We start from the raw sequence: 279,433 nt of genomic DNA, 5'->3' as shown, positions 1-279,433 counted from the left end.
TATATATATATATTTAAAAGAAAAATGAATTAAAAAAAAGTTTTTTTTTTTTTTTTTTTTTGATGATTAGAAAACAGAAAGCCAAAGCTAGCTTACAGGAGCAGATACATTCTGTAAACAACTGTTTCTTAGCCAAGTTCCTAGCTATCATGAGACAAAATTTATCACCCAACCTGGTATATTTTACATTTTGAGTGATATTAGATATGTATAGAAAGTCTTTAAAAAGAAAACCACAGCCATAAGCATTTGGTTGGAGATGGAAGAGTCTTGGTAATTAAGTCATTCTCAACCCAAATCTCTTTAATCTGCGACCCAATGCCGGTTGCATGGTGACACCCCTTCCTAATAGCAAAAAGAATTGTTGCTAACTCATCCGTAACCGGAAGAGTTCCTATATCAAAAAACTTTAACTTGCCATCTATCAAAAAGAAATATGACCACCCAGCTGTAGTTAGTCCAGTACTAGAGAATCCTGCACAGATTAAAATAGGGAAGGTAAGCAAAGGTAATTTAAAGGAACAATAAGAAGGAGAAACAGTAGTAGAGTCATCCATTACAACTGGGGATGAAAAAGTGGGGGGGGGGGGGTATAAGTTTAAATCCGAAATCCAAATTTGGACATTGTTTATAACCCATATAGGATCAGGTAGCTGTTGACCCACCACAGCCTTATTTCTAACAGCCCAGACAAAATAGCAAGTGATAAAAAACACATTGAAAAACCAACAGAGAAGGTGCTTGTTTGACTTGAACTGGAGGAAAATGAACAGATAAGTGGATTTAAAATCATTCAAGGCCAGTGAATCGATTCATAACCCCAAAGGACCTCCCACCCAAATGTGTTTGACCCAATTACAAGAAAGGAAGAGGTGCCATGATGATTCAACACCAGATCCACAAAGAGAGCATATGGAGTCAATCTGGATCCACTTCGAGAGAGTATCCTTTGTGGGAATTCCTGCATTTAGCACACGCCAGACGAAGAATTTAAATTTAGGGTGAATAGGAATTTAGCAACAACACAATCACTAGTACAACAAGGAACAAATTCAAGAACAGCCACCTTGGTAGTAAGAATACCATTTTTAGTCTTAATACACCACCATCTATCGTCAGAATCAGTAATACCAAGTGATTGTATAAGAGAAGATATAGAAGATGGGACCATAGTATCAAGCAAGTCAGAGTTCCAACTATTATCATGTAAACAAGAGTTAACCAACATTGATTTGTCAACAATGGTTGTAGGAGACGGGAGGGTAGCAGCAAGATTACCTGGCATATTAGGAACCCAATTGTCATACCAAAAGAAAGCAGAGGAACCATTACCAATTTTCTTGATTACCAAGTTTTGCAGGTGGGGTATAATATGTGAAATACTATTCCATACCAAAGAACCTTTTTTATGTCTCACTGTGGGGTCGAACAGCGAGTGCTTATGGAAATATTTGGCCTTAAGCACCCTAGCCCACAGCGAATGAGGTTCAGTGAGTAGTCACCAACCCAATTAAATCAAGAGGGCAGTGTTGTGGTGTTCAACTTTGCGAAATCCAAGACCACCAAGCCGTTTCGTTCTGCACATTCTATCCCAAGAGATTAAAGAGGCCTTCCTTTTAGTGCTATTACAATTTCCTAACCAAAAGTTAAGACATAAAGAATCAATTTTACGGCAAAAGGTCAGGGGAAATCTGAAGCAGTTCATCAAAAAAGCGGGGGTTGAGGCAAGCACAGATTGAATCAGAACACTCCGGCCTGCATAGGTAAGGAGATTAGATTTCCAAGCCGCAAGCTTTCTTTGCATTCTAGCTAGCACCCCCTCCAGCTCTCTATTTTTAGATCTGCCATGAAATAAGTTAGTACCCAAATATATAGCGTCAGACGACATCTCTTTAATCCCTACAAGAGAGCACAGTGATTGTTGGAGATTCAGAGGGACATTCCTGCTAAAGTGAAGGCTACTTTTGGACAAATTGATCTCTTGTCCAGAGAGGTCAGAAAAAAGGTCCAAAGTTGCCTTACTAGTTAAAATGTCATCAGGGGTGGCCTGACAAAAAATGAAAATATCATCAACAAAAACCAAATGCGTAACTTCCGGAGCATATCTAAAAATTTTCACACCTCGAAACATATTTAAATCACGGTAAGCAGAGAGAAGCCGGGAAAGGACTTCCATGGCTACAAGAAAGAGATATGGGCTAAGGGGACACCCTTGTCGCAAACCACAAGAGGCCTGGAAATAACCAAAGGGACTACCATCAAGTTTAATAGAGAAAGAGGTAGTAGAGATGAGGGTTCGAACAAGAAGTTCCCATTTTTCACTAAGCCCAAGGAATTTGAAAATAGAAAGAATAAGGCCCCACTCTATCCTATCATAAGCCTTCGACATATCAATCTTGATAGCCACATAACCAGCTTTGCCACGAGTATGGTTAAGAAAGTGAAAATTTTCCTCGACAATGACAATATTATCATTAATCTGCCTACCCGGAATAAAGGCAGCCTGGAATGGAGAAATGAATGAGCCAAGCAAAGTCTTAAGTCTTTGGGCAATAATTTTAGATAAAATTTTGTAAGTCACATTGCATAGACTAATAGGGCGAAAGTCCCCAACCTGAGAAGCATTCTCAGTTTTAAGAACCAAAGCAATCAAGGTATGATTAAGTCCAGGCGGAAGGTGCGCCGAACAAAAGAAACCAGTGACAAGATTGAAAATATCTAAATTAACGAGATCCCAAAACTTTTGAAAGAAACCAGCATTGAACCCATCCATAGCAGGCGCTTTGAGAGGGCCAAAAGAGAAGACAACTTGTCGTATCTCCTCGAGAGAAGGACACAAGCACAAGGAATCCAACTCACCAAGAGAAAAGATTGGATTGAATAAGCATTCAACGAAACTAGCATCCAGAGGATTAGAAGTGGTGAACAATTGTTGAAGGGACCCTGCAAAAATGCTTGCCATAGCTTTCGGATCATCCACCTTGTGCCCATTCTCGTCCCAAATAAAATTAATTCTTCAACTGCGAAGGTTGGATCTAGTGAGGGAATGGTAATATCTCGTGTTCCGATCCCCATCTTTAATATAAAAATGCCTTGCTTTCTGCAACCAGAATACTTCCTCAGCTTCAAAAATCCACTTCACTCTTTTGGTGATCTCTTCATTGCTTGAGGATCACAGTCCGATTGTGCCGCCGGAGGATCTTGCTTTGATGCCACCTGTTATTGGGGTTGCTGGTTTGTCAGCGGTGCACCATGCACCTTTTATTCTGGACTTTGATCCCTCTTTTGGGGTCCAGTCCAATCCTGTGGCTGCGGCAGTGGGTGTCAACCAGTCTGCGATCTTTACTGAGCATCCTGTAGATGGCCCCGTCTTCCAAGAAACGCAAGTTTGCTCCGCTCCTGTCAACCCTTCCTTGGCCAGTGAATTCACCGCTTTCCGACAAAGTTTTGAGGCTGCTCTCTCTTCTTCCAGTGATCCTTCGGCGCTGTTCTCTATGATTACTAATTGGCTCGGGGAGGGACGTTGTCGCATTCCCAGAGGTCCCTCTAATCTAATCTCTGTCACTACCATTGTGTCTCAGCCTGCTCAAGGTCCGGCAGCTTCGCAAGCCTCGATGAATCCGGTCAGCTTTCCACTGCTTACTCTTTATCTCTTTAATTTATATTGTGTGTTTTTCTTTGTTTTGCTCTCCACTGCTTTTACCATCTAGGACTTGAATCGCCGTGCTTCAAGCCGTGCTTATATTCCTGTTCGACTGTTTAGATTTTGTATGTTTCTCTGATATCCCTTATTCATCTCTTTATCATGTTGATTTTTGCTTGAAACACACGTGGTTTGAATAATAAGTTTACTACTAAATGTCTTGATGCTCATTTACTTAAACATAAACCTGATATTGTGTTCCTCTGCGAATCTAAGTGTTTGGATCATGATAGCCTGCATCATAAGCGACCTTTTAACAATTACGAGTCAATTTGCTTTTTGAACAGTTTAGGATTGCATGGTAAGAAAGGTGGTTTATGGGCCATGGCTTTGCCTCATGTGCAGATTGTGTCTTCCTTTACTATGGATAATATCCTTACACTATTGATTTCTAACTCTCCTTCAACCTTATTCTGGTTACTTTGTGTTTATGCACCTCCCCTTGCTTCGGCTCGTGTATCCTTCTGGACTACGCTGGGCACTTTGCTTGGTTCCCTTGACCTTCCTTTGACCTTCCCTTCTGCCTGGTTGGTGACTTTAACGAAGTCCTTCATCATTCCGAAAAACTGGGGGGGGGTTCTCCCTTCCATTTGTCCCACTCGGCTTCGGCCCTCCGTAATGTTACTACCTCCTTTAATATTGAGGAAATCACTCTGACTGGTTCTAAATTCACCTGGTCTAATCCCCAGAAGCCACCTAAGCTTATCAAGGAATGCCTGGATTTTGCTAATATTGACTGGCTTACCTGTTTTCCCTTGGCTACTCTTTCTAAACTATCCCCCATCGGTTCTGATCACAATTATATTCTCCTCTCCTACTGTGGGAACCCATCCATCTTATAAAAAGCTTTTTCATTTTCAACAGGCCTGGTTTCATCACCCTGAATTTTCTGCTTTCTGCCGTTCTAATTGGAATTCCTTCCCTGCTGATCAGTTATGCAGTAAACTTTCTACCCTCTCTAACTCTTTGCACAAATCGAATAGGGATGTGTTTGGTCATATCAATAATCTCAAAAGTCATCTCTTCTCCTCCTATCTAATGAATTAAAATTTTGGAAAAGAGACCTATACGTTAATCTAAAATATTGGCAAATCAAAACAGAGGAAAATATCACTTGCCAATTGCGATTGATGTCGGAGTGTACAACAGCAGATGTCGGTAGGGGTGCAAGTTTGGCCCTGTCGGCCCGAACCTGCCCTGGCCCGCCCTGAGCCCGAACAGGGTCTGGGCTGAGATATTTGGCCCTGAGGGTGGGTCAGGGCTAGAAACTTCTAACCCTGAGTTAGGGTCGGGTTGGGTTAGGGTTGAGGCCTCGAGCTAAGCTTGGCTTGGCCCGGCCCGACCCTGATTTATGTTGTACTATAAAATATATATTGATATAATTTATACATTATGAACTTTAAATTTCACCCACAGTTTTTTATATAATATACTATACATGAAGACAACAAGTATTATAATATAATTTATTATATTGTTATTTTATGTAAAATTAATAAGTTATTCCCAGCCCATTCCAACCCATGCATTTCTTTCTCCTTCCCCATGATCAGGGCCAATTAGGGTCGGTCCGGCCCCACCTTGAGGGCGGGTCAAGGTTGAATTTTTCTGGCCCTGAGTCAGGGTCTGGTCGGACTTGGGCCCAGCTAAGGGGACTTAGGGTTGGGCTAGGGTTCTATAAAGCCCAGCCCAACCCGACCTGTTGCAGCCCTAGATGTCGGAGTGTACAACAGCAGGGCTCACGAGAGAAAAAGTCATAGAATAACAAAAAGACGCACTGCTGTAAAGATTCTATCAATTGGAACTCCAACTTGGCTCACGAGTGTTTCCCACATTCTTATTAAATAAAAGTTTGAGGGATCGCTGCATTATTGCTGTGGCCCATTAATGCTCTGCTGCAATTCTCATATGTCAACCGTTTGTTGGGCTTTCTCTCCACATGCTTGGGTAGAAGCCTTTCTTATTCTTTGATATTTTTCTTGTTTTCTTGTCTATCATCTTCTTCTTCTTCTGATTTATGGAGAACCAGGAAGCTCAAGAATTACTCCTCCATGACATGGGTAAGTTTATGTTTATGGCTTTCCTCCTTGTCTTGAATCAATTTTTGTTATACTGTCATTGGATCTGCAATAATCTTGAAAATCCATTATTTTCATGTTTTACTAGTTTTTGCAAGAATCTGAAAATTCAACCTTGCTTTTTGGTGCAACACCAATAGATCCATCTCTTCAGAATTACAAGATACTAGTTCCAGTTTACTGCATAAAACAATGAAATTAGTTTCTTTTCCTAACTTTTTACAGAAGCTACTGCAGAATAAAACTCATAATTAGGGTTCCATGTGATTTTACTTCTTATGATCAAACTTACATTCATAGATGTGGCCTTTCTCCATTTTCCTTTTTCTTTTAATGCCTCTTATGGAATTCCTGCAAAATCAAATGAACTGCAGTGAACTTTCAAGAGGATGGTTTTCTATCCAGGAGTGAAACACCCACATCTATAATATTTGCACAGGTGAACATAACAATATTAGAAATTAAGATTAAGTGTTTGAAGAAATGAACTTTAGGAAAGAAAAACTATATTAAAACATGCCTCAAGATGCATCTGAAACACAAATGTGAGCTCTATATACTCAAATTCAAATACTTATATGCTGAGTTTTACTTTTTTATGGTATGCTAATCCTTCCTTAGTTTCTCTGTTTTCTGATTGATCCAGAGGACTTGGCCAAAGATGAAATGCCACCACTCCCTACACAAAAAAGAGGCTTTAAATGGTGGCTCTTAGTGTCACTTTACATATTCTTTGTTCTATCTGGCCAAGCCATTGGAAGTCTTCTAGGAAGGCTCTACTATGACAAAGGTGGAAATAGCAAATGGATGCAAACAATAGTTGTAACTGCAGGCTTTCCATTTTTAATCCCTATCTTAGTCTACTTCTCCTGTAACCCTTCTATCCCAAACCATCATAAAGCCAATACTATCAACAACACTTCACCCTCTATCATCACCCTTACACTCCTCTATACCTCTTTTGGTATATTCTTTACGGGCGATAACTTGATGTATTCATATGGACTGTCATATCTCCCTGTTTCTACATTTTCCCTTGTCTGTGCAACCCAATTGGCTTTTAATGCAATATTCTCCTACTTCCTTAACTCCCTTAAGTTCAATCCTTTTATTCTTAATTCGGTAGTCCTCCTTACTATCTCTGCCTCACTCCTTGCTCTCGATTCCGATTCCAATATTCCCAAAGGAATTACACGAGCACAATACGTACTCGGATTATTAATCACCATATGTGCATCTGCCTTGTTCTCCTTACTACTTTCACTTACCCAACTTTCATTTGAGAAAGTTCTGAACAAGGAAACATTTTCTGTGAAATTGGAGATGCAAATATATCCAGCAATAGTGGGGACTTGTGTTTGCGTGGTGGGTTTTTTCGTTAGTGGGGAATGGAGGAGTCTAAAGGGAGAGATGGAGCACTTTGGAGGGGTTTCTTATGTGATGATCTTAGTTTCTTCTGCTATGGCATGGACAGCTTTTTATGTTGGTACTATGGGTTTGATTTATGAAGTGTCTTCACTCTTTATGAATGTCATTAATACAGTGTCCTTGCCTATTGTTCCAATCTTTGGTGTGATATTTTTTCATGACAAAATGGATGGAGTAAAAGTTATAGCTTTGCTTTTGGCCATTTGGGGGTTTGTTTCTTACATGTATCAAAACTATCTCGATGATTTAAAGTCGAAGACGGTTACAAGAACAGAATAAGCAAATGAAAGTTCTAATACTTTAGCTGCTTTACAAAGAAGAATTTGTGTCTATATTGAAGATAACTCATTCTTTTTTTTTTCATCTTTTGTTTTTTGATAAATGAAGATATCTCATTCTAGTATAGTTCTGTTATATACAAAAATTTTCTCTGCAGAGAATGACATATTACAACTTCAGTATTGAGAAGGTGATTAAGTTCTATTTGCAGGGGCTTAGGGGAAAAAGGAAAAGAAGCAGAAGAAAACAAAACAAGACTTTGTGAATGTTCTCTCCTCCTCTGCAAGAAGAAATATAAACTGAAAATTCATCTCAAATGGATGACATCAACAATATAAAGTCCTATTTGGCAATGTATACTTGATAAGCAATTGTCACTAAGCGACTTTGTTCTTTACTTATTGAATGTTTTGACTGATTTAAGCTCCTTATGAGATGAGCACTTGGTAGAACATAGTTTGGGAATAAAACTTAACTTTCAGGACAGGCTAACTCAGCAAAACCATCAACTAAAGCATGAAGAAAGCAGTTTATCTTTCAAACAGGTTCATTGGAAGGAAATTTGTGGGAGTCCTCAACAGGTTTTGCTTAGCACAAGGCACTGGTTTGAATGCTCAGTTAAATTGAATTTCTGAGAAAGATCCCTTCACTTGATCTTCCCCTTCTCAACTTATTCTTAAACCTCTATTTGCAATGTGGTGAGGTCTGACTTGACATATGATGACTAGTGGATGACAATGACAAAGCCTCACTAATTCAACCACCAACCTTTTTACTGAGGAGACACATGAAGCTGAGAAGTGGGACCAAGATGCCAACTCTTTTATGTCCCAGAGCTCCATGGGGTCATGAGATTAAACCTTTTTAATTTTTTTTTGAGTTTTTGTTTTCATTGGCCCCAAAGCCAAACTCACCTAAAATGCAACATTGCAAAAGGCAAGAAGATGGAAGTGTTTTTCAACACATGATTGTTCCAAAGAAAGATGTCTATAATAATAAGAAAAAAGAATGTTGCTTGGTCGTGTGGCCCCTATTCTCAGACACATGAGTATACAAAATTACCACTTCACCCCTCATGAAATAAAAGATCTCATCCATATTGATGTCCCTAAACACACTCTCATTGGTCCTCGTGCTAGTGCAGGTGCTGGTGCAGTACTAGACAAATTGAAAATTTTGGATTGCCTTGTAGAGAATTTTTTTTAGGTATTATTGTGAAGCGTGGATAAACATTAGATAACATAATTCATCCGAAAACTATAGATTCCATCCAAGGCTGTGGCTCTACAACATAGTGATTGCCAAAAAGTAGGTAGATAGATTATTAATGAAGAAACAATTAGGAAATCAATCCCATCAGTTTGTCTTTCAAAGTCACCACACTATATGTGGTCCAAAACAAAAATCCATTCTTTACTACAAAAGTATGATGAGCTTAAGCTCCACAAAACTTTGTACGCAAAAATCATTAGTTTTGCAACTCAAACTGCTTCCAAAAGACATGAATTATTGCAGCGTCACTTCGATGCACATCTGAAGCACTGATATTCTGGTCATGACCATGTATTGCAATTTCCAGTATGTCAACTCACCTACAAAGAGAGAGATACACTTAAGTCTTATACAAAAGAAGTCAATTCGGAGAAGTAAAGTTGATTGAATTTTAGAAGAGGTAGAAGAGAGACAAACACCACTAGCAACAGCATAATTGAATTAATTACATGAGATGGCCAACATATTGTGCTCGCAGGTAAAGTTGATTGAATTTTAGAAGAGGTAGAAGAGAGACAAACACCACTAGCAACAGCATAATTGAATTAATTACATGAGATGGCCAACATATTGTGCTCGCAGGTATTTCCTTTGTAATTGTGACCATTGCACAAATAACTGATCAGCCATGCGTAATTTATAGAGAAGCAAGCCACTCAATGAGAGCTTCCTAACTCGTGCTATACTCTCAACATAGAAAATGGATGACCATCTAATCCCAACAACCTGCCAATTAAGCCAAAGTGTCACACAAATATATTGGTGAGTTAAAATCTCATGTTCAACATTCAGAAATTATAAAAAATTTAGGCAAACCACAACCATTCTGATGCAAGTCATTACATATTTGCAAGTATTACACTTACAACTTTGGACTAGGCAAAGTACAGATCTCTAACCTTAAAAATGAAAGCAACTACACAGAGAGGGATACAAGTCCCAGGGCCATTGCATAGTATCTGAAAAAATGACAAAAAGCTCACTAAATTTACAATCAGAAAATGCTAACTAAATTCTAGTTATTTATGCCAATAATTTGAATAGACAGACTTCTTCAAAGAGACAAGAATTAAAATAAATAGAAATACCATTTGGGGCCTGATTTTAGTCATTAGCCAGAAGGCATGAGCTGTAGCTATTAGGGTTGTCCCAACAGAAGTTAAATATGATTGACCAACTTCCCGGCTTCGATATATCTGCATGAACTGGGAAGCCTCTAGAACTTTCTTATCACCAGTCTGCATCGCCAACCAATTCAAGAAAAATATATTTTAGATAAACAAGACGATGATATCATGATAATCAAAAGAAGAAACAAGTTGGATCTGTATACAAACAAAATATATGCAACACAGAACGCAAAGCTCAGGGAGTAGAGCACCATAATGTTCTTTCTTTGGGACTATGAGACCTTCTCTTCCAGCTGCAAAGGAAATCTTGGACTGTAATAATGAAGGAACAGCTGATTGTAAACAAAACCCAGAGGATGCCAAAAACAGATTTCAATAAGAGGCGGTGGGTAAGGAGATGACATATACACATTTCAACTCAAATGTACAAAGGAAACATCTGAAGGCATGAAGACTCCTCTATTTATCAGGTTATCGACTGTAAGGATGTCAATTTTTGTCAAAGAGAAGAATGCAAACTAACTAGGAATATTACAGATCTAGACCACCTTCACAGGATAAGACATGAAATAAAACCAAACACAACCATGAGGACAATGATGATGCTGATGCAGTATCAAGCCTGAAGAAGATCCCCCATGCTATTTTGGTCCACATCAGAACTAGACCCAAACTGCAGGGCCAAGAACCAGCCTTGGGTTAAGCTGGCCAGGGTTAGTCCCTGTGATATCATTGTTGGTGGGACCCATTAAGTCGACTCCAAAGAGCCACCAGACCTGAGTTTAATTTTCTTAAAGTGTTTTTCCATATTCTAATAAGTCTTTTCATTTTCCTAGGCTTAGTTAATGAGTTGATTTTTTTTCTAGGTGCTTTAATTAAACTTTTCAGTTTTCAAGTTGGGTCTTTTAAGTTTTCTATGTAGGAGTCCAAAAGTTTGTGTAAGTAATTAATTTTACTTGGTATTAATTTCTAGGTAATTTAATGCTTTATTAGAGTTAGCTTCTAGGTGATTAATGCTTGAGTCCAAGAGTCATTTTTATTTTTCTTTATATACTCATGTAATCCAACAATGAAAGAAAGATTTGAAAAATGAATTGAAAATTGGATTTCATTGGAAATCAGCAGGTGTGTTTGATCACCTTCTATCCCTTCCCCTCTCCTCAACATCTTCTCTTTTTTCTCTCCCCCTCTCAATCTCATCTCTTCTCCTCTCTCTCACGATACTCCCTCTCATCCCCCCCGTCTCTTCTTCTTTCTTCATCAAGACCAGAATCTGATCTTGAAACCTCGTCTTCTCCCTTTATCCTATCCCTAATCTCCCTATAAATTAGATCTGATCTCTCTATTACAGGTCTGAACCTTCCGCCTGTGTCAGATGCTCTACCATCTCCTATTACTGTTAAGTAACCCTCTTCTATCCCTTACCCTTTCTTTTTCTTCTGGTTGATAGATGACACAGAGGATATTCTTTTTGTTTCCCTTAAATGGGCAGCATTTCTCCCTTCAATAAACTTGATTGCTTCTTTTTACAGACAACTGAATACAGACCCAGCTAGATACGTTGAGTTTCTAATAAGACTACAATGAGTTATGAGCAAACACGCACCCTACCATTGGTTAAAATTTCCTACACGACAGATCGAATTATTCAAATCGGGAATATTTCAGCATATTAAGCAACTTATGCAAAGATGAAAGCGTTACATAAAAAGACTATTTCACAATAAGAGTGATGTAATCATAAAACAATAAGGTTTCAAATAAGGTTTGAGAACACTCACAAGGGCCAAAAAATTCTCGAGTCATAAGCAAGGTACCTGATTAATCAAGGAGTCTTCCAATACATGAGCTTTTGAAGACTCATGTTATCAGTCCAAGCTGCAATATAGAACCTTGGTGTAAACCTGTCCTTCTGAAGCACAGAGACGAGATTAAGCATCTCAGCAGTATGACCCCCTACATATTCATCATAGCCCTTAATGACGACAATGATGATGATGAAGATCTGGAGGTTGATGTAGACAGTATGAAGACCATGAGCTCACCTGAACCCAGGATAATCAGGGTGCTCTTAGGCTTAGGAGATGAGGTGTTAAGGGGTTTGCCGCTCTGGAACATGACATACTTAATACGCATTGCAATGCTGGTAAGGATGATGATTATAAGAGAAATTATGTACTTTGGGCACATTGTTGGGAAGAACCATCCACTACCCTTATCCATGGAGACAAGCCAGAGGTTCTTGATCCAAACTAAGGATCCTTTTATCCTCCAAAGAAAAAAAATTGCAAATAAAAATCAGTTAGCTGGTAAAAGGAGACTTTAAGTAAATTCAGACTAGATGCATTCAACTTCAAAGACAAATGTTTAATAAGAAGAATTTCAAGGCTTTCTAAATCTGGTGGGGGGAGAGAGAGAGAGAGGGGAAAGGGAAACAACCCCCCCCCCCCTCTCCCCCTTAAAAAAACAATTTTTTTTTTCTCTTTTCATACTTGTGTCTGACATGCAGGAATATTCATCTCCCAGTCCCTATGTTCTTTCATCCTCTTCTCTTCTTGCTCTGTCACTGTATCATAGTTTGTAAGTTCTGGGATGAAAATAATATTGGATGGGATATGTTCAGCTATAGTGCAATTTGGGTATTGGACAAGAAAGAGTCAAAATTTAGTTAGACATACCCAAAACATAAATATCAGAAACGCATACAAATACATTTGGATATTATCATGTACAAAAATTTCAAAAATTTAGAGCAAAAACAAAAAACAGATATATGTATACATGTATAAATATTTGGAGATTTAAGTAATCCATAATGCGGAAACTTTTGTATCTATGAATGAATGTAGTAGATCATTTATTTCCTGCCCAAGCATGATTCTTAACCATTTAATTTGTGGGGTCATTGTAAAATGAACTGTAACTTCAATATAATGGTTCTTTCAAGAGAGAAATACTGAATCATAAGGGCAGCAACTCAAGGAATTAAAATTTGGAGTATGTTAATATTGCCGAAAATTAGAAAAATCCATACATTAAATTGAACAAATTTACAATAGAGATTCAAGTAAGTGATTGTTCTGCGGTACTGATGCTTCACATGAGGCAAAATCCAAGGGGTTCAGAGAGAGAGAGAGAGAGAGAGAGAGAGAGAGCTTACCAACTGGAGGGTAGCGCCGTTTGCCGGAGAGGTTAGAGATGGTTAGGTGCAGGTGTTTCTATTGGAGTAAAATCTCTCTGACGGGTTGTCCGAAACAGAACCTCTCTCCCTGCCGGTGTCGCTTCCTTAATGACCTCAAGCAATGATTTTGGATGCAAAGTGGGCTTTTCCTGGTTTGCCACTTTTCTGGAATTCTCTTGTTTGTAACTTTAATCCGAGAATTTGGTTCTTCCTTTTCCTCTTTTTTCTTTCGGGTCAATTTCAGCGTTTTTGGTTGTAATCGGTCGGGTAGAAGAATCCTAGTTCAAAATTTTAAAATATATCTAGGCTCTCTAGTCTCTTTGGCATAGTTTATATTTATATTTATAACAATAATCAATTATGTTAAAAAGTTATAGATTACAAATAATAATCGTTTGATTACCACTAAATGTAATAGTAATTAAAAAAAAGTTTGGCATGCCTATGCCCTAAGTGAATAATACGTTATTATATTATTCATAATATAATATATTGTATAATGTATATAACAAAAGCCTTTCTTTTATATTATACGTTACATTATATAATATATGGGCAAGAGATTGTTGTTTGGTCGTGTATTCCCTGCTCCAACACGGGAGAGCCAATGAGAGCACATGTAGGGGCATCGACATGGTTAGGTTTTTGATTTCATAGTGGGTAGAGCAGTAAATTTGTGTCCTTCAATATCGAGGTGTAGGAACCATACGACCACGTAGTGTTCTTTTGCCCATAACATATATGTGCATATATGGGTCCTTCTAGGTGTCACTATGCCCAGTGAAGTATAATGCTTCAATATTTGCCACTTGACAATACATGGGTTAGTCCATGTGACAAAAACCCCACATACATCTCAATGGCAATTTTAGTCCAAAATAAGCAAGGAAAGTTGCTCAAATGGAAATGAAGCGTCTGCACCAACGTAGATAGGGGCCAATAAGACGACATGCGGGGGGATCCACCTGAGTGGGATTTTTTTGTTTTACTATGGGTTGAACGGTAAATTCATGCAATATTGTGTCTGGGCACAATAACCATGTGACTAGTTCGTGTTCTTTTTCCTAAATATAAACTACAAGGAAAAGGAACGCTAACCGATGTTGTGTGTTGGCGTGTACCTATGCCCAACAGACACAATCTGGTGCAAAAAGACCACTGTACCCTTGAACCTATCCACGTCTCCAGGGAGTGCGGTGATCTTTTAGCGCCGGGCTGTCTGGGTGCAAGTACATGCCCAGTCGCCCACACACTACACCTGTTAGCATTCTTTCTCTCAAAACACAAAATGACATTTGTTTGTAATTTTAACTACTTCCCCTATATATTTTAAGTTGAAATTTGTGCCAATGAGATGTTTATCTAGTTTTCTATCACACGAACTAACTTGTGTTGTCATATGGCAAATAGTGAAGCGTTATACTTCACTAGGCATAGTTCTCTTCCATATAGAGTGTAGACACATAATTGAAGAGATCTGTTTTTTTTTTTTTTTTTTTTTTTAAATTTAATTTTGCATTTTTGTAAGTCCGATATCCTTTTCAATCTCTGACCCTGTTGGGAAAAGTTTATTGTTTTGCTTCACAAAACTCAATATTGTTTGAGGCTTCGAGCTGCAAGCTTACTAGATAGTTGTTAGGCTATTGCATCATTGAAGCATCTTTACGGTGAAGCATTTTGCACCCATGAGGGGCAAAGCAAAGCTTTAAGAAGAGCACTTGTTAATTGTTATATGCCTAACTCTTCAAGTCTTTCGCTGAATTTTGCCATGATTTAATCAAATAAGTTTACCCTTTTCCCTTATTTATTTACTTTCCTACCCACCACTCGTATTATATATTTGAATCTCCCATACCAAGTCAATGGGGGCAAGAAAAGAAGTGTCTCATAGCTCATATATTATCATTTATTTGTTTTTCAAAATATAATGAATTTTATTAAGCTTTATATCGACATAAGGTTAAATTCAAAATTGATAGGTAATCAGGGTGTCATGGGGCATATACTTGTACACAAAAATTAAGCCATAACTAATCTGCCACGTGGTAGATATAGAAATCGACCACCTAACATCCTATGTCGGGACCTAATTACTACCTATTCATGGTGTATTATACTTTGAAATAAAAGTTTTGCATGTATTCGAAGATTATCCACGTGTATCTTTAAACATATACATGCCTATCTTTACCATATCTTGCGTCTCTTAACACTCTCAATACATCTTCGAGACATTTGGTAAAACCATAATTCTAATACATTGATTGATCAAGACATACCACTCCATAGTCTCCCCACCCAGAGGGCAGTGCCACCTGATCCTTGGAATACATGATGCAGCTTTCACAGAATATAACAAACTTGACACAGAAATTTAGAACATATGATTTTAACTCACCAATCTGTTCACAGTTCGCACCAGGGTTTTAAAAATCAAAATCAAATCATTCGATCTTTCTATTGCCAATTCAGCTTACTTGAACCATGTAGTGACAACATAGCCATTGCACTTACGAATATAGAAGATCCTTCTTTTCATAAAGGGTATAGATGCTAAGTTTAGATGGAGTTCAGTACTATGATGCATGCATTGTTGTGCATACTCAAAAGATGGAACAAAAAATGTAGAGCGACTCACCAAGGAGTAGCTATTACGTGATCAAAATCAAGTTTACCTTTCAGAACCTTTTTCTTTATCAGATCCACCTCCCTTTCCATTGCATCAATATTGGAACATTTGATCTTCTTCTGTGCCATCACAGATGCCCTTTTCTTGTTCAGCACGGTTAGAGATTGCTGTTGCTCGTTCAACTTCCTATCTATCTCATCAATTTCGGCATCAATTGTACTGCTCACATGCCTCTTCTCAACTATCTGATCTTCAACTGCCCTTGAATGTTCCTTGAGCTTCACTTGCCTATCTTTAATGTCTAGCAACTCCTGCAGTCGAGACTTCATTGGATTAGCTTGAAATCCAAGAGTTTCCAGTTCTACAAGAGCCTTCAGTTTGTTTTCAAGCATGCTCCTTGGATCATCAAGTTGTGACTTGCACGTCTTCTCCACCAAGTTTGCAAAGGCCACCATGTATCCTATAGCCAGTCCTTCACGCAACTCTTCATTATACTGATCTAGGGTACTAAAATGTGGTCTTTGTGGGAGTAGTTGAAAAGCTTCCATGGATTCAACTTTCTCCCGGACTCGCGAACTCTCGAAGAAAAGCAGACCTTGATTCTCTACCGGCACCATATACGTCTGAGCATCTACAACAGAAGATAGAAAATGAAAAGTGAGAAGAAAAAAAAGACTCTGAGTTTATGTGGTTCGGCTAAGTGGCTAAATCTAAGGTGAGAATGGCTCACCAAAAATGGGGTCCCAGCCAGCTATTTATAATCACCAATAAGCATATGTTACAATAAACATGTCCCATGAAGAAAGTATATACAAGGTAAGCCCAAATCAAGACTTAATTGACAGTTGGTAAAGCCCAAATCAGGGCATAATCGCCAGTCAAGGATACCCTCTCTCGATTTTTTCCAACTCACATTTTCCTTCTACTTCCTTGTCACACTGATCATCAGTCCAAGTAATTGCCAAGTTGGGCTGTGAGATCGGTTGTATATTTGGCAATTCCTATAAACAAATTGGTCAAACAAGCTACATGAGATAACCAATGATATTTCAAAGCCAGCCTTACTTACCAAGGGTTTCCAGGATAGGTGGCATTGCCCGGTTGGGTAGGGATATGAGCTGGCTATCAATCGAAACTCCTACACAATGCCAAAACATTCAAGAAAGTTAAAATGTGATAATTGATTGGTGTTGCTGCCGTGTGGGATATGGGTTTGCTATCGAACAAAATTTCTACAGAGAGCCAACATGATCCAACAAATTCTTGAGTGCTGTAAGAAAGCCTTTAAAATGAAAACTAACAGTAAATAGCAGCTTCTTTACGAGGATAAGAACAATGCACACCCCATAATATCTAGCTTGAATCAGTTATAGCTAGCAAGCTGACAAATTCTTTCCTTTTCCTTTGGTAGGCAGGCATCACATACCTTGAGTAGGAACTTTGACATCTGAAGCTATTTTTTTTGGTCTTCCTCTCTTTTTTTTTCCCTTTTCAATACTTTGTGCAGCAGCCTCTGTTGACAGTCTCCCTTTCTCTGACACTGGCACTTCAAGTGCTCTTTGAACAACTTCATTAACCGCTCCTAATAAATCAGGTTCTTTACCTGAAAATCAATGTATAAGTTTCAGTCACCAACAAACAAATTATTACTGATCATAGTTATCAAGGCAGGAAGGCGACCATGGCATTTCAGAGGGAAAAAAAAGCAAGGTGACACCACCATGGCGCCCAAGGCGTCCAAGGCGACCAAGGAGTCTGGACGCCATGGCGACGCCTTGATAACTATGTAACTGATGGACTGGGAATTGGAACTTCTTTCGATGTAAGTTCTGTTTCAGAAACTTCACCACCAGATGTTTCATGCTGAGGATCTACAGAGATGTCAATTATAGAGAACATATAGGGTTATGGAGTGCAAGATTAAAAAGAAGCCTCTACTTAAGGATAAGAGCAATGCATACCCATAATTTCTAGCCTCTATTTCGGCAGTTTCCGTGGTGTTAGGGGGGTACGGTTTAAGGAAATAAAGTTGCGCCTTAACTAACAGCTATAGCTTTTGGTGCAACGGTAAGCGCTTGACCCTGACAGGCACTACATACCTTGAGTAGACAGTCTCTGATCTGCCACTGGGACTTCTGTTGCCCTTTGAAAAGCTTCATCAGCCATTTCTCCCGATGCATCAAGTTCTTTTCCTAAAAGTCAGTACAAAAGTTTTGGTTATATACAGAACAAATCACAATTGATGGACTGGAAATTGAGCTATTGCATACGTTGTATTGCTGCTTTTATTCCTCCAACTTGTGTTTCTGATGTATTTCTGATATTAGTAGGATCTTTGGTGTATGCAGCTGTTCCCTCTAGTCTTCCTCTCTCAGTTGGAAGATTTTTTAACCACCTCTTTTTCAAATTTAGTGCAGCAGCTTCTATTGACAGTCTCTCTTCTGCCACTGACACTTCCGTTGCCCTTTGAAAAGCTTCATCAGCCATTTCTCCCGATGCATCAAGTTCTTTTCCTAAAAGTCAGTACAAAAGTTTTGGTTATATGCAGAACAAATCACAATTGATGGACTGGAAATTGAGCTACTACATACGTTGTATTGTTGCTTTTATTCCTCCAACTTGTGTTTCTGATGTATTTCTGATATTAGTAGGATCTTTGGTGTATGCAGCTGTTCCCTCTAGTCTTCCTCTCTCTGTTAGAAGATTTTTTAACCATCTCTTTTTCAAATTTAGTGCAGCAGCTTCTATTGGTAGTCTCTCTTCTGCCACTGACACTTCCGTTGCCCTTTGAAAAGCTTCATCAGCTATTTCTCCCGATGCATCAAGTTCTTTTCCTAAAAGTCAGTATAAAAGTTTTGGTTAAATGCAGAAAAAGTCACAATTGATGGACTGGAAATTGAGCTACTGCATACTTTGTATTGATGCTTTTATTCCTCCAACTTGTGTTTCTGATGTATTTCTGATGTTAGTAGGATCTTTGGTGTATGCAGCTGCTCCCTCTAGTCTTCCTCTCTCTGTTGGAAGATTTTTTAACCACCTCTTTTTCAAATTTAGTGCAGCAGCTTCTATTGACAGTCTCTCTTCTGCCACCAACACTTCCATTGCCCTTGGAGCAGCATCATCGACTTTTCCTCCCAATGTGTTAGGTTCTTTACCTTAAAATATAAAGTTTCTGTTAAATGCAGAAAAAGTTATAATTGACAGACCAGGAATTGGCTACTACATACTTTGCATCGGTGCTTCTGTTCTTGTAAATTGTGCTCCTGATGTGCTTTTCCTCCTCTTTACACTGACAACTGTTTTTTTACTTATCCTTTCTACTTTCTGTTGTTCAAACTTCTGCAACAATAAAGAACAACCATCATGGATGATAATATTAGGTCAATTGTTGGAAATAATGCCACATTGAAAAACTCTGGGACCCTGGATGCCTTCATAGCTTAAGCTTATAGAAACAACAGTGACTTAGAGGGAGAGAGAGATGACTTACCGTTGCACAAGGAAGATATTTCTCTTGTTTCGATCGTTGAGGGGAAACCCTGGCACACTTCTCCGGACACCAATGCTTTTGGGTGTTACCTGGTTCAATAGCTTCAAGTTTGGCCTCTTCTCTGATATCAGTAAGATTGATTCTACAGCTATCTAGTGAAGGAAAAGACCTAGAACCTTTAATCGACAGGTTAGTCAAAGGACCTGTAACACTCTAAATTATGTATTGGTACCACTTTTGTCAATGGATCTGTTATTTCAATCTTGAATTGTTTCTTTTAACCAAAATTTAAAGCCACACCATTTGTCATCCCTTTACACTTCGAGTGAGAAGTCCAAAAGGAATTTACCCAATGTCATACTGGCTATCCTTATCTCTTGATGAGGGCTCCCATTCCTAAGTTTAGCAGAACCTTCAAAGACTATAATTGGGTTGTATTGGGTCCCGGGATGGATGACCATGGTTAGATTGATGATCCTTTTCCCATCAAGTTCCCTATCTACTGTGACTCTTTATTCTCTATCAACGAACTAAAAAGCCACAATACACACACACACACACACACTAACAACATCAGTCACTGGGGTTCAAAATGATTACTTCTCTTACCTCCTGTGATTGGGATAGCAGCAGCAGACATCTCTGTGTCATCCGATGTTCTAGTAGATACATGTATGATGCTTTTGTTCAGAGAAAATCGAGAGTCCATCATTTCTCCTCCTTTTAACTTCTTGCAAGGCTTTAATAATTCAGCATTTGTTTCAGGTGTGGAACGCCTTGCCACCACCTCGCTTGAATGCTGGGTATCGTAGGTGGATTTCTCTTTGTTAGGTGTTGAATGGGCTGCATTCTTGCTAGAACTAGCAGTATGCAAAGGTGGTGTCCCCTTAGTATCATCCTTTACAGTGCTAGGAGTGTTTCGATCAGACATCACCATGCCTTGCACAGAGTGCACCGCCCCAGCTTCCCTGAATTGTTCTCAGCCAACAGTATCAATCTTACCTGGATTATTTGATTTGACTGAGATGTCCTGAAATAAATGCCCATGATTTAATCATTCATCAAACATATGTTAATTTCTTCAAGCTTTTATGGTTCTACATCTTCAATGCAAGGATGCTTCTAAGATTCTTGACTAACAGATTTCAAAACCTGTGTGCCAAATCAAGGGGGGGGGGGGGGTGGGTGGAGGGAATAAAAAGCTTAGATCCCATGATTTCTCTATTTTCGGAAACTAATCTGCTTCATTTATAGATAAACGTAGATTTTTTCCTATGTTAATCCAATCTAATCATTGGAAATTTGAGATTATTTTGTAAACCTATCAATCAACTACATCCAAAACCCTTGTACTCCAACTCAATCAAAAGTCTGATGAACCATATTGTTAACAACCGAAAAAGAAAACTCAGGGAAAGGAAACTACACAAGTTGGAAGGGTGCCAAAATCCAAATGGAGTAGGAAAAAAGGAAAAAAATTAAAAAAAGTACTCTCTCTCTCTCTCTCTCTTACACACACACACACATAGGTTACAAAGATATGCAATAAACACAAAATTTTAGAGGAATTTTACTATTAAGTGATAGACAATACACATAGATTACAAAGATATGCAATAAACACAAAATTTTATGCTATTGGTATCTTCTTCTTCTTCTTCATGATGCATCAAGGCCAAGTTCTTCATCTTGACTTGAAGACTCCAATTCTTGTATGAGAACAATTCTTCTTTTGCCCCCACAATGTTTTTATGCTTTTCAACATGTACTTTTCTTTGATGACTTTCTAATATGGGATTGATTAGACCTTTGACATTCAATACAGATGTTAGCAATCCCAATATCATAAATCCAAGTTGTTTCATCACAAAAACCGAGAAGCATGGATCCTATAATTAACATCCTCCCAATTTTGGTGATGACAACATCATGATGATCATGGAAGCTTTACAAGAAGCTCCCTCTCAATAGGTGCATCATCAAAGATAAGGTTTCTCTTAAATTTATCATGATACAAGCATTAATGAGCAAAAGGTAGAGCAGATTCATCCCACATAACATTATATACTATCATCATCCATAAAGAAATAAAATCATCATACTTGTAATGAAATTAATGGACAGCAAGGTATGCATGGATCTCATGATCAACATGCTTTACCTATTTGTCATCCATCAACACATTTAAGCCCAGCCACATGTATTCAATATAAGCATTTTATCATCATGCCTAAACTTCTCCCCCTTTTCATCGAAGGAAGAGGAGGGGCGAATAAAAATAATGATACCAGTTGAAAAGTATAGATCCACACCCATTCTAACACATGTTAAAAAATAATTGTATGATGCCAAATAAGTACTATGGAAGATGAAAACCTATATGAATGAATTTCCTACTGGTGGTCTTACATAGCATTCACATATTACCCATAAAAGACTAATGATAGAAACCATCAGTACACCAATTAATTAACCTCTTGATACCAATCTTTGTTGGCTATCACTGTTAGAAGATAGTGTGGATCATCCACTTTGCTAAAACACGGTAAGATAAGAACACAAAGGCCAAAATAATGCAGGCTCAGAAACGTGGATACCAACTATCATCGCTTCTACAAACGATCTAGGGCAGGGTGTGCTCAGCCGGCGCGATACACGGTCTTCTAGGCTCGTCTTCAAGCAAGGTCTTCTAGGCCTGAAAGGGGTGAAGTTCTTCAAGACTTCGAAAACGGAGAAACTCCAAAATTCAATTCAATATTCAACCAACTAAAATGAACATAGCCCTTACATATTTAAAGGAAAATAAACACTAATGAAACCCTAGTCTATCTCAACCACCCATCTAATTAAATTCCTACGGTTGAGATTAAAAGCGACAATAAATATCCTAAACCTACTATATTATAAGTCTATATTAATTAAATAAATTACTCATGGGCTTGGGCTGACCCATCAACCAAATAAAAATCTGAAATAATTAAGAATCCTAAAACTATAATTAATAATCAATCAAATCTAATAATAAGACGCAATTATGGGCCTGCATCATACTCCCCAAGTGAAAGAAAACTTGTCTTCGAGTTTTAAGAATAGTTTTGGCACCTTTCCCAATCAAATTGGTCATTAAATGAAGAAGATTAGTTCCTCACTTCTGATTCGTGGATGGATGGTAACATTGTTGCAAAATGTGATCAAATCTAATCTGTTAATGATATTCTGGCTCGAAGAAGTTGGATTTGAGTTGGTAAGACACACTTTTCCAAAAATGAAATGGGTCACTAAACGTAATAAAGGGGCCAATGATGTATGTACAACACGCACCATACACTGTCATGCACCATAATAAACCTTATATAAGAGCACTAATCCTTATCTTCAAGCTCCCACGAACTGCAAAAACGGAAACTAACTACAAAGTTTCCTTCTCCCATGCGAGCTTTTCCACCATGAAACCTTTAGTTACGGAAACCACATTTGGTTGTGGGCTTGAGATTGTGTTTTCATGTCTGAACGAATTGCTACAAGCCTTATTCATGGAAACAACTCTCGACAAGAAGGAAAAATCCAATTTCTCTCGATCCTCCTTTTTCTCATGACCAGCAATCACGGTAACTAAAACCAAACTTGGAAACTGAGATTTCAAGAATCCTTGTAAGGAAAGGACCCAACTTGGAAAAACGGAAAGTGGACCAAAGATCCTTGAGATCTTTGACCTTTTCTTCTTCAAGCTTTCATTGTTAATGCAAATTGCACAATTGAGCATCTTTGGGTACTCCTTCTCTAGTTGGAAACCTACAAACATGGAGACTTAACCTGCCATTATGGAAAACGGATGTAAGAAGATGGTATGGTAGGATGCAATCACCCTGCTGTTGAAGATGATGATCATGATACGAGCTTGGGAGAACTCAACCCCATAAACCGGCTTACAAGGTGAGGGAACCCAAGAACTTATCAACCCACATTAAGTTTCTCATACAACCGATGTGGGATAAATGTGATCGTAACATTCCACCACGCTCCGCAGGCCCGGTGCCCACGCAGGCTGGCTTTGCACTAGCTACTAGTCCCAACCGAACACTGCAATATCAACGTCACCATCCGCGCCGCACGATTGCACCTGAGAGACGTGGTGCTAGCTCTGATACCACTGATACGAGCTTGGGAGAACTCAACCCCATAAACCGGCTTACAAGGTGAGGGAACCCAATAACTTATCAACCCACATTAAGTTTCCCATACAACCGATGTGGGATAAATGTGATCGTAACAGATCATATGGGTCGTGATTGAATCTCGTCTAATGAACCAGACATACTGAACATGATGGAGACCATGGCCATGGTAGCCTCCTTCTCTCAAAGGAATGTTCTTGACACTAACATCAACACAAACACTAGGGATTAGGGAAGTCCTCCAAAAAGCCTCTTGGTACTACCCAACGGATATAGCTCTCCTAGTCAGTCCACCTGACCATACTAAGTTTCAGAATACCAATCTTCACACTGAACGGGGTGAAGTTCTTCAAGACTCTGAAAAGGGAGAAACTCCAAAATTCAATTCAATATTCAACCAACTACAATGAGCATAGCCCTTACATATTTATAGGAAAATAAACACTAATGAAATCTTAATCAATCTCAACCACCCATCTAATTAAATTTCTACGGTTGAGATTAAAAGCAACAATAAAAGTCCTAAACTTACTTTACTATGGGTCTATATTAATTAAATAAATTACTCATGGGCTTGGGCTGACCCATCAACCAAATAAAAATCTGAAATAATTAAAAATCCTAAAACCATACTTAATTACAATAAATAATTAATTATAAATCAAAATAAATAATAAGATGCAATTCTGACCTTCTGGGCGTGCATCACCAAACCAATGGACTTACATAGATTCTAGAAAAATAGACCATTTAAGTGCATAAAACTAAGGCCACAAATGAACTTACATAGATTCCCAAAAATATAACATTTAGCACAGAATATATTGCCTCAAAAGGTCTTACATAAAACCAAAAAGATATTCTATTTAAGGTTCAGAGGGAACTAATGCCTCAACTGGACTTATATAGAGCTCAAAAGATATGTCATTTTAAGCAAATGGAACTTTAAGGCCACAGATGGACTTACATAAACTCTCAAAGAGAGATCTAATGCCCCCCCCCCCCCACCCCCACCCCCACCCCCCCCACCCCTATAAAAAGAAAAGAAAAGACAAAAGAGGACGAAGAGAAAAAGAAGACAGCAAGACGGAGAACTGTAAGAAAAAGACACATCAAAAGAGGTACACAAAAACTAACTAAAAGGACAACGAGAAAATAGGGCAACAACAGGACAGAGAAACAAAGAGACATGAGATACAAAAGTCAACCAGACAGAGAAGGGTTGTTGGGAGACACATGAAGAAGGCATACATAAAACTAAGACACATACTAGAGAGACAAAGAAAAAATAACTAAAGAAACAAAAATACGGAGACACAGAAGGAAGGGCACAAAGGCAAGAGACCTAAAGTCCAAACAAACTAATACTTCTAGAAATTGCTAAACAACACACAGGACTACAAAACCTAAACACATAATCCTAAAAAGCTAAATTAACTAAGGTTATTAGAGAGAACAGAGGCAGAGGAAGAAATAGAAATAGGAAGGGCAAAGGGATAAAAGAACAGAGGGAAGAGAGCAGAACACAGGAAAAAACAGTACAGGACACATGACAGACATAGAAAGACATGGGAGAACAAGTGCTAAGGGCACAGAAGACACACAAAACACAATACAAAAAAAAAACACACACACACAATGAGCTTTCACGCTGTCTCTCTCTCTCTCTCTCTCTCTCATATATACAAAGGTCGTCCATATTAAAACGCAAGACTGAACCTAGACATTTCTGAAAGAGGTTCTCTCTCTCTCTCTGGGAAATGGTCCCTCCCAAGTCCCAACTTGGATCAGTTTTGATTAATATTTTTTCCCCTTCACCTATGATTAAAAAAATAGAATCTCTTGATCCAGAATTTAAATAACAGAGGAGAATCTTTTTTAATATTTTTCCCCTTCACCTATGGTTAAAGATAGAGTCTCTTAATCCACACTTTAAAGAACAGCAGAGCATCTTTTTTATGTAATATATATAAAAATAAAAAAAAGGGGAAAGAGAACGCTACCTGGCTTGTGCGATACACAGGGGTGGGCAAAATGACTGCCACACCCCCGAGAAATTCCGCCTTTCCATGAGGACATGACGGTCATGTTGCCCACCTCTGTGTCTGGGCGCAGGGGCAGTGTGTGCGGTACACAAGGGCCGGCAAAATGACTGCCACACCCACAGTAACACTGCATCATCCTACCCATCTGCCTCTACCATATCTGACAAAACAAATTCCCATCTCCCACAGTGCCAGCCATCGGAAACAGATAAACATCAAAAAGTTAGACTTTGATTTTGGTACAAGGAGTATGGAAACCCATCAAATCTTCATACTGCCTATATACTGACAGTGAAAAAATATAGATGCCTGATTATAATCAGAAAACAACATTCAACCAAGTTGCACAGGAATTTGTGAATTAAATCATTTACTGTTTGACTGTTCAATAAGATACATTGACTCCCTATGAAAGAAGAGGACACAATACATGGTTGTGAAGTGTAGATAAACATTAGATAAATATAATTCATCCGAAAACTACAGACTCAGTCCAAGGCTGTGACGCTACAACTCAGAGATTGCCAAAAAGAAGGCAAGTGGATTATGAATGGAGAGACATTTAGGAGATCAACCTCATTGGTTTATTTTTCAAAGTCAACGCACTTCATGTAGTCCAAAACAAAAATCCATTCTTTACTACAAAAGTATGATGAGCTTAAGCTCCACAAAACAATGTATGCAAAAATCATTAGTTTTGCAACTCAACTGCTTCCAATTGACGTGAATTATTGCTGCTTCACCTCGATGCGCATGTGAAGCACTAATACTCTGGTCATGACCATGTACTGCAATTTTCATTTTGTCAGCTCACCTACAAAGAGAGAGATACACTATGTCTTATACAAAGAAGTCAAAGTATAGTCCGCCTGACTGTAATTGGAGAAGTACAGTTGATTGAATTTTAGATGATTCAGAAAACATTGAAGCAGAAGAAAGAAAAGCACCACTAGCAGCAGCAGAATTGAATTAATTACATGAGATGGCCAACATATTATGCTCGGGAGTATTTCCTTTGTAGTTGTGACCATTGCACAAATAACTGATCAGCCATGCATAATTTATAGAGAAGCAAGCCACTCAACGAGAGCTTCCTAACTCTTGCTATATTCTCAACATAGAAAATGGATGACCATCTAATCCCAACTACCTGCCAATTAAGTCAAAGTGTCACACAAATATATTGGTGAGTTCCAATCTCATGTTCAATTGAGTTCAACATTCAGATATTATCAAAAATTAAGACAAACCACTAACATTCTGATGCGAGTCATTACATATTTGCAAGTATTACACTTACAACTTTGAACTAGGCAAAGTACAGATCTCTACCCTCAAAATTGAAAGCAACTACAGAGAGGGGGATACAAGTCCCAGGGCCATTGCATAGTAACTGAAAAAATGACAAAAAACTCATTAAATTTCACAATCAGAAAATGCTAACTCAATTCTAGTTATTGCAACAATAATTTGAATAGACAGACTTCTTCGAAGAGACAAGAATTAAATGAATAGAAATACCACTTGGGGCATGATTTTAGTCATTAGCCAGAAGGCATGAGACATAGTAAATAGGATTGTCCCAACAGAAGTTAAATATGATTGACCTACTTCCCGGCTTCGATAAATTTGCATGAACAGAGAAGCCTCTAGAACTTTCCCATCACCAGTCTACATCGCCAACCAATTCAAGAAAAATATAATTTAGATAAACAAGACCATAATATCTTGATAATAAAAAGAAGAAATAAGTTGTATCTGTATACAAGCAAAATATATGCAACACAAGGAATTTAAATCCCAGGGAGTAGTACCCCATAATTTCTTTGGGACTAAGAGACCTTCTCTTCCAGCAGCAAAGGAAATCTTAGAATGTAAAAGGGAAGGAACAGCTGATTGAAAACAAAACCCTGAGAGTGTCAAAAACAGATTTCAATAAGAGGCAGTGGATAAGGAGATGACATATACACATTAGGCATGAAGACTCCTCAATTTATCAGGTTATTGACAGTAAGTATGTCAATTGTTGTCAAAGAGAACCATGCAAACTAACTAGGAATGTTACAGATCTAGACCATCTTCACAGGATGAGACATGAAATAAAACCAAATACAACCACAAGGATAATGAACATGCTCTACCATCTCCTATAACTTTTATGTAACCTTCTTCTATCCCTTACCCTTTCTTTTACTTCTCTGGTTGAGAGATAACACAGAGGATATTCCTCTTGTTTCCCCTTAAATGGGCAGCATTTCTCCCTTCAATAAACTTGATTGCTTCTTTGTACAGACAACTAAATGCAGACCCAGATAGAAACATTGAGTTTCTAAATAAGACTACAAAAAAGTTATGAGCAAACATGTGCCCACCATTGGTTAGAATTGCCTACATTACAGCTCGTATTATTCAAATCGGTAATTTTACAGCATATTAAGAAACTTACACAAAGATGAAAGCTTTACATAAAAAGACTATGGCATAACAAGAGTGATGTAATCATAAAACAATAAGGTTTCAAATAAGGTTTGAGAAACACTAATCAGGAGTTCAGGACCAAAATATTCTCAAGTCATAAACAAGGCACCTGATTAACCAGGGAGTCTTCCAATACACAAGCTTTTTGAAGACCCATGTCATCAGTTCAAGCTGCAATAGAGAACCTTGGTGTAAACCTGTCCTTCTGAAGCACAGAGACGAGATTAAGCATTTCAGCAGTGAGACCCCCTACATATTCATCATAACCCTTAATGAAGACGATGATGATGATTGATATACCAAGAATAATTCACCCACATCAATGATGAAGAAGATAGTACAAAGACCATGAGCTCACCTGAACCCAGGATAATCAGGGTGATCTTAGGCTTAGGAGATGACGTGTGAAGGGATTTGCCGCTCCGGTATATTACATAGATTATACGCATTGCAATGATGGTAAAGGTGATGATTATAAGAGCAATTATGTACTTTGGGCACATTATGGGGAAGCACCATCCACTGCCCTTATCCATGGAGACCAGAGGTTATTGATCAAAACTAAGATTCCTTTTATCCTCCATAGAAAAAAGAAATTCAAATAAAAATAAGTTAGCTGGTAAAGGAAACTTTTAGTAAATTCAGACTACATGCATTCAACTTCAAAGAGAAATGTTCAAGTAAGTGATTGTTCTGCGTTACTGACGTTTCACATGAAGCAAAACCCAACGGGTTTAGAGAGAGAGAGAGCGCTAACCAACTGGAGGGCAGCACCGTTCGCCGGAGAGGTTAGAGATAATTAAGTGCGAGTGTTTCAATGGGAGTAGAATCTCTGATTTGTCGTTTCCCGATTCGGAATCGAAACGGACCAGATGGACCCAATAAATGGACAGACTCAAACCGGAAGCCGAACCAAAATCTGAAAATCCCAATAAAATATCGATACAAACCGATAAGAACCAAAAACGTTATAAAAAAAAACCAAGTTTTCCCATTATTTTTAATATATATAATTATATGTATGAAAATTTAAATCAAACGGTTCTGATAGCTGATATCGGGACCGATTATTAAATGAGATGGAATGATTCCGGATAAGTTTCACAAGGGTTCTAGAACTGAAAGACTAAGAAGCACCAACTAGAACCGGAACCGTCAAGACCCATTTAAGATTTATATTTAATCATAATTAATACTTAATTGTTATAACTTATAAGGGTATATCATAATTATCAAGAAAAAGAAAAATAAGGGTTGATGTTTAATTATTTGTATGCTTTGGACGTTATTTGCATATTAATGAATTATAGACTTGTTTGAATATTTGAGTGCCTAAACTCGTTAACGAACTCATCTGGAACTAGATCATCCAATTATTAAATAGGATCGGAATATATATTCAATTATTTGTATGTTTTGAGGTGAACTAGGCTCAGATGTGAGGTGTGTGAGTATTTGAAATATCTATTACTGAAAACTTTTCCAGTCTCTTTTTCTCTCTTAATGGTTGTCCCTCAATGTCTGGGTTAGGCCTGATTTGGTCTGGGTCTCAATCCAAGTCTAGATCAGAACCAGCCATAAATTTTCTTGAAATGCACATAACTTTTACATTTTGAAAAAAAAAAAAAGTTGGATAAATGACATCCAAGGTATCTAAAAGTTTTGATAAATTGTAGCTTATGTATCTAACATTTCACATATTACGTTTGGGATACTTAAACCAGATTATAATTAACCAATTACCTAATTTTTTTTTCTATTTCCAATTTTAACCTTATGAATTCTTTTTTATTTTTTTTTCTCTAACGGACCCACATACCGTTGATCAAGAAATAAATCTTTGTTCCACTCCATAGTCTCTAACCCAGAGGACAGTGCCACCTGATCCTTGGAATACATGAGAAGCAGGAATACCTCTGATGCAGCCTTCACACAATACAACAAACATGACCCAGAAACTTAGAACACATGATTTTAACTCGTCAAACTGGATTGGGGAACTGGAGGGGATAAAGATCCTGACCAAATCAGCCAATCCATATTGGAGTTCGAGGATTCAAGTCGATTCCCGAACAATTTGGAATCAGAATCGGCTGAGGCATGCCGATTCTGCTTTACTTGAACCTTGGTTCATACCATCAGACAATCAGACGCCAAGCCCAAAATGGTCTGATATCTATATGCCATGGATTTTTTTTTTCCCATATGAAAGATTAATGCCATGGAAGTTGAGCAAGAGGCAGCTCAGTGTCATGCTTGTAAATACAGTAGGATTCAAATTCAATTAATATCCCCCGTAGATGCTGTGTCCACCCACCCACTACAGAAAACCAGAAAAAAAAAAAAAAAAAACATGTAGTGATAACATAGCCATTGAAATTAAGAGTATAGAAGATCCTTCTTTTCATAAAGTTTAGATGGAGATCAATACTATGATGCATGCATGCAATATTGTTGTGCATACACAAAAGATGGAACAAAAAAATGTAGAGCTACTCACCAAGAAGTAGCTATTGCGTGATCAAATTCAAGTTTACCTTTCAGAACCTTTTTCTTTATCAGATCCACCTCCCTTTCCATTGCATCAATATTGGAACATTTGATCTCCTTCTGTGCCATCACAGATGCCCTTTTCTTGTTCAGCATGGTTAGAGATTGTTGTAGCTCCTTCATCTTTTTATCTATCTCATCAGTTTCAGCATCAATTGTACTGCTCACATGCTTCTTCTCACCTATCTGACATTCAACTGCCCTTGAATGTTCCTTGAGCTTCACTTGCCTATCTTTAATGTCTAGCAACTCCTGCAGTCGAGCCTTCACTGGATTAGCTTGAAATCCAAGAGTTTCCAGTTCTACAAGAGCCTTCAGTTTGTTTTCTAGCCTGCTCCTTGGGTCATCAAGTTGTGATTTGCACGTCTTCTCCACCAAGTTTGCAAAGGCCACCATGTACCCTATAGCCAGTCCTTCACGCAACTCTTCATTATACTGATCTAGGGTACTAAAATGTGGTCTTTGTGGCAGTAGTTGAAAAGCTTCCATGGACTCAACTTTCTCCCAGACTCGCGAACTCTGGAAGAAAAGCAGACCTTGATTCTCGACTGGCACCATAGACATCTGAGCATCTACAGCAGAATATAGAAAATGAAAAGTGAAGGAAGAGGCAAAAAATGAAAACTGGGTAAATGTGGTTTGGCTAAGTGCCTACATCCATAGTTACAATAAGCATATGTTACGTCAGGGTTTAATCAACAATCAAGGATACCCTCTCTCGATTTTCTCTGTCACTTTTTCCTTCTCCTTCCTTGTCACATTGATCATCAGTCCAAGTAATAGCCAAGTTGGGATGTGATATGGGTTGTATACTTGGCAATACTCCTATAAGCAAATTGGTCAAACAAGCTACATAATATAACCAACGGCATTTCAAAGCTAGTCTTACTTGCCAAGGAGTTCCAGGATAGGTGGCATTGCCCCGGTTGGGTAGGGATATGAGCTGGCTATCAATCGAAACTCCTATGCAATGCCAAAACGTTCAAGAAAGCCAAATGTGATAACCGATTGGTGCTGCTGCTGCTGAGTGGGATATGGGTTTGCTATCTAACAAAATTCTACAGAGTCAACATGATCCAACAAATTCTTAAAAAGTGCTGTAAGAAGGCCTTTAAAATGAAAACTAGCAGTAAGAAGCAACTTCTTTAAGAGGATAAGAACAATGCACACCCCATAATACCTAGCTTGAATCAGTTATAGCTAGCAACAAATTCTTTCCTTTTCCTTTGGTAGGTAGGCATCGCATACCTTGAGGAGGAACTTCGATATCTGAAGTTGTTTTTTCTTGTCTTCCTCTCTTTTCTTTTCCCTTCTCAATACTTTGTGCAGCAGCCTCTGTTGACAGTCTCCCTTTCTCTTCCACTGGCACTTCAAGTGCTCTTTGAACAGCTTCATCAACCACTCCTAATAAATCAGGTTCTTTACCTGAAAATCAATATATAAGTTTCAGTCACCAGCAAACAAATTATTACTGATGGACTGGGAATTAGAACTTTTTCAATGTAAGTTCTGTTTCAGAAACTTCACCACCAGATGTTTCATGCTGATGATCTACAGTTCCAGCACAAGGTACTCCAAGAGGTACCACCTCAGGCCCAGGCCCAGGCCCAAGCCCTACCAGCCCCCTGGCTGACTTTGCGGTTCAGCCCCAGCCAAGCCCAGACCTTGCAGATGGTCTGGCCAAGCTTCCCTAAGCCTGCGGTCAAGTGGTTCTTTTTTTGGTTAACTATTAGCCATGCTTGTAAGGCACTAGAATAGTATTAATTGATTTCAGTTTTTAGCATTAGGTCTTTTTGTGTTCCAAGGCATATTCATAAGCCTTTTCCTATTCCTAGGCTGTTAGTCAAGTCTTTTAATTTTCCTAAATATAAGTCTAGAGTCTAGTGTTAGTCTTTTCATATTCCTAGATTCATGTATTATGTCTTTAATGTTTCATTGGTTTTAGTTTCTAGGTGTTGGGAGTCCAAAAGTCAATTAAATGTAATTGTATGTAACCAAGAGGCATTCAGCCTCCATCTTATGGCTATATAATACCATGGGCTCTCTAGAGCACACACCAGAATTTTAACCAAAAAAAAAAGAGAAGAAATCTTTCTTTGAAAGACTATATCCTGTGGATCTCAGGTGGGCTGTGGACTCAGCAAATTACATCCAAGATGGATCTCCTTGGTGGTGGCCTTGGTGGATCTCCAAGAGCTGGGCACTAGTGGATCTCTAGTTGCCAAATATCTATCTTCATTTACCTTCATCAAGTTCATCACATCAACCACTTCATCCTCAACCTCCAACATCAACAAAGGTACTTCAAATCTGAATCTGAACTTCAACCAACGATCAACCCTACTCAACCTATCTTTATACCATCTAAACCAGTCTATACCAGATCTACACTACCAGTTTATACTAGTTCTATACTTCATAATCAGCCTGTCCTATACACCTTAACAGAACCAGATCTAGGTGTGTGTTTCCTTCACCAGTGGGATCCTGGTTGCTTGACTACTAGTCTTGCATCAATTGATTGATGCAGATAAGTCACATAATGGGCTTACTTTATTGGAAATAAGCCTTGGGTGGAGTTATGTATACATTGGGCCTTTGATTCCATGTGTTTTCTTTGTAATGGGCCTAAAATGTGGGTACAAGGAAGGCATACGGGATTAATGTAGTGGGTTTTACTTTCCTAGGTAGGTAGTATTAATTAGTATTTTAGTTTTCCTAGCTTAGTAGTTATTATATCTTGATTGTAGTTTCAATGTCTTGGGAACAGTTTTCAATGTCTTGGGGATAGTTTTCCATGTCTAGGAATTATTATCTATGTATGGGGAATTCCAAAGGGGTTTTGGAATTCTAAGAGTCGCTTATTGCTATTATGTTGTACTCAAGATTTTCATCTCTATATAATGCAAGTCCTGGCTGCTCTCAAAAGCAACCATGAATTGAAAACAAATTGCTCTCTTTGAGAATTTTTGCTAGTGTGACTCAAGTGGGATCAAGGTGAGACTCCCTCAATCGTGACCTCGGTAAGACTCCAACGGTTGGGCAACTAGTGGGACTCTAGGCTGCCACCTATATATCTTCATCTTCAACTATCATCATTTCCAGATTCAATCTTGGCTTGCTTACCCATTCAGGTTTGCATCAGGAGCCCAAAAGGAATTTATCCAATGTCATACTGGCTAACCTTACCTCTTGATGAGGGCTCCCATTCCTAATTTAGCAGGACCTTCAAAGACTGTAATGGGGTTGTATTGGGTCCCGGGATGGATGACCATGGTTAAATTGATGATCCTTTTCCCTTCAAGTTCCCTATCTTCTGTAACTCTTTATTTGCTATCAATGAACTATCAATTTTCACAACAAAAAAAAAAGACACAATACACACACACACACACTTTAACAACATCAGTCACTGGGGTTCAAAACGATTACTTCTCTTACCTCCTGTGGTTGGGATAGCAGCAGCAGACATCTCTGTGTCATCCGATGATCTAGTAGATACATGTATGATGCATTTGTTCACAGAAAATCGAGAGTCCATCATTTCTCCTTTTTTTAACTTATTGCAAGGGTGTGATAATTCAGCATTTCTTTCAGGTGTGGACCACCTTGCCACCACCTTGCTTGAGTGCTGGGTATCATAGGTGGATTTCTCATTGTTAGGTGTTGAATGGGCTGCATTCTTGCTAGAACTAGAGGTATGCAAAGGTGGTGTCCCCTTGGTATCATCCTTTACAGTGCTAGGAGTGTTTCGATCAGACATCACCAAGTTTTGGACAGAGTGCACCGCCCCAGCTTCCCTGAATTGTTCTCAGCCAACAGTATCAATATCACCTGGATTATGTTTGACTGAGATGTCCTGAAATAAATGCCCATGATTCAATCATCCATCAAACATATGTTAATTTCATGGTTCTACATCTTCAATGCAAGGATGTTTCAAAGATTCTTGCCTTACAGATTTGAAAACCTGTGTGCCAAACCAAGTGTGGTGGAGAGAATAAAAAGCTTAGACCCCATGATTTTTCTATTTTTCGTAAACTTGTCTGTGCTTTATTTATAGATAAATGGAGATTTTTTCCTATGTTAATCCAATCTAATCATTGAAAATTTGAGTTTATTTTGTAAAGTTATCAATCAACTACATCCAAAACCCTTGTACGCAAACTCAATCAACCAGATTTCAAGTGCTTTTGTACCATTCTTCAGCCCGATTATATTAAATTTCCTTTATCAGACAAAAGATACTGTGTACACCCCCCCCCCCTACTTGATAACTGATGAACCATATTGGAAACAACTAAAAAAGAAAAATCAGGTAAGGAAACTGTACTCAATTCAATCAACCAGATTTCAAGTGCTTTTGTACCATTCTTCAGCCCGATTATATTAAATGTCCTTTATCAGACAAAAGACACTGTGTACCCCACTATTGGAAACAACTAAAAAAGAAAAATCAGGGAAAGGAAACTGTACTCAAACTCAATCAACCAGATTTCAAGTGCTTTTGTACCATTCTTCAGCCCGATTATATTAAATGTCCTTTACCAAACAAAAGATACACCCACACACACAAAATCGGAAGGTCCCTTTTTTCCCTATTGCTTTGAATTATTTTTTCCTCTTCCTGTGAATTTAAACAATGATTGTGTTACGTGCCTAGATTGCATGTATGGGTTATGCATTGTTTGTGAATATATGAGTTATCTTGCAGAGCATGGCATGAGTAGGTGTTGTGTGTCTTGCATGGTTTCTCATCAGCTTAGTGCATAGTGGTTTAGAGGTGGTTACGTAAGTGTAAGTGGATGGGAAGTAGGGGTATGTGCAGTGGGTGGTTAGGTAGTGTAAGTGGTTAAGGAACTTCCTTGATAGTTTAGTGGATGTATGTGGAAGTATATCATGGAGTGTTAGTTGCATGAGTTGTATTATTTATTGAAAGTAATAGAGTGGAAACGAGCTTTTGGATTTCCTACATTCTCATGCGAGAAAGGAGGACGGCGACCTCTTAATTACGCCAAGTATTTCCTATTTTGTCTCTATTGTTCATCAATCTTATCTCCTTCACCATAGGTAAACCAGCCAAGACTCTGCACGTACCAGCTTGGTACTAAGATATTTGATGGGTTGTACAATCAATTTAGAAAACCAGTATGCTTCTGACACTCCAAACTGTGCAATCAGTGTGGGTATTTCCTATGTCCTTGTAAGATCTTAATGTCTTTCTAAGGGTGATCGGAACAGATATGATGATCAGACTCCAAGACACAAGGTAATCTCTCTTGTTCTGAAATAGTTCTAATAGTAAGCTGCTATACTTTTCCATGCTTTAGATTTAGATACTCTGCTTTTCAGGCCCATTTTTGTGAGTAATTGGCCATTTCTTTTTAGCTTTTCACAATTAAAGGAATTTGCAGATTATGACTTACAAATACATCTGTTCAGATGCTATAGAAATGTAAGGCTTTATCATCATCAAATCATATATTTCCACTTCAGAAGTTTTGATTTTTGTCCAGCAATCCTAGCATGGGATAGAATGATAACAACGAACCTGAGGTCCATTATACACCTAGAGTCTTCTGCAAGTGCAAACAAATGAAAGAACTAAATTTTCCCATGTCAAACATACATTTTACAAATACTATTAGTGATAAGAATCTGCCAGCAGTGCGTCAACCAAAATTGCAGCCAGCAGTGAATCAATTGAGATTGCAGCTAGCAGAGCATCCTCCTTGATTCTTATCCTGTTTTCCATTATTGTTCAGCCATATAAAGCATCTGTACAAACTGTGATTATAGTTTCCTTTCTCCATCCGTGCGGTTCAGGTTTTCTGATTTTCATCATAGGTATATGTATGTCTTCCGTTTACTTGGATTCTTAATTTCCATTCTGTCTTTCTTTCTGACTTGTAAAAGCACTCATGTTCTGGTTTTCCTTTGTTCGTTCTGATTTGGGGAACAACTCATATTTGTTTTATCTATTCTATAAATCCAGCCTCCACTAGCTCTCTGTTTGTCCTAGTCTGTTTGTTTTTTTCTCTTAATCATTAAGAGCTTTACACTTCTCTTTTGGACGTCTGGTTGTTCTCATGGCCACCTCATCTACGAAAGTCAAACTACAGCAATCTTGTTAGTCTTGTCTCTGTTCGTTTAAACAAGAACAGCTACATGTTTTGGAAAACTCAAACCGTTCCGGCTATGCATAGCCAAGATTTATATAAGTTTGTTGATGGCAATCCTCCTGCAACTTCTCCTTGTCCTAATCCAGAATTTGATATATGGTCATGTGCTGGCTGATATACATAAAAATGATCACCATCGGATGACAGCCATGTAATAGCTACGGATGATTGACACATGGCCACGAACTTGACAAAGATCTGACAAACACAGGATTCAATTATAACAACCGTAATATCTCGAGATTAGAATCCCAAGCTCACGAGGAATATGCCTGGGACTCTCCAGAAAAGCACTTTATCCACAGGGGTAGAGACAACTTTTCCTCTATTCCTCAAAATTAGGGTTACATCACCCTTTGTCCCATAGTTGTCAAGGTGTCACCTAGGCGCTGCTTAGGCGTCCAGGCAGATTTCTAGGTGCCTAGGAGGCTGCCGCCTTATTGTAGGGCGCCTTGCACTGATTTAATTGGTATCGAACCAGATTCTGGCACTTATTAATAATATCATTTAACTAAATGTTTTCATATTTGGTATTTCATTTTTTTATAGTTGGTATTTCATTTACATAAGATATTATTCATAAATAAGCAAATACCCCACTATTTGAATCCAATAAAAATAGTTAAAAAATAAAATTCCAAAAGGATAAAAAGTCAACCCCCCAGTGTAAGAACAAAAAACTGGATTTTTGGCGGTAGGTGAAATTTTCAACTTTCTAATGTTGGGGTTTTTCTCAAATCTAAAAATTCCATAAATCTTAATATGGTAAAACATTGCTAAAAACCAAAAATGCGGTAAAATATTCATTTGTTTTGATATCTAAACAAATATTTTCATTTAGAGGGATTTGGACAGCATTCGCGCACACCAAATAAGGTTTGACCAGAACATAACTCCTTCTATACAAATCAGATTTAAGCAATCTTGGATTTGTTGGAAAGCTGGTTTTGTGCTCTACCTAATACAAAAAATCCCATGTAAAAATAAAATCATTTGATCAATCAAATTTCTTAAAGAACAAGAACATTTCTCTAAATCAAGAGTAGATTAATTACTTATTGATAACATCATATTTTCTAAGAACAGTATAAACCAAATGTGAGACTAGGTATACTTGAACTGATATATTAAAAAAATAATATTAGAACGCAATTTAGGCCACCTAGGCACCGCTTAGGTGCCGTGCCGCCTAAGCGCTTAGGGAGGACCTCAAATGCCTTGGATCGCCTAGCGCCTTGACAACTATGCTTTGTCCTATAAATAGTATGAGAAGAACATAAGGTAGACATTCGGAATACTTTATTACATTCTCCATCTTCTTTACTCTTTCCGTTCCCAGCATAATTAACTGCAGTTCTATGGAATACTGACTTAAGCATCGGAGAGTCTCCCACCGGGCCCAGCTTCGGTTCTCTCTGATTGCTCTTTCGTCATCTCTTTGTGTGCAGGTGATCTCATCCAGTAATGGCACAGTTTTTCCCCGCAACACATACCAACTTGTTTTGAGTTGGATCACTGCTACTGTTGCAGAACCTTTACTAGCTCAATTGATTGGTGTCTCATCTGCTCGCGATGCTTGGCTGGCTCTTGAGCGAATATTTCAATTGCACACCAAATCAAGAATTTTGCAACTCAAGAAACAACTAGTCGAGATCTCGAAAGAAGGGCTTCTATTGCAGATTCTCTTGCTACTATCAATAAGGTCCAGTGAAGATCTTGTTCTCGGCACCTTATCCGGTCTCACTCCTAATTACGAGAGTTTTGTGACTTTTCTCACCACTCGTTCAAAGGACCTGCCAACTTCCAATCAACTGTATCATATGCTTATTACTCAAGAAGTTTCTTGATGCCACGAATCGAAAGACCACCGAACCTACCACCTTCACAGCATCTCGTGGTCGTGGACAAGGAGGTATAGTGCTCGTATTTCTTTCAATCACCTTGAATCGAAAGGTGATGACTCTACACTCTTTGTCAGCTCATGCTATGGACATCGACCACATCAAGGGTGAATACACAATAGATAAAGATTTCTCTTCCATCTACCAAATGTTGCAGCAAGGTCAAAGAGATTTTAAGTTTTCAATTCATGATGGGTTTCTATTCTATAGCACTCGTCTCTGCATCCTGGATGCATCCCTCCAACATCATCTTATACGGGAGCTACATGGTGGAGGATTCAGAGAACAATTCGGGAAAGATAAAACCCTCCTACAGGTTGTTGATAAATACTATTGGCCACGATTACAGAAGTATGTCGATCATGTTTTTCAAAGATGCCAAGTTTTCTTGTTAGTAAAGGGGACTAAATAGAATACAGTTTGTACTCTCCACTACCCATTCCACATATACCTTGGCAAGATAGTAGTATGGACTTCGTGCTTAGGTTGCCGACTACTTGAGAAAGGCACAATACAATACTAGTGGTGATGGACAGTTTATCAAAGATGTCACACTTCATCTCCTATTCAAAGACCATTGATGTGAGTGAGTGAGTCACGTAGCCTCTATCTTCTTTAAATCAGTTGTACGTTTACTTGGACTTCCCTACTCGATTGTGTCAGACAAAGATGTCAAATTCATGAGTTACTTTTGGAAGACACTATGGATGGAAACAAATACTAAGCTCCAGTTTTATACAGCCCACCTTCCGCAGGCTGAGGTAGTCAACCGAAGTTTGGAAATTTTCTACTATGTCTTGTTTGGGATTATGAAAAGAATTGGCCTTCTATTTTGGACACAATAAAATTTGCTTACAATAATTCAGTGAACTGGATGATTGGCCACACATTGTTTGAGATTGTTCATGAGATTCAGCCCAAGTGACCTATTGATCTAGTATCACTTCAAGCACATGCATGCATCAACGTTGACGCAGATGAGTTCCTTCGTCATATCATGGAGATACATGCAGATGTAGGTAGACGGATGGCCCTCACACAATGATGCCTACAAGGCTGCAGCTTACAGTCATCGACAGTATGTGGAGTTCAAAGTTCAAACCGAGTGATATGGTGATGGTGTGTATTGCTCCGGAGAGGTTTCCCCAGGGTACAAACACAAAACTTTACCCGTGGTGTATGAGTCCCTTTAAGGTCTTTAATCGAGTAGGACCCAATGGTTATGTGCTAGAGCAACTTGACGACATAGCCATAAGTATTAAGTAAGGTGTTGAATATGGCTGACTTAACTATCTATTTGGGACATCACTCTAATGAAGGATATTCTGAGCTCATGTTGCAATTGCCCCAAATGACACCACCAGTTAAGGACCAGATTGAGGAAATGTTGGACCATAACTACACTATGACGAGACATGGCGGAGGCTACCACTCATTCTTGATCAAGTGGAAAGGATGTCCACAGACTAATGCTACCTGGATTCGCTTCTAGAAGTAATATGTGGGCCCTGTAATTTTGATGTTACTTGGAATTCAAGTACTCTCCCATGCATGGAGCATTATTAAATTTTGTAGCAAGCTTATGGGCGTACCCAGTGCATGAGGCTCCCGCAATTGTGGGGTCTGGGGAGGGTCATAATATATGCATCCTTACCCCCTGTTTTCGCAGAGAGGCTGTTTCCAGACTCGAACCCGCGACTACTTGGTCACAATGGAGCAACCTTACCGTTGTGCCAAGGCCTGCCCTCTTTTGTAGCAAGCTTACATATTTTATAAATACAAGGTAGGTACAGTCCCTTGGTGGTGAATCCAATCACAGGCCAGTGGTGGTGATACCCTGGTTATATCCCCTATTACTTTCTTCTTCCTCCTTTTCCATTTTTCCTTCTATTATCCTACATAACTATAGCTTGCGTGGGAAGTTTCTAACGCACTTGGACTGTGTTTGAAGATAGGAAGTGGCCTTGAATCCATCCAACACTACTGCTAAAGGCCTTCTCAATAGCTGAGCAACTACTGCTGTTGCATTTAACCAGGTACAGCAACCTGTGGTTTTGTTTTCCTTTCAGTTCTAACCTCAAGTTATGGCTGTTGTAACAGCAGATTCAGCCCTCTGATTGTGCCTAAATTTTGTGAGTTTATTCCCTACTCCCTATCTTCCACCAACCTGATTTGAAGCCCATCAGTGTTGCTGATCTGAAGATATTTAAGTTTCTCTTACATACTGCTTTGTTGTTTAACTAACTTTCTATTATCTGTCCATTCCTATTGCTTATCCAACCGCTGGAATTGCTTGGGATTTTGCGAATACCTTGGCCAGATATCTAGCTACCTTCGACCAGTTTTTGGGTCTCATCAGAATCCCTGATCTTTGTTGGTTTAAGCCTCTTAATTTCTGGTCTCCTATTACACTGTTATTCTGTTCTGTGGGTTAGTTCCCTTAAATCTGATCTTCAGGTTAGAGAAACTCATATCTGGTGAGAAAGATAAGGAAGAAGGGTTGTTGGGAGAGCTAGCAGACGTTGAATTAGAAGAAGATGTAGATGACGATAAGGGAGCTGAGTTGGAGGAGAATTATATGAATGTCTTCGCAATAGTCAAATATATGGGATTGGGGAACATTGATGAGGCGGAGTTTGAGGAGGACAGAATTACCACAAAAGATAGTGGTCATATTGAAGATCTGGAGGACAAGGCTGAAGAGTAGATCGAAGATTTGTTGTTTTCTCATGATGAGAAGCTCAAGAAGAAGTAGACGAACAAGAAGAAGACAAAGAAGTCTTCTCCCTCTCACCAGCCCCCTCTTCATGGCAGGATGAATCTCTGGAGTATTGTGATCCCAACAATGAGACCTCGGTAATTGATATCTTAGATCAACTAGTTGATGATGTGTATCAGGTTACAAATGAGGATGAAAACCCCATTCCATGTGGAGCTAGTTTGGAGTCTACAACAACAACAACTCAGCCTTATCCGGGTTATCCCAACTTAATGGGGTCAACTACATGGATCCAAAACAAAACAAAATAGAGAAACCATAGTTAAACTCAAAATAAAGGTGAAGAAAAGATTGGAAAAGAGGGATGGGGAAAGATGGAAGGTAGTTTGGAGTCTGATGAGGGAAAATCATTCCTCCATATTTCAGACTGGCACGCTGCCTCCTTAGTTTGTCTCTCTCAAGAGGAAGATCTAGAGTTGAAGCGTACTGAGGAGGTGATCCAACATGTTGACAATCTAGAGGAAGCGCCAGAGTTGAAGCAAAAAGAGGAGGAGCTTCATTGGGAAGACACTCAAGTCTCTGTTTGACGTAGGAAAAAGAGTCACTGTATTAGATATATCCCTTATTTTCTAAGCTCAGCTTTTGGGACGATCCAATTTTCATTCTCCAGCAGTTTTAGGGTTGATGTTTTTTCTCTTTGTTTGTCCGGACCCTAGTGCCTCTTGGTGGCATCTTTACCGGACATTTATCTATCAAGTAGGACCATACTTGAGCACTCCAAATAAGATCTATAACCATTTTTCTATATTTTTTTAAAAGAAATATCCTAATAAAATTAGGAAGCATACAAGACTATTCAAATATGTTTATAGAAAGTATATAACGAACAAGAAGAACAGCATAAGCAACCTTAACTCTATTAGGAAGAGATAGAAACAGAGCATCCCCAAGGTTTCCAACAACTTCATGCAATGGCTGTCAATATTATCTTCTAGGCAAGCGGCATGGTTAGGTAAGTATCAACATGGATGTACAGACAATTCTTCCAATATAGAATGTAAAACATGGCTAACAAAAAAACCCATCAGGATGAAGTACCGTACCTTCTTTACAGGCTCGACCGAAGTTCCACCACTCCAATCCCCATAAATCCTTACTTCCGATTGTCCAAACTCCATCTGCTCCTAAAAGTGCCGGAAAAAAACACAACATCTCTTGAAATATTGGGGTCACCACACGTTCTCATAATAGGTGGCTTGGGTTTCAATTGGGACACTTCGCTATATTCTCCCAGCGGCCTTAAACCTCCTTTCTCCACTAAGGATTGGTACTCGATTACGAACACGTTCTTCTTCGTCGGTGTTCGGACGCGACGCTGGCGGAAAACCAAGCACGTTTAAGACCCTCGTCGTCGTTGCAAACCTCAACCTCTGATCCCTTGAGGAAATGTCGTCTTTTCCATTACAAACAAGCTCTGTTCCACCAAGAACTCTGCAAATCTCTCTCTCTCTCTCTCTCAAATGGTACCTCTGTTTCCAGGCTCTCTCTCTCTCTCACCACTTTGCATGTCCCTCTTGACCTTTTTCTGAGAGAGATTATTCGTTCCATAAAAAGAAATCGGAGAATCAGCCTTTTTGAGATCGGATCAGACGATTTTGAGGATGTGTGCAGTGTGCAAGCTGTTTTTTGGGCGGGAAGCCATGGGAGTGTCCGTACTGCGGGACTGAGAGTGAGAGGCCTTTAATTTTTTATTATTATTATTATTTTTTATTTTTGGGTGATAAAAAAGAAGGGTTATTTCCAAATGCCCCCTGAATTGGCCAAACTTACTGTTACCCCTGAACTTTCACTAATTTCACATGCACCCCTACTTTCCAAACTAAGTACTAATGTAGTCCCTCCAATTAGTCAGAGACATTATGTTATAAAGGATCCTAGTTTTTGAAAATTTATGGACCATTCTACCCCTTGATAGGGTAGAATGACAAAAATACCCTAATTTGAAAAAATAAAAATAAAAAAAAAAACTCTGCAACTTATCTTCCCCAATTCGTTTAGGGTTTGGGGAAGATGAGTTTTTGAATCTAATCCATCACGAAAAGAATGGCCATAGCAGACATCTCGGCAAACCACTACCAATATCTACACAATAAACTACACAACGGTGAATGATAATGCCCTTTACCTTGGGGCCCATGGTTACTCTAACAGCATCAGCAAGTTCTTCAACACCTTTAAGCATCATTGCACGAGTTTCAAATCCAAATTTAATATCCTTAGCCGCATAGTTTCTGTTATAATTCAACCTGTTACCAATCTGACAAGCGACAATCCGAAACCAATTTAAGAAACGAAGATAAAATATCCCAACAATTCCAATAAATTACCATCGATACGAATAAAAATTCAATCAGAAAAAATCAATCCACTAAACACTAAAACGAATAAGAGATACACAAATTCTCACCTGTTGGCTACTGTTCCTAGCGATCTTGTAGACCCAAAAAGCAGAAATGGGATAAGCTTAATGACGGGTGAACAAATGAACAAAACCCATAAACAAGAATGATAGGAAACGAACACTGACCTGGCTTCTAAAAATCTTCCCAACCTGCAACCCATCTGAGAGCACAGGGAAGAAGAAGAAAAGGAAGATTGGAAGAAATCGAAGAAGGAAGGAAAAAGGGGGTTGAAGGATATCTGATTATCTACAACTCATCTTCCCTAATCAATTTGGGGAAGATGGGTTGCAGGTTTTTTTTTTTTTTTTCTTTAATTTTTTAAAGTAAGGGCATTTTTGTCATTCCACTCTATCAAGGGCAGAATGGTCAAACCATGTACAAAAAATGTCAAACGTTAGAACATAACGTCTCTATCTAACAGGAGGGACTATAGTGGTACTTAGTTTGGAAAATAAGACTGCACATAAAATTAATGAAAATTCAAGGGGGCAACTATAAGTTTGGCCATTTTTAAGGGGACATTTGAAAATAACCCAAAAAAGAAAGTATTTTATCAAGGATAACGTGAGAGCTCATGGCCCAAGTTTACAAAGATCACAGAGCCATGGATTGGAATTATGCCAAATCATTGTACATGTCACCGATAGAATCCCCCTTGCCTGGGAATTAGTCATGCGGTTAATCTCCCTTTGAACAAAATTAAAAGAGGAAAAAATAAAATAATGTGAGAGGTGTCTAATGTCCTCCAAGACAGCTTTCAAACGGAGGGTTGAAAAAGTAATCCCTTTCTATAATTATAAGATAACTTTGTTATTATCAGGAATCAACAACCACCTTCTCAAAACCTTCCAATATAGCATCCAGCAGAGATGAGCCAATGGCAAAGGCCTCCCCAGTTGTGATCTTAATAAAAGAAGTTGGAATTGAGCTAGACAGCATGTAGGGGACAAACATTAGAGTCACGATAGATAATACCCAAACCATCGTTCGATGAGTTGAGAATCAAATTTGCATCGCAATTAATCTTGATAAGACCCAATAATGGAGCAAACCACCTCGAAACAATAGGCGATTCCATGGAAATGGGTTGGTGCTGTGAAACTGCAGCAGATATTTTTTTTGTTGATAAAACGAAAATATAGTCACGGCAAACTTAGATTACACTATCTACATCATAGCCTAAACAGGCGTTACGAGCCAGATTCTTAGTTAGGACCCTACACATGTCATCATCTATCCTTCTAAACTTTACACCTTGAGTACGATTTGATAAGTACATAAAATGTTTAAACCAAACTAACGGCCAAGCACCCCGGATTGGAACAGGGAGAGTATCTGGAATCAGGTCATTATCCACCCAGATCTCCTTGATTTGCAACCCCAAGTCCACCGCTTGATCACAGTCTTTGCGGATCGCAAAAAGAACAGCTCCTAAGTCTGCAGAATTAGCAATAGTTCCTGTACCAAAAAACTTTAGTCTACCATGAAGCAAAAAGATATATGACCATCCTGCGGTAGTTAGGCCTGATTTTGAGAATCCTGCACAGATCAATATAGGAAAGTCGATCAATTGTAGGTAAGGGTTGAGGTACTCCCAGTAGAGAAATATAAGCATCAGTATCATTTACATCCAGGGATGAAATTGTGGGAGGGGAAATATTAAGTTCAGATAACCATTTAGAAATCAGATCCACCACTCTACTAGGTTCAGATCTAAACACTGTCCTAACAACCTTATTTCTAGCCATCCAAATAAAATACCAAGTAATGAAGAAGACACTAAACAACCACCGTAGCATATTTTTGTCCGATTTAAATAACAGGAAGAAAAAATGGCACACTGACAGAGGCTTATCCAATTCCAAACGCTCAGTTCTTAACCCCGATGGGCCTTCTGCCCATACATGTTTGGTCCAATCACAAGAAAAAAACAGGTGTTGTAGGGATTCAACACCATTTCCACAAAAAGCACACGTTGTGTCAGTCGGGATCCTTTTCGAAAGAGTATCCTTGGTGGGTAATCCTGCATTTAATTAGTAACCGCCAAGTGAAAATCTTGAATTTGAGATGAATAGGTATTTTCCAAAAGAATTTCCGCCAAGCGAAATCAGAAGCAGAAACGTTAGCAATACTACAACAGATTTAGTACCTTGGAATTCTAGGTAAGCCGAGTTAGACAACCATATTACCTCCTCTGGTGACTGGTCGCAGCCTCCAAATACCTTACCATTTCGTGCTTTCCATAGTGACTTGAAAATGAAAGATGCCTCCATAGCCATAGCCCGACGAGCTTTTTTATCTTTTGATGATGCGGAGTAATTTCCACACCTAACGAACATTTTTTTTTTTTTTTTGGGGTGACAACTTAACGAACAATTCAATTACCATAATTTTATTAATAACACCATAAGAAGAAAAGATATTTGAGCACCCAAAAAAACCAGAACTGAAACTTCACTTCCTTCGCCTAAATCTGTTTTGATCCATGATTTGAACAGTGGAAGTCCCCAAAACTTATATATTATATATACCTCTTACAATACCTTTGGATATGGTGATCTAACGACACGACAATTCATCATTTTGTTGGGATATTGTGTTTGTCTATGTGTTTGGCAATTACTAACTTGTATTTGTTGATGAAAAAACCTAAAGTCTAAAAGGTTAACTGGTATCCTCTCAAGCAATAAGAATTGCATGGGAGATAAAGAAACTCAAGCAAGTGGATGTTGTCGGCAAGCAAGTTTTGTTAGATTAATTTGATCCAAATAGGGATAAATCCCAAAAGTCAGGATCTCCATAGAGCGTTCAAGAACACAATCAAATGAATAATAGAGAACAGGAATAGAACCACCAACCTTGTTTCGCATCTATAGTGACGATGATCGTAGCGGAAAATAAAGACCAAAGATCTAGGTGCTTCCCCTCTATTCTCAAAGTAATTGGCTTAATGAGAATACCGTATGCACAGGGATGATGAACACTGAATATCTTCCTCTCTGTCCAGAATGCATTCTTCAATAGAGATTGAGAATAATTAGTTGTGATGGGTAGAGGGGGGGACATCTACAAGTGTTCATCTTCGGTGTTCTCAAGACTTAGGAAATAGCTTAAATTTGTATTGCTTTTTATATTCCTAAGTTGTGTGTGATTCTCATAACTCTTGATCCGTAGGATATAGTCTCTTTTGTACCCAAACATGACTTAATGGTTTAAACTTGTTGAGTGACATTGCCTACGACCGTAGATGGAGCATAGTAACACCCATGGCAGGTCATATACCAAATTTGCAGGCCATTACAGGCCTAAAAAGTCCAATCATTAGATGCTACCCGAGGACAGTGTTGTCATGTAATCTGGTTCTACACATACCATGACTTCAAGGGAATTTTATATGGCCATTCATAGCTCAAAACACGAAAGTTGTATCTCTCTGAGTCTAGTTTCATATGAAAATTAAATCAAATCAATCCAAGCTCTAGAGAGTAGTATATATTCATTTTAAGGAGCATAGGTTGGATTTAACTGTCTCACGATCAATCTGTATAGGGACCAGGCTATCTGCGGTTGATGTATTGGTTGACTGGTGATCAACCGGTACCTCTGACTAACCTTATAATGGTCCAAAAATTGCAAAATCTAACAGCTATTTCCATGCAGTCAATCGATTCATGAAGCGATGGATCGATTCTCCCCCCCCCCACCCAAAATATATATATATATATATATATATATATATATATAGATGGGCAAGAGCACTCTATTTGATCGCATGATCTCTACACAAGCGTCTGTGTCAATGGGTGAGCACGCCTGCGTATCTACCCAGGGGGCAGAAGCATCATCTTGCCCTGTGAGAGTGAGAGGGCGTAGGAAACACCACCAAGTAGAGAAAATTTTCTCATATAATGATATATACAAGGCAGGGTAGGGCTTAGCCTGAGGTCTCAACTCAGGCCCGGCCTGGCCCTACTAGGGCCAGGAAAAGCCTCAACCCAGCCTAACCCTGTGTTGATCCCAGGCCCGGCCCAGCCCTGTCCGGGCTCAAGAAGGTTAGGGCGGAGTAAGAGCCTTGTGATTTAGGCTCACCAGCAATTGATGAATGTTGTGAATCCTTCCTCTCCCACCATTTGTGAACCAGTCGTCTTTGATCCCTTCCAATACTGAACAAAACTTCTATTTGCTCTGTACTGTACAATCCCCCAAGAGAAAAGAAGAGAAAACAAAAAATTGAAAAACAGAAAAAGAAATGAAAACTTGTCATGCCTGGGCACCATTCAAGGACTTTGAGAAGCAGAGAAAGTGGATAAGATTGGTAGCTCTACACAAACAATCTATCGCTTCCTTCAGTACCCATTAACTAAAAAAATAAGAGTACCAAGGTCCTTATCATCTTTATAGATTCACATCTCCACTCCAACATAATAATCACAATCACAAAAAACCCATCTTTACTTTATGACTTCGCAAAACAATCAGCGATGAAGAGAATCCCCAAATTGATTCATTCAGTGATCAGAATTCAGAACAGAAACCTTCTTCAATATCTACTCTCAACTAAATCCAGAGGCCTCCGCATTGTTCTTCCGGTCTTTTAAACTAATAACCACCATGGGGTAAAGGCAAAAGAAGCTACTAAGAAGCTCAAAATGGTCAATTGAGAGATCATGAAGACAAGAATCATGGATCTGAATAACCGTCAGAAGCATAGGCACTTGCAGGTGAGGTTGCGGAAGTGGAGCTTGCACCGCAGCCATACCCATCTTCTCTCTTCCCTTGTTCCTCTCCTTTAGAAGCTACTGTCACAACCGAATTGACCAAATCACCAAATATCTTCTTTTTGATCTGCCCTCTCTTTGGGGAAGGGGCACTTCTTTCTTCTTGGATTTGGTAGCTTCTTTCTTCATTACTTTGAATTGGGTTGGAACTGCAAAATCTCTCTGAATGAGAAGGGAAGAAGGAAAATGAAATAGTCTGTTTAATAGAAAGAAGGAGAAAGAAAAATTCAAAGTGGAAGAAGAAGAAAAAAATCCAGTCCAAGACCAGAAATTGAAAATGTTTTCTCCAGTGAAAGCTTTGAACAGAGCAGGTGAGAACAGAGGAAATATTAAACAGAGAGAGGCTCTACAGTTTTTTAATTAAAGTTGTTAACAGGTCCAACGATGGATGAGGATAAAACTTGAACAGATTATATAATTATTAAAGAAGATGTTAGCTTGCCTCTCACAATCAATATGAAGAAGGTGGATGTGGAGAAAATAATCCCAGCCCACATTGAATAGATGAATGAGCACACTCTCTTCTTATTTCACTAACTTCCATATGTGACATCATGCCTTACCTCTAGTCTAAATTAGAGTCAAACACTATTGTAATATTCATGTGATTGACAACTCCAGGGGTTTTGGTTTGGATGGGCTTTTTCAAGAGTCTTCATTGATCATGGTTGAAGGTAAAGGTGTTAATGAGTTGGTCAAGTGTAGGTATAAAGACCCACGGGGTCCTTCCCTTTTGCTCCGCACTCCGTAGGAAGAGGGGTTAAGGGTTTTTTTTAGAGTCACCATCTAGATAAGGGTCTAGGACCCATAAAGGTTTCACCCTTGTGGAAAGAGAAAATGACTTTAATGGATAAGGTTTCTAGTCTTCCCAAATCTCTGAGTAGATATCAGAGTTATAGGTTACGAAGGGTTGGACACCTAGTTGATCAAAGACTGGTCTCTTTCTATTTGGACCATTCTTAATCTTATTAAATAACTAGCATATATAGTGAAAAACATTGAACCTAACCTAAAATAAGTATCTAGGTTGAAAAGCAAACAAAGCACATGAAAGCATATGAATCTAATGTATAAATGATTGAAAATGTATATTGGGAAAATACCATAAATTATATACATAGAGGAGACTAAACTTGGACATAACTCTGTCAAGTTGCCTAAGTACCTTTGGTCAAACGTAATTCATGGGGAACATAGTAGACTTGGTATAAATAAGTGAAGAACTGCATAGATGGATGGATCGAACTTGATTATAACTTCGTCAAGTTGCTTACGTATCCTAGATTGGCATCAGGTCAAACATAGTTCAGAAAGCATGTTATCTATAATATAATATTTTTGAGAAAAACTAACAGCATAATAGCATATTCGACAGTATTTTGTGGAAAACCCGACCTTATAATGGTGTGTCAGAGGTTTTGAAAATGTACAAGCATATGTATTATATTATTCTATAATGATGACATGCATAATTGAAAGGACTTAAAACAAACCCTTGATTAGGGTTTAACCCTAATCATGGTACTTAACTTGTCAATTAGTTTCCTTGAGGGCCCATTCTCACGATGTGATGTGGATAGATGATGTGACCATTCTCATAATCTCATCATTGGATAAGGCGGACATAATTTTGGTTCACATATCAAATTTCATATTCAATTTCAATCAAATGTGCTATATTGCTTTGTATGTCCATGCAATCCCACAGTACTCCTACCACTAATGTGCACTCTCCCATATTGTTGAAATTTTCAAAGCATGTTTACCAGAAAAAAAAAAAAAGGAATTTTAAAATCATAATTTTGTTTCTAAACCTACTTTGTTTGACCATCTAATCTACCACATGGTAAATTTTTAGAGCTGTTTAAGAAAGGCTTCCTAAACAAACAATTTAGGAAATTTATACCCCCTTTTAGATAGGAGTTTTAAAAAAAACAATGTAATAGAGGATTTCCTTTGCCATATTTTCATATAAAAAAAAGACTAAGAATTTAGTTGAAATTTTAATTGAAAATTTTTATTACTAAAACAGAGAGAGAGAGAGAAAGATGAGTAGCCCATACTCTAAGTGGATGTGTAGCCCATTGGTCCAACAATTAGGCCCATCCATCCAACCTAATCAGTACCAGTTCAAATACTGACTCAATGTACAAGCAGGGCCCATTATACAGCCGACCATGAATTGAAGTAGGGCCTACTATGGAACTGTATTTGTTGAAACCATTGTTTGCATGGCGTGTGGAGCTAGCAATCCCATAGCTGTTTGGTTTAGTAACAAGGAAAATGGGGATTGCCAAACAGCTAGTTTGGCAACTATACATCACTGATTGACAACCTTTGTAAACCTTTAACACCAAAGAACTTCAACCTGGCAGCATCACAGAATTTTATTTTATTTTAAGGAGAATGTTCTTTGTGCCGCAGCGCAGCCTGCGCCAGGCACATGGGCAGCCTATGCAGGGGACAGGGTGGTCATTGTGCCCACCCCCATGTGCCTAGGCGTAGGCTGTGCTGCAGCACAGAAAACAGCGCCCCTTTATTTTATTTGTCCATTACCAATTATACCTACCAACAAAGTTTTTTTCTCTAACCTTGCAACTTCCGGATTTGAGCAAGGGCAAGTGAATTCTGGCAACCTCTTTTCTCTATTTAGATTATTTTCTTGGGAGGGTGATTGCTGCCAGGTTGCGTGATCCTTGTTCCAATGCGGGGCTCAATGGGAGTGTTGGGGCATTCAATAGGAATGAGATTTTTCATTTCATGAGACGGGACAGGCATTTCATCTCTCCTGTGTCTGGTCATAAGTGCCACAAATCCTTGTTACCTTTTTTCCCCTATTTTCATTTAGGGAAAGGGCTATCTACGCTACCGATGTAGGAGAAATCTTCCTTATGCCACACCAATGATAGTGCACCAGATGGTATCATTAGTGGGGGACCCAAATGGTCAAAGAAAGAGGAAAATTCATCTAAAAAACAAGAGATAGAAAATAAATAATAAAAATCTTGTGAGAAGACGTGCATTAAGCAAACATGGAGATTTTTTTCTTTTTTTCTATTTTTTTTTTCTATGGGAGGACTAACATGCTGACCCTTTATATGGGCGTCGATTCATATAGGGAAGGTCCACATCATTAAATGAGGAGAGAAGAAAAATAGCATGTGTCTTTGTTGACTTGTGTGAAATTACCTATTATGAGTTTATTTGTTGAATTGTGTAAAAAAGGTGAAAGATACCATATTTGACATTGTGGAATCGTATCTTCATGAGGTTGTAATTCCCTTTCCAACTTTATTTGTTTTAGCAAGTTAATTTCACTATTACCAAATTACTAAGACCATATATGAACCTAACTGAAACCAAATAGGAATCAAATGAAACCAAAACGATATTATTTGTTTCTGATTCGTACATTTTGTATCTTGAACCGAATTGAATCCAAACCTAAAAACTGAACTGAATCCTTACCTCTGAGGGGATCATGTACACTATAGTCGCATGCTCGTTTTTTCTCCTTCTTTTATTTATTTGTTTACTTTTATTTTATTTTTTTTAAATCCTTATTTGATTTGGTCGGACTTTTTCTTAAATACATTTAGGGAAAAGGCTGAGTATGCTAGCGGTATTCCATAAACTAGCATTCTATGTGTCTCACTCTGAAGAGATTCATTTCAAAAGGGGGGGGGGGGAGAGAGAGAGAGAGATAGACACATAAAGTGCTAGTTTACTGTATATAAGGATTAAATTAGTTTATTGTATAAAGGAGGGGTATCCGACTTTAGGCCGACTAAATCCCCCCTGGGCTCGTACATGACCCCCGTGCCACGCACGAACCGGGAGTCTCAGGCGGGTGGCCCCAAGAAATTATGCAACGGTGAAGGTTTGATCATGAGACCTCGCTTCCTGAGACGGAGTCGCATGTCCCCTCCAAGTCAGCTGCGCTAACCCCTTGAGGTTAGTTTACTGTATATTGCTAGCATACCCATCCCTCTCCCATATAGTTATACTAGACTTTGACGAAGTTTCCTTAATCAGTTGTATAATTTTTTGGTAAACAGTTGTGTAGTCTAAATTTACAGCTATATGCATATAACATGCCCACCCCTACTTGTGTATTTGACAGTATAAGATATCCCTACAACATGGCAATAGAGGTTATTGATATCCTATAAAATCAAGTTGAATCTCTTTAAAAAAAAAAAAACAAATTTCCTTGTGTAAGTATTGAATATAGTTGCTGTGGACAATTAAGCCAATTCCACCCATTAAATGTGGTCCATGTGGAGTGCATGAGGGGAGGGGGAGAGAGTGCAGTGCCTCTTATATGAGTGTTGTTGTGACCACTTTACAAGAGAAAGTGGTCTTCCATAGAAAAAAGCACAAAACTAATATTTTTCTTAACAGGTTGACCTGATTTGTGGAGTTGACTATAAAGTGGGATCCCAACACCATGCATTAGTATTCCTTATTAATTGGAAAGATTATGGCTCCCACATTCCTTAATTGCTGGGGTTAGGTTTGGATGGTCCATTTGTCCAACCCAACCCATTAGTTTCTTTGGTATGGGAACCACTGGTCTAATTATTTGCTTGACCAACTTTTTTGGTGTAATTATTTGCTTGACTTAACTTTTTGGTCTAATTATTTGCTTTCAAATTTTGCAGGCCCCTCTGGCATTATTGCTAAGGACCCAACCCATTTGGTCAATTCAAGTTCCGAAACAGTAATCGGAACCTGATGTTTGTAAACTCATTGATGCAACTCACTTGGCAATAAGCCTCCTTACTCAGTGCTCACTGTATGATGTAGGAGTGTAAGTTTGGCCCTGTGAACTCGAGCCCGGCTTGAGTTCCAAAGGGATTTGGGCTGGGTTTTTAACCCATAGGGTGGGTTTAAATTGGGAATTTCAGGCCCGAGGCCAGGCTGGGCTAGGCCTGAGTTGAAACCTCAGACTAATCCCATAACTATATATTAATAATTATATAGTATAAAGTTATCAAATGCCTATAGGATGAGAGTTGAGTTCCGCTAATTCTTGCAGTTTCAATTCTAAATGATATTAAGAATCTTTGTTTATATTTTGATATATGCTCTTTTATCTGTATTCCAAGACAAATCAACTCTATAGCTGATGCCTTGGCTAAGAAGGCTTTGTCAGTAGTATGTATGACAGTATGGCCTATTTCCACTCCTTGGTTGCTTCTCCTTTACGAGGGTTAAACACCAGGTTGTTCATGCTTTTCTCATCAATAAATCTATTTTCAACCCAAAATTACATATTACGTTTAAGGCTTCAAGCCTTTCTGATTTTTATATTTTTTGGGTAGAAAAGCCATTCTGACTAATTTTAAGAATTATTGATACTGATATGTCTATTTTTTTTTTGTGCATATAAGGATACAAATGGTTAAAAAATAGGTCAGTCAAGGCCAATCAGGGACAGCCCAGTTCTACCAAAGATCAAAGTCAATCAAGACCAACCCCGCCCAATCAAGGTCAATTTGAAAACCTAGAAGAAATTAAAATCAGAAAGAAGCAAATGGCAATCTCAGACTATGACTTTTAAGAGATTTTGATTCAATAAACATTGGCATTGTAACCTAATTGCCCAAACCTCAACGTCCATAAAATTATACTTCTTTTTTTTTTGTTGGTAGAACTTAAAATTATACTTCAGTCATATGGAAAGGGGGTGGGGGGGGGGTGGGAGTGTTTCTTGTTTGGAAGCGTGGAAATATCTCTTGGTGGGGGGTGGGGCCAGGTACCCTAGGCACGTGATAGACCAAAATGATTCTTAATCATAAGTCGAAACCGTTTACAACGCTTACTGAAAATGATTGGTAGAAAGCAATCTAGTATTAGTTCGTATTTTTCGTTTATAGAATACGGGTCCAGTATTTTTGGTTTGTCTTGTCCGCAAAGAAAAGTAAATAACAGAACCGGAGTGAGTGAGAGTTCCTTTTCAAGTGCTTAACGTTAAACTGGAGTGTAAGCTCTGTCTGAAAAGCTTCTTTCCTTTTCTTTTCCCTCTGCCCTCCTTCCTTCCTTGAAAGTTGCTCCGCTTTTTCTCATTCTAAAGAGAATATTGGTTTCCAGCATTCCATACTACAAAGCTTCATGTCCCGCACGCTGCTTTGGAAACTGGGCAGGGAAGAGATTATATATAGAAAAACAAGGAAGGGAATCCAAAAGCTGCATCAGTAAAACAAAAAGCGACTCCAGTGTCCATAAAGGCAACAAGTGAACCCACTCGGATTTTCCTATCTACTACGTCCAAATGCTATGCTAGATTGCTAGTATATGCGACTATGATCTTACACCAAAACCACTGCCCACCAACCGTTTGTGAAAATGCCGAGGCAGGCAATACAACAGAGTTTAGCTTTCAGATGTCTCAGGAAAATGGATTATGACCTTCAAAAAAAAATAGAGGTAAGGAAGTATGCACTGTTAACAGTAGAACTGGTAAAGCAAAGACAAACTTGCTCTCTCTTAGGAGTCTTAGCCAAGGGTCGAGCTGTTGTTAAAGGTATTGGAGTTTCCATAAAAAGAAAAGGTATTGGAGTTAGAATCTGGGTTGGGGAAAGGTTTGTCGAAGGACTCGAATTGGAGGAAAAAGCCGAAATCCCAACTGCATTGTTTCTGGGTTGGTGCTACAGTAAATCGATGTCGAAAGGGAGAAGCCCAAGGAGGTCGTGGATTGAGGCGTAGACTGATCAAGCGCGATCGACGCTGCAGTGGAGGCGGAGGCAGAGATTGGAGGCGTGTTCGTTGATGTCGAAAGTAGGCGCAGGCGAGGCGAATGAGGTTGCTAGGCTTGGCACCACTGAAGGCTTCTTCGAAGAACAAAGGTAAACTTTGGGGGGGAGGTGGGGGAATAATGGAAAATCTTTAACCATTAAACCATTAAATAAAGCTCTACCAAACACAACCACGAGGCACCACGAATCAATTGAACCGCTCACCAGCTGTTTATCCATCAATCAATCTTCACACAGAGGAGGAAGAGACATGGAGAGAGAGAGAGAGAGAGAATTTAATTCTGTAATTTAAATTTTCTGAACTGAGCAGAGCAGCAAACAGTACACAAAACAAGAGGGAAAGAGGTTTGAAGTTGCAGGATTATAACATTATAATTCAAAAGTAAGAACTCGCAAATTACAATTCAAAAGCGTCTCAAAAAAATTGTTATCTACTATCATCAACCAATAGTCATCAACATCAAGGGTTGTAGCTGTTGTACCTCTCGACATCTGCAAGTTTTGTCGATCTGTTCTTGCAGAACAAAGCAGCCGTCGACAACAGATGCGGGTTACTCTAAGTTCTCGAAGAAATTTCCCCAAGGAAAACCCTATCTCACCAGACGTGAGAGGACCCCACATTCCGGTGGTGCTGCCTACTTGGGCTCGCCCTCACCAACGGGCTAAAACACATAGCCAACCCCGAAACATTCCGATTATGCTGCCCTCGCCGGCGATCCCTCGTCGGTGTCGCCTGCGGCGGCGTTGATTGAGACTGCAACCCCTGTTTACGCCATTGCGGTGAAGAATCCGCCGAGTAACCACTCGAGTCTTCATAATCTCCGTGGTGTTCTTCAACGGCGGCTCTTGCCGGCGACAATCCACGATCTTCCCGGCGAGTTCGACGGCCACCGTCTGTGGCATTAACGTCTTCTACGGAGAAGAGACGAGATTGTTTCTTCCGGCTATTGGGGATGAAAGTAGAGAACCAGGTTTGTGACATCGATGGAGATGTTGGAGTAGTAGCTAAAGACGACCTGAATACCCTTGAATCTCTGGGATCTGGAACATCTGCTTCTGGTTCTTCCGACTTGGAGCCAAACAGAAATGCAAAAAACGAGAACTTACTTTTCTTTTTCTTGGGAGCGGCACCGGCAGTGGTCGTGGTGGAGGGGGCGGAGGCAGGGCGCACCCGGGGAGTTGTGTTGAAACGCTGATCGAATTGTTGGTGGTCATTATCGGAGCTGCGATAGATGTAAGGAGAGACGGAGCGGGGGAAGACGAGTGAAGGTGGGTGTTGGGCATCAGATTTCCGGCGATCTTCGCCCTCGCCCTCGGCCTGGACTTGGGCTTGTTGACGACTTTGGGCGACGATGAGGGCAAAAAGGCGTTCACGGAGACAAGAAGCGCAGACGCCAACGCCGCTGCTGAGGTCGGTAGGGTGCCTCTTACACCTCATTTACCTTATATTTCACAAAACCCTGTTCCAGAATCAAAGATCAGAGGAATCTAAAGCCAGGCCCTGGCCCGGCCCCTATTGCGTTGTCTTCTCAGACTTGTCTGCTTTAGAGATAGAATCAGAGAGAAAGAGACGAAGAAAGAAAGAAAAAAGATTGGCTTTTTATGAGGAGAAAGAACCTGAGCTTTTGTTCTTGTCCTTTGCACAAGAGCTATTGGAAGTTTGGAACTTGGAAGAAAGAGGTTTGAGATCTTTATTTAATCAAGAGAGAGAGAGAGAGAGAAGGGTCAAAGATTCAAAGCTGTGGGGTTCTGGATTTTAATTGGAGACACGCGGTTCGTAAATGACCCCCACATTCTGGAGTTCTCATTTACTCCTTCGGCTACTGTCTGTGAATGTACGAAGAGAGAGAGAAGATATTGTCTGTTGTGTGGTCAATGCCTCTTTTCTACTGAGTGGGCTACCAACCATGGAATATCAAACTGCCAAACTGGGCTTCGCCTTTTTATGTTATTTGCCTAATGGGTCACTCTATTATATGGATATTAGATTGGATCAACCTACTATGTCATAGGTTAAATGAATTAATTTAAAAAAGATTAATTAGAATAGATCACGGGTTCGAATCGTGGAAATAACTAATTTAAGAAAGGTTATCTAGAATAGATTAAAAGTCGTCAAGAAAAGATTCTGTTGTCGGATAAAATCTTTACTAAAGTGAGAGTTATTGAAGAGGATGATAGTCTCTTATGTGTCTAATGGGGTCTATTCTAGTGTATGGGCATTAAAATGGACTAGTCTAGTATGAGATACGTTAAAAGACTTGATTTAATGCGTTCGATCAGCTCAGGAGCTCTTTTGACTAGATCTGTAAACGGATTAGATTGCCTTAGATTTGGATATTCTCTGGTCAAATACGGATACCTCTAAACGGATACGGATGCAGATCAAATTCAAATTTTTGACTATCCGTTTACATCTCTGTCTTGTGTAACCTAGACCCTCCTCCCCCTAACAGATACAATTCACTCTCAATCCATATCTCTTAGATACAATTCCTCCCCCTATTAAGTATTTGTTTTTTTTTTTTTTTTGACAGATCTTTATTGGAGTATTTAGAATATTTTTTGGATATCTCTAAACGAATACAAATGTCCTTAATCGGATATGAATCCTACTTGTGACTGTTAGTCAAGAAACTGGGTTAAGGTTCTGCCGATTCCAAGAGTCCAAGACGATTCAACTCAGAATGGATAGAGACTAATCCCATGCTCTGCTCTGGTTTGAAGTTTTTAAAACAAGAGAGAAGGGTAACCATCACCAAATCTCTTTTGTGTCAAACCGACAAAATGAGGAAAACAATGGACAAAAGCCATTGTGGACAAAACTTGTACTCCAAAGGTATATAATTTCTTCCTTATTATAATTAACATGTGGGGGGAAGGGGATGATTTGGATAGGCAAAGGTGAGTTGTTGTGACTTGTGAGGTAGGAAGGAAGCTCAAATTCCAAGGCTTCTTTTAGTAGAGTTTACTAGTTTAGTAATCCTTCTTACCAAAAAAAACTAGTTTAGTAATCCTTAATGTTGGATTAACGACTAAAACAACAATGATGTCTCTATAGTCTCACTGTTGGGGGGAGTGGCTCAAGGCAAAGTCCTATTTTTGATGATATGGTTTGGATAAAACCTTAGTCATCTCAGGAAGTGACGTAAACATGATTAGAAGCTTTGAAGTTCATTGGCTTTTCAGATTTTTATAAGGCCATCTAGTTGGTCAAGAAAAGAAAATGATATATTCTTTCTATTTTTAATGATAGATATTTCTTTGTCCATAAACTTATTATAGAATTTTTTTTTTTTAATCCAAATATCATAGTATTTAGAAGATATAATAATCTAATTATAATTGAATACTATACCTTTTTTTTGGTAAAAATAATTAAATACTATACATAGTATGTAATTGAATAAAGCTGAGCCTGGCTGTCCCTTAGAAAATGAAATGTTCTAATTTTGACTTGCCATGTTGACGTCTTGGTGTAATCATTTTAATCTTATCATCATAATCACATTATTCGTTATTTTTCTAAATGTCACAAGGCATCTAATAGTCCATTCCAATCTAGGGATAAAGAACACATGATCTAGATTAGAACAATGTAAAAAATCACAGTCTAATTCAATTAAAGAAGAGGGTTCCCTGAAAGGTAGCATGCGGAAGCATCAAATGGGGTGGAATTTACACCTTTTATTGCGGGGGAGGGGGGTTTGGTCATTTTGCACCCCTCTATATCCGGGCAAAGGGGCAACACTACCTTTGAGGGTTCTTTTTCCCTTCAATTAAATACCCCCTTTTGTATTGACACATATCTCGTGTGTTCATCCATGCGTACATGTGTACCATTACTCTAGACATTACTATGCACTTTTCCAACTTTGAGTGAGAACAAATGATTTAGATTTTTAAAAAATCATAAAAATAGATGACTCAGATTTATCTTGTGACTTCGGAGACATTACCTTCATTGTAACATGGATATTTTTCTGAAAAAAAATTAATAACAAAATGGTATCATTTATGAATAAGAATAAAATAATAGAAGAGATTTTTCATATATTTAAGAAGATGGATTTTTTTGGGCACGCTCTTCGTACATTTTGTAAAGGGTGACTTGTTCTCTTTCAAGGTCAAATGTATCGTAATTGGGGATGGGGATCAGTACCCACCGGATTAGAATCGATCTAGAATTTGTTAAAATCTTAAAATTAGAATTGTGAAAAAAGAAACAAAGATTTTCATAACATTTGTCGAATTTTTGATTCAATGAACTTGGGATATTGCTACAATAAACAAGTTTCATTGATTTTTTGCTGTTTGACTTACTAAAAGAGAGAGCCAATGACAAAAATGAAGACCAAACATGAATCACCACTCATTCAAAAATAGCAATTAAAAAATGGTTTACTTGGTCGGCTTGGGAATCTAAGAAGAAATTGACTTTATATTACTCAAACCAAATATGAGTTATGCTCATTTTTAAGAATTTTCTTGGATGAACATTATGGAAACTAAAAATAAATGAATAAGTAATAGATGTATGAAATGTTTTCTTTACAAGTATTATTCTCTGTCCCCAACAAAAAAAATTGCTACTTGATAATATATTGTTTCACCTTCTAAAATTAATAATAATGGGAGTAGGTAAATATGTAACATAAAATTTGTTGCAATTTAATTTTTACATTTTTCTCGAGAGATCAGAATTCACATTGGCCAAGAAAAAATAAATGAAAGGAGAGGTTTGTTAATGGCATGAGTCATAAGTGATGGTTATCCAAACCCAACCCTACATATACCCTATTTTGTTTGACAATTTAAATTCTCAAAATTCAAAATAGAAAGTTCGATAAATTTTTTACCCTATTAAATATTAGCTATTAAAAGTCAAATTGTAGTAATGTACTTTGAGAAATTTTTTTTTTTAATTACTTTATCCTTGAGATTATGATCAATAAGAAAATGAAGATGAATAACATATTTCATCAATTAAATTTGGGGTATCAAGTCTTTACACGCATCCAATTGCATGATCTCTAACGATGTGAATGGATCAAATTATCTTTCGAACAGATTCAGATAGTTTCTAGAAATTGGGTTTTCAAATATGGATTCCTTTAAATGGGTACGGATATGAATCAAACATGAAGTTTCAATTATCCATTTACATCCTTAAGGCTATGTTTGGATGTCAATAACAGAAAAGAAAAGAAAAGAAAAAACATAATGAAATAAAAATTATGATGACACATCATTGATTTATGTGTCTATCTCTCATTTCAAATTCAAATTTTTTTGAATTTTCTATTTTTATTTTTTTGGGAATTGGAGGTGTTCGGCCTTTGGCCGACTAATTCCCCAGGGCTCGTGCACGACCCCACAACACACACGAACCGGGGGATACTAGGGCCCCATGTTCACCAGGGAGTTTCCTCTCAGGCGGGAGTAGAGTGTGAGCGTGGACAAATTGAGGTGCATGAGCACAGATGTTGTGGTCGCAGGTTGTGGATGATCGCAGGTGCTGGGGAAGAAGATGAAGAAGAGGATATTAATGTCATTGTACGCTATCAAGGGTATATTGGTCCTAAAATTAATAAAGCACACCTACTGTTTGTCACTAACGGAACCGCTAATAGGCTGGATTAATTTTTTCAATATTTTGAAAAGTAGGGGTGCAAATAGGAAAACGTCATGGGTGAATCAATAATTAATTGTACCTCAGAGGAGGCATGTGTAAATTTTCCATAAATAAATAAGAAACCAAAGGTGGGAGACCCGGAAAATTATCCTCTCCAATTTCTTAAAGTGCTCTAGTGTGGTAGTGCTAGGTGGAGATGTCGACACCTGGAAGCTGTCACATCCAACCGTCCATATCAATGAGCTCAGACCGTTGAATGCAACAACTGCCAGGTGTCAACATCTCCACCTAGCCCTATTGCACTACCACACTTTAAGAATTTGAGAGGATAATAATCTGGGAGACCCACCCAAAAAAAAAAAAAAAACACTTGACAATTGGTGGGTTGAAAAGAAAGAGCAAAGAGAATTTTTTTTTTGGGTAAAAAAATGGGAGAGCAAAGAGATTAAGGCATGAAACAGTATTCCTAATTATGAACAGTAATTTGGTATTGGGTGGGGTCAAATTAATGTCTACCCTGAAGCACATTAAACCGGATGGACCAATTTCCAACCCGGATAGATCGAAGTTGCTGACCAATATGAAGTGCTTTTGACCAGTTCCATTAAAGTTGCAATGCTGGCATTCAAGTGAATAGTGAATTGAAGTCATCTTAATTTTTCTTTTTCTGATTTTTTTTAAATGGAAATTTTTTAACAATGAAGATTGAATTTTATAATAAGGTGTAAGTAAGTGACAGCAATTAGATAGGTTCTGTTTTCGGGCCCACTGTGTTGGACGGTGAGATCGACAGTCGTGCCGTTGTAGTTTTCTAAGCTGGAAATTAGAATTTTATAGTTAAGAGTTTGATTAGGGATAATTATGATTAATGTTGATAGATTGAAACAAATTGAGAATAATAGTACTGAAATTTTTTATTTTTTTAATTTTTCGGTAAGAGAATGATTATAGTGATTGATTGCCACTTTAGAACGACACAGTCTCATTTTGGTTTTGCGATAAAATATTTAATGCGTAAGAGTAAGATCATCTCTGATTTATAATCAGAATGTGATAAACAATTGAGTTCATTAGGGCTGTCTTTGCTAAGGGTGTTAATTTAGAATTAATGCCTTACCCCAAAAACACACAAAAAAAAAAAAAAGAAGAAGAAGAAGGAGGATTAATGTATCGATTAAAAATTGAAGTTTTATTTGAATCGGTTTTGATTTACGACTAAAAAACAATGTTTAAATTGAGCTGAGCCGATCATTCGAATAAAGTATAATCTGTATAATCAAACAATCTTTGCGGTTTATTTTTGGGAAGGGTAATAAACGTGTCTTTGTCGCGTTGTGTGAAATTATCTATTATGAATTTTTTTGTTAAGTTGAGTTAAAAAAGGTTAAAAAGTACATGATTTGATATTGTGAGGCTCATGCGGTTGTAATGTCTTTTTCAATTTTATTTGTTTTAGCATGTTATTTCTATTTAAATCGAATTATTGAGATCATGTATGAATCAAATAAAATTGAATTGAATTGGTTCGATTTTGATGACTTAGGTTATAAAAAAATTCAGTTTCATTTTGTACCCGAATAAAAACCAAACTGAAAAACAGAACTGAACCAATTGACATCCTTATAGTTTTTGCTATAATTTCTATTTGGGTTTGATTGTTTGAGTTTGATGAGTCTAGTTCATTAGTTGATCACGTACACCCCTGTATTTTGCCTTAAATAAAAATCAACTTAAGGTTTCAAAAAAATGAATGAGTGTAAACCCCCTATAGTTTCAAAACCATGCTAAATTAACATTAAGTGATAACGTGAAGTTGAGAATAAATATGAAAATACACTTTTACCCTTTCATAACAAGGAGTGGGTGAAGAGATTCCCCCTTCTTCTATCTTCCTTCCCAAATCTTGGGTTGCAATCAAATCCCTGGAGTTTTAATTAATTACATATAAAAATGTATAATGACCAAATATGATAAGAGTTTTAATTAAATTACACAGTAATGATTAAAATTTTTCTTTTCTTTTCTAAATCAATTTCACTTCACTTTCCTTACTTTTTTTTACAACCAAGGGAACCAACAAAAATATGGCCAATCAGTCCATCTACATTCAAATAGTCAAATTTCATGACCAAAACTTTCCATTGACTCTATAAAAGATATTAGATGGTTTGATTAGTGATCACCTATCCTCAATGCTACTAGAGAGGTTTAGTAGTAATGGATCCAACACCTCTAGGCCATTGTGATTAGAAAGTCCAGTCAAACAGCAAGATCCATCATTTTGGTCCAAATTTCTTGTTTTCTATTAGAAAATGAAATGTATATAATCAAGTGATTAATGACTAGGTAAAGAGATTATGCAAACCATGATTTCTGTTACTATATTTTTAAAATTTGAAAAGTGCTTCCCACAAGCTTTCTTGCCTCCCATGATGTTCTGTTTGTTTAAGATTGTAGACTCAAAATATATGATATGTGAATCCTTGGTTTGGTGTGTATTGCTCTTTGGTCTTGGTTTTTTTTTAATAGTAAGTCAACACAAACTTACTAAGCATCTCTCTTTTCCACTCTGTCTAAAACATGTATGGTGATTGGTGATTCACTTTTTAGCAATGTGTTTTATTTCGATTTTTTATTTATTTAAAATATTTAATGTATATTTTCTATGTGTTAAAAGAAACTCGTGTGGTGCTCAAACAATTTTTTTGGGGGGAAATTGTTAGTCTTAAAAAAAGAAAAAGAAAATAACTTTTTGATTACCTTTTTACCTTAATTTCTTAAGGTTTTTAAGTCATGGGTAAAAAACAAGAGTTTTCAAAATAATTTGAAAGTGATTTACATAATATCATTCTCAAGAACTATCATTGTCGGTTTTTCGAGAGTACACATGATATGATAATATTTTATCCTTTACTCAACCAAAAAAAAAAAAAAGTAAGTTGTACTAAGAGGGTAAAAAAATTGTTACAAACTATTTGATCTTAAGGGATAACAACAATAAGAACATCCCTTACGTATTTATTGTAGTTTTCTAATTTTGTTAACAATTATATAATTTCTCGTAAGGGAACTTAGCACTTAGCTCATGCTATTTTGAATCTTCTTCCACATGGCCTCTCTTTTTTTTTTTTTTTTTCCCGAATATTCTCTGGGACCCGGGCTGACCCCTAGGCTTTTATTAAAATCAAACTAAGCAAATACATGGGGGGACATAGCCCGCCTTACCCCAAACCCAGAGAAGAATAAACTCTCTCAACACTCCATAGGGTCCCACCCTAACAACATAGCAAACACCAGGGAAACTTCTTTCCTCCCTAAAACCTTTGCTAAAGTCTCTCCTTTCCTTACCACAACATCTCTCTCAACTATATTTTACATCCTTTATTAATTTATATTTAACTTTTAAAAACATTCATATTTCCTGTAAATCCTTCAATATGTCTAACTACCATAGACATGGGTAGCTCTTTCTCTCTCTCCAATGCCCTTTCCCTCTCTTCATACGTAGTAGTTCATATGGAAAATGTGTTTCTTTTTTAAAGTCATACTGATTTTCTTTAATTGAAGTGGCCCCAAAATTTTCCCATCAAAATCAATGCCATTATATATAACTAAGAATCTTTTATGTCCTTGTTATGCATTAATCCCAAATCTCTCTCTGTCTATATTTTGTTTTATATAGTGTAAAGCTGTCCTCTTCCAAAAAAGAAAAAAAAGAAAAAAGCTTTACATATACAAATGATAAAGGACAAAGTTTTCCTCCACCTATAGAGGACAGTTCACCCATCATCATAAGATTCACAAACCCCTCATAGGGTTTTAGTATATTCTAAAATACTGTCTTGATGCCCATTACCACCCTCTCCTACCCCTCGATTCATGGGATCTCATTCATCTGTGGGTGGAGGGAAACTCGGTCCAATGATAAACATAGATCAATAGGATACTAACTTAGCAAATGTATTTTCATTGTCTTATTAGGGTTTACTTATGACTGCAAGGAAATTGGGTACATAAAAAAATTGAGACAATTTACTTTTTTCTGTCTCTTACTTATTGAAGTAAGGGTTTTCTTTCGTGTTGCTATGCTTAGAGGTATAACGTATCACTATGTGCCATATGGCAGTACATAGGTTAGTCCATGTGATAGACATGCATTTCATTTGTACAATTTTTGCTTACAATGAGTAGGAGAAAGTAGCTAAAATTACCAAAGATGCCATTTTGTATTTTATATTCATCTCAATGTGATGGCATTTTGATAATTTTACAAAAATTTTGAATTAGAGTTTGAACATATGTGAGGTCTTCTGTCACGTGGACTAACTCATGTATTGACAAATGGCAAATAGTGAAGCATTATACTTCACTAGTCATTGTGACGCCTAGAAGGACCCTTGAAGTAATATCTATAATTTTTGTGGAATCATATTATGACTTCTTTTTTCTAGGAGGGGGGGGGGGTAGGGTACTAAGATTGTTGAATTTATAGGTATTATATGTTTATGGATGAACGAGGAAGTATGAAGAAATGAATTAGTAATCAATCATATATATCGAAGGACCAAGTTTCCCTTTACCCACGGTGAATGGATTTGATGGGTAGGAGAGGGTATCACGAGGGTGTTTTCAGAAAATACTAAAACCCTAGAGAAGTTTTTACCCACATGACTTAGTTGCAAGGAAAATCCTCATTAAGAATAAGGATGCACATGTTTAGGTGTTAGTGGAAATTCATTACATCAATCGCTTTTGATATATATGATTGATTGTATCTCATTAATGTTTTTATTATCTAATATCATAAAATATTTCTCTTTTAATTAATCTATTTTAAATTAATAATAATTACTACATCATAATATGAAATACTTGCAACAACATTTATTGTAAAAAACTATCGGAATGCTCTAAACATGATAATATATTTTTAGGGATAAGGTTGCGTACATTTGCCTCTCCTAGACCCTACAGTATCGGGAGCCTTGCGCACTGGATAGCTCTTTGAGTTGGACATGCTGCTCGCTTTCCATAAGCTAGCGGAATATGGGGAGGACGGGATGAGTTGGGGTGTTGGGTAAGATGATCATTTCGTAAGGGATGAGGATTGAGGAGAGAGACAGACACATGGTTGGGTAGCCTATTGTGCTAGTCTTTCCCATATTTTATTTTTCATTTTCCTTACACTCGTTTCTTTATTCAACAAACCTCTCTATGCATCAAATGGATTTTGTTTTATAAGATATAAAAAATTCCAATAAGTTTGAGGATAGCAGATACCGCAGTTGGCTTGAGGCTAGTGCAATAGAGCCTCGTTTTTAGGTCCTTTCGAGTTTGAGACTCTTTCCTCATCTAATTTAGGATACCCTGACCATCCCTACCAAAAAAAAAAAACCTTAGAACTATGGACAATGGGGCATTTTTGTAATCTCCCCGATTAGTATGATTTCGGTTTCAGCCATTTCAACCAAACTAAAAGTAGAAACGGGTTCCATTCAAACCTGATTTGACCAGCCGGTCATTGTTAAAGCTATCTTGCAACTCAACATGGTCCACTTGAATTATACTTGTCTTTTTGTTTTATCAAATGGTCATTTTGTTTAGGTCTTTTGGTTGACTTTTAAAAGTTTTCGATCACATGTGAGATTTGGATAGACTTTATAATTTACAAGTTAGGAACAACGGGGTTCATCGTATACCCCAAAGTAAGGGAAAAAATCTTCTCCAATTCCCCAATGGTGCCCTGCAGTGCAATTTGAGATGGAGAGGTTGACATCCGGCAACGACATCCAAAGGTGTCTCGAGAAGAAAAAAACATTGAATCAATGAATTAGGACCATTGGATGTCACGCCTACCAAGTATCGACCTCTCAACCCAAACTACACTGCAATGCACCGTTGGGGAATTAGAGAGAATTTAAATCCCAAATTAAGTGCCAAGGAAAATGCCATGTCGCAATTATAAGCATGGTAATTGCGTCAAAGCTACCACAATGACCTTAGAAGTTGGCATCTAATTGGGTTACTCGGTTAACCAAACCCAAGAAGAACCAAAAATGGTTTGGTTTGGTTCGAGATTAAGGCCAATATAACCCAAAACATCTGGCCCATTACACAGACTCCAATTACAGTTAATATTGTTTAATCAATTTCTTAGTGATTTATTAGTTAAGCTGGCATCTGTTAACCCAAACCGAAGACGGCCACAATTGATTAGGGTGTATTCCATTATTCCCCTCAAATTATATTAATTAATATAGTCTTAAATCCCAATCATTGTGTCGTGGGGGCGTGGTTGGTGGTGAGTAACCCTTGTTTAATAAATTTTTTACTGATTAATTAGTGTATCCTTATACTAAGTCATTAGCTTGAGGTGTAAAGTCTAGAAAAAAAAATCATTAAACATAATTAGATATGTTAATAATATTATCGGTATATATGTAACTGCAGCCACACATGGACTATGGACAAAATACAGTCTAATTTCATATAAATAATGGAACTTTAATCAACATACATTATTCAAACTCTAGTTACTTCTTATTATCCTATCATAATTTATGGGAGAAAGAACGCCACTCAGTCGCACCAGACACTAGGACACGTGAAATGATCACCGCACCCTTGGTTATTTTCAGGGTTCCAAGGGGTGCGATAGTCAATTCAAGTGCCCTTGTGTTAGGGCGTAGGGGGTGGCGGCAGTCGCTGCTCAACGGGTTGCGTTCTCTTTCCCATTAATTTATTATTATTAATATATATATATATATATATGGTCACCAAGTTGGAGATATAGTCTTTAATTTGCAGCTCCAATAGGGTTATTCATATGGTCAATTTCAATAGCTTCTCAATTTATCACTTTCAACACGATAAGAAGCAAAGCATATAGGAGTATGAGACTTCCACAGTGCAAGTTCTTTTTAAGGTTTTATCTGTCGTCAAGTTGCATTTCACCGGTTCTTTCCTCTCTTTTAATGTTGCATTGAGTGGTCCTATTGTTGATAGAAAAGGTAAGTTTTCGAGTTCCAGTGGGTTCTGTACCTCTTTCCTTTGAAGGCTGGCTGACTCACAAGTATCAACAGCAGTTACAGGATCACTAGTAGATTATGGCAGTTCATGTTCTGAGACATTTTTGAGGGTCAAGTTACATAAATGAGAGAGGCTATCACATATGAGATTTTTTATTTCAAGAGGAGTTGGGTGGTAATTTTATACGCTCTTGTGCCTAGGTGTAGGAGCCATGTGATCAAGTAGCGTTCTTTTTCCCTAAAAAAATATAAGAAAAAAAAAATGTCATTGCCTTAACCAGGTATAACTTGCCTGATTCATCAGATTTTGAAAAGGGCATGTCAAATCATTCTTTTTCCTTTAAAAAATAAAAATATATATATATAACTCGTTATAACCAGATATGAGAAAAACATGATTTTCCAACTATGGTTTTATAAGGAAAGATGTTTGTGTTGGAATGTAGGTAAGGTGGAGAATAGAATAAAACTCAAAACATAAATAATGAATCAACAGATGAAAGAAGGTTTTGACTAGAGGTGGAAATGACTATAAAGAATTTTTGTTCATTTCCAAACATGCATTCATGCTCAATGCTATTAGATTTTGATCTATATTGGGTTTTTTGTCTTTTTTTATTTATTTTTATTATTTTTTTTTATCACTCTCTCTTGTGTTCTTCTTGGTTAGAAGAGAAGGGAAATAAATATTCAATGATAAAGTGAAAAAAAACAGTCTCTCTGGAAACAGGGGTAAGGCTGTGTACATTTGATCCTCCCCAGACTCTGCTAAATGCGGGAGTCTTGTGCACTAAGTACGGCCTTTTTGATAAAGTAAAAGAAATACAAATAGAAAAACATAAAAAAGATCCTAACATTTCAATGGGGGCATTTGGATGGAAGGCAAGTTGATGTAAATTAGTACAAAAATATGTGAAATCCAGAAGATAGAAAATATGAAAATAGAGCTGAATTGTTTTTTTTCCTCCCTTGATATAAGTGAAAAAGAAAAAAAAATTAAATATAATTTTACTCAACAATCAAGGGTAAAAGATAGTGGAGCTCACAAAAATTTTACATCTCACCTTTTCTCGCTCCATGCTTCTAGTTTGCGATTTTAGTCAATTAATATGACCTAAAATATCTGATCATGTACATCATTTTTGTCTTTTATGTTTTTTTGTTTTCTTTTATTTTCTTTTCTTGGCTTCCAAACATGGCGTTATAGATTCCGATTAGAATTCCCCTAAAAAATATATTATTACTTTCTTAGTCATTGTGGTTGTGTGGGCAGTTGGGGTGAGTGACTTGTTTAATCAATTTTTAAATGATTACTCAATGTGTAATTTCTTAGAGATATATTAGTTAAATTGGCTTCTGTTAACCGTTAACGGTTAACCCATACCTGACGGCTACAATTAATTCGACTTGGTTTTTTATTTTTGTTTGGGTAAACATTCGGCTTGGTTTGAGATCAAAGTAAAATATGACCGTTAAAGGCTTACAGCCTTGATTAGGGTACATTCTCCTCAAATTATATTAATTAATACGGTTCCAAATTCCAATCATTCTGTCATGTGGGCGATGGGGGTGAGTAATCCTTTGTTTAATAAATATCTTTTAGTGATTAATTAGCGTATCATTGTACTAAGTCAAGGGCTTGAGGCGCAGAGTCTCGATAGGTTAAAAAACATGATTAGATATGTCAATAATATAATCACTAGGTTATCACATCCCACATGGACTAAGGACAAACAAAACTCGAATTTGTTCTAAAGAAATGGAAATAGAAAACGCCTGGAGTACTAAATTCCTTGGTTGGTTGGATTCATGTCACTCTCGAAATTGAAAAGAAGAAACTGAAAAATAGAATATCCTATCGTGATGAATTAAATATTTTTTTCTATTGTTGGATTTATTCAAACTGTAGTTTAGTCCACATGCCCCCCCTCATTTGCTCGTCCCTTGCGCTCCTGTGTCCAACCTGTGATTGGTATATGCCGCTAACTTATTGAAAGTTTATGGCATACCCAATCCTCTCCAAAAAAAATTTTATTTTTGTTTCTCTATTGAAAAGAAGAAAAAAAAAAGAATATGTGTTTGGTGGAGAAATGATTTGATCAAAGAACTTCGCTCATGAATAAGAACCGAAAGAAACCATACCCTATGAAGAAGAAAACTAACAAATTTAAGATATTTTGATGCCTCTTTTAGTTCCACCATGGTTCTTCATATTCCATCGTTGTCACGGGTCATTTTTAATAGTTTCAAATTTCTCATTTTCAACGTGATATGAAAAAAAAACATGGGTTGATGTTTTTTGTGCCGCAGCGTAGCCTGCGCCCAGACACATGGGTTTGTCATTTAAGGGGAGAGAGTGGTCATTGCGCCCACCCCCATGTGTCTGGGCATAGACTACGCCCCGGCACGGAGAACATTTGGCCAAAAAACATATAGGACAACTGAAGAGAATTAGAGTAAGGAATCCTTCATGGACTATATAACATGATTTTTTCTTTTTCTTTTATTTGGTTTATCAACCTTAGTTACTACAATATTTTCCAAGATTGAAGAAAAAAATTCTTGTTATATAGTCCATGAAGCATTCTTTGATTCTCTCGGGTTGTCCTATGTGTTTTGTTTCATAACACATTGAAAATATTGCAAATGAGAGATTTTCAACTTCTCCGTTAAGAGGGGGTAAGACTGTGTACATAATGACCCTCCCCAAATCCTATAATGGTAGGAGTCTCGTGCACTGGGTATACGATATGAAACAAAACATTAGGGCTGTAAACGGATCGGATTCGGCTCGGATAGTGCTATATCCGCATTCGCATCCGATTAGCTATCGGACGGATTCGGATAGTGTTAAACGGATATGGATCTGATATTTTATCCGTTTACATGTAAATATAACTTTTCGGATAGCTATAGCCTATCCGTATCCGCATCCGTTTAGCTTTCGGACGGATTCAGATAGTGTTAAACGGATACGGAAACAGATTTCGGCTATTCATTTATACCCCTACAAAACATATGTGAAATTACAAGGAGTCTCTGAATGACACTTCTATGGATTTGGCTCTTCTCTTTGGAGAGCATCGTCCAATGAATGCCCAATTAGGCATCCAAAGGTTGGACTGTGTCGCACATTTCTCGATGGCTGGTTGGGCTTGCATTAGGATGTGTGCGGCATAGCTCAGCCATTGGATGTCTTATTGGGCACTCATTGAGCGATGCTCTCTAAAGAGATGAGTCCAATCCCACCTATTTATAGGTGTATTTAGAACTTGACATTTTTCTTTAATTACTCTTTGTCTTATTTTCAAAAGATTTTGAAGACAAGGGTATTTAAAAATAAATTGAAAGTAACGAATCATAAGGTGGTTTGACTTTAACGACCGAGGCAGCCATGGTGGCAGCTGCACTGTTCGATGACGGTGGCGACTGTGACCTTGGTGGCAACAACAACGTTTGTTGGTGAGTGTCCTCTCCAGCTCCGATCACTACACATTCTCTCTCTCTTTTTTTCTATTCGCTCCTCAAAGCAGCGCTCTGTGACTCTTGCAACTTTCGCTCACATTTATTTTTCAAAACCCTATCAAATTTAATGAGATTTTGAAGAGGGTGGACTAGGAAAGATAATCAGTTGATAGGGATTTCCTTGTAATATGAGAAATCTCATTCTTTGGCCCCCCCCTAACAGCTTCACTTTATAATTCCAGGATATGTTAGACATTTCTACACTATACCGTCCACCCACCAAATCTATTCTCTCTCTCTCTCATAAGCTAATCCTTTCATTACTAAAAGAAAGGTAGTTCTCCTGTATTTAAAGGGTGAAAGAAACCTGACATTCTAGAATCTAGACCAAACAGGAACTAGAAGTGAAGGTTGTGATAATAAATGCATATCACGTGATCTCACTGCATGTAACGACTTTAGGACTTATCATTAGATGTGAAAAATCAAACTCGTGACACTAAAGGAAGGACAAAGTTTTCCTTGATTTGACTGCGTCTATGATGTTCTTAGAATGCTCTATTGTTTTCACTCACAACTTGCATGTTCTGAGTTCTTTCAGTTATCTTGCCTCTTCCAAGGTCGACGACTACTTCATTACTTGATGATCTTTCCGAGGGAGCCCTATGTGTTGGTGGTAGAGAGTGATAATGAAGAGGTCATCTCTTAGCTGCATAGTTTCTCGAAGAATCTGGTCTTTTTAATTAGGCCGATTGAAAATGATATTAAGTACTGGTTGCTTATTTTGAATAAGTTTCATATTTAAAAACAAAAAAATAAAAATAAAAATTTCATTTCAGTATATTCCGAAGGAAGTCAATATTGTGGCTGATTCACTTCGTAGGGATTAGCTTGGCTGGTAAAGGATGAGTGCAATGTCATGAGGTCCCTAGATCGAGCCTCCACGATCTCTTGCTACACGAGTCTATAGGGGGTGGGTTCGTGTAACCGGGGTTTACTCGTGGCCTGAACTATAAAATCGGACAAGTTAGGGGGTTCCACGTTACCAAAAAAATATGTGGCTGAATCCCTTGCCAAGCGGGCTTTATCTCTTATGAGATATTTTGGCCCAATTCTGATCCCTGTGTTTTTGTTAACTCAGTCCCAGAACCCAGGAGTGTGATTTGTGTTCTTCAAAAGAATTTATGTTTATCAAAAAAAGACACTAAAGAAAATATTGAAAAGAAACTGAAAACAACAAGGCATAAATACGTTTGGAAAAATGGGAAACCCATAACATGGGCGGCATTGAAGTCATTTGACATTAATTAAGCGACACAGTGAGGGTTGGGAGTAATACTTGCGGGTGAGAATTTGAACCAAACTCAAACAATTAGAACATAAGATGCGAATTTGAATGCAAAATCAAAGGAAGGAAGACGGAATATATTAAAAAAAGGTAAGAGATTATTGTCTTGGCATGTAGTCCTTACACCAGCGTAGCTGCGCAAGGGTGGGGTGGTAAATTCATCCACACCCATGCCAAGACACAGGAGCCATGTGACCAGGTATCGCTCTTTTTCCCATTAAAAAGACGGGGAGAAAGAACGCTGCCCGATCATGTGGCCCCTACACCAACATGGGGTTCAATGGGAACACACGGAAGGGCATTAATAAGGAGGATTTTTCTTTGGAAAAATTAATTGATTTTTGTTATTTGTTGAACTGCTCTTAGAATTTAGGTGTAATTCCAAAGAAACATTTGAGAGTCTAGTGAATTTACTATGTTGTACAAGGTTTCATTAGGAAGTGAATGAATCATGAAATTTTTGGATTTGTGGAGTAGTACTTGATTGCAATCATGGCTTTCCTTTATGAAGATTCCATGGGATGACATGCTGATAGATAGTTTGTCTTTCACTTGTTATAGGGACTACTGGTTCTAGTGTGTTGGACAAGTTTTCATTTGTAATAGTTGTTGCGTTTTGGAAATTTTGCAACTGAATTGGAAAAAAGGAATGGAGTATCTCTCCAGCTCCTGCCAATCTTAATTCTATCAAAGTTTTGATAGATACAAAACTATTCTTGCGCAAAACCTGGTTTCCATCCTTGATTGCAGTTTGTTTAATCACCAAATGATGATGAAATCAACATTAGTAGAGTCGCTTTTAACCTTAAGAATCAAACGCAAGAAAGTGGCATTAACTTCAGCAATCTGATTGAGATTCAAGGAGGCCTTCATTGTACCATTCCTACCAATGTTACAAGCCCCTGCTTGAATAAATATTAAATTCATCAAAAGCCCAGGCCCATGAGCCTTGTGGATTATATTGCTGTTGATAGCTTGAAAGACTTCATCTTCTGTCCATAGAGTTTACATTCTGCTCTGCTGTTGTTTTGCCTGTTTGGGTTTGGGGTTCTGATTTGCTGGAAATGTTTAAGTGGTGAGAGTCTCTGATTGCTTCCTTAAGTAGGGGTAAGGTGGGTTATGTCCCCCCTTTGTATCTTGGTTATATTGATTTTCTTTATTTAATAAAGCTCTAGAGGCTTCCCTATGTCTCAGATAATATTCGAATTTAAAAGGAAAAAAAAAAAAAGATAAAATTTATCAAACAGACCATTTGAAACCCCCCCCCCCCCCTCCTCCCTTCTCACCGTGGAATGATCATATCCAGATAAAGAGTCTCCACTAGAAGACCTCTCAGCTTCACCCTTAATATCCTTCACATCAGGTAGAAACAGAACCATTCTCTCCAAGGATCTCCCCTCGCCCATGGTAGTTGTAGGTTTTGTTGATTTTGTTGCCCGCGTAGGCGGTGGATAGGTTTTCTTTTGCCATGGAATTATATCTAGACCAAATTAATCTGTCGCAAAAGTATCTTATATGTCGTGCCTCATGATATGGATTACATAACAAAACAGCCCACATAAATGATCCATACACATTGTTATAGTTTCGACCCACTGGCGAAGATCACATGGTATATTCCAAAATTCTGATCACAAGAATTTAGTTTGGGATATGAGGTTTACCGGTCGGGCTCAGTCGGGCCAAGCTGGGCCTCACCAATTTTGCGGGCTGCACTGTGTCTGACCATAAGTATATGACTAGGTCTGGACGGGCCCGATCGGTTTGGGGCTCAAAACAGTGCATTGAAATCGGGCCTTAACCAGGATGTAGGCCTATTTGACTCTACTCGGTCTTTAAATGAGCTCTAACTAGTGCAACCCTAAAATATGTACATCAATCCAAGCAGGCTAGTTAGGCTCAATTTGGTCCATAATTTATTATTTCTCCAACCCAAAGCTAGCTGGTGACACCCTTAAGGTACCTAAAGAAACAACTGCACCCTCATTTTTAACCAACTCAATCATCTTTTGATTTAGTTCATCTGTAACATTGATCAATCGGACTTTAAAAATTAGACTAACGATAAAGTGGGAGAGTCAAACATTTTTAAAGCTTCATAATCGGTTGGGTCTTAAGTAGGCAAGCTAGGTCGGGCTCATAACCAGTCGGTCCGGCCGAATGCCCAACGGACTAGAATCCCCACACTTGGAATGATAAATTATTAAATATGGTTTTAAAGATTTAATATTCGAGCCGATTTGGGTCGAGCTTTAACCCGACGAGCACCCCTAGACTAACTTATATACTACTAAGTGGTAAATAATGAAAAGTTATACTTCACTAGGCATATTGACGCCTAGAAGGACCCTATCTTAAGTAACCTTCATGCCGCCCTCTCATACTAGTATGTTAGTATTAAGATTACACGCCAGCTACAGGGAACATTGCATAGAAGTCCCCAAACTTTTTGTATCTTTCTCTCCGTCTTGCTCGGTTTTGGATAGTTTTGGTTGTGAGTTTGTGACGGTTTGCCGTTACATCCCTAAACTTTTATCGTTATACCCCCATCGGACTATTTTGCCCCGAAAGTGTTTCGCATCGGGCAAGCTTTCGTCTTACGGTACAGGGGCTTTGCATGAGGTAGGTGAGTCAATGAAGAGCGAATAGGATTTTTTTTTGGAGTCGGAACGCTCCCGGACAGGGAATCTCTCCCAACCAAATAAAAACCGCTGTTTGCAAATCATAACCTGACGTGTTTAATGCGTTTTGTCTCGCTTCCTATCTCTCTCTCCTTCTCCGACATCCCTGTTTCGAGGTACTCTCTCTCTCTCTCTACACTAACTCATACTCAGAGGCAAGCAAGATAACAATTATCATGTGTGTGTGTGTGTGTCTGCTTGAATCATGATTCATTTCCATGTTTTTGAATTTCTGAGTAATTTCTATTTTCTTTTATGCAAGCAATAGGAATCTTGATTGTAAAATTCGTCCTGTAATACCCTTTCCTGGAAAATATTTTGATGTTTGATGAATTTCTCTTACAATTCAGTTATAATTTCAATGAAATATTGAGAAGATAGAAGCTCGTTGCTGATTGATTATTTCTTTCCCTATTTACATCTAGATTTCCCCAGTAACTAGGGAACTCATGATCAAGAGATTAGAAATTCGACTATTGTATTATAAAAGGTTGCATTTGAAATAGTGGAATTAATTAAGGAAATGAAATGGATGTAATAACTAGAACACTATTACTGATCTTAACTGGGATCGTAGCTTGGTTTTCAGAGAAATTAGGGACTGAAATACGTGCTAATTAATAGTTTAGCTCAATAGGTAGAGAGTACTGAATTGGCTATGTTGTACAAGGTTGAATTAGGAAGTGAATGAATCAGGAATTTTTTTTCCCATTAGATTGGGAATGAAAGATGGATTTGTTGAGTAGTACTTGATTGCAATCATAGTTTGATTTTTGGCTGAGTCGAGCAAGCAACGGTGGCCTACGATCACTTGATAGTTTGTCTTTTATTTGATATAGAGATTACTGATTTTCATTGTGTTGTATAAGGTTTCATTTGTAATAGTCGCAGAGTTTTGGAAATTTTGCAACTGAATTGGAAAAAGGAATGGGGTTTCTCTCCAGCTCCTGCTGATCTTAATTGGGTTTTGGCTGGGTTTTCAGTAGAGCTATACTATTAAAATGATGTGTTTGCTCCCCTTTCTTTCATCTGTTCCCTAGTTGCTAGACTCAATAGCAAACTGAGTCCTTATGATACAACTTACAGCTGTTGCAATATTTCTGTGAAAAGGACATACATATTACTATAATTTTCTTACGAATTCATTGGTTAAGATGAAAATCCAAGGAAAATATTTCGGAGGATAAGCTAGTTAAATCTGTTTGACAAGCAGAATAAAGTTGAGTTGGTAAATCAGGAAAGATAGCCCCGTCCCATTGTTTTTGAGTGCGAGATTCAGTAGCAAAGGGATAGAAGCTTGAAGAGGAAGGAAATAATCTCTTTCTAATTCATCACCCAAGTGGTCTGGCTTCAGTTGTTTTCAATTACAAAAAGTAATAGCACAAAGAGCATCTTTATCTGCTAATAAAGTTTCATCGAGATTATGTCATTATGTTCTCTCAAAATTTGCAGATACACAAGGCTCATGGCTCAGTCGTCACATGGTAACAACACTGGAAAGAAACTCATCCAAATTGATGTAAGTTCAGACACAGTTTGTCCATGGTGTTTCGTTGGAAAGAGAAATCTAGACAAGGCCATGGATTCATCAAAGGACAAATTCGATTTTAAGGTTTGTTCTCTGTTTTTGCGTTTTATCTTTTTACCTTTTGGATCAAATTTAGTTACAATCGGTTTGAATTTGCAGGTTAGATGGCACCCATTTTTTCTTAACCCTTCTGCTCCGAAAGAAGGTGTTAACAAGACAGAATACTACCAAAAAAAATTTGGGTCCCAGACTGAACAAATCTTTGCTCGGATGACAGAGGTTTCTTTCACACGCTCATTTGATCAACCTGATAAAAAGCACTTGCATATTTGGTGTGGTCAGTATACAAATAACTTTTAAGTCTTGCAGGTATTCAGAGGACTTGGGCTTGAATATGACACTTCTGGGCTTACGTAAGCATGGAAAACGATGTATTTCTAGATCATTTAGTATTCGAGAAGAGCACTTTGCAGGGTGTTTTTTTTTTTTTTTTTTGGGGGGGGGGGGGGGGGCCGTTCTGTGGACAGATTGTGATGCTCTACTAACCATAACCGAATACATGCAGGGGGAATACTCTTGACAGTCATAGACTCATCTCATTGGCTGGCCACCAGGGCTTTGATAAGCAACATGCTCTTGTTGATGAGTTGTGTCTCGGATATTTCACACAGGGCACGTATATTGGTGATCGGTAAGCATAATTTTCTCTTTGTATATAATTCGACGTAGTTTTATTTGTTTAAGTTATGTTTCTGTAGATTTAGGATCGCAAAAATGTATATCTCTGTATGATATTAGAGATCCATATGAATGTGTAAAACTATTTGTTTTCTATGTCGCCATATCTAATTCCTTGTATATATTTCAAATCTGCATAGGAACTAACAACTGTGCATCAGCTGGGATCAGGTCAGATCAGCTTATCTGGATCAGATCTGTATTGGGATCGGGTGATATCCATCTGATCCCTGGATCCTGATCTTTAAAACCTTGGTTCACAGTTACACTTCTTTTAATATTGTGAAATGATAGGTTTAGACGCTTAGTTATGCTCTTTTTCTCCAGAGTAAGGTTAAATTCATTGAGTTATTGATGCAATTAACATTGTCCAATTGGATCAATCAAGCCTCAGAAGACTTTATTTTGGTTCATGATAGGGTTCTATGGACCTTGGGCTTCTTATTTTTGGGTTTATTGATGGACTAAGCCTATTTATAAGCTCATAAAGTGGAGATAATGTTAGTACACGGGATTAGTAGTTAAGTTGAGTGTTTGAGTTAGATATTACACGGGATTAGTAGTTAAGTTGAGTGTTTGAGTTAGATTAGGATACGTAATAGCTAGATACAGTTCTGTTTTGAGTTTATTTACTTTATTGAGTGTGTTAGAGTGAATGAGAGTCCTTTTATGACTTTAGAATGTCTTTATATATGTAATACATCCCCCATCAATTAGAGATGATTTGAGTAAAGAATATAAGCTTTTTCTAAGAGTTTTTGTGCTGTTAAGCAGTGCCAAAGGAATTGGTATCCCCAAACCTGAATTCTTTTCCTTCCCTGTTCTTCCTCCCAAGAAGATCGATCTCATTTGTCTTCCCTCCCCTTCCATCGATTTGATTTCTTCCCCTAACAATGCAGTGGCTTCCTTTATCTCAGATTTGATTATCGGGCCTTCTTGCATCTGAGACCCATAATTTGGATTTTCAGATTGCATTAGTTATACGTTGGTCAGCATCAATATTCACAAGGTGTAAAGTTTAGGAGGAAAGTCAAAGGGATCTAAAATAAGCTTTTCTCTCGTATTACATTAGGAAGATAAGAAATCATGGGCATCACTAGTTTTTCTCCACGTCGAAGGGCATCAATAGTCTTTCAATTTTTCTGGGGTAGGTACAACCAATTCATGGAAATCCGCTTCTAAAATTGATTGTGTAGTTATGTGGTGCCAGCTGCTTCCCCTTTACCACACCAGCTCTCACTTCACGAAACTGTGGCTGCAATTATTCTAGAATTTCATGAATCAAACTTGAGGACATGAACAATCTTGAAAAGATGATCAAACTGTAGGTGCCTAATAATGTTTTCTGCCTGTGAGCTTTATTGCTTTGTTAGCTTAAACCAGTGACTCATCTGCTGATAATTATAGAGACCATAAGTCTTTTGCTTCTTACATTTTTTTTCTAAGTAGCAATTGATCAGATAAGCTTTGTTGTTATTTGAGGAAATATCCTTGATGTTCCACTAGCTTCTCAATTCAAAAAGTGACATGGAACCAATGCAGCGAATTAAATTTTTTTTTTGGGTGGGAGAGGGGGTAAAACTATGATAACATTAGAAGAAAGCAATGATACAAAGATACACTCCTTATAAGGGGAAACACAGAACATACATGAAAAAAACAATAAAACCCCAAATAAGTGATCCCTGAAGTAGAGGAAATAGTTACACTAGGATCCTCCAAGATGAAATCAGATGCCTATTGAAAGCTGAGTCAGCAACTGTCTCCATATAATTACTAGATCGATTCTGAATATCAAAAGCAACAGCTTCCAAAATCTGATCAACAGTCAGATCGATTCTTGAACCTCCTTGAATTTAGTTTCAACCAAATCTGATATACAGAGGCGAAAGAAAAAAATAAATTTTCCCACCGAAGTAGTAATAGTCTTGCTTGCCTAAGGCATTCGAACCCAATTCACCTCTCCATCTGAGATCCTTATGCTCCTATGTGAAGGGCAGCATCACCTTAAGACCTTCTCCCTAACAGAACTAGAAAAGGAAAATTTAAAGGATACATGATCAATGTCTTCCACCAAAATTCTGCAAAAGCAGCACCTTGACATATTTTTTATCTCCCTTGATTGTAATAGTAACTGACTAGGTAGAGGCCATGTTAAAACTCTCCAAACCGTAAAATCTGTTTCTCAGAATGCTCCATTTTTTTTTTTATAGATTCTCTGAATTTTTCATTTTACACAAAGAATAGCAGCTCATTGAACTTTGGAACCCCTCTGTCTAATTAAGACACAAGCTGAAAAGGCAGAGAAAAGACTATTCCAAGTAACTGACCAAATAAACTAGCAGTAGACCACTTTAACAATATCCATCAAGCCCAGCCCAAAGCCTTTTGAATTTTATTGCTGTAGATAGCTTGAAAAACTTCATCTTCTGGTCATATAGTTGACGTCCTGCTCTGCTATTCAGAAGTTGGAAATTTATCAATCAGACCATCTGAAACCCCCCTACCCCCCGGGCAGAATGACCATATCTAGACAAAAAATCTCACTAAAATACCTTCCAGCTTCATTCTTAATATCCTTCACATCGTTTAGAACAGACCCATTCTCTCCACGGATGGTAATTATGTGATTAACAGGGATGGTAATTATGTGATTAACATTCTGTCTAGTTTTCAAAGTTTAATAGAAATAAGCCATACTAGAGTCACCAAGCTGCTGCCATTGAGACTGGATTTTTGCTTGTGGAGAACACTCTTCTTGTTTAAGCAGACCAGCCAAATTATCAAGAAGCTCGTTCTCATTTCTTGTGAGCATTATGTTGAGCTATCAGAACTTTAACAATGTTGAACAAAAGCCCGTAGCTCATCCCTAAAATGCTGAATGATATCATCCATCTTACCAAACACATTAGCATTCCTACAGTTCGAAGCTTTCTTCGCCTCCCAAAGCTTCTGATCTGATCTTTTTATAGAGGAATTGACTTTTTATCATCTTCTATAGTGAAAGCCAACATTGGATTGTGTTTTCTTGAAGATGATAACTGTTGAATACTCTGTCCTTCTGAAACATTGGTGATTAACTGAATTTTTGGAATTTGAATGCAGGGAATTTCTTATAGGGGCAGCTAAGAAGGCCGGAGTGGAGGGAGCAGCAGAGTTTCTTGAAGACCCGAATAATGGAGTCAAGGAGGTGCTTTTTGCAACTCCATTTGCAATACATCCTATTCAATATATTTATTTACTTTAGTTTAGTTTTCTCCAGTATGGTTATTTCAGCTGAACTTGTGCCCCCATATGATTCAATGAAGGTTAATGAAGAACTGGGAAAATACTCAGCACACATATCAGGTGTCCCATATTTTGTGGTAAGTTTATATTTACTGTTGTGTTTTGATACGATTGGAAGAACTCACCCTCATAAACCGGCCCACAAGGGAAGGGAACCCAATATTATATATGCCCACATCCAAACCCTTACGGGACCGATGTGGGACTATTGTACATAACAATACCCCACCCTTTAACAGCCGACGTCCTCGTCGACCCTCTCCGGATCAGGTAGCCCATTCTAGGTGGCTCCATCCTACTCCAGGATTCTGCCCGACGGCAGATAGCCCTTTCCTAGTGGCTCACTCTCTGGCATCAGGTCGCTCCTCTCAAGTAGTCAACCGCAAAAAGACGGGTCAATGAAAGCACTACTTGTTACAATTGAAAGGACTCACCCTCATAAACCGGTCTAAAGGGGAGGAAACCCAATATTATATATGCCCACATCCAAACCCCTACGGGACCGATGTGGGACTATTGTACATAACATGTTTGCTGACTAAATTTTTCATGAAGCATTTCATTTGCTGACAAGAGTGTGTTGACAGATTAATGGAAAACTGAAGTTGAGTGGTGGCCAACAACCTGAGGTCTTCCTGAGAGCTTTTGAAAAGGCAGCAGCTGATGTTTTCTAGCCTGTGCAGTTCTTGTTCTTATGGTAATTATATTCCAAGGATATCCGTGCTTTTCTCACACCATGGAAGAAAAAAATAGTTTTGACTTGTGAAAAATAAAAAGTTATAAGAATTAAGTAAATAAATGGCTTGTTGATACACATCTCTATAAATTCCTCCTCAATGTATATGGTGTATTCTGTAACAGTTGACCAGTTGGAACATACACAAATGATAGTAACAAGTCTATAAATTATTAGTTGTTGCTTTGTATTAAATAATTTATGAGGTCCATTATTCAGAGACCAGTTAAATGGATTTCAGAACTTCAGGATATGTTCTGGAGTTTTTTTGTGCTCTGAGCAAAACTCAGATTGGATGATGCATGGCATGGATTGAGCTCCTCTACAGCACGGGGTGTGTCCCAGAGCTTGACACGTGGCTGAGATGCTCATCGGATGACGAGGATGGATACGCACCACTGAGTTGGATGCACATGCGGTGGAGAGAAGGATTTCCAAGCTTGATAAATGCATAATTGTCAAACCGATGAAAATGTTACTTGTTGCTTTGAAGGCTGAAAAATTCCAACCTCCCATCGGTCAAGCTAGCATAGCTATATCTCAAATTTTAAAGAAGGCATAAGAAGCACAACACCGTGACAAACCAAGATCATTCTTGGCCTTTACCACAAAAAAAAAAACAAAAAAAAAAACAACTATTCTGGTGTAAGTAGAAGTAGAAGAAGATTAGAAACTTTGTCCTAGTGGAGATATGGGAAATTAAGAAAGTTGCTACTTGCGAGGACGGTTGTCCTCGCCGGTGCTGAACTTGGCGCCGTCATGACCAGCGTTTGCATCTCGATTCTTCTTGTAAAAGGTGAAGTAAGCGATGCCAGCAGCGAGAGCGATCCCAGTGACCGCCATCGTTGTAGGGGAATAGGGCAGTCTCCGCCCTGTGTTCTGCCCAGCCTGCCTCTTCGATGCCTCTTGTTCTGCCATTTACTCTTTAATTATCTCTTTCTCTATCTCTCTTGCTGTGTGTATGTGCGTGTGGAGTAAATCACTGCAAGAAGTGAAGGAACGCAAAAACTGAGAATAAATTAACAAGAAGAGGACCGCCGAGGGTGATTTGCCACGTTAGAACTATGCAGGCTTGGAGGGGGTTACGTGGAATTATATGGAAGCTCATGCCTAAAACAAGTGTTGTTTGGAAATGTGTAGGAGGTTCAAGAATGTAGGGTAGGAAGCCACGTCGGTTGACAAAGCTCTCCCTAGTCCTTGTTGGGCCTAGCTTCTAGATTTTTCAAAAGTGTTTTTTATTTCAACTCTGGTTCAGCTGCCCAATGAGTTCCTGCCATCTTGCCTTGTATTTGGGAGTCTATGCAGCTGAGATGTTTCTTAATGTACTTATACGAAGGATGGGGTAAAAATGTTGTGGAATCCGGTCCCACAGTGTAGTGGGTTAGAGAACATGAAGTGAGATTTTTTATTTTTTTCATAAACAATTTGGTGGGATTTTGGTTAGAATATGAGTGAAATTTTTAATTGTTAAAACATTTAATATTGTTTCTTGAGCTTTTGTAAGTTTACCGTTCCAGATTAATTAAACAACGTTAGACTGGGATTTTGAAATGTCATATCTGCACTTTTCCACCCTGATTTTGCCACCCCTCCCTGTCAAACAAACGACTCATAATTGATTTAAAAGATTCCTCTAAAGAAACAACAAATGAACTATTACCATCAGATTCACTTTAAGGGTCATTCGAAGAGATTCCTACAAATTCAGTTGTAGGAACTTTTCCTTCACATCTTTTATCTTTAATCATGTACATATGCTATATGTTAATTTTATAGACATCTCAACTATATGTTCTACTATAACCTAAAAAAAAAAAACTATAGGTTCTACCATTTACAGAATACGATATTTAAATAGTGTTTATTAGAACATTAGCAAAGAATTGCTATCCCATCTCCCTTGAGAGTTACAAAATGATTGCTAGTTAACTAAAAGAATAGGGGAAATGTACTTTGCACTCGGGGCGAAGGATGTGTTAGAACACGTAAGGGTTTTGTCAAACCTGAATCCGTTCTCATACAGATTTCTAGAATACGATTGAATCAAAATAAACAGGGAAAACAAAGTGTACCTGGCACCCACGTGTGTTGATGAAGAACAGATAAGATCGCCTTCAATAGCTGCAACAATCCGTCAGATAATGAATGCAATCCGCGATGGGGATCTTCTGTCGTCTCCTAGACTCTCCCACAGCTCCCTTTCTTGTGGAGAAAAGAGAAAAGAGAATAGTGACTGCAGGGACCCTTCATCAGTAGTATTTATAATACTCCCCAAACCCTAACCCACTTCCACAATGGGCCAGGTCGGTCCGGTCCATCTCAATAAAACATTAGCATGCCACGTCAGTCCTTGTATTTCTTGATCCCCATCAATGATCGATCCGATAATTAATTAAGCCCACACTCGTCGTATTTTGGAAAAATCCTAACAATCTCCCATTTGAGCTAGATTAATTATAAGGTCATCATTATCAGATGTGGCTATGGGATCTCAATACAACAATAATGCTACTAAACTTTGATCCAGTTAGCAAATATATCGATGTCGAACAACAGCAGAAAATACACATCAACATACGGCATATCACTTTCTGTCAGCTACAAACAAAGATCTACTTACTAACATGAATCGCCTTGAAATGATTTTGTACAAGGAATGTCGTACATGTCTGTGATCACATAAATATCGTCATCATTCCTTGTGGGTCCTCGAATGTATCATGAGCATCGTACGACTCATGGATTACCTTTGAACATCGTCATGATTCGTTGGTAATCAAACGACTTGGTTTATCACCAATAGAACATCCATGGTTAGAAATAGCCGAACGACTTGGCTCGTCGCCAATCGAACATCATTAGACCAAAAGGCTTCAACACATCAATCATATGCATGCATGCAAATGCTATTAATCACATCGAGCAGAAACATCATAATCGAAATGAAACATATATTAAGTCCTCCCACTCAACAAGCATATCAATGAAATAAGAAGGACTTTCAATCCACAAACAGATTATGTAAAGAAGCACTCCCACCGATCAAGAGAATCAAACAAATCGAATCAACCAAGTCTGAAAATAAAGATTCAAACCACAAATTCCACATAAAACAATCAAAATCATCAAACTACTCGAACCGATTACTTCTTTTGTTCTCAGTTAAGTTACCATTCTCAAGATTCTTTTTTTCTTGTGCACAATTAAATATCAATTTCTTCAAGGGTATAGTCGTAGTTTGTTGAGTGCATCCATTTCTTTAATATATTCTTCGTGATTTTATTCGCTCATTCATTCCTCTTATTATTTCTTATTTTATTTTAGTGTTTGGCTTTACCATTTCATATTATTGATGCATTTTCAATCCATGCCACCGAAGTAGCTTCCGTCAAATGGCTCAATGCCGGTTATACCCTATAGGTTACAAATTGTTAATCTTTCATCATTTCAATGCTTATTGATGGATTATTCGTTCATGGTTTATTATGCTCGTTGGTTAACCATCAATTACCACAATTATTCACTTATTATTTCATCTACCATAATAAGTTATCGTTCGTCAACAGCATAACATTTTCATCAACATATATAGAAACACAACATCATAACATTAAAAGTTTCTATATCGCACAAATCAACATGTTCTATACCCATCGCGAGTCCATTCATCACTTAAACATGCTACATATCATCATAAAATCAGTGGTTCTAAACATTTATCATCAACACATTAGACACATAGTTATACGCAATCAATATGATAAATATCAATCAACAATACTTCTTTACAACAACATTGCATTCTTGTCCTTTCGGGTCAAAGGTATGTCTTTATCGTACCGCAAATGCCACAAGATAGCAACAATTTTTGAAAATCTCCCTCCTCCTTTGGGTGATAGAGAAACCCCTAGGTTATGCACCTCAATAATAATTTATAGTACTGAAATTACCGCGAGATGTCGGTGACTTTCAAAAATTTTCTTCCAACTTTGGGCGGTAAGAAAACCCCTAGGCCACGCATCCCAAATCTTTGAGTACACTATCTTTGGATGGATACACTGCCTTTTCGTGAAGAGATCAGTGGTTTTCAGAAATCCCAGTACCTTTGGGCAACTGGAATCCTTAGACCACTATCCTTCCAATTCATATGCATATCAACTCGTCAATCTTTGGCAACATCGCCTTTGGGCTAATGTCACCTATTCCGCTGCCTTGACAGAACCATAAAAGGATTCAATGGGCCACTTTAGTGGATCATCATTTTACCTTCTCATAATTCCTCAACCTGATATGCAGCAATATATGTGAAAGTAAACACATTGATTGTCCATAATGTGTTGTGATATGCACATCTAAGTGGCAATGATCAACCCAAAATAGTCTAAAAATACTCAAAGTAGCATAATCGTCCAAAACAGGTCTCTAGAAGTATTAAACGTCTCAACATCAGGTACCAATAGATTGGTTTTAAAAATACGAGCAAGACAAGACCAATCGGAGCCCAAAACAATGCTCCACGCCCATTAAACCATGCTTTCAAGATTATTAGAAAACATAAAAACTATCAAAACCATGGTTTCTTTTTATGCAAAATATGCCAAATTGCATATCAAAACGAAGAGCACGAAAAAATAGACACACCATAAAAAATCGCGTCTCAAAATTCATCCAAACGAAACCATACGGTCCATTTGAAGTATTCTGGTCCTTTTTTCCCTTCTTTTTTTGTTGTTTAAAAGTCTAACAGAACCGGTTTGAACCAAAGCGAACCGCAGTAACCAAACCAAATCAGGGTCACCCCGGTTCTACTGAACCAGACCGTCGAGCAAAAAAATCGGGTACAAAAATGGACCGAGTCTCGGGTCACGGGTTGGGTCAACGATGATCGGGTTGGGAATCTTTGACCGAATCTCTGTTGACCAGGTCTGGGTTAACTTTGACCCGGGTCGGTCAGCTTTGACCGAGTCAAACATGACCCCCAAGCACCAGGGCTGACGTCAGCATCGCTATGAATTTTTTTTTCCTACAACTGCCGCTGGCACGTGGATCTCACTCGCGGCTTCGGCTGGCGGCGATGACGATCCACATGTCGCTGCGATCGTCTCTCCGAGTCCTTCGCACCCATACAAAAATATTAGACTTTCGCCAGTGGAAAAATCCGGCAGCGGCAAAAACGTACGATTTTGCAAAAAATCCGGCCAAAATCGAACCAAAAATCCCTATTTTCGTCGTCAAAACTCTATCTAAGTTCTTAATCAATCGATCCTAAGTCCGTATGGTCGACTCTGATGCCACTTGTTAGAACATGCAAGGGTTTTGTCAAACCCGAATCCGTCCCCATACAGATTTCTAGAATACGATTGAATCAAAATAAACAGGAAAAGCAAAGTATACCTGGCACCCACGTGTGTTGATGAAGAACAGATAAGATCGCCTCTAATAGCTTCAACAATCCGTCATATAATGAATGCAATCCGCGATGGGGATCTTCTGCCGTCTCCTATACTCTCCCACAACTCCCTTTCTTGTGGAGAAAAGAGAAAAGAGAATAGTGACTGCAGGGACCCCTCATCAGTAGTATTTATAATACTCCCCAAACCCTAACCCACTTCCACAATGGGCCAGACCGGTCCGATCCATCTCAATAAAATAGTAGCATGCCACGTCAATCCTTGTATTTCTTGATCCCCATCAATGATCGATCCGATAATTAATTAAGTCCATACTCGTCGCATTTTGGGAAAATCCTAACAGGATGTGCCCAGACACATGGGGTTGGGCAAAATGATCACCCTGCCTCTTGAATGGTGGAAATGACTGCCAAGCTCTGCCCCATCCATGTGTTTGGGTGCAACCTACCCCCGTGCGCTCCTAGGCAGAGAACAATGCTCCAAAAGAATAATAACAATTATTAGGAATCCAACGTAAGTTCCTTAACAGTGTTCATAATGAATCTGAGAAGCCAAATTAGTCTAGAAGTTTAAACCATGACTAGGTGATTACGTAGATCTCCTCCACCGCAGGTTAATCGCAAAATGGCTCCAGTAGATTACAAAAATGAATTTCCCCTCCAAATTGGATCGGGCTATCCGATTCCACTACATTCACACCCGATGTGAATTGCTAGGATTTGGGATCGGTCACGACTGATTCCAATCCAAATGAGCCGATTCCACAAATCCGATTCGAATCACCACAATCCAAAAAGTCCTTTTCAAGCTGATTTTTAAACTGGAATGTGAAGTCATAATCAATGGCTAACGTACATCTTTTATGATGAATATCTCTTCTTTGTCATGAGGCACCATGAAACACGTGGCGAGTCAAAGGGACTTTTGGCAGATTCTCACTGAAAAGCCCTCCTTATTTGTTATTGGCTGATCCCGTTCTCGCCTCCCCGAGTCCCCTCGAAGAAGAAATATGACTTTGGAATTTGGATCTTCTACGCCACCTCCACTCCGTCTCTGTCTCTGTCTCCACTTTGTCTTTTAAAAGTGTTTCTGAGTTTTTAGTCTCAGACAGGTCTCCTCTACGCAACAGTTGCAGAAGCCAGAACCGTAGAACTGATCGTTTCAAAAATGTCGAATTTCTCCTCTCAGCTCCGACTATCTTCTTCATCAATCATCAAACGCCTTAAACAGCGAATGGCAACGACGACGGTGATATTCGACAGAAGATCCTTCACTACAACTGAAGGCTCTCGCCCTACTATTGTTCACAAACGCAGCCTCGATATCCTTCACGATCCATGGTTCAATAAGGTGAGTCTTCTATTGGTGACCGGAATCTCAGCTTTAAAATGTAGGATTTCAGAATGCTTGTTGCGTTGCCTAAGATTTCAAATTCGATACTTTTATGCTTTAAGTTCATTGATTACTGGTATTGTTTGGGATGATCAAGTGAAGCACATTTGGAAATAATTGTGACTTACTTACGTAAACCAGGGAACAGCTTTCTCCATGACAGAGCGAGATCGTATTGATCTTCGTGGTCTACTCCCTCCAAATGTTGTGTCCGCCCAACAACAAATTGATCGGTTCAGTAAGTTCCTAATCCCCTTTTCTGGCGTGAAGATCAGTTTCTGACCTTCAATTTGAATTGATTTAGTTATGTTTATATAATTCCTTGGTTAGTTTCGATAGGAAGGAAATATTCCCGGGTATTAATCATAGTGTCGATCAACGATCTTCAGCCAGTTTTTAAGCTTTTCTAAAAGGTCACTGCTTCGTTGTGAATGAAAATGATTACATTTCCAGCCATTTGACATATGAAAGAGTGATGCTTGATAAACTACGTCACAGCTATGTATGAAGTGTTCATGTCAAGTTTCTCCCCCCTCCCCTCAATGGCAACTAAAAGATTTGTTCTATTTTTATATTTAGGTCAATGCTTGTAATGTAGAGGCTGACACAGACAGGCAGCAATTTTTCCTATGAGTGTGAAAACTGCTTCCTTTACCCCTTAAGTTGGATGATTAACTAGTTTTCAGCAAGTGAAGCCATTTTTTACTTGAATAAAATTGTTATCGTTTCTTGATACATTTGGACATACGACATTTGAGAATCTACAACTTCTTAAGGTGGGATTCTACTTTGAAATAAGGATGATTAGGCTAGAAAGCTCAAGATGGCCAGTGTGATAGTTGGTCTGATAAAGTCAATAAGAGATTTAAAATGCACTGAAAGCATATATTATAGTGATGGTATGGTGCCATGGTGCCATGAGGCTCTGAGTTAATGTGGGTGCCAGCACAAACTGTTACCGAGCCAATTTTGCACTAAAGGGATAGTAGTTTGGATTTGTAGAGGTAATAATCACAAAGAAAGGGAGGCAAGGATATCCTAATAATAAAAATGATGCTCTCTTTAATGACGGTTTACTCAATTTTGCACTGCCTTGGGCGTAGAGGAAGTAATTTTGATTTGTGGATTTGCTAATCAGAGAGAAAGGGAGACAAGGATATCCTAATAGTAAACATAAGCCAACGAAGCTGGTATTGAGGATCTCAGATGGTCACTTGGCACAATCCCCGAGTGGGACCTGATCACATTGCTTGCAAACTTGATAGATTCCTCACCAACGAAGCTTGGCTCTCCTCTTTTCCCCATTCCCATGCCTCTTTCCTTCTCTAAGGTCTGTCTGACCACTGTCCCTGCCACTTCATTATTCAGCCCTATTCCTCTTTTGGTCCCAAACCTTTCAAATTCTTTGACATGTGGACCTCCCATCCCCTCTACCTTCCCACCATCATGAAAGCTTGGCGCATCCTTGTCTCCTCCCCCTCCTTCCCTCTCATAGCCTTGGCTAGGAAACTCCGCCACACCAAGTTCGCCCTTAGAAGTTGAAATCTATCCACTTTTGGCAACATCCCTTCCCACCTTTCTTCCTGTCGGTCTGACCCTTCCCTGTTCCAATCCAGGCTTCAGTCGGACTCCCTCAACCTTGATCTTGCCATTGAGGAGAAAAGGCTCTCAGAAGAACTCTCCTCTCTCTCCTCCCTCGAGGAAAGTTTCTTGCGCCAAAAATACCGCATTAAGTGGTTGGATCTCGGAGACTCCAATTCCGCTTACTTCCATCGTGCTGTAAGAGCTAGGCAAAACTCCAACTCCATCACCTTACTGCATGCTCTTGATGGGACTCCTCTCTCCTCTGTCCCTGATAGTAAGTCGGAAACCATCTCCTTTTTCTCTTCTCTCTTCAATCCCCCCTCCCCCCTCCCCCCTCCCCTCTGGCCTTATGGATAAGTGTATCCCTCCTCTCTTAGCAGATTCCCTCCTTGCCATCCCCTCTGATGAGGAAATCTCTAAGGCTATTTTCTCCTACAAATCCAACAAAGCCCTTGGCCTTGACGATTTCAGCATGGGTTTCTTTCTTAGCTGCTGGGATTCAATCAAAGGTGACCTTTTCAAAGCCATTCGCAGCTTCTTCTTCAAGCCCAACTAGCTTGCTCAGGTGAATCAGACTTTCATCTGCCTCATCCCTAAAAAAGATGGAGCGACCTCTCTGTCTGATTTCAGACCTATATCCCTCTGCAATCTTCTCTACAAGTTCATTGCCAAGATCCTCGCCAATAGAATCCAGGCGGTCATTCCATCCCTGGTCAGCCCCAACCATTTGGCCTTTATCTCTGGCAGAAGCATAGCGGACAACATTATTCTCTCCTCTAAGATTGTGCAGGGGTTTTGATCGCAAATCTCACTCTCCTGCTGCCCTTATGAAAATCAACCATCACAAAGCTTTCAACTCCCTCCGTTGGGACTTCATTTGTGATGTGCTTTCCTAAATGGGCTTCCCCCCCGCTTTTGTTCGTTGGACTTATGCCTATATCTGTTCCCCCTCCTCTGTTCTTGTCAATGGCTCCCCTGCCGACTTTTTTCATTCTAAAGCCGGCATCCGCCAAGGCTGCCCTCTCTCCTCTTTTCTTTTCTCCCTGGCTTTGGAGGTCCTCTCTAAGAGCCTCCAATCCAAAACTGACCTTCATCTCATTCCCCCTATTCCCAAATGCAAGCACATCAATCTCACCCATCTGGCCTTTGTAGATGACCTGATGATTTTCTCAAAGGCCTCCCCCTCCTCTATCTCTGCCATCATGGATTCCTTCCACCTCTTTGAATCTCTCTCGGGCCTCCGTATCAATCTCCTCAAATCCAAAATCTTTCTCTTTGGCATTCCTGACTCTGACAAAAAGTCCCTCCTGCGTCTGACTGGCTTCTCTATTGGTTCTCTCCCTGTTAAATATCTTGGTCTCCCCTTAATTCCTGCCAGGCTGTCTAGCCATCACTGCACTCCCATGCTTGATAATATCCGTAAGCGTCTTCAGCTTTGGAAAGGTAAACTCCTATCCTATGCTGGCAAACTTGAGAGCATTCGATCGGTCCTTCAAGTTTCCGACATCTATTGGAGTGGTATCTTCAGCATCCCTAATGCTACCATCAAGGCTATGGAACACACCTTCTGCGCTTTCCTCTGGAAAGGGACTGACACCTCTAAATTCCTCCACCCTACCAGTTGGAAGTCCATCTGTCTCTCTAAATCTGAGGGAGGTCTTGGCATTCGTCGACTCCAATACTGCGGGCATTCTCAAGCTTATTTGGAAAATCTCCTCCCGCCAGGACTCCATCTGGGTCAAATGGGTTTACTCCCACCTCCTCAAGGCTGACTCCATCTGGTCAGTCTCTATCCCATCTGACTCCTCTTGGATATGGCGTAAGATTCTCTTACTCCGTCCTCTCGCCCTCCGTGGTATCTCAACCTCCATTGCTAATGGCTCTGCCACCTCCCTCTGGCTTGACCCTTGGCACCCTTTAGGGGTCCTCTTCAATACCTTCGGTCTCAGATTGATCTATTCGTCTGGTTTCCCAAAAGCCTCCCCTCTCTCCTCCCTTATTGCTCTAGGCTCTTGGACCCCTCCCCCTTCTCTCAATCCCGCCATCCTCTCCCAAATCTGGTCATCCCTCCCTCCCCCCCTCATGCGGATAAGGTTATATGGCTCCCTTCCCCCAACGGCCTCTTTACCTTCAGCTTAGCCTGGAATTTTGTTCGAGACCCAAGCCCCTTTGTCTCCTGGCACAAGTTAATTTGGTTCAAAGGTCATATCCCTCATCATAGCTTCACTGTCTGGAGAACCCTTAGATCTTGCCTGCCCACCCAAGCTTTCCTCATACATTGCAATATCCCTGTCTCCCCTTCTTATACCCTTTATTGGAATGGCCATGAAGACATCCCCCACCTCTTCTTTGCTTGCCCTTTTACCTCCCCCATCTAGAAAAAAGCCCTTTCCTCGATCTGGCCTCGTAGCAGGAGGCTCCTTGTCTTTGAGCGAGAATGACTATGGCTGGACATGACTTTCTCTAGGACCTCTATCTGTGACACTATTGGGAAGCTTGTGTTTGGCGCCGCTATTAATTATATCTGGATGGAAAGGAACCTCAGGAGATGGACTTCCAACTCTCGATCTTTTGATCTGATTTGGAAAGCCATCTCCTTTGATGTGTCCTCCAAGCTCAATTGCATTCGTCATAGGCATTTTTTGGATATCCCAAGGAACAGGCATATTGTTGTATCCTGGGGTCTTGATTTGTCTCTTTTGCAGTCTCCCTCCTCTGCGTAGGTCGGGTTGATTGCTCTTCCCCTCCTCTCTCCTTTCCCCCTTTCTTTTGTTTTCCTTTGTATATTCCCCCCTCCTTTTCTCCCTGCCTCCTCCTGGGGTTCGGTAATATATTTATTTATCAAAAAAAAAATCATAAAAAATCAACATAGAACTAGAAGACAACAGAACTGAAGAAGCAAGCCATTGGAATTTTGAAACAATCAAAACATACAGTTGGTTTATACTGTTCTTGGAATTGGTCATTGTCATGGTATACCCAATCTCACAGTTGGTTTATGTTGTTCTTTGAAATATGATCTTATCTATAAGTAATTAAACTGCTCTTGATTTAGAGAAGTGTTCTTGTTCTCCAAAAAGTTTGACTAGTCAAGTGATTTTATTTTTATATGAGACTTTTTGTATTAGGTAGAGCACAAAACCAGCTTTCCAACAAATCCAAGATTGCTTAATCTGATTTATATTGAAGGAGTTATGTTCCGGTCAAACCTTATTTGGTGTGCGCTAATGCTGTCAAAATTGCTCTGAATGAAAATATTTTTTTTTAAGATAAAAACAAATGAATATTTTACCGCTCTTTTGGTTTTTAGCAATATTTTACAATATTAAGATTTATGGAATTTTTAGATTTGAGAAAAACCCAGTTTTTGTTCTTGAACTGGGGGGGTTGACTTTTTATCCTTTTGGAATTTGATGTTTTAAGTATTTTTGTTGGATTCAAATAGGGGGTATTTTCTTATTTATGAATAACATCTTAAGTTAATGAAATCATTTACTCAAATGATATTTGGCATAAATAAGGGTTACGGAGTTTGAAACCACTAAGGCGACAACCGCCTAGACCCCAAGAAATCCACCTTGATGCCTAGGTGACACCTTGACAACTATGCATTTAGCCTCTCTGATAGGATAATAAAGTTCCACCTGGCCCTGCTTATCCCCTGAGGTTTCTGCAGCTAAACCATCAATGCCTTGAGACCCCATACAGTGCTGGTCGTGTTAGCAAAGCCATTTGACAAATAAAGAGGTTGTTATGTGGCTATGGGCTTCTGATGTTGTATTGTTGGTTATGGTAAGACAGGTGTCTAGGGATTGCAGATGGGTATACAGGTGGTGCTGTCATGGCATGTCTTTGTGTGCCTATCAAGGTGCCAACTATGTGTGCTTGCTGGTAATCAGCATGCAGTAGATGATCCAGATGTTTCACGTTTCTCTACTGTTTGTTGGCCTTTGTAGTTTCCGATTTTGGAGGAGGTTAGCATGCTAAATCAGGTAGTTGCATGGTGTGATGTGCATGCAAGGTATTACAGACATTGAAATTGTTTTGGTATTGGAATCAGCACTTTCTGTGGACTATTTTGGTTTATAAAGTATCGAAGCTGTTCATAACAGATGCGTTTTGGAAAACGAAGTGTCTTGCATGGGCATGGGCTAATTAGGTTGTCACTATAATGGTCTGGTAGCCATGCCTGGGATTAGGTGAGGTTCTGGTGCAAATTCATGGTATTAGAACACTCTTAAGGATCTTGCCAGCTGCACTATTGTTGGATCTAATTTTAGGAGTAGAAGATGGCTGTCATAAGGGGATGAACCATCTGAAATATTTGAGGGTCTTGTGGGCGATGTATTGAGGATGCAAGTATGCAACCCCACAGAGGATGCAAAGGAGAATTGTAACTGTGATATGTTTATGCAACTATGTTTTTGTTTTTGTGTGTGTGTGCATGTATGTATGTATATATATATTTGTATTTTTTTCCCATATGCTGTTCAGCTGTCAGGGTAATGTGCTAGAAGTCTTGGTACACAAGATCATTGGTAACACTTGAACCATGGGGTAAGAACTAAGAAGAAGCCTTTGAACCATTTCTGAGAATGTGGATTTGGATTTTGTGATATAGGTCATGTTTCTTTCTTAATAGTATTACATTATCTTGTCTATGCTCCTTAAGAATCGCGTTTTAAACCTATTCATTCACAGTGGTAGACTTGAAAAGGCTTGAAGTGCAAGCAAGAGATGGACCATCTGATCCATATGCTTTGGCCAAGTGGCGGATACTCAACAGGTTGCATGACAGAAATGAAACAATGTACTACAAGGTGAGCTTGTGACTTTCCATTTCTATGGTTGCTTGTATTGCTGATGATAATGAACTTTAACTGTTATCAGAGAGGGTCTCTCTGTTTCATGTTATATATTTGCTTTCAACATTTCAGGTTTGACCATCTTATTTATCTTTATTACATTCTCGAGTTGACAGTGTCCCTTGATTTGACAGGTTTTAATAGACAACATTGAAGAATATGCCCCTATTGTGTATACACCAACTGTTGGTCTTGTTTGCCAGAACTATAGTGGCTTATTTAGAAGACCGAGAGGGATGTATTTCAGTGCAGCAGACCGTGGAGAAATGATGTCAATGGTTTATAATTGGCCAGCGGAACAGGTTAGACAAACCCTTGTATTTTTCTTTTAAATATTTTCATGGCACATGAATACTGGCAGTTAGAACTACTGATGATTTAGCCAGGAAGGTGTAGGCCTATCATGATTTGGAGTCAAGTATTCCAGTGTAATTCCCCATTGTGGTTGAGGGTTTATGAACTGTAATTCTTCATTAAAAAATAGTAAAGAAAAAATAATTGGAAACTAAATAAATCATCTTAAAGAATATCAGAAGAAAAATTTTTTAAACTCCCTTTTGTAAATTGTAATTTGATTCAATAATATATTGGCTACTAAATATTCTTGATTAAAACAGAAACAAACAGAAATGACCCAAGATTCTTGACTAATGTACATGGTAGTGGGGCTGAAGAGAAGGTTTCTTTTTGTTTATAATTGTATGATCACATTTCTTTTTGTGCGTGGTAGGTTCTATTGGATACTTCCACTTTAGAGATTATTAGCTAGTACACATATGTCGTGTTGCATACTCCAGTGGTCAACTAGACCTTTGTTTAGACACTTATGCATTTCTCACAAATAATCTGCTCGCCTTTTCTCTATTTTTTTTTTTTGGTAAATGAATATATTACCGAGCCCCAAGGGGGGGCAGGGAAAGAACCAAAGAAGCAATGAACAAGAGAGGAAGAAAAAGGGGGAGAGAGAGGAAGGAATGAAAAAACAGGGGGAGGGGGGACGATCCTCCAGCCTAAGCAGAGGAGGAGGACCGTAACAGAGCAGTATCAAGGCCCCAAAAAGTCAAAACATGTCTGTTCCTCGGAGTGTTCGGAACGGGCCTCTGACGGATATAGCTGAGTTTGGAGGAGACTTCGAAGGAGATGGCTTTCCAAATCACATCAAAGGATCTAGATTTGGAAGTCCATCTCCTAAGATTCCTCTCCATCCAGATATGGTGAATAGCGGCACTGAAGACTAGCTTCCCTATAATGTCACAAATGGAGTTCCTTGCAAAGCTTTTGAGGAGCCAAAGCCATTCCCAGTCAAAGCACCTGATCCTTCTGCTACGCGGCCAAATGGAAGAAAGGGCCTTTTTCCAAATGGTGGAGGTGAAGGGGCAATCAAAGAAGAGGTGAGGTATGTCTTCACGGCCAATCCAACAAAGGTTGCAAGAAGGGGGCATAGGGATGGTGAGGTGAATAAGGAAGGCTTGGGTAGGCAAGCAAAGTCTGAGGGCTCTCCAAATAGTTAGGCTGTGTCGGGGAATGTGGCCTTTGAACCAGACTAGGTTGGGCCAGGGGATAGAGGGGCTAGAATCTCTGAAGAAGTTCCAAGCTGAAGAGGAAGAGAAAATACCAGAGGGAGAGGGGAGCCAGACGACCTTATCCTAACGGGGGGGGGGGGAGAATTGCAGCAGCGGGGGAAGGGTTGCCCAGATTTGAGAGCAGATGGTTGGGTTGAGGGAGGGGTTGAGAGACCAAGAACCAGAGGAAATGAGGGAGGAGACTGGGGCAACCTTGGGGAGGCCAGAGGAGTATATAGCTCTAGGGCCAAGAAGATTATAGAGAATACCTGAAGGGTGCCAGGGATCGAGCCAAAGAGACGTGGAGTTGCCATCAGCGATGGAGGAGGAGATGGCTCGGAGGGCCAACGGGCGGAGTTGGAGGATCTTGCGCCAGATCCAAGAGGAATTGGTATGGATAGGGACAGTCCAGATGGAGTCAGATTTGAGGAGGTGAGCGTAGACCCAGGACACCCAGATAGAATCCTGACGAGAGCAGATTCTCCAGAGGAGCTTAAGGATACCCGCCGTGTTGCAGTCCCGGATGCGGCGAATGCCAAGACCACCCTCAGATTTGGGGAGGCAGATAGACTTCCAGCTAACAGGGTGGAGAAATCTAGGAGTGTCACTACCCTTCCAAAGGAAAGCGCAGAAGATACGCTCAATCGCCTTGATGGTGGAATTAGGAATGTGGAAGATGCCGGTCCAGTAGATGTAGGTAGCTTGGAGGACCGAACGGATATATTCGAGTCTGCCAGTGTAAGAAAGAAGCTTGCCTTTCCATAGTTGGAGACGCTTGCGAATGTTGTCAAGCATAGGAGTACAATGGTGACTCGAGAGTCTGGCTGATATCAAGGGAAGCCCGAGGTAGATGACTCGAAGATTGCCAATGGAGAAGCCTGTTAAGAGGCGGAGGGATTCTCGAGAAGAGTCTGAGATACCAGAGAGAAAGATTTTGGATTTGAGGAGATTGACACGGAGGCCAGAGAGGGACTAAAAAAGGAGAAGCGAGTCCATAATAGCTGAGGTGGAGGAATGATCAGCCTTAGAGAAAATCATCAGGTCATCCGCAAAGGCCAGATGGAAGAGATTGTTGTGCTTGCAATTAGGGAGAGGGGAGATGAGATGGAGATCGGTTTTGGTTTGGAGGCTTCTGGAGAGGACTTCCAGGGCAAGGGAGAAGAGGAAGGGGGAGAGGGGGCAACCTGGGCGAATACCGACTTTGGATCGGAAAAAGCCAGCGGGAGAGCCATTAACCAGAACAGAGAAGGAAGGGGTGGAAATGCAGGCGTAGATCCAACGAATGAAGACAGGAGGGAAGCCCATGAGAGAGAGGGCATCACAAATAAAGTCCCATCGGATTTTTGATAGCTCGCTTGGTGGATCTGCCTTTTCTGCTGTGATAACCAACAACTTACTTCATGACCTACATAGTTGAATAATCTGGAATTTGAAATGATATATGATGTAGATCACAAGTCCATATGTACCCGCAGGAACAAGCCCCAAAACCAGCCCAGTAAGGTTGTGGGATTCAACTGTTGTGAAAGGCAGCTTGGTCTGATGATGTGGCAAGTTTTTGTTGGTTCGATGGAGCATCACCTAAGGCAGCCCCAGCCCAAAGAGAAGCATGAAGAAGATAAGAGACCAAGACAGAAATTTAATTTAAAAAAAAAAGTTATTGTTCACATGAACAGTGATTTGGGGGCTGATATGGACAGCTGGTGTGAAGATTAGCTGCTAGATGTTGGTGGAGGATTCTATTAGAAACTGCTATTAACTTAGTTTCTAGTTATTAAGTCTAGGTATCTAGTAGTTTCTAATTTTGTAGTTACTATATTACTAGTTCCTAATTTTGTTCCTTGCATGTTGGCTGAACTATAAAGCGTACTTTCTATTTTCATTAGGTTTCTATGTTTACAAGTTACTATTTCTTAAGTTTCTAATTTTGTAAGCTGATCTATTCCATTAAATAGGCAGCCATTCTTGTAATAGAAACAGAATTGAATAATAGAATTTTGAGGCCATGTTTGTCATCAGTTATGAGAGAACATTCCCTGTTCAACAACTGGGATAACTGTGGGTGAGAGTGTTAGAGTTATTAGACTAAATGTATAAGGGTAGTTCTATCATTGTCTTATCATTAGAATTGGACAGCGGGAGGTTGTTGTAGTGATCATATTCCTCCCACAGGCTGATTACGGTGTTGTAGTAGTCAGATATACTCCTATCACCCTGTTTCATAGGGATGATCTTTTGGAGGATTTGATAGACTTTTGTTGCATCACCAACTCTATCAAAAACCTTGGAGACACTATCCCAGATATCTTTTGCAGTCTCCTTACTTATAAACCTCCTACCTATCTCAGGTTTCATGGAGAAAATCAGTTAAGTCATAACAGTGGAGTTCTCAGTCTCCCACTTGAGATAGCCTGGATCAGTTGTAGCAGGAGCCTGGATAGACCTAGTAATGTATCCCAACTTTTCCCTACTGCGTAGGGACAACTTCACAGAACGGGACCAATCCAAGTAGTTGGTATTATCCAATTTCACAACAGAGATTTGGGTGTTGGGGTTATCAAAGGAAGTCATGGTTGGGAAACCACTACTTAGGCTGCCAGCTGTAGTAGGTCCACTGACCTCAGAATCTTGTCCAGGCACAGTAGACATATTGGGCATCCACTTCAACAATCAATAGTGTACTGCTCAAATGGGGAGTACCCTCAACCCAAACAAAGTAGGCAAACCAGCAAACAAGTAGCTCCAAACAGCCAAATCAACCAAACAGAGAACCAATACCAAAAAACAGCAAGTGTATAGGGAGTAAAGGCTTATATAACATCAACCAAACTGCTCTAACACCCAATAGCCTTCAGTCCATAGCAACAATAAGTGTAAAAGGAATAAACAACTCCATTTGTATCAACCAACACACATCCAATATACTTAGCTTAAAAAAAGGATCAAACCAGAGACAAAAAACAGAGCTGGTGGTACCTTGAGAGCATCAAAGTTTGTAGCTATGCTCCTCAAACAGATCCTCTTAGCAACCGAGTGGTGGGGGGTTTAAAAGAGTACTCCTAGGTCATCCACAAGCAGCAAACCCCTACCCAAAAGATGGGAAGATGAGGGAGAAATAGGGGAACCACTCTTCAGGTAGCGGAAAAAACTGGGTGGCTGTAAGAGCTTCAATCTTCATCAACAGCCACTAAACTCCATCTATGGTGTGTTGGTTTGAAGAATAAACCACCAAAGAGTGTAGTATGTGTATACTTCACATAGTACAGCCTCTAATGGAACCCTTTGTCCTCTTAGGGTTCCAAAGAGAGGTGAAGAACAAGACAGCCAAGCTTAGTCGACTCTCAAACCAGATTGCCTTGCCCTGATACCAAGTTGGAACTTAAAGATAGATCGAATCTAGTAAGAGAGAAGAGATTTACAGCAAGAAGAAGAAGGAGGAGAGAAGAGAAGAGGATAGGAGAATCGATTGTGTGTTGAGTAATCCTCAACACACCTATTTACTTGATTAAGTACTTCTAAGAATTACATGGACCTCCCTAGGGAGGTAAATAGAAATAAAGAAGAAATAACAAAACATACAACTTAGCCATGTCTAATGATAAGACAATGACAGAACTACCCTTATACATTTAGTCTAATAACTCTAACAGAGAGACCCAGGGCTGAGATAGCTCGTCCCCTATGCCCTTTATCTTCTTCTCCTTTCTTCTTATCCTGTATGTTCTCCATTCATATGTAATAGAAAAAATAGCAATAAAAAAAAAAGAGTTTTAGTTATTTAATTTGTTCCTTGTCGTGTTGATCCTGGCTGCAATCGATCTCCCACTGCTTTCCCTGGTTCGAGGTCGACTTTTGCATTAATATGTTTTCAATAACCTATCTTATATCAAACATAAACAATTGTCCGAATATGTATAATAGCATCTCTGTGTCAAGAGACCTAGAAAACTCTCGTAGGCCTACCATAGGACATCTCGACCCTATGGCTGTAGTTCCTGAGATTTAGATTATAAAAACACACACCCAAAAAGGTAGTTTTCATTTGGAACCTTGGAATATCTCTCAAAACCCATCACAACAGTCCTGTAGGTGGAAGATTTGAAACTTGAGAAATACCAAGTGATGCCTTCAAATCCACCCAAATGTTGAAGTGGATGCTCCATAGTTGATCACCAAGTCTTGATGTAGTAGCAAAATGAAGGGCTTTGTCAAAAAATTGAGGTTTTCTACTAGTTTAGTTCTTAGGAGAAAGGTGGCGAAGTCTCTAAATTTTGCCGAAATGAGTAGAAATTTCATCGAAATCTTGCCAAAATAAGTTGAAATTTTGCCAAAATGAGTTGAAATGACCGAAATTTTGGTCGAAATATGGTACGCCCGTAGACTCGACCCTTATTTCCTTTCAAGGCTTCTCAAAATCAAAATAGTGTACTAAATTTCGGCATTTTGACCAAACTTTCGGTCGAAATATGGTATGCCTATAGAGCCGGCCCTTATATCATTTCAAGGCTTCTCGAAACCATAGTTGTCAAGATGTCGCGCGCCTTGTTGAAGCTTTGCTTCCCCTAATTCCGAAACACAACAATAGACTTGCAATCTTCCAAGATGACCACGTGGACGCGCCCGAAACACGGCTTTTTCCGCTGAACTTCTTGCTTACAGCACCTTGCCTTACGGAAGAAAGTTAAATTCCCCTGATACAATCAATATATTTCCCTTTCATTTCAGTAGGCTTCGCCCGTTGCTAAAGGTGCGCTTCGAAACCACAGTTGTCAAGATGTTGCCTAGGCGGTGCCTTGGTTTTTCCCCCCTTGGCCATCTTGACAACTATGCTTAAAACCAAAATATTTCTCGAACATGGGTCTCTAAAATTGGTGTTAATTAGGTTCAACTTGAATGTGGCAATCTCATTTGTGGAAGTCCAAAATGATAAGTTATATGATAATTGAAATGGATTACATATGTAGGATCTAACTTTATCTGTTATCTATGTCATCTTATAATTTTTGTCTCTGTCCTGCAATCAAAGTCCCTTTTATGAATTTCCAGTGTATCCAATGGGTTTCGTGACAACTGGTGCATTTTCTGCTTTACATTATGACTTTTTAGTTGTGGATCTTTTGTATCTTAAGGGAAAAGAATTGGTTACTCTAGAACTAAATGCAGTTTTTCAATTTAAGCTATTGATAATAGTACCTTTATTGTAGGTTGATATGATTGTGGTAACAGATGGAGGGAGAATATTGGGTCTTGGAGATCTTGGTGTTCAGGGGATCGGAATTGCAATTGGGAAGCTGGATTTATATGTTGCTGCTGCCGGGATAAATCCCCAGAGGGTAAAGTTTGCTTTTTAAATCAAATATTCTCCTCCAAGTTCTCTCTCTCTTTCTATATATATATATATATATATATATATATATATATATATATGTATGTATATGTATATTTTGTATGTGTGGGATTCCAGGTTAACTCATGAGTTTTTAATTTCTAAACTAAGCAGATGAACACCCTCCCACATCCTGATTCCCATGGCGGTTATTAAATTGAAGAATGACAAATAGGCATCCAGTAGCTACATTTATTATTTGCAACCCTTGTGGATCCAATGTTTTGCATGTACACCAGTTTGGCACTTTCCATTCTCCTCTTTCACATTTCCAGTCCAAAATCCTCTGATATCTTTGATCACTACCATTGAATAGAGTTCAAGGAATATAATGATGTTTCCCTCCCTTGTGAGGAATAATATAGTGCAAATCACTTTGGAGTGGGCTTATGCTTAGATTTGTGTACTACAAGAGAATTTCTAAGTGTTTTTTAGCCTCTTAAGATTTAGAGATTGGTTAATGCTGGATTCTTACATCCCTTATTGGATTGGAATACCATTGTCCATAACCAGTTATCTCGTCTTTCATTCTGTCTATGGGAACTGTAGACCAATAAACAATGGTTGTCCTCTAGTCCAGTTCAGTAGGCTACTATTGCTCATAAAAAGAGTGTCCCACAGTCCCAGTGCACGAGGCTCTCGCTACTACAGGGTCTGGGACGGGGAAAAAGCACGCAGCCTTACCCCATGCTTCGCAGGAGAAGCTGTTTCCAAGTTTCAGACCCGCAACCAACAGGTTGCAATAGCGCAACTTAACCGTTGAGCCAAGGCTTGCCCAGTGCTACTATTGCTGCATACATGCATAAATATCCATGGAGGATGCCAGAATATCGTATAATTGCCTGAATTCAACTTGATTTTCAACTTCTGGCACTCTGTTGTTTAATCTCTTGAAAACTTCTCATAGAGTAGTTCCACTGGCATGCTTTGTTATTGAAATCGTTGTAAATTAAGGATTAGTAATTCTTTTTAGAAATCGAATGGATTTGGTCTTACACATACGTGAGGAAGGTAATCAAAAAAGAAAAAAGAACTCATCTTCTTTCTTTTATCACTTAGGAACCGTGCGAGATGAAAGTCTCATGCACACGGTTTTGAATGACAGAAAGAAGTGAGGAATCCTCTTTTCATGGTGTTCCTATATTGCCTGTTTCTGTAAAATTCTTGGTTTGCTTAAGGATCGGAAAATGACTCATCAATGCTTTCAAATTATACTGAGGTTTCCTGTCCCTGAATCCTGATTACTTTTTTCCACTGAGTTTCTATTCCAGGGAAGTTCTTATCTTTCCGTTTTCTTCCAACAGGTGCTTCCTGTGATGATTGATGTTGGAACTAACAATGAGAAGCTCCTCAAAGATCCCCTTTGTAAGAATCTACGTTATCTTACAGTTGAAAGAATACAGATTCCATGTATAGATAGTGTTCATATTATTATTAAATCAAATAAATCCCTCGGGGGTATCAATTATTTCTGCATGGGGCTATGTAAAATATGTAATGCTCATGCTTGGTAAACAACCTATGTGGAATATAGTTATAAACTTCTACTTTTTCTTCAATATTTGGAGAAAGAAATTGGAGCTGAAGTGTTGTAGAAGCTACTAATTCAAGGTTCTCAGTAGTGTATAAATCACAAATGGTATCTGTTTAATGTTCAAAAAAGGTTTTCCTGGCCAATCCCTTGTTTTGTCTCTTCCAGTATTAGTTTCTTTTGCTCTAAACAGATTCTTATTACAGGGTTTTGCTTGGAAGGAGACAATGTATAAACTTTTGAACCATTTTCTTTACACTCGTTTTGTTCTTTATTGTTTCCTTCTCTTTGAGAAATAAGTTAGGTATTTAATTACTTGATAAATGATTTAGCAACTCCAGCAAATAGAGTTCTTATATTTCACCGTTTTAGTCAGAAAATCTTTCCCCTTCCTAAAGAATATGTGAGAAAACCATCCCCAAGCTAAACCTCTAAGAATATCAATTAGAGAGTCTTGAGGACTGTAGAATTTCTGTACAATTTTCTATATGAGCCTTCAGGGCACCTACCATCTTCAAAGTGCCTGGGAGGTTTTCCTTTAGGACTTTACTCTGTTTTGTTTGCTTTTCTTTTACTTTTTTTTTTGTTTCTTTATAAATAGGGCGAGAGTACTGCGTTAAAGTAGCATTTACTTGCTTTCCCTGAAGAATTGCATAAGAAAGTTGTACACAAAATTTTGGAATGGGCATTTGGTTGCTTTCCCTAGGTAAGGAAAATCCATACTTATGACAATCTTAGGAAGGTGCCTCCCATAAAATTTGTCTGACAATAGAGGTGGGAATTTTTTTGAAGGAAATTCTTCCTCAATTTTTGCCCTGTTTTCCGACAATCCAACTACAATCAAACAACATTGCGAGGGAAACTCCTTCCTCATTTTTGCAGTTCCTACCTACATTCATGGAGATCCAACCAAATACAGCCTAAGAAGAACAACGAAGGGAATAGTGCTTATTACCAAAAATACATGTCAATGAGCTGTAGACCTTCTATATGAAAATGAAATGTACCGGAGCTCAGTCAAATTTCGACTGAAATCCGAACTATTTCGTTTTCGACTTGAGTTGAAACTTAGGTCGAAATCGAAAAGTCGAACTATGTGTGGGCATGTAACCACTTTATATGGACTTTTTTTTGGTTATGTCCAGACTATTTAAAGTGATTGAGTATGCATAACATTCTGGTCTTCTGCCTCTTTTAACTTTTCGAGATGTTGATTGTATATAGACCTAGGGCTGCAAGAACACCGCCTTGATGGTGAGGAGTACCTTTCAGTTATTGATGAGTTTATGGAAGCTGTTTTTACTCGTTGGCCCCATGTGATTGTACAGGTACTTTGCTATACTTATGTACTGTCAAATACAATACTTTATGTATGATCATCTGCAATGTTAGATAGTAACTTGATTTCATTTTTCATAGTTTGAGGATTTTCAGAGTAAGTGGGCCTTCAAGTTATTGCAGCGCTATAGAAATACCTACCGTATGTTTAATGATGATGTTCAGGTAAACAACTTTGTGCATCACTTGTTTTCTGAAAGATAGTATTGTTGTTGGGTCCACAATGTGCAGGATTCCCTTCCTCATCCTGCATCATCTGGCTTTGGTTCTGGTTCAATCTATTGTAGTTGGAAGTTGGAACCAACAACCAGTGTGTTTCTTATCATTCTCAAGTACATTCAGGCTGTAAGGGAATCATAAATCTCTGCATTTTATAATGCTTTGTCTTGGAACAGGAGTACAGGAATAAGTCTGAATCTAATATATATCTTCCATTCTATTTGATCTTGTGGTTGATTTGAGCCATTGGAATTGTAGACAAAACGATATTTTCAGAGAACCAATAACTGCATGTTCATTTGGAACATTGTAATAGAAGACAGCTGGAGAAGTTTGCCACACTTACTTCCAATGTGTTCAATCAACTTGTTGTGGTAGGTTTAGTTGAAAAGCAATAAACTTCTGACAGTCAGGATCAAGGAAGGAACTATTGATTGTCTACGAGGGTGGTGGGGATGGGGAGGGAGATGTTTATCCTCATTGAATGGTGAAGGTCTCAGTCGGTTTGTTAGGTCCTTTTAGATCCTCCACGGTCTTCATTATCAATTATTAATGAAAGTTAAAAAAAATAAAAATTGAAAAGAAGTTATTGAAAATTAGAATTTTTAGTTATCTTTGAGGTGAAACCAAATTTTCCTATCGCTTCTGGTTTTGAACAGAAGTAATGATCTTGATATATTAACTTTGAAGCCTTTGGCCTATTAATGCTCGACATAGGGTGTTATGTTATACTGGGTGGAAATATTATTGTTTTTTTTATTTTATACTTGGTTGAAAATAGTGAAACCATGGAATCTGTATACTCTCAAAATGTTTGAGTAATGCCTTCCTTTGTCTTATTCCTAAGAAAGAAGGTGCAGCCTCTATGTCGGACTTCAGGCTCATAGCTTTGTGCAACCTCCTATACAAGTTCATTGCCAAAATCCTAGCCAATCGCCTGTAGTTTGTAGTTGACTCCTTGGTTAGTGCCAATCAATTAGCTTTCATTGTTGGTAGAAGTATTTCTGACAACATCCTTCTTTGTACCGAAATTCTGTGACTTCGATAGAAAATCCCATTCTCTAGCAGCTCTCATGAAAATTGAAATTCACAAAGCCTTTGACTCCCTCAAATGGGACTTTATCTATAATGTCTTGCTCAAGATGTCCTTCCCTCCAGTCTTTGTCCATTGGCTTCATTCCTGTATGTAGAAAACCTAGGACCTGTAACCAATAGCCTTATAGAGGAGAAAAGAGAGAAGAAAGAAGAGGAGAAGAGTAACTGCAAGGGGAGGAGCCGTATGTCTTGTGTTGCTTCCTCCCTCAAGTATCTTATTTATAATAAAACCATTACAATCATAAAAGGAAAAGGAAACTAAACCTAATCTAAAATAGGTAACTAACTTAGACTAGGAAACTGACTCCTAACTCCTAACAATTAAAGACATAAAACAATAAAGGAAACCATAATGGACTCAACCACAATAGGGACACTCCCCCTATCGTGGTACACTTCTCAACACTGTATCTCCTCCCCTTGCTTCTCAGTTCTTGTCAATGGTAGCCCTGTGGGATACTTCTCATCCTCTGTGGGTATTCCTCAAGGCTGTCCCCTCTCCCCCTTCATCTTCTTTGGCCAACATAGACCAGCTTCTCATTTCGCCCATCCCAAAATGTAAGGTCCTTAAGTTATCTCATCTTGCCTTTGTTGATGACCTTATGATTTTCTCTAAAGCTGATCCTTCCTCCATTTTGACCATCATGTTCTCCTTATACCATTTTTAGGGTTTGTCTGATCTCTGCATCAATCTCCACAAATCTAACTTATTCTTAGCTTGGGTTTCTGATGCTGATAAGGCTACCTTCCTTGAGATAACGGGTTTCTCTCTTGGCCGCTTCTCAGTCAAATATTTGGGGCTTCTTTTGATTCCAGCTAGATTGACTGCTCATCATTGCACTCCAATGCTTGATCTGATCAGCAAAAGGCTTCAACTATGGAAAGGTAAACTCCTCTCATATGCAGCGTGGGTTAAGATGATCTGATCAGTTCTCTAATCCTCCTACATTTATTGGTGTGGTATCTTCGGGCTACCTCAATCTACTATCAAGGCAATGGAATCTCTATTGTGTGCATTTCTTTGAAAAGGAGCTGAAACATCTAGATTTCTCCACCTTATTAGTTGGTCTGCTACTTGTCTCCCCAAGGAAGAGGGAGGTCTTGGCTTGAGAAGGATCAAAGAGGCTAAAACTGTGGGCATTCTCAAATTGATCTAGAAAATTGTGTCTAAGAAGGACAATATTTGGGTGGACTGGCTTTATTTGGGTCTTCTTCGAAATGATTCGCTTTGGACGGTTTCCCCTTCCTCTGATGCTTCCTGGGTCTAGCAAAAGATTCTGCATTTCAGGCCTATTGCTCTTGGAGCTATCTCTTCTAAGATTGTTGATGGGGTCTCTACCTCTCTCTAGCTAGATAATTGGCATCCTATGGGAGTTCTTATGGGTGCTAGAGCCATTTACTCCTTAGGTATTTGCAACCAATCTTCAATGTCTTCTATTATTTCCCATGGTGACTTGTCTGCCCCTCTGCCCTCCTCCCCTGCTTATCTGCTATCTAGAATGCCTTGTACCCATCCCTTGGGGTCGAGATATTCGGGTGATATGGTTGTTTGGCTCCCTTCATCTAATGGCCTCTTGAGTTCCCTCTCAATTTGGGACTACTTGAGAGTTTGTGGCTCTCTTGCTCTCTGACATAAGATTGTGTGGTTTAAAGGTCACATCCTCCGCCATAGTTTCTCTGTTTGGGGAGCCCTATCTAATTGTCTTCCCACGCGGTCTTTTCTCCTTCATCTTCAGTTGTTTGTCTCCCTTTCTTGTGCCTTATGTTGGAATGGAGTGGAAGATGTCGACCATCTCTTCCTTCTCTTGCCCTTTTGTCTCCACTGTTTGGAAGAGGATTTTGTGCAATTGTTGGCCATGTAATAGAAGAATTCTCCCTCATGCAAGGGAGTGGATTTATGTTGATACGACTTTTGTCGGGAAAGCTATCTATGATGTTATCGGTAAGCTCGCCTTCAGTGGTAATATATCTCATATTTGGATGGAGCACAATCTTCACTGATGGACCTCCAACTCCCGTTTTTTCGACAAGATTTGGAAAGCCATCTACTTTGATGTTAGCTCTAAGCTCTATATGTTACCCCATCTTAATGTTTCTGACTCCCCAAGGAACATGCTTACTGTTGTTGTTAGAAGTCTTGATGTAAGAGGGAAGGGGAATCGTGATTAGCGCTAATACTAATCACGATTCCCTATGGGGGTATTTTTGTCCTTTTGTATTGTTTGGGTTTTACCTTATTATTTAATGATATCGATGGGGAGTCTAACCTCATGGTTGTGACTCCCAAGAGTTGCAGCAGTTCTTCTTCTTCCTCCTTCCATTCCTTCTCTTTTCTTCTTCTTTTATATTATTACATGGTATCAGAGCAAGATTCTTCGGGCTGCTACATATTCCCTAGCATCTTGTTCTCCTCTTTCTCAAGGTTTCAACCAATTTTTGGTTGACTCATCTCGGTTGGTGGTTTGCAACTTCTTTCGGTTTTCGTTTAAAGGGGTGCAGCACCCTATGCTGTATTTTGGAGGTTTGTAGAGACTAGTTCATGCTTCGGAATTGAGAACTAGGTCTCTCTTTTTCTGGTGGTTGTTTTACGGAATAGAAGGTTATATCGATCAATTTTGTGGATCGATTTTTTGAGTTTCTGGGCAGATTCTGCATCAATTTTCTGGACAATTTTCTGGAGCAGCTATATCGATCAAGTTTCTGGATCAATTTTCTGAGCAGATTCTGAATCGTTTTCTGGGCAGATTCTCTATATCAATTTCTGGGTAAATTCTGGCCATATATTGCGTCTTATTTGGACTGATTATCTGGATCAATGGGTGATAATAAATCTGGTGTTACTCAAATTTCTTCCAACAAGTTGGTAGAAAAGAAGTTGGAAGGAGCCAACAATTTTCAACAATGGAAGAAAATTGTTGGGCTGGTTTTAACTGGTCGTGGTCATGAAAAGCACTTGACTTAAACTAAGGATGATACTGATGCTTCATGGACAGTGGTGGATGCTCGAATTTTAGGACAGATGTTAAATTGTATGGATCATCATATTGTTGACCTGGTGACCCATATCGATACTGTGAAGTAACTGTGGGATTCTTTGAATATTCTGTATTCTGGACAGAACAATCTTTCTCGGATTTATGAGCTTTCTCAGGACTTTTATCGGGTTGATCTGAAGGGTCGTTCTTTGACCCAATATTTTGGAGACTTCAAGAGGATGTATGATGAGCTGAATTCCTTACTTCCTATTACTTCTGACGTACAATGGATGCAAAATCAGCAAGAGCAACTCGCAATCATGGGATTTTTAGGTGGTTTGGGTAAAGAATTTGATGCTGTCCGTTCCCAGATTCTTGGTGGCGATAAAGCGAGACATTTTGTCGTGTTCTACGTGTCTCACGTGAGAATACACATGATACCACACTTGTGGAAACTTCTGCATTGGCATCCTTCACTCCCAACCGTGGGGGCAGTGTTGGGACTGGTAGTGTTGGCCTTGGTCGTGGGGCTGGTAAGGGCCCAATGTCTGGTACTCAGACTACTTCAGAGGCTTCGGGGGTTGTGAGAACTTGCTATCATTCCGGCAAGCGTGGTCACATCCAATGTTTTTGTTGGAAACTTCATGATAAACCAGCTCAGTTTGCCAATTCAGCTAGTAGTGATTCTGTTCTTTACCCAAACCCCCTAAAAATAACGAAAACCCAACTTAGACATTACCGGACAAGAACCCCACACATCTGAATGAACAAAAGAAAGGGGTTGGTCAGGCCGTTTATTGACTCTAGGGGGATAACTTACACGGTGAAGTTTCCCAAATTGACAAGACTCACACTGCAAAATGCCTTCTTACATGGTGATCTCCATGAGGAAGTATATATGGAGCAACCTCCTGGTTTGTTGCTCAGGGGGAGTCTGGTAAGGTGTGTAAGCTGAAGATATTGTTGTATGGGCTGAAGCAGTCGCCTCGGGCGTGGTTTGGCCGATTTACTAATGTTGTGTTGGAGTTTGGGTTGACATGATCTGAAAGTGATCATTTAGTGTTTTTTTGGCTATTTGATGCAATAAGGATATTTTTGATAATGAGAGTTTTGAACAACCTCAATTCTGCTAGCTTCGATGTAACCTCTCTCTTGATGTCCGACCATCCTGGGGTGGTGCTGCCACCATCCGATGATCCTTCTCCCCCTCCCATCTCCTTTGCTACCTCTCTCGCTAACCCTCCGTTGGGCCCTTCTCCCCCTCTGAGAAGTTTTGCCTGGTCTTCCCTCTTTAGACAACCCATTTCTCCCCTGAACGAGGGTCTTCCCTTGCACTTTGTGCCTCCTTCCACCTTCGGCTCCTCTAAAGTAGCCCAATATGATTCTGATCTCCTTGCGCATGAAGAAAAGAAGTGGGGAACTGCCTTGTTTGGGCACTTCTTAGGAAGCCGGCCCCCTTTCCCATTTGTCAAATCCTCTCTTTCTAAACAATGAAAACTGCAGGGAAGTTTAGAAGCTTACCTCTTGGACAACGACATCTTCATCTTCAAGTTTTCAGATGTCGGAGATAAACTTCGTGCTCTAGAATGCGGCCCTTGGATTGTTGGGAGAAAACCAATTACTCAACCGCCTTGATCTTCGCTCCATCCCTCTTTGGATCTCTCTGCTTGGTCTTCCGCTGCAATTTTGGTATGAAGATGGTCTGAGCATTGTGGGATTTGTTCTTAGCAAACCGCTCCTCTGATGGGAGGACAAAGTTATAAGATCGCCTGGCCTTTCCCAGGATTTGTGTTGAAGTTTCTGCTGACTCCCCTCTCCCTTCCTCTATACTGGTTGAAGACGACAAAGGATTTTCCTTTAGTTAGGCTGTCCGGTTCGACTGGCGTCCACCTTATTGCACTACTTGTAAGGTTTTCGGCCACCCCTCTGGAAAATGTTCTATTATCTCTTCTTCTTCTCCCACTTGTCCTCCTGGCCAGACTTCTGATTCCCTTCTCTCCGCCCCTCTGCAACTCACCCCGTCTGTTGTTATCCCTTTGCCTGGCGTTCAAGCCCCTACTCGCACTACCGCCTCTCTCTCTTCCACTAACCCATCCCCCCTTCGTGGTCGCCGCCGTAGCCGGCTGAAAAAGAAAAGCCGCCGGCAGTCCTCTGCTTCCTCTTCTCCTCAAGGGCATGGGTCAGTTACCCTCTCTGATCCGTTGGTCCGCCCTCCTGGGACCACCAGTCACAACTGATTTCTTCCCTTGGGTTCTATTGATGACAGCTCTAGCCTTGCGATGTCTGTCGATCCTGCCATCATCTCTCTCAATGAACCTCCGGTTCTTGGCAGTTCTTAAGACTCTGGTTGCATCCAGTCCTCTTCTAGCGCTGATGCCTCTCTCCTTCTCGATTTTGCTGTAATCCCTTCTCCCGAGGTGATGCCTTATCGCCATCCCTTGCAGCCTCCCTCCTCCTCTTTACCTCCCTCATGCCTAGTAACGACTCCTCAAGTTTGAGTCTCCAACCCTCTTCCATTCCTCGATCGTCGATCCCCCCTCTTTTGCGGCTTTCCTCTACTTCGGTGGGGTCCTCGCCTATTCCTCTCCCTTTATCTGCTTTCCCCTCCCCCGATATTAACCTCAATGGGCCTGGCCCTCCCCCTTTGGCTCTCAACATCACGGGCCTCATTGGGCCTGACCCTGATGGCCTTATTAGGCCAGGCTCCTCTCCCCCTACCTCCTCAGCCCATCAAAACTTGGGCCTTATCCCTCCTCCTGAGCCGTCCCACAAGGTACCCTCCCCTAATGCCCCTCTCTCTGTCCCTGATCCTTCCCAACCTCCTCCCTGGCAAAATCTTCGTTTTTTCCGCCGGTGCAACTCCAGCGTCCCCCCTTACCCCAAAATTCGGCCCTACCTTGCCTATTCCTTGCCCTGCAGTGAGAAGATTATGCCTTTGAGTAGCTCTATCAGCGATCATGCCCTTTGCCGTGGGATTTTGGACCCTGGATAGTGTGCTTTGTTGTGCTTCGCTTTGGTTGGTGATTCCCCCCCTTAGTCCGTTGTTGTTGTGGTTAGTTGGGGCCTTTCCCCTTCTCTTTTGCGGGCCCTAGCTTTTTTTGGTAGGGCCTTGTATTTGGCTCGTGGTTTTTCGTTTGCTTGTCCCCTCCCCCTCTTTTTTCCTTCCTGGGTAATTGAATTATTTATTCATAAAAAAAAGGATATTTTTTTATAGTTTATGTGGATGATATTGTCATCACAGGAGATGATTCTTCTGGTATTGAGAAATTGAAAGCACATTTGGGACAATAGTTTCAGACTAAAGATCTAGGAAGACTGAAATACTTTTTGGGCATTGAGGTTGCTCAATCACGGAAAGGAATTTCGCTCTCATGGTGAAAGTATGTTCTTGAACTGCTTTCAGAGACAGGGTTGTTGGGCGCTAAACCTTTGGATACTCCTATGGATCCAAATTTGAAGCTTATGGTAGATGATGGTAATGTTCTTGAAGATCCTGAGAAGTATCAGAGACTTGTAGGGAAACTTAATTATTTGACTATGACTAGACCTGACATCTCCTTTCCTGTCAGTGAACTAAGTCAGTTTTTGTCTGCTCCTCGGTCATCTCATTGGGATGCAGTTATACGGGTTCTATGATATATCAAGAAGGCTCCTGGATGTGGTCTCTTATATCCTGACCATGGTCATGGGAGGATTGAGGGTTTTTAAAATGCTGACTGGGCAGGATCTCCAGTTGATCGGAGGTCTACTTCAGGATATTGTATGTTTGTTGGAGGGAACCTAGTGTCATGGAAAAGCAAGAAACAGACCGTTGTAGCTCGATCTAGTGCAAAGTCCGAGTATCATGCTATGGCTCATGGTACTTGTGAACTGATGTGAATGAAACAGTTGATGATTGAACTTGGGTTTGTTGACAATTCTCCTATGACTTTGTGGTGTGATAATCAGGCTGCTATCCATATGTCTAGTAATCTTGTGTTTCATGAAAGGACGAAACACATTGAGATAGACTGTCATTTGTCCGTGAGAAGCTGCAACAAGGGATCATTTCTCCTCGTCATGTTTGAACGGGGGAGCAACTTGCTGATTTGTTTACCAAGTCTTTGGGAAGTGTAAGGGTTGAGTATATTTGTAACAAGCAGGGCATGATTAACATCTATGCTCCAGCTTGAGGGGGAGTGTTAGAAGTCTCGATGTAAGAGGGAAGGAGAATCGTGATTAGTGCTAATACTAGTCACAATTCCCTATGGGGGTATTTTTGTCCTTTTGTGTTATTTGGGCTATTATTTAATGATATCGATGGGGAGTCTAAACCTCATGGTTGTGACCCCCAAGAGTTGCAGCAGTTCTTCTTCTTCTTCTTCCGTCCATTCCTTCTCTTTTCTTCTTCTTTTATATTATTACAGTTGTCTCTTGGGGTTTGTCATTGTCCTTGCTGTAGCCCTCTGTCCCTCCCTCCTGATGGTTGGGTTCAGCTTTGTCTCATTTTGTTTCTCTTGTAATTCCTTTTGTATATCCTTTTTCTCCCCTTTTCAGGGTCTTTGGTAATGAATTATTTATTCACCCCCCAAAAAAATTACTATGGGAACCCTGATAGGACTCAAAAGAAAGAAAAGACTAAATATTACTAAGGAAACATTTCAGATCTATGTGAAACCTATGAAAGTTTTTGGAACTTAAAGACATGTTGAGGCACATGCGGAGTCTATTGAGTATAATATTGGTATAAAGCCTGCAATTCTCATTCTCAGGTCAAATATGAGAACTATAATGTTTCAGCCAACACAAACTTCTTCAGCAGTTCATGCTGCAACTATTGTGAACATTTGGCATTTTTGTTTCTTTGAAATAGTTACAACCTGTGCTTCAAGATTTTGTTCATGCATTTGTGGCAAGTTCCTTAAAATTATCATTAAGTACACTTGTGATCTATCATAACTAGATATATGATTTAATGTCAATATTCTTCTCAGGGAACGGCAGGGGTTGCTGTAGCAGGTCTTTTAGGAGCTGTAAGAGCACAAGGAAAACCAATGATAGATTTCCCGAAGCAAAAGATAGTCGTTGCTGGTGCTGGAAGGTTTTATACTTAACCTCTGTCTCGAGCTGAGATTCATTAGGAATTTATTTTCTGGAGAGAAACCATTGCTTTTCTAAACACATATCCTCATATTTGACTTGTTGCTAAATATTCTTCTGGAATCCATCCTATCTTAAAGTATGCATTAACACTTCTATGTTTCATTTACAGGATTAGTGTTTTCTTATAGGAAAAATGTGGCATTCCATAGTTGGTAGAAAACCTGTTTCTTCCATGAGCTTTTGCAAGTAAAAAATAATGGCTTTACATGATTTGTGTCAGCTTATAATTTCAGTGGGTTTCATTGTAATGGGTTCAATTGTAAAGCCCAAATATTAAGTTCTAGGAAGGAACACAAATTCAGCTAAGTTTTTAAAGTCATGAGTTCTTGATGCGTATAAGAAAGCTTTAGTTTCTATTTTAAAGTACCTATTTTAGGAGCCTTTTTTTTCATAAAGAGAGTAAAATTAGAAATCGTTGATTATTTAAGAAACTTTTCTGTCGATTATTGAATATTTTTTACAACAAGAATCTTTACGTGTTGAGGTAATTCCTACAGTTAATTGAGAAATGATAAAATTTAATTTAATTTTGTTTGAGCTTTGCTCATGGTGGCCATTGAAGGTTGTGTTCTCTCTCTTCTTTCTCTACCGCATTGATTCTCTCTCTTTCTGAGCCCCTTCTCTGTTCTCTTCTCTCTCCTTTTTCTTCTTCTTGAAGTTAATGTCCATGGATATTGTTAACAATATCTAATTTTCTTATTACTATTCCTAGTCAATCGTATCCCTTTTCTCACCCACTCTTCCTTTTATTTTGGTTGTCCCTCATCAGGATGTTTCTAATACATCTTTTCTGTTTGTTGTTTCTTTTTAAGAAAGTATAACCATCCAATGGGTGTTTTCCTCTTTTCTGTTTCTCATATAATTTTTCACGTTTTTCCTTTTGGTAGCAGTGTGTTGGTTGGTTAAAAGAAATACCAGGTGATTAACATTGAAGAAGAGCGTAATATGACTTTATTTTAAAAAAAAAGAAAAAAAAAGGGCGTACCCAGTGCTAAAGGTTCCTGCCACTACGGGGTCTGGGGAGGGTCATAATTTACGCAGCATCTATCATTAAAAAAAAAAAAAAGAAGATAGCAACCAGGAATTCTCCAAAGTTGACAGAAAAGCGTATGATCCATGCTCCTCTTCACCATCATCTGGAGTAAAGGAAGAACAGAAGAAGTTTAAGCAAGGATTGTAGCATCATCACAAAACTATATGTAGAGATTGGTTGGTTTTTGCTTTAAGGATGTAAATGCAGATGATTCTCTTCTAGTAGGAGTAATTTATGTGGAAGGTGTATGTTTGCGTTCTTTCTCTATCATTTTGGTTTCCATGTTGAGGAATGACTCTCCCTTTGTAACACTCTGCAGTTAGATCATTCCCATCTACTACACTCACTCTGTAAGATATCTTAACACCCTCGTGGAAAGATAAGTATAGAAATGGAGGTTGAAGTCATGGTCTACTAAGTTTGACAGGGGATAAGCAGACTGGATGTCCACTAATTGTTACATGACAACGTGCATTTTATGATTAATTGTCAAAGAATAATCCTTGAATTTTACTGGCTACCAAGTACACTATATTTCTTCTTTCTTCTACGTGTCGAATGAAATCCAAATAATATACTTCTGCTCCTGTTAAAAGATTTTGAGACATGTTTTATCTGATGATGTTGCAGTGCAGGATTGGGAGTTGTAAATGCTGCAAGAAAGACCATGAAAAGGATGCTGGGTAATAATGAGTCTGCTTTTGAGAGTGCATGGAGTCAATTCTGGGTGGTTGATGCCAAGGTGATTTTATTCTCTTTATCATTTCAGAATTGGACTTAAATAAGACATGAGAGATAACTCCTCACCCCTAATACTTTTAAGATCATGTGAAAACAGGTCTTAGTATCCTGAGAGTGAAAGAATGAGTTACCTGTGCACTGAAAGCTAAACCAGCTCTTGAATGTTTCTGTTTCAATCTAATTTAATGCTTTGTCATTTATACTTCCAAATTGTTTTCCAATTGTATGCTCTCTGCTTGTGTTTAGTGTTTCATATGAAGTAAGGTGAGAGTGCTGAGATATCTGGTTGCTATTTTCATAGTTACTAGACCTGTATGGTACGTCTTCACTTATGCCAAATCATGGGCATAGCTGCCCCTGCCCTCCAAAAGAAGAAAAAATCATACATACTATATATAGCCAAAGCTAAGGTAGGGTAATGGGGATGATACCCACTGCCATTTATTAGTTGATATCTGATTGCCACAGGAAAGGTCTTGAGACTAATCCAAGCCTCCATTAGATAGGGCACCCTCTGGATTGCCTACGTGCCAAGTTGCACACCTTTACTGTATGATTGACTCCGTACTAACTTTTGCTTCAGTAAATGAAGCCACTGTTTTTAAAGGTTTAACTATAAAATGGCAGTGGGGTGTGGGGGGGGGGGGGAGGGGGGGGAGGGAAAGAAATAGAAGAATGATTTGTCATGTTGTAATGCAGGGCTGAAATTTAACATGAGTAGAGGGTGACATTACTAACTATCAACTGTGTGCAAGTGCGTGCGTGGGTGTGGTTGTATGTGTGTGTTGGTCCTTAGTTTTGGGTCACTGAGGTCAGATTTGCTGAGTCCCATAACATTAAAGGAATTCGATGCCCTCATTTCTCTAGCTATGGAAACCTATAGTCAAAGAAACTCCTTCAAATGTGGAATGATCTAATCTGTAGGCAAAGCCTGGATCTCTTGAAATAAGTTACTCATAAGTCATAATAGTGAGCTAATCTCCATCGAAGAATTCATCATGAGAAGAAGCTGTGAATGATTGCATCTGCACTGAAGAATACTCCTTGCAAAACTAAGGAAACCTGTAGATTTATGCATCACAATTATTTTCCAATATGTGCAGTTATGTAGGTCACTGTATAAAAATGTGTCTTATGTTTACAAAATATATTAGGCTACCGAGCATTCTTCCCCAGGTTGTATGGCATGGGTTCAACCTATCTGTTGAAGATAGTGGGTTCTGTCCTTCTGCTGAAAGAGCATAGAATTGAATCTTGTCTCGGAGGGCCATTTCAGGCTGGTCAAAATTTCCGAGATAACGAGTTTTCGGTGAAGTTTCGCCGAAATCTTGTCCTTTTTTGCGCAAAGTTTCGGTAGGTTTTAGGTCAAATTAGGGCCTGATACTTCATGGAAACTGTAAACAGCCTTGGAATTAATGCTTAGATGATCTGATCGATCATCCCAGCCTCTTATTTATAATAAAAATAAATTACAGCAAAGATAGGAATCCCCCCCAATCCTATTCCTACTAGGAATTCCCACTATAACTAGGAATCCCAAATAGGAATCGTATAGGGGAGAAAAACAGGGAAAAAACAATTAAAAACTAATCAAACTAAAATAAGAAAGGAAAGCCAACTAGGACTAGGTTACCCCTAGTGGGTAACGTAGCCTTATCTCAACACTCCCCCTCAAGTTGGAGCAAAGATGTCAATCATGCCCAACTTGACTAGATTGGGATGAAACAGCTTCCCAGACAATCCCTTAGTGAAGATATCTGCAAGTTGATCAGTAGACGTCACAAAGGGAATGCAAATCAACCCTTCTTCTAACTTCTCTTTGATGAAATGCCTATCCACCTCAACATGCTTGGTACGATCATGCTATACTGGGTTGTGTGCGATGCTGATTGCAGCCTTGTTGTCACAGTACAACATCATAGGAAGACGAATAGAAACACCAAGATCTTGTAGCAGCCCTTTAAGCCAGAGTAACTCACAAATCCCCTGTGCCATAGCTCGAAACTCAGCTTCGGCACTAGAACGAGCAACAACATTTTGCTTCTTACTACGCCACGTGACAAGATTTCCACCTACAAAGGAGCAATACCCAGAAATAGACTTGCGATCTGCAGAACCAGCCCAGTCAGCATCAGTGTATGCTTCAATCCGTAGATGACCATGCGTAGACAAAAGAATTCCTTTTCCAGGAGCTGACTTCAAATAGTGCAAGATACGAAGAACAGCCTCCATATGTGAAGAGTAGGGATCATGCATAAACTGGCTCACAGTACTCACGGCGACAGCAATGTCAGGACGAGTGTGTGAAAGATAAATTAGCTTCCCTACAAGTCTTTGGTACCGGCCTTTATCAACAGGCTCACCCTCTTTCTCCTTGAGTCGAACAGTAGGGTCCATAGGAGTATCTGAAGGATGACAACCAAGCAACCCGGTCTCAACCAATAAATCTAGGACATACTTCCTTTGGGAGAGAAAAATGCCTTTAGAAGATCTGGCTACTTCAATCCCAAGAAAGTATCGTAGTTTCCCTAGATCCTTAATCTCAAATTCTTGTCCAAGGAAGGTTTTCAACCGTCTGATCTCATCACCATCATTGCCAGTAACCACTATATCATCAACGTAGACTATAAGAACAGTGAGTTTTTCACCAACCCTCTTTATAAAGAGTGTGTGATCAGCATTACTCTACTTATAGCCCACAGAAATCATGGCCTTGTGGAACCGCCCAAACCATGCTTGAGGTGACTGCTTCAGCCCATAAAGTGCACTCTTCAATTTACATACTTTTCCTTGGTTTCTGTCACAAGAGAATCCTGGTGGAATGTCCATATACACCTCCTCATCCAGTGTTCCATTTAGGAAGGCATTTTTTACATCTAGCTGCTGCAAATCCTATCCAAGGTTGACTGCACAAGATAATAACACATGAACAGTATTTAACTTGGCAACAGGTGCAAAAGTTTCCTCGTAATCAATGTCGTATGTCTGAGTGAACCCTTTGGCCACGAGTCGTGCCTTATACCTATCCACAGTGCCATCCACCTTCTGTTTCACCACTAACACCCATTTGCATCCAACGGTTTTCTTCCCAGGTGGAAGAACCACAAGCTCCCATGTGTTATTTTTTTTTAGGGCTTCCATTTCTTCCATCATAGCTGCCTTCCACTTTCCGTCTGATAAAGCTTCCTGCCAATTGTTAGGAATACGAACAGAAGAAAGAGAGGAAACAAAGGCACGAAAGGATGGAAAAAGGGAATCATAAGAAACAACATGAGATATCGGATGCTGAGTGCAAGATCTGACACCTTTGCGAAGAGCAATAGGTAAATCAGGAACATTACCAGGTGGAGAGGCAGGTTCTAGATCCGGGTTCGGCAATTGGATGGGTACTGGAGCAACAGTTGATTGGACCTCGCTTATGTTTCCTTGCATAGGTCTTCATATTCGCATCAATCCTCCTCTCGAAATTCACTAATAGTCCTCTCGGACAGAGAGTCTGGGCCGGGGTAGCTTACTCCCCCTGAATAGAAATGGTCTCCCCCTGTATAGGAACCTCTCCCCCTGACTCAGGGGGAGTACCAGGGGCAGGCCGAACTGGTTCAGACTCATGGTAAACAGACTGAAGTGGAGGTGGAGAGTCAATAGTCAACACATCTTCACTAACACTCTCCCCCTGAAGAGGTGGGGACACATAATATGGAACATTTTCATGAAAGACAACATCCATGCTGACAAAAGTCCTGCAGGATGGAGGGTAGTAACATTTGTACCCTTTTTGGGTAGCAGAGTATCCCAAGAAAATGCAGCGGAGGCTACGTGGGTCAAGTTTACCAGGGGACCTTGTATCCCTGGCATAACAAATGCAGCCAAAAACTTTAGGTGGGACTATAAAGGAAAAAGAGCCAAGTAATAACTCAATAGGGGCTTGCGAAAGAAGAACCCGACTGGGCAACCTATTAATTAAATAGGCTGCAGTAAGGACAACATCCTCCCAATAAAGGGAAGGGACATTGCGAGCAAACATAAGAGCCCTAGCCACCTCCAAGAGGTGGTGGTTTTTTCTCTTAGCCACACCATTTTGGGCTGGAGTATCGACACAGCTGGTCTGATGGAGGATTCCATGTGCAGCAAGGTATTTTTGGAACTGACCTTCCATATACTCTTTCCCATTGTCACTCCTTAAAATTTGAAGAGTGGCATTAAATTGGGTCTTAATCATTTGATGAAAGTGCTGAAAACATAAAAAAAACTTCACTTTTTGTGTGCATAAGGTATACCCAAGTGAACCTAGAATAGCAGTCAATAAAAGTGACATACCACCGATGGCTAGTCAGGGAAGCCTTCCTACTAGGCCCCCACACATCAGTATGAACAATATGGAATAAGATAGGTGTGGTAGGCAGTAATATCAGCAGCAGTAGTAGGCTGAAACCGAGCATAGTGATCCAATTGTTGCCATAAACACTTGAGGGTAGCATAGTATTTGGTGGCAGACATCTCCTTTTGAGTAGTGTTTTGGAGTGTCTTCCTAATTTCATAAACCTGAGCACCACTACCTGAACGACCATAAGTGCCCTTGACAGCTGTCCATATTTGTGTAGCAGTGTCAAGGAGAAGATACTGACTAGAGAGGTCAGTGGTCATAGAGTTTAGAATAAAGGACATTACCATTGCATCATTGGCAGCCCATTTAGTACGAGCAGCCCCTTCTTCAGTAGGTTGTTTGGTGGTGCCAGTAAGATGGCCAGTGAGTCCCCTTCCAGCCACTGTTAGGGATAATGATTTGGCCCAAATTAAGTAGTTTGTACCATCAAGCTTGATGGCAGCAGCATAAGGGAGAAAATCAGACCTTGTTTGATCTCCTCCAGAAGTAGCGAGTCATCTCTGAGTCACCCATGATTCAGCCAAGCAGTAGTAAAAATCAGATCTTCAAAAAACCTGATTCGAGTGTGAATAATGGGTTTTGAAATTGCAGAATTTTCAGCCTGCAGAATGGGCTGAAACTGATGTCGAGTTTCCCTCTAATAGCAGGGAAGATATCTGCCAAAAATTAGCTCTTTCTAATAAGCCAATAAAAAGCCCTAAATTTTTGCCAAATTTAGGAATAAAATCTGATTGCAGAAACCCTGATTCCAGGAAAAAGATGCAGAAAAAAATGCAGAATTGGATCTAGACCAATGCTGCAGTCTTCAAACAAGGACTGGTGCAGACCAATAATAGCAGGAACCAATCTCCATAAGTGCAGAAATCTAACTCCAGTTGAAAAATAGTTCGATCTCCAAGGATGGAAAAAACCTGCAGGCAGAAATAGGTCACACCTCTGTTTTTTGATCTGCAATGAGGTGACATTGCGGGCAGCAACTAAATTTGCATTCTATCACCTCATAGTTGCTGCCCTGATGGAGAGAAAGAGGCCGAGAGTGGTGGAGAGGAAGAAAAAAAGAAAAAACTGAGAAATAAGAGAGAGGAGAGAACCAGAAATCGAGAGTAGCTGTTCCTAGATCAGATTAGGCTCTGATACCATGTAAACAGCCTTGGAATTAATGCTTAGATGATCTGATCGATCATCCCAGCCTCTTATTTATAATAAAAACAAATTACAGCAAAGATAGGAATCCCCCCCAATCCTATTCCTACTAGGAATTCCCACTATAACTAGGAATCCCAAATAGGAATCGTATAGGGGAGAAAAACAGGTAAAAAACAATTAAAAACTAATCAAACTAAAATAAGAAAGGAAAGCCAACTAGGACTAGGTTACCCCTAGTGGGTAACGTAGCCTTATCTCAACAAAAACCTTGTTTTGGGCTATATAAACATATGTAAATGTTCATTTTACAAACATAGTCACCCAAAGTGATCTTATGGATTTGCACCCTTGATTGGCAGTATACGGTCGAATCCTAATGTATACTTACACATTGTCTAAGTACTAGAAGACATAATAGGCAAGGTAAACAAATAGACAAATACAAACATAGAGTCAATGAGTCATAGAATTAAGTACATAATTTGGATGTCAATACATTTTCCTAATACAAGTGTCTACTAATAATAATTACTGCGCCGTCGAAGATCGATCCCACTCATGGTCTGATGGAGCCGATGTGCATTGTCCTCTGGCTGTACGACAAATGAATGCCACATCATAATCTGGGGGAAGAAACGAGTTTAGTCCTCAACAGCTGCCTAATTAATTATAGTCAGAAAAATATTTCCGACACCGTGAAGCAGTAGTAGATTAGCCAACGATGTCTAACATATATTTAATTGATCCCCATCTAGTTTACATAACCCTAATTGTTTTACATTTTTGTTGTAGGAAAATCAAAATTTTGAAGCAGAAAAATAAAAAAATAATATATATACAAAATAAAAAAATTCGACACCGTGAGGTTATAGATCGGCCTCTGGTGTCTGACATATAATAAATTCAACACTAAACAACATGTATTGACAATATGTTTTGCAAAAAAAAAAAACAGTTTGGAGAAAGGGGTTTTACCTGAAACAGTGGAGCAAGCTTCAATGATGTTTTCCCAAGTGATTCCGGCGTTGATGCAGCGAAAAATCGAAGAAGAAAGCACAAACATTCGAAATTTCACTCACCAGAGAGCTCTCGGTCGAAATTTCGACCGAGAGTCACGAGATATGGGCTTTTTATAAACTTGGTTTGTAACATCTGGCTGAAATTTCGGCGAGATGCTACAAACAGCTGAAATTTTGACATTTCGATCGAGATGTTGCATTTTTTATTTCAATTTGCCATCCTGTCTCGGGCATACCGAAATTCACGAAATTATCGAGATTTCGGCGAGATTTAGTACTATGTGAGAAGTGAGCCCATTCTAAATCTGGAAAAAAGTTTTATCATTGAGAATGAATTGCCAACTGCCAGGGACATGAATTCACACATTAGATTTGGTCATCTTCCATAGTTTTACCCAGGACTGTGTAATCAACAGTTATGTGCTTCTTCTTGTTTTGCATAGAGAGCGTTGGTAATGTATAGGTTTTTCTTTTGGTTTAGCCCTTGAATGGAAATTCTTCTTTTGTTTCCTAGTAACTAATAGCTTAATATGTTGGTGAGTTCCAGATTTCCAGGAAAACCTTCTTCCAGTTCTCCTGGTTTAGTAAGTTGACAAGAAGCTTGTCTTTCTCTGATTCCAAGATTTAGGTTTTGATTACTTAGTGGAAAAATTTATGCTATACCGTCTACGTGTTTTGCATTTTCTCATTTTTTAAGAAAATATAATTGTTTATTAAGAGGACACTTTTATTGATCAGTCAATAAATAATTTGTTCATCAAGTGTCCCTGTTGCTTTGTGGTTTCTAAGAGAGTGGCTATCTTTTTTTTTTTTTTTTTTTGGGGGTTGGGGTGGGGGTTTGGTGTTAGTATTGAGCTATCTTATTCCTTTATCGTTCTTCTTTTTCTCGGATCTCCTTTTACTTGTCTGTTAAAAACATTTGTATTTGTTGTTGCCAATAAAAAAAAGAACAAAAGATATATAGGATATAATATGGATAATTGATCCTTCTTTATCTTTCATTAGAAGCTAATTTTTATAATTATTGTTTTTTAGTGTTATTTTTATCAATAAATCAGAATATCAGATTGAAAAATAAAATCATAAATAGCTGTGCAGCCCTATATAATTTTTGAAGATGAAAGTGCTACTATAAATAGTGAAAGGTAGTTTACTACATGTCTTCTGAACTGAAAAAAGTACTTGAGCCTTTGTCAGTGCTGTAGCCTGAGTTTTCTCTTTATGGTTTGGAAGTCTGCTGCCCTTCAAAACTATATAAATTTGATGCTGCCCTTAAATCATGTTTACAGTGATAAATTGTGTGGATGGAATTTTCCTTGATTAACCTGGTAATATGGCAATTAATAATTGTGGAATTCCAGGGGCTGATTACGGAGGGGCGTGAGAATATTGATCCAAATGCACTTCCATTTGCAAGAAAGATAAATGAGGTTGAGCACCAAGGACTAAAAGAGGGGGCAAGCCTCATTGAAGTGGTGTGTACTTCTATTAAATTTCAGCATTTCATGCGGTTAGTGGATAATAAATGTTGCACTGGTAAACATGCTGTTGTATCACATGTAATTTGTTCAAGGTTGTTTTATAAGTTATAGGGGAAGAGCATTTCTGTACATTCTTTTTTGGTTGAAAAGTCTATTGAGGAGCGATCGATACCCATTAAAAAGAAATTGGAATGGGTCTCATGACTCTCACCTGCCTTCAAGTTAGGGATTTTCCTTGTGCTCGCCAATTAAGGGAATTAGCCTTTTCATATACATGATTCTGAACTTCTTTTTTTTGTTAGTTCAAAATTCAAATTTAAAGTCTCCAATGAGGAGGGAACAACTTTAGTGCCCATTCACATGCCTAATAATTTCTAAATATAAATGAAGTGAACATAGTAGAGAAGAAATCATTGAGAATGGTGAAAAATATACTCTTATAATTAGTTAGGTTGAATATCTGAGTGGGACAGTGAATGCTGCAAGTCAGCTGTCAATTATGACATATATTAGAGCAGTATCTCTTGAGCAAACTGTAGAAAATGCAGCATAGAAAAGTCTTCATTTCACTATTTTGGAGTCCTATCAAATACATTTGTCAATCACGTTCCTCAAAATTGGTATCTATTCTAGATGAGTAAGCATCACAAGTGTGGCTTCTAATTCCAAATCCTACTTGTTATGCTTAAACTAGGGCACCCAAAGGAAATAATCTGCCATCATTACACGGAGATCTTTGACAACAGCTGTTTCTGTCACCACTCTGTACAACCTCGTTGAGTAACTACATAGAAGGGAGATCAGCCACACCAAAAAAATCTTCCAGAATCCAGCCCATCCACCCATCCCCTTCCACTTTTACACGTTTAAAGGTGTTCTAGTCCAAGCAAAGGAGAATTCTTTTTATGGATGGCAACATTTAACAAAGCTCTAGCAGTTACCACCTTCTAGACGGAAGACAATTTAGAACATTTCTGTACTTCATTTGCTGGGAGAACCGAGTCAGTAGTGATCATCAACTTATTCCTCATGAGATTCTATTCAAATGGTTCTTTCTCCTCCATGTTTTCTTATTCCTCCTCTTTTTCTTCTTCCAGTTGTTTTGGATTAGCTGGATCTGGCCATAGTAAGTAGGTGAGTTGATTTTAAAGTGGCACATGATGACCTTGAACTCAAAATGATAGCTAGTTGCTGATGGTCTCCATCTCCTCGTCTTGATGCCATTGGAGTGAGAACAATGCCAACACTTACTTATTATAAAATCTGCAGCTTTAAACATGTGACAGATAGCTGATTGGGTTAGAGTCTTGTTATTCCATTGTCATCAACATTAAAGGAGTTCGAGGATTTCAAACTTCAAACAGGAAAAAAGTTTCTCCACATGTAATCACTTCAACTTATTTATTTTTCTTCTACAGTTATACATCTTCTTTATCGCTGCCTTGTACAAGGTGATCCGTTTCTAGTAATGATCATTTTCCATTATACTTCTGCACAAAAAATTCTTTGCCCAAAGCCTGAGGTTGTTAATGAACGATGATTTGATTCATCTCCTATTTCCAGTCTAATTAGTTATAGTAACAATACCAAAAGTCATTGTTGAAACCCCTTTATTGGGCATCATATTGAAAGATAAGTTGTGGTTTATTTCTTAATTAGACCTCCTAGATGTTATCATAAATGGTTTTGTTCAAAGAACTAAAAATCACTCACTAGAAAAATGTTAACAAACAATTTTCCCTTTTAATATGGGATTAGACTTTAGAGTACTATTTCTTTCTTTCTCTTTTTTGCTGAGTCTTAATTGTGATTTTAGATCATTAATGGATATTCTTGTGCAAGATCGGCAATACTACATGAGGCTTCATTTTATTGGCTTTACCTTTTCCCATCCATGATCTGATATTAGTTGCAACTTCTTGTCTACATTGGATGTGATGTTATGATGATCTTAATGTGTATATATTAACTCTTCAAATAACTTGTATATGAGAGACAGGCATTAGTTTTGCTGTTGGTGATTGTAGTTAAAATATGTAGGATCTTTGAGCAGCAAGTGTTTACAGCAGAACCGAACCAAGAAAGGAAGAAGAAGAAGAGAAGAAGAGAGATGAGAGAATCGTGAGTTGGAGAGTGAACTCTCCTAACTCCTATTTACTTCACTAGTAAATCTTTTGGAATTACAAATAACTCCCTAAGGAGGTAAAAAGATAAAGAGGGAAATAAGAAAGAGAAAATTACAACTCTATGACTTATGATAGAAACATAGACAAATATGCCCCTAATACATAAACTCTAACACTCCCCCTCAAGCTGGAGAATAAATGTCAAACATTCCCAGCTTGCATAGAAGAGTACTAAACTGGTGAGGGATGAGACCCTTGGTGAAAATGTCTGCCAATTGATCACCGGTCTTCACAAATGGGGTACAAATGCAACCTGAATCCAGCTTCTCTTTGATGAAGTGCCTATCAACTTCAATGTGCTTTGTTCGGTCTTGTTGCACGGGGTTATGAGCAATACTTATAGCAGCCTTGTTGTCACAATAGAGCCGCATGGGTCCCTCATAGTCGAAGCCCAATTGTTGAACCAAACGCCTCAACCAATGAGTTCACACACCCCATGGGCCATGGCTCTAAATTCAGCCTCCGTGCTAGATCTAGCAACCACTGGTTGTTTCTTACTTCTCCATGTAAATATGTAACAAGATTACCACCCACAAGGGTACAGTAACCGGATGTAGATCATCTATCAGAAATAGAACCAGCCCAATCTGCATCAGTGTAGCCCTCTATCCTTAAGTGACTATGTCTGGCATATAGAAGGCCTTTTCCTGGAGAAGATTTCAAGTACCTGATGATTCTATAGACAGCATTGAGGTGTCCACTTTTGGGAGCATACATGAATTGACTCACTACTCCAACTGCATAACTGATGTCTGGCTGTGTCAAGGAGATATAGATCAATTTCCCAACCAACCTTTGGTATTTCCCTGCATCTACAAGAGGAGAACCACAGTCTCACTAAGTTTGTGATTCTGATCAATTGGGCAGTTGGCTGCTTTACATCCCAACATTCCTGTCTCATTCAATAGGTTCAGAACAAACTTCCGTTGGCAAATATTGATGCCCTTCCTTGATATTGATACTTCAATCCCCAAGAAATACTTCAAAAGTCCAAGATCCTTAATTTCAAACTGTTCGGCCAGGTAAGATTTTAGCCTCTTTATCTCATCTTCGTCATTCCCAGTCACAACAATATCATCAACATAAATAATAAGAGCAATGACTGTACCATTACCTTTCCGGATAAACAAGGTGTGGTCAGCTTGGCTCTGGGAATATCCATTTCTTAGAATGGCCGGTCGAAATCTCTCAAACCAAGCTTTGGGTGACTGTTTGAGATCATAAAGTGCCTTCTTGAGGAGACACACTTTCCCTTTTGCTGAAGGAGACTTGAAACCAGGTGGAGGTTGCATAAACACCTCCTCTTCTAGATCACCATGAAGAAAAGCATTCTTCACATCTAACTGATACAATGGCCAGTCTTTAATTGCTGCCACTGATAGAAGGACTCTGCTTGAGTTGTGCTTGGCCACAGGAGCAAAAGTCTCTTGGTAATCAATACCACAAACTTGACCGTACCCCTTGGCTACCAACCGAGCCTTGTATTTGTCCATTGTACCATCTGATCGGTACTTGATTGTATAGACCCACCTGCATCCAACTGGAACTCTCCCCCTGGGGAGATCAACAAGAGTCCATGTACCATTCTTCTTAAGAGCACTTATTTCCTCAGACATAACCTTTTTCCATTTTGGGTCAGATATAGCCTCAGTGAGATTCTTAGGAATAGTGGCAGAGGAGAGAGCAATGGTAAAAGCAAGACCTGCGGGGGAGATAGCATCATAGGAAACAAACTAGGCAATAAGATTAGTGCAAGCTCTTTTGCCCTTTCTAGTGGCAATTGGGAGATCTAAATCAGAGGGAGGATCACCGGACTGAGGAGGATGAAGCTCAGGATCCAGATCCAAAGAGGGCTCTTGGCATGTGTTCTTTCCTTTACTCTGCAAGCATTCACCTTTTTGTAGTGAAGGTGGTAATCCTTCTCATGACCAAAACCACTTGCAACAACCGCCCCTTCTGTAGATTTACCAATGTCAAACAGAAATGGGGAAGTAGACAAAGGTGGGAGGAAAGGGGTATCAACATCCTCTTCATTCCCTCTATTCTCCCCCTGAAGAGGATGCTGATGAGAAGGAGTGAAGAAGGGTATAGACTCAAAGAAAGTGACATCTTTGGAGAGGAAGCGCTTTCGGGAAGCGGGATGATAGCACTTATACCCCTTGGTAGAAGAGGAATAACCAAGGAAGAGGCACTTGAGGGCCTTGGGATCAAGCTTAGTCCTAGTCGATTTATTGACATGGACATCGCAGACACACCCAAAGACCTTGGGAGGAAGAGGAAAGGCAGATGCCTAGGGAAGAAGAGTTCCCAGAGGGGATTTGGAGCCAAGAAGTAGAGTTGGCATCCTATTGATAAGAAAGGCAACAACAAGGAGGGCATCGGCCCAAAAAATCTTGGGAACATGCATGCCAAAAAGAAGACTCCTAGTGACCTCCAACAGATGATGGTTTTTTCTTTCAGCCAACCCATTCTGCTGAGGTGTATCAACACAGGCAATTTGGTGGACAATACCATTGTCAGTAAAAAACTATTGGAGCCCCCCATACACGTACACTCCCCCCCCCCTTTATCTGAGCGGACTATCTGGATGCGGGTACCAAATTGAGTAAAAATAAACTGATAGAAGTTCTTGAAAGCATCACAAACATCACTCTTTTGTTTTATTAAATAGGTCCAAGTAGTCCGGGTATAGTCCTCAACAAATGAAACAAAATAACGGTATCCAGACAAAGAGGTAGTGGGAGCAGGTCCCCAAACATCAGAATGCACAATATGAAAAGGAACAATGGATCTATTACCATGATAGGGATAAGAGGTGCGACAATGTTTAGCAAAAATACAAGATTCACACTGAAAAACATGAGAAGAAGAAAAAGAAGTAAACAAGTGACGCAACTGTTTCCTCATAACAACAAAAGATGGGTGGCCTAAACATTGATGCCAAAGCATCGCAGAATCCATAGTACTCTTATCAGTCTGGCCACAAACATAGGACTGAGTAGCAGGCAAAACAGATGACTGGGGCTCAAGATGGTAGAGTCCTTTCTCCTCACGTCCACTGCCAATAACCCTCTTCGTCACCAAATCCTGAAAGAGACAATGAGAAGGAAAGAAAGTGACACAACAGTTCAAGGATTTGGTTAAATGACTAACAGATAACAGGTTAGTGGCAAAATTGGGAACATGAAGGACAGAATCAAGAGAAAGGGAAGAAGTGACTCGAACATTGCCCTTACCAAAGATAGAGGAAAGAGAACCATCGGCAACTCTAACTTTATCTTTACCGGAGCAAATAGAATAAGAGTCATAACACTGAGACATACCAGTCATATGATCCGTAGCACCAGAGTCAACGACCCAAGTAGGAGTAGTGGAAGGGGTAGATGTAGAGGCCTGCAGGGCTGAAGTTGAATTTGATGTTGCAGGAGTAGTAGAAGAATGGCCAAACCGGGACATCATCCGCCATAGGACTGCAATATCCTCTCTGGAGAGAGAATCAGGATCGGTCTGTGGAACAGGTGACTCAGTATCAGATGTCACAGTGTGGGCTCTAGCTCCCCCTGTCCTACCACCTCGGGTTCCAGATGATCCACCACGCATACTAGGAGGCTGCCCATGAAGGGCCCAACACCTGTCCTTAGTATCTCCCAGCTTTCCACAATGATCACATTTGAACCTGTCTCGGTGATCCCCATGGTTTGGCCCTTGGCCTCTCCCTCCACCTCGCAAGTCTCGGTGGGAACTAGACACGAGCAGATTTCTCTAATGAGGGTGCAGTGTCCATGGATCCTTGTCTTGTTTCCTCACTCTGCAAGTAGCTACACACTTCATCCAGTGATGGAAGAGGGGATCTCCCTAGGATCTGCAAGCCGAGAGGCTCATACTCTGGGTTAAGACCACCAAGAAGAATAAGAATCCTTTCCTTTTCTTGTTTCCTGTAAACCTTGGCCTCATCTTCAGAATTGGACAGTTGGATATTACTGCAGTGATCATACTCCTCCCACAAGCTAATAACTGTATTGTAGTAGTCAGATATGCTCCAATCACCCTGTTTCATGTGGATGATTTTTTGGAGGATTTGATACACTTTAGCTGAATCTCCAACTCTATAATAAACCCTGGAAACACTGTCCCAAATATCCTTTGCAGTCTCCTTGCTCATAAATCTCCTACCGATCTCAGGTTTCATGGAGAATATCAGCTAGGTCATAACAGTGGAGTTCTCTATCTCCCACTTTAGATAGTCTGAGGCAGTAGGTTCAGGTGCCTTAATGGAGCCAGTAATATATCCCAACTTTCCTCTACTGCGCAAAGATAACTTTACCGAGCGAGACCAATCCAAGTAGTTTGTAGTGTCAAGCTTCACAATAGAGAGTTGGGTGTTGGGGTTTTCAAGGTAGTCCATGGTGGGGAGAGCACCACTTAGGCTGCCACTGGTAGCTTCCAAAGATCCACTAATAGTTGAATCAGTCCCAGACATGGTAGCCATACTACCAAACAACTCAAGGAAACACAAGAAAGAGCTTGCACAAGTGGGGAGACACCTCAACCCAACCACAATAAGAAAAAACAGCAAGCTAAATGAGAAGTAACACTCTACCCAAGTAAATCAGCAAACACAAGTAACCAGCAGGCAAATAATAACCACATAGCACAAAAAAACACTACCCAGCCTGTCACAGCAGCACACAAACATAGAGCAAATCCTTGATGACAGCCAAAGTGAACACTCCATGGGTATCCCAACTTCAATCCACACCAACCAAGGTCCAAGAAGTTGAAACATTCAATGACAAATCTTCATACCAGTCATTACAGCCAATAAAACTCAACCATGACTGAAAAAACAGAGTCTGGCAGTACCTGGGCAGCAGTAAAAAGTTGAGCTGTGCTCCTCAACAGGCTCCTCTTTTCAACCGAGTAATATAGGGTCTGAAAGCAAACTTCCAGGCGATCCAAAAGCACCAAGTTTCATCCCAAGAAGTGGAAGGAGGAAAGAGAAACGAAAAAATGGCTAGCGGAAACTGCCTGTGTAGCTTCTAGGGCTTCAAACCTCTTCAACAGCTCCTAAACTCCCTCCATTGTGCATTAGTTTGAAGAATGGAACTTCAAAGAATGTAGTATGTGTAATCCTTCACATAGTACAGCCTCTAATGGAACCTTCTATCCTTTTTAGGGTTCCAAAGAGGGTAAAGAGAAAAGGAAGAAAGAGCTTAGTCGACTCTCAAACTAGAGCCTAGCTCTGATACCAAGTTAAAATATGTAGGATCCTTGAGCAGCAAGTGTTTACAGCAGAACCGAACCAAGAAAGGAAGAAGAAGAAGAGAAAAGGAGAGGAGAAGAGAAGAGAGATGAGAGAATCGTGAGTTGGAGAGTGAACTCTCCTAACTCCTATTTACTTCACTAGTAAATCTTTTGGATTTACAAATAACTCCCTAAGGAGGTAAAAAGATAAAAAGGGAAATAAGATAGAGAAAATTACAACTCTATGACTTATGATAGAAACATAGACAAATATGCCCCTAATACATAAACTCTAACAATAGTTCCATAGAACCTAGACAAATTGATGCAGGAAAATTACAAAAGTGGGTTATTTTAGAGGAAATCAGCCTTGAGGTTGGGTTCTTTACATGTTGGGCCTTTGGTTTAATGGGATTTCGTTGTAATAGGCCACTTTAATGAGCCTAAAATAAGAGTAGGACATAGGAATACGGATTTACTTTATTATTTAGTTTAAGCTGGGAGGGTTGAGTTGATTAGATCCTTTCTTCAATCCTCCTACATCTATTGGTGCGGTATTTATGGGCTTCCTAAATCCACCATCAAAGCCATAGAATCTTTATTTTGCACCTTCCTCTGGAAAGGAAAAGAGTGTTCCAAATTTCTCCACCCCCTAAGTTGGACAACAATCTGTCTTCCCAAACGAGAGGGTGGTCTCGGCCTCCATAGATTCTGTGATACCATTATCGCTGGAATTCTCAAGTTGTTTTGGAAAATCTCCTCTAAGAATGACTCCATCTGGGTCAATTGGGTTTACTCCTACCTTCTAAAATCCGATTCAATTTGGACTGTTCCCATTCTGCCGACTCTTCTTGGGTCTGGAGCAAAATCCTTCACCTTTGCCCTCTAGCTCTAAGAGCTACCATCTCCAAGATCGCTGATGGGACTTCTACCTCCCTCTGGCTTGACCACTAACATCCCTTAGGTGTTCTCTTTTCTATTGAAGGAGCCTGCTCAGCATACTCCTCTGGTTTTCCTAAATCTGCCCGGATTCCTTTATTATCTCCCATGGCTTATGGTCCCCCTCTCCCCCCCCCCCCAAGCCTTCCCTTCCGACAAGATCCTTTGGCTCCCCTCCCATAATGGCCTTTTCAGCTACAGATCCGCATGGAATTTTGTTAGACACCGTGGTCCCTTTGTCCCTTGGCACAATCTTGGGTGATTCAAATGCTATATCCCCAGCCACATCTTCACTATTTGGAGAGTTTTTAACCAATGCCTCCCCATCCAAGCTTTCCTCCTTCACCGCCAGCTTTCTGTCTCCCCCTCCTGTATCCTTTGTTGGAAGGGTATTGAGGACATCGACTACCTTTTCTTCTCTTGCCCATTTGCCTGCTCAGTTTGGAAAAAAGCTTTAGACTCCTTTTGGCCCCGTAGTAGGAGACCTTTACCTTTCTCTAGGGAGTGGCTTTGGATGGATATGTCGTTCTCTGGTAGTTCTATTTGCGATGTTGTCGGTAAGCTTGCATTTGGTGCCGTTATATCTCACATTTGGATGGAGCGGAATCTTTGAAGATGGACTTCCAATTCCTGCTCTCTTGACATGATTTGGAATGCCATCTTTTTTTTTTTTTTATCTTAACTCCAAGATTCACTTGTTACCTCATAGATCTATTGTTGACTCCCCAAGGAACAGACATATTTGTTGTATCCTGGAGCTTAACTGTATCTCTTCTTCAGCTTCCCGGCACTTCCTAGGGTTCGTGGCTCTGTATAGTTCACCTCCCCTCTCCCTGTGTATTTCCTCCCACTTCTTTCCCCCGTTCTCCGGTTTTGGTAATGTGTTATTTATTCACAAAAAAAATAAATAAATTGGAGTCGTAGTTAGAACAGGAGTTGTTTTAAGTCTTTTATTGGTCAATTAAGTAGCTAGTTTGATTCTTAGTTGGTTTAGGCTATTTCTAGTTTCTAGTTATGTTATGAGTCAGAATTTAAGAGTTTATATCTATCTATGTTTCTAGCCATTCATCCACACGAATTTACGAAATATTTAGTTCAATTTTTCTAAATTATGCTGCTGCGGGTTCAGTAGTTGCTGCTATGGATTCAGTAGTGTGTTTGGTGGACTTCAAGCGGCGCTTAGGTATATTCCTAGTCTGTTTATCCCTCTCTCTGTGGCAAAACTGCAGGTCAGATTTACTCAATTTCTAAACCTGCAGCTACTTTATTTTCTGTTAGTTTTCTGTTCTGCTGCTGATTGCAAGATCCTGTCTATTTCGTTTGTGCTCAGATTACACACAGTAGTATCTGTTAATAAACTCTCTGAGATTCTGCTATTAGTTTCTGAACTTTCTGATCGATTATTACGTCCCGGATTTGTTTCTATCAGTTTTGGTAACACTAGGATTCTATTGAAACCAGCTATTCTGTTATCAGAATTCTGTCAAATTCAGCAGGCCTATTCTTCTATTAGAATAGACCACTCCATCATTGTTATTGGACAATTCTGAGTTCTCAATTTTGAGATATAAACTTTCTGCATATTCTGGTCTATATTCTCTGTTCTGTGATCCTGTTAAGTACAGTCTCTTGCTGGATTTTATGGCTCAGGATTAGTTTACATTACAAATTCTTCTAAAACGTGGCATGCTGAAACTCTGATGGTTGGCCTTCACTTTCAAAATCTTGTTTCTCGTGTGCGTAGGTTGGCTAATAGATCTTAACTTTCCTATAGATTAGACATAACATGCTCAAGTCATATGCAAATTGAGTGTTCATGGCTATTTAGCAGGTAAACTAGTAACCCCAAGTTAAAGTTTCTGGGCAAATGTTGAGATGGAAAACTGATGCGACTAGTAAAATGATTGAACTACTACCCCTTTTTTAAAGAATAACATGAAAACATGTAATTTTTGGTAGCCAAATTCACTGCACTAGTCCTCATGTTAATCTATTTTTATTTGTCAACCAGATCCAACAAGTAAAGCCTGATGTACTGCTTGGCTTATCTGCAGTTGGGAGTTTGTTCTCGAGAGAGGTATGTACTAGTTAATAAAAATTAAGATTTCTGATGACTTTTCATCCTTTTTCATACTGTTTTCTATTCAAAAGACTCATGGACTAAGTTTTCAGATTTGCGATTAAGAACTGTCTTGTGCTTGTGAGCAATAGTTACTTATTTTGAGAGATTGTTTTGGTTATTCATAATAAAGAAGTTGGTGTTGGTTTACTGGACATTGCTCTCAGGTTTTAGAAGCCATGAAAGGTTCAACTTCAATTAGACCAGCTATTTTTGCAATGTCCAATCCTACTAAAAATGGTATGTGAATCAGACTAATTTGTAAGAATGAATTTTACCTGTAATTAAACTTTGTTGCTTAATTTTTTTTTTCACAGCTGAATGCACCCCAGAAGAAGCATTCTCCATTGTGGGTGATAATGTCATATTTGCAAGTGGAAGTCCATTCAAAGATGTGGATCTGGGTATGTACTCTTGTACCTGCATGGCCATAAGTAACTCCACTATTCATTATTTTGTAACAGTGATGTATAACATCTGGAATGCTAGAAGAGAAGAAATATAGGATTCATGATATACTTCATTGGACACATACAATGGTTAGTCATGGGCGCGACTCATGACCAGATGGTTATGTACAATGCCACACTGAGTTGCAACAGTCCTAATCGAAATCTCTCGGTTCAGCAAAATGAGTCAGCTACTACTGTGCACTTTGGAGACAGAAGGAGATATTCAAATAGTGTTGGAAGTGGAACCGTTGGAAGCTAGTTTCGACATTTATAGAAGATAGAGATGTTGTTAGTCTGGCTCGGAGTGACTCTGACAATAAAGGAGATGTGGGATCTGAGGATGTTTTTTTGGGGCTGTGATTCTCCTGTGGAGGACCTAGGGTCTAAACATGCCATCGATTCTCTGTGGGGAGATCCTAGTGCGGATGATAGTGTTTTTGGCTTTAATGGTAGGGGAGTCTTTGACTCTTTGGGCCTAATGGTGTCATTTGGATCAGAAGACTCCTTCCTTTTCTTCAAAGAATCAAAGTGGGAGCTAGGTGGTTCCTCCCATTCCTCCCTATAATCTTAAGGGGAAGAAGGTCAACTTTATATTAAGGTGATTGGTTGTTTAGGGCTGATTATGTCCTTTTGTTCCTCTTTGGGTGGTCTCCCTTCAGCTTGATTTGGTTGTAGGTTAGTCCATTGTTTTGTTGTGGAGCTTTCTCCTTCTTTCTTTTTTTTCATGTTCTTTCTCCTTTTATTTTTTTTGGGGGGAAAGATTCTCTGTGCTTCATTGAATATAATTTTCATTCATAAAAAAAAAGCTTCAAATTAACCCAAATGTTGAAGTGGATGCTTCACCGTTGACCACCAAGTCTTTGATTCAATAGCAAAATGAAGGATTTTTCCAAAAAAAAAATAATTTTGAGGTCTTCAAGTAGTTTTGGAGTTCTCATGCGAAAGGTGGTGAAATCTCAAAATTTTGCCAAAATGAGTCAAAATTTCATCAAAATCTCTCTAGAATGAGTCAAAATGGCTGAAATTTCGGTCAAAATGCCGAAATATTAGTCAAAATATGGTATGCCTGTAGAGTCGATCCCTGTTTTGTTTTGAGGCTTCTTGAAACCGAAATATTTCATGTAATTTCGGTCATTTTGAAGTTTCGAACCATGCGTTTGGTCTGAAGGGTTTTCTTTGTAATAGATCACTTTAATGGGCCTCTAAAATATGGGTAGGAGCTAAGTCTACTGGATTAGTCTCTCGTACTATAAATTAGCTAAGTCAAGTCCTAGAATCATTAGGAATTTGAGTCCATATTATATTCTAATTTTTTTCAGGCAAAAGTTTTCATGTGCGGCTGTGCATGTGCACGGCCTGCATTAAATGTGGTGAGATGGGCATAAATGCCATCTAAAATAACCAAAACACACTGCCCCCTATAAAATGAAGTTGATGGGAGGAATCTCTCATGCTTGAATCTCTTTCCACTTTTTTATGTTCTTAGAGTCCTAGTTTGGGTAGTAGTGTCAAATACTAGTCTGTTTTGACTGTTCTAAGCAAGCTTTAAAGTATCGATATTGGGTATTGTATCGGAAGGGTGATTTTAAGAGACGTATCGCAATATATCGTATCAGAGATATGTATTGTACGCTATAGATACACATGGAAATGGTCAAAAATCAAAATACACATGGAAATACACTTTTGGAGCAAAAAAATTATAAATAAGCAATATGCAACATGTATCATGCATAAACACTAAATGGAGAATAACGTATAACCAGACAAGTGCATTAATTTGAAATTGTTATAAACATGTATCATGCATAAACATCATTCAACACCTTGTTGAATGATGCAGACTAAGTTGTTGTAGACTTGTAGCACTCCTTGATTCGTTTTCGATTGTAGATTAGAAGCCCCAACTCCAAAAGTGTGAAAAAACTTGGTTAAATGGAATATTTGAGACTCTTGGTACTCAATTTCTCCTCTTGTTTCTGCCAGAATTGAGTTTGTGACTCAAAATGAGGTTTTTATGGTTTGTATCGAGATGTATCGATAGTATCGACCGTATCTGTATGTATCGAGCCATATCGGTTGATACATACCGATGCGTATTGATACACCCACAGTACCCTTTTATTTGACATATTGTTAGTATTGATCCTGTCAAGTAATAGTCTCTTGCTGGATTTTCAGGTTCAAGACTGGTTTAGACTAGGATCTTCTAGAAGGTAAGGAGGATTTGCATTCCTCCAACTCCAAATTATTCAAATTTCTGCAGAAGGTTGGATTCTGCTCTGTTCTCCTAGGATCTCATCCACAGCTTAAAAACTAGAATTCCAAGGGCAGCTCTTTTACCAGGACCAGCTGGTAGAGTCTTGGAAGTAACAAAGATATTCTTCCTCTTCCACACCAATTATCTTACCACATCCATATTTTCCCTCTTTTTCTACTTCAGTGGTTTATCTCGAGAGTCATTGGGATTGCACCCTATTCTATACACACATCCTGTTAGACACACAAACCCTCTCCAGCTCCTAAAACCAATGTCTTTTGACTCGTCCCTTACATGCTTCGTATGTTGTAGACACAGTTACAATTCTTCTTTAATCTTTCAAATAAGCTACGCTTTCTATTTATATTTTGAGGCATGCTTTGCATTTCACACGTGTTTGGAATTTTAATGGATGATTTAACTACAACATTTTGCAATCAAGTCATAATTATTTGATGATGTGGGCTCTTTGCCCATGAATTGTCTCAGGAAATGGTCGAATAGGCCACAGCAACCAGGGAAACAACATGTACCTCTTTCCAGGGTTGGTGTTTATTTATTTGTTTATATTCAGAAGGTCAGCTTTCCTGGGCTTGAACTGTCCGTCTATCTGATCATATGCAGGATTGGGCTGGGTACTCTTCTATCTGGCTCACGCACCATCTCTGATGGCATGCTACAGGTTGCAGCAGAATGGTAATCCTCAGATATGACTCAATCCTGACCAAACCATTTTGGGAAATGATCCATTTCAATCTTTTAAGTTTGCCTTTGCATTTTTTGATCACAGCTTAGCTGCATATATGAAAGAAGAAGATGTTCTCAAAGGGATCATATATCCTTCAATATCTAGGTATATCATCTCATTCTATTTTGCAGTATACCTATTATCCGTCATTTACCTGTGACAAAAGTGCATATGATATTACCTGATTTGGTACATCGCAGCATACGTGATATAACAATAGAAGTAGCTGCAGCCGTGGTGAAAGAAGCTATAAGAGAGGATCTAGCTGAGGGATACCGTGACATGGATGGCCGAGAACTCCAAAAACTAAGTGAGGTATCTTCATCATCAATATCATGATTTAACTCTTTCTTTTACTCATGATATGTTGATAATGTGATGATTGCCAAGGGCCTTTTGCATTGATGATATTAGTTGAACCACATGAAATGTACAGAATAAACCAAAATATAAATGAATAGAAGGGATAAACAACAACAACAAACTCAGTCTTTATCCCAACTTAATGGGGTCGGGTACATGGATCCAAACAAAACAAAGTAAAGAAAACTGAGGCCTAAAAGAAAAAAGAGGGGATGGGGAATGAGATGAGAAATGAAAAATAGAAGGGATAAACATGAGAGAAAATAATTCTTGGGGTTAAATTTTTTTTTTGGTAAATAAGTATTTTACCGAACCCCAAGAGGGGGCAGGGAAGAAAGAACCGAGGGACCAAAGAACAATAGGGAAAAGAGAAAAGAGAGAGGGGGGGGGGAGAGAGAGAAAAAAGAAAGAAGAATAAAAAAAAGGGGGGGACGATCCTCCAGCCTACGCAGAGGAGGAGGACCGCAAAAGGGCATTATCAAGGCCCCAAAAAGTCACAATATGACGGTTCCTAGGGGTGTCCGATGAGGGCCTCTAATGGATACAGCTGATCTTGGAGGACACATCAAAGGAGATGGCTTTCCAAATCACATCAAAAGATCTAGAGTTGGAAGTCCATCTCCTGAGATTCCTCTCCATCCAGATATGGTGAATAGTGGCGCTAAATACCAACTTCCCAATAGTGTCACAAATGGAGTTCCTTGCAAAGGTGTTGAGCAGCCAAAGCCATTCACGGGCAAAGCATCTGATCCTTCTGCTACGCGGCCAGATGGAGGATAAGGCCTTTTTCCAAATGGTGGAGGTAAATGGGTAGTCAAAGAAGAGATGAGGGGTATCTTCACGGCCGATCCAACAAAGGTTGCAGGAGGGGGGGGCTGGGATGGTGCGGTGGATAAGGAAGGCTTGGGTAGGCAGGCAAAGACGGAGGGCTCTCCAGACAGTTAGGCTATGGCGGGGGATGTGGCCTTTGAACTAGACTAGGTTGTGCCAGGGGACAGAGGGGCTAGGGTCTCTAGAGAAGTTCCAAGCAGACGAGGAGGAGAAGGTACCAGAGGGGGAGGGAAGCCAGAGGACCTTATCCGCACAGGGGGAGGGGGTTTGCATAAACGGGGGGAGGGTTGCCCAGATTTGGGAGACGATTTCTGGGTTGAGGGAGGGGTTGGGGGACCAAGAACCAGAGGAGATGAGGGATGAGACCTGGGCGGCCTTGGGGAGGCCAAAGGAGTAGATGGCTCTAGGGCCAAGAAGATTAAAGAGGATACCTAAGGGGTGCCAAGGATCTAGCCAGAGAGAGGTGGAGTTGCCATCAGCGATGGAGGAGGAGATGCCACGGAGGGCTAAAGAACGGAGGGAGAGGATCTTGCGCCAAATTCAAGAGGAGTCGGCATGGATGTGGACAGTCCAGATGGAGTCAGATTGAGGAGATAAGAGTGAACCTAGGAAACCCAGATAGAATCCTAGCAGGAAGAGATTCTCCAAAGAAGCTTAAGAATGCCCGCTGTGTTGGAGTCACGAATGCGAAGAAGGCCAAGACCACCCTCAGATTTGGGGAGACAGATAGATTTCCAGCTAACTGGGTGGAGAAACCTGAGTGTCACTACCCTTCCAAAGGAAGTTGCATAAGATGCGCTCAATGGCCCGGATGGTGGATTTAGGGATGCAGAAGATGCCAGTCTAGTAGATGTAGGTAGCTTGGAGGACCGAATGGATACATTCGAGTCTTCCAGCGTAGGAAAGCGGCTTACCTTTCCAAAGCTGGAGACGCTTTCGAATGTTATCGAGCATGGGGGTACAATGGTGGCTCAAGAGCCTGGCTGGGATAAGGGGAAGACCAAGGTAGATGACAGGAAGGGAGCCGATGGAGAAACCTATTAAGAGGCGAAGGGATTCTTTAGAAGAGTCCGAGATACCAGAGAGAAAGATTTTGGATTTGAGGAGGTTGACACGGAGGCCGGAAAGAGACTCAAAGAGATGGAGCGAGTCCATGATTTCCGAGATGGAGGAATGGGATGCCTTAGAGAAGATCATCAGATCATCAGCAAAGACCAGATGAGAGAGGTTGATGTGCTTACATTTTGGAAGAGGGGAGATGAGGTGGAGATCGATTTTGGTTTGGAGGCTTCTGGAGAGGACTTCCAGGGCAAGGGAGAAGAGGAAAGGGGAGAGGGGGCATCCTTGTCGGATTCCGACACTGGAGCGGAAAAAGCCAGCGGGAGAACCATTTACCAGAACAGAGAAGGAGGGGGAGGAGATGCAGGCATAAATCCAGCGAATGAAAACAGGGGGGAAGCCCATGAGGGAGAGCACATCACAGATGAAATCCCAACGGATGGAGTCAAATGCTTTGTGGAGATCGATTTTTAAGAGAGCCGCCGGGGAGTGAGATTTGAGGTCAAAGCCTCTAGCGATCTCAAAGCAGAGGATGATGTTGTCTGCAATGCTCCGGCCGGAGCTGAAGGCCGACTGGTTAGGGCTAACAAGGGAGGGAATGACCGCCTTGATCCGATTGGAAAGAATCTTGGCAATGAACTTGTAGATGAGATTACAAAGGGAGATGGGCCGAAAGTCAGTCAGAGAAGTAGCCCCGTCCTTTTTAGGGCTAAGGCAAATGAAGGTTTGGTTAATCTGAGCAAGCTGACCAAGCTTGAAGAAGAAGCTGCGGATGGCTTTGAAAACCTCTCCTTTAAAGGATTCCCCAGCAACTGAGGAAGAGGCCCTTACTGAAGCCATCAGGGCCCGGGGCCTTGTTAGACTTATGGGAGAGGACAGCAAGGGAAATTTCATCATCAGAGGGGATGGCAATGAGGGAATTGAAGAGGGAGGGGGGGATAAACTTATTAATGAGAGCCGAGGGAATAGGGGAAGGGGGGAGGGAAGGGAAGGGTTGAAAAGAGTGGAGAAGAAAGAGGAGGCAGCTTCTTTGATTTCAGAGGGAGAGGTGAGAGAGGCCCCATTAGGAGCGAGGAGGAGGGTGATGGAGTTCGAGTTCTGCCTGGCTTTAAGGGAGCAGTGGAAATAAGCAAAATTCGAATCGCCAAGTTCCAGCCATTTGGAATGAGATTTCTGACGAAGAAAGCTTTCCTCAGCGAGGGCGAGAGAGGAAAGCTCTTCGGAGAGGCGCTTCTCGTCAATGGCATAAGTAGGGTTAAGAGGGTCAGACTGGAGCTTGAATTGGATCAGGGAAAGATCAGAACGACAGGAAGAGAGCCTGGAGGGGATATTACCAAAGGTGGAGAGGTTCCACCTTCGGAGGGCAGATTTGGTATTTCTGAGCTTTCGAGCTAGCGACCAGAGGGAGAGAGTGAGAAGAGACCGGAAGATGCCAGGCTTTCTTGACGGTAGGCAGATAGAGGGGATGGGAAGTCCACATGTCAAAGAACTTGAAAGGTTTGGGGCCAAACGAGGAATAAGGCTGGAGGGAGATGAGGCAGGGGTAGTGGTCGGAAAGGCCTTGAACAAGAAAGGATGCATGGGAGTAGGGGAGAGAGGAGAGCCAGGCTTCATTGACAAGAAAACGGTCAAGCTTGCAGGTGATGCGGTCAGGGCCAACACGACGGTTATGCCAAGTAAGGGGGGAACCTGACCACCTGAGATCCTCAAGACCAAGATCCTCTAAGCAGTCATTGAAGGGGTCAACTGCCGAGAGATCAATAGGCCTACCGCCTTGTTTTTCAAGATGGGAGCGAACTACATTGAAGTCCCCTCCAATTCCCCAAGGAAGAGAGTCAAAACCGGGCTTAAGGAGGGAGAGATCAGTCAAGAGAGGGAGACGGTCGATGGCCTGGTTGAAAGCATAAACCACAGTAATAAAGGGAGAGGGGGAATAGTGAAACGAGAGACGAAGGTGAACAAATTGAGAAGAGGAGTGAGAGAGGGAGATGTGGAGTTTGGATGGATCCCAGAGGATCCAAATCCGACCAAAAGGCGGGTGGGTGTATTTGGATAGGAAAGACCAGGAGGGGGCGATGGAGGAAGCAATGCGGGGAGCGTTTTCCTGGAGAACACGAGTCTCGAGAAGACCACAAAAGGAGGAGTTGGAGGATTTGATGAAGGAGCGGAGCTCAAGATGTTTGGCCAAGGAGTTGAGGCCACGAACATTCCAAATAAAACCAAATAACATGGGAACAGAGGAGAAGGAGGCTACTCGATCCTGGGAGGGGTGCTCCTATGTCGCCTGCGGGCATAGGCGAGAGCTGGGCTGCGCACTAAGGGCCGACGGGAGGGGAGGGGTAGTGCCACCCCAGGAAGGAAGGAGTGAAGTTTAGCGGATAAGGTGAGCTGAGTAGGGGAGGGGGGGACAAGGGAGGAGACAAAAGGGGGTGGGGGTGGATGGGGTCAAAAGGAGAGATAAGGGGTTCCGAAGAGGAGCGGGAGAGGGGGTTGGGTTGGAGGAGAAGGGAAAGGGAAGAGGGTTGGGGTATGATTTTTGGTAGAGATGGGCTGGGGGTTGGATGATGGGTAGGTTGTAAGTGAAGAAGGATGCGGGCTGTGAAGGAGGGTTAGGGTGGGCCGTGGGGGTGGGCTTGGGGTTAAATTATTAGTGACTACCCAAGATAAAGAAAATATAGCAACATAAACCCAATGTAAAAGTTAAAAACTAAAAAAATAAAGTAGTCACACAAATATTATGATTAAAAAATTTCAAATTTTTTGTTTTAAAAAAAAAAAAGGGTTAAAAGTATGATTATTTAAAATAAAAATTCTAACTACAAAAAGAAAGAACAAAGAATTCTTGGCATGAATTGAATACAAATAAATAATATTGTTGTTGTTGAATGCAGTTAATCTTACATTATTGTGTTGCCACTTAATGGAATTACTTTGTCACTATATCTGGATTATCCCTAGGCTATGATAATATGTATAGCAATCTTCGCCAACTGAGGAATATAGCATGCAAAACAAATTTAGGGGGGGGGTGGCGGGTTGGAAGAAGCAGTCACTAATTCAAGAACCCCCTATCCTGTAAAGATACTCCTTTCCATTTCGAGCTGTCCTAGATTTTTTGTTCCTCCTTCAAATCAGGTATTAACTTTTTTATTAATTTTTTTCTGAATGATCCCTTGCATTGATTGCCACAACTCATTTAACAGATTTCGAATAATTAGTGGAGGGCATAATTGAAAAGTGACGTTATTTTTAATACCATTACTGCCCCCTTGTACTTTCTGTTTTTTCGAGAGGCACGGTCACTGTGGGATAGAGGGATTACAAACATGTTTTTAGGAATGGAAAAGTAAGGATTTGGGTTTTGAATTTGGAAGAGTAAGCAAAGTGCCATGAGCATAGAATTTCTGTAACATACCATTTTGACAAAGGATATTCCACTGTAGAAAGTGGTAGGGTTTCCCATACCAACAGTGTGAAAAGACCATTTTTTTCCTTATGTTTGGGGGGGGGGGGGGATGGAGATGTGGTTGGAATTGCAGAAATGTGGCAGGACCAAAAACAGTGCACATGTCAGAATCATTATTGAGTCATGGATTACTTTTCAGGCATATCTGACTTCTCCATATTAAGTATGTTGTTTTGAAAGATCTAGGAAAATATAATCTATTTGCAAGGGATTATTGAATGAAAACAGGGGAAACCCCCCAAATTGGTGAACTATACAATTGTAATGGAAACCAATTTTGATTTAACATGTGGCCTTGTATGTGACACATTCACGTCATACGGCTCCATGCCGGAATCAGGACCTTCCCTTTCCTTTGACCATCGGGTCCTCAAACCAACCTGTCCTTGCATGGGGGTTCCTTTTCATTCATTCGTTGATTTAAGCTAGCTCTAGCTTGCTTCCAAGTATTTATTGAATTCCCGTACGCCATCCAACGGTTAGAATGAAGAACTCATTCGTTTATATGGCCATATAATCAGCCTGTGTGGGAATATCTCCCACATTGCCCCTGTAGGAAACTTTTTCCTTCTGGAAGCGGGGATTAAAAATTGGGTTTTGGCTATTGACAACCGTTACCTGACTCTTTTCTCTCATGAATACAGGAGGAAATTCTGACATTTGTAAAGAACAACATGTGGAATCCAGTCTACCCAACATTAGTATACAGAAAGGAGTGAAGTTCTCTGCAGCCATTCATCAGATAAGACAACTTCATGGTGCTGAGATCCCCACCCGAAAGAAAAAATTGATTTATTCAGACCCATCATGGTATTATAGTATAGTTTCGTTTCTTATTTTGAACATTCATTCATGCACTAATGAAGCAATGTGTGGACAACTGCCTCGTGCAGTTGGTTGTGCCCTGGAGGTAGTTTTCAAGGCTGAGGGTCTTCTTGGTCTCAAGTTCAAGAGCCCCTCCCACACAATGAGGCCTGCTTGTACGTGCCTCACCCCTCCCAACTCCCAACTCCCAACCGCCCTCCCCTCCCCACCTCTGTTTGGGTTTGCTCTTGGGTACCCAATCTGATAGCCCGGCCCCCTAGTGGGTGTGGTAGCATCCAGGAAAAAAAAAGAAGAAGAAATGTCCAACAAGTATGCGCTAGGGATAGGGATTGGGATTGTGCGTGGACCCTCTATTTTTAGATGTTTTTTTTTTTTTTGACAGGTAAATGTAACTTAATTGATTGAAAAAGGATATACATTCTCTATTTAATATATTGGTCAGCATCATTTTTTAAAAGACTGCAAAGACCAGCAAGGGAAATCAGAAGGATAAAGAATAGTCTCATTAATCTCCAATTTCAAAGAAGCCATATAATCCACCGGTTGATTAACCCACTGTAGTCTTTAACCAGATACACAATTGCACTCTTCAAATGCAGCACCGCCCAAGAACTGTGAGCTCTTCCTTCTTGAATATCAGTTGCTAGCTTGGAATAGGATCTAATGGAAATTTTTTTAATATTTCTCTGTACACATAAAACAAATCCCTGAGCTTCGAGAACCCAAAATAATAGTAATAATAATAGGTGTGATCCTTTGCAGAACATCTCTCTTGATATCTAACACAAGCTGGGGGCATGTCTTTGTCTTGGTCCTAGACAATCAGGAATGCCTCTCATGCCAAAGCTGGTTAACAGTGGAACAAAAACTAATTTCCCAACCAAAACGATAGAATCATCTCCACCAAACTCATTTCGAATCCAAGAATTCTATCAACAATGTTTTGTTGTTGCCTTCTAGTCTGGGAACAGTTTTATAACATCTCCCCAAACTGTCAATGACATTCAAAGTACATATAATTCCGGGTTTCAATTCCAACCCAACAAAAGCAACAAAAAAGGCTTACACCAACCATCCTACTTATCATCTGGTCCTTTTGTAAATAGGCTATCCATAAGCGCCCTCCAAGTAGGAATCTGGATCCTCTCAAGCACGTCAGTGCGTCAAGTGCGCATTGGACTGCTGGGGGCTGGCTTTGGGGTGCATCAGGGCACATTAGCTACTGGATGAGTCTACATTCAAAGTGGGAATGAGAAAGAAATCAAATTCCAAACATAATTTCTTCCCAGATCAATACAGTATTTATAAGCGTTATAGGTAATGTATGGAGTCTAAGGTGGCACATGAAGATTCCAAATCAGGAGCCATATAACTTGGCCACAAATGAGATTGTTGTATTTAATAAAAATCTCATAGCTCATAATTGGTTGTAGTTTTCCCTTTTTAGCATGACCTCAATACAATATTTCCCGGATTACTTTTATCTATCTACTATGGTGCACTCCCTTGTTTGGCACAAGAATGTACATTTCATGAAGATCAACAGGCAGTACATCTCATGAAAATCAACAGGTTTCCACATGTCTAATATCAACATATATTTCTTGCTTTAGAAAAGGCAAAACATTTTTGTTCTCAAATCATCCTCACAAATTAAATGTACATTTCATGAAGATCAACAAGCTTCCACATGTCATCTAATATCAATAAATATTTCATTCTTTTGAAAAGACAAGATAGTTTTGTTCTCAAATCATCCTAGCAAATTTCCCAAACCCAAGTTTTGGGCAATTTGTATTAACATTACATTTGAATCAATTCTTCAAAAAGTATTCTTCAGAAAATATATACTGTTTGTTTTCCTAATCCCTCTCATACCGTACAACCCAACAACAACATACTTATCCTCATCCTCGAGTTCTCTGTTGTTGTTTGGCCCTCTATGGAAACCAAGACCAGCTTCCTCTCTTTCTTCGTTAGAGGAGCTGCGGTCCAACCAGATTTGGGGTCTTCTTCATACAACTTTTCAACATCTCTCTTGAGTTTGGAAGCCCTTCTACTCAGCTGATAGCGTGACCAGAAGAAGAAGATTGAAAATGATCCATTTCTTTGCGCATACTCCGTTCGTAGGTAGTTGGCGTTGGATAGATCGTCATTGACTTGACTGAACCAACGAATTGCATCTGATGCTTCAACCCCTTCCTGCTTCTTTGCTTCTTCTAGTTCTCCTTGTTGGTCCTTCCTTCTCCCCTCCAGCTTCTCTGCTGTCCTTTTTAGTTCTTCAATGTTCTCCCTAAGGTTATGAAAGACCCGAAACCTATCTGTTATAGGATCGATTACATATGTGGGAACCCATTCTAGTATTGAGTTTATGGAGGTATTTGTTGCGTGTGAAAACCTCCTGTGCCCGGTTCGCCCACGGATGAGCCTGCAAAAATCGAGTGAGCGCTAGAGAGCCGGTGTGGCTCTGGCCTAGGAATCTTCGACACTCAAGTCAGGTCTCCAATGCGACAGCGTAACAGCTAGTAAAAGTGAGATGGGCGTTTGAGCTTCATACCTGAGTATTTATAGAGGGAGATGAGGCGGTTGGAGGAGTCCTAGTATGGTAGGAGTTCTTCTCTTGGAAGACTCTATCCCGTTGCGTGGAATGGAGAGTTATTTTCGGGGTCGGACTCCCGTTAAGGTAAGAGTCCATATCTAAGTGTGATTCCGTATCGGGAAAGGATTGTGGCTCAATCCTTATCTTGCGATTCTCGGATTGTGCTAAAGTGGCTCCGCGATTCCCGGCTAACCGTTACGATGGCTTTTGTGGAGGGCTCGGCCTTGGAGCTCGGCCACAGTGGTCGGCCTCGGAGCTCGGCCTCGGTTGACAGTCGTGAGGTCGGCTCGGAGTCGATGGCCGATTTGGGCGGCCTACAGTGCGGGTGCTCGGCACATAGGAGACAGAATGCCAGATCTGTCGGTGGGGGGGTCGGCCCGACTCCGCACGGCTCGGTTCGGTTATCGGACTATCCTCGGTTCGGCCACGTGGCAGCTTCCGATTGGTGATGTGATTTATGCCTTATCAGTATCCATGATTCACACGCAGACACACTGGGAGAGATCCTTTTGCAGATTGCAAGAGGCAAGGAACTTCTGCGTTGCGATATCAATAGTATAGACAAAGACAACAGTTTGCAGATATTCAATTTTGAGGATATCTTATCTTATCTTATCTCAGATTACGAACCAATTGAATGGTACCACGTGTGAAAAAATAAGGAATTAATTCTCCCCTCCGAGTTGTCTTCCATTTTTGCCGGTACCTCTCAAAACTCAAAATAGAGGGAAAGTGGGAGAATTGTAAATATAGGCCCACAAAGATTATTGGCTTCACAAAATCGCGGTCTCGGTTTTTCCTGTTTTAAATAAGTTTTGCCTTGTTTTTCAAACATATAGGAAAAAGGCCAAATGAGGAGCATTCTCTTTTGAACACGTTTTCGTTTTTCAATACCTTGGACTTGTTGATCAATGATTTACTTAATTGATCATATCTCCCTCTTCCAAACTCTAATCGATCTGATTTTTTTACTGACATAAAGATGATTTGAAAGGCTACATTTCCCATTAAATCATTTATAACTCAAGGTCAATGCATATATCCTGAAATTGAGCTACAAACTAATGCATCTATTGAAAAAGGGCTTCTAAAGCAATGACTCCCAACTCCAACGAAGCATGCATCACACCATGAGTGTGTTGGTTGTGTTGACAACAATGAGCAACACCAAAGCCAAGTTACATCGCTCAACTTTTAACATTATGGTGTATGAATTTGGAATTGATATTGAATGATATAAGATGACATGTTTTGAAACTTACAGTGAATTTTAGAATATATATGGATTAATTTTGGATGTTACAGTTGTTTTGAACAGCGTTTTTTTTTTTTTATAAATATAAATGTTTAAAATTCATACCATCGATTTTCCTTTTTTACTGTGTTTACTGTTTAAAACCTGTATTGTTCGTTTTCATTTTTTTATTGTTCCTGTTTTTGTTAACTATTGTTCCAACTAAAAACTCGGACAATTCTGTTGGGTTCCACATAGAAGGCAGAAAAAATAGTCTTACATCGAATATGAATAAGAATTATGGGGAGTTTAGAGGTACTTGGGCATCCTCTCCTTAACGGCTAGCTTCTGAGGATGAGTTCTACCCAAGTCCCTAACTAATGATCCAAGGTTGTGGTGAAGCCAAACTTGGGTCAAAGCCATGGTGTGGGTCAAAGCCATGGTGTGAGAAACATTTGTTTTGTTGTAACTGTCCCTTTCCCAAACACCACGTTCCTAAATCGAGAGTTGTCTTGGGTTTAGATTTGTAATTTTACTTTTTTTGTCACTTGTCTTATTTCAAAAGTTATTTAATGCATGAGGTGAAAAAAAAAAATTTAATTGAAAGTCATTTATGGTAGTTCATATGCGAAATGATAGATTTATCCTAATTAAAACCTACAATAAATGTTTTTTACGAATAAGACAAGGGGCAATAAATAAAGGTATTAAGTTCTAAATACACCAATAGAGGTGTCATTTAGACACTCCTTGTTTTTTTTTTATGTCAACCTTGACCATTTATTAAATTAGATGGTGACGGTTTTGACCAGTTTGTTTAAGGCATGGATTAGGGCTAATGCCTTCCTGAAGTTGTCAGTTGCAGTTTTTGTGAGGTTACACTATTTTCTTATAGAGTCTTGATCCTCTATTTCCACCTGCCTGGTACTGTCGTGCGCCCCACACACAAGCAACGTGAAAAATACCGCCTTACCCCAGCTCGAGCAAGGTGCTCGGGCAAGGGTAAGGCGTCATTTTCCGCCTTGCTTGTGTGTGAGGCACACACTGCAGTACCAGGCAGGCGGAAGTAGAGGATTTCGATTCTTTCTTATATTGGTGGAAAATATCCGCATATGAAAGGATGAATTTGCACTCCTTTGTAATCTTTATTTATTTTTTTATGTCAACCTGGATCGTTATCCCCTCCAATTCATTGCCCCCTCCAATTCCTCCAATTCCTCACATGGGGGTGGAAATGACCACCCTACCCCTGCAAAAAAAACTGCCCAAGGTGGGGTCCACTCCCCCCTATTAAGGGAATTTGAGGAATTGGAGGTGCCCGCGAATTGGAGATGAAAATTATTCATGTCAACCTTGACCATTTATTTGAATAAATCGAAAAAGGTTTGACCAATTTATTTAAGGCATGGATTAGGGCTAATCCCTTACTATTAGTCAATTTATCTCTTCCATCTTATTTGTTGCTTTTCGGGATGAACATTTCCACTCATGGATCATACCAACAGAAAATTAAACAACATGACCAAAAACTAAGTAAAAGAATTCTTTAGTTTGCAAGGCATAGCCTTAAATTACACCATTTTTCTTAAATTTTTCTAAGGGAAAAAGATCTCTACTTGGTGGTGTTTTCCATGCCCTCTCATACAGCACCATGAAATGACGCCTCTGTCCCCTGGGTAGATACCCAGGCATACTCCTTCATTGACCCAGACGCTTGTGTTGAGACCATGCGACCAAGTAGAGATCTCTTGCCCATTTTCTAAGTACCATACCAACAAGCTTCATTCCATCTACATTCAATTCAAGTAGTAAAGCATCATGGTGTTCATGACCTATAAAGCAGTAAAGCAATGGGACCCCTCAAATCTTCGGGTCCAGATGGTTTTTCACCAATTTTCTACCAGAAAATGAATGATATCACTGGTCGAGACATCTTTCAGCTAGTTTCGAATTTCTTTAATATGGGAGCACTACCAAAGGAGCTTAATAGAACATATGTATGCCTTCTTCCTAAGGTGACTAATCCAGAGGTGCCAGAACACCATCATCCTATCAGTCTCAGCAATGTTGCAGTCCGAGTTATCTCTAAGGTGCTGGCGAGTTGGCTCAAGGACCACCTCCAAGGTACCATCTCCCCCCACCAGTCAGCTTTTGTCCCTGATCGGCTTATCTCCGATAATATTTTTGTTGCTCATGAATTATTTCATTAGATAAATCATCAGAAAAAAGGAAAAAAGAAGTATATGGTACTTAAGCTAGACATGAGTAAAGCTTATGACCGCCTTGAATGGAATTTTATTGAGGCAACCCTCTTTAAAATGGGTTTTTGTAACCGGTGGGTTAGGCTGATTATGACCTGTATTTCCACAGTGACCTATACTTTACTTATAAATGGGGTAGAGAAAGGATCCTTCACCCCTACTAGGGGAATTAGACAAGGAGACCCCCTCTCTCCTTTCATTTGTATACTGTGTTCTCAGGTATTAAGTGCTTTGATTCACTCCAATGAAGATCAACACCACATCAGAGGCATATCTGTTCAACATAGAGCACCCCCAATTTCACATTTGTTGGTTGCTGATGATTGTTTGCTGTTCTTAGAGATCAAGATGCAACAAATTCAGAAAATGAAAGTGTGTCTGATGGTGTACTGTGGTGCTAGCGGACAGGATGTCAATTTGCAAAAGTCGTCTACTTTCTTTAGTCCAAATACTCCTCAGAGATGTAAGAAGTGGATATCCAGGACTTTGAAAGTTAAAATTGGAAATGGGCCGGCCAAGTACTTGGGGCTCCCTTTGGACTTTGGGGTGAAGAAGTCGGACCTGTTTAAGGAGGTGGGGAACAGAGTGGCAAAGAAAATTCACGGGTGGAAACATAGGTTGCTTTCAGCTGCTGGGAAAGAAACTCTCATCAAATCAGTGGCCTCTTCGATGGCTACTTATGCTGCGACACACTTTTCACTTCCGGCATCACACCACAATGCAGTTAGAAAGATGGTTACAAATTTCTTTTGGGGGCAGAAGGAGGAGGAACGAAAGACACATTGGGTGTCTTGGACTCGGCTTTGTAGATCCAAGGAAAGAGGAGGTCTGGGGTTTCGAGATCCAATTTTACATTATCATGCTCTTCTCTCTAAGGTTGCTTGGAGACTGTGGTCCAATCCAGACTCGTTATGGGCGCGGTTCATCAAAGCAATTTATTTCCCTCATTCAAGCTTCTTGGAAGCGAAGGTGGGTAATCGCCCTTCATGGGCTTGGAAAAGCTTACTAATGGGCCGAAAAGTTTTGGTGGATGGGCTATGTTGGCAAGTGGGTACTGGTGACCAGATAAGAATATGGGAGCATAATTGGGTTCCTACCCTTCCAACTTTCAGAATCACTACGGAGAAGCCAAGTAATTGTGAGCTTTATACAGTATCAGAACTAATTGATGCAGACAACCATGAGTGGAAGATGGACACACTTCGGCAGTTGTTCTCTCCCAGGGAAGTGGATGCGATCATTAAGATCAAACTTCCTTTTACACCAAGTCCGGACAGACTTAAATGGGGAGGCAACAAGAAAGGAGTTTACTCTGTATCCTCAGCGTATCATTTCCTGACCAACCAAAGAGACAGTAGACAAAGTGTTGAGTCCTCTATTGCTAACCATGCCTGGAAGACCATAGCACCAACATGGAAAAGACTGTGGGGTTGTCAAACGCTACCTAAAATTCGATCGTTCATGTGGAAGATCTGTGCGAATGGTTTGTCGTCGGGGGAGAATATGCTGAAGCGTCAGATGAACCAGGACCCTAGTTGCAAGAGATGTGGATGTGCCATTGAAACTGCTGACCACATTGTCCTTGACTGCCCTTTCGCAAGGGCAGTGTGGTTCGGTAGCGACATCTCCTTTGTGGTGCCTAGGAATGAGTCTCCTACTTTAGCAAGACTGCTGCAGGTCTGGGACCAATTCCAATTTCCCTCGAAGAAGGATGGTAAGCAGTTACTAAGCCGAGTCTCCTTCAATATTTGGCAGTTGTGGCTTGCTCGTAATGACTTGGTGTTCAACAATAAGGATTGGTCCCCAGTAGAAGTCATAAACAAAGCTCAGAAAGGGTATTTTGAACTTGCAGCGTGTGATCCAGCAGCACAACAGCAAAACCACACACACACAGCAGGACTGGTAGAAGAGCATGTTTGGAAACCCCCTAAGGCTGGGCAATGTAAGTTAAACTGTGATGCTTCACTGGAACCAACTGAAACCAGGGGAGGTTTGGGAGGGATTAGTCGAGATGATACTGGCAGTCTCATTTGGGCTTTCTCATGCCCGGATGATTTTGATGAAGCTCTAGTGGGGGAGAATTTAGCTCTTCGAGCAGGTTTGCAAGCGGCAGTGGAGTTGGATTGCAGACACATCGAAGCGGAGTCGGATAATTCTGAGCTGGTGATACTTATCAACGACACTTCCCTGCAACCACCGATAGCAGTCTCTAAAATTATCCAGGACATAAGAGCTCTTGCATCTCGTCTCAATGTGGTTTCCTTTAGGTGGATCTCTAGGAAAGCGAACTATGTCGCTGACGTCCTAGCTAGGAGGGCCAGTTCTTTGGTAAGCAAGAATGTTTGGCCGAGTTCCAACCCCTGGCTCCTGGAATTATGTATTCAGGATGCTAATGTAATTGCTTCCCAAGTTCTTAAATGAAACAGTTTCTTACCAAAAAAAAGAAAAGAAAAAAAAAGTCTTAAAACTTTAATTTTTTGTTTGCCTTATAAATAAGACAATGGCAACCAAAAGCAGATTACAACCTCTCACTTTATCATATTGATGCCAAGTGACAACAAGATGAATCCCTATTCACCAAATTGCTTGCTTTTAGAGAGAGAGAGAGAAATCTCCAGCACCTTATTATGTGTTTGCCATTTACCAACCCCTTGTCTAAATTATTTCAAAAAAATCAAGCATGATAGCATACAAATGCAAATTAACCTCTTAAATTTTTTGGTATCTTATAGTTCAATCACACATTTTTTATTAATTATTTAATGGGTGAGCATTCTCTGTGGGAGAGTATGGTCCCAATGTGCAAAAGCATGACCCATCATGGGGGTGGGATTTCTATCCATCATAAGGGATAGGCTGGTCATTTCGCACCCACTATCTTAGCATGGGCGGACCAAGACTGTACCATACACTCCCCCACAAAGAACTTTACTCCTTATTTAATCTATAATTCTATATAAACGAAATGACAAATTACCATTTTTATAGTCAATTCCTAATAGAGCAACAATCGATCTAAGGGAAGAAAAGAAGATGGTGACAGCTGGAATTTGAAAGAGAAAAACTCCGCACCTTTTCGTCCTTTCTCTCCTTCCAAATGAAGATGAAAATATTTAGGTTGGACTTCTCTTGAAAGAGATAGACCAGAACTTCTCTCTCTTTCTTACTCAGAAATTTGGTATCATTGAAGCGGAAAAATGCCTAAAAGAGGTTACTATCGTGCCAATCACGTTTGTGATGTTAAACTGTGTTGGAACTTGGAAGGGACCTTTGAGAACCTCAAAATTGAAAGAAGCGTTCCGTTCCGTTCCGTCACAATCAGTGAATCACGTTTAACACGTGTCTTATCAGTGTTGCTTCCACGGAAACCTCCTATTCCTCCCCATGTGGATACACACAAATAGCTCATGAAAAAGCCACCGAACGCGACTCTCTCTCTACCTAACCTTTGTGTCCACGTCAGTTCCTAGTTCTTTTAAGTTTACAGGCTGGCAACTACGTGGCTCACGAAAAAGCCTATATATATAACATTTTTTTTGGGCTTTCTTCTCTTCCTCTAACCGACGACTTCGTCTCATTTTCTCCAGCAAATCGCTTGCTCACCGACCGAAATTTTATTATTTCATTTATTGTTTCGTAGAGAAGAATCCAGAGGAGCTAGCTTTTCCGTAACGCTGTTTTGTGATCGATCAGATTTCAGGAATAGAGAAGAGGGAGCCAACCCTTATTGCGTTCGTTGTCAAGGTTTAGGGTTTTATCGGTGCTTTTGGCATTGAAAGTTGAAACACCAGCCATGGTAAGTCGTTTCTTCAATCTCTTCCCCTTTTTTTTTTTTTTTTTGTTTTTATTCTCTATCCCCTCTCTTTCTTTTCTTTGATTGTTGTGAACCCAAAAAAAGTCGAATGCTTGGTTAGATGGTGTTGTAGTGACCTTGTTTATCCATTGGATTGGTCTGGACTTTTGGTGTAAATATTTTAATTCAATCATATTGCAGCGATTGTTTTCGGATCGTTAAAGAGACTCTTAAATCATTGACGTGTCTTTTTTATTGTTTGATTTGTTTCTGGATCATTCAAGAGCCACTTAATCAATTGTGTCTTCTTTTTTTTTTCATTTATTCCTTTTTTCCCCTTCCTTGAACGTGGATCGTACTTGCTTTTAGCAGCAAATTACTAATTGTTTGGGCGAACAGGATAGAACAAGAAAGAAAGTATAGTTTAGGACAAAACCCATGAATTTCCCTGTATTAAGAGATAAAATGGAATTCATTGAAAACAAGAAGTGTTACAGATAAAGCAGAGCACCTGGTACAAAGAGCTGAGCAAGAAGAATTGCAAACAATGCAAATATAGGAAAAGACAATTTAAAAAGTAATTGAATTTCAGTTTACTAGGAAAGCAGCCAACCAATGTAGCAGCCTCTAAAATCTGGAGGAATGGATGCCAGATTTCATAAAAACAACTGTGTAGGGGGCTTTCTTAGTGATGACATTGCTAAAAACCCTCAAGCTTCTCTCTTTTCAGGTTCTACAAAAAAAAAGAAAAAAAAAAAGAAAAAAAAGGAAAAAGCTCCATATGAACTTCTCTGTTGCCCTTAATATTTAGAGAGGCCAACTTAGATTTCACCAAACAAGCTAATGAAGAACCTCATACAAAATTGCTGCACCTGTTGAGAATATGCCATCCTTCGTTAATAGACTGAATTTTTTCTCATATAGTGCGAGAGTGTATTTCTAAAATCGCTCGCAAGAATTTAGAAATTTTCTTTAATTACATTATTCTCTCTTTTAATTGTCTGATGCAACTTGCATTTAAAAAAAAAACAAAGAAGGAAAGAAAAAGAAAAGAAGTGAATATTATCTTAACATCTTTCATAGTTTGTGTGAATTCAAATTTGTGGACAATGATGTGTGGGTTGCTGTTTGTAGCTTTTTTCCTTTCTGTAAGTTCTTTTTTGTATCATTTAACTGTTCTGCTGTGACATGTTCATTGGGTATAAAATAACCTTTCCAGCGTTCACAGTTGGCAATGACATTTTTTGCCTCTGGTAATTCAGCAACTATATTTTTTTATACGATCATTTACTCACATGCTCTTATAAAGTAATATTTTTAGTTTCATTGAGATAGTAATAATTATAATGGAAACTTGTTTAGCAGGTGATGTGAAGGAGAGATCAATAAGATCATTTCCAGGTTGAGATGCTACAACAAAGCTTTCCATTTAGAATGTCATGATGACTGGGGGTTTTGATGGGAATATATCGGTTCTCGATTTCTAGTTTTGCATTACCAGATCTAGAAAACAGGAGGTCTATCTGAGTTCTTAAGAGTAAATGGACCATGAATAATTTCTTATTGGATGAAGAAAAGGATATTCAAAAACCTTGATATTTTCACATCACAAATAATCTTTTCATCTTAGGAGAGATTTAGAAGTAGTGACTGATCCTTCGATAGAAAGCCTCTGTGCTGGGAACCCAAAGAACATGCAGAAAAAACAGCAGTAGCATGGGCATACTTTTGTTGTGAGCAGGCACTGTTTTATACTCCTGTTTTGGCTTGGGAATGGCCATCTCAGATAGCCACCCCTGGCCTGCCTTATTTAACCTTTACACCATTTATGATCTTATGTCATTGCTCTCAAATTCACTTCATATACATTCTGTAGAGAAACTAGCAGCACTATGCATTCTGAAGAGAATAAAATGCAACCGAGGGTTTCAAAACTTAAATTGGGGTCACTTTGGCCCACCCGAATGATAGAAGCTGGAATCATTAAGTTAATGGCAATTCCATAAATTTAGAAACAGTTCAGCACCTTATAAGTAAACTGGGGAAAGGACCAAACTGTAAATAAAATTTGGAAAGAATTGTTCTATATTTAAAGTGAAGTGGGAATAAAACAGAATAAAGTTCAGGAAGAGACATCTTTTTTGCAATACTTAAAAATCAGGGCTTATGAGAAAACATGAAGAATATGCTTCTTCCTCACGACTGTATTGTAATGGTGGATAACCAGTTCACATTTCAAGCAAGAGAATTCACTCTTATGGCTTCTGACTGGCCTAAAACTTTTTCGTGGATGTCAACAGCTCAGAGATCTACTAATCCCAACCAATATTTAATCGAACCAACAATCTATAAGTTAATAAAAAAATTCCCAAGATAGACCCAGGTGGGAAATATTACAAATATTACACGAAACCCATCTAATTCTATTTTGTTTCTGTATACATCCCATTTTGATTTAAATTCCAGAAAAAACCTCTCTCTCTCTCTCTCTCTCTCTCTCTCTCCCCCTCTATATATATATATATATATATATATATATATATATATATATATATAATATTTGTTTACCTTACTCTTAAGTCTTGAACTGTTTCTAGAAATCATGAAATTGCCACTCAACCTTTTATTTGAGGATTTTATCATTTTAGTGGGTCCAAAGAGATCCAAAAGCAGGGTTTGTGACTCGGGGTTGCATTACTCCCTCTCTAAGCACTTACAAGTTCGGATGAGGACCAAGGATGCTGTCAGTTTCAACACGCTAGTAGAGAAAAGACTCCTCTGTCCGCTTGAGCTTAATAAAGTGGGAGGTCCTTTGCAGGAAGAAGCTTCATTTTAAGATCAAAGTACTTGAATAAGTATTTTCATACCTTCAATGCTGCACCTTTTTGTCAAATAGCCAACACAATTGCCCAAGGTAGATGTGACAAACCTTCAACAGTAGAACGTCACATTGCATTGTATCTATCAACCCACCAATGTAATGTGTGAGCAAACATCTATCATGGGTTATGAGATTACAATTGCTACAGTCAATTACCATAGTTCACAAACTGACATTGCATTTCACCATGGTCTGAGAAATGTTGCTACAACACCAATCATCCTCTTTAGAGATTTTATGTGTAGCCAAAAGAGGATGAAAAAACTTAGCAAGGTACTGTTTTCCCTCACCGTTACCTTTGATTTCACTAAGCTCACGCTCTGGCTCCTAATAAACTATCTCATTCTCCCGTTGCTCTTCCGAAATAGTGGCCATAAGAGCGTCGTCACAGCCAAAATGACTAGACTATTAGGAAACTGAGCAGAAAAATGTTCGTACCCCTTGCACATAAAACACTATATCACAATTCTTGGGTTTGAAGGTCTGTCAGAATCACTCCCATAAGGTGGAGTATATGTGCAATTTGGCTGTGAAGATGCCATAAAAGAATTGTTGTCCTGTGGTTTATTAAATGACTTCTCTGGTTGAGAAGGATGCTTACTCGCATTCACCCTTAGAGAAAGTGTTTGAGAAACAAGTAATAAAACTTCACCACAATCTCCTCAAGAGTCACACCCCAACCTATTGCAACTATGGGAATTGAAGGTGTATACGCTGCTTGTAGTCAGTTGGCAAAAATCTATAGTTCATGGCTTTTTTCATCCTAGTCCAGGTGCTGACCAACCTGATGCCATGAGTTTGATTTTGTGGTTGGTACTTGGTTCACCAAACTCGAGTCATACCCTTTAGCAGTTCAGCTTGGCTTCAGCAAATAAGAAGAGCTTCTTGGCCTCAGTCAGACTATACCATTAGAAGAATATCTGTAGGCTGTGAGTCTAGTCAAAGGTATTGTTCAGGGTTGTCATCTCAATACAAGTCGAGGACATTCAACTTTGTCCCTCTTTCAGCACTATAAGAAGCACACCGTCAAGAGGTTGACTAGCACCACATATGGTGGTGGTGGCAATGGGGCAATACAAGGCGGTCCCTGTGGAATGGAATTAGAATAGCAAGAACTACTCAGCCTTATGCCCTTATCCCAATTAAATGGGGTCGGATACATGGATCCTAACCCTCCATCAGCTCTATGCAAGCCGTACATGATACGAAGCATAAGCAATGCATGTCTTTCTTCACCATTTCTCCCAAAGTCATTTTAGTTTTGCCCCTGGTTCTTTTACCTCCTTCAATCTGAATCAAATCACTCCTCCATACTGGAGCATATGAAGGCCTCCATTGTACGTGGCGATTCCACCTCAAACGACTTTCTCACAACTTATCATGGATTGGAGCTACTCCCAAATCAGCTCTAATTTGATCATTCTTACTTTATCCTTTCTAGTTTTACCACACATCCGTCTCAACATCCTCATCTCAGCTACACTGAGTTTGTCTATATGATGTTTCTTAATTTCCCCACATTTTGCACCATACGTCATAGCCGGTCATATGTCGATTACACAAAAATGCAGGCATACCTCTTCACTTCATTTATCCTATTTTAATTCTGTGTAACATCATCATCTATTTCCTCCTTTATTTATGATTGAGTCTAGATACCAAAAATAATTACTTTGTGGGATCTTCCTGTCCATCAATTTTCACCACCTCATTATCCGTCCTAGTGGAATGGAATCGGAAGAATCCCCCAAATTGAATTGCATCCTTTCCTTTATCAGAAGGTATCAGCCTATCAGTGGAAGCTTGTAGAGATGCCATCAAGGTCTGAAGAAAGGTGATGATTGTGTTGAAGTTATCAATACTAGTGGGGAGGTGGTCAACCCGATCTATGAGGTGGGTAATATTTGCTTTAGTTTCTTCCTTATGGGAGTTGAGTTGTTGAATTACCTTACTGTTGGCCACCATGGTTAAGGGTATGGAAAAGGATTTTCGGCTCCGATGCCAATTAATCCAACCCCTGGTTTTACCTAAATTTGGGTTGCTATTGGTAATGTAGTCCTAGAATAGGAATTAATCCCACTAGGAACCAAGTAGAACCAAGCTTAGGGTAAGCCTGCTGTTTAGGGCTGATTAGGGGCTGTTTTAGGGCAAAATTAGGGTTTAGGATGGGAATTTGGGAATGGGGTTTATAGGGTTTTAATCTGCAGGTTTAGAGGGTCATTATGGTACAAAAATATCTGGATTTGAATAAGTTTTAATTTCCTGCAGAAATTAGGGTTAGGTTTCAGGTTTCGTAAATAAGGTAAACAACTAAAATTATGGTCTAAAGTAGGATTTAGGGGCAGGGGTTAAGGTCGACTGTTAGAGGGGCTAGGGGGAAGATTCAGTTGCAATATGGAAGGTTTCTGATGGCTGAATGTGTCCCAGCAGAAAATTAGGGTTTTTAGGGTTCAATGGAGAAGAGGGATCTTAGGGTTTGGCTGGACAGAATGGGCAGCAGCTAGGGTCGAGTGGAGATGGTGATGAGGGGAAGTTATGGTCCAAATCTGATCAGATTCCAATGGAGGAGCAGATCTGAATCAGAGTTTAGAGTCTTCTAGGGTTTATGAAAATAGGACAGAAGAGAAAAGGAATTGATTGGGGAAGGGAAGAAAGGATAAACAGAAAATAATAAATTCAAACTCACTCTCGAATCCTCTAACAGCAGTTTGAATGGTTGAAGGATGAAGCCACCTTCGAAGAAAGATCCTCCCAGCCGTCACGGCGTAAGGAGTCAACCGGATTCCACCAGTCCCTTTCCACCTTGATAGAACCACAAGGATGCACACTCAACAGAGCAACACTCAACAGAGCAGGGCAGCAACTATGGCAGCAAACAAAAAGCTTTTCATTAATCAAATTCGTGTTTCAGGCTTTGCCCCCTTACAACCTTATATAAATGACTCAAAAATAGACTTCTACTCTAAAAAAGAAAGGCCTAACCCAATCCCTAACCTATTAGATAACTTAAACTGATTAGGAAACTAAAATAGACTCAAAATAGAGTCCTAATGACCATAGTTGTCCCATGGCGCGCATGCGCTGCCATGGCGCGCGCGCCATGGCATGGTGGGGGCGCTCGCCTAAAAACAACTTAAAAACTACTTAAAATAAAGAAGATTCCCTACTAGCCAATAGGATATAAGAACCTCTTAGCCAATAGGATCACTTCACTTAAATTAGACCAATTGAACCAATTGGAAGCAACCAATTCTAAACCGGTTCAATCTAAAAATAGGAAAATAAACTAAGTATTGGGCTAATCCCGTATGCAACCTTTATGCCCCTAGTTTAGCCTCATTAAAGTGGCCTAATACATAAAAAACCCTTGGGAACAAAGGCCCAACATGTATATAACCCAACCCTAGGCCTATTTCTAAAGAAATAAGCCCTATTTGGTGATCATTCTGCATCAATTGGTCCACCTAAATGATGGAAGCTCAAATCATTATCTTAATGGCAATTCCATAAATTCAGAACAGTTCAGCAATCTGTAAGTTAATAAAAAAAAATCCCCAAGATAGACCTAGGTGCTAATAGCAGGTTCAGAAATGAGTTCAGACTTCGTTCTTGCAACAAGGTAGTTTCAGCGGATAAAGGCCTAGGGTTAGAGTTGCCTAAGACAGGGATACACACGCCCAAAACCTTAAGACTAAGGTGACGGGAGGAGATAGATCAATCCTCAATCGTGAATGAGGTAATGTGGCTGGAACTGGGTACCGAGTATAGTGTTGAAGCAACTTGGAGGAAAATAGAGACTAGGAAGAAGAATAAGAGAAATAAAGAAAGGAGGAAGAAGAGACTGGCTTTTGGCAAGAAGAGTTTGGAGAAGGAGAGGGGAACCAAGACCACCTAACGAATCTGGCAAACAGGCCACATAGGCAACAACTCAAAACAATGACTTCAGTATTCAATCTATCTATTTAGTTGGATTGCTTATATATCTCAAAAAAAGTCTTGTAGTTACATTCTAAAACAGAAATAGAAAACAACTCAAACTAGGAAAAGTTCTACATAATGCCCAAAATAAAATGCAAATTATATAAATAACCCTAAGAAACAAATAAATTCTTTACCAATCCTTATTAGAGCGAAATTCTACTGGTTTGGATTTGGTTCGTCTCGATCTGGGAGATTGGGTCATGCTGGTCCAGCCACTCTCATGCAACTAAATTAAAAAAATAACTGAGGAGCTTACTTTTCGGCATCGTATACACCCCATGTACACGCACACACACTCCAGAAATAAATAATTGACCGGCACTAATAGGATCTCAAAACGACCATCATGTTTCTCTTCAGTTGAACTGGGAAGACAGGGTTTCATAATGTACCAGTCTTTTGAGAGAACAAGTATGTGTGACGGGTGTCATGGACTTTTTTAGGGGGGAGAGAGAGGTTTAATGGCTCTATCCAGAATGTAAGATTGAAGATTTAGAGAAACATATAGTGCTGGTTAAAAGACGTTAAAGGAGTTTCACAAGCTTTTATTATGGGGGTATGATGTACATCTGTCAGTGGATTCTTCCAGAAAAGGATTGCTTGCTGTTCTTTCCTTCTTTAACTTTGTGCCTACTTTGCAGTGTTTGTTTGTTGGGAGCTGAGGTTGTTACTCACTTGGTTGCTATTGATTTTTTGTGAGTTGGAGGTTGGTTGTTTTTGATCTGTTTTTTGGAGGTATTGGCTGGGATTTTATTTCTTGGTCCCTTTTTTTTTTGGGGGGGGGGGGGGGAAGTGGGGGTTGAGGGGACTGTTGACCTTGTTTACAGATTCATTGGGGGACTTGGCTTGTTCTTTTGTGCATGTGTACAGTCTACATTACAAAAATTGGTACCAAGGTAATCCAATCCAGTACCTTGCTACTGATTTTTTTGTTCCAATGAAGGGGAATGCACAACAAAATGAGATGCTTGGTAAGTTTGGGTAGTTCTTTTCTGATATTTTTTTGCCCGGCTTCCAAGGAAAAAGTTGTGTAACTGGGCGAAGTGTGTCCAACTCTATGTTCAGATGGATCTTAGTCTCCATCCAGAGCTCATTATTGCGGTATAGTTGAGAGCATGAACTTATCTTGTTTTCTGTACCATGCATAAAGAGAACCTAAGCTATATGCATGACCAACTTTGGATGAGCAGAATGTTGAAAATTGCAATTGTTTGCATGAAACTACGGATTTGAGTATTCAGACTCACTTAATTTGGTAGATTGTGCAACCTTATATCTTTGAAATTTGTTGAATGCATAGTGTGCCATCAGATCCTCTCTGAATCTGCTCTGTAAAAAAAAAAGTAGAAGTTTCTTCATTTCTGCTTCTTTTTCTTTTACAAAATCATCAGTACTAGCTGGTATATGGTCTCTGTCAACGCTTTGTTTCTGGATCCCTTTAATTGATATATATTTTTGTAGGATGCAAGTGCAATGAAGGGAAATATTCTGGCGCTCACGGATGAAGTGGTCTTACCCGTGGCTGCAGTTTTGACTGCAATTAAGGCGCTTGAGAGTGAAGGGACTGTTCAGAATGATCCTCTAATCATCACCCAATCCTCGTCTTTAAGTAATCTTTCTATCCTCCCTTGAGACCCAGGCTGCCATAGAATGTTTGATTTGATATATTTATTTCCTAATTACTGTATTGGGAGGAAAATGTAGTGCCCCATATAGCAGTTAAAGCTCATGGTTGGGCAGCTTAGCTTTCTTCCATAATCTATTCTGATAGATGCTGTTTGTCTGATTTTGGGTATGATGGACTAACAGAAGAGCTACCAGTTCAGACCTCCTCTGTGGACATTGTTGTCTCAATCTCAAGGACACTTGAACTTCTTGGAGATAATTTGCTTGAAGAGATATCCAGAGTGTTGAAACCTGGTGGGACGGTCCTAATTCAGAGTCTGCAGCAACCAAGCTCTACTCTTGAGCGCAGAATACTGATAGCAGGATTCCTTGAACCCCAAGTACTCCAACTAAAACCATTTTTACGACAGGAAGATGTTCTGCCCCTTACGGTGAGCTTGGCCTCTACCTCCCATCTATTTAGTTTTAACAAATGGACAACCGAAAGCTTAACTCGATTTGTGGAGTTCTGTGTGCCTTTAGCATGTGGGTAAAATTAGAGATCTATGATCCTGTAGGTCAGGTGAAAGAAACCTCCTGGGTGAAGTTACTCCAAATTGAATGGACTTTCTTGAATGATAGGATTTCCTATTTGCTGGTTGTTTTACATCCAGAAGAATGTGGTAGCTGTTTATGAAAGTTCGCAATTAGATTTTGTGCATTGGAGATATCCTGTGGTGGGATTCTAACTTGAGGGTCCAGGGGTGGCATGAGATATGGATTGTTTTCTTGGCTAGATAGTGTCCCCATATAGTATGTTCGTATATGCTTTTCACCGATTTCATGTGTCGTCTTGGTCATTTCTCACAGATTAAGGCCAAAAAACCTTCTTGGAAGATTGGTTCGTCATTTTCCATCAAGAAGAAAACACAAAGTTTGCCAAAGGTCCAAATTGATGATGACATGGATCTTATTGATGAAGACAGTCTTTTGACTGAGGAAGACTTGAAGAAACCACAATTGCCACCTGGTAAAATAAAATAAACACTAACAGTCTTGAGTTTCAACCCCTCTCTCTCTCTCTCTCTCTCTCTCTCTATATATATATATATATATATATATATATAATATATATATATATATATATATATATATAATGATAGACATGATCTTTGGAAGCTTTTATGGATCTTTAACAATTCATTACTGTGCAGTTGGTGATTGTGGAGTTGGAAGGACAAGGAAAGCTTGTAAGAATTGCAGTTGTGGGTGGGCTGATGCAGATCAGAAAGTGCAGCTGGGGGCCACTGCAGAACAGCTGGACAACCCTCAATCTGCATGTGGTAGTGTAAGTGTTGACTTTGTTGCTTGGCAAGTTGATTGGTACTTTATCTATTACCAGAAAGTTACAAAATGGATCAGTGCCTGGGTCATTTAATTTGATCAGCCTCCATTTTCTGGTGATAAAGTTTTCTATCAAAGTGCATTGGTAGAATATGACCCTGTTCTTAAGTTATTGCTTGGTTACATTCACTGGTTCTGGTTGTCACTTGGCAGAGAACGGATAGTTCATGTTATAGTGAACCCGTCATCATCTCAAAATAGCACATGCATATAAGCTCTCTCAGCTAGACCTGTCGAACATGTGACATGTTTTTAATGTGATCCATGGTTCTTACCTACTATAAGCCACTTGAAGCAAAACTATCAGCCAGGCCCCTATCCAATATCCATGCATAATCTATTCTTTTGTTACCTATGCATAATGCATGTCTGTATCCTTAATCGTCTCTTAGTTGTACTCATTTAGCTGGTATCATGTAGACACACTCATCCAACATGCTTAAATGTTTTGACAAGACTCCAGGGCTCAAATTTTTATGACTTACATACCACATTGCAACCATGCGGTTGAGTGACTGTTTCATGATCTAGCAGAATGAACTAAAATAGGTTTATTTATTTATTATTATTGTATGTGATCTTATTTATTCCCTCATACATTTTTACTTTACGCCCTGCAGTGTGGACTAGGGGATGCATTCCGGTGCAGTACATGCCCTTACAAGGGTCTCCCTCCATTCAAGTTGGGTGAGAAGGTATTGGAGGAATTGAAATTGAGTTTTTAGAATGAGTTCCCCATTTTTTTTGGCTCTTCTCAATGGAATAAACAGTTGTAACTGTGTAACCTTGCTGCCTTCACTGATGCAGGTATCGCTCTCTGGGAACTTCCTTCTTGCTGACATTTGATTTTTGGGAGGACAAACTTGGTAGACGCTTTGCGTTATTGAGGACCTCGAGTTTTGAGGCTAAGAGGAGTGCTATGGCATGGTAGTCTTGTCTTCAAGTTATTTGACGTACCGTCGTCATTAGACGATATAGGAATTAGATTCAAAGATTGAAATACATCAAAACAGATATGCCCTTGTCATTCTGCTTTGTGTTGAAGCCATGATTGTCGTTGAACAGGAAAACAAAATTTCCTCAAATTTTGCTACCCAATCCCCCCCCCCCCCCAACCCCACACACACTTTTGCCACTGATCTCTCCATTGACCCGACCCTGGCATAGGGGCCATGCGATTTACCAGTCTTCTTTTTTCTTTATAAGCTATAGCAAAGATAAGGGAGAATGTTCTCTGTGTCGGAGCGCAAGCTGCACCCAGGCAAGTGCTGTACATTAAATTCAAGGATCCTTCTAAATATCTACCAAAGCGCCATCACTATATTTCAAGTAAACAAGTTTTTTTTCTTTCAAAATAAGTAAAATGTTTAAAATATTGTTCCATACCCATGACCACTTCTTCGATGTTAAAGAAGGATCCAACAAAAATTTATTGGAAAACTATTTTGATTCAAGGATGGAGGCCCACAAATTGGAACGGTTAACAAGCAATTTCCAACCTAATTTAATTAATAAGTTTTATTTTGAGTCAAACTGCTCCAAAACCTTAATAACACTTGGATTGATAAATTTTCTTCCAAGACACCAGTGACAGTTTTTTCTTACTCTAAATTCCCTTTCTAAACTCTAGCATTAATGGAGTCAAGTTCTATACATTAAAAACAAGACATAAGATATGAAGGAGTTGACGATAAGACTGATTGGGTTAAAACAGTCCGTCCTGCTTGGGTTAACTGTGAGGCTTTCCAGCCGGATAATCTCTTCTTTACTCTATTTACAACAGTATTAAGGCATGCATGCTTCCTTAGATCTTGGGATAAACAAATTTTTCCCCAAATAAACAGAATTTTTCTACATTTCTGTAATGCCAAGCAGTTGAGAATATAGCTACAATCCTCAAGTTTAATAGAATAAGCTACAGAAGAAATTAAGTATCCTATCAACCGTTACATCAAGCCTCGCCTCACCATATTGGGAACATGGAAACAAAAATCTTACAATCCGAAAGAGGGGTCGCTCTTCAACCAAAAAAAAAAAAAAAAAAAAAGAAAAGAAAGAGGGGTCGCTCACTTTGCCAGTAAACGAAGTATCATATAACCTGATTTTCTAGTAAAGCAAACTTGAACATCATCTAAACAGCCTTTACAAACCAAAGCCAGTCTCAAATTAACCAGGGCTGTGTTTGGTAACCCTTCTGTTCCAATCTCACAAGCTTGATTTTCAAGAACTCAGCACCTATTAACCTTTTTCCTCATTAGAATGCTGATCAAACTATTGTCTAACACCTCAATGCCTTGGATGCAAGTAGTGTTTCTTGGCACTTATCTTGCTTAGCTCTATTATATTGAACTCTGGCTGTTCCACAGCTTAAGGAGCTTTCTTAGTCCCATTTGCAACCAATTAAAAGTACAACAATAAATAATGTTGTGTTTGCAGCCACCAATCTTCAGGTAAATGAAAATACAAAATTTCATCTCAATATTTACAATCCTTCATCTCCCTCTCTGTTGTTTGTCAAACAGCTAAACCTGTTGAGAGAGGAGCACAAGAAGCCCTTGTGGTCCTAGTAAGATTTCGTTTAGGAAACTTAGCAGTCCAAACCAGACCACAGGAGTTATATCCACTCCTCCAAGAGGTGGAATCAACTTTCGGGTTGGTACAAGAATAGGTTCTGTTGGAGCATAAGCTATAACATATGGGAACTTCCCCACAGGTAGCTTGGGGTACCAAGACATAACTATTCTAACAATGAAAAGAAAGGCAAATGCTGAGAGTAATGGCCCCAAGACCCCTATTGCCAGCTTAGCCGATGATGGATCCAGGTCTGCTATCATGATTCTTTGCATGTAGTCTGAAATGGTTTGTGATGCCTTTGGTATGTCAATATGGAAACTCTGAGTAGTCTTCGATATATCAAATAAACTTTGTGATATAAATGCATTTGATGGTGAGAGTTCAGCACTTGTGCCTGCTGCAACCTCCAGCAAACAGTATGTACCACATCGCATTATCGAGCCATCAAGTGTTCTCCTTTTGGTCAGGCACATGAACCTTTCCTGTCATTAAACAGATGAAATATCACTCTTATAAGCATTGAGAGGGGGTGGGAAATGGAAAAAGATCTTAGCAAAGAACCATTAAGTATTTGTTTAAACATTGAGTTTTACCTCCTGCAAGTACATGCATGATAGGTTAGCATTAGATTTAGTTTTACTAGTCAGTTTAGATTCCTGGCAAGTCTCATGTTTTATAGGAGTTGCAACCTCCACATACTTTGGTGGATATTTGACCTTCTACTATCACTTGAGTTGGATGTAGACATCTTATTGATGTCAACTGTGTAAACATGAGCAATTGTCAGCAATTTAGACTCTAAAGATCCAAACTGATCCCAAAATGAAGTCCTATTGTAGCAATTTGAAGCTGCTCACCCACTAATCCCTATGCTTGACTAACAAATACTCCCTCACTTTATTATAGGAAGAAGAAGATAACAATATATAAAGAAGTGAAACTATAACAAATGCTTGCTGGGTTAAGTCAAGGTGAACAATAATTATTTTGGTGGCATTGAAGAAACATAAGGACTAGTGAAGGATTACTTGGGACTAGACTGAATTAAGGTTAAAATGAGATTTTTTTCATTAATATAAAAAACAATGTCAAGGTTGCTATTGACTGTGCAAAGTTTGAAATTCCGTTTAAGAGATTCCACTCTGAAAGAAAAGTGTTATCCTGTTAAATGTTTGTAACAGTAACCAAAGCTTAGCCATTTCCTTTACCCTAACTAATCATTTTAAGTGCAAAAGATACCGGATTTGTGGACACTTAAGATTGAAGTTACATTTATAAACTGGTTTTTCTATCAACCTTGGAAATGGAAGATTAACAACAGATTCTAGGTCACAAATAACTAGTGAACACAGGTGCCACTCCCAATCAAAATCTGTTGATCAGAAGCAGTTGGATTATCTATGATAAACAGGAAATCCATCTGTGTCCATGGCAGAAACTAGACTTCCGCTCAATTTGGACTTTAAAAAACTGTAATAACACCTAAGATCTAAGTTTCCTATTAGCAAACTAAAGACCAACAGTGCAGGCTTCTCTACACCAGGAACCCATGATTTGATGCAGTGGATGTGGCTTGGATTACATGGTTTAAAGCTCATCAAAGTCCCATGAAGTTCTGGGAATCAAATACCAATCCCATCACCTGCTAACTACAACATGCTACCCAACCTCTAGCCATCTTCCCCCTTCCCTCTGCGTTAGAATTTAAAGAACAATAAAAGAAGGCAAGGACAATTACCCAGTGCTGGTCACACCTATGCGGGGTTCTGGGAGAGGTGAGTTTGAATCGGTCCTAACCTTCAGCCTCTTTTGCGCAAATTGGCCGCCTTCCAAGACTTGAATCTGGGCATTCTTAACCTCGTAGCCCAAACCATTTTTCTATTGCAAGGACTACAACAACATAGGAATTGATATAATAGGGAGCCCCCTCATATTGAAGGTGGTGTTTTTCAACTGGGTTCAGATTAATGCTCATATCTCCTTCTATATGCATGCCTAAAACCTTCTTACCCCAGTCTAGTCCTAAAAAGCCCACCATCCCACAACAGTCTTTGAATCCTAAATTCTGCTGCTTTCCCAAACTCTAACCTATTTTCCTACCATTTTTCATTAGCTAGCCTACATGGATTCTGTCAACAAGCAAAAGTTTCTATCCATTTCTTTGTGCTTGGGAGGCTATGGCTTATCCCCAAAGATGAAATGGGCTATACATTAACACTACCAACACTATTCTCTGCACTCTCAAAATGCTCTCCAACCCAAAATCAAAGAAAATGTCACCATTGTTTTAACTCAGTCTGAGACAGCAAAGGCAAAACTATATGCTAAATCCATGGAGTGGGCCATGGCAGAAGTCCTCATAAATTAATACCAACAGCTGCCTAGTGCAGTTGGTGAGCTGTAGTGCGCTTTATGCCCAAGCTCACCAGGAGGTCTCGAGTTTGAGTCTCCTGGCTGATACCTTCCCCCTCCTTATTCCCCCCACCCCCCAACTAAAAAAGTTAAAAAAAAAAAAAAAAAAAAAAAAAAAAAGTCTTCATAAATTAGCTAGAATTGCTTATAGTTTACCAAATCACGCTTGCATAGGCATAAACGAGAATTTCAGTTAAACCCAACACACAGTGTCCGAAATGTGTAGATGGCCATGGGTACTTACAGAGATACCGAGGTTTGGTTGCTTGCGAAGCAGAGGAGGCAGTCCTTTGAAGAACAAAAAACAGAGTAGAAATTCAGTTTGGGAATCAAAATCAATAATTGCCCTGTAAGAAGAGAGAGAAAATTTTTTTTAAAAATCTCAATAATAAGTTGAACAGCGAGATTACCTTTGATTTGAGGGCGACAATGAAGAGCAGAAGATATCGCCATTGTGGGAGGTAGAGAAAGAGAGAGACTGAGAGGGTGTTAAGTGTAACAGAGACTGAGAGAGAGAGAGAGGGTTGCCTCTTCCAATCCGTATCTCTAATGAATGGACAGGATAACTCGTCTGTGGCGTGCCAATGGATTACCGTTATTGAAACAAAATTTTTTTGTTGGCAAGGTTATTGAAAACAAATAATGAGAAGGGAAAGAGGAATTCGCGTATAAAATGATTTTTAGGGTGCTGTTCTCTGTGCTGCAGCGCGCCCAGGCACATGGGGTTGGATGCAATGATCACTCTGCCCTCTGTACAGGTTGCGCTACAGCACAGAGAATATTTTCCCTTTTTAAAATAAAAAAAATAATTTCTATCACTTTCCCATACTTGACTAATATTTACTCAAATTCCCTTACTCCAAAAAGGTGTCAATTTAGAAGTGAAACTAAAAAAATTGAAATCGAATCGAACCATTTAAAATTGAATCAAACCAAAATCAAAGTAACTCTAATAAGTATACCGCTAAAATTATATTCATTTTTAATAATTTTCAATCTAAAGATGTAAAAAGGTGGCCAAACACCTAAAATGGGACTTAAACCAAATATGAAATCGAATAAAAACTGAAACTGAATTGAATCGGTTTGATTTTGGTTTGAAAATTTTGTTCTTATTCTTGCTGATAGAAAAGCAACACAATAAAATGACGATTTTGTAGAAGAAAACAAAGAGAAAGACAAATCGAGTACATAGGACAACAATTTTCTGTGGTTCACTTCCAAGAAGGAAGGCTACATCCATGGCCAAGTGCTAATCTGAATCCACTATTTCTGTGAAGAAAATACAAACCCTCTCACACACATCTCTCAAAGAGATAAACACAATATATAGAAAAAACCTAACCCACGAAAATACAAAACTACCCCCAAAAGCCCACCCGGTCTGATTCGAGTTCTAAACCAACATATGGCGAAATACATATCAAATCGAAGATCTCGACAAGCTTTCCAGGTGTTGGAACGACGTATGCACTTTTTGGCCCCTTTCGCGCGTTTCAAAGGCGAAAGTCAAAACAGCCCGTCGAAGATTCAACAATACTTTTTGGATTAAAATTGAGGAGATAAGGCTTCACCAATAACACTTGGTTCGATTCAGTTTTAGTATTTTGCATTTGTATCTTAAACCGAACCGAATAACTAAAATGAATTGATTGACACCCCTTACCTTAACCTTCTTCCAAAGGTGGCAGTGGATTCCATAAGGGTGGTGCTCAGGTCCCAAGGTCCCAAGCACCTGAGTCGGACTCCAAGTTACTTGGTAGATCGTTGAGGTATTATCTATGGTTCTTTGATCGCCAAGAATCTTAAGCAGAAAGTTAAATCCCATAACAAATCTCTCTAGTAGTCCAGTCCCAAATTCATTGGGTACTTGCGTACAACAACTATCCAACCATCACTGTGAAATTTGAAGCCGATTTTGGCTATAAATTAACGAAGATTGGGTCTTCCACTAGCGGATGAACTGATAGTTTCAGATTGACAGTAGAGATGGGTTCCAATCAACCGGGTCAATCTTAAATTAACAAGGGAGAAAGAGAGGTGAAAGTTTGCCTCTTTGGATAATAAGAAAAGAAGTTAAAAGTAGAAGAGTTTTAGTAAAAAGAGGTCAAACGCAGGAAGTGATAGTAATTAATTAGACCTTTCAATTATCTATAGGTTGAGCAACAGCTAATTTATGTGGTTTTCGAGAGTACATCGATGGCCTAACGATGACTCTGATACCAAGTGTGGGATTTCGACATCTCATAAAGTCCTTAATCAAGTCCTTCATATTTGATCTAACCTATGCACATCTTGAACCACGAATTGATAATAACAAAATAGAGTACGGAAATGCATACCATTCATTCGTGGAATGATACTTGTGTGGTAAATCTGAGAATCTCCCTTAATTTAGGCCATGGAGCTTCAAAATCTCTCTCTCTGGTCCTCCCTTTTAATGTATCTCAACAATAGGGGCTATCAAACGAATTTTTATCACTTGCGGTTCCCATGCCTGGTATGGTTCCCTAGTGCCTCTAATAAAAGGGGGTAGACCCCACCAGGGCAGTGTGTTCGATCAGGGGGTGGAATGGTCATTTCAGCCCCTCCCCCTATGAGAGGAACCGCACAACCGTACCAATCATCGAATCTCAGGGGATAAATATCTCTACCAAACATACAAACATTGGATAGAGAGAGAGAGGACCAAGAATCCAATATTCATAATCATCAACTGCAATCCTTCTGTTAAAGAAAGCAATAGATTTAGGATTTCAATTTTCTTAATTAATTTAATTATTATGGAATGAATATCAATTAGTTAGAATCCAAATTTGAAAATAAAATAAAATCAAATAGTAGAATAATTGATAGATCAATATTGTTCATAGGGATCATACATTCATACATAATGAGATAAAATCCCTAATAAATCTTTTACATTAATATTTTTCTACAAAAAACGTTTGAGGTATTCAGCCACTCGGGTGTACTTGACCTCTGGATATAACTTTGAAGCATCTTCTTCGCCTTTTCCAATCTCAAAATTTGCTAGGCAGCCTTCATAGAAAATATGGTAGAAATGCCCCACTCCAACTTGGGCAGCATAATCCATACCTACAATAAAGCAAACAATTTAATTTAAAAAAAAAAAAAAAAAAAAAAAAGCAATTCAATCCTAAAAATAACCTATCAATCAGGGTGGTGGGGGAGGCCCTGTTTGTTTAGAGCGGTAGGAGAATTGGGGTTGGAAAATGTTGATGTAGCAGTTCAGAATCCCGTCCCAATCTTGTTTGGTTTTCCCGCCTCAAATTCAGGGAACATCATTAAATGTTTTGTCTACTGATGTGACACTTCAAAATCCCACCCCTCTCTTATTTAAGTCCCACCAAATTGATGAGACTTTGATTACTATTCTTGAGAAAAGTAATTTTACCTCAACATTTTTACCCCAACAAAACCCCACCAACATACGGGTTCCATCTTCCCAACAATACCACCCCACCTTCCCCTCTAAACAAACAGGGCCTAAGGGGTGACAATTAGACATCTCATCTGCAGCTAGTACAATAATGCCTAGTGCTCATGAGGTTTCGAGTTCAATACCTCCTGTTCCTCGTCTAGTTTACGATCCTAGCCCCCACTCCACCAAAAAAAATAGAGGCTAATTATGGCATGCATCTATCACCTAACCAACTTTGAAAATGATTTAAGACATTTATAGTGCATGGGTCATGTTAGAGTTGGTACTATAATAATAATTTTTTTTTATGGTGCAAGTCCTACAATAATCTTAAGATGGTTTATATGTGGTTTTCAATCATTTTCATGGTTGATATGTGCTTTTACTTGTCATGATAGGAACTTTATGCTGTTTTTGCCTTTTTCAATTCTTTCTCTACAATTAAAGAAGAGGAAGGAGAAATGGAGGAAGAAGATAAAACCTTTCATGGAAGCAAGGAAGTCTTCTTCTGACATAGTGGATTTCTCTAGTTGCTTCCCAATTAATGTCTCCCAAATTCCGATCAACTCTCTCTGTGTAAGGATGTTTTCCGGCGGCCTGAGGTAAACTGTTTTATTTAAAGTACGTGGATCATCTATAGTTTTAATGGTGTACGTCGCGATATCATCCTCGTCCAAGAAAATTGCTGCAACCAAAAACAACAGAAATTTAAGTGAACTCAGGGAACATCATTAAATGTTTTGTCTACTGATGTTAATAAGTAATAACATCACAATTAATCTCTTTTGGGTTTTTTTTTGGAGAATAAATTAATGGCTATATATATGGTTACCTTTCACATTAGCATCTCCATATAGGGTTACTTGTCCCTTAGGAGGTGTGAGGGTTCCCATCTGGGACAGGTTTCCAACAAAGTAACCAGCAAAGCAGTTGGCTGAGACATAAGTGAAGGGGATGTTGGCAGCTTCAATTGCCTCTCTCACTATCATCTTCTCATCAAAAGTAACCCTACCGGGTTCTAGTGCATCCCCCATACGTGCCGGGTCTATGCCAAACTCTGATGGCAAGAATCTCTGCAAAATATTTAACAACACTTGTAAGTTTTGTCACCTAGCTAGTTAGCCAGCTAGGGTTTAATTGTATTGTGTTATAGACTCATTCTAACAGCTATTAGTTACTAACCCAATTTCTCTTTCTTACCCAAAAAAAAAAATATCTTTGACCAAGATTATTAATGTTAATTACAAATAAAAAGGGCTGGGGTATGAACATTTCTAGGAGACTTTGGAGGACAATCCCATTTTCTGTCGGATTAATTTGGAGTTAGATGAAGGAAACTCATTCTTTCATATTTTGGATTAGCATATAGTCTCTTAGTTGGTCTTTCTCAAATGGAAGATCCAGAGTTGAAGTATACTTAAGAGGTAATTCATCATGTTGACAATCTAGAGTAAACGCCTAATTTGAAGCGAAAAGATGAGCTTCATTGGAAAGACACTTAAGTCTCAGATTGGCGTAGAAAAAAGAATCATCGTATTAGGTCTGCGCTTTATATTCTTCGTTCAACTAATTGGAAAATCTGATACCTCTTGGAAAACGTTGTGTAAGCTCATTATTGCTCCCTTTTGGGTGGTTCCAAATGTTGTTGTTCCTATTGTTTTTCTCTTTGAAATTGTTCAAAGTTTAATATTTTTTTTAAGATTTAATATATTTATTTATTTACAAAAAAAAAAAAAAAAAAAACATTTATAGGAGAATAGGATCAACCACCAACTTGTTTTCTACTACTAATTAACTCACTCAATTGGACTTAATTTGCTTCAGAATAAATTTTGAATATTTATGAAGGAAAAAATAGGATTGGCAATAGGTTTACCAATAACTAATAAAAAAATGAATCAATATTGCATAATTCAAAGGTCAACCATATATATATATATATGGGAGAGGGTTACCAACTTTTCGTGAGCTAGGCATGCACCAATCACAGGGCTGGACACAGGAGGGTAAGAGGGTCACAAAGATCCTATGCATCTAGGCAGTCGGGCTGCATGTGCAGTGCCAGACTCAAGACGGTGCGCTTTGACCGCCTTACCCATGTTCGGGCAAGGCACTTGGGCAGGGGTAAGGCGGTCAAAGCGCACCACCTTGAGTCTAGCGTTGCACATGCCACCTAACTGCCCGGATGCACAGGAGCCAGATCCGCAAGAGGGTACATATTTCCCAAAAGAAGAGGAAAAAGGATGACAAATATTGGGCACCCTAACGGCATGACCTCATGGTGAGCATGGGCTTAGCACACCACAGCTTCACCAACCTTTGATAAAGCTTATAACAAAAAAAAAAGGTCTTTTCCCTTACAGATTCCTTGAGGAATAAAGAGTAGTTCACGGAGCTTCATGGACTAAACTTGATACAAGAACCACTGTTGTTAATCCAAGGGAAAGAAAAGGAAGCTAATTATTGAGAACCATACCTTGACATTTCCGGCTTCTTTGATGGCCTCAATGAGCTTGAGTTGATAAAGAATATTATGACTCCTAAAATGAACACCGGAGATGGCACATATAACAACATCAACTTGTTTCACGGCATCGACGAGGCTCCGGTGATCTGAAAACGAACCTTCTATAAGACGGGCTCCGAGCTCCTTGAATGACATGAGCATCTGAAGTTTGTCGATGTCTAAGCCAATCTCCGGTCTTTGAAGGACAAAGGTAGGGTGACCTTGTGCTAAGCTTGCCTTCACAATCCTTTTCCCCAAGTACCCAGTTCCACCTACTACAAGAACTTTGCTTTTTGGAGCCATAATAACCTTGAATCTCTGATCTTTCTTTCTCTACTTGTGATAGAAGAAACACACAAACACACACTCTCATCTTCTTCTTCTTCTTCTTCGTTTTCTTATATAATATTTGATGCGTGCCCATGTAGTTTTGTTTTGGTTGGTGAATTCATGAGTATTTGGTCTCTTACGTTGCTTAGATTTTCTTCTTTACCTACTGTAGAAAATGAGTTGCTCAAGTCAACTTTTAGGTGTTGATCTGGCCTGTTTTGGGAAGGATCTTTATCCTCTCCAGTTCTCTATCCGGCCCAGTTCTCCAGTGCCCCTAATAAGGGGGTTCAATGACCATTCCACCCCTACCTGGGTGAGAAGGTTAATTAAATTGGTTTTCTCGGATTGGACTAAACTTTAATTGATTTAATTACTAGATAAGATAGTAATGGTTTAAGGCACACTGATTAAAAGCTAGCCGTTAAAGAGAAAATGTCCAAGTACCTATAAGTCTGATGCAATTTTAACTCTGATACCATTTATTAAGGACTTAGAATTCATCCCTTCATTCTTAAATACCTATGAGTCTCCACATCGATTACTCACACCAGATATAAAAGACTATTACTTTCGCCTTCCACGTGAAACCCTAAGATTTACGAATTCAAATCATCTACGGTGCAGTCTGTAGCGACCTGTGCGGCATTGACTGGGCCGCACATGCAATGACTGCCTTACCCCTACTCGGGCAAGACGTTTAGGCAAGGGTAAGGCAGTCTTTGTGTACGCGGCTCAGTCTGTGCCGCTCAAACCGCTATGGACAGCGCACCGTAGAGAATCTGGGTCCAAGATTTACTGGCCCAACCAGTTAATGGAAGGGTTTGGTCACCTATATAGTTTAATTCAATGACCCATAAAGAGAATTATTAAAGTATAAGAGGATAAGACAAATTATAAGTGGCACTTGTGCTTGTGCTTGTACTTAAAGTCTAAGTTCTCTTCCAACCCTGTTGGTGGACGGACGGTGGTGGGTTAATATAAATACGATTTCCGGTTGCCAGTAGGCTTGGTAGGTTAATATAAAATAGTAACTTTGATGGGTAGGTTTCTTGTATAAAATTATGATTTCATAAAAGGGTTTAATCATATCATTATTTCCATCTCTATTCTATTCTATCTAATTAATAAGTAATCTAAATGTTAATTAAGAAGAGAAGAGAAAAGGCAAATTATAAATGTCTTGTCACATTCTATATAGTTTTATCTGTTATTAAAAGTTACAGTTTTGTATTTCTCCACTACCTGACGTTAAGGCCCGTAGTTTTCTGACTGGTGGAGGTCCACACTGAAAGACCCATTTCGTAGGTAAGTGTGAATTATTATTTTTAATAGTATGAGTTGTTGTCGTATTAAATAGGTATTTTTAATAGTATGAGTTGTTATAGTATTAAATACGTAGGAGATACTGAGAACTTAGTTACCTAAAATAGTAGGAGAAAGTAATTGTAAGTTATGGCAACTATGTACGTGGATTACCTTATTTATCAGATGATAATAAAAGAGATGGTAGAATGAATTATTATTAATTATCTCTGTAGATTTATTTTGAGAAGAGGATTGTCGGCCTTCCAATTGTACTCCGACGATTATATCCGTAAAACCCCAAAACCCTTATCACTTATTATATTTCTCTCTCATCTCTTTCTCTTCATATTATTCCGGATCAGGATCCTCCTTTCTTTTTCTTATTTTATTTTCAGCCCATAAATTACCTAATTAATTTCTGTTTGACTATTTAATGGTGAGAGTTGGGATAATGTCAGATAGATAACGATATATGTTTTAAGGGAACCAAAGATTAAAAACTTGGGACCAATGGGACCCAATTCCTCCAACCCTAATTGGGCTGATATAGTATGGTATACAATTAAGTCACACTAGCGTGTCAGTGTCTCGAGCTAAGTTCTCTGACTCGGGCCAGTACAACTTAGAATAAGGGTGTCAAATTAGAATCGAAATTGAAAATCGATCCGGATCTAGACTAAATAACCAGAATTGAGCTGAATCAAATAAAATTTGGTTACCATCAAGAATTGAGATGTAGGAATCGAGCCCAGTTCGATTCGGATCTGTTCTAACATAAGAATCGAACCGAATTTGGGTACTAAGTTATTTTAGTATATTAATATATAATACTAATATATTACTAATAGTAATATTAAATTTTATAATACTACTATATTAAATATGATATCATAACCTAATTGAATTGGAACTGAATAGGAACCAGAATCGAACAAATGAAGAACAGTTACCACTTTTCAGAATCGAAGTAGGACTCAGTCTGATTCCAGATCACACCAACTCTCATTGAAACCAAACCGAACCAAACCGAATACGGGTTCGGACCCATTTACACCCGTACCTTAGAAGCGAGTAAGGTAATGTGGAATGGGTTATATTCCTCAAACATGTAGTTGGTGAGGCAGACCAAGCACATAAGAAGCTGGGTCAACAAAAGAAATAAAAGTCTACCCAACTCACAAGAGAGGGAGGGTCTCTTACCGACAATTAAAGTGGAGAGGATGAAGCCCAACTTCTGACTTCTGTTAACATCTCGTCACCCCAAGCTTTTTCAATAAAAATCTTGTTTTAAAATCCTGTTCTTGTTGATTGACTGCTTACCTCATTCATTTATGAAACTACCAGCCCCTCCCTCACTTCCACGTTCAGATGATGCGGCCATTATGTTATAATCTAGGGTTACAATCGTGCCCATATGGGTTAGGTCGGATTTCTTACGACGTGTTTGGTTGCGTAAACCATTTGAAGGTGTATCAGATGATTCATGAATCTGAAGCACAATCTTGACTTGGTTCAATTCGAGGTCAGGTTGAAATATCTCAGCCCATGCCTAGCCCTGCCTGCCGCCAATAACGATTAAAATCCACTATTTAAGTATAAAAAGCTTTAAACCCACGACACCATATATCGCTTGCCTATTTGCAATGTCATGTCTCACTCATCAAAGCACATAATACGACACATGGATTTCTTGAACCCATCTAGGCCCAATGTACAAATCCTCGGTAAAATCTTTCTGAAAATCCTCACTTGGAAGACCAGAACCTTGGTTGAGAGGGAGAGAGAGCTCTCAAGTCTACATGAAGACAATCAAGAACAAAAACGTAGAATGGGTTTTTCTTGTATTCCGGAACGAGTTCCGTTATTGAGAACATTCTAAGATTACAGAACAAGAATGTATACCAAATTGTGTTCTTCATGTTCTAGAATACATTCTATTCTTACAATGCATCTCCAAGAATACATACCAAACACAACCTAAGTATGACAAGACACTACGAATTTTTTCAAAAGCAAACTTCCAATGTAGGGATTACCCTTCAACAATTAGTGGAAGATCCACTAATGAGATATTGAGGTTTGACAAGCCAAAGAAGATGGTCACTATATTTCTAAAATCCGTTAATAAACTACAGTTGGCCCATATCCTTCCTTCCCTTTAACAACCCTACCCCTTACCCCCAAAAAAAGTAAATAAATAAATAAGAACTATTATTGCTCTCAGCTTAGTTGTTGGTTGTGAGGATATGAAGCCAACCCATAGAAATGTTAATAAGTCTGATTGATCTGATAAACAGTCGGAATTATCATTATTTATTTAGGGTTCTTCAAATCTGTTAAGAGAGATTAAATTAAGCAATGGTCATTCCAACTCCAAAATATTTGTTGGATTTTTTGTTTTTTGTTTTTGGGTGTGTATGTTGGAGGGAATAGTTAATTAAGATTTTATATGTTTTAATTATTATTATTGAGTTTAAATGTTGTAGTCACCACCTAACCAAATAATTATGAGTAGTGGAGAGAAGTGCGGTAGTTAGAATCAAATTAAGAAAAGAGTAAGTAGTTATGAATAACTATTGTTGTAATTTGTTTGTATAAATAGCAGAGTAACGAGTAAAGAAAAGACCTTTGAATCTTAAAATATCTCTAAAGATATGAGGTAGGCTTCCTCACCTAAACAGATGTCCGGCAGCTTCGTCTGTAAAACCCCTAACTTCTGACCTGTTGTTCTCTCTTTGTCTCCCTATTATTTCTCTATTTTTCTTATTTTATTTCAGATTGCACGTAACAGTATATGTTGAAAATGTTCTCTCTTAGTTGTACGTATATCCTTGTGAGTTGCTTATTCTTACAATTGTACACATTTCACCCTTATCTTATTCACCTACCACAGATTTCCTTTGTATATACCTTCTATATTAGTAGAAGACTAGGTAGGTAAGATATATTGTAATTATGTAATTATCTCCTATATCAATAGGAGATTAGGTAGATAAGATTCCTTGTATATATATTATCCAATTGTACACACAATAAGAGATATAAAGTTGAGTTTGAAATTCAAACTTAAAACTTATATATTGGAGTGTTTAGGTCATTTCACAGCGTGCCCCTCTTTGAAATGACCAAACCCCCTCTATTTTTGCTGAGCTGGATCCTCCATCTCCCACCTTGATTGGAGGAGAGCCCCGTCAAAGGCACTATCTTATTATGTAATATATGATATCTAGTTGCACTTGCGTTTCCTTTATTACACTCAAAAATCGATCATCTTCTCTTTTCCAGATCTTCCATTGTTTTCTTCGTTATTTCTTTAATTTCTTGGTGTAAATCCAAATTAGTCTGTTTTTAGTGAACAAAGAAGAAGATCTGTACTGCTTTTGATTATTTAATTTAACATATTGGATGTTGTTTATTGGGCACCCTAAGGCATTGTTGGAAAATCAGGTTTTCTGACTCGACTCGTCTTCTAGAAAAACCTGGTGACTCGGCCTTGTCAAACCCGGTCAAGACAAGTCACTTTTTTTAATTTTATAATGCAATAAATATGTATAGATTAGTAAAAAAATCATAAAAATACAGAAAAATATGGGAAAAACAAAAAAAAAATAAAAATCAAGTAATCACATATAAATGCATTTGAGTTTATACCATTGAACAAGAGAAGGGAGTTGAGCAGTTGAGATTTTCTTATTGTTTTAGATTATGGATTTACTATTTAGTTAACTCCGTTTCTAAGTGTAACTGGTTTTATGATTTTTTTAAAAATGACTAAACTAGCCGATTTTGTCATGACTCGGGTAAATATACCAAGTCTTATTTGACTCGGACCACTTATGACCCAGTCTCATCATTTTTTACCCTGGCTTAGTCTACACGACTCTTGACCAGGTTTTCAATATTTTGATTCGACTCAGGCGACTCGCCCCAGTCAAAATCCGATTTTCCAACTATGCCCTAAGGTCGTATTTCTTTGTTCTAGGTAATTTGTTAAGTCTGGTTCCTTAACCATTTAGAATATTTTGTTAACTTTTTTCAATATTTTGATTCGACTCAGGCGACTCGCCCAGTCAAAACCCGATTTTCCAACTATGCCCTAAGGTCGTATTTCTTTGTTCTAGGTAATTTGTTAAGTCTGGTTCCTTAACCATTTAGAATATTTTGTTAACTTTTTCTTTTGATTCTTGAATTCTCATGATGGTTCTTGGCTACATGTTTCTAGGATTTCCATATCCCTCTATGGTAAAAATTGTTAGGGGTACAATGTCTTGTATTTCAACGCTTGGATTTGTGGGTTGATTCTAAAGGATTGTTAAGAGGTTGTACCATGGGGCAGCAGCTCCCAAGGAAATTTGTTTGAGGACTATAAGGGTACTTTGGTAAAATTCTTTTATAAGGTTTCGTTATGAATTTTTAGCGATTGTTGTTTCTCTGTAATGCAATCTAAGAGAAGTGTGAGGACGAGCGACTATAACACAATTCTCCATTGATAGTGAAACAGATCTCATCTCACCATGGATGTAGGCAATTTTGTCGAATCACGTAAATCCTTGTATTCGATTGTGTGATTGTTGTTTGTGATTTTCATTTTTTTCTGCATCATTTTAGATTATTGTTTTCTACAATATTGAGGGGAAAAAAGGGTCAACACTTCTGGTCTAACAAGTTTCATCTTTAGCTATTTTGTTCATGACTTTTCCAATAGAAATTCTTGATTGATAATATATTCAAAGAAACCAAACATAGCCATAAGGGTAATTTCATTTCACCAGTAGACAATACAATGATAAAAGTCTTAACATGATGAAACTTGAAAATTAGACAGTTGGTTAATTCAATGAACTTTCCCATTTAATGGTCAATTCAATTGAAGATGCCCTTCATGTGGCTCAAAAGGTAGGACAACCAACCTATCATCCCGGAACATATAGGGGGTCTTGTCCAAAACATAAAATAAAGGGTGAAGAGGTCTTCTAGACAGGCAGTTTTTTCAGGGGGCCCAGAATCCAGATATAGGTCACATTGAAACTTAAATGGGCTTCAAATTCTGTGGATAGATAGAGCCCAAGGTCCTTGATCACATGGCAAGTTTTAATTAAAATGAAGTTTACCAAATAAAAAAATAAAGTATAAGGTATTTCATAATGAGAGGATATATAATTGAAGGGTAATCAGTATGGGGAGTGAAGTGGATTTATTCATGTTGTTCAAAAATTTTAGGGTAGATAAGTAATTTCATAGACTTACAGCAAAACCCTAGGTGGGCTTCCTCCAAACGCCTAGACAAGAGATCTCTACTTGGTCGCATGGTCTCTACACAAGCATTTGGACCAATGGGTGAGCACGCATGGATATCTACCTAGGGGGTGGAGGCGTCAGCTCATGATGCCCTATAAGAGGGCGTAAGAAACACCACCAAGTAGAGATCTTTTTCCCTATATTTTTTTTTTTATATCACTTCTAAAAAATAATAGAAAAGGAAAAAAAAGAACTCTGTTTGAAAATGTGGATCCTACACTTAGACACAAGATGGGGTGAAATGACCGCCCCATCCTCTATGAGAGGCGAAAATCCCACCCCTGTTTAGGACTATCAATTGGTCCGGTTCCTTAACGATTCTGACCCTAAGGGGTCAGGACCAAAATCGGACCAATAAGTTAATCGATTTCAAACCTGAAATCTAGGACCATTAACTAATGGGTGGACCGGTTCCGGTTCCTAAACGAATCTAAACAGTCCATATTAAATGAAAATAAAACCCTAACACATGCTACGTATATTCAATAATATTATAATAAGATATTAATTTCATTCATATGAGATATGCAAGCCACTATCATTGTTTTTTTTTCTTAAATCATGGAACTAGTTTATATTACATCTTGTTTTGTATTCAACTAATAAGTAGAACACTATCACCTTCTTAAGTTAGGATTAGCTTAAGGTATGTTCTTGCGTTTAAATTAATAGTCATATCTTTAGTAAAATAGTATATGAAACAAGTGGTACTAGTCAAAATGAATGACTGAAAAGGTAAAGGGAGACATTGGCTATCATTTGTTTTTTTTTATTTGGATGAAAGTGTCACACAAACCACACAACAATCCCAAAAGGTTAACCGGTTTTTATTGACATTGGCTATCATGACCTTAAGTTTTAAGAATTATATAATATATAGGGTAAGGATATGAATTAGTTCAGGTTCCAATGGTTCCTAATTGGTCTATCGGTTCTAGAACCATTGAGAGACCAATAATGTAATATGTAGATTTGGAATTAGACCAATAACTTCTTGGTAGATTCAAAATTGGACCCAATAAGCTATTGGATGGGTTGGTTCCGATTCCTAATAGGTCGGTTCCAATCTATTTTTCGATTTTGATCCAAAATTGACACTCTTACCCTGCTGATGTTTTCACGTGATCTCCTAGAGCAAGGGCCACGCTCTTAGACAAAGACAGAGTGAGTAGTTCAGTGGCTCAGTGGTGCTGCCGACGACGACGGACTGGTACGCTCCTTGGCCTATTTCTCCCTTCGTCCATTGGTCCTCCCTCTCTCTCGTGTGTGCATGTCTGGGTTTTGGGGTTTAGGGATTTTTTTTTTTAAAAGCATAATGCGCATAAACTACGCCCTCTGTCTATCTCTCTCTGTCCAAGTTAAGGATTTTAGATTTCACATCTTCAATTTGGAGTTTTTAGGAGATTGAAGCATGGGTTTAAGGCTTCCTTAGCTAACATTTCTGATCTTTTCTTCATGGGCTCTCATGATAAGTTTCTATTTCAGGCAATTTTAGTCAAATTTTCTCATTATTAACTTTTTGTTGATCTTGTCTGCAGAGATTTCTCAACGACCAAGACTTCATCTTCACCAATTTCACTTTTAGTCTGGTGCGTTGTTCTATGATTTTTCTTCCATTTAATTGTATTCATCATGCTCCATCTGTTAGAAATTTTTTGGGTTTTGTGAAACCCTAAATCAAATCTATACAATGAATTATAACACTGATTGAATAAAGAATTCGGGAGAAACGGTGTGTACCTTGCACCCATGTGTGTTGGAGAAGATTTGGTAGAGTTCCCCAAAATGAATACGAACGAAAACCTTGGTCAAGATCTTCTCCAGTCTTCTTGTCTCATATGCATCTCTCAAATTCTTGGTGGGAAGAATAAAGAATGAGATCAAACGACTGCAGGGACCCCATAATGGGGGACAGAATAGGAGGGGGGAATCTGAAAAGAAATCGGAGGGGGGAGGAGAGAAGAAGCCATGAGAAGAAGAAGAAGGGAGGAGGTGTGCCCACGCACAAAGAAGAAGAAGGAGGGGGGTGTACACATGCACAAACTCACTTTGTTTTCAATTCATTCTTGAATAATCAATACCGTGGATTACAGCCCAATTTAAAGAAAATAAAATCTTAACTATATGGAAACTAACTAACAAAGAAACTGGAAACACAATCTCATCTCCCTACCCAAAATAAAAGATAACTACTAAAATAGATCCTAGCGCAAAGACTGGATTTGTGCAAAAGAAGACTAACACATACGGTTGTAGAAGCAATCCAAATCTGGAGGATCTTCCGCAATCCATAGGAAAATAAGGCTAATCGAATGTGTCTCCAAGGGACTGGCCCATCTCGGTCGAGATTGCTAAGAGGGTCAACCCAATTCAGCACTTGTCTTGCATCAACTCTCCCGTGGTAAAGAAAAACTCGACCACGAATTTTAAAGAAGGAAAGGATCAACATCACTTGATCAGCTTCCACGATCAAAAGCTTAGATGGGGTGATGATCCCGCACATTTCCCGATCAATTGTTACGATCTCCCGATGGTTGTCAACAAATGATATGACTTTGATTGGAATATGACCACGGGGTTTTGCCACTGTAATCGGACCATTAATCGGTTCCACGGCTGCAATCTTGATCAGATCGTTCAGCTCCACCTTTTCTTGAACGACTATCGACGCCATCACATACATCCTTCAGTGGTGGCTCGCCTTTTGGCTCTTCAGAGACATCTTCAGTAGAGTCTTCCGTCAGTGCAATAGAATCTCCTGGAAGTGATTCAATCGGTGATGCCTCAATCACAATTTTCCCGTCTTTCTGTGCTGAAGGCATGGATGTGTTCTTGAAACCCTTTGACGGTTTGTAGTGCAATTGTACCTCACTTAGGCATGAAAATTGAATATCCAATGTACAACAATCATCATAAACATTACGCCCTTGAAGAGCATTTCTTGCTAAAACGGCACTCGAGAATGACTGATACTGGATAAGGGCTTGAGAACTAGCAGGCTTATGAAAAGTTGTCATGATCTTTTCCACTAGTCCATAAGGAGAAAATACCTGATGTAGTGCTTCTACCGTTATAGGATATAATAGGTGATGGATTGTAACCAAGAGAATTCGGTTGCATTGTATCTGAGTCCTACTATTGGTCAATTCCCGTAAATATTGTGAAGTGTAGAACATTGATGGCATAATTATAAATACAATGGGATTTATGATATCAATGGCAGATTTGTAATGAAGTAAAGTCTGAAAATCTGAAATGGCTATTTAAGGATGAAGGGTGGAAGGACATGACAGGAATTATAATTAAGGAGGGAGGTGATTTTGGAACAGAAAAAAAAAAAGGTATAAGACGGGAATAAGGGTGGTAAGCAAGGGGTATTGTTGGAACTTAAAATAAAAAAGAAATAGGGTAACGTGAGAAGGGTAATTTTGGAAATAAGGTAGAATAAAACTAAAAGAATAAAGTTGGGGGTAATATGGGAAATGGGGTTTTAAAGATCAAATCGAGGGTTACCTACCAACTCTCCTATTTGGAGTCTGTTACCACAGAGTGGGAACGAGAAGTGGAGGCGCAACTTTGAAGGAGGACGACAAAGGTTCTGTTGAACTCTTCTTCCAGTGGAGATCCTGCAGAGACAAAAGGCGGAAATCTCAACTTCGTCAAAGGAGTTGATCTTCGACTTCAACAAGGATTCTGCCACTACGAAGGAGAACGCTGGCGGAGAAGTTGATTGCAGTGAGAAACCAGGCATGGAGGCGATGGGAAGGGTGTTGCTGGTTTGAAGAGGAGTGTGGGTAATACCGCAGGTGCAGGGAAGATCGATGGAATTCTCTGCCTCTCACTCTCTCTCTCACTTCTCTGAGACTCTTTTCCTTTTTTCTTTTTTTTTTCTCGGTGGAAACTGAAGAGGGAAAAGGAAGACAGTGGGGTTGGTGCTAAAAAAAAAAAAAGAGAAGAAGGGGTTGTTCGAATGGTTTCCAGAAGGGGAAAAAGAAAAGATGGAATTCAGGATTTTTTTTTTTTTTTGTCACAGAGAGGAAAGCAAGGGGAAGAGGCTACTCTGAATCGGGAGGGTTGGGAAGATGGGTTTCAGTCGTTATTTATTTTTGTTTTTTTTAAATATGGGAACGAAGAATGGGGTTGAAAGGGCGCGGACAGAATGTGATGATGACGGGATGCTTCGGGGTTTTATGGGAATCAAAGGGAATGTGGGGGGTTTTGCTGGTGTTGTTCGGTCACAACTGCAGAGAAAAGAAATTAAGAAAGAAAAAAGAGGAAGAAGAACAGAATTGGAGAAAGATAGACTGAGAGGAAAAAGCAGGGAAGGGAGACTCAGAAGATGCAGAAAGAGATTCACCTAGGTTTGGGCTCTGATACCAGATAATGGGGTACAGAATAGGAGGAGAGAATCTGAGAAGAAATCAGAAGGGGGGAGAAGAAGCCGTGAGAAGAAGAAGAAGCGTGGAGGTGTGCCCACGCAAAGGAAGAAGAAGAAGCAGGGGAGGGGGTTGTCCAAACGCACAAAGTATCTTTGTTTTCTATTCGGATAACAGCCGAATTTAAAGAAAATAAAATTCTAACTATATGGAAACTAATTAACAAAGAACCGGAAACACAATCTTATCTCCCTACCCAAAAGAAAAGATAATTACTAAAATAGATCCTAGAGCTAAGATTGGATTTGCGCAAACGAAAACTAAAATTCCAAATTGTCTTGTGGGCTTCACATACGGTTGTAGAAACAATCCAAATCTAGAGGATCTTCCGCAATCCACAGAAAAATAAGGCTGATTGAATGCGTCTCCAAGGGACTGGCCCATCTCGATCGAGATTGCCAAGAGGGTCAACCCGGTTCAGCACTTGTCCTACATCACTCCAATCTTGTATTTATAATATAAAACCCTAATCCTTGTCTACCTCACAATGGAAAGGAGTAGTATACCTCTATTAACCTTAAAGTGATCTCAAGCCGGATTTTATGTTCATGGATCCACACCAATAGTTAGGGTATAATTAATGAAACCTATTATACCTTTGAAAATATCTTACACCGTCTATTCTCTTTTGGATTTGTTAAACACAATTAGGTTGTAGATTTGTTTGTAGTCTAAGAAGTTTAAATAGCTTTTCCCTGGTTTTTTGGGCTTAATTTCTGTAGTTGTCATCATAAAGTCATGCTTATTTAATCATCCCATCCTTTTAAAGTTTGTCAGCATTGCATGCAACTTATAGATTAGATCCTAATTTTTATCTGCTTATGTTAATCAATGACTTGCTTACTAACCGGTAAAGATCCAATGAATTCCTAATCTGAATTGTCAGTTGACTCTATCAAAGACTTGGTTGAAACCTCTGTTAAAGAATCTGTTTGAATTCATAGTAATTTTATCTGAACAGCAAACTTTGTTGAACGTTTGGTCACAGGTTCAATATCTTGGAAACAGTCTCTTTGGAAACAGGAGTAAGGCTGCGTACATTAGACCCTCCCCAAACCCTGCTAAACGTGGGAGCCTTGTGCACTAGGTACAACCCTTTTTTTAATATCTGAACAGCAAACCTTATATGAAATTTCAAGTGATGCAAGCGATTTTATGAAAGGGGAAATGCATGTATTTATTAGCCATAATCTCACATTATTATTATTTTTAAATATGAATACAATCAAGGTTAAAGACTTCCTACACCAACCTTACAAAAGGAAGAAAGAATAGCAAAAGTAGAATATAACAAGAATTATAAGGACATTGATCATCAATAGCTTGAGAGGGCCATATTTGTTTCCGCTTGTTCATACATTTATTTGTACTCCAGTGTCATATGTGGCTCCAGCCTTCCAGTCCTGTGGTATGTTATTATCAGGAACTACCCATGTCTCATCTCCTTCATCACTGCCACTTAAAAGCATCCTTATTGACAGCGGCCCGCTTGGCGGCGGGGTAATCGACCAAACTGCTCCATGACTCCGATCCAACAGCTTGCATGAATAATTTTGAGTCTGCATATATCAAAAGATTTGATTAATGTAAATACAACTAGGTTAGTTGTAGGGGTGTAAGTTTGGCCCTGTGAACCTAAGCCCGGACAGGGCCTGGGTGGGCATTTCAGCCTGCAGGGCAGGCTTGGGCTGAAGCCTTGGGGTGAGGCCTCGGGGTGAAATGGGCCTGGCTCAATCTGACCATGATGCCTTTAGGATTACTTTCAAGAATGATTGATGTTGATGTTGTCTTATTTTTTTTTTTCCTTTTCTTTTTAGTGCACATTAGGACACAAATGGCTAAAAAAAAAACAGGGCTAGCCAGGATCGATCAGGGCCAGCCCAGCCTGGTCAGGGTTAATCAAGACCAGGCTGGGCTGGGCTGAGAGGATTGGGCCTAAGCCACGATATCTCAGCCCGAACTTAGGGCCGGATTAGGGTCAGGCTGGGGTTTTAAAAAACCCAACCCAACCTAGCCCTGTTTCAACCCAAATCCCAATAGGAGGATTGAGTAAAGTTGCTTGAGAAACTGATGAAGAAACTCAATTTACCAAAAAACTAGAACAAGAAATGCCTCACCTCACAGAGCTGCACAGCAGTGATATCCTTGTTGCCTTGCTGATACCATATAACAAAGGCTAGGTAATAGGGGTAGTTGCTGTTCTCATCAATCTTGATTGTAATATTATGGTTTGGGTAACTACATGAAACACTGCAAAAAGAAGCCCAAACTGTTTATAAGCATAGAACATCTCATGGGTTCAGCCAAGCATTTAAAGACTTGGATTTTGGGTTCTAATGGCTTACCGTCTATATTCAATATCAACAACACCAAGGGCTAGTAATGAAGCAGCTGCATCTTTGGTCTGAGCCATCTTGCTGAAGGCATGGTTGCTCAGTATAAAGTCTGTGTGATCACTTGAGCCACTGTCTGTGATGACTACAGTTACTCCATTGTCTGAGCAATACTTAGCATTTGTGCATCTCACCTGATAGCAGGCACCACAACCTAATCCACTTCTATAGAGATCAGATGCAGCTGATACATCTCCACCATTGATTGTTGCTCCAAATGATCCAAACTCACATGCACCAGCTGCAATTCAATAAGAAAAAGATAAAATTAGAACCTTAATTTCTATGTACTAATCACTAATCAGAATATTAAAGCAGTTCTGGGTTTTTTTCGGGTTTTTGATTCTATTTTACTTTCTGTTCCATTCTCTTCAGAGTTTGGGTAGTAAGCTGCCCTTGATTGAGTGAAGCAATCACTGCATGTTGCTGCATCGGTTTGAGTTTGCCAGAGAAGCAAACAGACAAGGAGGAAAGCAAAAGGCTTGAGAGAATTCGAAAAATCCATTTTAGGACAAACAAAGTTAAGCAACACAGAAACAGAGAAATGAAAGGTGCTGGTGGTGGTGAAACACTTAAGGCTTGCTGTATTTATAGAGAATTTGAAAGGACACATTGTTTGGTGTGATAAATCTTGGACTTTGACATACTGTTGTGAAAGATTTAGATGAAAAGAATTTTGTAGATGTTCAAATGGAAAAAAGGTTTCCTACTCTGCTCAGCAACCTTCTTAGACTTAGAATTACTTGATAGAGAAATGTGGACAATGTGCTTTCTTCTCTTATATTCTATTGAATCTTTTCTTCCTTAGTTTGAAAATTTAGATAATAAGTTAGAGATATAATCATTTACTTAAGTAGATTAAGATGATTCACTATTGTTATATTAATAATTGAAGGTACAATGTTGCAAGATTTTATAATTTGTAGACAAGATCAGAATCTTTTATAGTGGAGGCAAACAGAATGTCTATTTATTTAAGATCATTCTTGTTTTTGTTTCTAGGAATAGAGGCTGGTTGACAACCCTTTGGCAGAGATCTTCCATGGTCAAATTTTTGCTGTAATTTTTTATGTTTTTAGTCAAATCTTTGGCTCATATGAACAATGTGTTGAAAAACAACGCCTAGAAGTGGCGATTTGTAGAAAAACATGAAAAATTGAAAGAGAAGAAACAAAACACAAACACATAACAGAGAGGATTTACGTGGTTCACCCCCAAAGATGGGAAGCTACGTACATCCATGGCCGAGCAACAGAACGAATTTCACTATCTCTAAAATATTACAAACCCTCAACTTTCACCCCTTACCCTCTCAACGAGATAAGAACACTTCATAAAGAAGCCTTAACCCAAAAAAAATGCAGAAATGGCCCTAGAACCCAAAAATGACCACCCGGTCAGGGTCAGATCAAAACTGAACATACATCGAAATACATATCGTTTCAAAGATCTTGACGAGCCCTACACAACTGACCACCAAAGGTCAAAGGCGGTGATGTATGCACTTTTCAGGTCATCCGAGCTCGATTCAAGACCGAAACGATCCACCGAAGATACTCTGAGCCACTTTCTGGATCGAAATCAGCCTTCACAAATCACACAATGGCCCACATTGCATCTGTGATCTTATTGCTACTTACCTAACAAGAGAAAAGAAGAGAGGAACAAGAAGACCAAGAAAATGTGCAAATGAGAAACTGAAAAATATGTTGTTGCTTGCTATTGACTATTGAGGGAAAGAAAGGGGTCAGTTTGGTGGGTTTGCACTATGAAGACCATTATGGTTTGGCTTCTCTTAGTAGTATCACTCCATTAGTCTATTACATCAGGGTTTGAGAATTCTTAGTATGGAAGGCAAGAGGAAACACACAATATTGTTATTAAACCACTCTGCTCCTCCTTTTGTTACAAAAAGCAGTAACTACCTATATAAATGGACCCTAGCAATGGCTTTTATATTAATTCCAGCTTTTCTTTGTTTATTGCTTAATAAGTGTATAGTTAATCTAAAGTCCAATCTTGTCTTCTTTACCTTAATTTTGAGAATTTAGTTAGGTAGATTGGAGTCTGAAAGCCATGGCATCAGAGATGACATGGATACCACTTGTTTAAAAAAAGCCTTCAACCCCTCCAAGAACCCAAATGCCAAGAATGTATCATCTAGTGTCATTGTCAAGTTGGTATAGATCGTTTTATTGTTTCTGTGAGGATTCTGGAGCATCTGGCAACTTGTGTACAAGGATGTTGATATAACCTGAGCTTAGGAAGAAAATTTCAACTTGATGTTAGTGAACCATGAGTACCCGCTTTACCACTTTTTATTTTTAGGTCCCCCGCTACCCACCTACCCTAGAAGGAAAAATTAAAGAGAAAAAAAAGACCATAATACAAGCTATAGTAATCTTCTAGGGGTGTCGATTGGTCGGCTAGAAACGTTTTTGGTGTGGTAAGGATGAATCTGAAACCAAATCATTAAGGAAAGTTGGCCGCCGAGCTCGGATTGGTTTTGGTGTGATAAGGATGAGAACCTGAAACCAAATGATTAAGGAAAGTATTGGTTTCTATTCAATTTGGTTTTGGGATTTTCATTTTCTCTTATCAGTCTGATTTCGTTTCGATCTGGTTTGGGTTCAATTTGACATATATATTATTACTGAAGAAAATTTGACATATGTATGTATGCAAAATTATTGGGAAAAAATATGTTTTTAATGGGTTTTGGGATGGTATCGGTTTTATCTTGGTTTGGTTTTGATTTCGGCTTGGTTTTTCATCTGTTTTTTTGTTTCGTTTTGGGTTAAGTCGGTTTTAATTTGGTTTCAGGTGTGCAATACCCCTGCCCAAAGCTGATCCAATATGAATCAGTTTGCTTCAATCCAGGTTATATTGGATCAGTTCAGTTTGGGCCAGTTTTGCAGCCGGTTCGGACTAGTCTTTGACACCCGTAGTACACTTTCATGATGTCAATACTAATTTGAGTGATATAGCTACCAATGTATTTGAAGAAGAAAATAGAATGGGAATATTTATGGTAAGACCATAAATAGTAGATTTCCCTAATTCCACCTTGTGGAAGGGTTGAATGGCCAATGCAACTGTTCATACTTGTATGGAGTTTAGACAAGTCATCTGTCAAATTTCAAAGTCTAATTCAATCAAATATTCTTTCGTGAATTGACATGCATGGTACTTTGATGACTACTGAATCTCTCACGATTTTTCTATTCTTTGTTTTGTCCCTCGGCATGTGAGCAAGGGACTCTGGGGTATACCTATTAACAAAGTTTCAGTCAAATCCAATTTAGCACATAACAGATATAGGTTCTTGATTATACAAAAAATTTAACGTAGTCCTCCCCAAATAACTATCAAAATTCATATACCATCAAACATCATGCATGTTCAAAACCTGACACTGCCTTTCTAATTTGGTTGTACATTTAGATTTTAATGTATCAAGAGGAACAAAGAAAAGTCTCAATAAGAATTGAAACACAAACACAGCCACACAAAAGGGCATTTACCTTTCAATTAAGTTTTCTTCACCCATGTGAGGAGAAAACCTCTTCATCAATAGTGATGTGATGCTATAATTGGACTCTGGATCATGGTTTTAGTACAAGATATCGGATCAAGTATCAGTCATCTTCAAAACCATTATAATATCGATACTGATCGACCTGTATTTGACAAGTTTGCCCTGGTTTTCCTTAAAAATTGGATTTTTATTTTTATCTTTTTACCCCTGGTCTATACCGTTTCATTGATACAGTATCAAGATCGGTGGTTAGCGATATAGATAGAGATTGTCCTACGGGCAATCCAATACCGATAACTCAGACCATGCACTGGGTTCATCATTGACTCCCATCCCTATTGTTCATGGTCTAAAAATTTTCCAATCCAATTAGAGTGTTAGATAAAGGTGGATGAAGAGATTCTCTCTTCACCATGAGTAGAGAAAAACGATAGATAGAGAGAGTTTTCTTCTCTTTTATTTTTTTTGAATTGAGTTGCTTATTCAATAATAGTAATAAATTTAAGGCCAAATATTCTATGTGCCGAGGACACAGGTTGTGCCCAGACACATAGGGGTGAATGAAATGACCATCCTGCCCCTTGAATGGCAGACCCATGTGTCTAGGCATAGGCTGCATTGCGATACAGAGAATATCAGCCCTAAATTTAATTGGAAGGGAGGTCTGCATGCTACCCCACGTCAAGCCAATGAACACGCGGGAAGAAATGTCTCACGATTTGTGTACAGGAGTCCATAATCCGTATGGGGGAAAAGAGAAAGTGTGAGATGACGTACACTATTGGTAATGTGTACATTATTTCCCTCTAAATAATTAAGCATAAATTCCCCAAGAAGCTAAATTATGTAAATCCATTCATGGGTAGCACTACGGTTGGAATCATTATTTGACCAAGGGAATGCAAAAGCTCTCCAAACAATCTATTAAAACCAAGAATTGGACATGGACTCCATTGTCGAGAATTAAGGGAAATCTACCAAAACCCTAGGAATTAAAATCATGAAGGAAAGATATTTTTCACAGATCTTTGAATTTTTTTATTTTTTTTGAAAGAATGTTACCTTGGTGCGCTGCCCCTGTGCCTAGGCATAGGGGTATGCAAAATGATCGTCGTGCCTCCATAGAAAGGCAGAATTTTCCAGGGACATGGCAGTCCTTTCGTGTGCCCCTATGTCTAGGTGCAGGGGCAGCGCACCACGAGACCGGATCATGTCCTTGTACAAGTACCATCCAAGGCCCTCTAGGGCCACTCACATGGAATCCACTTCTATTGTGGGTCCCACAGTGGATTCCATATTTCCATGTGACTAACCCTAGAGGGCTTTGGACGGTACTTGTACAAGAACATGATCCGCACTCGCGCACCACACACACCTAGCTAGCATTCTCTTTCCCTAAGAGTTTTTTTTATTCAAAAGTCAGATGTAGGTATGAGAGATAATATCTTTTTGGAAAGAATGCAGCACGTGGCTCCTGCACCTAGACACAGGATACGCAAAATGACTGCCATACCTTCGGGGATTCTACCTTTCCATTGGAGCTCGACGATCATTTCACAGGGTCATGTGTCTAGACACAGAAGCCACGCATCACACGCGGCGAGGTAGCATTCTTTTCCCCTATTTTGTTAGTTTTTAACTATACTTCAGATTTTCTGTCAAAACAAAAGGAGCCTTAGCAAACTCCAATGGGGCTGAAACTTAAGAAGTGGGTACAGAAATTATAGGATTTACTTTTTTCTTTATAAAATTTGGGCTCCCTTTCAACATGCCACTTGATTGATTTCTAAACTGATCACATAAACTTATCTAGTTAGACCAAGTAGAAAAATGTTATCTATATGGTATAAAGAAATTTATTAGATTACTAATAAGCAAAACATGTATACCAACCTCTCTCTCTCTCTCTCTCTCTCTCTCATCTTGACTTATTGGAAACTTTTTTTTTTACTTCTTTATTTTGTCTCGTGGGTCTTTCTAGGCATGCATTTCTAGGCATGCACTATGCCTAGTGAAGTATAACAATTCATTATTTGTCACTTGCTTATAATATATGTATGGGAGAGGGTTTCTTACATTACTCGAATGCAATTTCAGGTGAATGAGGGAATCCTCTTTAAAATCTGACAATAAGGAAAGAGGGATTTATGACATATCATCCCTACTTTTACCCTATATGTATATATACACACACTCTGAAGGACAAAAGGAGAAAATTAGTTAAACTTAAAGTTGATTAAATAATGAATAAAACCTAGAATTAAGCACAAGGCAGAATAAAAATAAATAAATAAAATAAATTATTGCAATAAGTAATAAGAAAAAGTACAACTCGTCTCCGGACTTGACAAGGCCGAGTCCTCAAGTTTTATTGAAAGATGAGTCAAGTAAGAAAACTTGGTTTTCCAACTATGGAGTGAACTACAAATATACAGATTAATGCCATTATTATTGTTTGAGAGAAGGTAGGGGTGTCAAAGTTGGGACCGAATCAAACCGAAATAGCCAGGCCCGAACTAAGCCTAAATCTTATTGGTCTGGTTTCAATTTGGGGGATACGACCCCAAACCGAACCGAACCAAACCCAATGACCCCGATTATAGTCCGTTTAAGGACCATTTATGACATGTTTAAGAACCTTTATAGCCCAATTAGTCCATTAGCCTATTTATATCCTGATTATAGGTGGATTATTTCTATTACCTGGAGCAGTGGAGCCCAATTATGTATCAGAGAAATCGATTAATTGAATAGAAATGTATCGATGTCCTAGCCTACGCGGACCGATCACCTAAAGTGATGAAAACTGTGAGGGACTTTAAATTGGTGGGGACCGATTAGACCCAATCAAAATCAATTGCACCCGACCGATTGACACCCTTTTAGTGCGGTAAGAAAAGAGTTTCATGATAGATCAGGGCACCCAAATAGTTGAAAAGTCAACATTTTTTTGTAAAGTTTGGAAAATTGACAAACTAAGCCCGTAATAAAAGAGGGCTTGACTTAGCTCCTCAAAAAAAAGGAAACTTTCCATTTTGTTCCTTATTCATTGCTTGTTATTCAAGTTTGCAATCTAGAAGCCAGCTTGTCTCTTTAACTGTGGGAGGTTCAACTATAAATACAAATGTACTGCCGTGATCCCTCTGCAACTCCTCATGTATATTCTTCGATCGACTCTTGATTATCTTCAAGAATCTCTCTTTTTCCTTTTCTTTTCTGAAAGAGGAGCAAAATAGGTAAGAAAAGGAGGGTATTTTAATCACCGAGGCATCAGTTTCTGGGTATGTGATGGCTGGTGCCATGAGTATTTCCAACTTTTAAAATCAAATGTATGTCTTCTTTATACTGTAATCAGGGTTTTAAAACCAGGTGATGGAATTGGTTTCTGCCAATTCTCGAATCAGATGGGATTGGAATCAGCCAGAATCGGGTCGAATAATCCTAGAATCGGTCTGAAATGGCAGAAATCGGAGAAATCTTGGTGTAAATATTTTGAGTTGTATTCAGAAATCGGAATCGGTCCCAGCCAATTCCCATTCCAATTCACTGATTTTTAAAACCCTGATTGTAATCTTTACTTCCTCGTATAAATCTAAATCTAATTGATGTAAGATCTAAGTCTCCTCTAATAAATGACTGGCTCTTGTTTCGTTGTTTTCTGTTTTTTTGTTTTTTTTTTTTTTTGTTTTTCATTCTCTGAATCGGCTGACTCCGATTCCGATTTCTACCACTTACTAAATCAGAATTGGATCGGTGGAATTGATTGATTTCTAGTCATTTTCATTTTAGTCCATATTGATTTGAACTAATTCAATTTTTACCCTAAAATAGCTTAAATTCTTGATTCCTAAACTGATTCAAATCGATTCGGATCTGAATCCTCTCTGACCGATTTCATTTCTAATTCCGAGTTTTAAAACCTTGGTTTGGGGGCTATTGTTTTTATTTTCTGGTAAGTGGCTCTATGTCAAGCTAGATTAATCGGTACACTCAGTTTTGCTGATTAATAAAATTTATTTTTCGTGTCATGTTGCAGAAATAGTTTATGTTTGTTTGTTTGTAATGGCAAGAAAGGTGTTTTTTTTGGAATTAGGGCAAATTGCCTCGTCACATTCTCCCTTTAAATAAAACTCATTGCATTCTGTAATAGTAAAAATGTATTTTGTGAACCTTAAAACTCCATTTTAACCTTTTACTGTTTCTGTATCTGGCTATAACTTTTCCAAAATTGTGTAGAACATGATTTATGTTTTCATTCATATAAAATTTTGTTGTTTCTTATAAGATAATTTTTTGTAAAACAAGATGGAGCTCTAGAACTAGTTCAAAAGCCCAATTAAGTCATTGGTTGCTATAACCTTAGGCCCAATAGGCTCCATAAGGTAAAAGGCCCACAAAAGAATTCATCAAAATTTGTGTTCACCAAAGTGGATATCCATTACCTCCTATTCAAAAGATTCATATGCACTTGTAGTCAAGGCGTCAACAGTTGGCCTGCACCGGTAAGCCCAACTTAAACCGGCAGAACTAATTACTAAACATGTCGAGTTCAAGCACCAACCGATTAATAATTGGACAATCCTTATACAATATAGCCTCCTGATGATTTTCTGACTGAGACCAACCGAATATAATGATCAAGCGATAGCCGGACATTTTTAGCCTTTCTAAGCCTAATTTGTCTGATTATAGCTCATTTAAGGACCCTTTATAGCTAAATTAGTCGATTAGTCCATTTAAATCCAGGTTATAGTCAGATTATTCCAATTACCTTGAACCCGATCATGGATCAGAAACCGACCTACTTAATAGAACTTTGTCCATATAGTTTACAAAATTGAACCAGGAAGCAGGAACTGGTCTATTTAGGTTAATTCCGGTTGAACATGATTTAATCCGGTTGTTGTACTAATAAGGTAGAAAACCAAGAGGAGATGATCAAATATGGTCTTACTGGATAACCAATTCATATCTAGCAGCGGCCAAGGTCTTAAAACCCGGAACCGGACATGGATCGACCTCCCTCAAGTCAAATCGGGTTGGAATTGATCGGGAATCAGATCAAAGTGCATTTATGATCAATTCCAAAATAGATTTTAAAACTCGGTTAGTCAACTAATTCTGATTCGGTGTTTCAGACAATGATTTGATTATCTCTGATAAGGAACATAAAGATACTTCCAAAAGCATTCATTTAAAAAATTAAATTCCATAACCCACCAAACTCTGCAACTTGGACTCGTCTCTCCGGAGAATCCAACCGTACATCTAATATTTGATAAGATAAAAAGACATTACTGCCCATGTTTTTACGGTTAGATTCTCAATTGAAGTGCACTAGATAGTACACCGCATTTGAGAGGATAAAAATCTCATTTTGGGTTGCAAGCTCGAATTAGATTTTTCCAATACTGATATTTAGGAACAAAAAAGCTATGCTTTAGAGATAAGGATCTCTCTCGGTCTTCAATCCCACACACACACATACACAATACTGACATAAGAAAATGCTAAGGAATACTCTTTCAAATCTTTGTCTACCTTTAACATCATAATTGGAATTGACTGGCATTTACAAAAAGCCTATCAGGATTAGATTTGTTTAAGGATAAGTTAGTGGACATAAAACATGATTATGTGTTCTTTTATCCAATAAGGCGATAAGGCGATTTCCCCACCAAACTTTTCAATTAGTAAGCCTAACTAAAAAAGAAATTAAAGCTAAATATCAGGATTAAAAGCATTCATTTTGAATCAAGGTCATTAAATCTGGATTAAGCACATCACTAGTGTGCGGTAAGCTAGTGGGTGGAATCAACGGAGTGTATGATAGAAAATCATATGAGAGGTACAGGGGGTCATTTCAAGAGGGAAATAGAGAGATAGACACAGCAGGTGCGTGCTAACTGTACTTATATAGATATAGAGAGTATATTAAAAGTAAGACCTAAAATAAAGGAGGAAGATGCGTATCTTTTGATTTAAGCGGTGGTAATTGCCACTTCATGTTCCAATCAGATAAAGTTAGATGGTCTGATTATATAATTGTGTCATGTGATAGGATGATGTGTCAATTTCAATCATCGGGGATAGGATGTTTAATGTCTAGTTGTTCACGTGTCAATTTGCAAAACCCAAAATTCATTAAAATATGCTCCCATGTATGTCAATGCTTGCACCCATGTATTTTCAACTGTCCAAATAATACACCCTCCTGATACCAATACCCGCCCTTTCACACCCCTCTCTATTAATGGGATCCCAATCACGTAGGTGGAGGAAAACTCGATCCAAATTTTATTATAGAAATTATTTTTTTTTAAGAGTAAACATAACAGACCAAAAATACTAAAGTAGAACTCATTATTTTTGTGCAAAACAAACGGACTCTTGTCTTTTCTCTCTCTCTCATCTTGACTTGTTGGAAACCAATGATTTTTTGTTCAAACCTAAAGCCCACCATTGTTTGGTTTTCTTTATTCTTTTTTTTTATTTTTTTTTTATTATTATAATATATGTATATATAAGCACACACAATAAACGACGAAAGGAGAAAATTAGGTAAAATTAAGTTGATTAAAATAATAAATAGAATTTAGAATTAAGCAAAAGACAGAATGAACAAAACAAATAAATTAACACATGGATGGGGATGGAAGAAAAATCTTGTCTGGGGGCTCAAGAACTTGACCTATCCAGCGGAAACAGAAGGATATTGAATTTAGAGTAATAAAATATTAGGGCTGCGTTCTTTGTCTTGGAGCATGACCCATGAATCAGCATAGGACCAATGAGAGTGACAAGCATCAACAGAGACGGAATTTCTACCTTTCATGGGCGTGGAACAATCATTTCACCCTATGTTATGTCTGAGTGCGGAGCCATGGTCAACCTTTTGCTTCACTTTATATATGGTAAGTTGGTAACCTTGGTAAAAACGTTTGTCATTTGAAATAGCTCATAGTCCTTAAGCTTGCCTACTAGTCAAGGGAAATCTTGAGCCCTAGTGCTTAAGGCTTGCACACAGAATCTAGATCAGATTTCATTATGTTAGGACTTTACGTGCTGTTTTGTGATGACACATGACTTTTTGTTTCTATAAATATTTCCCTCATGTTGCCATTAAGAGTGTTTAGAGGGGCATTTGTGAAAAAACAGACCCATGTTATTAGGGCTACAACAAGGTCGGGTTGGGCCAGGCTTTCTAAAACCCCAGACAACCCTGAGTTCCCTTAGTTGGGCCCAGGTCTAGCCCCACCCTAACATCAGAGCCTGAAAAATTCAACCTTGACCTATACTTAGGGTTGGGCTCGACTGACCCTGATTGGCCCTGATCATGGGGAGGGGGAAGGGAGATGCATGGGCCAACGACTAGGCTGAGGAGAAAATTATTAATTTTACATAAAATAACACTATAATAAATATATTATATCACTAATAATCTTTATATAATATATTATATAACAAAATATGTGTTATATTTAAAGTTTATAATATATATATATTATATCAATATATATTTTATAATATAACTTACAATAGGGTCGGGTTGGGCCCGGGCCAAGTTGGGCTCAGCCCGAGGTCTCAACCCTAGCCCAACTCAACCCTGATTCATGGCCAGATATTTCCAACCTTAACCCGCCCTCAAGGCCAGGGTATCTCAACCCAGAACTTTGTTGTTGGTGAAGCCTGATTCCAATTCCAGTCCTGTGGTATTTTTGGGCTAGGGGCATTTGTGTACTTTTTGGGGTTAAGGATTTCTTATATATTGTTCTTATCTCTTTGAGATAGGGTTATGAGGGTTTGTAACATTTCTAGAGAAAATAGTAAAACCTGTTCTACTGCTCGGCCGTGGACGTATCTTCCATCTTGGAAGTGAACCACGTAAATCTGTGTTGTGCGTTGTGTGTGCTCTCTCTGTTTTCGTTTTTCTTCTGCAAATCGCCATTCTGGGCGTTGTTTTCTTAACAAACTTGTTCTGGCTCAAGGCGGGTTCAGACCGAAAAGCCAAACTTGCACCCCAGCGTGTTACCATGAAACCATATTGAAAAATTAAGGAAAAAGAAGCCTGAAAGGCAATGTGGTCCCTACACCTAGATATAGGCGAGGACAAAATGACTGCCCCACCCCCATGAAAAATCGAATATCCAGCCACTATTGATGCTTCTGCCCATGCTCCCATTGGCCAGCTTATTGGCGCAAGGGCCACGCTGCCTTTAGGGAACCCTCTCCCAAAAAAGTTATTACTCTCCACATGTGGAGAGCTGATCCGGACTTCACACACATACTCAAAAATTCTTTGAAGTTGAATCAATACAATTGAAAAAGGACTGAATTTCCTCAAGCCATGGTGAAAGGGAATCCCATGACCATAGCTTTCGGATGGGCAAGAAAGGGTATCACGCAATAGTGGGAGATATGTTATTCAACCACTCACAAATAGGGGATGTTTTAAGACCCTTGGATGATGGTTGAACCCTTCCCACGCGGTGTAGAAAAACTTTCTCCATCGAAAAGTGATCGATTAAGGACTGAGAAGAATGTTATTGACAACCATTACATCAATTTTTGTTCGATCAACATTGGTGGTCCACTATCGCCTATCTTGTCACTCAACCACTTTAAAAGTATAGGCTAAATGCAACTTTAAGATGTCATAATGGAGGCTGATAATGTCATTCAATACCTGATTGTTGCTTTGACATAGCCGTGATTAAGTTGCTCATATTATGGGGTCAATAGATTTGTAATTTTACCGTTTTATCGCTTGTTATATTTTCAAAAATTATTTAATATATAGATAAAAAAAAGTTTTCAAAATATTAGAAAATTCCTCTAATGCAATATTTACTGCTGTCCTTAAATGAAGGTGTCAAATTTTAAAGACAGGCACTCTAGCTTTTAAATTGTGATTACCATAGATGTACAAATTAATATCATTATTATTGTTTTGGAAAAAAGATTTCTACACACTATCCTCTTATAGATTCCTTTATACCCTCTTCACATAATAAACAGTAGGGATCCATACTCACACGCTTTTCTCTCTCATATTCTAATCATGTGGGTCCTATGTAAACCCCATATGAATGATATCATTTTCTAACCTCTCATTGGTTGTAGGCCCCATATGAAACTCTATCCCGATATGTTTTTAATGCCTTAACAAAAACTGTGATTGTTTATCAAAAAAAAAAAAAAAAAACAAAAAATATGATTCTTTATGATTTAAATTAGCAGGACAAGTTTGAGATCTTTATCCTCTCAGGTTCCTGTCCGGTTCCTCTCCTAACTGTGAGTGTTATCTGTTTTGCTTTGCCCACTAAGCTTTTCAGATTGCTCTCAAAGAACCAGACAAAACTGCTGGTTTAATATTCGGCTAGCATTTGCCAACAGATGCTGAGTATGAACCAACTAAATCCTAATGAAAGAGCCCTTATCTCCTCCAAAATGGAAACTTTCCATTTTTATCTGGAATTTTCTATTGTGGATTGCTTAGCCGGCCAAGAGGATAATAATATATATCTGTGATACATTGTGACCTACCCATAAAACCCACCATTATCTTCTGTTTGCCATTGCATTATGCATGTTAGGTGCAAATGGGAGACATCCAAATTTCATTAAATTGATGAGCTTCTTTACTGATCACCCAACCCAATCTACCCATATAAAAGCCCAAAACAAAAATAAATGTTTTAGTTCCCAGACTTAAAGCCTCTTTGGCATGATCTCTGTTTCTATTTTTTTTTCCTATTTTTGGGAAATTGTTTATGAAAAATAGAAGTCGTTTGGGTAACTACTACATAGAATAATGAACCATTGACCTAGGCCAAATTTTTTTCTTAGTTTGTCAGGGTGATTACCAATGTTAACTATCTTTTGTTTGACATGGGAAGTGTTTCAATCAACATGTGAGTCATTCAGGGGGGGAGGGGGAGGGGGAGGGGGAGGGGGAGAGAGACACACACATAGGGTGCTAGCATACGGTATACCGCTAGCATGCCCATCTTTCTTTAAAGGGAAAAAGATCTCTCCCAGGTCATGATGCACCTGCGTCCACACTCGGGGCGAAATGATGGCCCCACTCATTATGAAATACAAAAAAAATCCACCCATACTCTCATTGGCCCCGTTCTAGTGTAGAGGTCACACGACTTGACAGTGATCGAACTCTACATATGGTTAAAATAACAACATGCTTATATGCATATGCACTATTTTGTGTGGGTGTTAAATTAGATTCCACATCACACCCACATTACTTGTGTCGATATTAATTTTTTAGAATCCTAGATTTCAATCCAATGCATGGCAAAATCCTTTTATCTTACAACAATCACATTTGGATAATTCCTTTTTATTTAAGTTAATGGCCAAATGTTCTCTGTGCCGAAGGCGTAGGCTGCGCCCAGACACATGGGGGTGGGTGAAATGACCACCCTACCCCCCTAATGACAAGCCCATATGCCTAGGCGCAGGTTACGTTGCCGCATAGAAGACATTAGCCCTTTTTTTTAAATGAAACAAATTTCTAATTTTTTTGATGAGGGAACAGATTTCTAATTTGAAAATACAACCCAAGCTTGAAATAATTATCGTAGCTTTGAGGGATATTCTTATTGGAAAAAGATTCCATTTGTGGATATAGTCTTGCTTGAAGGTGTTATTCATAAATTGGTTTGAGTTTGTTGTAAGCACCTTTCAGTCAAATATTAGAGGGAAGGGTCAAGGAAGGACTTAAGGCTGAAGAATACTCCAGAGTCAAGACTGGAGGAGGTTAAGGACAATGAGGGTATTTTGGTCCAAGAAACAATTATGTGAAGGTCACGAGTTAGAGCGGAGAAGGAGAGGCCAAACTTGTGACGACATGGGTTAGTCCCGTGTCAAGCGACACTTGGCACGCTCTAAACACCCATCTCGTGTGTGCCTGCGCCGTGCCATTTAACTTTCGCTTCACGGCTTTCTCTTTCAAGTTTAAAGTCTTTAAACCAAAAACCTTTTTCCCAAATCACGGGATGATTGAAGGTAGCCTAGCACAAAACCACCTATTTTGTCTCTTTTTATACTAATTGATTTGATTACTGCATAACTCACTGTTTAATACAATACTTATGATTATGATTTTAGTTGATGCTGATTTGTTAGATAAAATAGGTAAATGGAAAGGGATTCTTTTAGTATATCAGAGGTTGCTTTGGCTTCAATTATTGGAAAAAAGTTTTCCACGTACCTAATGTATCGTATACCTCTTCATATTGGTTTAAGGGAAAAAGATCTTTGTTTGGGAGTGTGGCCTAAGTCAACACTCCTATGAGTCTATCTCTCTCCTCCCCATGTAAAAAGATACCTCTGCCCCCTTGTTTTACGGAGGAGAGAGATAGACACATGGGAGTGCTAGCATAGGCCACACTCCCGGACAGAAAACTGCTTCCATTGGTTTAATTATGGGCAAGAGATCGTTGCCTAATTGAGTAGCACTTGCACCAATGCAAGGGCTGATGGGAGCGCATGTAGGAGCATCAACATAGATGCGGTTTTTTTTATTTCATGGGGGTAGGGCAGTATTTTCGTGCACTTTTATGTCCAAGTGCATAACCAAGAGACTAGGTAGCCTTTTTTTCCCTTAATTTATTATTTTCTTTTTAATGTATTGTATGGTGTGGGAGATTCCCCCACACTGGCAGCGTGAATCTCCCAATATTTACCAGTGTGATTGATCCCAATCCCCAATTCAATAATTTTGGAAATATGGTTTCTTCCATATAATAAGTCATGGGATCCACACTAATACTCTCTTTCCTTAGATAAAATGTGACTTGATGTTTGATTCAATTTTCAAAACCTATCTCTTAAACATTAGTTGTCCCATTTTCATCCAACAATTTGTATTCATTCTTTTTGCCTCCCCCCTCCCCTTTCTCAACTTTATGTAATCTAAGACCTAAACCCTCATTGGACCAACCTGATCAAATAACTACCAGATTCTGAAGTATACTTGTTCTCCAATTAAGGGTGTCAATTTCAGCTCAAAATAGTTTATCAAAACCAAAGCAAACCATTTAAATCGAAATTCATAAACCGATTATGATTTGGTTCAATTTTGGGTTTTTGTTTTTTTTTTGGGGGGGGGGGGTTTGTATACCGAAATTGATAAACCAATTATTAATTGATTCGATTTCAATTTTATATCTCTGTATGAAAAAAGTAATTGTCTCGGTTTTAATTATGAACCTATAACCCATGGGTTTTAAACTATTTCCAACTTAGGGAGAAAGAACTCTGTCCGCCTACCCCAACACTCCCATGTGAATAGACACATCTGCCCCCTTGTTTTGAGGAGGAGAGCGATAATCACATGGGAGTGTTGGTGTAGGCCACACTCTCGGATAGAAAACTGTTTCCCTAAAACTTATTACAAAAATAAAAAAAATAAAAAAAACCTATTTAAGACTAATAAACCATTAAATCGAATAAAACTGGTTAAACAAACCGTTAAACCAAATACAATAGATTACACATACTAAAATTGATTAAACCGAATAACCAAACCTAGTAAAATCAATTATGAACCATATATATAACCAAAAAACAAAAACAGAAATCAAACCGGTAATAAATTGTATAACCGAAATCGATTAGTAATCGATTTTGATTTGAAAACTTGAAACCAATTAATTGATTCGACTTCGATTTTTGTCAATTACAACATGAATCAAACCATATTGAACTATTTAAATTAGAACCAGACCGATTAACACCCTTAGTAAGGATGTAAACGGATCAAATTTGGTCGGATAGTGGCATTATCATATTCATATCCGATTATATTCAGACGAATTCACATAATATCCTATTAGTTTCCAGACGGATTCTGATAATATCATATACGTTTTGTTGATGAGAGTTAGGGTTGAGACTTGAGAATTCAGCAACTAAGCCAATAGAAAATCTAGAAAAGGAATCATATTTTCTTAACTTATAAAATTAGAAAAATAAGAAAACAAAATCCATTAAGGTAACTTAATCGGATAGGCAGACACAAATATATTTCAGACATTTTGTTACCATCGGATTGCTAAATGAATCGGATAATAATCGATCAGATAGGAAAATTATCATATGCGTATTCGATTAATTTTAAATAATTATGAACGCGGATCGAATTCGAATTTTCAAATATCATGGACATGTTTAAGTCTTAGTCCATTCACAAGGTGAAGATAGAAATTAAATACTCTCATGAATCATGATATATAACCACTGGTATTAGTGTATTACCCTTCCAAGCCCATGAAAAGACACATTGTGTGTCCAACTGACCATTTTACCCTTATACTCTTTTTATTTGCCCTTTCCTTTTTTTGGACAAACTGTTTTTCTTTTCATGTACATGATACACCACTTCTTTACCCGTACCGTTTCCTATCAGGAAAAAAATAACAAAAAACAAAAAACTTTATGAGAGAGACAGTGGAAGCTTACGAGGACCTTACCTACCAGCCATGATAAGATCATAAGACTACTACCCTTTCAGCCAGGAATGATGTACACGTGCCATTCACACGTGTCAAGCGATCCCTCGTCTCAGTCACGTTCTCATGGACATCCCTCGCTTGCTGACGTGTAACAAATCTACATGCGTGGCGGATAAAAGCCACGTGGCGTCAAGTATATAACGCTGTTCCAGTTCTTCCTCATCAACAACCGCAGTAAAAAATTTCGTATTCTGTGTGTGTCTATCCTTCGCTCCTTCGTTCCCCCCGTTCCGTTTCTCGTTGAACGTAAACGAAGAACGTGGACGGAAATAGATTGAAGAGAAGACAGATGAGATTAATGATTCTGTAAAATCTAGGGTTTTGGATGTCTTCTTCTGCAATTCGGATTTGGTTTTTCATTTGTGGTTGAATTTATGTTCGTTAATGGCGACTCCGTTGACAACGGGTCTTCAACGCAGAGATGGAGGTCTAGCTATAATGACCGGACTTGTAAATCCGGTGGATCCTTCTTCTTCTAAACCTTGCTTGAAGAATTGTGCTCAGAAATCTCCAATCCTTATCTTTCTCTTCTTCCATAAAGCAATCCGGTCAGAACTCGATGGGCTGCACCGAGCTGCTATGGCGTTTGCAACTGACCAGGACGGTGACATCGGACAGTTGTTCGAGCGTTGTCACTTTCTTCGGGCAATCTATAAGCATCACTGCAATGCCGAAGATGAGGTGTGTTCGCTAGTTTCTGCAACTTTGCTTGTCTTGCAAATTATTCAAGAATGAGACTTGAGATACTTAGGGCTCGATTTTTTGTTTGTCCTTCATTTTTCACCTGAATTTGATGCTTTTGAATGGTTCTTTGTTCTCTGGATATTATTCGACTGAATTTGCCCTTTCCGTGTTTCAATTTGTGTATTAATCCTTATCTGATTTAAGACAGGGCTGATTTAAGACAGGTTGGGGTAATTATATTCTTGTATTTCCTCCTTATGTCGTGTAATCACTCCTTATTAGGAAAAAAAATACTTATATTAATTATTAGTGATTAATTTTTATTATTAATCCTGATTCGTGTGAGACAAAAGATTGCAAATTTTAAGCGTGAGCGGCCTTTTCTTTATTACCATGTTTTTTTCTTCTTTATCTTCTATTCCTGTAATTCCTGGATACTGCCTAATTAATGTTGCAGCGGTCCCATACTACTGTAAACGTTTTAAAATTCTATTTTCCTGTGTTACAGAGTTTCATTTTATAGTTCGGTTAATGGGTTCATGCATTTGTGAAACTGTATAAAAGGGCGTATCCAATGCATGAGGCTCCCGTCACTGCAGGGTCTGGGGAGGGTCATAATGTTCGCAGCCTTCCCCTGCTTTCACAGAGAGACTGTTTCCAGACTCGAACCCATGATCACTTGGTCACAATGGAGCAACCTTACCGTTGCACCAAGCCCGCCCTCTCATTGTGAAACTGTATATGAGCTGATAATAAAAGCCCATTTTGTAAGTGCATGAGAAGTAGTACATTAGTTGGGCACGAAAAAAAATCCAAATATAATCCCCGCACATTTTATACATCTTGCATGAAGAACAGAAGGGAAAACATTCTTACATATTAAACTTTCTAAAGGGACATACTAGAAACCATGAGTTAAAATTCCAAATCTAGTTTCTTCTTGACATAGTAGTGATAGTACACCCATGGTACTTTAGGTATGTGGTTTGGAATCTTAAATATTTTGATATGATTTCTTTAATCCATTTTGACGAAGGATAAGCATTTTCTCAATTATTTGGGTTTAGCTGCATAAATCCTGACCCATGTGCTGTAGTCCTATCCAACCCCAGCTTTTAATGAGCCTGACATGCACCTTGTAATTCTACTAGAAATTTCATACCATACAACCATTGACACAATTTATTTCTGACATTCCTCCTTACGTCTCCCCAAGCTCCCCAAGATACTGTTAAGTTCTTTGTTGACATTTTTTTAAAAGTTTTTAATCCCTTCTTTCTTTATCTTCTACTTTCTATTTTTTTGTATATATATATATATATATATAAATTAAAGGGAAGTTAGTATTTGGATACTTGTGAGACACTTCCTTTTTTTGGCCCTGGTAATTCTGTGACATTTCCTTTCTCTGCTGCATTATTATTGATTATTTAATATAGGGGTTTGGATGAAAAGACAACTGAAACCTCAAAAGCTCCATTTTCTCCAAATCTAAAGTGAGACAGAGATCATAGAAGAGACCAAATTGAGACAATTTAATGAATCTTGGATTGACAAGCAACACAGAACTGTTTTAATAACAGAGACTGCAAGAAAATAGTAATAGATAAGCAACAATAACAGGTATAGGTAAACCCTGCCGTGGCTTTCAAGAAAATGCTTCCTAATCCAAGATATCAAATAAACATCTGATAAATTGTGGGCCTTAACCTATATAAATAGACCTTAAAAAGAACCTAAAATAAATAGAAAAATAAAGGAATAAAGACACTAAATGTGTGGACTAGTAGTCCTCTTAATTAGACTAGATATCTAGCTCAACTTGGCTTCTTTATATAAGACTGTCTCTAAACTAATTTCTTGTTTAAAACTTATCTAAAGTATCCTAACCAAAAGAGAGAGAGAGAGAGAAAGAGAGAGAGAGAGAAAAAGAACCCTGCTTGAAATTTACTCTATTTCTCCCCTTTAAGGCTTGCAAACACTGATGGAGATTCCTCCGCATCAGAGACTTGAATACTAGGTTCTGATAAGACTAAAGGTTTAAGTCGTGAATCATGAGACTGATCGAAAAGCCTTAGGAATTCTACTTAGTGACATTCCTTGCTTTGGGTTCAAAATGTGTGGGTACAGGTAGGATTCGAATTGAACTAATAGTAGCAAGATTTAATTTTAATTGATCCAAGTGCACAATCCATAGTTTGCACTTGTAGACTTGTAGTATGCTACAACAACAATTGAGTCAAGAAGAGAAGAAAGAAAGGAGGATGAGAAAGAAGAAGAAGATGTTGCGCAGAAAAGAGTTGGGAAGATTAGGTCGATAGCTCTCTCCTATAATAACTAACATGACATTAAGAAAAAAAAAAGTAAGATTACATAAATGCCCCTTTACTAACATGTAATACACGTGTGCTTATGTCCCATTCTATTTACTATTCTACTCTCACAATATGTACGTCTTACACTCATCCTCAAGCTGGAGAATAAATGCCATACATGCCCAACTTGCTCAAGAGGGTATGGAACTGCAGTGAGTTGATTCCTTTGGTGAACACATCAGTTAGCTCATTCCCTGTCTTCACAAAGGGAGTGCAAATGTTACCGGAGTATTGTTGGATGAATCCCTTACAATTTAAGTCTCTCTACAAAATAGAAACTATGGCTGGAATGTAGAACACCTATCCAGCCGTTCTAGAAGCACTACTAAAGTAATAAGCAATATAACCAAAACAGAAACTAACATCTAATTTCGTATAGACCTCACAACGCCCATATTTGGGCTTATAGAATGGGCCCTTTACAAGACAAATTCCCAAATACTTGGCCCATGACCCAAATAACCCAATAGCGACTTAAAATTAAACATATTGGTCCATGCTTGTTCCTTTTTATTTATCAAAATTATTGTAGGCATGGCTTACCCGAATGAAGAAAAGGAGGACCAGCTTACGAGTAAGTAGTACTAAAGTCTGTTGGTAGGTAGGGTAAAGTTGTTGAAAATTAAACATATTGGTCCATGCTTGGTCCAGTCTAATGGCGTGGTTTTCTGTTGACTTTCTTGTTCTTTTGAGCTGCATCAGCACATGTATCAATATCAGAAAAAAGCTTAAGGTGTCTGACATGCTAGCATTTTGTAACATGTTACAGTGGCACGTTATTGAAGTTAAAATTTTGTGTTTCAGTGTTAGTTTAGCCAATAAGAAAGGTAAATTATTAGCTTTCGTTGATCATGTGTGCTGGTGCAATGCTCTAACACCCTGCACTATTGATGAACATGAGTACGTGTGTATATTACATGCAGTGTATTTGTAAATTATGCCAAATTTGAGACATGGAACCTAGAAGTCTGGTCTATTGCCTCAAGCTCTTCGTAAAGAAGAGTACGACCAATTGATATTTTTTTCAGGAAAAGTATCAATTGTTAAGAAATTTTCTTTTCTCTTTCTAGGTATTAACTAAAAGTGCAATGATTTACTACTTTTGATACTACAGGTCATTTTTCCGGCTCTTGATATACGTGTGAAGAATGTAGCACGGACATACTCCCTTGAGCACAAGGGAGAAAGCGATCTTTTTGATCAGTTGTTTGAGCTGCTAAGTTCGAAGTCAAAAAATGATGAAAGCTTTTGGGGAGAGTTAGCCTGTTGCACAAGAGCCCTTCAAACATCAGTTAGTCAGCACATGTCAAAGGAAGAGGAGCAGGTATTAATTTTTTTCTCTCTAATCACTAGTGTACATAGTTTTCTCATTGTATTCTAATGGTCATTGTGGTGAATTATATACTGTAAGTAGAGACTCCCTTGGGAGCTTGATATTCTTTGAAGTGAGTATGTGCTGAAATCATATTTGTTAAGTCACCTAGACGATCCAAGGTGATGGCCAAGCTGTCACAGCTGTGACACTTGTGGAGGCACGCATGTGCGTGGTTCTTGGGCCTAGGATGGCCATTGTTCCTGGCATGAGGTATGTCAATGCACCATGTCTTCATGTTGGCGTTGTGAAGAAGTGTAGGGGCATTTTTGGAAACCAAAGAATCTTGAGTCTGAAGTGCTACATTATGATTTTTTGAGGGGGGTTGATGTCTCCTTTAGGAAAAGGAGCCAAGGCATAAAGGCTATCTTGTGGAAGGGTGGTGTGCCTCACCCTCCTTGGTGTCGTTGCTTCAGCAAGACATTGTGGCTCGCCAGAAGTAAGGCATCGTTGTGGCGTTGGCCTGGCCATGTATGCATTGATAGCATAGGTATTCCACAGGCGGATACCATGGGGATAAATCGTGGCTTGCCAAAAGTAATACAAACAAGTGTTTCCTTAGTGGGTTGGAGCACTTACGAGGGCTATGTTACCGGGAGGCACTAGCATAGTGTTGATATATACATTTACGCTGCCCTTCCCTAACAGTTTGGGCTTTTAGGTGAAACGGTAGCGAACTTGGTAACAAAGCAGGGAGGTCAAGTGTTCGACTCCTGGGAAGTGCATCGGAACAGTTTTCCCGACATTTTTTCTCCCTCGGTGCCACGCGAAGGAAATGCCGCGTGAGATCCACGTGCAAGGACCGTGGGATCTTGGCCTGTACATGTGGGGGAGTGTTGATATACACATTTACGCTGCCTTTCCCTAACAGTTCGAGCTTTTAGGTGAAACAGTAGCGAACTCAATAGTGCACTGTCGAGCAGCCAGAGGTTCAGATTTGTGATGCTATCAGTATCTCCCATGTGTGAGTAACAACAGAAGGCTTGAGCAAAATGACTATCCCACGTATTGTGGTTTGTGTGTGTCTTTCTTGGGGCATGACTTGGATTCGGCGTACCTTGGGATGTGTTTGTGCTGGTGCTAGCTACTAACATGCACTGTGCGATAGTGGTGGCCCGACGTGGACGACTGTGCCTTACGTCTATCAAGCCCTCGGTATGTGTTGTGGGGAGCAATATGGCTCTATTTCCATTTGAGTTGGGCTTTAAGGGCACTGTGGGTGCAAGCATTGTAATTGGCTTGGTCATGTCTTCGAATTGGTGTGGCATGGCTTGCCCTGTGGGCTGTGGCTATGTGGCACTAGTGAGAGGTTCGATGATGAGGGAATCAATGGTTTAGATGAACATCCTTGTTGGGATGCAGGGAAGCAATTAATAGGTCATTGGGCTTGGCCCGTCAAGTGGCTTTGGATGTTAGGGAAGTGTCTTGGTGGGATATAAATAAGTGACAATGTGCACTAGGCCAAGCAAGGCAAGATGTAGTGTGTGGCTTGTGGCAAGTTGTGTCCCGTCGAGAATTGTGAGTAAACGTTTGGGTGAATGTTAAAATGGCTTGGATGGTATTAGGCTGGCCTTGCTTAAGCATTGGATAAGACGCTGCACGGGCAGTTTGAAACCTGAAAAGAAATTGTCCGTGACAAGGTGCCTTGAAAGCCTAGGTGTCGCCTTACCCAGTAAGTTCTATACATTAGTGTTTCGTAGGTATATGTACATATGTCACACATATTTTAGCAACAATATAACATATAAAAGAGACATCAAGCATTAATTGATTACATTCATGAAAGCATTCAACAAAATGCACAAAATAATAATGGGTAAAATATTCAATTAAAACAAGGAGACCAAGACAATGACTTGGAAACCATGGCAGTTGTCTTATTGAATAAAACAATGCAATAGGTTGCCTTATTTATAAAGGCTGGGTGAAAGAGGCACCGAGCTCTGGAAGGAGAGGAACAATAGAAGACATGGGGACATCAGGCGTACTGCTGGTTCGATTGTTGAGCGCATTAAAGGCTGGTTGAAAGAGGCACCGGTGCCCGCCTCGGTGGGTCGGATGGCTTCCTCCAGGGACAGCCTAATACTCCAGTGTTTTGGGCTTATATCTCAAACCCCCAAGTTGCGACGCCCTATTCCAGTTTACTGGTGTCCTCCTCTCGCTTCTGTAAAGCTTAACGTGGATGGGGCGTGTAGGGGAAACCCAGGAATTGGTGGAGGTGGTGGAATAATCAGGAACTCGAATGGTGTGGTTCTGGCGGCTTTCGCTAACTTTTATGGAGTGTGCACGAACTTGATTGCGGAGCTAAGAGCTTTGAGGGACGGTCTGCAGCTGTGCCATGCCCTAGGTTGCCTTGATGTGGTGGTTAACTCGGACTCGGCTGCCACCGTTCGAATGGTTAACCATCAGAGGTGCAATCTTTGGAAAGGTTGGTATTGGTTCCGAGAGGTGTTGTCCCTAGTGGCTTCGACTAGGGCTTCGGTGTCCTTTGCCTATCGTGAAAGCAACAGAGTGGCAGATTGGTTAGCTAACCTTGCTTGTGATTCTGGGTCTTCGACTTCTTTCCACCAGGGGGGTCTACCTGTTCTTAGGAAGTAACTGTTTCTGGGTCGTTGTCTCTTTTGTGGGTTGGGAAGTGGCTGTGCTGAATATAGTAAGAGTGGCTGTTCTCCAGGGCTTGGGGTAAGGTGGTATGTCCCCCCTTGTATTCTTTGATTTATTGATTGTTTCTAATAAAGCTCTAGGGGCTGGCCCGGGTCCCAGGTAATATTCGGGTTAAAAAAAAAAGGTTGCCTTATCCATAATAGAATGCCTTGTCTCCTAGATGCCTAGGTGATGCCTTGGCAATTATGGCTGGAACTGGAGCTACACAATCTGAATAAAATAGTGCATACTTGGATAATTAAAGAAATCTAGTGGACCAATATTGGATTGTCGAACAAATAATAAATAATACCATTCATTATCATAAATGTACCTTATCTTCGACAGTGCTGGTCATCTACATTGGTATCTATTCAGTTCTGCTTTTGACATTTCCGAATTACTTTGGTTCTATGACATCACATCATATGTTTGTCTTTGTACGTCAGCATTTAGCTTATTTGCATAATTAAACTTGGCTAGATATGATTCATGCCACCAAGATATAATTTTCTTCCAACAGATAAGACATCGCTATCCTTCAATTAATTTATGGTGATTTCTAGTTACTACCCGTCTACCCCGGCCCCCAACCCTCACCCCCGTAGACATCTCATTTTGTCCCCCTGGAGACATTCTTGGTGATGATGCACAAGTGTTTTGGAGCAGTGGGAGAGGTCCAATTTCTAACATAAGAGACTCCATGTAATCTTAGAGATGTTCGGATTCAAACTTGGGAAAATGACCAAAATACCCCAAAAGGGTTGACTGGGTCAAAAAAGTGGTCAAATGGCCTTGAAATCAATCCAAATTTCTAAAATAGATTATTTTCAGAAATAATATTTTTTTATTCAAAAAATGGTTTGAAAATGATTTGGACATTATTTTAGAAAAGATTCCATTTGAGCTTTATAGGACCCAAGTCCAAAATGGTTTCTAAAATTCATTCCATTTAAAAGTACTTGAAATAAGATTTCCAATGCCTTTTAAATCATTCAATTTGGATTTATAAATTGGGAGTTATGGTTTTTTAAATATTTAAATAATTTTTTTATAATTAATTAGGATTAACCGGACCAGACCTGGTCCAAACCCGAACCGGACCAGATAAGGCATGTGCATCCAGTCAGCATTTTGACGCCATCATAGGTTTCTTCGATGTGGAAAACCCTGAGCCGACGTCAAAATCCTATTCTACGACGTGCTCTCGATGTCGAAGACCTTAATTTAGACATTGAACAAAATCCATCCAACCTTGCCCACCTTTAGCCCTCTAATCCAAGACTTGAAAAGCAGACAAGAACTTCTCTCTTGTCTATGTATATGAAATTTCTGAGTTCTCTTTCCCTTCCCCACCCGCCACCACAACCCGCTGGCCTTACTGTTGGTTTTAGTACAAAAAACTAGTCCGAAGTCGACAATTCGGGGTCCGCCGCCTTCGGTTATTTGCATGGAGTCGGATCTCCTCCCACCTAGTGCGTCGCTCAACTGCCGCAGAGGTTGTGAGCCAGTGAGCTTCCTTCCGTTAACTCGATCGACAAACGAACCTACGGGCGGGCATTTTCAGGGAGTAGCCCACTTCTTCATACACTTCCTGGCACATACATTAAGGGAGCCATTGTAAGGTGACTGAAACACCAGAAACGGGAACTACCCTAGCTAATGATAGAGGCAAGAGCACTTTCCAGCCAGGTCCCATTGATTGATCATAACGATATCGTGGAAATGCTGCACGGACCCATATATATAGGAACGGAAGGGGGCAACTCATCTTTCTCATCTTATGAAAGATGAGTTGCCTTGTATCGGGTGAAGAGAAGAGGGTGGTAGATAGAATGAACAGTCGACTGCCATGGGAGAGGGAATCAACTAGGAACTGGCATCTCCTGGTCCCTTCCAACCATTAAAGGTACGTGCTTATTACAGACAGTGTGGTTCATGATCGAGCGAGTACTCTTCCTCATCCGGATGGGTACATTGAAATCTGGGAATCTGCAGTGAAGTATGAGTCTTTATTCCGAGCTTTTCATGCCCATAACTTGGTTGGATAGGCTTTGCTCGACCAATGGACAACTGGGACACATTCCCAAGTCTGAAGCACTATTTGGAACCTGTAAATTGTGGTTGAACATGAATTGAACTGGATTTTGATTGGTATCAACTATCAACCCCCTACCCTGTTTTTTACCATTTATGGTAAAGTCATCCATATCTAATCCAAAATTCGATGGTTTTGGATGAGATTTTATTTCTTATGAAGCTGAAACGTTGAGGAGGCCTCCCTAGGCTATAAAGGCCTTAACCCCATGTCCACAAGCACCTTTAGAGTGCAAGAGAGCCCTTTTGGAATGTGTTCTGGGATATTGCTTGCTGCCTTTTGTTCTTGCTTCTCAACCTGAGCTGAGTGTGTTCTCCACCCCAAGTTCATATTTTTGCTTCAATTAGGTATGCTTCTACCTTCTTCTTTGGTTTAGCATCGATTTAGTTTCCATATATTTTTAGTTTTAGCCTTGGCAGCAAGGTATACTGCCACTATCTTATTAGGCAGGGGCGATATACCTCTTTCTTGCTTTTTTTATTATTTGATTTTGCCTATTTTTTAACCATGATTTCTCTACATTAACATAAGTTAAGCATCGTAGTTTGATTTCTCATGTTAGGGTTTTGTTCTCTTGTGTCCATCCTATTCATGTTTGTATTGGGATTTTAATCACAATTCTTTCGTGATTTTAGTCTCTTGATGTCTCTGTTGTTCTCATGATTTACATCTTTGTTCCTTTTTTTTTTTAATTCTAATTTCATAATCGGGGTTTATCATATGCATGTAAGAATGATTATAGATTATTTAATATGTGATATCCATGCATTGTTTCTATAGTAGATGGATCTTTTTTTTTTTGGTGAATAAAAATCTATTACCAAACCCCAGGAGGGGGCGGGAGAAGGGAGGGGGGGAATATACAAGGGGAGGAAAAGAGGGGAGGGGGAGAAACAAAGCCTCGAACCTCTAGCTTAATTAAGAAGAGGAGGAGGCTGCAAAGAAGAAGAATCTAAACCCCAGGTTACAACAATATGCATGTTCCTTGGGGTATCAAAAATGGATCTACTAGGGATAAAACTGAGCTTAGAGGAAACATCAAAGGAGATGGCTTTCCAAATCAAGTCGAAAGACTGAGAGTTGTAGGTCCATCTCCTAAGATTCCTCTCCATCCAGATGTGGTAAATAGCGGCGCCAAACACGAGCTTCTGACAGTGTCACAAATAGTGTAGCCAGGGAGGGTCTTGTCTAACCAGAGCCATTCTCTATCGAAGGGCAAGGGTCTCCTGCAGCGAGGCCAAATGGTTGTGAGGGCTTTTTTCCAAATGGTGGAGGTAAAGGGGCAAGCAAAGAAGAGGTGGGCTATGTCCTCGAAACCAGACCAACAAAAGATGCAAGAAGGGGAGACAGGGATATTGCGGTGAAGAAGGAAGGCTTGGGTTGGGAGACAAAGGCTAAGAGTTCTCCAAACCGTGAAGCTATGGCGAGGGATGAGGCCTTTGAACCAAACAAGTTTGTGCCAAGGGACAACGGGGCTAGGGGTGCGAACAAAATTCCAAGCCGATCTATAACTGAAGAGGCCATTGAAGGAGGGGAGCCAGATAACCTTATCCGCAAGAGAAGGGGGGGAGGGATGGCCAGATTTGGGAGAGGATGGGGGGAAGGAGGGATAGGGGGGACCAAGAGCCAAGGGAGATGATGGTGGAGAGGGGGGGCAGATTTGGGAATGCCGGAGGAGTATATCAACCTGGGACCAAAAACATTATAGAGGATTCCCATAGGGTGCCAGGGGTCAAGCCAAAGGGAGGTGGAAGATCCGTCTACAATAGTAGAGGAAATGGCTCTAAGAGCAAGGGGGCGAAGAAGGAGAATCTTACGCCAAACTCAAGAGGAGTCAGAGGAAGTGGGAACAGTCCACATAGAGTCATTTTTGAGGAGGTGGGAGTAAACCCAGGAGACCCAGATGGAGTCATGCTTAGAAGAGATTTTCCAGATTAGCTTCAAGATACCCGCGGGCCGCGGTATTAGAGTCACGGATACGGCGGATGCCGAGGCCCCCCTCAGATTTGGGGAGACAGATGGTCTTCTAGCTAATTGGATGGAGAAATCTGGAAGCTTCTTTCCCTTTCCATAGGAAGGCACAGAAGAGGTTTTCCATAGCTTTGATGGTGGCTTTAGGGAGGCCATAGATGCCACACCAATAGATGTAGGAAGATTGGAAAACCGATCTAATGCATTCAAGCCTGCCAGCATAGGAGAGGAGGTTACTTTTCCATAGCTGGAGCCGTTTGCGGATATTGTCGAGCATGGGAGTGCAATGGTGCCTGGAGAGCCTAGCCGGGATGAGGGGGAGGCCTAGGTATTTGACAGGGAGGACTTCGATGGAGAAGCCGGTCAGACGCAAAAGGGCGTCTCTGTCGGACTCGGGGATTCCAGAAAGAAAGATTTTGGATTTGAGGAGGTTGATGCAAAGCCCAAAAAGATTCTCAAAGGGATGAAGGGAAGACATGATGGCCGAGATGGAAGAGGGGGATGCCTTTGAGAAGATTATTAGGTGATCAGCAAATGCCAGATGGGTGAGGTTGAGGTGTTTGCATTTGGGGCATAGTACAAAAACTCGTTTTGTCTCGGTCGAGATTTCGAGTATCTCGGTCGAGTCAAAACGAAATGCAACATCGAATTGAAAAAATACAATATTTCAAAATTTTCGGAAATTTCGGTGAAATTTCGGAAATCTTGATAATTTCGGTCATCTCGTTTCGGAAATTTTGGAAATCTCGGTCATCTTGGAATTTTACACCCACAAATGACCAAGTAAAACTAAAAAAAAAATACCATATTTCGATGTAATTTCGGTATCTCGAAAATTTCGGTTAGACCGAAACATCGAAATGAAACGAGATTTAAAACCTAGATTTGGGGATAGGCGGATAGCAAAGATTAGGTGGAGGTCAGTTTTGGTTTGGAGGCTCCTAGAGAGGACTTCTAGAGCAAGGGAGAAGAGGAAAGGGGAAAGAGGACAGCCTTGGCAGATGCCCACTTTGGAATGGAAGAAACCGGCGAGGGAGCCATTAACAAGAACAAAGAAGGAAGGGGATGAAATGCAAGCGGAGATCCAGCGGCCGAAAGCGGGGGGGAATCCCATTTGGGAAAGCACATCGTAGATGAAATCCCAACGGAGGGAGTCAAGCTTTGTGGAAATCAATTTTCATGAGGGCAGCAGGCGAATGGGATTTGCGATCAAAACCACGCACAATAGATGGATCTTAATCACACTGGTTTCAATATATGCTTAGGATCTTTTTTTTTTTTAACTGCAGTGATTTGCATTTCTTTTCATGTATAAATGTTCATTAACTTTGTCTTATAGCACATGCATAGAGGTATGTTTCCTCTCCATTCACATTATTTTTTCTAATTTCTCACCATGATGTCTTTGATCTTACTTGTGGTATTGTATGCAGATTATGATGTGATGCATGTGTTTAGGTTAGAATATTTGTTACCTTATAAAAGTACCAAGTAAATAGGAAGATCGGTTTAACAGGATGGGGACCGAGGGGCCTAACGCCTTCCTTGGTCCGCAGCTTGACTCAAACCCGATCTCACGGTCGGACCAGTTCAACTGGAGTCATGTTCTGTTTTGGGTCCTAGACCCTAATCTACATGGTGACTCCCTATTCATTCCTTCTCTCCCAAGAGGAGGATGAGATTCCCTTCTTTGGGAGGACAGGAAAAAATCACTGTTCTCACACCCCACCCCAAAAAGAAAAAAAAGAAAAGGAAAGAGAAGGAACCGTATCAATGAGTTTTTCGAGTTATATAGATTGTTGAACCTTCAAAATAGGAGTTATACCCATATTTGGTATATTGATTATTAAGTGCAAAACAACATATGAAATCATATCCTCACCATACTTGAGTAACTAGGTTTTACTCTCTATTTGCTTGTGATTCTTAGATCTGAGACCATTACTTATATGCTTTACCCAATATATTTGTAAATTCATTTCCATGTATATCCTTTCCGTACTTGGGTAACATATGTTGTAATGTCTACGTGCAAGAGGTTTGCAATTCTGAGACTGGCACTGCCATACTTCCTAAATCTTTCCCATTCTACAATGAGCGTATTATCAAGCTGTAAAGGATATCTAGATTTCAAAGGGCCATGAGGTCTCTTCCTCTTACCCTCTTAGGCAATTGAGCACTAAAAGAACAGGCGATGAAATTAAAATATAAATGGTTACCTAGAGTTGTATGTTGAATTTAATGTTAAAACACATGTAACAAAATATATTATGGTGTTATGACTGATTCACAAAGTTCTTAGATGGGTATCTTCTAGTGCATCCATTAATCAAGTTGCAATGTGATGGCAAAATTCCCCATGTGCTTATATGTTTTCAAAAATATCTATCGTGCGATGTAGATATATACACTATTTGAGCTCTCATTTAAAAATGAACTTGAACAATATCAGTTTGTCTTTGACCATGGCAGGTCTTCCCCTTGCTCATTGAGAAGTTCTCATTTGAGGAGCAGGCTTCATTAGTCTGGCAATTTTTGTGCAGTATCCCTGTGAATATGATGGCAGAATTCCTTCCCTGGCTTTCATTTTCCATTTCATCCGATGAGCATCAAAATATGCTGAAGTGCTTGTGCAAGATAGTCCCAGAAGAGAAGCTTCTGCAACAAGTAATTTTTTCAATCTTGGCATGGAACTTTCTTTTGTATCCCAAAAAACAGTATCTATTCTGTTTGGTTGTGTTTTCTTCAATTTACATTGTGGTTGACTATAGCTTGCGTTAAATGAAGGTTATATTTACATGGATGGAAGGGAAAAAGGTGTCCGGTATTCATAAAAACTGTGAAGATGATTCTCAGCTTCAGCGTTCTGTAGATTCTGAGGTAGGCATATCAATTGATCAGACTGAGCAAGGATCCTGTGCATGTGGATCTTCCAAGATTGGGAAAAGAAAATATTTGGATTCAAACAGTGAAGTTACTGATTCTACTGATGTCCATCCAATAAATGAAATATTGCTTTGGCATAATGCTATAAAAAAAGAGTTAAATGATATAGCAGAGGAGGCTAGGAAGATACAACTTTTTGGAGATTTTTCTGATCTATCAGCTTTCAATGAGAGGCTGCAATTTATTGCTGAAGTTTGCATCTTTCATAGGTATCTAATACATCATCTTGCTTTTGTTGCAGTTCATTTTCTGTTCACAAGTTAATCCACTCTCAAAGTTTGAGGGCCTTCAAAATGTAGTATGTTACTTGCAGAACTTGAGCTTTATTTTAGAGTAGTTGAATTTCATACCGAAAATGACAAATAATCAAACGTATTTCCCCCTGTATAACTCCTTGGTTTGGTTGCAAATTTGTCAATACCTGTGGCAGTCCCAACACAAAATTCAGGAATATCAAGTCTCAGCATAGCTCCTAGATATGCTAGGCCACAGTATTACAAAGGCTTGGATTCTTTTTGAAGCCCATGGTTTAATGTTTGAAGAACCACTTGCTACCTTCAATAGAACCCAAGTTTGAATATCCTATTCTTGGATGGGCACCTACGAAATGTCATGTTGTTATCCCTATGTGCCTCTCACTCTTTGTCCAACTGCAGTTACTGTTGATTTTACTTATCGCAAAGAAAAATAGTGACTACATATTAGAGATCATTCTGTTGCTACTCTTGGATTTCATATATTCATGTTCATATTCTTAAACGAGCATTTCTTGCCACTCTGGCTGCAGTATTGCTGAGGACAAGGTTATATTCCCTGCGGTGGATGGAGAACTCTCTTTTGCTCAGGAGCACGCTGAAGAAGCAAGTCAGTTTAATAAGTTTAGGTGTTTGATAGAAAGCATACAAAGTGCTGGTGCCACCTCAACTTCAGCCGAGTTCTACACAAAGCTGTGTGCACATGCTGATCACATAATGGATACCATACAAAAGCACTTCTACAATGAGGAAGTACAGGTCAGCCTTATTTTTTGGTTCAATATTGAATCCTTCTAGCAGTGTTATGCAATGATTTTCAAGTTATGCACAAGTCCTGCATAGAGTGGTTGAGAGAACCAACTGGGTATTAACTATTGCTAGATACGTTATGAAGAGGCAGACGCTTGATCACACATTAGCTGCAGATTCTAGACTCCCTAAAATCAAGCCATTACTGAGAACAACCTTAAAGAAGCACTCCTTTTTAAGCACTGTCCAGCTTCAGCATTCCATTTAAACATTACTTTCTTGTCTCGTATAGGTGTCCATTAATTATTTTGCATTTGTAGGTCATTCCACTTGCTCGAAAGCATTATAGCCCCCAAAAGCAGAGAGAGCTTATGTACCAGAGTCTCTGTGTGATGCCCTTGAAATTGGTAGAGTGCATCTTACCATGGCTTGTAGGATCGCTAAGTGAAGTGGAAGCAAGATCATTTCTTCGAAATATGCATTTGGCAGGTGCTTGCATTGTCTATGTCATTTTAAAATGTTATGGCCACACATGCAGTGCTTTTTGGTACAATTCTAATTTATATGTGGTTATGTGTTACAGCACCGGCATCTGATACAGCATTGGTAACACTTTTCTCTGGTTGGGCATGCAAGGGTCGTTCAGAGGATGTTTGTCTGTATTCAAGTGCAATTGGTTGCTGTCCTGGAAAAAAGTTCACTGAAACTGAAGAAGACCTCAGTCAGCCATGCTGTGCATGTGCCTCTACATTTTCTACCAAGGGGGAACCAGTATTGAATCGCTCAGATGATGACCAGAGACCTGTTAAACGTGGCAATTTCTCAGGATCATGCAAAAATAATGAAATTGTAAATAACCGTAAACCATCTGGTTGTAATCAGGCTTGTTGTGTCCCTGGTTTGGGAGTTACCAATGGCAACCGGGGAGTAAGTTCTCTTACAGCAACGAAGTCTAGGCTTTCCTTGTCTGGCAGTCCTGCTCCATCTCTTAATTCCAGTCTTTTTGTTTGGGAAACAGATAATAACTCTTCTGATATTGCTTACACATCACGACCTATTGATAACATTTTCAAATTTCATAAAGCTATTCTCAAGGATTTGGAATATTTAGATGTTGAATCTGGCAAGCTTAATGGTTGCAATGAGACATTTCTTCGGCAATTTAGTGGAAGATTTCGTTTACTGTGGGGTCTTTACAGAGCTCATAGCAATGCTGAGGATGAGATAGTCTTCCCAGCTTTGGAATCCAAAGAGGCTCTACATAATGTGAGTCACTCGTATACACTGGACCACAAACAGGAAGAAAAACTGTTTGAGGATATCTCATCAGTTCTTTCTGAGCTTTCACAGCTTCATGAATCCTTGAGCAGGACCAATATATCTGAGGATTCAAGTAGAAGGAACTCTGATTCTTCTGCTGATCTGGGTTCTGATTTTATTCGAAAACACAATGAGCTTGCAAGGAAGCTTCAAGGCATGTGCAAATCCATAAGAGTTTCACTGGACCAACATGTTTTTAGGGAAGAACTTGAGCTATGGCCATTGTTTGACAGGCACTTTTCTGTGGAGGAACAGGAAAAAATTGTTGGCCGCATTATTGGAACTACAGGTGCAGAGGTGCTCCAGTCAATGTTACCGTGGGTAACTTCAGCACTTAATCAAGAAGAGCAGAATAAAATGATGGACACTTGGAAGCAGGCAACAAAAAACACAATGTTCAGTGAGTGGCTTAATGAATGGTGGGAAGGAACTCCTGTGGCATCTCAGCTGAAAGAAAAATCGGAGATTAGCATTTCTCAACAAGGTTTGTGCAAATACTTCTTCCGTTGCTTCTGTTGGCTCTTATATGGAGTACAGGTTGGGATAAAGTAAATGATATCTGATGACACCATGCTGATTTTGTGTTAGTTTAATATTTGGAATGTTCTCTTTTAATGCCATTTTTATTCTTATGCTCTTTTAGGCGCTGATATGCAAGAAAGCTTTGACCGGAGTGATCAGATGTTCAAGCCTGGATGGAAAGATATTTTTCGGATGAATCAAAGTGAACTCGAGGCAGAGATAAGGAAGGTTTCTCGAGACTCGACGCTTGATCCAAGGAGGAAAGCGTATCTTATTCAAAACCTTATGACTAGGTATGTTTCTTCTCACCTCCTAAGCATGTAATTGTATCTTGGATCATGTATCCTGCATACTCTAACCAGTGTATTGGTTCTGTTAGTCGATGGATAGCAGCTCAGCAGAAGTTACCTCAAACAAGAACAGGGGAAGGTCTGAATGGTGAAGATGTGCCTGGATGCTCATCATCATTTCGGGATCCAGAGAAACAAGTTTTTGGGTGTGAGCATTACAAAAGAAACTGCAAACTCCTCGCTGCTTGCTGCGGAAAGTTATTTACATGCAGATTCTGCCATGATAAAGTCAGTGATCATTCAATGGATAGGTAACTCTCTGGAATTCTGTATGGACAGTTCAGGTGGAAATTTACTTTCCCCTCCTACCCCCTCTCTCTTTTTATTTGTTGGTATCCTGTGCATTATTTGCAGGAAAGCAACATCAGAAATGATGTGTATGTGCTGCCTGAAGATTCAGCCAGTTGGAGCAATTTGCTCAACGCCATCCTGCAATGGACTTTCAATGGCAAAACACTATTGCAATATCTGCAAACTTTTTGATGATGAAAGGTTAGGGAATTCTCATCAGAAACCCATTGATATCTTTTAGCCATGCAAATGGATGTACATGCTAGAATCTGGATATAGAATTGTGCAGAATCCCTTCCCCACCCCAAAAAAAAAAAAAAAAATTCTAAACCTTTTTTCCCCTTAAATTAAAACTTTTGCTTTATTGGTTATGTATGTAAATGTATAATAGATGTCTTTTATTTAAGGTAATCTCTTTTACATGCTAAAAAAATAATAAATTTTACCCAAACGCATAAGGGCAATTTTTCCTGTTATTCGACCTTTAGATGTGATTAGATCCCAGGAAAATCCCATGTAGGTTTCCAGCTGCACAATACTTAGACATGCCTTTTGTTTGAAAATATGATATGAAAAAATCAAATATCTCTATGAATTTTATATTTGTAAAACTGGAAATGCCTAATTTTATTATGCTATTACTTGGTAACATAAATTTGTTATGGGATTTCAAAACTTCTGGAGGGTTCCTGTAGCCAATATAAGTATTGAATTTGAAAGTGCAAAAAAGGAAATCCTTCAATATTCCTTCCGTTTGTTACTGTAGAATCGTCATGAAACATGTTCTCAATTCTCTATCCTTATCTAGGAATTTTTTTGAATAAGATTTCTGTCATTTTGTAAATGTGATCTTGGTATTGTCAAATTAATTAAAAATCTAAATTAACAAAATAATTGGTCACTGCTTGCACTTTGAATAATAAGTAATAAATAGAAACCCTCCCAGGATCGCATATAGGGACAAACCAATAGGTTCAGTTGGATCCAATAAACTGAACCAAACCCAAAACAACAGGCTCATCTTGTCTTGTTGCTGGAATTCTGCATCAACTCTCCCGTCTTGAAGAAGAAAAAAAAAACTGATCCACGAGTTTTGTAGGGTGCCAAATCAGATTTACATGATCATCCTTCAATTGTAAGTAGAATGCAACAACTGTCAATTTCGTCTTCCATCCTTCCTTAGCTCTGCTACCAAATAATGTAGATTGTTCCTGAACCAGTAAAGCCAGCGAGAGGTCAATTGCAACAGGGTTGCATATAGGGACAATTGGACAAACCAATATTTATAACAGAATTTTCTAACACTTTTTTTTTAAACATATGAAGGAAGAATTAAAAAGGGATATGACCTAGAATCACCACTAGGTCTGCAGGAAGGGCATCACCACCAATCCCAACGTAGCTGGAGTTATATCACCACAGTCCAAGGAATAGCATCACTACTGACCAAAAAGCAGAAAACCCAATATCTCAATAACTTGAATTGTTGGAGGTTGTGCCTCTTTTTTTTTTATATCATGTGTTTGTATTCCAAAATAAGTAAATCTACAAACTAGCTACTCTTTTAGAAAGGAGATCTAATTTTTATTACACAAAAATGAAATCAAAATAGCAATTCCTAGATTGCTATTGATTTAGTAACTAAATCTATTACAAAATAGAAACTAGAATAAAAGAACTATCACAACATAGAAACTACAGTAGTAGTAGATATAACTTCTAACAACTTTTTTTTTGAACATATGAAAGAAGAAATAACAGGGATATGACCTAGAATCACCACTAGGTCTGCAGGAAGGGCATCTCTACCAATCCCAACATAGCTGGAGCTATATCACCACAGTCAAGGAATAGCATCACTACTGACCAAGTAGTGGTCAGTCATATCCCCAATCTTCTAATCTCCTCTCCACGCAAATCACACAGGCCCACGTAAATCTTCATTCAATCTTCTAGAAAATCCTCAATGCCAATCACCTCGAAATCTTCTAAAACGAACAATAAACATCAAAATAGAAACTAACTATTTAATCCCGTATAGGACTAATATCTCTAATATTTGGGCTTATAGGATTGACCCATTACAATAGTAAACCCCAAAATATTAAGCCCATAGCCCATATAACCCCTTGGGTACTCAAATAAAGCCCAACTTAAACAAAATTTAAACCATAGGTTCAATTGGACCCAATAAACTAAACCAAACGCAAAAGCAAAAGGCCCATCTTCTCTTGTTGCTGGAATTCTGCATTACACCTCCCCATCTTCTTTTTGATAGACACCTAAAGATTTTCTTAAAGAGGGAAAAGAGAAGAGCAAGGTTAATACTGATACAACATTACAACATATTATACAATAACAACAGCAGCAGCAAGCAATATGGTGAAATGAAGACTCCCTAAGAGACTAGCCTGTATAATAGGGGCCCAAATATAAATCTTCTCTAGTATTTCTTGGCAGATTGATACCCAACATCTAAAAATGATCACATGAAATAAAGACCCCCTCTTTCCCACCCATCAGTTATTTAGTTGGCAGATTGAAACCCAACATCTAAAAATGTGGAACTTTGAAGGCGATCAAATGGCATTATAAGTTTACCTTGGATTGAACAATATCAATCTATCTGGGTGTTAGTCACACTGAGGCTAATGCTTGTCTTCACCTTCACGGTAGGGTTCAGGAGAAAAAAGAGAGTTCTTGGCCGCCGCTTTGGAGCAGCCTGGCCGTATGGCTGGGCTGCTATCCCCCATTCTCCCCTCTCCTTCTCTCTTCCTCTCTCTCTTCTTCTTCTTCCTCCTCCTCCCCCTTTCTCCACTTTTTCTTCCTATGTTTGGTTCTATCTGCACAGGTTGATGCCTCTCGAACCATAGTCACTGGTTGCTCGCTCTGTAGGGTTACCGTCTGGCGGGCTCGATTTGGTAGCACCTGCCGGTAGCCGCTTCGCTTGGCAAACTTCTCCGTCAACTGCTTGTTTGGCTCAGTTTTTCCTTCGTTCGTCAGCACCTCCGCCTTTGTCGTCTACATCACCGGCGCTCGCAACCTACCGCCGCTCGGTCGCCTGCCTGTTTGGCCTGCTACCTTGTGTCCGCCAGCCTCGCTTGGCGTCCCTCCTGCTGGTTCCGCTTGGCTCGTTCGGCCTTCGGCTGTTTCGCTGCAAGCTGCAAGGCCGCAGTCCGCAAGGCTGCCTTCTTTGCTCGGCCGGCAGCCTCTTCGCCGTTGCCCTCTGCAAGGCCGGCGCCCTCCATCATGGTGGTCTCCTTTGCTAGGCCAGCTGCCCGTTTGGCCATAGCCCTCTGCAAGGCCAGTGCCCCTCCACCTTGGTTGCCTTCTTGCCGGCAGTTCCCTGACTTCATCTTGGCGGCTAGGAAGTTGTTGTGTTGAGATTTGATGTCTAGGGTTTTGGGGGACCCTACCTAGAATTGTCTTTGTTGCCCTTCTTATTTCTTATGGGCTTCATTGCTCTTGTTTTAAGCCCATGTGGGCTTTTGTTTTGCATTGGACATGTACATGTGGGTTTTTGTCATCTTGTTTCTTGATAGCCTTATGGGCTTGTGTTGTAGTCCTTAATGGACTTTTGTTTCCCTTTTTGGGGCTTTAATACATTTTATAATCACCCAAAAAAAAAAAGTTACCTTGGATTTGTCCTACACTTGTAATGTCATTTCATTGTGTTGGTTTTTAATCAATAATTCTGTTCTGTGATCATCGAGGCTTAGTTTCCATCCGGAGACTACATGGTATATCTATCTTGGTGTAAGGTATGACCTTAGAGAATAGAATTACTTCCTTTCCTCCCACAGTAGCAGGTGGCAACTCCCTTTCTAACGAGTTGCTTGTACCATTTGAAAATCCAGAAAACCTTCCTGTTGATTAGTTCCCAAAGCATTCAAAGAATGCCTAATTTTATGTTGTTTGGGAAACAGAATGCGTAATTTTTCTTCTGTGGTTCATCTTTTTAAAACATGAGAATACTTGAATGCTTGAGGATCTAATGCTTTCTTGGATGACTACTGAATATGTCTATTTATGTTTTCCTGTCTGGTTACTAGGATAGTGTGGATGACTGTTGAACTAGTTCTTGGCATTTTTATTATTTAAATTTTCTGTTCATTCCTCCAGGACAGTATACCATTGCCCCTTTTGCAATTTATGCCGTGTTGGGAAGGGACTTGGCATCGACTTCTTTCATTGCATGACATGCAATTGTTGCTTGGGGATGTCGTTAGTGGACCACAAGTGTCGAGAGAAAGGTCTGGAAACAAACTGCCCCATCTGCTGTGATTTTTTATTCACATCAAGGGAAACAGTCAGAGCTCTTCCATGTGGCCACTTCATGCATTCAGCTTGCTTCAAGGTCTGTTGTTTCTTCTTCTCTCCCCCCTCCCGCCCAAAGAAAAAAGAGGGTTCGAACTGGTTTTCCCCTCTTAAATTTCTCTCTTATGCAAGAAAACTCAATGATTAGCTTGTACTTAGATTCTCTTTCTATTGTGAATAGGCGTATACTTGCAGTCACTACACTTGTCCGATATGTAGCAAGTCTTTGGGGGATATGGCGGTAAGAGATTTCTCTTCAAGTCAAATTTTCCTGAAAAAAAGGACTAAAAAAAGAGATTTTATCTTGTCTTTCCTTATTCTCTGTCTACGCATTGTTATTGACTTTAAATGTTTGGCTCCCGTGTTGCTTTTCTTTCATATTCAAAATAACAATTAGGGGAGAGATTAACTATCTGAATTTTATTTTTCCCTCTTTTCTATAATGGGTGCATTTGATGTTTTATCATTTACCCAATCAGTTATTTGCACACCTATTTGATTATGAGTAGGGGCAGTTGTTAATATCACATGCAGATATTGGCGTCAGAATATTCAGGTTTATTGTTGTCCCTCATGTTGAGACAGACAAGCAGACATTTATATGGACAGATGTAAATGATAGATCTGTAATTATCATGGACCTTTTGCCTGCTATTCAAATCTATATTTTATAAATGATCTCTGCTTGAGGCATTCCGGCCAAACTGATCAAAGTACTTAAGCAAAGGCTGCAACTTAGCCAGGCAGAGCTTCAGTACAAGTTATGTATGGGCTGGCTTATTCAACCAATTCATCTATGTTCAATAGTAATTTGTGTGTGTGGGTGTGCACATGCTTGTATGTGTGCACTCGGGGGGGTGGGGGAGAAATGTCAGTGGGACTATGCCAATCCTGATCTGTTCAATCTCAGTGATTTCATTATGTCAGGTGATATTTTTGTTGTCTGCGTGGATATTAAGTCTTATTATAGCAATGTGCATTCTGTTCTTGTCGAATATGGGGATATTCTTTCTATCCTTCTATGTTTCAGATCTCTAAATGATTTATCAACCCATTCAGGTTTATTTTGGCATGCTTGATGCTTTGTTGGCTGCCGAAGAGCTTCCAGAAGAATACAAAGATCATTGTCAGGTATGCTGCTGACTTAATTTTCTTGGATTTCTTTGAGCCTCCTGTCATCTTTTTTAAGGATAATGTTAATTACTGCTGAAGTTCTGTAATCCAGGATATTCTGTGTAATGACTGTGGTAAAAAGGGTACATCACACTTTCACTGGTTGTATCATAAGTGTGGATTTTGTGGATCATACAACACCCGCGTAATCAAAAGCGATTCAGCAAATTCCAACTGCTCAACATCAAATTAGTGTGTGGATCTGGGCTGAATGGTTTACGTGGTTTTCTCAGAGGTTGTTTGAGGTGTGTAAATATTCTTACCACCACCAGCAACATGGCTGAGTTTTGTAAAGTTCGTTACACTTAACACAGTCAAATTATTTTTTTCCCCTCATGTTTAGCAAAGCTACCAGGAGCCATATCACCTGAGGTAGTTTTATTTCTGTTTTAGTTTCATGTAAAAATGAAGCTGGTAGGAATCACAATCAAAAAACCATGGCATTTACGCCAGGCAATTGATTCATATAGCTTCTGATTCAATTTGCTTTTAATTCCAACCATGGTGGGATTTATATGTTCCACACTTATGCCATGTATGCTTTGATTCACATAGCATCAGGTTGGTTGGAACCCTTTTGTGACCTTAAGTTTCCAATAGCTCAGATGAGAAACAAGCTCCACCATGTTTATGCAAATAACAAAACATTCAGTTATGCGAAAATAGTTTTCTGTCTGGGAGTGTGTTCTACGTCAGCAGTCCCATGTGTCTATCTTTTTCCTCTTCAAGCAAGGCGGGTAGAGATGTCTTTTCATATGGGGAGGAGAGAGATGGACTCATGGGAGGGCTGGCTTAGGCCATATTCCCGGACAGAGTTCTTTCTCCCTAGATTTATTTAGTGATTTATAATTACCTCTTGTTTTTTTCTCTCCTTTCAACGTTTTACTAGGTGTATTTTGATTTGCAAGCATAGAAGCTTTATGATTGGGATTTCTCTAGATTGATTTGTATCCAATTATCATCTTATGAAAACCGTGAAAAGAAGTTGGGCTGGGTTTTGATAGGCTTTAACTCATCTTGAATTTAAACTTAGGAAGATAAGCTGCGCCCATAGCTGGCCCTGGTCCTGGCTTGGCCTGGCCTGGCCTTTTTAGGCCTTGCTTTCGGAGAGACAATGAACCAACAGAGTAAATCCTGTTTTGTGGAAGCTGAGTCCACATGCCTCGAACATAAATTTGGGCAAGAATGAAAATCAGATGGGCTGTCATGAAAAATTTTCTAATCATTATCTTTACTAAATATGATAATTAATAGTATAAAAAAGGGTTAATTAAATTTACTTAATTTTTTTTTTCAAAGAATTTGGTAGGTTAAGGAATCAATTGGAGAAATTTAATTATCACATTTAATAAGATTTTAAATTAGTTATAGAATTTGATTATTTGCAGTTTCTCTTTAAACCTTTCACTTCATTTCACTCAACTTGTTACTGAATGGAGTTATAGATAAATCATTTTTGAAGTACAATGAGACATCCACATGTAGTACTTATGGTGATTTTGGAAATATTTAGGTTAAGGCGGGTGTAGACATGTATGGTAAGGTCAGGTGATGGTCTCACCATGCCCTCCTAGCCAGGATAAAATCATTACCTTACTTTAGAGGGTCAAGTAAAGATTTACCCTAATTCTATAGAGTAAGGTAGCATAAGAAATTCCATTACCTAGTGAACAAAATAAATAAGGTGGATAAAGTATAAGAGGGATTTACCCTTATTTTAGAGGGTAAGGTGGTAGCATAAGAAATCCCATTATCTAGTGAGTAAAATAAGGTAGGTAAATACAGTATAAGCATAGCTTTAATGAAATTTCTAACATTTTCCCTATTAGTATAAGATAACTACCAATTTAGGCATCAATACTATGTTTTTTAAGAGTTTTCTCGCATCACAACTGAAGGAAAAGTATATCCATCTAAGGTCATTAATGCTCTGTCCTTTTATAGTACGAAGTCGATAATCTCCTCCATTGTTCTCCGATACCCTTTGAACACTATCTGAAACCCTCGGTCAATGGATTCTCCCTTAGACCACGGGTGAAAAAAATTGCCTCCTTTTTCACTTATAAAATCTAAGAAACAACCAACCGAGTATATTCATTTTTACCCTCGCCATTTAAAGCCTGAACATAATAAAACCTTTACCACATCCCTCCCAAGGTGTGTAAATGGTAAGACAAGTTAATTTTGAGGCTATTATGCTAGGGGAGTAACCATTTCCAAGTGCTCTTTTGCTAATTCCACTCTCTTCCTCACAGTTTTGTATCTGATAGGACTAAGGATGCAACTGGGCTGGGCCGAGATTTAAAATACAGGCCAACCCTAGATCTCCATAGCTCAAGCCAGGCCCAGTCCAGCCCAAGGTCAGGCTGGGATATAGTAGTTAGGTCCAGTCCAACCCGATCCTAATTATAGTTAGTTAAAAGGAAACTGCAAAAAAAAATCGTTCAGTGGCCCCTACGTGCGTAAGGGTCACGCTTCCCCATAGTGAATTATTTACCATAGAATAAAATGGAAATAGATCAACTCTCATGATTAAGAGGTCATGAGTCCAACTCTCCTTGGGGCTTACCTAATAAAAAAATAGAAATAGTTGAAAAATAAAATATATGAGAGAGAATTATATTATCATAAGAATCCCCTCACACAAACAATGTGAGAGTACAATATAGGATACAAGACAAATTCGATCAAACAATTGTCACAAGTAAACATGGAAGGGGAAATTTTAGTCCTACATCAAAGAGGTTGAGCTTTATTTTATAAGGGCGTTTTAAGATCAAAAGAACGCGTTAGGGGCTTAGCTTAGATAAAATCTTCCTTTTCATTTTTCTTTCCTTCCTTTCCATCAGCTAATGGTTTAGAAAGAAAGACAAACCTATAACATGTTTTCGCTAGTCTCAAGTGGCTTGTATAAATCAAGTAGTATTCAAGATGGTGGTAGGGTTTTGGTTAAAAATAGGTCTCGTCTGGTAGGCAAATCAAGTTATGGGCAAACAGAAGCTCGTATCATGAGTACTAGGGATGTAAACGGATCGGATTCGGCTCGGATAGTGCTATATTCGCATCCGCATCTGATGAACTTTCGGATGTATTCGGATAGTGTTAAATGGACATGGACATGGATACGAATTAGATATTTTATTCATTTAGATGTAAATATAGTTTTTCAGATAGCTATAGTCTGTCCGTATCTGCATCCGTTTAATTTTCAAACGAATTCAAACACAGATACAAAAACAGATTTCGACTATTCATTTACATCCCTAATCTTGACTTTTCCGCAAGACAAAGGTAGATTACTTACTTTGCTAACTCCGCCTATACTGAAACATTAACTAATCGATCGCTTCCCTCCTATCTCAATACACTTCCCCACTTGCCTCTTTCCCGCACATGCTTTACCTAGACAACCTGAAAAGAGATTGACTTCGCAAACTTTCACTGAACTACCTTTTGTTTTCTCTCTATCTTTACCTGGGGGTGTGCCTGCTAGTGCATGCTCTTTTTTTTTTAATAGAAGTGGTGGTGCCAGCTGTCCGACCTTTTTGCAGCCAATTAGAAAAGTCAGATTACCTAAAAATAACACAAACGTATGTATGATATTACTATGTATAGTATAGCACGTTGCTTGGTATATTTCTATGCACAAAATTGTTGCAGTATTGATGCTCCTGTGTGCATACTCATTGGTATCATATTGGTGCAAGGATTACATGATCAAGTAGCATACTTTTGCCCTTATGGACCAGACAAGTTAGACCATGAACGACTTATCGAACCAAACTTGTAGCTCTAGATGTAACTATCTTTTTCTTTTAAGTTGGTCGTTGTTAACCTCCCAATTTAACAAATTAATGCTAATGAGAACTGAGTTTCCATTCATCCATTGTGAACAAAATCTCATTTACCGAAGGGTGGGAGAGGATGAAAATGAATATTAAGAGAGTATTTTGGAACATACTAAAACCCTAGGATGAACCCTAGGATGAAGGGTGAAAAGTTCTCTATGAAGAGAGGAAAACTTTGTCCTTTAACAAATTGATGTTGATTTTTTTTAAGATAAAAATAAAAAACTTCTCCCCAAAACTTTATACTTGGCAATCTAGGTTTAGCTTTCCAATCTCCATCGGAAAAGTGGTAGGAACATGTTTCATGCAAAAGCCATCTCCAATACTACACGTGACAAAAGAAAAAAGAGGAGAAACGTGAAATAACTGAACTGATGGAAGTTGCTATCCAGCCATCCAGGTGCCGAGGATGGACTTTGGCGGTTGCGTAATCAAATGGGAATTGAAAGCAATTAGAATATTTTTTAGGGTTATTTTCAAATGCCCCTTGAAAATAGCCAAACTTCTAATTGTTCCCCTGAATTTTCATTAATTTTAGATGCATCCTTGCTTTCCAAACTAAGTACTATTATAGTCCCTTCCGTTAGACAGAGACGTTATGTTATAACGGATCTCAATTTTTGAACTTTGATGGATCATTCTACCTCCTGGATAGGGTAAAATGACCAAAATGACCGAGGGTTTAGGGAAAATGAGTTTTTGAAACACTGCAAGGGAAAGAAATTCCATACCGCCATCAAAAGATTACACGTGTATCCTGGGAAACTGATTTCTGGATTTACGATTTTCTTCCAATTACATCAAAAGACAAAAAAAAAAATGAAAATAAGAACACGAGTATGGAGAGAAAAAATGCTGTCACCATTGTCGCCATCACTCCTATAGTTACTATTCCAATCACCTCCTTTTCCTTAATTTCCCATCATTTCTAGACAAAACTCAATAAGAATTCTCATCTAAACTATCAAATTAACGCTAAACGGGAACGAAGCCAATATAGGACTTTAATGAATGTTTAATCAGTCATTCTTCCATCGCTTCCTCGAAATCCAGAGGTGTTAAAAAAGAGAACAGTTTGAATAATACCTCCCTCCACCGCTCTTCTTGTCAAATTTCACTCAAATAAGAACCATAGCAATCAACAACAACCCATTTTCTAACAAATAAATGATACTAAAAGAAATTCTTATTAAACCCTTCATCCATCTCCAACCCCATCAATGACTACAAAACAGAAATTGCAAACCCTTTTTTTCTGATGAAAGAGATTGCATACCTCTTTGAAGCTGCAAGTTCTGTTTTACTCTCAGCGTTCAGTAGAGAATAGAGAGCTGGTGATGGCGGAGTTCGGCTGGATTGTGAAGTTAAAACACCTGATTAACAAGAGGGCTGGGCGTGCGCCACAAGCTGCCGAGGGGGTGGGTCGTTGCAGCAGGCTGTGGGGTGGGGGTGGGTGTTCGGAGAGACGAGGGGAGTGGGGTTGTGGAGGTGGTGATGGCGGAGGCGGAGGCGGAAGCGGCGGCAGTGTTACGAGGAAAACAAGAGAGCGGATGCAGGGCTGGTAGAGTGTTAGGGGTAAAAATGTCAAAAGACGTAGGAGATCACTATTTTGGGTAGAATAGAATTTCTTCTTGATTTCTGATTCAAGAATTCATGAAGATGAGTTGTAGGTTTTTTTTTTTGTTTTTTTTTGTTTTTTTTTGTTTTTTTCAGGTAAAGTCATTTTGTTTATTTTATCCTATTCAGGGGCAAAATGGTCCATCGAAGTTCAAAAATTGGGATCCATTATAACATAATGTCTCTGTCTAATGGCAGGGACTATAGTGGTACTTAGTTTGAAAAATAAGGATGCATGTAAAATTAGTGAAAATTTAAGGAGACAACTATAAGTTTGGCCATTTTCAAGAGACATTTGGACATAACCCCTTTTTTTTTTTTAAAACATAAAATTTGTTCACTAGTTGTGGTCTTGTGGAACACATAAATAGGTTTTAGTAATCTAATTAACATCTGTATCTACCTACTAAATTAATTATTATTATTTTAAGATGTCTTATTATATTTTAATCATAGTAAAAAACTAAGCATATATTAAAATATTTTTAAATTGACTTTAAAATTAAAAGGAAAAAGTAGGTCAATTTATTTTTAAAATAAATAAAGGAAACCATATAAATAAATAGAAGGATTCTTTTTAGTACCTATAACTTTCATATGGGAGAGGGTTTGCTACACGTACAGTTTCAAGCCTTGTAAGAGGGGTATTATGAAAAAACATTAAAAATAAGAGAACATATAAGACATTTTACAGGGTGTGATACAATATGTTGTGCAAATATTTTACCTTTTTCATTTATTCCCATTTTACTTTTATGAGATAACATCTTCTTCTTCCCCAATTTCTCTTCTTTTGCTTGGTCACATTTCTTTGTCCCATGGTAGTTGTGGGTATCTCTCATTTTCTTGGACAATAAAAATTACTATTTTTATCATCAGAATGCAAAATTGACCTAGAATGCATTCTTGGAATACATTATGGGTAGCTTAAATAATTTATAGATAGATGTTACCAATTTTTCAACTAATTTCTATCCTCGGCAATCCATCTACCCTCAAATGTGATGCAAAAATAGGCCCTAGAAACCACTATCTACCTACAAAATTGCATCTCAATCCAAGTTTTATACATAGAGAAAACGCAAGTCAAAGATAAGAGATAAAATATTGGACAGTTCATAGTATAAGGAAATAATTGAATATAAATTGAAAATATAATTGAATTTGATATGTGGCTAGCCTATGATACAGTTATAAGCTGTTACATCATCAGCCACATGGCCAAAATTAATTGTAACATGTTAAAGTTTGACAATACATCTATGCTACCATAGTTTTGCCATAATTTATTTAAGAAAAGAAATTTTTTATTTATTGTTTTAGAAACCAGAAGTGATAGTCAATCCAATTATGAGGTGCTATGTGGTTGTATTTAATATTTTATATGTGGCAATTCAGTTGAGGCCCAAATTTTATATAATAGTAAGTTTCATGGTACTCTAACTACTAGTTAAGTTTGGAACCCAATCAATATTTCCAACATGACAATATAAAGCTTTGAAGATTTATTAATTAGTTTTTCTATGCAATTTGACATGTTGTCAATGTAAATCGTCCTTATTTAATTGTTGGATTATCTAAATCATGCCCACAAGGAGACCAACCTCTAGCTGAGCATAATGGATTCACAGTACATAACCTTGAATTTACCCAGAGATTTGGGAGGGCTTATGTCTTATCCATTAATATCAATTGCTACCTTTAAAAAAGGGAGACATTTATGGGTCCTGGACTTTTATCTAGGTGGTGTTTCTGAACAATACTATTTACCCCTCTCCTAAAACTTGACAAAGAGTTAACTACAGGGCTATAGAGGAGAACCCTTAGGGTTGGGTACATTTTCCCCTTTGTATCTCTAAAAACACATGTGAGACAGAAAGATTATGGGGATAAATCTCACCAGTGGGAAAGAAAGAAATTTTTTTTCATAAAAAGAAATATATTCATGAAAACGGGCAAAGCTAGTAGTTACTGAATTACAAGATTCAACCAACCACAAAATGAAATTAGGCCAAACCATCATGCTTGTAACGGACAGGGCCTTCTTGCTAGAGAATCATCTATAGAATGACACTCCCTAGGGATATACTAGAAACTACATCCCAGAAAATATGAGGAAATATGGGAAATATCCTCAATCAATGGTTGAATGATAAGAGGGACCGATGTGCTCCCCCCAATGATGTAAGAGCACAACTCTTTACAGTTAGTTTCTACTACAATGTGTTCAAACAATTCAAAGATCACTTCAGCATCCCACTACGCATTGCCAAAGCTTCATCCAATAGGACCAACTCAAAACGAACTGTTCCGAAATTGCCACACGGACTAGGCCCTGATGATCCTTGCTAACAAACCCAATACCTCCTTGACAACAATCTTTCTTCCATGATGCATCTGTATTCAGCTTATAAAACTACGGAAAGGGGGGGTGTCCATACCCTACAAATCTAAGGATTTGGCCCAAAATTATATACATTAGCACTTATTATCCTCTCCAATTCCTTATAGCTCGGTAGTGCCACAGTGCTAATGTCGATGTCCGACACATGGCAGCTCGGACATCCAGCGGTCTGAACTCAACATAATCAATGAGCTTGAACCGTTGGATGTCCAAACTACCACGTATCGAACATCCACACTAACACTACCGCACTACCGAGCTATAGGGAATTTGAGAGGATAATTTTCCCTCTTTATCGTCAAGTACTTGGGATTGCAAGAATTCATCATGAGCCTTTAGGGTTGCAGTAATCACCTCAAATGGGGTCCATTTGTCTATTTCCTATGGAATAATAACAAGATTTCTAACCCTCCATATATACTAGACAAAAAAACCACACAAACCTAAGCATTTCCCCCCCCCCCCTATTTTCCCCTTGCTGTTTGAAAGAATCTCATCCTTAGATCCATGATTTAATAGTAGCATCCCCACTTGTAAGCACCCTTTGAGACAACGGACTACCGAATCAAACTGCCTTTGCAAAACGGCATCTAGATGCATATAAGCTAAAGTAGGGGTGTCAATCGGTCGGTTCGATCCAATTTTTTGGTTTTAGGGTGACTTTTAGGGAAATCGAAACCAAATCAATAAAGACTTTTCGGTTTCGGCTCGGTTTCGATTTCGATGCAGTTTGGTTTCGTGTCGGTTTCAGTTTATAATAACGGGTTGATAGCGATTTGGATTCGGTTCGGTACAGAGTTTTTTAAAACAAGTTGGATTCGATTTGTGCCTATTTTCTTCTTTCTCTTTTCAACTAATTAAAATATTTCATTAGCCCCACACTTAAAAAGGAGATCAATGGAAGAAGCATTGTTACAAATCAATTTCCTTATTTTCATAACCTCATACTCATTGATTTGTAACAATTTCCCTTACAACCATAAATTTGTTGACTAATATTGAAATCAATTCAATTATTCATGACCTTTATACTCATTTTTTTTATCGGTTTCATTCGATTCGGTTTCGTTTTGTTATTGGTCAATCCAGTGCGATTCGGTTTTCAGCCGATCCCATCATACCCCAGTTCAAAACCAATCCAATAAGGATCGATTCGATTTAGCCTCGGGTTTTTTCGATCAATTTCAATCGATCTTAACAGTTCGGGCTAGGTTTTGACACCCGTAGGCTGAAGTCTAGGGAAGAAAGAGATATGAAAGTGCCCTTAATTTTGTTGAGGAATCCTTATATTTTGAAAACCCTCAACTATAATTCCGCACAAGATGCAGACACGTGCACCTAATCAGCAAACACCAACCAAACTACCAAGAAAATGTCTTCTACTATGAGACTGATAGGTAATGGTACAAACTACAAAAGGAAAACTATTTTTGTCTTTTTTTTTTTTTTTTTGTTGATAATTTACACATATCACCCTAAGGTTTAACAAAAATATAATTTTAGCCTCCAATTTTAGATAATTTTGTATACCCATGAGGTTTACAAACATTAACAAATACATCCATTCTGCCGGTTCATGACTAACAATGTTAAAAACATGGGGTAAAATGATAAAATTACCCTTACAAAGAAACAAAAAAAAACCTGCAACTCATCTTCCCCGAATCGATTGGGGAAGATGAGTTGCAGGTATCCTTAAACTCATCTTCTTCCTCGTCCCTCTTGTTTTAGCTTCAATCTCTCTTCTTATGGTGTTTATCCCAATCCCACCTTTGATACCGTGGCTGTACCACCGTATCCTTCAAATTCTGCCGGTGCAGGATTTGTTGGACAAACCATAATTTTCAAACCCTTGTGTGTGAGGATTGGATTCCTTTCCAGAATCTGTTGATTCTAAGGTGTCTCTTCTAGCCAACAAGGGTTTGGAACAGAACTGCCGGTCATGCCGCCGGTGGGTTTCACGCCCAACTCACCCACATTGTGGTCGTACTCCAACAATGATGCTAACCCGGTTTCTTGTCTTTGGGATGTTGGAACAGATTCTTTCTGGTGCGATTTCTGATTTTTTTTTTGTTTTTTCTTCCCTCAAGCCTCCATTGATGCATAAGGTTTCCCTAATTTATATTATGTGGAAAGCTGTTCTTCCAAAGAAAATGAAATAAGAGACATAATTGGGGAAGAGAGACCCATGATCTGTTCCCAGGGTTATTATATTTCTCAGCAGTGTTTAAGATCTCTGTTCCCCTGGCTCTCATGGCAATCCCACATGCAACACAACCCATGTCACTGCAGCTGGCAGACACAAAGAGGCACCTTAGATCGATCATGGAAGGACCCTTGAACCATTTGTTGGTCACCAGTTCATACCTCCAAATAGCCATACCTTCAAACTCCCTACCTGAAAAAAGCAAATGGGTTCCTGCACAGAGAGACTCCTTATCGTCGGAGGCAAAGCAAGCGTCCGACGACAAAACAGGGAGCTTCTTGCAAGAAGTGAATTGAACCCTAGAAATTCTTTGTGCTCATCTATTTAGTTCGAGTGCAATTGAACCCAATTTGACACCTCTGACAAGATCAAAGGCTTGATTGATGTCTTGAAGACGGAACAGATGGGAGGAAAAGATCTGGTATTTGATCTTACACCAGGTGCCTATCTCTGATGATGCGCAGATCTTTAATCAAGTTTCAGGTATGGGTCATGGAACATTTGGTGTTGATCCATTTGAAAAGAATTGCAAAGCTCTTCTATTATTCTGTTCATTCAGTTCAATCTCAATGTAATAGGGATTTAGGGTTTGGTGAAGAAATTCTTTCTTTTTTTATATATATAAAATTATCCCAAATTTTGATTAAACAGTCACTCTGTTGAGTATATTTAGCAGTAGCTTCAGTTCCAAATGAAGGAAGCTGAGTTTCAGGACACCTGCAATGAAGGAAGATAAGTTGCAGGTTTTTTTTTTTTTTTGCAAGGGTAATTTTGTTATTTTACCTTATGTTTTTAACACTGTTAGTCATGAATTGACGGAATAGGTGTATTTGTTAATGTTTGTAAATCTTAGGGGGTACGTAGAATTATTCAAAATTGAAGGGTAAATTTATACTTTCGTTAAACCTCAGGGGTGGTATATGCAAATTACCCTTTTTTTTTATTGGTTTTGTGTTTGGGTCCTCGGCTCCTCTAAGCATAGATGACGTGTGAATAACCACTATTAAAACAGGTCTAGCTCTCCTCCAGTCGTGGCGGAGCTGGAGTATCAGCCCAGCCAAAACAGGGGGTTTTGGTCATTTCACAGGAGCACCCCCATCTGTTAAATGACCCAAACACCCCTCAGTTGACTGGGTTGGATCCTCCGGTTCCCGCCACGGCTGGAGGAAAGCCAGGTCCATTAAAAGATTATGAAGAAATCATTTGGCTTTAGTTGGTCGAACGCCACCCACAAAGCTTGGATTTGATGACAGCAAATCAACTAATAAGACCACTGCTTCAACTCGAATTTTTCAAATTTGATTAAACAAGGAATTGGAAGGAATACCGGATCTCTTGGAGAATAAACTCAAAAATCAAGTTCATGGTACTCTCTGTGTCACCTCACCTTTTTTTCTCTTTTCTATTTATAAAAATACCCACGAGGGCGAGAAGTAAGAAAGTGTGGAGCAGGCTACACGAATTTGTCCTACTTTTTCTCTCTTTCTATTTATAAATACCCCCTAGAGATTCGGAACCCAATTTATAATTTCCCGAGTTTTATGAACTCTCTGTGTTTTCGAGATCCTCATTGTAGCCTACCCCATTCTCCCTGGTTTAATCGTAGAGACCCATTTCTAAAGAAGAATAATTTGCAGAGAAGAAATCTTTTGATTTGTCGCTCCTCTTCTCAGATGGCAATTTCATCGGATTCTCAAACAACAGAGAGGTGTCTCTCTCTCTCTCTCTGAGCTATCTTTTGTTCTTTCTTCCATTTCGTTTGCAGATTGATATGGGTTTATATATTTATTTTAATTTATTTGAAAAATGTATTAATTGGAAGAGAGCTTGTTCTTCAAATAGATCATTCTCCCTTTTTTTATTGATGCAGTTTCAACCTCAATATGAATTATTGGATGGTAAATATTATCCAATTCGATTAGTTTTGGTATAAGAACTTGCAGATGTGATTCATTTATGTTGGTCTTCATTACTCTTCATGTGAATTATCTGTAAAACATTGGGTGGAAGAGTGATTTTGTCTTTTAATAGCAATAGATTCTTTTACAGATGCATGGAATTGAATATTAGAGGATCAATGGGTATTACTCCAAGTAACATTTAACTTTGTGACTTCATTTTGTGTAAACAACAGATGTTCTCTCTCTAGGGTTGCTCCCCTGGAAGCTGTATTGTTTGATATTGATGGAACTCTATGTGACTCAGATCCTGTCCATTTCTTAGCTTTCCGTGAATTGCTTCTAGAGGTACAGTACTTAACATGAATTCTGAAAACAATTAACCCCATTCTGTAGCTCATAGTAGCAATTGATATATGATTTTTTGACAGATTGGTTACAATGGTGGAGTCCCTATCGATGAGGATTTTTATGTTAAGAATATTGCTGGCATGCATAACCCAGACCTCTGTCCCATACTCCTCCCTGATTGGGAATTTGAGAAGGCCCTTAAATTCATGGATGATAAGGAAGCAATGTTTCGTAGGTAAATTTAAGTAGTTGTCTACTTCTTCTTCTTCTTCTTATCCCTGATCTGGGGATTCATTATGCTCAAATTTGTGTTTTTGCAGATTGGCACCAGAAAAAGTGAAGCCAGTAGATGGCCTACACAAGTTGTGTAAATGGATTAAAGATCGTGGCTTCAAACGGGCAGCAGTTACTAATGCTCCAAGACCAAATGCAGAGCTTATGATTTCACTTCTGGGATTGTCTGATTTCTTTGATGTGCTTGTAATTGGGAGCGAATGTGAGCGAGCAAAGCCGTTTCCTGATCCTTACCTGAAAGGTCTAGAAGCACTGAAGGTTTCTTCTTCCCATTGTTTTGTTTTTGAGGTTTGCCTCTTCCCCAAAATCCAAATGATGATACTTTCAGAAGTTCACAGCTTCTTGGGCTTTTATATAATTCCTTTATTCTCTACTGATCCCCCCCCCCCCCCCGTCTCCCCTTTTTATAAGGATTCTGCATCAGGAATAAAAGCTGGAGTGGCAGCAGAGATGCCTGTTGTGGGTTTATCTTTTAGAAATCCTGAACATATATTGAATGCAGCAGGGGCCACGTTTCTCATTAAGAGTTATAATGACCCAAAATTGTGGTCAGCATTGGAAGAACTTGACAGAGGAGCGGCGGGAGAAAGAGCTACTACAGCTTGAAAGGGTAATTGTCAGTGTGAAATTATTAGCTTACTATATTTATATGGATAACTGAGTTGGGTTATCCCTTAGATTCAGTTAAAATTCAGCTTATCTGAATAGATCAAGAAATATACTACACGGTCAAATTTGAAATCAACAATTGTTCTTCGGATTATCAAATTGGTTACTTTCACATTTTGGTTGGTTGTAGTAAAAACTGATTTTATGTTGCAATTGTTAAACAGTTGCCTGTACTACAATATATTCAATGAGGTGGTAACCTCTACTACTTTGAGAAATTTCTGAGTAGCCAGTTTGATTTCATAGTGCATGACTGATAACCTTTAATATTTACTGACTGATGTGTACATTATTAGTTATTTAGGCATAATTGGCTTCATTTACAGGTATGCATATAGTGAGTGTTATATTGACAGATCGCACATCCTTAGTACTTAAATGAGGCTTTTATTAAACCTTTCAAGACAATGAAACCTCAAAAATTGGGTTTTGAGTTCTCTGGTTGATTAAAATTGTTTCGAAAATGTGTTGCACCTAGGGCTTTGTTAGCCATTTAAGGGTCAACTTTACATAAACTCAACAATTGGGAAGAATAAAATTGAATCCATTAAACTGAAAGACATTCTTTGATCTCGTACTTGTGGGTTGCAGACCTTGGCTCTTTACCTGGTAGCTAGTGCTGATGAATAAACACTCCCAACTTGAGTTCTTGAACTTTAGCCAGGAGGATGCCCTGACAAATGCATAGGAAGTCTTTTTACATATGCATCTAAGTTTACATTCTCCTACAAAATAGTCCGGTTTGGAATCCCATACTACTCCAAGTTTGTTTCTTTTGCATTTAGGAATTTATTCTACTTGGGTCTTGGGAGGTAGTTTTACAGGAATAAATGGGATGGTCATTACCCCGATGATCTTAGCATTATTCTGTAGTCATCACATTAGAAGACATTCAGAAAGTAGAGAGCCTCAATACGATGAGTGAGTGATGGATCCATCACAACGGGGTAAACAATGGACATGAGTTCCATGGTAGCAAGTTTGATGGAAGAAAATTACTGCAAGTTGGTGCCTTCTGCAAGGATGTCCCAACTCAGTACAGATTAGATGGATGAATAGAGATACAAGACAGGCAAACTCTTCCATGACATCTCGTGTCGCCTGCCATTCAGAAACAGGCTATTCAATCAAATTCATTGGCGAAAAAACAGACGCAGATGTAGAAGGCAAACAACAGCAACGACACTGGGTAGGGAAGGCAATCAGGCATGGTGACACGGCTTGAGCTTGGGCTGTATGTGCAGCCTGAAACTGCCTGATACTTGAATGGGACCCAAAGGGCATGCAAAAGGCTCTTCTCATTTATAAATGACTGGCTTTGGTCTGGCTGCATAAGTAACAGAAAAAATTCAAAGTTTATGGCCAATGAAAACTAAACGCAGCAACATGAAGAGCAGAGCCCTGAGACATCTGCATTCATTGGACATGTTGTCCACATCATCATCATCTAGTCATATCTTCATTTTCAGTTAATTTTGGGATTATTTCTGCATGTCAATGCCAAATGATCCTCCAAAATTGACTCAAGGAAGAGTCATATACGTCATGTGCAGCTAAGAGGGGTCAATAAATTGTACAGGTTGAATGATCAAATCATATGTCTATGAAGTAGCTGATGGTTATGGAAATCATTCCGGCACCGCCAGTGTCCATTCCTTCAATTTTATGTGTGATAGATTATAGTCGATCAAGCAATCAGACAGGTTCAGATAAAGCAGGCGGTTTGAGCAGTCTGTTCAAGGGTCAAGTTCCAAAGTGGTTGATTGATCAATTTGAATGGCAGTTTGTGATGAGAAAATGCTTGGGTTCCTTGAACTCCATTTTCAAGGTACCAAGGAAGCTGAAATTGCTGAAACACCAGCTATTTCAGTAACGTCTGCTTTCCTTGAGAAACAAGATGTCCTCAATTTTGGCTGCTGCTCAAACACTTCTGGATCCTCTCAAACCCCACTGATGTGCTCTTCAAAGCAAAGCTTCCATCTTTTGCAGGTTTTTTACTTGGAGCTCACATCATGGCAATTATAAATCCATCTTTAAGGACTATAGATGTAAATACATTCCCAAAACAGGGATCAATTCTACTGTAATTTGGGTTCTCACTCACCCAAACTAAACAGTGAATTTTCGTCACCTTGACAAATCGTCAACATTTTCCATTAGAGTAACAGAAAACTTTAAAATTATGTCTGAATATGAAGCTCCATCATCCTCACTACTAATTGGGGTAGCCACACCATTTTCCACTTCTACATTCCACTGTTTAGATCTAAATTTTCCATTAACTTGCAAGAACATGTATTTTCCTAATCCTCAATCCTAAGTACACTCCACCTTAATCCCTATGTTACTTGGATCCACTGCATAAAAAAGATGTCCCATTGCTCGAGGCTCTTGCCACTAAAAGGTCTAGGGAGGGGCAGATATGTAGGCAGCCTTACTCCCACTTCGTGGAGGGATTGTTTCCTAATTCAAGTTCATGAGCACCAGGTCGAAATGGAGCAACCTTACCGTTTGTGTCGAGGCCCACTCTCCTTTGTATCCACTGCACGTCTTGGTATTGAAGATAATATGCTCCTAGGATTCATCTCAATTTCATTCCCTAATCTTGCTACTACATCCATGAAGATCATCTCTCTCTGCTACGCGCAATTCATGCCTCTAATCATATTATTTCTTGGAGTATATGAAACCTAATGGTGTACAAAAATACACCATGAAAGGCCTCATGACACATACATAAATACATATATAGGTTATGTGACCCTAGACCTTATTTTCTTTGTGATATGTTCTTGATCGCTGCAAAAATGCTAAAAAATGTGCAAACGTCTCACGCTATAACCAGTAGAAGGTAGATGTGATTGAATGAGAGATTACCTACACAGTCTGGCAGTGTTCTTTCTCCCTTTACTTATTACTGGTAAATTGCGATGCTTGTGGCTTTGCAAGGCAACGATTTATTCGAGGACGAGGAATCTCTTCACCCGAAACTCAGTCTCATCAAGAATATATTCTCTTGAAGTTAAATTGAGCTCAAACACTACCCGACCGACAAACCCATTTATAGGAGAAGAAAGAGAATTAAAACACATGGAAACCCACCAGGCATTAACTTTGCAAAATACCATGGCCATTGATCATTGTACGGTTCGGTTCCTTGACCGCGTTTTCTCCAAAGTACTAATGAAGATTACCATTTGGTATCATTTACCAAGGCTGTAGGGATCATAGGGTGGGATAGTTAAGGGTAAAGGAATAAGAAAAGGGAAGGAAGGGAGAGTCACTGTGGTTGGGGGACGTCACCAATTCCAGATCCTCTTCTTCCTTTTCACGGTCGTCGCCTACTTCATCTTCAAGAATCTAGTTTTTAGTCCCTCCCTCCATTTGAGGTGTGTCAAAACATTCAACCAAACACGGAGGAAGATCAAGCTTTTAGGGTACGTCACCTGCGAGGGAAGGAACAGTGCTCAAACTCAGGGAGGTCAAGCAACAGGTGAAGGAACTCCAATAGATCGATAAACCCACACAGCCCCATTGAAGGGTTTTTATTCAGTCACATGAGTTGGTAGAGGATAATTTTGCAACGCAAATCTCAACAAAACAAATCGTTTCAGATCAGAACCGCTGCAGCACCTATGCAACGATACAACCACTGCCGCTGCAATCCCAAGTGCCCTCATTGCCATTTTGCAAAAAGTCATAAATTTAGTGGGACTTTGAGATCTGAGTGGAGAGAGAAAACATGCTACCGAGGCGGAGATCCTGACAACCTGACCATTTTCCCACCCCAGTGATTACTCAAAACAGGCATAAAATGCAGTATTCGAAGAGACCTCACTTTCCCACGCCACAAAACCCATGCAAACAAACACATCCAGAAGTCTTCATCAAAGCAATGTCTATTCAATGGCCATTACGTTCTGTACAATCTATATGCTAAAAAAACCCAATTCAAGTCAGGAAGAAACTAATGTATCACCAACATCCAAAACCGAAACAAAGATAAAACAAACTAAATCACAAATTACAAGTAAAACGAATCTGAATAGAACATGCCATCCATAAACTAACATCTGCAACCTGTGGAGATTGGGTCAGTCGTTGACTTCTGTAGACTGTTTAGCTGAAATAAGCCATCAATCAATATCCACATCTTGTACCTCCACGTCACCGAGCCCATGACACAGAGTCAATCTCATCCCTTGCTGCCTTGTACAATTCGAGCCTCTTAGCACATTGCTGCCTCCTATCCATCAATGCAGGGTCCTCGTCCAACAATTGCGAAAGCTGCTTGCCCTGCCAAAAAACCAACAGGAAATTCCCTTGTAAGACAGTCATACATCACATTTTTGTTGGTACATTGTGTTTTATACCATGCAGAAGGGTTTTCCATATGGAAAAATTTCTTCACAGCTGATATACAAGTGACATGCACATTTAATTGGGGGTAGAGTGATGCAGACAATGGACGGCACAATAGGTATGGCAATCCTCAATGTAGATAGAGGAGTTATTACTGCACAAGCCCACTCCACTCCATTTAGCAATTTTAGTTTGAATGGATTTGTAGATAAACTAAACCCAGAGAATTGCTCAAGTTTGCCATATGAAGTCTGAAAAACCACTTGAGGTCCCATGAAAGCTAACCTCTATCCCCACTTTGTTTATACTCCTTAGCCTATGAACATGTGTACACATGTTAGGCTCTGCTTGTTACAACAAGAAATGCCTGTAAGTGAAACGACGTGGGGGAAATATTTTACTTCACCTAAAATAGTGGATCCAACTAAAATTTTATGATCCTTTGTTTTACTTATATGAAACAAACTCTGTAAGATATTTTGTGTCCTTTATTTTACTTTCACTCAGTGCATTGGGAAAAAAATGGAGCCTCAAAAGAGCATTGTAGTTACCTCCTTCTTGCCCACTTGTGTATAGAAGTGATCCAGTAAACACCGCTTGGCCTCCCGAACTTGACAATAGACCACTGCCTTTGGAATGGAGTTCTTCAACGTCTCAGACACCATATTGATGTAGAAGGAGACATTGGATCCTATCCTCCTGAAGTGACCCTCTGTATATCGATCAATGGTTGAAGCAGATGGGTTTCCCCCTTTTTCCACCTCTTGTGGAAGCTTCCGGAAGAAATCCACAGTTAGGTATGATGACTCCATATCCACCAACCGCAGAGTTGTCTTCTTACTCTCATCTCGGAACCTCTCCAAAGCTTCATTGGCAGCAGCTGATAACTCTGCTTGAAGTGTTGGGAAGCGCTTCAACTCCTATAATATTAAAACATATCAATACCCCCTTACAAAGAAATGATTATTCAATATAATAACCCAAGAAGGGAAAAACAAAAACAAAAAAAGATACCGCAGATATATCCCACCTGAGTTTCTCCTATTGACTTTCTCACAAGTTCCTTCAAGATGAAGTGAACCTGCAATACAAGTTGACAAATAAATTACTAGACAGCTCATTCAAATTTAACATAGAAACACTATATCAGTGAAGCTATCCTCTCCAATATAATAAGAGCATCAAGGCAAGGAGTGTTTTGCAGCCGTGATGATAGTTACATCTCCAGATATTTTGAATATGAATAATGATAATCTTTAGATACTTAGACTAGTAGGGAATGAGCTTACTTACAGCATCAACTGACGCTTCAGCTGGGCCTCTAAAATATTGAAGGGCTCCATCAATGAGGCGCCGGTAACCTTGTTCAGGAGCAATCAAATGGGGTTGGTAACCATCTGCTTCGGAAATCACCTTCCTTACATTCTGTAAGGATAGATGACGATCAAAAGGAAGCTTTTTCAAAGCAGCAGGGAGCTGGTTGTCAAAAACTCCATATACGCGATCACCTCCAGGACGCCTGGAATGAGGAAGAGAATTTTTTTTTGAAAAAAGGACCAAGGTTAAGAAGTAAATTATCTGAATCCCGCACACCGCCCAAGTACAATAAATCTATCGCCATTAAAGACATTTTTGCCTAGGGGAGGGGGAGTCAGATTAGGGGGGGAACTCGTTATCAAGTACACCAATATGTCAGATCAAAAGGCACCAGCGATTGGGCTGTAAATTGGAGGGCACTTTAAGGCCATCTACAGAAAAACAAGCCCATGCAAATCTATAGGAGAAATTTCAATTCAAGCTATAATTTTTGGGAACATTCAAAATTCATCGTATATATATATATATATATGTACACAAGAGCATATATCCAAACTTGAAATCAAGAAAGGTTATTCCATTGCATGTAAGACAATCTAATTGAATAGTATTACTGATTAACCCTTCCACTCAATACAAGCAGTTGATGACAAATCTTAAAATGTGTGGGGCAAAAAGTATTTTAGCATTACCCTCCTTCCAAATGCTCCTTGAATATACGATCAAATGCTCGACAGAGTTCTAAAATTGTGTACAACTGAGCCTGGAAATGCAAAGATACATACTTATGTTATGAACTTAAATGAAATTATATCTCAGTTGGGAATAATCAGCAAAGTTATCAGTTCCTCACCCCAGCATCAATAGCAATTGGCCTACCAAGATGGTCCATCTCTGATTCAAGTTCATCAATATTTTTGTTTATCAAGGATGTGATACTTGGTATGCGTGCTCTTATCACAGACTCTAAATGCTGAAACCATAGTAACACATCAGATTAACATCAATTCTGAAATGACATTTCAAATGAGAGAATCTAATATCTTAACCTATTTGTACACCACCTAGCTTTCAAATGAAAATAAATCAAGACAACATAAATACTACCCTTGAGAGGAGTTTGGCAAGATACTCAGATCCCATTTTACTGGCCAAATGTCCATACTCTGAACTTGACACGAAATATTCTCGCTCTCGACGCCTTGCTGCCATCATATCGACATTTTTATTAATGTCAGCTTGTGAACGATTCACAACTCCAACCCAAGGATGTTGCAACCTATAAGATCTTCCCTCGAGAACCTTCAAAAAAGAAGAATAATTACCAAACAGAAAACATTTCAGGCCCATTTAAAAAGTCATCTGATGAGATCATCATATGTTTGCAATTAGGATACATTGACGGACATTAGAAAAGAAAGACAATTGAAAGAAAGCTGGAAGTAACATGCAACTTCTCAGTTGCTCATCAGCGACAGTTCAACTTAACATGACAAAATAGCACAAGAACTTACATCCAATGCATTTGTTCCCTTGTCCATCAAATCTAGCTTTGTCAACACCCCAAAAGTTCTCTCCCCTAACCATGTCACATACAAAGTTTATAGTTACAGACAGATATGCCAAAATTGACAACAATTCATACTGCAAACAAACAGAGCACAAAGTACCTGAGGGGTCAACTTCTCTAGCAAGTTTAATCGCATCAGATGTTGCTATATCTTGATTTGCTGGAGAGATTGCAAGTATGACGCAATTAGGCTGCAAAAGAGATCCACAAAAAAAGGTTGGAATGCATAAGAAATCAAATTCAAATACTTAAACATAATCTTAACAGTCCTGTGAATCAAGATTTCAAAATCTTCGTTCTGGAATCAACCTACTCAGATTATACACTTACAAAAAAAAACACTAAGATCCAATGGATTACTTTTTGTAACCTATCAGCATCAAGCTCAGCCAAAAAAATGCTTCTACAAACCAAGGCCATCTGAAACCTACCTTTTTTTATATTAGGTTGGAAATAAAGGAGGTAACAATCAATATATCTTTGCAGATAATTGGCTAACTTAAGGAAGATGACAGGAAAAATTGAAAACCATTACTTCTTCTCAGTCAAAAAAAAAATTCCTGTATCATGTGCACATTATTTAGGACACAATGCAATAACTTAATGACTCAGAAATGTTTAATATCTAAACTGACATCCATCTCATGAAAAATCAATAAATTACCTCTAACACTTTTGAGATTGCTTGCTATCAGAATAGCTCATGATAGCATCTAAAATGCCTATCAGAGGTACTTGACAGATTTCTCTATAAACTTCATAAGTAAAACCATTAAGTTCCCAATAAAAGAACCGGATGCATAAAACCCCACTATGGAAAGGAGTGAGGGAGACTAACATCAAATTGGACAACTTGATTAGTGCAATCCTACCAAGTAAATCTAGTAAAACCCAGTCCTTGAGTTACATCAAGAGCAAACCATGTATGTCATGCCCTTGTTACACTTGTTACAATAAATGAAAATTCAAAGAAACAAAAACCAATGAACTCGCACAAAACCTCCTCTTTATAAAATCAAAAGTATTAAAAAATTAAAAAATATATATAAAAGATCAGGTTGACATATTATAGAATAGTTCTAGGAGGATATGTTTCCCACTTCCTGAATAAGGTTTGACTCAAAGTAAAAGGCCAGTTGCAGGTAACAATATTTCATCTTTACCTTCTCAACATAAGAACGAACCATGTTTTCAATGTCTTGAACAATACTATCTGGTTGTCCCTCTGCCAAAGTAACATTTGTTCAATTAAGTTGAACATCAAAAGGACAAAGCTAATCATGAGATCTACTGAAAGCAATCAATAATACAAGGATAACATACCTACAGCAACCTTTGTCAGACCGGGTAAATCTACCAGTGTTAAATTGACAACTGCAAGATGAAATGAACCACAAAGGTTGCATCAGAAGACAGCTCAGTTAAGTGTTACCAAACGGCAAAATAAGAGATCAATAAAGGAAAATGATGAAAAAGACAATCCTACGCTGTATAACTATAAAGACCAGAACCAGTCATGAACAGCAGTGCCATAATGAAAAAAGCAAGGAAAAAGAAATGCAGCTAGAGTACTTCAAAGAGAGTTCATAATTCATAGAAAAAAAATTATTATTGATTATAAGTCAGAAGGACCACTAGCATAGACACGCCAAAGTTCTAAAATGAAGTCATCCTATGCATATCTCTGCCCAAGAGTAACATAGAGAAATTGCCACATGGTAATTCGTACTTTTAACAGTCCTATCGTTTCAATTTTCAAAAGAAAAATACCATCTGCAGTCCCAAAAAATTTGGAGCAACTCAAAAAATTATTATTGATTACATCAGAAGGACCACTTGATAAACCCCAGTTTCATGCATTATGAATGATGATGACAAACAGCTTTGAGATGCAGACATTGATCTAAACCTCTGTCAAGGTGAGCCCAGACCTCTGCAGATATTCACTCGTTGATATCCCTCCAGGCAAACAGCAGGCCCTCATCATTAATCAAATAACAATAATAAATTCATCCAAAAAAAGCTGCCTCTTGCCTTCCTCCAGCTCCTCTTCTCTCCCGTGAGGTATAATTGGCATTACCATATGGTTTAAAAAGCTAGAAATTATGGCTATCATTTCCAGTTATTGGTAAACAAATGGAAACCTAATTTTAAATTCTTCAAATAAGGCATCAGAAAATTAGCTAAACCCTAATTTATCACATACTTGGGTGTTTACAGCACCAATTTTTACAAAAGCAGTTTTGTTAAAAGAAAAGGTAACCTTTAGATGAGCTCAATTACATGAAGGAAACTATAACCCAAAACAAATGATAAGATAGGTGGTAGAACTTATATGATCCCCCCCCCCCCCCACTGGGCTCAGGAATAGCCAATGAATATTTTGGAGATGTGCAAAAATCTAGACACTTTACTTCAGTTGCTTCCAAGGGTCCAAATTGGATTGCCCGTATGTTCTGTCAGAGGGACCATGGATCCATCTCACAGCTAGCTATCAGCAACTCTGACATAAGGTCATAAACTAACCTTAACTTTTCATAATTTCAACCCAATCAGTCTGCATGCAGAAGTGTTGCATTATCTTTCCTCCTCTTTTTTTTTTTTTTTTTTTTTTGGGGGGGGGGGGGGGAGAGGGGGGCTCTGTAGATAGGTCAAGAAAATTACAACAGGGCAGACCCCAATCATGTGCCTTGGTACCCGAACCATTGGGCCCTTGATGTTGGGAGGAAGAGGTTGGCTTCGCCAACACAGTCCACGTGTTACGGAAGGTTGGTCCGCTCCGCAAAGCTGAGCTTTTCAGTTTGCTCCCCTTATGTGGCCGGCCTTTCTTACCAGTTTGCCTCCGTTCTCTTTATGAAATTTAACAATGCCTGGGCTCCAGCTTTGCTTGCGTACCACTTGCCATTTACCTTAGCGTTCAGCCAATCACAGACAGGAGACTTGGGCCCCTCCCCATTCCCTAGGGGAGCTCTCTCTCTTTGATGCTTTGAATCCGCGCATGGAAGACCATCATCCGCCAGAGGAGAATGACTGAGTCTCATCCTCTTGGGCCACTCCACATCAGTGACATCACACGCATTCCTACCCTCTTTTGAGGACTTTTCCCCAGGGATCAGTAGAGGAAGTAAAGGGTGGTTACAACCCTTCCTTTCCAGGAGACTAAATCATGCAAACAATCCACAGGAAGGCCCAGTGACTGTGATGTCATTAGAGAGTAATCGCTACTGATGACCTATCAAAGAGAGCTCAATGATGAAATGGTGCATATTTTTTTTGGTAAATTGAAATGGTGCATATTAACTGTATGGAAGTCATTAATATGAATAGAAAATTTTGCTTTCTATCCTCATTCAATGAAATTCAACCAGCATGACCAAGACCCCGCCCCAAAGCAAATAATATACTTCATAACAAGTCAAAGAAAACCGGGTTCATAATGCACATACCGTTTGGAGAATAGATGCTGAGATGGATAGGAATAGGAGAGATCTGCTTTGTCCTCCCAGTAACCCTATTAGTTTCTTCCTCAATTTCTCTACGGACCACAGCTGCATTAGCACATCAGAGGGTCAAACAACCAATAAAACTTCAACAACAGAGAAGGGGGGGAATGGCAATAAAAAGGATTTCAAAGTTTCAGTAACTAACAATCTCAACAACAGCGCATATGTATTAAGGCTACACCATATTTCAATACATCAATTCTTCATGACAGAGCTACTAACTAGTGACCATAATAGACTTACAAAGGAACAATTTCAGAAATTGAGCAATACATAAAGTTGTATGGCTGTTGAGTCTACCTAATTAAAGATGACTGAGAAAGAAGCACAGAAAATAAATGGTCAATTGAAAAGATTACAGTTTTCAACTAGAAAACCATATACTATACAATACTGCATATTCTGCAATCTCCATGAGTGATACAAAGTTTCCCTTATTTGTACAAAAATAAAAGGAAAAAAATTATATACGCTATAAATCAGATACAATGCAGAAACATCTACATTTAATCCAACTATTCTACATGGCAACAGCTGGAAATAGGACGGGAAATATTAAAATTTCAAACTAAGGGTTGAATATGTTCAGAATATCATTTTGAAGTTTGAATAGCATATCATCCAGTTCATATAACACTCTAGTAAGTGCAGTGCCAGACACACTTTCATCGTGTTTATAGCATGACACATGGACAATAACAAGATCACAAATTGCGCAACAAGATCAGAAATCGCACCTCCACTTCCAATATATCAAGACCGACTATTCGAGAGAAAACTCTGGAAAGGAAAAAATTTGTAATCACATAATGTAGGTCCTAATTTAAATATAGAATAAAAATTTTAAAACGATTGTGTATTCCTAAGTATGTTCAAAGCGAAAAATTCCCCAGGCAATAACATAAACAACGAGAGAAATGTGCAGAATGAGGCTAACCCTTTAAGCCGATCACTGAATTAAAAGAGGACACAAACAAATATTCCATCGTTAATAACAAACATGAGAAGATATCTTCATATTACCGAAGTCGGTGAATCTCCTCTTTGGCAAATGAAGAAACTCAGCGTACTCAGGCTGTCCGTCATCCGTCTTTTGCAGCTGCAAGACCAATGGCCGCCTAGTCACGATCCCTACAAACACCACAAAACTGCCAAATCAGCCACCAGTACTGACAACAAAAGTAAGACAACTGTTCTTTTTTTCGGTAAATTCAGTAAAACAACTCAACCGAAGGTTCAGACCCTAACCAGATCCCCTTGGAAGAAAATCGCGACCAACGATACTCTCCAGAACTGAAGATTTACCAGAACTCTGCTCACACCACCAAATGAGAACCAGGACCAAAACACACAAACAAAAATAGAAATCAGAACATGAATAGAACGAAAAAGAAAGAGAGATCAATCTAGAAACCTGTCCACCAACGACGGCGACGGAAGGAAGTGCTTCCCACAGAGACGAAAACGCGCTATTGTCGCCACCGTAGTCACCGAGAACAGTGCAAGCTCTCTGGATTCTGTTAACCAGACCGATCAAGCTCTCCATGGTCGTCATGTTTGAAACCCTAACCCTAACTTTAGTTTCCGGCGAGCAAAGCTTGCAATCTGATCGAAGTGAAGTGAAGTGAATGAAAACACGCTTGCAAGCAAGTAGAAGGAGAAGAAGAAGAAGAGAGAGAGGGCTTAAAACGAAAGCTATCTTTGCAGTTGAAGATGGACTGACCAGTGTCTCGGCCACTGGTTTTATTCGATTACATTATTAATATTTTTTTCTTACCCGTTTGTTCTGGTGAATGTTGGTCTGCTAAAATGCACCACGTGCGTACTGCGCCAGATGCGCTCTCACAATCTTTCTGATCTTCTGACGGCGATATCAACGCCCTTTCAACAGTTGAAACATTTTGAAATTTGAAACTCTAGATAAAGTCCCGTTTGGACTATGTGGCACAGCTGTGCCCTTCTAATAATTGTTTTCGAATAAGTTATGCTAACCGGTCGTGCAGTGCAGCGTATATCTACGTCAAATACAGCTATACGTGAAATAACTGATATCTTTTTTATTATAAAGGTGAAAAAGATCAGAGGTGTGTCGATCATTCATGCACGCAAATGTATTTAAGCACAGGTATACAGTGCACTGTGCCACCGGTTAGCGTTCTTTATCTCTTTTTAAATCCTTATTTAATAAACATTATTTTAATATAAGACGTTGCAAAATCATCAGGCCCAAAGTAGAAGCTTCATGAGAAATCAATTTTGATGAAGTCAATTTTGATAAAGGGATGGGTGATGGATACCATTTGGTTGGTTGTTAGAATCTTCTCTCACTCAACTATCTTGTTTAAGAGATTTTAATTGGCATTGACCAAGAATTCAACCTTATTTTAATGAATCTACGTTGGATTAGAATCTTATGATTATAGGTAGTCAATTTGTTTATATAAATCATAATCCGGATTGATTATGAATTTACTCAACTAGTGACCCGTGCAAGAAAAGGAATTGCAACCCAAAAATGTGCAAGAAAATAAATGAAATAGAATAAAAGTCATGGTTTTAGTAATCGGTATCGTTTTCGATCCTAGCCAATACAGATTTTATATCGATTGAAATCGATCTATATATCGGTTACTTATTCCTGTTTCCTTTAAAATTTTGAAATTTCTTTTTACATTTGTACTTTTATTCGTATTGATCCACCGATATAGGATCATCTAGAAAATTGGTATCAATCTGACTATCTCCACTGATACCGATACATCGACCGATCTGATACCAATTTCCCAAACCAAGGTAGGGGGAAAATAGTCATTGGATGAGGATGAAGGGTTGTGTACTATACACAATCATATCCATCCAATGGTTGAAAACATGGCCGTGCATGGTGCACGGCAATATATGAAAACTTTCTCCAAAAAATAAAGATAGAAAGTGGTTTTCTAGGAGAATCACTTTCTTATAGAAAGTTACAAAAGTGAATGTACATATTCTCAATCAAAGTGACCGTTGAGTCTCCTTTTGAAAGAAGTGACATAAGAATTGGCTTATTCTGCAAACGGTTCCAAACTTTTTTAAATTTCCAACCCTGCAAACTGAAAAGTTTTTTATTTTAACAAAAAAAAATTTATTGACGAAGGAACAAAGTTCTAAAAGAATCAGCATCTTGAATAATTATGCAATTATAGACATTAGACTCCGTTTGTTTGATGGATAAAGATGGGTGAGAACTTTATGATAGTGGGTCTCATATCTTGTGGGTTAGATTGACCAAAGAAAAAGAAAGAAAGGAAATAATGGAATGAGATTTGGTACAAGAGAAAATAAATAGATATAAATGTGGGATTCTATGAGAGAGGAGGAGAGAGATAGATACAAAATGAATTTTTTCATGAATATTGTTAAAATTCTACTAAATTAATATGATTTTGAAAGTGGGGTGTGACTTGTCAAACCACTAAACAAGAATAAATGCATTTAATAAGATTGTCTAGAAGTTATTCACTCCCATTTAACTAAACACTCATATTTGTGGTAGTTTGTGAGAAATAAGAACAAGTTTCCCTTTCCATTGTTACCTTTTCCACTTTTCTCCATCAAACAAACAGGGTCTTAGTGTTGAAAACAAAACATGTTACACACATGCCTTGAAAGATTACAAAAGACCACTTAACGATATATTTTCATTTTTGAATGCAAGGTTACTAGTTCGATAGCCCAAAGGTTATCTTTGGACCGACACAAAAATTTGCTCGTTATAGATTGGAGGTTTTCGAGACTAGAAGATCTAAAAGTTATCTCTAGCACCCAAGTTTTGCAATGTTGAATGCTCATGTACCAGTTTTAACAATATGGATTTTTTAAAATTGGTCACAAGTCACATTTTAATTTCTCAAATTCAAGGGATATGATCATATAAAGGGGCACCGTAGAGCAAAATGACACCAATTTCTTTGGTTTATGCTTCTTCATTCTTGTTATTCTATTTCTTCAATTCAAATCCATTTATTTTGTCTCATAAAAAAAAAAAAAATCCACTTATTTTGTTGGGATCTTAAGGTTTAGGATCTAATGTGCTATTGTTTGTGTTTACACCCCAAATTTGTTCGGCCTTGAAGATAGGCCCAACACCATTTGGGCCACTCAAAGTGGGCTCAGTAACCCAAGTAGAAGCCCTTCGGCAAGGGAGGGCGGCCCAAGGCCAAGAAAGCGTTCATAGTAAACGGGGTTCTCAGAAGCGGTTATTGAGCGGTTGCAACTGGCGTTGGTGCTCCTTGAGAAGTCGACACGATGGAGTGAAGGGCCGCAACCAACTACATTAAGGGAGACGTAGGGAACCGACAAGCTATAAATAAGAGGCGAGAGAAAAGAGAAAGAGGACCTTCAATCGAACATCCAAAACTCGCTTTTCTTTTATCTAGGAGTAGGAGTAGCTTAACGTAGTTTAGTGAAACTCTTTCTTTCTTTACAGAGAAGGTTGTGTTTGATGTATGTACGATCGTCCCTCAGAACAATTTTCTTCAATAGAAAGCTCTGCTTGTTTAGTTAAGTTTAAGTGTTTCTTGTTGTTTTGTTTTTCTCACTTCGCTTGAATTAAAAAGTCCTTGGAGCAATCGAGGCAGCGATAGAATCCATCTGTCGCCTGAAGAAGTGTGAGGGTCCTGCCTTCATCGCTTGGTTTATGATCGATCAACAGGCCAAAAATTGGTGGAAACAGTTTGTATTAGATAGTGAGCCACTCTAACTGACGTTTCTATAAGATCAGCAAATCTCAATTTTCAGTTGATTCAGCTAATAAAATCTTTTGACTAAGCCCGTCCTTGTGAAATAAAAAATCCCATCCATATTGATACCCCTATGTGAGTTTCATTAACCGTTATGCTGGTGCAGAGGCCACGTGACCTGACAATTATCTATTAACAATACCAAAACTAGACACGAGGGAAATATGGTAAACTCACCATGTGACATAGGGAGATGCTATTCCTGGATCTACTGTATCTTTGCCTTTGATCAGCAAAGAAAGAGCTTGATCGGGCTTCTTAGAAACTGGCCCGGGTCAGGGACAAACTTAGCTCGGCCCAATCCTTGTTAAATATATGGCCCTTTGAAATTTTTACAACTTCAGTTCTGAGGAAAGGGTTCAAGAATTAACTATAACTGTAAACCACACTTATATGATCAGCCCAATTAGGTTCGGAGGAATTGGGCCCATTTGATCCCAAGTTTTCAATCCTTGGTTCTTCTGAATAATACTGTGATCACCTCTCAGGTAATTTATTATATGGGCTCAGCTGTTTGGGTCCAATTCATGCTTTATTGACGATTGACTGACATAAGCATTACAAATGGATCTTTTGTTTTTTGGTAGAAGACAAATGGGTCTTTCACTGCTTTATTATGCTGGGCCCACCGATCTCTCCAAATCCAAAAAACACTGAAAATGCTTAAAAAGAACGTTACCATACAGAGCCTAGGCTGCGTTTGGTAACGGTCTGAACAAAGAATGCACGTTCTTGACTAAGAATGTTCTTTTGCGTTCTTGGTCTGGAACGGCGTTCTGAGACAAAAAATGAGCGTTTGGTAACGATCTCAATAACGTGTTTAGAACAAAAATGGTGTTTGGTAAAACCTATTCTTTCAAATTTGATTTTAATTACAATAATGCCATTTTCTTCTAAATTATACCAAAAAATACTTGCAAAATCATTTTCTCTCTTACCAACCTTAGCATAAAATTAAAATATCTCATTAACATAACTAAAGTAATAAAAATATGTCAAACGCACTCGTAATAATCACTAGCTTAAACAATAGTTATTGGAGAAATACATTACCAAAAAAAAAAGAAGTTTTAAATGGTATTGGGATCCGGATCTCGAATGAATTTACCTCTGATTTTTATTAAAAATTGGATTTTTTAAACCTTGATGTTTATTTATCCACCGATAAGGGATCACCTAGAATCAGTATCGCCGCATGCATATTTTGATACAAATCACCCGATTCAAGCGATCTGATATCGATACTTGAATTGTGCTTCACCTTCATGGTACAAACTTAGTAAATTCACATATTATACATGTATGAGTGTATTCGAACATTTGATTAAAAAAAAATATTTTACCATATTTTTTAGTAATTCCTCTTCCTTGCTTTGGATTGTTTCTTTGAATTTGAATTTCTCGGAAGTGGTTTGGTTTTAGCAAGAATGTTGTCTTTCTTGTTATCCTGCATTGGTTGTTGATGCTAGTGGGAAAAAAGGGTGTTATGAGGGTATTGGTGTCTTTTTGTTGATTTTGAAAATATATTTAGTTCGATTTTCCTGAATTTTTTGTGGGTTTTTTTTTTCTTGATTGTACCAATATTGCATTTTGTTGGAAATTACTAATCTGATTGGGCAAAAATATTGGTTGAAAGCTTGTCTTATTGGATGGGTAATCCTGTCTAATTTGACCGGAATCTGATGGACAGATCCATAGATATAGAATAATAATACTGGGAATAAGATGAGAATGTGTGTAAGGGCATCAACACCGATGAGATTTTCAATTTCAAGAGGAGCTGGACAATAATTTTGAACGTTTTTGTGTCTAGGAATAGGAGCCATGTGACCAAACAACCTTCTTTTTCCCTTAAATTATATAGCTGAAGCTTAGAATGTTTCAGTAGTTAGGGCAAAAGGAAAGAGCTTTAGATTTGGGGAAGGAGGTAGGTGCTTAAATTTTTGCCCTACGTAGGTAACTGAATCCTATCTAGGTATAAAATTCTAAATAGATTTTTAAATATGATAAAAATCATGATCAAGATTTTTTTTTAAAATCTAACAAAGAATAAAAAGAATCATAACACTCAAATGGCTTAAAATACACGGAAGAGCTTAATCTATGTTGAGAAGAGGTGTAGAAAAACTTCTCAATTAAGTGAGTGAAAGTTGCACTAGCTCAGAAACGTATATTGTTCATGAAATCGAAATAAGATATTTGCAACAGTGGAAGCAAAAGAGAAATGGGACAAGCAAACACAAACCAATCAAACATCAAATATGATGTGGAAAACTCAGCAACGTGAAGGGAAAAACTATAAGACAACTACGAGAGCAATCCATTAAAATCAAATAAGGATTATAATGTTTTAAGAAAACCACTAATAATTACCCCCCAAAGCTTGAAGAACCCAACTGACACGCACAAGCTACTACTTCGATCATCCGTCTAAACAAGAATGTGAAATTATAGCACAAACGGTCTCAAGAACAACCATATCTATGAGGGTAAACTTTATTTAGAAAAATCTGCACATACTTCTTCTCCAAGAACTCCAAGAAACCATTCTTCCTTGTACTTCTCTTTTTCTCTCTTGAGAAAATCCACTACTCTTTTCCCAAAAGTGACTTTTCACCCAACTACAAAGATCACTAAAAGAAAAGTAATGCATGCATGCCAACTCATTGTCAATAGATGGGTTTGGACCCTACTTGGCCCAACACCCACCAATCTAAAGGAATCCGGATCAGCTACCCACATGGGAACGTGTGGGGACAGATTTGAACCCTCCATGGGGGTGTGAGACCCACACGTCCCCATGTGGTTAGCATATGTGAACTCAATCTAAAGTAGGTCATATGATTGCGTTGCACAGTAGAATCTGGCCACCATGTGGCTAAATTCCAACCATATATATGTGTAGCCTAATCTGTGTCTGAAGGCGTTTTTTTGGATAGAATTCTGAATCATATTTATCAATCCCCCAAAAGATGTCTTTTTCTAAACGAAATACCTTTTGTGCGGAGACCATCTCTAGATGGTGTGAGATCGACTATGATAGTTAAATGCCATTGGAGATGATTCAATTCGAAAAAGACCAAATTATGATAATTTTGTCCCTAACCCAATGCTAAACCAATTTAAGTTTAATCAATTTTCTACGGTAGATAGGACATACCCAATGCATGAGGCTTCTGCGATTGGGGAGTACGCAGTCTTACCCCTTATTTCATAGAGAAACTGTTTTTAGAGTCAAATCCCTGTAACTACTTGGTCACTCAATGAAACAACTTTTACCATTGCACCAAGGCCCGCAATAACTGAAGGGAAAAGAAATTATCTAAGTAATGTAAGAGATCAACTAAAGTCAATTTCCCAACCAATTGGCGTGTGAATGCACCGACTCACCCAATATATAAGACAAGAAGAAGAAGAGGTGGAGGAGAGTGTCGGTCTATCACAGATAGAAAAAAGATCAAAATTATGGCTTCAAAAAGCAAGGTTCTTGTAGTAGGTGGAACTGGGTACCTGGGGAAGAGAATTGTGAAGGCAAGCTTAGCACAAGGTCACCCAACCTATGTCCTTCAACGGCCGGAGATCGGCTTAGACATCGACAAACTCCAGATGCTAATGTCATTCAAGGAGCTCGGAGCTAAACTTATAGAAGGTTCGTTTTCCGATCACCAGAGCCTCGTTGATGCCGTGAAACAAGTTGATGTCGTTATATGTGCCATGTCTGGTTCATCTTTAAGGAGTCAACTCAAGCTCGTTGATGCAATAAAAGAAGCCGGAAATGTTAAGGTATTATTATCGTTAGCTTCCTTTTCTTTCTCTGCCCTCTCTTGTGTAATATTCTTCTTCTTCATCATCATCATCATTATTAGTCAATATAGGCGGGTGGCCTCCCTCAAGTTCTGTTAGGTCAATTTGGATCCTTTACGGTCGGGCAGCTTAGCCGCCATTGTGTAGCGTCCCATAGGTAGGGCGTGGAACCCACCCGGGCAGGGTGTTCGAGCAGTGGGTAAGACAATCATTTCACCCCTGCTGTTTGTGGGCCGCACAATAACTGCTACGCTGTCTGGCCATAGAGGATAATAATCTCCATTTAGTTGTTATGAAAATTGAAGGGGAAAGAAAGTGAAAGTTGTTAGATATTTTTGTAATCATTACCCAACATGATTGATTGCATAAATTACTCAAAATTTTAACTATTTAAAGTAATGATAACTTTTAGATGTAATTTTTACGGGTAAATTCAAAAAAGAAAACCAGTTTTGTGGTTCATGCATCAAGACACAGGTCCACTTGTTTTTACGTTCAACCCTAATAAACTAAAAAATCCCATTCTAATTGATCCCTTTACTAAAATTTTTTTATTAAATTTGAAAATTTCACTTCCCTGGTCTAATTGAAAGAAAGGAAAAGAAAGAGAAGGGACATTTCCTAACAAGTGTTCTTAATTTTGCAGCGATTTTTGCCATCCGAGTTTGGCATGAATCCGGCACGGATGGGGCATGCACTTGAACCCGGTAGGGTGCCTTTTGCTGAGAAGATGGAGGTGAGGAAGGCAATTGAAGGTGCCAACATCCCTTTCACTTATGTCTCAGCCAATTGCTTTGGTGGTTTCTTTGTTGGGAACCTGTCCCAAATGGGACCTCTCACCCCTCCAAAGGGAAAAGTAACCATATATGGAGATGGTAATGTCAAAGGTACATATATATATATAACCATGAATTGATTCTTAAAAAAATATTAATTTTGATAATAAGGGTATTCTTGTCCAACAACCTAAATTTTTATTGTCATTGCTTGCAGCAATTTTCTTGGATGAAGATGATATCGCAGCATACATCATTAAAACTATTGATGATCCACGTACTTTAAATAAAACAGTTTACTTGAGGCCGTCGGAAAACATCCTTACACACAGAGAGTTGATCGGAATTTGGGAGAAACTAACTGGGAAGCAACTAGAGAAATCTACCATATCATCAGATGACTTCCTCGCTTCCATGAAAGGTTTCATCTTCCTCTTCCTTTCTTTTTTTCTCTTCTTTAATTTCTTTTTAATTACTATAAAGAAAGACTTGGAAAGAGCAAAAATTATTCTAAACAAAATTGCTTTCGTGACAAGTAAATGCATATTGTTTAGAGAAAAGTTTTTTATGGGAGAGTGTATCGCCCACACTCAAACACATTGGAGGCGAAATGACCGCTCATCCCCCCTCAATGAAAAACGGAAATCTCGCACTCATTATACTTTCCCATGTGTTCTCATTGGCCCTCGTGCCACACTCCCCCACAAAGAATTATTGCCCTTGTAATATCAATCTTGATTGAGGTGATCTATAGATATGGTAAGATCATGGTTCTAAGTATTGGTATCGTATCGCCCGTATCAGGCGATACATATCGGATTTGCTAGTCGTTGATATCGATACCGTACCAATATTGTATCGGTAGCACGGTACGGACAAGGGGTAAAATGATCAAAAAAACATTTTTTAAGAAAATTCAAGGGTAATTTCATCCGATACAGCCATACGGTATCATATCGGCTTTGCGTGTTGCTGATACCCATTCCGATACCGTGCACTAAAATCATGGGTAAGATCCAATTCTAACATGACCTATACATTAATTATAAATGTCCTATCGTGTTTCAAGTTTTGGTAAAATTTAATACCTAGTTTTGCTTTTTTACTTTGTTCCAGATATGGATTATGGTGTCCAAGTTGCGGTCGGGCATCTTTACCACATTTTCTATGAAGGCTGCCTAACAAACTTTGAGCTTGAAGAAGGTGAAGAAGAAGAAGCTTCAAAGTTATATCCAGAAGTCAATTACACCCGAATGGATGAATACCTGAAACGTTATCTATAAAAAATAATAATAATAATAAAGATGTAAAAGATGTAGGGATTTTAGCCCATTATGTGTCATCATATAACCAATATTGATCTATCTAGTTTTCTATTATTTGATTTGATATTATTTTCAAACATGGATTCAATTTAAATGATACTCATTTCATAATAGTTAAATTAATTAAGGAAAGAGATCGAGGGTTCTTTGAGCACAGGCCACAGGGTACACTCAGATCCTTTTCCCTTAAAAGAATTTTGAGTCTTAGTATATCTATTGCTTTCCTTAATAGAAGGATCTTACCCAAAATACAAAGATTACATTCAATGATTATAAATATTGGACTCTTGGTCCTCCCTCTATTCCATGTTTATATGTTTGATAACCGCCATTGTTGAGATACACCGAAAGGGAGGAAGGGACAGAAACTTTTTAAGTTTCATAGCCTATATTAAGGGAGATTCTCAGAGATAGCACACATGGATCATTCCATGGTGAAAGGTATTCGTTTCCATACTCAACTTTGTCGTTATTCGTGATTTAAGATGCATATAGGTTAGATCATAGACACAAGAGAGCACGAAATTACTATCTTGTCCCTCATGAAATAAAAAATGTCATCTATGTTGATGCCCTTATGTGCACTCCAATTGGCCTTGTGTTGGTGTAGTGACTACATGACTAGGCAACGATCTCTTGCCCTAAAAAAATTTATTACAGAACCAGGTCTGGGCGCTTGGCGCAAGGCTAAGCACCCACGACCTACTAATGGAGCTTTGTCCCGCATGAATAAACCCCCCATCTTTGCATAATGTGCTGAGTAAGAAATTAAAATAAAAATATGGGAAAATGTTCTTTGTGTTGGGGGCGCAGGCTGCGCCTTGACACATGGGGTGGACGAAATGACTGCTCCACCCCTCTGAATGGTGGAAATACCACCCCATGTGTCTGGGCGCAACCTACGTTGCGGCATTGAGAACATCAACCCTAAAAAGAATTATGGCCACAACTAATGTCTCAATTTTAATTGTTTGCCCTTCTACCAAAAAAATTTGTCTACCCATGGTCGCATGCGTGGGGCATAAGTGTTTGACACCCGTAGCCGAACTTCCTCACCTTATGTTTAATTTACAAGTTGAGTTTTATTAAAAAAGAAAAAAAAAAAAAAAGAAAACTACAACAAAGAGCGGCAACCATGTTCCATGTTCGATTATGTAGCATACGTTAGCGATTCTCTGTGTCTATCTCTCTCCTCCCATAATAGGGCACATATATCATTTCATAGGAAGGAAGAGAGAGATAGACACAAGGAGGTACTAGCATACGCTATACATCGTTCTTTTCTCCTATAAAATATCAAGGAAAAGGTTCCTTAAAAAGCAGTGTGGCCCTTGCCCTTGCCCTTGCCCTTGCCCTTGCCCTTGCCCCTGCCCCGGTGCTGGGCCAATGGGAACATACGAAGAAGCATTAACATAGGTGGGTTTCCACATTTCTTTGGGGACAGGGTGGTCATTTTAGCCCCTCTATGTGTGGGCATTGGCTCTTGCTGCCTCTTAATGTTCTTTCCGAAATATCATGAGATAGTAGATTTTGCCTATCCATATTCATCCCTACTCACTTGATAATTGATAGTATAGTGTTTACCCGTTGAAAACGCAAAGGAAGAAAACAGAAACAGAGAGAATGAGAGGGACGATGAGCGGGGCATCGAATCTCCTGCATGTATGGCGAAGTCCTTCTACACAACAATTTCTCAGAAGCTCCAGGCTCTCTCAAGGTTCTCTAATTCATTACGCTATTTTATGTAACTATTTAGGTTTAGTCATACTGAGTTCTTCGATTGGAAATGAGCTGAAAATCTTGCTTATGTTCTATCAAGCCCACAAAATTTTCACTTTCTATTGCTTCAGTAAATGCCCTTTTGATGGGCAGCACAAATATCGTTTTTTGAAAGAAACGATAGGCAATCCGGTTTTCGGTTAGTGTAGGTTCTTGCTCAAGTATCTCACATTAGTGCCTCTCGTTGGCTTCAGCTTCAATTTGAAGACAGTCCACATCACTCTTTGCACTCGTTGGCTTAATGTAGGTTATTTTATTATTGCTGGAATCCCCGTAATCTGTTCCTTGCAATTTCAGTTTTGGAGAAATCTAATTCCAGATGGGTAGATTATAAGTGTGTAGTTTCTTCACTCACGCACAAACAGAAACCTACACAGGTTTATGCTCCCTTCTCATTGTTAATTTTGTTGGGTAATGTCTAATCATTTTGGTGCCTGGAACAGAAAGCTCTGCCTCCCTGTCATTTGTTAGGAAAATGCAAACCATCACATGTGAAATTACTAAAGGAAGTTATGTACCCATTACCAAAGCCAGAAAGGAAGTTCCTACAGAGGTATTTCTCTCCAATCATTCTTTCTCAATAATTGCTGATCTTATTTAGACACATTCTAATTTTAACTTTTTTTTATAGGTTAGGGCATATAAAATAATTAAATTTGTATTACAGTTGTTGTCCATTATGGGGAGTGTGTTGCTGATCTAATTTGATAAACTTGCAACTAAGTTGGGTTTCATGAAAAAGTGAGGCATCAATTTCTCAAAAAAGGGTTGAATGTATGCTGTCTTGTTGGGTTTTATTATTACGGGAGCCAGTTTTGTTTACAACCAGTGAGGAAACCATTCTCATGCCGGTGGTTATATCTGCAATATGGCATTTTGATTCCCTCTCAAACTTCATGGACTTGTCCACAACACTTTCTACTCCTGCATCAACTACTTCAAAATTTCGACCAAATCAGACTTTGCCATGTGTCAAGATAAAGGTTTAAAAAGAAGGTTGCTTCTATCTAAGCCCATCCGTTTAAGATCTGGATTTTGCTGAATCTTCCACACTCAAAGAGTACCATTTGTTGTAGGCACCCAAGAGAAAGAGACACTAAAGTAGTGATAATATGCAGATTTCTTCTGCAACTAAGGATACTTTCTGTATTCCTTCTTGTAGCCTTCACTTTTGCTAGATTTTCATTTGACCACCACTTTAGCATATTTTAGATCTTTTTTTTTTTGGGAAATTTATCTCTTTGATAAGGATATTAAGTTTCTACAGTGAAAATTCTAGTAAGAAGTTTATTTATAATTCATTGATTTATTTTTGTATCTTACATTAGTTTATAATATAATTTAGATATCTTTTGAGTGTAATCTATGATGAGTCGATGACTGATTCCATTTCTTGAATCTTCACCTGTGTCTGATCCTTAACAAGGCTTTTCCCTAACCAGTGATTGTACTATTGGTCAAGATGAAATCTCAATTCCTTACAAACTTTAACTTGTAGGCAAAAACTTTGTCGAAACTAGAGCCTGTCGGCGCATTTCAAAAACTACCAATGGTGATGCCATCAATTGATATTCTTTATTCGGCATTGAGGAAAGCAAAGAAGGTCTCTCCAACAAAGGGTATTGATCAGTCAATTTGTGATGTTAGATTACGGACACAATGATTTTTCCCTAGATGTCAATTAGCTCAGAACTTGGTTTATGGAACCAGGTGCAAGACATGATATTTAGTTTGCATGTACCGTAGGCATTGCCAATGCTGCAAAGCGAGAGAGAAACAAAGGTGCTAAACAACTTGATGCACTGATGAAAGTAAGTTCTTCCCTGTATCTTATTAAACTACTCTTGCACTCAGAAATTATTATGCAAACAAAACCTTGTGAAACTGGCACCTGAAGTTTACCCTGTTTTGGATATTAGGAATTGGCTGTTCCATTGAGAAATTATATGGAGAATTTCCCAAATAAAAAGTATCTGCACCCTTATGAACGATCTCTTATTGAGTTGACTCTTGGAGATGGAAATTATGAAAAGGTAGTTTACTTATCTTCTGTCAAAGCTCAACAAAATCTTGGGTCGTTCAGAGTTTTTGCAGTAGGAATTCAGTGGGTTTCTCCTCTCACTCTTCTGAAGGGTTAAAGATGTTGCACATAAAATTATTTCAATGCATCATGGTGACGTATTCAAATTTAAGTTACCCAGATGAAATAATGTACTGGGAAATAGACATACCTCCATATTTGAGGAGGTATTAATATTAGTAATGTAAGACTGGTTTGGTTTGGGGCAGTTTGGTCCAGATTTGAACTTTTCAGTTTCAAAATATGGTTCAATTGATTGATTGGGTGAACAGGTTCAATGAACGAGCCTTATCCAATCTAGTCGTGGGTTGATTTAGCATTGTATTCTCTTTATTTAATGGGAGTGTCTGAATGACACATCTATAGGTGTATTTAGAACTTGACACCTTCTTTTAATTCCCCTTTTCATTTATTTATTTCTTTTTTTATATAAGATTTGATTATACAAATATATGCAAGGCTATTCCAGATTTCCAGCTACACACTATTTGATAATGGATTGAATTAGTTATTTGAAAGAGATTGGCTCTCTCTATCTCTCCCTCTCCCCTTCCCATGATCTCCTCTCTTCTCTCTCTTCTCTTTCTCTTCCCCAACGATTGTATTTTTAGTTTTTTCGTTCTTGCAACACCATTGCTAACATATCTGAAACACACCACCAGCAGATCATCTTCCATTGATTTGATCTGCATCGATTAGACTAGCGAAGGAAATATAATTTCTAAGTTATACTATTTTAGACATGTTCAATTTTGTCCATTGCTAGAAAAAGGTTGTGGTACAATCATCATTAGTAATTCTTTTCATTCTCCTCATGGTTTGACAGGTATTGGGAAGGGTAGACACTCTTAGAAAAAAGGTGCAGTCTGTTGGGAAGGAACATGCGTCTCTCTGTGCCAAGGTTCAATTTTTCTCATCTCTAAAATGAATACATCTCTATGATCTTCCTACTTCTTTATTGCTAGAATTCTGAATCACTACCTTTCTTGATGCATTTTTTTGCCTTCGGGAAATGTGCTTCCAAACTACATTGAAGCTCTTTATCTCTCTCTAACCCCTCATCGGAGGTGGGTTTAATGAAAAATTTAATATTATGACCTCTCTCCTACTGTCTATTGGTGTGAATCCCAGTATCCCTGGAGAGATGCTCCTTGTTTTGTATTTGCATGATTATGTATCTTGTACCTTTGTGATGATAGAATGTCTATTGTAGCACCTAATTTTTGGCTTTCTACTTGCATTATTTGATATTAGATATGATTAACAAATATGGGCCGTCGCTTGGTGCTATGGTAAAAGCTCTGGCTACCAGCGTGTAGAAATTAGTTTGTGTCTAAGGGAGGCCACTCTGTGCAAATGTCCCATTCCTCCCCGTACTGGGACCCTGTGGAAGCAGGACAATGCTTCTTTTCATTGCACCACGGCGATCGGGGCTTCTCTGAGTCTTTGTATCTAAAATATGTTAGCAAAGAAACAATATGGATTAAAACCCACCAAGACTGTTCTTCAAAACAGCAATAGGAAAAACATGCTCTTAATATTAAGAGGACTTCGATTCGAGCTCCTTGTGCCCTTAATTTTTGCTTCTCTTTCTTTTCTCTCAATAGAATTGCTTAATTTTTCAGAAACTTCCATCACCTTAAATGTGTGCTGGATGATATGCCTTCTGCTGTCAGAGAATTTTTATTGGCTTTGATATGCCTTTTTTAGTATTTACATCCTTTTCTCTCTGTTTACTGCATGCATGAGGGTGTAACATATTGATTAATTTGTTATTTCCTGTATTATATAAAAGGCAAATGTGGTCATTTAATTTCTTGCAGTCCCTGTCAAAACGTGAAGCTGAGGAACGATTGAGTGAGGTTGGTGCTTAACCGCTTATGTATGCAAAGGCATCTTATTTTCGTCTGGAAATGTAAACTTTATCCAGAGACCTCAGCTGTATGAGTGGTTCTATCTATAGGGTATGGAAAAGCTGGACAACATTTTTAAACTTGAAGGAAATGCTGTTGATGATTTATTAAACATTGCTAAGGTACACCTTTTCTGGCATTTTTGAATTTTTTGATGTGATAGAAGAAGAGGATCACAATCTTGGCTTCAGTCAGAATGTTTTTGGTAGATGATGCTTACGTTCTCTTTGATTTCGTATACAACAAAACTAGGCAATTTGATTGCCTGTTCTTCAGTTATTATTATTGTTTGGATCTTTTTCTTTTTATTATTCTAAAGCATGCATAGCTGTCAAGGCAACTAGGTGACCCAAGGCATTGGAGGGGGCCTGGACTGCCTAGGTGTGTCCAGCAAGGGGCGCCTGGACCACCTAGGTGATGCCTTGACAACTATGAAACCATGTGTGTTGTCTTGCCTGCATGACCATTTCCTCTTTTCCCCCCACCCTTTTCCTCCTAACCTTGGGTATAATATGCTGACAAATTATTAAAAGGCTGTCATGAGGAACTGGCCTGACACCAAGGCCCAAGTTGAAGGGAATTTAACACACTGAGTACAACATAACTGAACTGAGATTCTCTGCATAGTAATATTAAACTTCAGAATTTTGTGCTCCTTAGCAACATACAGAAGCACAGTCACATGTCATATGCTGAATACATCCCTCTTACCTGGGTAAAAGCACTTACACCTATTCATGCTTGATTTATCTCTTTTTTTGATTGGCGGAGTTTAAGGAGCTTATGGCAAAGGTACCTCTTGTTTGTTTCAGTCATATGACTGAAAGAAACCAAATTAGGAGTTACACTCCTTTATCTTTGCTCATTGATTACAGTGGCCACCACATTGGCCTCCTATTTGCTAAATAAAGGCGTTATTTTGCGGCGTTTTCCCCTAATATGGTTTATTTACCATCTCAGACGTTGAGCTATCCACAACACTAAACAACTGTGTGCTCAATGTTTGCAGACATTGCGGGCAATGCCTGTAGTTGATCTGGAAACACCAACTCTGTGTCTTGTTGGGGCTCCTAATGTGGGAAAATCGTCTCTAGTCCGTATTCTCTCAACTGGAAAGCCCGAGGTATGTGCCATCCTAGTTATTTGCTTATTTTTTTCTCTGAAGCTTTAATGTCGTGGGGTGACAGGTCTTTGGATTTGTTATAAAACTATAATATTATGACAATAACATAATCATGGGAGATCTATAAAGAGTTAGATACTTAACCAATATCAATAAACAAAATTCCGGTGAAGGTCAATTTGTAGCATTCAAGGATTCCTTGACTTCAGTAAAATCAGGTCTGATACTCAAAATCTGAAGTTGTCTACCGATTGGAATTAACTCTGAGGAGTTGATCTCAGGAATGAAGATGCAAACCTTCTTTTGACTTAGAATTCAGAAAAACTAAAAACATTGAAAATCTAATGAATCAGCAGTATTCAGTTGACTGGATGAGTTTCCGATATAAGTGCCTTGCTTCTCACAGTATTTGGCATTTCTTTAGGGAGATGGTGTGTTTTTGTGAGTATTTGCATTTCTTAAGAAAGAAAGGAGAGAGATAACGAGGAAAGAAGGAGACCCAACCCCATACCACTGACTATTGATCGCTCATAATATCACTATTTCGCTTGCCATTGACCTGTAATTTGTACCTATAAGTAATTGAATCTATTGTATTTTTTGGATTGCCCTTAATGGTTATAATTTGTTTCCATGTAACAGGTCTGCCACTACCCTTTCACAACTAGGGGAATTCTGATGGGTCACATAGCTCTAAATTATCAGAATTTTCAGGTTCATTTTTGAAATTTAAGACTTTATATAGTGCATCACTGTCCGCTTTCCTTTTGGAAGTTCAATTACATCTAAGAAACAAGAACTTAACTGCAGGTGACTGACACTCCTGGTATTCTGAAGAGATGTGATGGTAAGGCTCTCTCTGTGTGTGTTGGGGGGGTGGGGGGTGGGAGGTGGGGTATGGATAATAAAGATGGATTGCTCAGACCTACCATCTAGTGGTTTCACCTGATATTGCATAAGTTTTCTTATTGAATGATCTGCAACTTTATGTCTATTGCATTTTCTCAATGGCCATAAAAAAAACACTTTCTGTCCAAATATATTCCTTGGTCGGAGAATTTACAATCACCTGGCCAGAATAGAGAAATTTTCTAATCAGGTCTCATTCAAAGGTTTGCCATATCATGTGCTTAGCAAAAGTAATATCTGTACAGTGATGGTGAAGAATTTCTTAAAACGAACAAAGACCGAACAGACATCTAAAATCTTGAGGATTGTGACCTGATAGACCTGGTGATATGTCAATATGATCCCACTTCAGTGCAAGACATTGGAAACTGTGACACTTTAACGTGTAGCAGCTATAATTGAACTTTAATTCAATAGGGGGGCATCTCATATAAGAGGTCACCTTAGTTATGTCACTGCAAGGTAGAGTGGACAATTCTAAATGCTAGTAGCATCTCTCTCTCTCTCCCCCCCCCCCACCCCCCAATGGACAAGGATGCATTTAGCATACATTTATGGATTACTTTTTATGTTTGTCAATTTCAATTTGACCGGAGGACATTTAGCATACATCTCTTCCTCTAGGAAGTTCATAGGTGGCAAAAATAAATTTTTACATATATTGATACCCTTACCTCTACTATATGAATAATAAAATTCATTACTTTCAATGGTAGTCATTGTACTCTGTTCTGGCTTCATTTAATTTCCAGTGTTCCTGTTTCATTTGTGTGGCGAGCACAGTCATTTAGTCTCATAATTTTATAGGTTTTCACATTTGTTGCCTCTTTAACATGTAGAGGACAGGAATAATTTGGAAAAGTTAACACTTGCTGTCCTTTCACATCTACCAACTGCAATCTTATATGTCCATGACCTGTCCGGAGAATGTGGGACCTCACCTTCTGATCAGGTATGGTGTTTCACTCTATTTATTATCGGATAATTTGCAATGAGCAACTGCTCTCCCAGTAGATTAAAACCATATTATCTTTGTGGTAGTATATTTAAAAGGCATAAATTCAGAAAATCTAGGGAAATGTCGAATAATCGTCATAAAGATTTGAGTTATGGTGTATTCCTTTCTGAAATGATTTTGCGTTCCCCCCCCCCCCCCCCCAAACAACCCTCCCCTTTTTCGTTAAACCAGGTATATTCATTTGGAGTAAGTATTGAGTAATGACAGCCAATATTACTCACTGACCAACATGTAGAAGAAATTAACAATCAGAATCGCCTTTATACTTTTTTATTAAAATATTCATTAGCCATCCAATTTAAGTAAATGAGAAACATTAATCACATCAATCTTTTACATGAATTGGATTTGAGCATGTATCAAAACCATGCTCAATGGGGTTGCTGATTATTAAATTATGGGCAACTGCTTCCCTTCATTTTATAGACATATCTAGGTACCAGTATTTTATAGGGTGTATGAAACTTTATGACTTGAGGCCTTACTTTAAGTGAGCCTAATTGCACAGCCTTATAGCTCAACCCCTTCAAGTTCACCTGTGATTAAGGGTGTGCTACGTGACTCCGTCTTAAAGTGCAACCTTCTAACATGGTTTTTCCCCTTGTTTTTTTGGGCAGGATTTAGCATGGTTTTCCTATCAATTTGTGAATGTGGTTCATTATTTTTTTCCTAATATCTAATGATGTGAATTGATGATGGAATACCATTCTTTATCATATGCAAATTAGGGGCACTCAGGCTTGAGCCCCATGTCTTGTGCACTAATTCCTTAAAAGTTCTTTCCTTCTGATGCCACCCAGTCTGGAACTTTTGGTAGCTTATAGAGATAAAACAATTGATTGCAGTTTGTCATATACGAAGAGATCAAAGAAAGGTTTAGTAACCACCTTTGGCTTGATGTTGTCTCCAAGTGTGATCTGCTGCGAGAGTCGCCTGTCATCTTCAGCACAGAAGATGAAGATGCTGACCACCAAGAGATGGCAAGGTATAGGAAAATGGGACCCGATGGAGCAATCTGCGTATCAGTGATGAACGAAGTGGGGCTTGATGAGGTTAATTACATGACCACCTTTTTGGCTTTACTCGTATTATTCTTTTCTTTTAGTGACGTTCCCCTAACTTAACGAATGTTCAGACTTTAATGCTTTACTGGATCTTTTTTTTTTTGGTAAATCCTTACCGGATCTTAGTAATAGGAAATAGGAGTTGCCTATGCTTTACCAATGACATTTGGTGAGAGAGAATGGGGTTGGAACCCACTATTTGATTGTTACCGGGAAGTACTAGGTCGAAAGTTTGATCTAGTTGATTATCATAACAATCTGTTAGAACTCCTAGACAGGACTCTCCAACCTGATGGAATATTGGTGCCTGGGATTTCCGATGGAGGGATGCTTTGATTTTTGGTCCTCAGCTTCCTGCATCCTCCTGGGAAGGACATTGAGTGACTGTTTTCATAGTCTACCTAATGTTATATCGTATGAAGCACCGAAATGTTGAAGCGGAGTGTTTATGAACTTTTGATGTGCAGCTAAAGGGTAGAGTGCATGACCTGCTGCTTTCCCAGTTAGCCAGGATCAAAAGCCAAGAGAAAGAGCAAGAAAGCTAAACTACTTATGGAGGGGCACTTCTTTAATTCCTTCAAATATTGCAAGCTGTGGTGCAATAGAGTGTTGAAGTAACTGGCAGTTCTTCAGATTTGTCTACGCAGATAACTATGATAAAAATCCTGCCAATCAATGTCTCACTCAAACCCACATTATCATGTATCCTCTCCAACTACGTATTTGGATGCTTGATTCAAATATGATGATTGGCCAATTTCCTGGCAATGCAGAAGAGTTGGTTGACCAAGTTTTGTATTTCGGGGATGTAATTCTCTAATTAACTATATACTTAATGTTTTGGCAACATTGTTTGTCAAAGCAAAAGGAAGAAATGAAGAGAAAATTGTTGTATAATTATTTTTTTCTTTTCCTCCATTTTGTTCCTGCATTTGGATGTTTAAAGCCATCTTAATGATACTCAGAGGGCATCTTTCAGATATTAATGCCATCTTTTTAATCCTTTCAAATATTCATTTTCTGCTATAATTACTACATGTACTCCGTTCTGCGCTTGGAAGAAAAAAAAGAAGTGATAAAATGGATAATTTTCATGAATCTCTGGATTTTTTATTTTTTTTTCCTTTTCTTTTCTTTTGGGTGAGTAGGATTGTATATCTTAATGTTGAAATAGTAATTTGGAAGTGAAAGAGAGGCCCAGGAGGTGGGGTGATGATGAATTAAATACTGATTTAAGTTGAATCACCAGAAAACAAAGATTCGGAGACTGCAGGCTTGCTTTGTTGGAAAAACCAGGTCTTGTCTGGGAAGAATAGGCACATTTTCTGGGCCTTAGTGCAGCAAGTATATGCACTAGTTATTAAAACTAGATGGACCTTTCTGTTCCTGTTTTTTATTTATGTATTTATTTTATTATTAGGGAAAAGGCTGGACACACTATCGGTACCGGTGTACCGTAAGCTAGCACCCTCTGTGTCTATAACTCTCTTCTTCCCCCCCCCCTTTTTAAAATGACCCCTTGGCCCTTCTGCATGATGTTTCATCCCACACCCCCCTAGTTGGGGCTGCCTGCTAGCTTACCGCACATGGGTGGTGTGCCTATCCCTCTCTCCCTTGTTATTATCATAAGCAACAGATCGTTATTGGTCGTGTAGCGTCTGCACCAGTGCAAGGGCCAATGAGAATGCACACAGTGGGCATCAACATAGGTGCAATTTTTTACTTCATGAGGGGTAGGATAGTACTTTAGCGTGCTCTTGTGCCTGGGCACAGGAGCCACACAACTATGTAGCGTTCTTTTTCCTTATTAGTATTCAGTTTGTATAAGTATTAAGGGAGAAAGAACTCTGTAGGGGAGTGTGGCACCTGCACCTAGACACAAAGGGGGACAAAATGACCACGCCCACTCCCATGAAAGGTTGAAATGTCGCCTCTGTTGATGCTTCTACACGTGCTACTATTGGCTGCACGTGCGACACTCTCCCACAGGAAACACTCCTCCTTTATTAATCTGGATATTGTTTTAGTTGTAGTAGCATTCAGACTCAAGTTTATTGAAAAAAGGCGTACCTAATGCATGAGGGGCCCACCATTGCGGGGTCTAGGGAGGGTCATAATGTACACAGCTTTACCCCTGCTTGTGGAAAGGTTGTTTCCCAATTCGAACCCACAACCACTAGGTTGCAATGGAGCAACCTTACCAATGCGCCGAAGTAGATAGTGAAAAGGAACGTAGGGGGAATTTGCTTAATCTGTCATATGCAAAGGTATCACTGCATTTTAATTCCTTTAAATTGATAAATTAAAAGAAAAATAAAGCGATTAGTGACCAAGGAAATCCTTCTTTGGCTATACATTGTGACCACAAATTACAGTTCCAGTTTAATTGTGAAGTCATTATAGAATTTTATAATACTCTGTTTCGCCACAATCTCTACATGACAGCTTCATCTGAGTACCCATCGCACTTAACATGGAGTACATCATTCTCTTTCTGTGGACAGAAGAAGTATCATCCACAATAGACTCAAAGTCAGCTCCACCAAGGTTAACCAGGCTATACCCTGCAGCTTTGTGTAACCCTTTCTCCCTAATCATCTTCCTCACCATCTCAACTTCATCCCATTTACCTTCTGCAGCATAAATATTTGATAACATCACATAAGGGCCAACATCCTGCGGTTCCAACTCAATCAGTTGCTTGCCCAAAATTTCTCCTAGTTCGAGATTCGAATGTGCCCTACATGATGACAGAAGAGCCCCCCACAAGGCTGGACCTGCCTTCATCGGCATTTTCCTTATAAGTTCTTCCGAGTCTTTCATTAAACCTGCACGACCAAGAAGATCAACCATACAACCATAATGCTCAACCTTGGGTTCAATCTTGTAAACTCGATGCATCAGATCAAAATACCACCAACCCTCTAATACCATCCCTGCATGAGTGCATGCAGAAAGGACGCATACAAAGGTAGCATCATTTGGTGTTGGTCCTCTCTTTTCCATCTCCAAGAATATCTCAAGGGCCTTCTCTCCTTGACCATGAATTCCATACCCCATGATCATAGAATTCCATGACACAACACTCCTCTCCTGCATCTCATCAAAGACCTCTCTTGCAGATTCCATGGCTCCACACTTTGCATACATCGTCAATAAAGAGGTTGAGAGTAACACATCAGGTTTGATCTTCCCAGTCTCTCTAATGTAGGAATGTACCCACTTGCCTCTATCAAGCCTACCTAAGCCTGCACAAGCAGTTAAAACGCTAACAAGAGTTGCCTCATTTGGACTTGTCTCTCGTCCACTTACCATCCTATCAAACAGTCTGAGACACTCATTGCAATCTTTGATTCTCACATAAACTGCCAACATGATATTCCAGGAAACTAAATTCTGATATGGCATCTGATCAAAAAGCTCTCGAGCAGCCAAAACAACTTCAGCCCGAGCATACCCATCAATCATAGAGTTCCAAGACACAACATCTCTAACCGGCATCCTCCCAAAAATCTCTTCCGCTGACTCCATATCCTCAGCTCCCACATAACCAGCAATCATCGAATTCCAACTCACTATATCTCTCTCAGGCATCTCATCGAATAGCAAACGAGCAGCACCAACATCTCCATTCTTCACATACCCATCAATCATAGAATTCCAAGTAACCAAATCCGAGTCAGAACATCGATCGAACAACCAGCGTGCATCCTCAATTCTTCCACAAACACAGTACATATGAATCAAAGAGTTCCGCACAAACAAATCCGATTCTAAACCAAATTTCACGATCTGGGAATGTGCTCTTTCCCCTTCTCGAATCGAACCAAGCTCGGCCGACATCTTAGTCAAAAGGGGGAACGTATAATGATTGGGCAAAACACATTTCCTGATCATATGCCAATAGTAGAAGTCAATTGCACTATCTGGGTCTTTCAGATTCACATAAGTTCTGAGAATGGTGTTACAGATGAAGGCATCGGGTTCATCGAGCTGAGAGAAGATAGAGACGGCATGAGGAACCAAAGAGGGAGAGGAGCAAAGCTTCCGAATGACTCGGCCGGCGGCGAACGGGTGTTGGAAGATGCCGAAGACGAGGAGTTGGGCATGTATTTGGTTGAATTCTTCAATGGTACCATTGAAGGATTCGAGGAAGCGCAAAATGGGGTGGCTGAGTGTCAAGGTGGACGAGCCTTCATCGTCGAATCCATGAGATTCAGGTCCGAATTCCTTCCAGATTCTTGAAGGAAAGGGTTTAGAGAGGTTTTGTTGGGTCTTAAGGATTCTGTCGAGGGAGAGGGACGTTAAGCGTATGGTGCTAACGGCCATCTTCGCATTCTTAGCGGGAAGGATAAAGCTCTTATTTATAGTTAAGGGGCGTTGTTCTCTGTGCTGCAGCGCAGGCTGTGCCAGGCACATGGGGGTGGGTGCAATGACCACCCTGCCCCCCTGAGTGGCAGGTTAGTTGCATAATTGGTTTTTTTTTTTTTTTTTTTTTTTTATCAAAAATGTTTTTTAAATAAAATTATTCTGTTTTCCAGTAAAACGGAAAGGCTTTAATGGTATACTGTAAATCATGACATCTCAGACTGAAGCTATTAATAGATAGGAAAGTTTGTAACGGTAAAGATTGCTCTATTGTGACCAAGTGATTACGAATTCAAATTGGAAATATCTTTGCGAAAGAAAGCAAGAGTAAGGTGCATATATTATGATCCTCCCCAAACCCCGCAATGGCGACAGCCTTGTGCACTGGGTACACCCTTTTATAGGAAAGTATGTTTAAGCACAATTAAACAAGGAAAAAGAATTCGTCCACATGATGGGGTTAGTGGCTTCCATGATGGTAATAAGTCATACCAAAGATGCCATAAATTTTATTTCTAGTAAACAATATCAAGAAAATTTGAAGTGGAAACTATTTTTCAAAATTTATGAAAATCTCTTTAGTAAAATAACTTACTTGTTTAAAGTTTAAACCAACACAATTAACTTTGCTGTAAAACATTTTCTCTGTAGAACGAATGAAGCATTCAAGCGTGATACTATGCATGTTTGGCTATACTTTTGATTCAAAAATCTGAGGTTGAATTAAAAATTTATTAATGGGTGACATGTTTGGTTTTGATTCTCCAACTGATTCTAGAGACTAATGGGCAAAATTATCGCAATTCTAGAATCGGACTCAAAGGGAGATTCTGAAATTTCGGGAAAGCATAAAGTTTATTTCTTTGAGCCTCGCTCTTTCCTCGAGCCTTTTCTCGTCGTGGATATCCTAGACACTGACAGAGATTGTTACAAAGAAGACTTGCTCAGAGGGAAAAATAAAAGCAGAAGACATTCATTTGGGCAAATCTTCAAGTAATTTTCAAAGAGCAGAACTTCTATTGCTGAAAATCTCAGCTCTCTCCTTCATATATTACTTAATATTAGAGAACCTCGTAGCCAATTATACATGTTCTCCTATCTTCCTTTCATTCTCAAACTAAAAAGTACAATTGTACAAAATTAGCATATTGCTCATTCCTAAATTAACTGTATAATTTACAGAAGAAGCAGAAACAAGAAACCTATAATGAACCTAAAACAAGGAGGCAAACAAGATTGTGAACTCCATTTTCTTTTCTTTTTTCTCTTCCTTTCTCTGTGGACCAGATATCAAGAAATGACTCACAGCCACCTATGGATCTGTTTCATTTCTCCTCAAAATCCACATCAATAATATCAGGTCCTGAGCTT

General features: G+C 39.1%; 17 protein-coding genes and 4 long non-coding RNA genes across 23 annotated transcripts; 9 read left to right on the top strand and 12 right to left on the bottom strand.

Annotated features, from left to right (window-relative positions):
• The first annotated feature begins 5,705 nt into the window (after positions 1-5,705).
• LOC122663949 (probable purine permease 11) lies at positions 5,706-7,548 on the top strand. Its single transcript, XM_043859621.1, has 2 exons — positions 5,706-5,763; positions 6,428-7,548. The coding sequence occupies exons 1-2, from the start codon at positions 5,721-5,723 to the stop codon at positions 7,486-7,488; spliced, it is 1,104 nt and encodes a 367-aa protein (XP_043715556.1). The 5' UTR covers positions 5,706-5,720; the 3' UTR covers positions 7,489-7,548.
• A 1,719-nt stretch (positions 7,549-9,267) lies between these two features.
• Positions 9,268-12,292, bottom strand: LOC122663588 (UDP-N-acetylglucosamine transferase subunit ALG14 homolog). The gene is given in 6 exon segments (XM_043859182.1): positions 9,268-9,486; positions 9,660-9,719; positions 9,849-9,998; positions 11,708-11,739; positions 11,742-11,846; positions 11,936-12,292. Coding segments are annotated over 6 exon segments (702 nt in total). The 5' UTR covers positions 12,114-12,292; the 3' UTR covers positions 9,268-9,309.
• A 3,413-nt stretch (positions 12,293-15,705) lies between these two features.
• On the bottom strand, positions 15,706-18,273 carry LOC122665930 (DUF724 domain-containing protein 7-like). The gene is made up of 4 exons (XM_043862057.1): positions 17,971-18,273; positions 17,127-17,303; positions 16,770-16,838; positions 15,706-16,331 (listed from the first exon to the last, which is right to left on the bottom strand). The coding sequence occupies exons 1-4, from the start codon at positions 18,185-18,187 to the stop codon at positions 15,706-15,708; spliced, it is 1,089 nt and encodes a 362-aa protein (XP_043717992.1). The 5' UTR covers positions 18,188-18,273.
• A 7,645-nt stretch (positions 18,274-25,918) lies between these two features.
• Positions 25,919-26,757, bottom strand: LOC122663589. Its single transcript, XR_006333196.1, has 2 exons — positions 26,358-26,757; positions 25,919-26,224 (listed from the first exon to the last, which is right to left on the bottom strand). It is a non-coding gene; the product is annotated as an uncharacterized LOC122663589 (long non-coding RNA).
• Positions 26,758-30,384: 3,627 nt separating this feature from the next.
• On the bottom strand, positions 30,385-33,912 carry LOC122665929 (DUF724 domain-containing protein 5-like). Its single transcript, XM_043862055.1, has 4 exons — positions 33,880-33,912; positions 31,687-31,863; positions 31,332-31,401; positions 30,385-31,010 (listed from the first exon to the last, which is right to left on the bottom strand). Exons 2-4 carry the CDS (start codon positions 31,831-31,833, stop codon positions 30,385-30,387), a joined length of 843 nt encoding a protein of 280 aa, XP_043717990.1. The 5' UTR covers positions 31,834-31,863; positions 33,880-33,912.
• A 21,711-nt stretch (positions 33,913-55,623) lies between these two features.
• On the bottom strand, positions 55,624-56,778 carry LOC122663962. Its single transcript, XM_043859632.1, has one exon. It carries the CDS (start codon positions 56,677-56,679, stop codon positions 55,837-55,839), a length of 843 nt encoding a protein of 280 aa, XP_043715567.1. The 5' UTR covers positions 56,680-56,778; the 3' UTR covers positions 55,624-55,836.
• A 2,583-nt stretch (positions 56,779-59,361) lies between these two features.
• Positions 59,362-81,964, top strand: LOC122665387 (uncharacterized protein YwbO-like). 2 transcript variants are annotated; one of them, XM_043861536.1, is made up of 8 exons: positions 59,362-59,367; positions 76,851-77,010; positions 77,086-77,205; positions 77,296-77,339; positions 77,492-77,617; positions 80,770-80,854; positions 80,973-81,029; positions 81,540-81,964. In XM_043861536.1, exons 2-8 carry the CDS (start codon positions 76,864-76,866, stop codon positions 81,624-81,626), a joined length of 666 nt encoding a protein of 221 aa, XP_043717471.1. In that variant the 5' UTR covers positions 59,362-59,367; positions 76,851-76,863; the 3' UTR covers positions 81,627-81,964. The 2 variants fall into 2 exon arrangements, with proteins under 2 accessions (XP_043717471.1, XP_043717470.1); XM_043861535.1 differs by lacking the exon at positions 59,362-59,367 and adding an exon at positions 75,429-75,514.
• Positions 81,965-88,202: 6,238 nt separating this feature from the next.
• LOC122664431 (NAD-dependent malic enzyme 62 kDa isoform, mitochondrial-like) lies at positions 88,203-144,429 on the top strand. The gene is made up of 19 exons (XM_043860242.1): positions 88,203-88,449; positions 88,633-88,729; positions 94,777-94,895; positions 95,075-95,242; positions 101,707-101,835; positions 103,193-103,253; positions 104,644-104,747; positions 104,839-104,922; positions 114,020-114,126; positions 115,852-115,963; positions 123,873-123,986; positions 134,373-134,438; positions 134,648-134,720; positions 134,798-134,884; positions 137,682-137,736; positions 137,817-137,888; positions 137,983-138,045; positions 138,141-138,255; positions 144,304-144,429. Exons 1-19 carry the CDS (start codon positions 88,267-88,269, stop codon positions 144,376-144,378), a joined length of 1,884 nt encoding a protein of 627 aa, XP_043716177.1. The 5' UTR covers positions 88,203-88,266; the 3' UTR covers positions 144,379-144,429.
• LOC122664436 lies at positions 126,999-214,189 on the bottom strand. The gene is made up of 3 exons (XR_006333335.1): positions 214,169-214,189; positions 187,162-187,166; positions 126,999-127,015 (listed from the first exon to the last, which is right to left on the bottom strand). It is a non-coding gene; the product is annotated as an uncharacterized LOC122664436 (long non-coding RNA).
• Positions 154,154-165,282, top strand: LOC122664433 (anamorsin homolog). Its single transcript, XM_043860244.1, has 7 exons — positions 154,154-154,374; positions 162,695-162,842; positions 163,043-163,290; positions 163,709-163,868; positions 164,053-164,186; positions 164,863-164,937; positions 165,050-165,282. The coding sequence occupies exons 1-7, from the start codon at positions 154,372-154,374 to the stop codon at positions 165,086-165,088; spliced, it is 807 nt and encodes a 268-aa protein (XP_043716179.1). The 5' UTR covers positions 154,154-154,371; the 3' UTR covers positions 165,089-165,282.
• LOC122664438 lies at positions 156,847-164,128 on the bottom strand. Its single transcript, XR_006333337.1, has 3 exons — positions 164,004-164,128; positions 157,717-157,720; positions 156,847-156,872 (listed from the first exon to the last, which is right to left on the bottom strand). It is a non-coding gene; the product is annotated as an uncharacterized LOC122664438 (long non-coding RNA).
• Positions 166,650-169,793, bottom strand: LOC122664435 (protein COFACTOR ASSEMBLY OF COMPLEX C SUBUNIT B CCB3, chloroplastic). The gene is made up of 3 exons (XM_043860246.1): positions 169,639-169,793; positions 169,473-169,516; positions 166,650-167,298 (listed from the first exon to the last, which is right to left on the bottom strand). The coding sequence occupies exons 1-3, from the start codon at positions 169,679-169,681 to the stop codon at positions 166,765-166,767; spliced, it is 621 nt and encodes a 206-aa protein (XP_043716181.1). The 5' UTR covers positions 169,682-169,793; the 3' UTR covers positions 166,650-166,764.
• Positions 172,146-175,548, bottom strand: LOC122664432 (isoflavone reductase homolog). The gene is made up of 4 exons (XM_043860243.1): positions 175,150-175,548; positions 173,506-173,746; positions 173,155-173,358; positions 172,146-172,327 (listed from the first exon to the last, which is right to left on the bottom strand). Exons 1-4 carry the CDS (start codon positions 175,480-175,482, stop codon positions 172,164-172,166), a joined length of 942 nt encoding a protein of 313 aa, XP_043716178.1. The 5' UTR covers positions 175,483-175,548; the 3' UTR covers positions 172,146-172,163.
• Positions 173,272-186,405, top strand: LOC122664437. Its single transcript, XR_006333336.1, has 3 exons — positions 173,272-173,385; positions 175,939-175,943; positions 186,375-186,405. It is a non-coding gene; the product is annotated as an uncharacterized LOC122664437 (long non-coding RNA).
• Positions 187,879-189,491, bottom strand: LOC122664434 (expansin-like B1). Its single transcript, XM_043860245.1, has 4 exons — positions 189,296-189,491; positions 188,894-189,182; positions 188,666-188,798; positions 187,879-188,107 (listed from the first exon to the last, which is right to left on the bottom strand). The coding sequence occupies exons 1-4, from the start codon at positions 189,444-189,446 to the stop codon at positions 187,901-187,903; spliced, it is 780 nt and encodes a 259-aa protein (XP_043716180.1). The 5' UTR covers positions 189,447-189,491; the 3' UTR covers positions 187,879-187,900.
• LOC122664430 (zinc finger protein BRUTUS-like) lies at positions 206,191-229,633 on the top strand. 2 transcript variants are annotated; one of them, XM_043860239.1, is made up of 14 exons: positions 206,191-206,698; positions 210,191-210,400; positions 219,633-219,827; positions 219,948-220,315; positions 220,894-221,119; positions 221,431-221,599; positions 221,694-222,914; positions 223,074-223,245; positions 223,332-223,553; positions 223,657-223,794; positions 227,716-227,950; positions 228,092-228,151; positions 228,970-229,041; positions 229,136-229,633. In XM_043860239.1, exons 1-14 carry the CDS (start codon positions 206,402-206,404, stop codon positions 229,274-229,276), a joined length of 3,726 nt encoding a protein of 1,241 aa, XP_043716174.1. In that variant the 5' UTR covers positions 206,191-206,401; the 3' UTR covers positions 229,277-229,633. The 2 variants fall into 2 exon arrangements, with proteins under 2 accessions (XP_043716174.1, XP_043716175.1); XM_043860240.1 differs by lacking the exon at positions 228,092-228,151.
• Positions 229,634-240,641: 11,008 nt separating this feature from the next.
• LOC122663760 (haloacid dehalogenase-like hydrolase domain-containing protein Sgpp) lies at positions 240,642-242,595 on the top strand. Its single transcript, XM_043859402.1, has 5 exons — positions 240,642-240,866; positions 241,293-241,404; positions 241,488-241,642; positions 241,728-241,989; positions 242,113-242,595. Exons 1-5 carry the CDS (start codon positions 240,700-240,702, stop codon positions 242,305-242,307), a joined length of 891 nt encoding a protein of 296 aa, XP_043715337.1. The 5' UTR covers positions 240,642-240,699; the 3' UTR covers positions 242,308-242,595.
• A 3,862-nt stretch (positions 242,596-246,457) lies between these two features.
• LOC122664630 (phragmoplastin DRP1E-like) lies at positions 246,458-254,788 on the bottom strand. The gene is made up of 15 exons (XM_043860538.1): positions 254,537-254,788; positions 254,371-254,434; positions 254,146-254,253; positions 253,066-253,167; positions 250,943-250,993; positions 250,783-250,844; positions 249,720-249,810; positions 249,564-249,628; positions 249,157-249,351; positions 248,903-249,022; positions 248,742-248,812; positions 248,026-248,251; positions 247,763-247,813; positions 247,284-247,652; positions 246,458-246,666 (listed from the first exon to the last, which is right to left on the bottom strand). The coding sequence occupies exons 1-15, from the start codon at positions 254,675-254,677 to the stop codon at positions 246,538-246,540; spliced, it is 1,845 nt and encodes a 614-aa protein (XP_043716473.1). The 5' UTR covers positions 254,678-254,788; the 3' UTR covers positions 246,458-246,537.
• Positions 254,789-261,333: 6,545 nt separating this feature from the next.
• Positions 261,334-263,812, top strand: LOC122664715 (isoflavone reductase homolog). Its single transcript, XM_043860664.1, has 4 exons — positions 261,334-261,686; positions 262,354-262,594; positions 262,701-262,904; positions 263,600-263,812. The coding sequence occupies exons 1-4, from the start codon at positions 261,369-261,371 to the stop codon at positions 263,764-263,766; spliced, it is 930 nt and encodes a 309-aa protein (XP_043716599.1). The 5' UTR covers positions 261,334-261,368; the 3' UTR covers positions 263,767-263,812.
• A 1,588-nt stretch (positions 263,813-265,400) lies between these two features.
• LOC122664714 (nucleolar GTP-binding protein 1) lies at positions 265,401-274,590 on the top strand. Its single transcript, XM_043860663.1, has 14 exons — positions 265,401-265,525; positions 266,031-266,140; positions 267,086-267,206; positions 267,334-267,398; positions 267,507-267,620; positions 268,494-268,568; positions 269,491-269,529; positions 269,631-269,702; positions 270,590-270,703; positions 271,346-271,417; positions 271,514-271,550; positions 272,452-272,564; positions 273,476-273,682; positions 274,162-274,590. The coding sequence occupies exons 1-14, from the start codon at positions 265,432-265,434 to the stop codon at positions 274,237-274,239; spliced, it is 1,311 nt and encodes a 436-aa protein (XP_043716598.1). The 5' UTR covers positions 265,401-265,431; the 3' UTR covers positions 274,240-274,590.
• Positions 274,591-276,016: 1,426 nt separating this feature from the next.
• Positions 276,017-278,046, bottom strand: LOC122663813 (pentatricopeptide repeat-containing protein At4g18840-like). Its single transcript, XM_043859464.1, has one exon. It carries the CDS (start codon positions 278,021-278,023, stop codon positions 276,092-276,094), a length of 1,932 nt encoding a protein of 643 aa, XP_043715399.1. The 5' UTR covers positions 278,024-278,046; the 3' UTR covers positions 276,017-276,091.
• Between the last annotated feature and the right edge of the window lie 1,387 nt (positions 278,047-279,433).

This window comes from Telopea speciosissima, chromosome 6 (assembly GCF_018873765.1).
Source record: "Telopea speciosissima isolate NSW1024214 ecotype Mountain lineage chromosome 6, Tspe_v1, whole genome shotgun sequence".
Taxonomy (NCBI): domain Eukaryota; kingdom Viridiplantae; phylum Streptophyta; class Magnoliopsida; order Proteales; family Proteaceae; genus Telopea; species Telopea speciosissima.
Note: the sequence above shows the minus strand (reverse complement) of the source record. Positions and strands in the feature narration are given on the sequence as shown.

Coding starts and splice junctions, on each gene's coding strand:
- LOC122664433 (XM_043860244.1), top strand. Junction 163,291..163,708: donor AAGATGTTCTGCCCCTTACG/GTGAGCTTGGCC, acceptor CATTTCTCACAG/ATTAAGGCCAAAAAACCTTC. Junction 164,187..164,862: donor CTCAATCTGCATGTGGTAGT/GTAAGTGTTGAC, acceptor TACGCCCTGCAG/TGTGGACTAGGGGATGCATT.
- LOC122664630 (XM_043860538.1), bottom strand. CDS start 254,677: ATGACGACCATGGAGAGCTTGATCGGTCTGGTTAACAGAATCCAGAGA. Junction 250,994..253,065: donor CAGCATCTATTCTCCAAACG/GTATGTGCATTA, acceptor TTCATCTTGCAG/TTGTCAATTTAACACTGGTA. Junction 249,352..249,563: donor AGGGAACAAATGCATTGGAT/GTAAGTTCTTGT, acceptor TCTTTTTTGAAG/GTTCTCGAGGGAAGATCTTA.
- LOC122665387 (XM_043861535.1), top strand. CDS start 75,459: ATGCGTTTTGTCTCGCTTCCTATCTCTCTCTCCTTCTCCGACATCCCT. Junction 75,515..76,850: donor TCCGACATCCCTGTTTCGAG/GTACTCTCTCTC, acceptor CAAAATTTGCAG/ATACACAAGGCTCATGGCTC. Junction 77,011..77,085: donor AGGACAAATTCGATTTTAAG/GTTTGTTCTCTG, acceptor TTGAATTTGCAG/GTTAGATGGCACCCATTTTT.
- LOC122664434 (XM_043860245.1), bottom strand. CDS start 189,446: ATGGATTTTTCGAATTCTCTCAAGCCTTTTGCTTTCCTCCTTGTCTGT. Junction 189,183..189,295: donor TGAAGAGAATGGAACAGAAA/GTAAAATAGAAT, acceptor ATTGAATTGCAG/CTGGTGCATGTGAGTTTGGA. Junction 188,799..188,893: donor GTTGATATTGAATATAGACG/GTAAGCCATTAG, acceptor TTCTTTTTGCAG/TGTTTCATGTAGTTACCCAA.
- LOC122664714 (XM_043860663.1), top strand. CDS start 265,432: ATGAGAGGGACGATGAGCGGGGCATCGAATCTCCTGCATGTATGGCGA. Junction 265,526..266,030: donor AAGCTCCAGGCTCTCTCAAG/GTTCTCTAATTC, acceptor TGCCTGGAACAG/AAAGCTCTGCCTCCCTGTCA. Junction 271,551..272,451: donor TATTCTGAAGAGATGTGATG/GTAAGGCTCTCT, acceptor TTTAACATGTAG/AGGACAGGAATAATTTGGAA.
- LOC122664432 (XM_043860243.1), bottom strand. CDS start 175,482: ATGGCTCCAAAAAGCAAAGTTCTTGTAGTAGGTGGAACTGGGTACTTG. Junction 173,747..175,149: donor AAGAAGCCGGAAATGTCAAG/GTATGGTTCTCA, acceptor AATATTTTGCAG/AGATTCTTGCCATCAGAGTT. Junction 173,359..173,505: donor TGGAGATGCTAATGTGAAAG/GTAACCATATAT, acceptor TTTTGGTTGCAG/CAATTTTCTTGGACGAGGAT.
- LOC122664430 (XM_043860239.1), top strand. CDS start 206,402: ATGGCGACTCCGTTGACAACGGGTCTTCAACGCAGAGATGGAGGTCTA. Junction 220,316..220,893: donor GAAGTTTGCATCTTTCATAG/GTATCTAATACA, acceptor CTCTGGCTGCAG/TATTGCTGAGGACAAGGTTA. Junction 228,152..228,969: donor AGTCTTTGGGGGATATGGCG/GTAAGAGATTTC, acceptor CAACCCATTCAG/GTTTATTTTGGCATGCTTGA.
- LOC122664435 (XM_043860246.1), bottom strand. CDS start 169,681: ATGGCGATATCTTCTGCTCTTCATTGTCGCCCTCAAATCAAAG. Junction 169,517..169,638: donor TTGTCGCCCTCAAATCAAAG/GTAATCTCGCTG, acceptor TGTTCTTCAAAG/GACTGCCTCCTCTGCTTCGC. Junction 167,299..169,472: donor AACCAAACCTCGGTATCTCT/GTAAGTACCCAT, acceptor GTTTAATGACAG/GAAAGGTTCATGTGCCTGAC.
- LOC122664715 (XM_043860664.1), top strand. CDS start 261,369: ATGGCTTCAAAAAGCAAGGTTCTTGTAGTAGGTGGAACTGGGTACCTG. Junction 261,687..262,353: donor AAGAAGCCGGAAATGTTAAG/GTATTATTATCG, acceptor TTAATTTTGCAG/CGATTTTTGCCATCCGAGTT. Junction 262,905..263,599: donor CTTCCTCGCTTCCATGAAAG/GTTTCATCTTCC, acceptor ACTTTGTTCCAG/ATATGGATTATGGTGTCCAA.
- LOC122663962 (XM_043859632.1), bottom strand. CDS start 56,679: ATGAGGTGTAAGAGGCACCCTACCGACCTCAGCAGCGGCGTTGGCGTC.
- LOC122665930 (XM_043862057.1), bottom strand. CDS start 18,187: ATGGCTGATGAAGCTTTTCAAAGGGCAACGGAAGTGTCAGTGGCAGAA. Junction 17,304..17,970: donor AATAAAAGCAGCAATACAAC/GTATGCAATAGC, acceptor ATTGATTTTCAG/GTAAAGAACCTGATTTATTA. Junction 16,839..17,126: donor TGTCAAAGTTCCTACTCAAG/GTATGTGATGCC, acceptor GGCATTGTGTAG/GAGTTTCGATTGATAGCCAG.
- LOC122663949 (XM_043859621.1), top strand. CDS start 5,721: ATGGAGAACCAGGAAGCTCAAGAATTACTCCTCCATGACATGG. Junction 5,764..6,427: donor ATTACTCCTCCATGACATGG/GTAAGTTTATGT, acceptor TGATTGATCCAG/AGGACTTGGCCAAAGATGAA.
- LOC122663760 (XM_043859402.1), top strand. CDS start 240,700: ATGAACTCTCTGTGTTTTCGAGATCCTCATTGTAGCCTACCCCATTCT. Junction 241,405..241,487: donor TCCGTGAATTGCTTCTAGAG/GTACAGTACTTA, acceptor ATTTTTTGACAG/ATTGGTTACAATGGTGGAGT. Junction 241,643..241,727: donor AAGGAAGCAATGTTTCGTAG/GTAAATTTAAGT, acceptor GTGTTTTTGCAG/ATTGGCACCAGAAAAAGTGA.
- LOC122663813 (XM_043859464.1), bottom strand. CDS start 278,023: ATGGCCGTTAGCACCATACGCTTAACGTCCCTCTCCCTCGACAGAATC.
- LOC122665929 (XM_043862055.1), bottom strand. CDS start 31,833: ATGAAGCTGTTCAAAGAGCACTTGAAGTGCCAGTGGAAGAGAAAGGGA. Junction 31,402..31,686: donor TATCGAAGTTCCTCCTCAAG/GTATGCGATGCC, acceptor GGCATTGCATAG/GAGTTTCGATTGATAGCCAG. Junction 31,011..31,331: donor ACCTATCCTGGAACTCCTTG/GCAAGTAAGACT, acceptor ATTCTGCTGTAG/ATGCTCAGATGTCTATGGTG.
- LOC122664431 (XM_043860242.1), top strand. CDS start 88,267: ATGTCGAATTTCTCCTCTCAGCTCCGACTATCTTCTTCATCAATCATC. Junction 88,730..94,776: donor ACAACAAATTGATCGGTTCA/GTAAGTTCCTAA, acceptor ATTCATTCACAG/TGGTAGACTTGAAAAGGCTT. Junction 101,836..103,192: donor CCGGGATAAATCCCCAGAGG/GTAAAGTTTGCT, acceptor TTCTTCCAACAG/GTGCTTCCTGTGATGATTGA.